The following is a 235,678-nucleotide window of genomic DNA, read 5'->3' as shown; positions in this document are numbered from 1 at the left end:
GCTGGACTCTCAATTGGAGGCAGGTGTTTCTAGTTGCCTCTGATTGGGAGTCCTATAAGTAGGTGTGTGTTTTGTTTGTCACTTGTGGGTAGTTATTTGTTAGCACTGCTTTTTGTTGAGCCTCCTACTCTGTTCCTGTCGTTAGTTTGTTTATTGGTTTTTTTCGTGGTGTTCTCATTTTCATAATAAATATGTTGAGCATGCAACCCGCTGCGCCTTGGTCCCATTCTATCTTCCACAACAGCTGTGACACCCCCAGATACTAAAGACAACATGGTCCTGAGAGTACTTCTCCCACCACCAGTGTACCGAGCGCAGGTAGCTCGGTACATATTGAAATGAAAATAGTGTCTCAAATGTTCATCCACGTTTATCCATTTAGGCTGTCCCCTAAAAGCTTGTTATGTCTTTGTCCCTCGATACTAAAGATGACATGATTCTGAGAGCATTTTTCCCACCACCAGTGTAGCGAGCTGGAAAGAAGTCTGCCCACCCAAGCATTGATGAGGTCTGAAAGGTAGCCTAGTGGTTAGAGTGTTGGGCCAGTAACTGAAAGGTTGCTGGATTAAATCCCAGAGCTGACAAGGAAAAAAATCTGTCTTTCTTCCCCTGAGCAAGGCAGTTAACCCACTGTCCCCCGGTGCTGAAGACGTGGATGTTGATTAAAGCATTCAGAGGGGTGGGGTTAAATGCAGAAGACACATGTCAGTTGAAGGCATTCAGCTGTACAACTGACTAGGTATCCCCCTTTCTCTTACAATGTAGCTTAAGTATACATGTGGAATATTGAATTCTTTTGAATATGTAATACTGTAAACCAGAGGTAAGAAGTAACTAATTACAAATACTGTCGTTACTGTAAATGAGTAGCTTTTCCAAGTACTTGTTCTTTTTTTTCAGTAATTTTACTTCTACCTGAGTAGGCTATTTCAGTACTCTTCCCACCCCTGCTGTAAACCATGCAAAGTGGCTGGACTCAACTCAATGCAGATTAATGTCCTGCACACAGCAATAGACTGTATAGAGTACCAGAGTATAAGTCATAATACCCATAAAACCTTAAGGTCAAACAGAGAAATGGTTCCAATCATTTTTCCACCATTCATTTTTTCCCATAGTGGATTTTAGAAACACTTAAAATAAGGGCTGTGTTTCATGTAGACTTACCCTGGCATGACGTTTTGATAACTGTGTAAATCTATCTAGGACAAGGTGACACTCAATGAAATAGTTATGAATTGATTGCTCTTTCTGTAAGTATCATAGTTTAAGTTCAATGACCAGCAATAGATCTAGAACAGAACTAGATTTCATTTTGGGTTTCAAAATACAACGAATATGAACCAGCTATGGCACAATATTGTAAAGCCTTCTAGGTGTTCCACCTATCTGACTCACTCCACTGGAGTTCCCTCCCTGTGCGTGCGTTTGCGTGTGTGCTTGCATGTGGTTGCATGCAGGTTTATGTGTGTGTACACGCATACGTGTGCTTGCGTGACAGTTATACAGTACGTCAGCAGCCTGTCGGCATGTCATAGCCGTTTAAACACAGCCCCCGTGCTTCTGTTATGGGGACGTTCCACCTCAGCGGTGAACCCAGGTGAACCTCACCCTCTGCGGTGACTTGCAGGAATCTGGTTGGACGGCATCAAAGCATGTTCAGACCGGCGCTGGAATCCTCACTCCGCCAAGTGCTGTATGGGCAGTCTGGAACTGGAATTCTCCTGTGATGTCATGCAAAGCCAAGATGTCCAACTACTACCCCCCCCCCCCCCCCCCCCCCCCCCCGTGAAGGCCATTCAGGTTCAAGAAATGTGACCTGAAGTTTAATCATTAAATAGTGTTTTTACACATTTTATGTAGATAGCTTTTGTATATTTTGTATGTATTGTTTTGTGACCCATATACTCCAAAATCACATGAAAAGTGGGTTTTCAATCAAAGCATTAAGGGAAATAAAACCACAGTTCATTCATTGCATAGCATGTCAGTGATGCAGTAATTTGGCTAATTGTTAAAAAAATACATATTCATTAACATTGGAAAACCCTTTCATAGTAGTGAGGGATGAAGACAATTTCCTTTGAACCCTTTAACTTGCTCATTACATGTTCTGCATGGGAGATCAGGTCCAGGGCTTGTTTCAGTAAATGTTTAAATGAACTCTGTGTTTGTGTTCCTCCTGATACAATCAGAGCTCCAGTGAACCCCTCAGAGCTCTAACAGCTTTAATTAAACAGCGATGGGGCTGTATTATTTGTGTGTGTGTGTGTGTGTGTAAGAGACCTTAAAATCGGTGAAAAGTGGCCCTATGCTTCTCAGCCTAGCAACGAGACACACTGGGCAGCCTGTTATGAGCTGCTTTAGAGCAGGAGTCAGGACACAATGAGGGCTTGGCTGATAGGGGACCTCATGAGTAAACTGAGGGATTTAAAAAGGTGCTCTGTTCAGATGTAACCTGATCTCCACCTGACTGGGGCCAGGCATTCCGCTCGGTGCAGAGTCCCCCTGAACACAATGACCAGAGCACACATCGATCACATTTACATTCTTTCATACAAAACTATGTGACTAGAAAGATCATTAAATGCATTCAGACAACACTTTATTAATCACAGTCAAAAAGGACGGGGCAAAGTCAAATATTGTTTATTTGATATTGTCATGTCATATTACATAACATTGGCGAAAATATATATGTGTATCTATCACTTGGTTGTAGTATAGACAGTATTTATAGATAAATTAGATCAATAATGGATTTATTTATGTTTTTTTTATTTACTGTACCTGGAGAAATGTCAAATTCCAGACAATGTTCCTATTTGGAATTTAGTAACCATGACACCGTGACGAACACACAAATCTTTATTTTAAAAGTTCAATAAATGCTGTTCTAAATGCTTTATTACATGAAGATAATATTACATCCGTTTAAATATAAAATATTTGATACAGTATATTTATGGACACACACACACAGAGAGAGAGACAGAGCGAGATTTAAAAGGACCTTAAAGCATTTGATTTACTTATGGCATCACATATGTGTATATTCCAAAATGCTGTATTTCTTTGGCCATCCTGGGCCGTTGCTCAAGGAATAAACTCTGAGACATGGCACATGGAAGAGCACTGACAACTGAATCAATCTTCCAGTGCAAGGTTCATAGTTCCTGTATAGTCATTATCTTCATGACCATAGTGACCACATTCCAATCCATCTGTCACGTCAACCAATGTGTCTATGCACTGGTCATATACACACACACAAACACACTGTATACACACATTAACATAGAGGAAGCCTAAGAGGTCAGACACACCAAGAAAACTGACGGCCAAGCTCAAACTCCTGTACAAGAAGGAGAGAGGAAAAAGAGAAGTTAACGCCATTCAATGGACGGCATTACCAGACAGTATTAGACAGGGATAATTAGATCTAACCATGTCTGGTAAGACGCCAATCAACAGGCTAGGGAGCTAGGACTGAAGGATGCCCTCTGAACCAACCGTCCACTGTACGCAGAGGGAGACAGCTGAAAGAGACAGGATGAGATACAGGAAGAGACAGGCTGAAAAGATACAGTATGTCTGTCTGTCTGTCCGTCTCACACACAGACAGGGATACTAGTCTGTCTTTTTCATATTCTCAAAGACTGTTATATGGACTACATTTACAATGATTTTCCATGAATAAAGACAAACTAGATCCTGTTGGTTGAAAGTTCACATCAAAACGTGGTGCCCTCTCACCTCAAATTAAATCCATATGCCACCTTTGGGTTCAGTACAACATCAAATTGTCTTTTTAACCGTTTGAAAAGGAGAGGGGGTGAAAAGGGAAAAAACATTGAACCATTCCGTGTGTCTATGTCATAAATAAAGGCAAACAACAGGAGTTGAGCCAATAAAGGTATGGTTCAATATTTGCGAGGTAATTCTCCCTCCTTAAACAAACATTTAGGCTCTGCCAGCTCCTTTTATTATTTGCCAATGTCTGTGCTGTCTGTTTGAAGGTTTTACCTATTAAATTGGGATGTATTTTTCTTCCTGGAAGACGACATGGAACGGGGTAGTAGTCTGCCATAAGGGATCAACCTATTTAAGTCTATGGCTATTTATCATTTGTTTATGAAAAAAAATTATACAGAATTCTAAAATTCTAATTGGAACAAAAGTTCTCCAATGAAGCCTTGTAAAACAACAAAAGGAACTACAGATAGAGCTGTGGGATATATTTAGCTGTGATAAAAAAAGAGTAATCATTCATATGAAGGGATGAGAGAGGGGTGAGGCTGAAGGGGAGTGGTAAGGAGTCAAGGAGGATGTTGTTGACTCTATTTTTATCATAAGTGCTCAGGTGAGCTCGTGTCAGTTTCAGGATGTGCCATGTAGATAAGCGGTGCTGGACCAATCATGGTGACACAACACAAGCCACACGCTACAGAGGGGAGGGGATACAAAAATGAGTGGCGGTGCGACCGGTTGAACCGGTGAACCGACTTGTATTCTTTAACACAGGTTGGGTGGGGCCACCCTAAAACAGGACAGGGAAGTGGAATACAAAGGCTGGGTGAGCTAGGGCCCCTAATGGTCTCCTCTACTCGTTCCCCAGGGAAAGGCAATTTCCAGTCGTGCGACTAATCTTCTCCATTTGTTTGAATTGATTCTTAACTGAGGAACACTGAGATATTTCAATTACTTGGATTGCCAAAACACCACCACATGTGCCATACATTTTCCCAATACAATTCACAAAATAAGCACTTCATAGGCCTATCTTTTCTACAAATAAATGACGAGGTAAAATGGAGCTTCTTTCAGATGTATAGTTTTAGCTAGTGGAATAAAGGCATGTCAATAGAAGAAGATTTAAGACAATCTCTTACAGATAGATGCAACCCTAAACCAAGTCTTCTTATCAGTCATATCAGACCTCAAATTCTTGAAGAAAGATACAGAGTTCAAACTGGAGTCAAGTTCTATCACTACAGATAATCTGATCAGGTATTGTCTATGGTATGCTTTCATCAAGTGGTCACACCTGACCCTTTAATCACATCCTTAGCTGAGGTGTATCTCTGGAGGTAGGTGGGTCACCCAGGAAACATCGTTACCAGACAGTGTTAGAACTTTTTTGTACAATCCAGCACTGTCAGGTAAGATGGATCCTGAAAGCCATTTCAGCGTAAACCAGAGCATTTTATTGTGAAAAAAATGGCCGCCAAGCTGAGGTAAAGTGTGCTTATGTAGCTAGCTAACGTTGTAAGTTGTGTGTTGTATACCACTGTAGTTAGCGGATGGCTAGCATCATCATTACCAGGCAGTATTAGAGAGATTGATGATATCCAATGCTGCCTTGTAAGATGGGGATGACCATCCAATACATGCATAGGAGACAAACAATGGGTCATAAAAGTGATTATTTTACAGATCACAATAAGTGTACAGATCGCAGTAATAATATTTTCGACTAAGCATTTTACAATACAGGTTAATTTTGTTTAATGTGTTGTGTTATCTCCTGGTTTTGACTGACAAAAACTTGATAAAAGGCTTACCTTGCTTTGGGTAGGTTTGTGTGGGGATAAGCCCCACCTATGTGCATACATGAGACATCAGGAACATTCCACTATGAAAAGAAAGAGGCATACTAAACAGTAGGCAACCCTGACTGGTAATGCAAATTATCATTAGAAGGCCTGTCTTTCACATCTCTGAAGCTACATCTGTATTTACCACAGAAAGAAGGAGAAACTATAATAATATAAAATCAAGTATACTCCCTCCCCAGGCACACATGCACACACACAGTTAACTCAACAAATTGTGGCCTTGGGCGGACTCTACTATCTCAAACTCAAACTAACAATAGCAAGTTCAATATATCACCTAACCCCCAGGTCTTAAACAATAGATGAAGTTAAGGGAAACCACGTTTTTGAAACTCGCCTCGAAACAAAAAAATACAACTTGTTGTACGGCAGACTTTGTTCCAGTAGGGACTGTAGGTTAGGTTCTGGGCCACAGTGGATGTTAATGGTTGCCCAAAACTGTTCTGACTGGTCTGGTTCTACGAAACGGTAAGGCTGCTTTTTCCCCTCATTCTGAAAATTATATATATATTATCCCTGGTCATCCCTACTGCCTCTGATCTAGCGGACTCACTCAACACAAATGCTTTGTTTGTAAATAATGTCTGAGTGTTGGATTGTGCCCCTGCTTTCCGTGAATTTAAAAAACAAGAAAATAGTGCCGTCTGGTTTCCTTAATATAAAGAATGTGAAATGATTTATACTTTTTATACACAAGTATATTTTAGCAATTGCATTTACTTTTGATACTTAAGTATATTTAAAACCAAATACTTTTAGACTTTTACTCAAGTAGTATTTTGCTGGGTGACTTTCACTTGAGTCATTTTCTATTAATGTATCTTTACTTTTACTCAAGTATGACAACTGGGTATTTTTTTTACCACTGCATTTTAAACATCCATTCCGACGACAAAACCCACTGCATTTTTCATACTCAAAACTAAAGCAACAAGGCCTTGGGGTTGTTGTTCCGTATTCACATGTCATGTCTCTGAAGATGGTAGCACAGTTAGCACAATGTATGTCATGTCATATTCATTTCAACAGTCATTTGATGAAATGTTGAAAACGAAGGGGAAATGAATGCCTTCCTTTTTCATGTACCTCCTTTCTTTGTGTTTGTAGTGTGTTGAAAGCCTGGAGGAATGCTGGACTGACCTAGCCTGTGCCTATGCAGTGTGTGCAGAAGGTCATTGAGACAGCTTTTGTTTACTGAATAACGTGGGCTATTCACAGGTACACAGTGTGAAAGCATCACACTCATTAGAAGTTGCGCAATGCTGCATGCAAATTATTTATATTTAGTAAGATAAAGACTCATATATAATATATACCACTATTCCTTAGTTAGTCATTCTATTTACATTGCCACTTAAAATAGTGACACAAGACTGATCAGCCACTCAAATATGTACATTAACTCAACAATCAAAGTGGCAACAAATTATTTGCATCGTACATTGTCAAATAACTGCTATAACTCGTTCTAATTTTATTGAGACTTGGTACAGTAAGTCAGCAATAGTTATACTAATATTGATATATATTAATGTGAACTATTTTTTTTGCTATTTTTTTCTCTAAACCTTAAACACTAGAATCAAGACAATCCTGTGTTCAGAGGGAAAGAATAGGTTTCCAGTTCCTGCAAATGAGCTAAATGGAAGAGTGTGAGTGAATGAGAAAGGTAGAGAGAGAGAGAGAGAGAGAGAGAGAGAGAGCATAAGGGAGGGAAAAGAACAGGCAGTGAAGAGAGGTGGAAAATGTACCTGTAACCTTACCATCGTGAAAAGGAACCCAAAAGGAAAGAATGCAACAAAACAAAGTGAGTAAAGGGGGGTGGGGGGTAAAAAGGAAAAGATCTTGAATTTTTAGCAGCCAGCGCCTGCGAACACTTCAGCTTCTTCGCGGTCAGTCAGTCAGGGCCCATGAAATGAGAAAGCCAAGCCGACCTGCTCTCACAGACTGCTGCAGCCTCTATTTAGTTAATCATCAGCATTATACACCAGGGCTGCAGGCCTAAAGAGAAAGAGAGAGAGAAAGAGAAAAAAAAACATAAGGGAGAAAGAATGAGTATTAAAGCTTGTAGAATGAAGAAGAGTACAATGGAAATAAATGTATTTAAAGTCAAGTAGACCCTATAGTTTCAAGTATTTCCTGACTTCCTACTTCCCACGTGCTTGCTATGCATTTCCTCAGTTATCTTTCCTTCTTTTAGGTTTGCTTACGTTTTGTCCCTGAAACTCGTCCCTGTTTTGGCTCTTGAGTGAAATGATTCCATTGTTGGAGAGATGGTTCATTCGGTGTGGTGTATATGGCTGCCCACGCTGTAGCCTTACTGAGTGAGTGAGGCGTGATCAGGTAACCCTGCCCTCTGCGTTGGAATGGGACTCCACTGTGAAATGAACCTGATAGGTAAACCAGCCTGGCCCTTAATCAATAGTTGGCGTCTTTGTGGAGAAGAATGTCGGTGAAATCCAAAACCTCACTTAAGGACCTTATCAACACCACTAATTGGCCCTCCAGACTACTGGAGAGTAAAGCTTAGTGGCATGATTCGTCGCTTTTCAGCTATTTCTCTTTGGTTGTTTCATTGTTTTATTTCAATATTTAATATATTGTTCAGTTCCCTCTGCTATTTTACTAAATGAAATGATATATTTACTATTCTACTATCTTATCATGGTTCATTAATTCAGTTGAGAACTATCACTTTTCATAGTTTACTTACTTTCTCTTTCGGTTTGAGTATCTCCAATGAATGAGTGAAATTTGTTAAGCAAAAAAGGTTTCTAGCCTCCCTCATGCATGGCACCTTAATTAAGTCATCTATTTGTCAGTTTGGCTTGATTTAAGTATCACAAATATAATTTTGTATTTCCACCTCACATTACTTTTTTTTATTTATTCGCTTCAATATTTAATGTATTTCCATGATTTGTCTGAAAATGCTTTCCTTCTTAACTTGTCCTTGAAAAGGGGAAAAATCCCCCTAAAATCCTGTCAATGTTTCACATATTTTTATAGCAGCTATTACCATTGATTTATCTAGGTACAAAGAAACAGCATTCCACCAACATCAACCATAATGTTAATGGTTTAAAACAGTTATGGCAAAAGCTGCTTAGTCACAGTCATACCTATTTAAACTGCCTGTTCTTCAGTTCACAAACTCAGTGTTTTTTTCCCTGACTTCTCACTTTATTCCGTGATTGGCATTACAGTCAACATAGTTAGCTTGTTCTTAGTTTCACATGTCTGTTTTCTAAGCTGTAAAAAATTTTTTTTTTAAAAAACAATTTTCAAATTTCAACCTCCATTTTGTATGGCTTACAAATCTCGTGAGTCACATTCTATGGAAATTCCCTACAGACCAGTTATGATATCTGTAATGCCCAACCCATAGTCAATCTTTAAAAAGCTATAAACAATTATGAATTACTCATTCAAAGAATTGAACGAATGTCTGTCTTTCCGCCAATGAAAATCTTCCACCTCACTCCTTATTCACTGCACTATTTGGTCAACATTTTCCCTCCATTGATCAACAACGCCTTTTAAACTTTATGAAAAAGATTAAATCAATCTTCTTGCAACATTCCAAAAACATAACCATCCTAATGGTTATTTTCTACTCCCAGAAGTCGAACAAAATACAACAAAAACCTACAGAAGAGTAAAATGGATGAGCAGACATTTTACATTCAGCATACATCCACTATGTAAACCTTGTATTTCTCACATCAAAAGGTTAGGAAAAACTGAATATTATTTGAAATCTCTATCTATACATGCCAAAGGAAATAAGTAAGAACAGGCCTAGCCTAGGTATTTTAGTCTCCTTTTCTAGACACGCAACATCCTAAGAAAAGGCTGCGTTGAGACTTATTTAACAGGTAGCAGAGATAAGTTGTCAAAAACATGCCTTCGTTATTTTTTTTTCAAATCAGAATAAAAAAAAAAAAAAAATTAAAATACATAAATGTTTATTTTGTAAAATAATGAAAATATTTCACGTCAATTGGTTATCATCAGCTTTTGAGATGGTACAATTATCAAAATGTTACCATAACTGCTTGAATGTTCTTCCAAATGTGCATTTCCAGTGTTACAATGGAGGGAAAAAGCTGCTGTCTTTATATCCGTTGACAAGTCTGTCTGTTTGCCTCTACCTGCCCCAACTGGTCTTTCCAGTTTAGGAATTAACGTTAGGCTCTTTTGTTTCTGTTTAAATGGACTGGAATCTGATACAGTTTATAATATGCTTCCCCCTAAACTCATGCTCTTCCTGTAACAGCATACAAGCACCAACGGTTTTATACAATGACCTTGTTTGCTTGCCATCCATTTCCTGACTATTACATAAGTATACATACAACTGGGCTTCAGTCTACCTGTAAGCTGGTGCGATGACAAAGCAAATGTATCACAAATAATGTCAGAGGAAATCGTACACGGACCAAAATGAAAACAAATAAGGAGGTATCATGTTGGTGGGTTACCCTGTCCTTCCCAGGTGTGGTCAAGTGAGCCAGAAAGAGGCATCATGTTGCCTGGCTGTGGCTGCTGGCTGCTGCCTCATAGATATGTCTTCCTCTTCCCTCCTCCCACAGAGAGACCAACTCTTCGATGTTTGCTTGGAAAAAGTTGCCGCTCTCAGGCAGGAGAATTAGCTCGGCTTGACTAGACACCCAACGAGGAGGCGAAGAACCCCAAAAATCAACTCAACAGGTTTAAGTTGTTAAGACACGGCTCAAGTTTCCCGGAGCTCACGGTGACGCTACCTGGTTAAGCTCCTCAAGACGAGTAGACTGAATTTGTAAAGGGGATAGGTTTACATGTAGCCTGGCCTCCCTCCCCCACAGGTGTAATTTTCAGGTGGCAGCCAATCTCCTTAGCCTCTGGCACTCCCAGGTGTGTCCCCTGCGCTGCAGTGGCCAATCAGGTCTGAGACTAAGCCCAGTCCACCCCCCCCTGTCCCACCTCACCGGTTCACCTGCCCCCACCCAAGCCCGCCGCCGCTCCCACCCCAGGTACATTGTATGTGTTTATGACGTTAGCCTGAGCTCCTGTGGGAACGGCCTCAGTTCCTATCACAACACAAACTACACCAACATCATCCATGAGCCCCGGTCCACGCCCAGAAACAAACCAAAACCATATTGAGAGGAAAACATATAGATTGCAAATCTTGTAGAGCCTACCAAAAATCCTTTGTGAAAAAAACCACATGACCTCTGGCATACTGGTCAGTGTATATATGAAATAATCGTAACCTGAAATACCCTTTGCCCTTGTCTCTTTCAGTCTCTATTTTCTGTTCACAGAAGCCATTCCAGCCTCAGTGGCTAACAAAGCCCTACTGTTTTAAAGCCAGATGACAAGTGAACAAAGTACAGGTAGGTGAAACAGACAGAGACACAGACGGTTTGAGGTGAGCCAGGTTAGGCGAGGTCGGGCCTAGAGCAGGGTATGATGGTCTATCAATCACTGTGGCTGATGGGAGTGAGGCTGAGCCCTAATCCCTGGCCAAGGCTGGCTAGCTGGCTGAGCAAGGCAGCCAACTTGGGCCTGGTGTAATTGACTTGATAATCTTCAACAAGGCAGGCAATGCCATATCCAGATCCTGTTTCATGGGAGGGGGCATGGCAGAGATTGCTGTGAAGCAGTTGACCAGAATGGGGATTGTTCTAAGCAGCATGCCACAGATATACACTGGTTTGAGTGGAATTATGCAGAATCCATCTAGTCCATCTAATTTGAACATGATATCAGCTGTAAATTCAACCCATGGTAGAGTAGTCAGTGGCTTGTAATTTAGCAGATGATCTTACCCAGAACGACTTACAGTCAGTGCATTCAACTAAGGTAAACAATATATATAAATAGCACAACACAGTGGTTGTGAGAATGGAATGACTACTCAGGGAATAATATAATATGCCAGAGGAAGGCCAAAAAGATCATCAAGGACATCAACCACCTGAGCCACTGCCTGTTTGCCCCGCTATCATCTAGAAGGCGAGGTCAGTACAGGTGCATCAAAGCTGGGACCAAGAGACTGTAAAACAGCTTCTATCTCAAGGCCATCAGACTGCTAAACAGCCATCACTAGCAAATCAGAGGCGGCTGCCTATAGACATAGATTAGGAATCACTGGCCACTTTTAGAAATGGATCACTAGCCACTTTAATAATGTTTACGTATCTAGCGTTACTCATCTCATATGTATAAACTGCACTCCACTCTATTCTACGATATCTTAGTCACTTTTAAATTGTGTTTACATATTGTGTCACCCATTTCATATGTATATACTGTATTGTATTCTATACTACACCACTGACTGTTAAACAGCCATCTCCAGCACATCAAAGGCTGCTGTCTGTAGACATAGATTAGGAATCACTGGCCAATTTAAGGAAATGAAACACTTGCCACTTTAATAATGTCTCCATATCTTGCACTACTCATCTCATATGTATAAACTGTACTCTATACTATTCTACGGTATCTTAGTCACTTAAATTGTGTAAATATTGCATCACCCATCTCATATGTATATACTGTATTCTATACTATGCCACTGTATCTTAGTCCAATGCCGCTCTGACATATATGTATATGTCACGACTTCCGCCGAAGTCGGCTCCTCTCCTTGTTTGGGCGGCGTTCGGCAATTGACGTCACCGGCTTTCTAGCCATCACCACTCCATTTTTCATATATCCATTTGTTTTGTCTTGTTCAATACACACCTGGTTTTCATTCCATTATCAACTGCATGTATTTAGTCCTCTGTTTCCCCTTGTCACGGTTCCCACCGACGGTGGCGCCCCCTCCTGCTCGGGTGGCGCTCGGCGGTCGTCGTCACCTGCCTATTAGCTGCCACTGATTCCCTTTTTTGTTTTCCCCCTTTTGTGATTGTGTGCATCTGTTCGTAGTGGGGGTGATTAGCGGGGCTATAAGTATTAGCTGGTCCGCCTTCTCATTGTGCGGGATTGTCATTCCTGTTTGTGTGCTTGTGTTTACGCTTGTGCGTTAGTTTTGCGCCGCATGTGTTTTCCCCTGTGTTTGGGGCACTTTGTTTTGTGTGCGCGCTATTCGCTGTTTGGCGTGGCTTGTGTGTGTTCGCCTCTTGACCCATTTAAAAGCCACTACCCTGTGCTCGATGCTTCCTGCGTTTTGATTCCTCACTCACGACGCCCGAGCCTTACAGAATCCCGCACCACAATACTATGGAGTCAGCAGGAGCAGCGGCCAGCCCCCTTCCCTCGATGGAGGAACGCGTGCTCCACCACACTACTGTCCTCCACCGAATCGGATCCGTGATGGATCAGATGATGGAGAGGATGGACCGATGGGAGAGGAGTGGTCTCCTCTCTCCACCTCCGGCCCCTTCCGACACAACCACCTCCGCCTCCCACTGCGTCTGGCTCTGGCGCGCTTCGTCTGGCGCTCCCAAGGGAGTATGATGGAGCGGCGGCTGGGTGCCAGGGATTTCTGCTCCAGCTCGAGCTGTACCTGGCCACCGTCAGACCTGCTCCCTCGGGAGAGGAGAGCGTGAGTGCCCTCGTTTCCTGCCTGACGGGCCGAGCTCTGGAGTGGGCCAATGCTGTCTGGAATGGTCCAGACTCGGCGAGGGACCACTACCCAGAGTTCACCCGCTGCTTTCGGGCCGTGTTCGACCACCCTCCGGAAGGAAGAGCGGCGGGTGAGCGGCTGTTCCACCTCAGGCAGGAGACGAGGAGCGCGCAGGACTTTGCTCTGGAGTTCAGGACCTTGGCTGCTGGGGCAGGGTGGAACGACAGGGCCCTTATAGACCATTACCGGTGTAGTCTCCGGGCGGACGTCCGCAGGGAGCTAGCCTGTCGGGACACCGCTCTGTCCCTTGATGAGCTCATCGATATGTCCATCCGTCTGGACAATCTGCTGGCTGCCCGCGGGCATTCGGAAAGGGTCCTGTCCGTTCCACCTCCGTGCACCCCCGCCCCTAGTCCTATGGAGGTGGGGGGGCTGTGCCAAGGGGCACCGGAGGAGGTGGCTCCTCCTGCACCAGCTGTGGTCAGAGAGGACACACGGCCGACCGGTGCTGGAGGAGCCAGTCTGGGAGTCGAGAGGGCAGGCAGAACACTTTTCGGTCACCCCAGGTGAGTCAGCACCAGATTCACCCAGAACCCCCTGTTGGTCAGATGTTATTACTAATTTTGTTTTCTGATTTTTTCCCCCTCTTCCCAGCATAGGGAGCTAGTCGATTCAGGCGCAGCTGGGAACTTTATGGATCGCGGACTTGCCATTAAGCTGGGCATTCCGCGAGTGCCGATAGATTCCCCCTTCCCCGTGCACTACCTAGATAGCCGACCATTAGGGTCAGGGCTAGTCAGGGAGTCTACGGTTCCACTGGACATGGTAACACAGGGGAATCATAAGGAACGGATTAGTTTTTTCCTTATTGATTCGCCTGCTTTTCCAGTGGTGCTGGGGGTCCCCTGGCTGGCTGATCACAATCCCCGGATTTCGTGGAAACAGGGGGTTCTCCAGGGGTGGTCAGAGGAGTGTTCAGGGAAGTGTCTAGGAGTTTCCATAGGTGCCACGTCGGTGGAGAGTCCAGACCAGGTGTACACCGTGCGCATTCCCCCTGAATACGCTGATTTGGCGATCGCTTTCTGTAAAAAGAGGGCGATCAAATTACCACCTCATCGACAGGGGGATTGTGCGATAGATCTCCAGGTTAACGCTGCGCTTCCCAAGAGTCACGTGTACCCCTTGTCACAGGAGGAGACGGTGGCTATGGAGACATATGTCACGGAATCTCTAGGACAGGGGTACATTCGGCCCTCCATCTCACCCGCCTCCTCAAGTTTATTTTTTGTGAAGTAAAAGGAGGGAGGTCTGCGTCCGTGCATTGATTACAGAGGTCTAAATGCTATCATGGTGGGGTTTAGTTACCCGCTACCTCTCATCGCTACGGCGGTGGAATCATTTCACGGAGCAAAATTCTTCACAAAACTGGATCTCAGGAGCGCGTATAACCTGGTGCGTATTAAGGATGGAGACAAGTGGAAAACCGCATTTAGTACCACATCGGGCCATGCCGTATGGGTTGAAGAATACTCCAGCCGTCTTTCAATCCTTTGTAGACGAGATTCTCAGGGACCTGCATGGGCAGGGCGTGATTGTCTATATCGATGATATTCTGATATATTCCGCCACCCGCTCCGCGCATGTGTCCTTGGTACGCAAGGTGCTTGGGAGACTGCTGGAGCATGACCTATACGTTAAGGCTGAGAAATGTGTGTTTTCCAAACGAGCCGTTTCCTTCCTGGGTTATCGCATTTCCACCACGGGGGTGGTGATGGAGTGCGACCTTGTTAAGGCCGTGCGTAATTGGCCGACTCCAACCACGGTGAAGGAAGTGCATGGGTTCTTAGGCTTTGCCAATTACTACCGGAGGTTTATCCGGGGTTTTGGCCAGGTAGCGGCTCCCATTACCTCACTGCTGAAGGGGGGGCCGGTGCGTTTGCGGTGGTCAACGGAGGCGGACGGAGCCTTCAAGAAGTTGAAGGTGCTGTTCACCGAAGCACCCGTGTTGGCGCACCCGGACCCGTCTCTAGCATTCATAGTGGTGGTGGACGCATCCGAGGCTGGGGTGGGTGCCGTGCTATCACAGCACTCGGGTACGCCATTAAAACTCCACCCCTGCGCTTTCTTATCGAAGAAGCTCAGTTCAGCAGAGCGTAACTATGATGTGGGGGACAGGGAGTTGCTAGCGGTGGTAAAAGCCTTGAGGGTGTGGTGACACTGGCTTGAGGGGGCTATGCACCCCTTTCTCATCTGGACCGACCATCGAAATCTGGAGTACATCCGGGCAGCTAGGAGACTGAATCCGCGTCAGGCAAGGTGGGCCATGTTCTTCGCCCGGTTTAGGTTTACAATCTCCTATAGACCAGGCTCCCTGAACACGAGGGCTGACGCGCTGTCCCGTCTTTATGACACGGTGGACCGGCCCATCGATCCAACTCCCATCATTCCAGCATCTAGGCTGGTGGCACCGGTGGTATGGGAGGTGGACGCGGACATCGAGCGGGCATTAGTATTGGAACCTGCGCCTTCACAGTGTCCCGTGGGTCGCATGTACGTGCCGCTCAGTGTTCGTGATCAATTGATTTGGTGGGCGCACACGCTACCCACTTCGGGTCATCCTGGTGTGGCGAGGACAGTGCGGAGTCTCAGGGGGAAGTACTGGTGGCCCACCTTGGCTAAGGACGTGAGGTTCTATGTCTCTTCCTGTTTGGTGTGCGCCCAGAGTAAGGCTCCTAGGCATCTCCCGAGAGGGAAGTTACAGCCCCTCCCCGTTCCGCAATGGCCATGGTCGCACCTGTCTGTAGACTTCTTGACAGATCTTCCCCCGTCTCAGGGGAACACTACAATTCTGGTGGTTGTGGATCGGTTTTCAAAGTCCTGCCGTCTCCTCCTGTTGCCCGGTCTCCCTACGGCCCTGCAGACTGCGGAGGCCCTATTTACCCACGTCTTCCGGCTCTACGGGGTGCCGGAGGACATTGTCTCTGTGTTTTCCCCTGCGTTTGGGGCACTTTGTTTTGTGTGCGCGCTATTTGCTGTTTGGGGTGGCTTGTGTGTGTTCGCCTCTTGACCCATTTAAAAGCCACTACCTTGTGCTCGCTGCTTCCTGCGTTTTGATTCCTCACTCACGACGCCCGAGCCTTACACCCCTCCATGTCTTTGTGTGTAATTGTTTATTGTGATGTGGATATTGTTCAGGCGCTATACTTTTGTTACGTTCTGTGTTTTGGGCACGTTTATGTTTTTATGTGCTGTCGTTTTTGGACCGGAATTAAAGTACGCCTGTTTACTACACTCTGATCTCCTGCACCTGATTTCACCTCCGTACACACCCCTAACAGAATTACACACCAGAACCATGGAGTCAGCAGGAACAGGTACCCCGGTGAGAAGAGTTGAGAAGCGTGTCCAGGAACATTCTGCTATGTTACATCATCTTGGTATCATGATGGATCGCGTTGTCCAGACAATGGACCGCTGGGAGAGACAGGAAGTCTCCCCAGTGCCTCGACCAGCACAACTGGGATTACCTCAACCCGTCCCGTCCGGAGCCAGACCCAGTGGGATGCGTCTCTCCCTTCCCAGGGAGTATGATGGGACAGCAGCACAGTGCCAGGGATTCCTGTTACAACTGGACCTCTACCTGGCCACTGTGCATCCAGCTCCCTCGGGAAGAGAGAGAGTGTCTGCCCTCGTCTCATGCCTCTCGGGGAGAGCTTTGGAGTGGGAAAACGCCGTGTGGGGAGAAGAAGACGCGGCGTTGGACCACTTCGAGGAGTTCACCCGTCGCTTCCGGGCCATCTTCGACCATCCGCCTGAAGGTAGAGTGACGGGGGAACGGCTCTTCCATTTGAGGCAGGGGACGAGGAGCGCCCAGGAATTCGCCCTAGAATTCTGGACCTTGGTCGCCGGAGCAGGCTGGAACGACAGGGCCCTCATCGACCACTATCGGTGCAGCCTGCAGAAGGACGTCCGACATGAGCTGGCCTGCAGGAATGCCACCATCTCCTTTGACCAACTGGTGGATTTGTCCAACCGGTTGGATAACCTGCTGGTCACCCGCGGACGTCCAGAGGACGCTCTGTCAGTGCCAACTTCCAGTACCCCCAATCTGGTGCCCATGAAATTGGGAGGGGCTACGCGTAGGGAGACTGGAGGAGGTGCCATCACGTGCACCATCTGTGGCCGCAGAGGGCATACTGACGGTTGGTGCCGTGTCGGTTCCTCTAGGTGTCGTGGCAACTCTGGCGTCACCCCAGGTGAGTCTGCACCACACTCATCCAGAGCCCTCTGTTGACCACCTGTTTGTACCTGTTTGTTTCCCTGATTTTTCCCCGCATTCCCAGCATAAGGTGCTCGTTGATTCAGGTGCAGCTGGGAATTTTATTGACAGAGCGTTAGCCCTTAGTTTAGGGATCCCCATTATTCCTGTAGTTAGACCTTCAACGCTCTGGATAGTCGACCATTAGGGTCCGGGCTAATCAGGGAAGCCACCATCTCACTGGCCATGGAGACGCAGGGGGGTCACGTGGAGAAAATCAGTCTCTTCCTCATTGACTGTCCTGCGTTTCCCATGGTACTAGGCCTTCCCTGGTTAGCTCATCATAACCCCACTATTTCCTGGCAACAGAGGGCTCTCACGGGGTGGTCGCGAGAGTGCTCGGGGAGGTGTGTAGGGGTTTCTGTTGGTGCTACCACGGTGGAAAGTCCAGACCAGGTCTCCACCGTGCGCATCCCCCCAGAATATGTCGATTTGGCTCTCGCCTTCTGTAAAAAGAAGGCGACTCAAATACCACCTCATTGACAGGGGGACTGTGCGATAAATCTCCTGGCAGAGGCTGCGCTTCCCAGGAGTCATGTGTATCCCCTGTCGCAAGCGGAGACGGTGTTTATGGAGACATATGTCTCTGAATCCCTGCGTCAGGGGTACATTCGGTCCTCCACTTCACCCGCCTCCTCGAGTTTCTTTTTTGTGAAGAAGAAGGATGGAGGTCTACCCCCGTGCATTGACTATAGAGGTCTCAATCAAATCACGGTGAGGTACAGTTACCCGCTACCTCTTCTCGCCACGGCGATTGAGTCAATGCATGGGGCGCGCTTCTTCACGAAACTGGATCTCAGGAGTACGTATAACGTGGTGCTTATCCGGGAGGGAGACGAGTGGAAAACAGCGTTTAGTACCACCTCAGGGCATTATGAGTACTTAGTCATGCCGTACGGGTTGATGAATGCTCCATCAGTTTTCCAATCCTTTGTAGACGAGATTTTCAGGGACCTGCACGGGTGTGTAGTGGTGTATATTGATGACATTCTGATATACTCCGCTACATGCGCCGAGCATGTGTCCTTGGTAGGCAAGGTACTTGGATGACTGTTGGAGCATGACCTGTACGTCAAGGCAGAGAAATGCCTGTTCTTTCAGCAGGTCGTCTCCTTCCTAGGGTATCGCATTTCCACATCAGGGGTGGAGATGTGACCGCATTGCAGCCGTGCGTAATTGTCCCACTCCCACCACGGTAAAGGAGGTGCAGAGATTTTTAGGGTTTTCCAATTACTAACGGAGATTTATCTGAGGTTTTGGCTAGGTGGCTGCTCCCATTACCTCACTGCTGAAGGGGGGTCCCATACGGTTGCAGTGGTCGGCTGAGGCGGACAGGGCTTTTGGGCAGCTAAGAGCTCTGTTTACTTCGGCTCCCGTGCTGGTCCATCCGGATCCCTCTTTGGCATTCATAGTGGAGGTGGACGCGTCCGAGGCTGGGATAGGAGCCGTGCTCTCACAGCGCTCGGGTACCCCACCAAAACTCCACCCCTGTGCTTTCTTCTCGAAGAAGGAGCGGAGCGTAACTATGATGTGGGGGACCGGGAGCTGTTGGCTGTGGTTAAGGCGTTGAAGGCATGGAGACATTGGCTTGAGGGGGCTAAACACCCTTTCCTCATCTGGACTGACCCCCGCAACCTGGAGTACATCCGGGCAGCGAGGAGACTGAATCCTCGTCAGGCAAGGTGGACCATGTTTTTTACCAGGTTTTGTGTTTAACCCTATCCAACAGACCAGGTTCCCAGAATACGAAGGCAGACGCACTGTCCCGGCTGTATGACACAGAGGAGTAGCCCATGGATCAGACTCCCATACTCCCGGCCTCTTGCCTGGTAGTGCCGGTCAGGTGGGAGCTGAACGTGGACATTGAGCAGGCGTTGCATACAGAACCCGCTCCCCGCCAGTGTCCTGTCGGGCATATGTACATTCCATCTGCTGTCCGTGACCAGTTGATCTATTGGGCCCACATGTCACCCTCCTCTGGTCATCCGGAGATCGGTCGGACGGTGCGCTGTCTTACTGGGAAGTACTGGTGGCCCACCTTGGCTAAGGACGTGAGGGATTATGTTTCCTCCTGCTCGGTGTGTGCCCAGTGTAAGGCTCCGAGACACCTGCCCAGAGGTAAGCTACACCCCTTACCCGTTCCACAACGACCTTGGTCACACCTGTCTGTGGATTTTTTAACCAATCTACCTCTTTCACAGGGAAACACTATGATCCTGGTCGTTGTGGATCGTTTCTCTAAGTCCTGTCATCTCCTCCCTCTGCCCAGGCTTCCTACGGCCCTACAGACTGCGGAAGCCCTGTTTACTCACATCTTCCGGCACTACGGGGTGCCTGAGGATATAGTGTCTGATCGGGGTCCCCAGTTCACGTCGAGAGTCTGGAAGGCGTTCATGGAACATTTTCACCCCGAGAGTAACGGGCAGGTAGAGAGAATCAACCAGGATGTGGGCAGGTTTCTGCGGTCCTATTGCCAGGACCGGCCAGGGGAGTGGGCGGCGTTCGTGCCCTGGGCCGAGATGGCACAGAACTTGCTTCGCCACTCCTCCACTAACCTCTCCCCCTTTCAGGGCGTATTGGGGTACCAGCCGGTTCTGGCGCCATGCCATCACGGTCAGTCCGAGGCTCCTGCGGTGGGCGACTGGTTCAGGCGCGCGGAGGAGACATGGGAGGCCGCCCGTGTTCACCTCCAGCGAGCCGCGCTTCGCCAAAAGACCAGCGCGGACCGTCACCGCAGTGAGACCCCGGTGTTCGCAAAGGGGGCCCGGGTCTGGCTCTCAACCCGAAACCTGCCCCTCCGCCTGCCCTGCCGGAAGCTGGGTCTGCGGTTTGTGGGGCCATTCAAAGTCCTGAGGAGGGTGAACGAGGTGTGTTACAGATTACAGCTTCCCTCTGATTACCGTATTAACCCCTCGTTTCATGTGCCTCTCCACAGGCCGGTGGTGGCTGGTCTGCTCCAGGAATCTGAGGTGCGGGAGGTCCCTCCGCCCCCTCTGGACATCAAGGGGGCCCCGGCGTACTCCGTTCGTTCCATCCTGGATTCGAGGCGTCGGGCAGGGGGCCTTCAGTACCGCGTGGAGTGGGAGGGGTACGGTCCAGAGGAGAAGTGCTGGGTCCTGGTTGCGGACGTTTTGGACCCCGAACTGCTGTGGGAGTTTCACCATCGGCGTGTCGGCGCGCCGCTGGAGCCGAGCATCAAGGGGGGGGGGGGCACTGTCACGACTTCCGCCGAAGTCGGCTCCTCTCCTTGTTCGGGCGGTATTCGGTGATAGACGTCACCGGCTTTCTAGCCATCGCCGCTCCATTTTTCATATATCCATTTGTTTTGTCTTGTTCCATACACACCTGGTTTTCATTCCATAATCAACTGCATGTATTTAGTCCTCTGTTTCCCCTCATGTCTTTGTGTGTAATTGTTTATTGTTATGTGGATATTGTTCAGGCCCTATACTTTTGTTACGTTCCGTGTTTTGGGCACGTTTATGTTTTTATGTGCTGTCGTTTTTGGACCGGAATTAAAGTATGCCTGTTTACTACACTCTGATCTCCTGCACCTGACTTCGCCTCCGTACACACCCCTAACAGTATATATATTCTAAATCCATTCCTTACTTAGATGTACGTGTATTTTTGGGGATATATTGTGAAACTGTTAGATATTACTTGTTAGATATTACTGCACTTTCGGAGCTAGAAGCACAACCATTTTGCTACACCCGCAATAACATCTGCTAAACATGAGTATGTGACCAATAACATTTGATTTGATATATGTTTATTTTTCTGCATTTAGCAGACATGCTACTATGGTATAGGTAACTAGGTCCCCAAAGCACAGAAGTGTTGAAAAAAAAAATACTGCCTTTTAGGATTTTTACTTCTGTCTTAAGTTAGCCTTCCTCAAAGGGATTGGTGAATTGCCTGAATGGTCTGAAAGGTTTGCTTTGTTTAGTCTTTTCATTTGCATTCCAAATGAGGTCTAGAGTGTTGAGCTGGGGCACAACCTGAGCTCATTTGGGTATTGATGGGTATCAGGCTGGCCTGTCACGCATGGAGGATGTAAAGACAGCGTTAACGACGACTTCACACACACATGCACGCACACAAAAACATGCACACACCAAAGACACAGCAAAGTCAGCAGCTGCATCATAAGGGCTAGTGCTCACGTCATCATAGCGTGGGGGGTTTTGTATTCCTTTGCATTTACAGCCTGTTGTACTGACTTTCCTATTGTGTTTGTCCAATTTTATCCACACCTTATTCTGTGACTATTCGTTGTTGATTTTGTGAGGTCATTAGATAGCCAGTGTGTTATGATGACATTTAATTTATGCAATTTTTTACAATTTCACCTAGCTACATGATTTTCCCCCTCTTACATCGTAAGCCAAGCCCTATCACATTATCAAGCAAGCAACTCACGAATGAACAAATACTTTACAATGAGATATCACTCCAGTTCTGTCAATGCTCGTCAGTACTTGTCCTTCATTAGGCCAATATGTTGCATCTGTTTGTTCTCTGTTCTGTTGTTTCATCCACCTGTCTCCCTTTTGTCCTTCCGCTCAACTGACTGTGGGATAATTACAGAGATTGACACGTCTTACAGGAAATTGGAGGACTTAGCACAGGTGTGATGCTAAAAGGGCTCTCATTATCATGACCAGTGCTGAACCATAGATTTCTAGGAAGTCTCTCACCAATTACCTCCCTGTCTTCCCACTACTCAAGGTAAGAGTTTAGCTACCCCTGAGTTGACCAGAGATGAGCTATGAATGGGAATGAATAACTAGGCCTAGACACAGATATAGACAGACACATTTCATGTGACAGAGTACTGCGACCCGCATAACTCCATTTTGTGATGAGTTCCTATACGAAAGCGGTTTAGAAGTGATATGAGAGGAGTTCTGTGTGTGTGGAGCATTCACCTGGGGACTGCCACACACAAGCAGTCTAGCAACCACAGCCTTGCTCCAACTTGCCACCTTCTACCACCACCAGGTAATTGGGCCCCAATGATTGTGTGGGGGCAGGGTGTGTGAGTGTGTGTGTGCGTGTGTGTGAAGGAGAGACATTCCATAAGCCCCAATGGGGTTGTTGCCATAGTGACATGGGGAAGGGGAGTCAGGCATACCCATTATTAAAGCACCTTCATTCCACAAAACATCTGTTAACTCAGCCCAGTGCTTTATTTTATTTATTACATACATTCAATAGTACTCACCAGTCAAGAAAAAGCACTTTCAGGTGATCTTCAGGGCCTAAAGTTGAGATGTTTTATGTTGTTTTATAAGCACAAAATCCACATAGAGTCGGTAGGGTACTATATTCGCTCTCAAAAAGGATAGCATAAAATGCTGGAAGTCACTTACTGGGCAATAGTCTCAAATTTAGACTCTTTATGATAGTTAAAAAAATATACTTTTTAGAAAAATAAAATGTTTTGTCACATACAACGGATAGGTGCAGTGAAATCTGTTGTTTTTACAGGGTCAGCCATAGTAGTATGGCGCCCCTGGAGTAAATTAGGGTTAAGTGCCTTTCTGAAGGGCACACCGACAGATTTTTTTACCTTGTCATCTCGGTTAATCAAACCAGCAACTTTTCGGTTACTGGCTCAACGCTCTAACTCCTGCCGTCCATTTTTGGGGGGTATTTTTCGACCTCCGAAGGCGTTGTTCTTTCCTCCAAACCATTTTGAATTCGTTAGCTGGATATTTGGCAATATCAGTAATCTTCTGTCAAAAAAATTCTGAGAAGGCAGCGATGTTAGTGGAAATGGATTATATGGCGCAGCGATCTAAGGCACTGTATCTCAGTGCAAGAGGCATCAATACAGTCCCTGGTTCGATTCCAGGCTGTATCACATCCGACCGTGATTGGGAGTCCCATAGGGCGGCGCACAATTGGCCCAGCGTCGTCCGGGTTTAGCCGGGGTAGGCCGTTGTTGTAAATAAGAATTTGTTCTTAACTGACTTACCTAGTTAAACAAAGGTAACAAAATTATTATAATAATAAAAATATTAGTTAACAGTGCATTCAAAAACATGAATACTAACATATAATTATTTGATGTGATTATTTTTATTCAAACTTTACTTTTACAGATTGTAATCTCTCTAATTTAATCATAAAGATAAAATTAAAACCCCACTACATTTTCTTATCTTAATATCTAATATCTAATTTTGAGTTCCCCAATTTAAAGCATTTTCAACATTGAGAAAAATGCTTAATAACCCATTGCTCATTATCATTATTGACATTATGGTCATTGATCTCTTTATATATTTCAGCGAAACCATCACTTTCTCATCTGCACACATTAACCCATGAAAGGCCCTGCCAGGCCTGACCCCCATAGTCTATCAAACGCTCCTGGCCATCGGCTGCTCAGGGTCAAGATTAAGTAATGAGGGGTAAGCCACGTTCGGCACTCATTAGGAGTTTGTTTAGGAGATGAAGCTAAATGTTGAACTCCAGGTCTCTTCTTTCACTGTACTCCTGCTAAAGAGCATGTCTGCTTGCATTGGATGCCTCTCAGGCACATTGGGTCTTGTCTAGTTGTGAAGGGGTTTGTGGGCTCTGGAAACAACATTATGGACTATTAGAACACACAGTCTTCAAACACACCTGTCTGTCTCCCTCACTAGAGAATCCTCTCCATTGTTCCTCACAGAATACCAAAGCCAGTTATGAATTGTTTACACTAGAACAATGCATCCATACACATGAACAAATAATCTTAAAGGGACGATACACGCCAAACGTTGGTCAAAACATTTCAGACCTCAAAAGTTGCTGGATCTATAAATTAGATGGCCTGGGATGTGGACTTATCTAAATGGAATCAAGGCTGTAGCTACATACGAGGTCTGGGCCTCAGTTATTTTTTATTATTTATACAGTACCAGTCAAACGTTTGGACACACATACTCATTCAAGGGTTTTTCTTTATTTTTACTATTTTCTACGTTGTAGAATAATAGTGAAGACATCGAAATTATGAAATAACACATATGGAATCATGTAGTAACCAAAAAAGTGTAAACAAATCAAAATATATTTTATATTTGAGATTTTTCAAAATAGCCCCCCTTTGCCTTGATGACAGCTTTGCACACTCTTGGCATTCTCTCAACCAGCTTCACCTGGAATGCTTTTCCAACAGTCTTGAAGGAGTCCAAGTCATCCCAAACCATCTCAATTGGGTCGGGTTATTGTTGAGGCCAGGTCATCTGATGCAGCACTCCATCACTCTCCTTCTTGGTCAAATAGTCCTTAACCAGCCTGGAGGTGTGTTGGGTCATTGTCCTGTTGAAAAACACAATGACAGTCCCACTAAGCGCAAACCAGATGGGATGGCGTATCGCTGCAGAATGCTGTGGTAGCCATGTTGGTTAAGTGTGCCTTGAATTCTAAATAAATCACTGACAGTGTCACCAGCAAAGCACCCCCCACACCATCACACCTCCTGCTCCTTGCTTCTTGGTGGGAACCACACATGCGGAGATCATCCGTTCACCTACTCTGAGTCTCACAAAGATATGGCGGTTGGAACCAAAACAGATTTCCACCAGTCTAATGTCCATTGCTCGTGTTTCTTGGCCCAAGCAAGTCTCTTCTTCTTATTGGTGTCCTTTAGTAGTGGTTTATTTGCAGTAATTCGACCATGAAGGCCTGATTCACCCAGTCTCCTCTGAACAGTTGATGTTGAGATATGTCTGTTACTTGAACTCTGTGAAGCATTTATTTGGGCTGCAATTTCTGAGGCTGGTAACTCTAATGAACTAATCCTCTGCAGCAGAGGTAACTCTGGGTCTTCCTTTCCTGTGGCGGTCCTCATGAGAGCCGGATTCATCGTTGCGCTCGATGGTTTTTGTGACTGCACTTGAAGAAAATGTAAAAGTTCTTGAAATGTTCTGTATTGACTGACCTTCATGTCTTAAAGTAATGATGGACTGTCGTTTCTCTTTGCTTATTTGAGCAGTTCTTGCCATAATATGGTCTTGATCTTTTACCAAATAGGGCTATCTTCTCTATACCACCCCTACCTTGTCACAACACAACTGATTCTGTATATCACTTTGTGACATTGGCTGATGTAAAAAGGGCTTTATAAATACATTTGATTGATTGATTGGCTTAAACACATTAAGAAGGAAAGAAATTCCACAAATTAACTTTTAACAAGGCACACCTGTTAAGAGAAATGCATTCCAGGTGACTACCTCATCAAGCAAGTGCTCAGCATATGTGGGAACTCCTTCAAGACTGTTGGAAAAGCATTCCAGGTGAAGCTGGTTGAGAGAATGCCAAGAGTGTGCAAAGGTGTCATCAAGGCAAAGGATGGTTACTTTGAAGAATATAAAATATATTTTGATTTGTTTAACACTTCTTTGGTTACTACATGATTCCCTATGTGTGATTTAATAGTTTTGATGTCTTTACTACTATTCTACGATGTAGAAAATGGTAAAAATGAAGAAAAACCCTTGAATGAGTAGGTGTGTCCAAACTTTATATATATATATAGTGGTAATAAAAAGTATGTGAACCTGTCACGTCCTGACCATAGAAGCTTTTATTTTCTATGGTAGAGTAGGTCAGGGCATGACGGGGTTGTGTCTAGTTTAGATTTTCTATGTTGTCATGTTCTTGTTTCTGTATTTCTATGTTGTTTTTGGGGGGATGATCTCCAATTAGAGGCAGCTGGTCATCGTTGTCTCTAATTGGAGATCATACTTAAGTAATTGTTTTTCCCACCTGGGTTTGTGGGAGATTGTATTTTGAGTAAGTGTAGGTTGCACCGTTTTGTTTATTAGTATGTCCTGCATAGTTTCACAGTTATAATAATAATAATAATATGTGGAACGATACACACACTGTGCTTTGGTCCCATTCTTCAGACAACCGTGACAGAACCCTTTGGAATTACCTGGATTTCTGCATAAATTGGTAATCAAATTTGATCTGATCTTCATCTAAGTCACAACAATAGACAAACCTAGTGTGCTTAAACTAATAACACAAATTATTACATTTCTTGTCTATATTGAATACATCATTTAAAGAATCACAGTGTATGTTGGAAAAAGTATGTGAACCCCTAGGCTATTGACTTCTACAAAAGCTAATTGGAGTCAGGAGTCAGCTAACCTGGAGTCCAATCAATTAAACAAAATTAATCTTGATGGTTGTACAGTTGTCTCAAATAAAACTGAAAGACCTCGGTGTTAATCTGGACCCTGATCTCTCTTTTGACGAACATATCAAGACTGTTTCAAGGACAGTTTTTTTTCCATCTATGTAACATTGCAAAAATCTGAAACTTTCTGTACAAAAATGATGCAGAAAAATGTATCCATGCTTTTGTCACTTCTAGGTTAGACTATTGCAATGCTCTACTTTCCGGCTACCCAGATAAAGCACTAAATAAACTTTAGTTAGTGCTAAACACGGCTGCTAGAATCTTGACTAGAACCAAAACATTTGATCATATTACTCCAGTGCTAGCCTCTACACTGGCTTCCTGTTAAGGCAAGGGCTGATTTCAAGGGTTTACTGCTTAACTACAAAGCATTACATGGGCTTGCTCCTACCTATCTCGTTTTGGTCCTGCCGTACATACCTACACGTACGCTATGGTCACAAGACGCAGGCCTCCTTACTGTCCCTAGAATTTCTAAGCAAACAGCTGGAGGCAGGGCTTTCTCCTATAGAGCTCCATTTTTATGGAATGGTCTGCCTACCCATGTGAGAGACGCAGACTCGGTCTCAACCTTTAAGTCTTTATTGAAGACTGGTATGGTAAGTTGGTGGTTGAAGATATCCCTCTAGTGGTGTGGGGGCTGTGCTTTGGCAAAGTGGGTGGGGTTATATCCTGCCTGTTTGGCCCTCTCCGGGTGTATCTTCGGACGGGGCCACAGTGTCTCCCTACCCCTCCTGTCTCAGCCTCCAGTATTTATGCTGCAGTAGTTTGTGTCAGGGGCTAGGGTCAGTCTGTTATATCTGGAGTATTTTTCCTGTCTTACCCGGTGTCCTGTGTGAATTTAAGTATGCTCTCTCTAATTCTCTCCTTTCTCTCTCTCGGAGGACCTGAGCCCTACGACCATGCCTCAGGACTACCTGCCTGATGACTCCTTGCTGTCCCCAGTCCACCTGGCCATGCTGCTGCTCCAGTTTCAACTGTTCTGCCTGAGGGTATGGAATCCTGACCTGTTCACCGGACGTGCTCCCTGTCCCAGACCTGCTGTTTTCAACTCTCTAGAGACAGCAGGAGCGGTAGAGATATTCTGAATGATCGGCTATAAAAAGCCAACTGACATTTACTCCTGAGGTGCTGACATGTTGCACCCTCGACATCCACCATGATTATTATTATTTGACTCTGCTGGTCATCTATGAACATTTGAACATCTTGGCACAGCCAGAAGAGGACTGGCCACACCTCATAGCCTGGTTCCTCTCTAGGTTTCTTCCTAGGTTCTGGCCTTTCTAGGGAGTTTTTCCTAGCAACCTGCTTCTACACCTGCATTGCTTGCTGTTTGGGGTTTTAGGCTGGGTTTCTGTACAGCACTTTGAGATATCAGCTGATGTAAGAAGGGCTTTATAAATAGATTTGATTTGATTGGAGATGTTGGTTAGAGCTGCCTTGCCCTATAAAAAAACACTCACAAAATTTGAATTTGCTGTTCACAAGAAGCATTGCCTGATGTGAACCATGCCTCGTGCAAAATAGATCTCAGAAGACCTAAGATTAAGAATTGTTAACTTGCATAAAGCTGGAAAGGGTTACAAAAATTCTCTAAAAGCCTTGATGTTCATCAGTCTACGATAAGACAAATTGTCTATTTATGGAAAAAGTTTAGCACTGTTGCTACTCTCCCTAGGAGTGGCCGTCCTGCAAAGATGACTGCAAGAGCACAGCGCAGAATGCTCAATGAGGTTAAGAAGAATACTAGAGTGTCAGCTAAAGACTTACAGGCTGACTACAACGCTCGCATTGCGTGCGCGAGAGTTGCAAAATAAATGTAGGAATATATATTATTAAATTATTGCACCCACACTGCTCGCGTGCGCCAACGAGCGTCTGCGTTGCCAAGGGCTAAAATAGAAGTCAGTTCTATTTCTGACGCAGCTCGTGCTGCCAGTCCTGCCTCTTCCATCTCCTCATTGGTTTATAGAAGCAGGTACCCATGTGCCATCTCCTCATTGGTTATACCCACGTGGGTGACTGAAAGACGAAATAGGTCGGTGGTGGTAATGCACATAATTTATGAAATTTGCCAATCGCAATATAAAGTCAAGAGAAGAAAAGGCCTGGAAGGAGGAGAGATGACTAGAAACGATTCGGTTGACCGTTTTATGTGTGGATTAATTGGTGGAGTAGAGGACATTGTGCATTTCAGGTAAAATAACAACTCAATGTTTATATCCCAGGACAAATTAGCTAGCAACAGCAAGCTAGCTAAATAGGACAAATTAGCTAGCAAGTGCAAGCTAGCTAGCTAAATTGCCATAAATGTTTAATGCTTTTTGACCTGTCCCCAAATTAATATAATTGGTTCAGAGTTTGTTTTGATATTTTAACCTGTGTGTCGTGATCGCGTTTGGTGTGGGGGGACAAAATACATTTATGCACGATGACGGACCCGCGCAGCTGGTTTGGGTTCCGTGTTACAGAAATCTCTGGAACATGCTAACATCTCTGATAAGTCTACAATACGTAAAACACTAAACAAGAATGGTGTTCATGGGAGGACACCACAGAAGAAGCCACTGCTGTCCAAAGAAAACATTGCTGCACGTCTGAAGTTTGCAAAAGTGCACCTGGATGTTCCACAGCACTACTGGCAAAATATTCTGTAGACAGATGAAACTACAGTTGAGTTGTTTGGAAGGAACACACAACACTATGTGGAGAAAAAAATGCTCAGCAACACCAACATCAAAACCTCATCCCAACTGTAAAGTATGGAGCATCATGGTTTGGGGCTGCTTTGCTGCCTCAGGGCCTGGACAGCTTGCTATCATCTACGGAAAAATTAATTCCCAAGTTTATTTTGCAGGAGAATGTTAGGCTTTCTGTCCACCAATTGAAGCTCAACAGAAGTTGGGTGATGCAACAGGACAACGACCCAAAACGCAGAAGTAAATCAACAGAATGGCTTCAACAGAAGAAAATACGCCTTCTGGAGTGGCCCAGTCAGCATCCTGACCTCAACCCGATTGAGATGCTGTGGCATGATCTCAAGAGAGCAGTTCACACTGGACATCCCAAGAATAGTTTTGTAAAGAGGAATGGTCCAAAATTTCTCATGATCGTTGTGCAGGTCTGATCCGCAACTACAGAAAAAGTTTGGTTTAGGTGATTGCTGCCAAAAGGAGGGTCAACCAGTTATTAAATAAAAAAATTCACATACTTTTCCCACCCTGCACTATGAATGTTTACACGATGTGTTCAATAAAGACATGAAAACGTATAATTGATTGTGTGTTATTAGTTTAAGCAGACTGTGTTTGTCTATTGTTGTGAACTAGATGAAGATCGGATCAAATTTTCTGACCAATTTATGCAGAAACCCAGGTATTTCCAAAGGGTTCACATATTGTTTTCTTCACACACCCACACACACACACAGTGCATTAGGAAAGTTCAGACCCCTTGAATTTTTACACATTTTGTTTACAAGACAGCCTTATTCTAAAATGTATTAAAAATATTTTCTCAATCTAGACATAATACCCCATAATGACAAAGCGAAAACTGGTTTTCAGGATTTTTTGCAGTTATTAAAAACAGAAATAACTTATGTATTCAAACCCTTTGCTATGAGACTCGAAATTGAGCTCAGGTGCATTATTTTTCCATTGATCATCCTTGAGATGTTTCTACAACTTGATTGGATTCCACCTGTGGAAAATTCAATTGATTGGACATGATTTCGAAAGGCACACACCGGTCTATGCATAAACCAAGTCATGAGGTTGAAAGAATTGTCCGTAGAGCTCCGAAACAGGATTGTGTCGGCACAGATCTGGGGAAGAGTACCAAAAAATGGCTGCAGCATTGAAGGTCCACAAGAACACAGTGGCCTACATCGTTCTTAAATGAAAGAAGTTTGGAACAACCAAGACTCGTCCTAGAGCTGGCCGCCATGCCAAACTGAGCAATCATCAGAGAAGGGCCTTGGTCAGGGAGGTGACCAAGAACCAGATGGTCACTCTGACAGAGATCCTCTGTGGAGATGGGAGAACCTTCCAAAAGGACAACCATCTCTGCAGCACTCCACCAATCAAGCCTTTATGGTAGAGTGGCCAGACAGAAGCCACTCATCATTAAAAGGCACATGACAGCCCGCTGGGAGTTTGCCAAAAGGCACCTAAAGCCTCTCAGACCATGAAAAACAAGATTCTCTGGTCTGATGAAACCAAGATTGAACTCTTTGGGCTGAATGTCAAGTGTCACATCTGGAGGAAACCTGCACCATCCCTACGGTGAAGCATGGTGGTGGCAGCATCATGCTGTGGGGATGTTTTCAGCTGCAGGGACTGGGAGACATGTCAGGATTGAGGGAAAGATGAACGGAGCAAAGTACAGAGAGATCATTGATGAAAACCTGCAACAGAGTGCTCAGGAACTCAGACTGGGGCGAAGGTTCACCTTCCAATAGGACAACGACTCTAAGCACACAGCCAAGACAACACAGGAGTGACATTGGGACATTTTACATTTACATTTTAGTCATTTAGCAGATGCTCTTATCCAGAGCGACTTACAGTAGTGAATGCATACATTTCATACATTTTTTTCTCCGTACTGGTCCCCCAGTACGGAGTCTCTGAATTATTTTTTAAATTTTATTTCACCTTTATTTAACCAGGTAGGCTAGTTAAGAACAAGTTCTCATTTGCAACTGTGACCTGGCCAAGATAAAGCGTAGCAATTCGACACATACAACAACACAGAGTTACACATGGAATAAACAAAACATACAGTCAGTAATACAGTAGAACAAAAGAAAACAAAAAGTCTATATACAGTGAGTGCAAATGAGGTAAGTTAGGGCAATAAATAGGCCATGGTGGCGAAGTAATTACAATATAGCAATTAAACACTGGAATGGTAGATGTGCAGAAGATGAATGTGCAAGTAGAGATACTGGGGTGCAAAGGAGCAAGATAAATAAATACAGTATGGGGATGAGGTAGGTAGATAGATGGGCTGTTTACAGATGGGCTATGTACAGGTGCAGTGATCTGTGAGCTGCTCTGATAGCTGGTGCTTAAAGCTAGTGAGGGAGATATGAGTCTCCAGCTTCAGAGATTTTTGCAGTTCGTTCCAGTCATTGGCAGCAGAGAACTGGAAGGAAAGTCGACCAAAGGAGGAATTGGCTTTGGGGGTGACCAGTGAGATATACCTGCTGGAGCGCATGCTACGAGTGGGTGCTGCTATGGTGACCAGTGAGCTGAGATAAGGCGGGGCTTTACCGAGCAGAGACTTGTAGATGACCTGTAGCCAGTGGGTTTGGCGACGAGTATGAAGTGAGGGCCAACCAACGAGAGCGTACAGGTCGCAGTGGTGGGTAGTGTATGGGGCTTTGGTCACAAAACGGATGGCACTGTGATAGACTGCATCCAGTTTGTTGAGTAGAGTGTTGGAGGCTATTTTATAGATGACATCACCGAAGTCGAGGATCGGTAGGATGGTCAGTTTTACGAGGGTGTGTTTGGCAGCATGAGAGAAGGATGCTTTGTTGCGATATAGGAAGCCGATTCTAGAATTAATTTTGGATTGGATATGCTTAATGTGAGTCTGGAAGGTGAGTTTACAGTCTAACCAGACACCCAGGTATTTGTAGTTGTCCACGTATTCTAAGTCAGAGCCGTCCAGAGTAGTGATGCTGGACGGGCGAGCAGGTGCGGGCAGTGATCGATTGAATAGCATGCATTTAGTTTTACCTGCGTTTAAGAGCAGTTGGAGGCCACGGAAGGAGAGTTGTATGGCATTCAAGCTCGTCTGGAGGTTAGTTAACACAGTGTCCAAAGAGGGGCAAGAAGTATACAGACTTGAACCCGATCAAACAACTCTGGAGAGACCTGAAAATAGCTGTGCAGCTCCGCTTCCCATCCAGCCTGATCTGCGAAAAGAATGGTAGAAACTCCCCAAATACAGTTGTCCCAAGCTTGTAGCGTCATACCCCAAAAAAGATGGTGTGGGAGGGGATGGTTGCCGTTTTATGGGCTCTGAAACAACTGTGCTATTTTGTTTGTTTTTTCCCATTGTTTGTAACTTATTTTGTACATAGTGTTGATGCTACCGTCTCTTATGCCCGAAAAGAGCTTCTGGACATCAGAACAGCGATTACTCACCTTGAACTGGATGAAGAATTTCTCTTTAATGAGTTGGACGACAGTGATTTACTCCAGACACCCGAACAGGCCCTCATCCACATCATTCGCAGGAGAAAGTGACGGAAAAGGTATCGCAAAAGGAGATCGGGTGCCTTGTGAGGATCCGCCGACGAGTGGCTAATCTGCCGTTGCCATCGGTCCTATTGGCCAAAGTACAATCGCTGGATAATAAATTGGATGAACTAAAAGCACGTATATCCTACCAACGGGACATTAATAACTGTAATATCTTATGTTTCACGAGTCGTGGCTGAACGACGCCATGAATAACATACAGCTGGCGGGTTATACACTGTACCAGCAGGATAGACCAGGGGTGATGGTCTATGTATATTTGTAAACAACAGCTGTTACACAATATCTAAGGAAGTCTCGAGGTGTTGCTCGCCTGAGGTAGAGTATCTCATGATAAGCTGTAGACCACACTATCTACCTACAGAGTTTTCAACTGTATTTTTGGTAGCTGTCTACATACCACCACAGACCAATGCTGGCACTAAGACCGCACTCAATAAGCAAACAGGAAAACGCTCATCCAGAGGCAGCGCTAAAAGTGGCCGGGGACTTTAATGCAGGGAAACTTAAATCAGTTTTACCTAATTTCTATCAGCATGTTAAATGTGCAACCAGAGGGAAAAAACTATAGACCACCTTTACTCCACACACAGAGACACGTACAAAGCCCTCCCTCGCCCCCCATTTGGCAATTCTGACCATAATTTTATCCTCCTGATTCCTGTTTATTAGAAAAATTTGAAGCAGGAAGCACCAGTGACACGGTAAAAAAAAAGTGGTCAGATGAAGCAGACGCTAAGCTACAGGACGGTTTTGCTAGCACAGACTGGAATATGTTCCGGGATTCTACCGAATGCATTGAGGAGTAAACCACATCAGTCACTGGCTTTATCAATAAGTGCATCGATGACATTGTCCCCACAGCGATCTAACGTACATTCCCCAACCAGAAGCCATGGATAACAGGCAACATCCGCACTGAGCTAAAGGTTAGAGCTGCCGCTTTCAAGGAGCAGGACTCTAACCCAGAAGCTTATAAGAAATCCCGCTATGCCCTCCGACGAACCATCAAACAGGCAAAGCATCAATACAGGACTAAGATAGAATCGTACTACACCGGCTCTGATGCTCGTCGGATGTGGCAGGGCATGCAAACTATTACAGACTACAAAGGGAAGCATAGCAGAGAGCGGCCCAGTGACACAAGCCTACCAGACGAGCTAAATTACTTCTATGCTCGCTTCGGGGCAAATAACACTGAAACATGCATGAGAGCATCAGTTGTTCCGGACGACTGTGTGATCAAGCTCTCCGCAGCCAATGTGAGTAAGACCTTTAAACAGGTCAACATTCACAAGGCAGCAGACGGATTACCAGGATGTGTACTCCGAGCATGCTCTGACCAACTGGCAAGTGTCTTCACTGACATTTTCAACCTCTCCCTGTCTGATTCTGTAATACCAACATGTTTCAAGCAGACCACCATAGTCCCTGTGCCCAAGAACACTAAGGTAACCTGCCTAAATCACTACCAACCCGTAGCACTCACGTCTGTTGCCATGAAGTGCTATGAAAGACTGGTCAAGGCTCACATCAACACCATTATCCCAGATACCCTCGACCTACTCCAATTTGCACACCGCCCCAACAGATACACAGATGATGCAATCTCTATTGCACTTCACACTGCCCATTCACACCTTGACAAAAGGAACACCTATGTGAGAATGCTATTCATTGACTACAGCTCAGCATTCAACACCATAGTGCCCTCAAAGCTCATAACTAATCTAAGGACCCTGGGACTAAACACCTCCCTCTGCAACTGGATCCTGGCCTTCCTGACGGGCTGCCCCCAGGTGGTAAAGGTAGGTAACAACACATCCACCACGCTGATCCTCAACACAGGGGCCCCTCAGGGGTGCGTGCTCAGTCCCCTCCTGTACTCCCTGTTCACTCATGACTGCACAGCCAGGCATGACTCCAACACCATCATTAAGTTTGCCAATAACACAACAGTGGTAGGCCTGATCACCAACAACGACGAGACAGCATATAGTGAGGAGGTCAGAGACCTGGCTGTGTGGTGCCAGGACAACAACCTTTCCCTTAACATAATCAAGACAAAAGAGATGATTATGGACTACAGGAAAAAGAGGACCGAGCACGCCCCCATTCTCATGGACAGGGCTGTAGTGGAGCAGGTTGAGAGCTTCAAGTTCCTTGGTGTCCATATCACCAACAAACTAACATGGTCCAAGCACACCAAGACAGTTGGGAAGAAGGCACGACAAAGCCTATTCACCGTCAGAAGACTGAAAAGATTTGGCATGGGTCCACTGATCCTCAAAATGTTCTACAGCTGTACCATCGAGAGCATCCTCACTGGTTGCATCACTGCCTGGTAAGGCAACTGCTCGGCCTCCGACCGCAAGGCACTACAGAGGGTAGTGGGTACGGCTCAGTACATCACTGGGGCCAGGACCTCTATACCAGGCGGTGGCAGAGGAAGGCCCTAAATATTGTCCAAGAGTCCAGCCACCCTAGTCATAGACTGTTCTCTCTGCTACCGCACGGCAAGCGGTAACGGAGCGCCAAGTCTAGGTCCAAGATGCTTCTAAACAGCTTCTATCCCCAAGCCATAAGACTACTGAACATCTAATCAAATTTCTACCCAGACTATTTGTATTGCCCTCCCCCCTTTTACGCTACTGCTACTCTCTGTTATTATCTATGCATAAGTCACTTTAATAACTCCACCTACGCATATCCATATAACCTCAATTACCTCGACTAACCGATGCCCTTCCACACTGACTCTGTACCGGTACCCCCTGTATATAGCCTCGCTATTGTTACTTTACTGCTGCTCTTTAGTTATTTGTTACTTTTATTTCTTATTTTTCTTTAGGTATTTTTCTTAACTGCATTGCTGGTTAAGGGCTTGTAAGTAAGCATTACACTGTAAGGTCCACACCTGTTGTATTCGGCACATGTGACAAATACAATTTGATTTGATTCGATGCTGTATTCATTGCCAAAGGTGCATCAAAGGGTCTGAAGTAAAGGGTCTGAATACTTATGCAAATGTGATATTTCTTTCTCTTTTTTTGCAAAAATGTATAAACACCTGTTTTGCTTTGTCATTATGCGGTATGAAAACGTAGTCTGGTGCTCTCTAATATGTGGATAGGCCACTGGGAGTAAACGGATACGGGCCTGCACTCTGGTCAAAGAGTGATGACAGATACAGATTCCCAGTCTAGGAGTTTAATGATGAAATAGAGTATATATGTGGTATTTGGTCAAAAACGCACAAATATCCCTGCAAGTGTAACAGTCTGATCTCCTTGAAAGCCAACCGAACTGAGAAATAAGTTTTGTTTTTAAATGAACAAGTGGTTGCCATGGTGAATAATAATAATTGGTAGGACACATGAAAGAAAACATCAAAAAGTTTACTGGAATCTCTAAATGAAAACATTGACAGATCAATCTGCCACAGCTTCTTCACATGGCGGAAGAGGCCATCTGAACAGGGGATGGTGGAAGTGAACAGGCACTGTTGTTCTTTGCCAAAATTGGAGGGGAAGTTGGAAGGCCCTTGGAGTGCCAAACCAAATCTTGTGTTGTCTGCAACAGGTACATCTTGCACCCATGCGCACCGGTCCCATTTGTGTCAGCAAGTGGAGGTGATCTGAACCGATCAGGACCAGGGGACTGGCCTTGGTGAAAGTCTTGAGGGGAAGACCTCGGAGATGTTAGTAATGCTTCTGCAAAGCCTCCACTGGGTAGGATTACTCTGTGAGGACTAGGTCATCAGCAGTGAAGGCCTTGGTGATACCGAACTAGTTGGACCACCTCTTGTTGTACGGTCCTAAGCATCAGGGACTTTGCTTTCTTCGGCAACACCAGCTGTTGAACAGCAGAGGGAAGGACAATGGTACACTGTGAGCCTAGGACTGCATAGGTTTCGAGCGATCTGCAACCATTGTGGAGCCGGACTTTCACCACCGTTAGCATCACACGGCCAGAGTGATTTGGTCGGTCCATGTAGACTGTAGTCTGAGATATGCTGACCATCAGGCCAGTCTTATCATCTTCTTCAGCGAGGTCATGAAGGACAGTCAGGTGTTGCTCTTTGCAGACGTTGCACGGCTTCTTTAGGGTGCAGGAATCATGCTGGTGTACACGCCCACACTGCCAGCACCTTGACCCACTGAGCTATTTGGACTTTGGAAAGCTTCTTAAACTCCTCACAAGAACTGAGGTAGTGTTCTTGGTTCTTGCAGAAAGGGCCTTCCTTTCCTGCAGTGCTGAGGACTTCTTGGACTTTGGTGAAGATTCTGAATGCTAAGTAGTCTGGTCTGTGTTGTAGAGGTAGGCGGTCGACTTGTTCTTCTTGTGGGAAGGCGGGGGCTGTTCTTTAACTCCCTTTTCCTCTTTATGGTACAACTTGACGGCCCAACTGGAAATCCGCTTGGCCCGAGACTTGACTTGTAACCATGCAGTCAGGTCAGGTAGGGTGTAGGTTCTATCGACCCCTGTTTCTAGAATGCCTTGTTAAAAGTTAATTTGTGGAATGTCTTTCCTTCTTAATGCGTTTGAGCCAATCAGTTGTGTTGTGACAAGGTAGGGGTGGTATACAGAAGATAGCCCTATTTGGTAAAAGACCACATTATGGCAAGAACAGCTCAAATAAGCAAAAAGAAATGACAGTCCATCGTTACTTTAAGACATGAAGGTCAGTCAAGGGCGAAAAATGTAAGGAACTTTGAAAGTTTCTTCAAGTGCAGTCACAAAAACCATCGAGCGCTATGATAAAACTGGCTCTCATGAGGACCGCCACAGGAAAGGAAGATCCAGAGTTACCTCTGCTGCAGAGAAAAAGATAATTAGAGTTACTAGCCTCAGAAATTGCAGCCCAAATAAATGCTTCACAGAGTTCAAGTAAGAGACACATCTCAACATCAACTGTTCAGAGGAGACTGGGTGAATCAGGCATTCATGGTTGAATTGCTGCAAATAAACCACTACTAAAGGACACCAATAAGAAGAAGAGACTTGCTTGGGCCAAGAAACACGAGCAATGTACATTAGACTGGTGGAAAAATGTCCTTTGGTCAGATGAATCCAAATTTAAGATTTTCAGTTCCAACCGTCGCGTCTTTGTGAGACGCAGAGTAGGTGAATGTATGATCTCCGCATGTGTGGTTCCCACCATGAAGCACGGAGGAGGTGTGATGGCGCTTTGCTGGTGACACTGTCAGTGATTTATTTAGAATTCAAGGCATACTTAACCAGCATGGCTACCACAGCATTCTGCAGCGATACGCCATCCCATAGGGTTTGCGCTTAGTGGGACTATGATTTGTTTTTCAACAGGACAATGACCCAACACAACTCTAGGCTATGTAAAGGCTATTTGACCAAGAAGGAGAGTGATGGAGTGCTGCATCAGAAGACCTGGCCTCCACACCTGACCTCAACCCAATTGAGATGGTTTGGGATGAGCTGGAGCGGAGAGCAAAGGAAAAGCAGCCAACAAGTGCTCAGCATATGTGGGAACTCCTTCAAGACTGTTGGAAAAGCATTCCTCATGAAGCTGGTTGAGAGAATGCCAAGAGTGTGCAATGCTGTCATCAAGACAAACGGTGGCTACTTCGAATAATCTCAAATATATTTTGATTTATTTAACACTTTTTTTGGTTACTACATGATTTCATGTGTTATTTCATCATTTTGATGTCTTCACTATTAGTCTACAATGTAGAAAATAATAAAAATAAAGAAAAACCCTTGAATGAGCAGGTGTGTCCAAACTCTTGACTGGTACTACAGTTGAAGGCGGAAGTTTACATACACTTAGGTTGGAGTCATTAAAACTAGTTTTCAACCACTCCACAAATTTCTTGTTAACAAACAATAGTATTGGCAAGTTGGTTAGGACATCTACTTTGTGCATGACAAGTCATTGTTCCAACAATTGTTTACAAACAGATTATTTCATTTATAATTCACCTTATCACAATTCCAGTGGGCCAGAAGTTTACATACACTAAGTTGACTGTGCCTTTAAACAGCTTGGAAAATTCCCAAAAATGATGTAATGGCTTTAGAAGCTTCTGATAGGCTAATTGACATCATTTGGTTCAATTGGAGGTGTACTTGTAGATGTATTTCAAGGCCTACCTTCAAACTCAGTACCTCTTTGCTTGACATCATAGGAAAAGGAAAAGAAATCAGCCAGAAAAACAATTGTAGACCTCTGCAAGTCTAGTTCATCCTTAGGAGCAATTTCCAAATGTCTGAAGGTACCACGTTCATCTGTACAAACAATAGTACGCAAGTATAAACACCATGGGACCACAAAGCCGTCATACCACTCAGGAAGGAGACGCGTTCTGTCTCCTAGAGATGAACGCACTTTGGTGCGAAAAGTAAAAATCAATCCCAGAACAACAGCAAAGGACCTTGTGAAGATGCTGGAGGAAACAGGTACAAAAGTATCGATATCCACAGTTAAACATGTCCTATATCAACATAACCTGAAAGGCCGCTCAGCAAGGAAGAAGCCACTGCTCCAAAGACTATGGTGTGCAACTGAACATGGGGACAAAGATCATACTTTTTGGAGAAATGTCCTCTAGTCTGATGAAACAAAAATAGAACTGTTTGGCCATAATAACCATCGTTATGTTTGGAGGAAAAAGGGGGAGGCTTGCAAGCCGAAGAACACCATCCCAACCGTGAAGCACGGGGGTTGGCAGCATCATGTTGTGGGGGTGCTTTGCTGCAGGAGGGACTGGTGCACTTCACAAAATAGATGGCATCATGAGGGAGGATAATTATGTGGATATATTGAGGTAACATCTCAAGATATCAGTCAGAAAGTTAAAGCTTGGTCGCAAATGGGTCTTCCAAATGGACAATGACCCCAAGCGTACTTCCAAAGTTGTGGCAAAATGGCTTAAGGACAACAAAGTCAAGGTATTGGAGTGGCCATCACAAAACCCTGACCTCAATCCTATAGAAAACTTGTGGGCAGAACTGAAAAAGCATGTGCAAGTTAAACAATTGAAAGGCAATGCTACCAAATACTAATTAAGTGTATGTAAACTTCTGACCCACTGGGAATGTGATGAAAGAAATAAAAGCTGAAATAAATAATTCTCTCTACTATTATTCTGACATTTCACATTCTTAAAATAAAGTGGTGATCCTAACTGACCTAAGACAGGGAATTTTTACTAGGATTAAATGTCAGGAATTGTGAAACTGAGTTTAAATGTATTTGGCTAAGTTGTATGTAAACTTCCGACTTCAACTGTATATAACACAAAGAAAATCAATTACGGGTCAACATCTAAATATTGCTCCCAGCGTTGATCAAAGCTCAGAGTGCGTATATTCTTGATCTGACAGTCCTAATCACGCCTGCTTCTTTGCAAATTAGTGGAGTCATGAACAGTGGTTTGTTTGTTATGGTCGCCTGCGCCCCCCCGGATGAGCCTCCTGGATTTGCATTTTTAGCCTGAGATGTGAAACGAACTACCCCAGCTCCACAGGAGGTTGGTGGCACCTTAATTGGGGAAGACGGGCTCGTGGTAATGGCTGGAGCGGTATAGATGGAATGGTATCAAATACATCAAACACGTAGTTTGATGCCATTCCATTTGCGCGTATTATGAGCCATCCTCCTCCCAGCAGCTTCCACTGCCCAGCTCAAGTAAGCAACTTGAGACGCTGCCGATGGTTTGTTTGCGAGATGCTGGACCAAAGGCAATTTTTAAAAATGTCAGTGTCAACAGACATCCCCCAAACAAACAAATGACTCTTGGAGAATGAGTGCACAACTGGTAAATAGGCGCTTATAGATATGTCAGTTAGTCAGGTGGCTAGCTGCCAGCAGAGACTTCGATTGCAGTAACCTTGAAGGGCTCTGGATAGTATTAGCCAGCTAGAAGGATGAAGTTAGAAGCTAATGTTAAACAGAGCCTACCTCAGCAGGAGCAAAAAACAGGCTTCTTAAGTTATCATAATAACTTTGCTGTACAGAGAGTGGGCTACTGAGACAGACAGTGATGTAGCGATTAGTGGTGAGAGAGACATGCATACAGGAGTAAGCAGAGCAGAGGAGCAAGCGAGCGAGAGGTTAGTACAGTGGTTCCCAAACTTGGGGTCATCCCCTGAGAAAGTCTTTACTAATCTTTTCAAACATGTTAGGAACTTTTAAAAAAATATTTCAATATGAACATCTCCACATGGCCCCTCTTCCCTTTAGGCCTACATTAAAATGCATTTATATCGGTGGTTGTTCGTCTTATCTCGATCGCCCACTGGAGTTTAAAGTTTACCCATACCCAACTTGTTTTTATCACTACATCACTGATAACACAGAATCATAAGTAACGTTATAATAATTCATGTGAATGTGACAATACGATCGTCTGTGTGCTCCATTGATGTCTGTTTGTGCAGAAGTTGATTAGTAATGCCTAGGAATACAAAATGCGAACGCTATGTAATTTGAGAAAAGCGATACCTATGTAAAGAGTTGATGATTTTATGCAATTCATCATTACAACTGAGTGAACAGTTGCTGATGCTATGTGTCCGTGTGATTAATTTATCATATTTCCCCCTATTCAGGGTTATAACATTACAATTGTATAGCTAATAGGCTATGTGTTTGTAGATCGACCAAGAAGAATTAACCTACAGCCTCCATGGTGATAATGGATGGGGTCTTTTTTGCTTGTTTTTGCTGTTCTCCAAATAGCATCGTAAAGTTTTTTAGTTGCATAGAAATGCAGTAAATTAACTACATTTTTTTTTTTACAAAATGTGGAAATGGGGGCTTCTTAGTACAATGGAAGTGGAGGTAATGGAAGGGCATTAGTTGTACCATGGAGGTTGAGTCCCCTACTTGGCAACCAATCACTGTGGGAAATAAATTGTTTTGGAGTATAATTTGATTTACTTGACTCACTGGCTGGACACTGGATGTGTGGTATTTGATATGCATTATGAGATCTCCTGTACAACGGAATATGATAGTGCAAATAAATCTCTCCCATTGAATGTATCATCGGGACTTTTATTTTTTTTGTGAAGGGTAACAGCAGGTCTAGATAATGATGTAAGATGTGTTTGTGATGAGGGCCCTTGAGGAGCTGGGCTCATGTGAAGATACAATCATCGCTGGGCCCACAGGGATTGGTTGCCAAGGAGGGGATACAAACGTCATGGTACACCTAACGCCCTTCCATTACTTCCACCTCCACTGTACTAAGAAGCCCCCAGGAACATTCTAAAAAACTATATGTGATTTAAGACAAACAAAGATGATACCAAGATCAATTGAAAGAAATCCTCAGTACATCTTTTAGCAGCATTACAGAGATATTAAATATAAATATTGGGGTAAAAATGATCATAAATCCAACTAACACTCTCAAACAAATGTTGTATAGGTAAAATAATAAGTACAACTCATGTTATAAAATACAAATACACAATGGACATAGGTGTCAGATATGTGGAAATTTTAAAGCAGTCCAATGTTGTCTTGACTATAACCCCTGTCTAGGAACATATTCTATATGTTCCTAGACCCCACTGATCCTCAATAAAAGCCATTAGCCAGAGGGTACAGCTGAATAAAACTGACTGCCTTAATACCTAAGTACATTTCTGAATTGAAATGATGGACGTGTTTGTTGCTGGCTGCACGGGTCTCTTTGTTCTCCAATGAGCGGTGTAAAACAACTGGTACCTCTTCATGCTCAGTGACTAACATGATTTACTTGAGCACAGCGTTAAAGGTCCCAATTAAAAGTGATTTACTGAGAAATACTGAGAGCCCTCGCCAAAGAATACATTGGACCTAAGCACTATAGTGAGTAGGGGGAAACCAAGATATTCATGAGGGAGTGTCTCTCATGAACAAATACATTTGAGGAGCATGCACGGATACACACAATGATAAATATATATGTTGTCTTTGATCACCTATTATAACAAGAAATATGATAATCTATACTCTTTCTTTCAAGTTTAACATTGTCCACACAGGCCTTCAGGCCGAGTAAATTCTTTTTTATGATTCAGAAAGAAATTAGGTATCAAAGTCCGCGGACCTGCCTACGTATTATCTAACCATCATAAAACACTTTGTAGTCTGCAAGAGGGCTATACATTAACACATTTTGCAGTGGTTGTTAATAGAACAGGGACTATTGCTCAACCCTGGCAGGGGGTTTTACGGCTTCAAACACACCCTTCGGTTTGGGCGCCACTCTGTCAATAAAGAGGTCTCCATGCACACCTTTACCCAATCAAAACCCAGCTAGCCATAACACAGTCCCAGAAGGGCCTTTCAGGGAATGGGAGTTAAGGTGACCAGCAGCTGGTAATTCACGCTAATGATGCTACATGGTGCTACAGTACATGTATGGCACAGATGGCATAGTATTTGGGTTGGGCATGTAGCCTGGTCAAGTGAGTTAAGAGGTATCTGATAAGCATATCTTTTAGGGAAAAAATGATATTTTGGTGTTTGTTTCATTAGTCAATTGTTGATATAGTAACAAAATGTTTTGCATGTCAGCAATAAAGTTTAAGATATCACTTTCAAAATACATAAATATTGCAGCGATGATGCAAAACGCAGAATCATATGATGCAAAATACATCATACTGGCTGTATTCTCGAAAGTTATGTATCTTGAAAACTTGATTGCTGACATGCAAAACATTTTGGCACTATATCAACAATGAACTAATAAAACAAATACCAAAATGTCATTTTTGGGTGGTTTTCCTTTGATGTAGCTATGCATCAGTACTCTGGTTTAACCTAAGAATTTCCTCTCACAGGTTGTGCTGACATCATTGAGGTTTGCCTTATATGATACAAACATCAAAAACTCTGTTGTATGCAAACAAAACAAATATTTTGGTCCCTGAAAATATTTGTATAATTTTTATTATATTTAGAGCTATGAGCAAAATATTTTGAAGAGCTGGAAAGGAAGAGCTAACTCAACTTTATAAAACATTGTGAAAAAGTCTTATTTATCTAAAATACAGTATTTGGTACTGGTGTTGCAAGTACATTTAACAGAAATTTGAAATTACACAACAAACCATCAAGATACGGGTCATTCCACGAATAGATTACATTTTGCATCCCTCTTATAAGTGGAAATTGTACACCAATATAGAATTTTACAAGCCTGTTATATTAAAGTGCCCTTTAGTATAGACCACATGGAAAATTAAATAAGTCTTTATTTATATTATAAACCGAATTTAAGTGCCAAAAATCAGCATTTTGACATGTCCCTCATCATGTTTTTCAGACTTCTAGGAAGATTTTAACTGACTTAATCACAAACTGTATCCAAGTTTTCACAATCATTGTAAAGCCCTAGTTATGTTTTTACTTTGAAAGTGATTTCTGAAGATGATTATTTATATAATGTGATTAATTAACATCGGTCCCTCATAATAAGGTCAACCCTGTTACGTGAACTGAACTCCCGTTTTATTATTTTGAAACTATTCCTTTTTAAATGATTTCCCTCCCCCCCAAACATTTATTTTTTTACATATTGAAATCATAGTGTAAAAGCAGGTGAGCTGGTTCTCTTTTTGGCTATTTTCTGGTGGTTTGTGGTGGAAAATGTAGCGCATCGAGTGTAACACATCAACCCTGTTACCCAAAGATAGATAGCCTCTAAATGTTGTTGTTTTTAATTGTGAAGCCTGCATTCAGCTGCCCTTTTGAGATAAAAATCTCAACTTTTACAGTCAACCTGTTACTTTAATGGCACTTAGTATAGTATACAGTACGAGTCAAAAGTTTGGACACCTACTTATTCAAGGGTTTTTCTTTATCTTGACTATTTTCTACATTGTATAATAGTGAAGACATCAACACTATGAAATAACACATATGAAATCATAAGCAAAAAAGTGTTAAACAAATCAAAATATATTTTTGATTTGTTAAACACTTGCTTGCTTCTAGGCAGAGTTGCAAAGAAAAAGCCATATCTCAGACTGGCTAATAAAAATAAGACTAACATGGGCAAAAGAACACAGACACTGGACAGAGGAACTCTGCCTAGAAGGCCAACATCCCGGAGTCGCCGCTTCACTGTTGAAGTTAAGACTGGTGTTTTGCAGGTACTATTTAATGAAGCTGCCAAGTGAGGACTTGTGAGGCGTCTGTTTCTCAAACTAGACAGTCTAATGTACTTGTCCTCTTGCTCAGTTCTGCACCGGGGCCTCCCACTCCTCTTTCTATTCTGGTTAGAGCCAGTTTACGCTGTTCTGTGAAGGGAGTAGTACACAGCGTTGTACCAGATCTTCAGTTTCTTGGCAATTTCTCGCATGGAATAGCCTTCATTTCTCAGAACAAGAATAGACTGACGAGTTTCAGAAGAAAGTTCTTTGTTTCTGGCCATTTTGAGCCTGTAATCAAACCCACAAATGCTGATGCTCCAGATATTGAACTAGTCTAAAGAAGGCCAGTTTTATTGCTTCTTTAATCAGAACAACAGTTTTCAGCTGTGCTAACATAATTGCAAATGGATTTTCGAATGATCAATTAGCCTTTTAAAATGATCAACTTGGATTAGCTAGCACAACGTGCCATTGGAACACAGGAGTGATGGTTGCTGATAAATGGGTCTCTGTACGCCTATGTAGATATTCCATTAAAAATAAGCCGTTTCCAGCTACAATAGTAATTTACAAAATTAATGTCTACACTGTATTTCTGATCAATTTGTTGTTATATTAATGGACAAAAAAAATCTGCTTTTCTTTCAAAAACAAGGACATTTCTAAGTGACCCCAAAATATTGAACGGTAGTGTAAATATAAATAATTCTTGGGTAACAATTAAGTACCTTACTTTCCATTAAAATGGGGGGGGGGACATTTTGGGGGGCAAAAATAAATTGTTCAAGCAAGAATTGGGCTAGGACTGTCGGACTGGTCTGAGTGGGGAGGGGAAGAATGAAAACTAGCTGTTAAAGGCAGAGAGGTTTGGAACTCTTTGTTGTTGGTCTATTAACCAATTTAACGCATGTTGATGTCACCATGGAAAGCCGAAACTCCCGCCTATGTAAACCTGCTGATTAGAAAGTCCTGTGTAGATTCTATTTTCAAACAGCAACTACATGTCTGTAAGTTGTTACAGTATGTCTGATATGTCTCAAACATTGTTTCCCCCTGCTGCTGTCTTGGTTGGACCAGGTCTCTCTTGAAAAATAGGTTTTTATCTCAATGAGGCTAACCTGGATAAATAAAGGTTAAATCAAAAATATATTAAAATCAGGAAATAACACTGATCAAATATGTTTTTTCAGCTGTTTTACAGTATGATATAAAACACAGGAAACCTGAATTTTGAATGGACTGGTCCTATAGGTGAAATTAATGGTTGTTTTGTAACCAAGTTACACTACCCAAAATGTACTATATTCGTGGAAATACTCCTACATTATTTTCAAACAACTTATTTTGACAAATGGTTTCAACAAGTCATTCCATTATACTCACTAATAATTATATGACAGTAAAATGCATGTGAATGATTATATTATATTATTCCAAGACATGCCTGTTTCCTGTCATAGTGACAGGTAGACACTTGGTAGGTGTGAGACCACCTTCTGCCTTAACTCCTGGTGACCTACCTCTTGATGAACATGACCTGTGCCCTGGAAGAGAAACAAGTCCAGCCGTCTCCTGTTCCCCAGGAAAACAAAGACAACACCACCATGCTCCACCCAGAAACAACTACTTCTGATATCCAACCTCATATGTCAATTTCAAACTCTCCAAAAACTCCAAAGACTGCATACACTTACTTAGCCTACTTGGTTACAGGATCTAAGCAAGAGCTAAAGAAAGAAGGCTTGGGGGGAAGAAAGAATTTGGCAGCTGTGATGGGTGTTGAGAAGAATGCACCAGCGTTATCACTGTGGGTTATGCAAGAACAGCTTGGTGGAAACCTTTGCCTGGTACAGCGCTGGGTCCCAGCCTCCACGCGGCCAAGGAATCCTGCCCTGAAGAATTCCTAATTGCCCTTCCTGAACGGGAGGCTGTCAGAGAAGTCGGACTCACCCAGGGTCTACTGCCTGGGTTATCACACATGCTCCACGGGCCTCCCTTTTTTCCCAACGTTACTATTTTTAGATTTCATGTTTAAGGCTTTATTTTTATTTTTGACAACTGCGAGCATTAGGTGTATGGGAGGCATGAGGATGGACTCCATCATTGTACTGTATAGCATGAGCCAAAAACCCTTAAAAGCATTTACAGTTAGATAGGGACTTTCCCTCCCCCTGAACTGCAGTGCGTTGCCATTTAATATAATATAAACCGCATGATCACTTTCGTTGTATATATAATTCCTTCTCGCATCTACACTCTCTCCTCCTCACCTTTTCCCTTCTCGTGTGGACTTCAGTGCACAATACAACAGCTGTCTGTGACCAGATGAAAAAACCTTTCCAAGCCAAACGCTACACACAGTCTACATCTATTTTCACCATATTAATGTCATAGTCAACATAGTTACTAGAACTAACACGTTAGTAAATCATGCAGTACAGTGTACAGCAAGCAGTTTAGCAGTTACACCGGCGGGCCCCGGTGCCAATACATTTATAAAATCAAAAGCTTACTTTGACTTGGAAGAGTTCCAGTGTTGGATAGTCATAGCCAGCTAGCTAACATAGCATCCCTTTGTTTGAGCTGAGTGTTTGAGTAAGCTAAACTAGCTAGCTGCATTCACTAGTAAGTAAGTGAAATGTAAAAAATATGAAATGTAAAAAATATGTTCAAAAGTTTAGGGTCACTTAGAAATGTACTTGTTTTGAAAGAAAATAACTTTTTTTGTCCATTAAAATAACATAAAATCAGAAATACAGTGTGGACATCGTTAATGTTGTAAATTACTTTTTTATGGAATATCTACATAGACGTACAGAGGCCCATTATCAGCAACCATCACTCCTGTGTTCCAACGGCACATTGTGTTAGCTAATCCAAGTTGATCACTTTAAAAGGCTAATTGATCATTAGAAAATCATTTTGCAATTATGTTAGCACAGCTGAAAGCTGATGTCCTGTTTAAAGAAGCAATAAAACTGGCCTTCTTTAGACGAGTTGAGTATCTGGAGCATCAGCATTTGTGGGTTCGATTACAGGCTCAAAATGGCCAGAAACAAAGTCCTTTCTTCTGAAACTCAGTCCATTCTTGTTCTGAGAAATGAAGGCTATTCCATGCGAGAAACTGCCAAGAAACTGAAGATCTCGTACAACGCTGTAACGTCCGTCGTTCAAGGTAGACCAAGGCGCAGCGTGAGTTGAGTTCATCATCTTTTATTTTAAAGGTGAACCAGCAAAAAAACAATAAACAACACAACGAACGAAAAGCTTCGTAGTGCAAAATACATGCAACCAAACAAAGACAAGATCCCACAACTGACTGTGGGAAAAAGGGCTGACTAAGTATGATTCCCAATCAGAGACAACGATAGACAGCTGCCTCTGATTGGAAACCATACTAGGCCAATCAAAGGAAAAAACAACAGAATTACAACACATAGAATGCCCACCCCATGGCACACCCTGACCTAACCAAACAGAGAAAAACTGTCTCTCTCCGGTCAGGGCGTGACAAACGCTGTGTACTACTCAATCAAATGTATTTATAAAGCCCTTCTTACATCAGCTGATGTCACAAAATGCTGTACAGAAACCCAGCCTAAAACCCCAAACAGCAAGCAATGCAGGTGTAGAAGCACAATGTCTAGGAAAAACTCCCTAGAAAGGCCAGAACCTAGGAAGAAACCTAGAGAGGAATCAGGCAACGAGGGATGGCCAGTCCTCTTCTGGCTGTGCCGGGTGGAGATTTGAACATCTTGGCTATTTTCTGTTATAATGTTCATAGATGACCAGCAGGGTCAAATAATAATAATCACAGTGGTTGTCGAGGGTGCAACAGGTCAGCATCTCAGGAGTAAATGTCAGTTGGCTTTTCATAGCCGATCATTCAGAGTATCTCTACCGCTCCCGCTGTCTCTAGAGAATTGAAAACAGCAGGTCTGGGACAGGTAGCAACAGGTCAGGGTTCCATAGCCGCAGGCAGAACAGTTGAAACTGGAGCAGCAGCACGACCAGGTGGACTGGGGACAGCAAGGAGTCATCAGGCCAGGTAGTCCTGAGGTATGGTCCAAGGGCTCAGGTCCTCCGAGAGAGAGAAAGAAAAAAGAGAGAAAGAAAAAAAGAGAGCGAATTAGAGTGAGCATACTTAAATTCACACAGGTCACCAGATAAGACAGGAGAAATACTCCAGATATAAGACTGACCCTAGCCCCCCGACACATAAACATCTGCAGCACAAATTATGGAGGCTGAAACAGGAGGGGTCGGGAGACACTGTGGCCCCGTCCGACGATACACCCGGACAGGGCCAAACAGGCAGGATATAACCCCACCCACTTTGCCAAGCACAGCCCCCACACCACTAGAGGGATATCTTCAACCACCAACTTACCATCCTGAGACAAGTCCGGGTATAGCCCACAAAGATCTCCCCCACGGCACAACCCATGGGGGGGGTCGCCAACCCGGACAGGAAGCTCACGTCAGTGACTCAAACCACTCAAGTGACGCACCCCTCCTAGGGACGGCATGGAAGAGCACCAGTAAGCCAGTGACTCAGCCCCTGAAATAGGATTAGAGGCAGAGAATCCCAGTGGAGAGAGGGGAGCCGGCCAGGCAAAGACAGCAAGGGCGGTTCGTTGCTCCAGTGCCTTTCCGTTCACCTTCACACTCCTGGGCCAGACTACACTCAATCATAGGACCTACTGAAGAGATGAGTCTTCAATAAAGACTTAAAGGTTGAGACCGAGTCTGCGTATCTTACATGGATAGGCTGACCATTCCATAACAATGGAGCTCTATAGGAGAAAGCCCTTCCTTCAGCTGTTTGCTTAGAAATTCTAGGGACAGTAAGGAGGCCTGTGTCTTGTGACCATAGCGTACGTGTAGGTATGTACGGCAGGACCAAATCGGAAAGATAGGTAGGAGCAAGCCCATGTAATGCTTTGTAGGTTAGCAGTAAAACCTTGACATCAGCCCTTGCCTTAACAGGAAGCCAGTGTAGGGAGGCTAGCACTGGAGTAATATGATCAAATGTTTTGGTTCTAGTCAAGATTCTAGCAGCCGTGTTTAGCACTAAGTAAAGTTTATTTAGTGCTTTTTCCGGGTATTCGGAAAGTAGGCCATTGCAGTAGTCTAACCTAGAAGTAACAAAAGCATGGATTCATTTTTCTGCATCATTTTTGGACAGAAAGTTTCTGATTTTTGCAATGTTACATAGATGGAAAAAAGCGGTCCTTCAAACAGTCTTAATATGTTTGTCAAAAGAGAGATCAGGGTCCAGAGTAACACCGAGGTCCTTCACAGTTTTATTTGAGACGACTGTACAACCATCAAGATGAATTGTCAGATTCAACAGAAGATCTCCTTGTTTCTTGGAACCTATTACAAGCATCTCTGTTTTCTCCGAGTTTAAAAGTAGAACATTTGCTGCCATCCACTTCCTTATGTCTGAAACACAGGCTTCTAGGGAGGGCAATTTTGGGTCTTCACCATGTTTCATCGAAATGTACAGCTGTGTGTCATCCACATAGCAGTGAAAGTTAACATTATGTTTCTGAATGACATCACCAAGAGGAAAAATATATAGTGAAAACAATAGTGGTCCTAAAACGGAGCCTTGAGGAACACCGAAATCTACAGTTGATTTGTCAGAGGACAAACCATCCACAGAGACAAACTAATATATTTCCAACATAACAATGTCTACACTGTATTTCTGATCAATTTTATGTTATTTTAATGGAGAAAAATGTTTGCTTTTCTTTCAAAAACAAGGATATTTCTAAGTGACCCCAAACTTTTGAACAGTAGTGTATATACTATGGAATATAGCAATCTCTCTCTCTCTTGCTTCTACTTAATTTTGGAAGAAATTAATTTGTTCAAAACTATTGTCTTTCTCTCTCTTTGAGGCAACTACTCACCACATTTCATGCGCAGCACTGCAGTGCTAGCTAGCTGTAGCTTATACGTTCAGTACTAGATTCATTCTCTGATCCTTTGATTGGGCGGACAACATGCCAGTTCATGCTGCGAGAGCTCTGATAGGTTGGAGGACATCCTCCGAAAGTTGTCATAATTAAGGCTGTTGCGGTGACCGTATTATCGCCTGTTACAGGTTTAGATTTTTCCATTTATGTTTTGAGGTTGGACTTTAGCATGTATAGCTCGTTAGTGAGTAGGGCGCACCGATTGGTGTCACCTCGTTAGTGGGAAGATGTTTTACCTGTACTGGCTCAGGTGTTATTTAAGAGCAGCTGGCCCAGTGCTCAAGTTGTCTTGAGAGATGTGGAGGGTCAACACCTTTAGTTGGCGCTTCCTATTTGAGTTCAATAAAAAAAATATTTGATTTGATTTTGCTCTACCTTTTTGGTTTGCTTCCTGTCTTTAAGTTTGGTGTGGGCGTTTCTTTTGTTTTCCTCTTTGGCAAATTTAGTGGCTGCTCATAATTGGTGTCTTTAGGTTCCAGTTGTTGTTGCTAGTCAACTTTCAGTGGACACCCCCATGAGTGCCTTTCAGAACCCACCTGTTTCGTTTTGGTTGTTGGTCAGTGACTCTTTGTTAGTTCCCCCTTCTGTTTGAGAGACATTTGTTTTGGGCAGGGGGGGGGGGGGTTGCTGGAGAATGTAACACCGGCAGTCATGAGTCATGACCGCAGTAAAATTGTACATGGCCGTTGAGTCATGGTAATCTCCTTTATTGCACTCTGGGCATGCATTATAAGTAGCCTACCCAATTCTAACGATCATCAGGTCGCTAATGGCCTGGGACTCAGGGCTCTATTGTCCCTCTAACCACTCTAACATCAATGCAAAAGCATTCGAAAATCACATCAAACACTTTCCAAAACAGTATGTGCTTTTAAAAGTCATCACATTGTGATTAATCAATTTGAAGACAGAAGTTCAACAATATAGGTTGAAACTGAATGGAAAACATGGTCGTTGTGGATGTTGTTTCAAAGCCTAATAACGAAATGGACAGCGCTTTCTAAGGCGATGATTCATTCAAAACACTATGCTTATGCGTATTAGTTTAAGCATAAGCATAGGCCTATATGAGTCCGAGCGCGACAAAAAATACAGAATAAAAATAATGATTGTGCCGCATATTACACATGCCAGAATAACATTCATGAGTCTAGTACAACGACATTTCCCCCCTCATAATGAATTATAGACTGACACATTACCTATAGCTACAGAATATTTCACCACTGTGAGTTTCCATATCCTTCATTCCTTTCTCCAGCGCGCAGAGTGGCTGTCAACAGTTTAAATTAATAGGCTAGGGTTTCGTTGTGAAAACATGTTACTATCGATGTTCCCGAACAGATTTCACTTGGTTTCCCAAATTAAGCACTGGGGTAGCTACAGGAACAGGGTTGGAGAGCCCATGGCATACATATTTTTTGGCGGAATATCACCTGTGGCACAGCGAAATTACCGTGTTACTACAGACCTTGGTTCGATCCCGGGCTGTATCGCAACCGGCCGTGATCGGGAGTCCCATAGGGCGGCGCACAATTGGCCTAGCGTCGTCCGGGTTAGGGGAGGGTTTGACCGGGTTAGGCCGTCATTGTAAGAATTTGATCTTAACTGACTAAATAAAGGTTCAATTTTAAAAAATACCAGCGGAAAAGTGGGCACCATTCGCTATTCACCTGTTCTTGCCCATTTGATGATGGGCCATTCTAAATCGAAACTTATTTCACATATTAGTAAAAACAAGATTAAATTGAGAATAGTCTGACCAGTGGAAATATGATCAATTGATGAGAGAACAGCGTGTGCATCCTGAGGCAAGGAACAGAGCGCAATTTTTTGTTGTTGGTACTTTCACAAATCAAGAGCCTATTGTCGCATCATGCAGCAAATATATCTTGTAATTTCGAAGACATTCTAAGGTTTGTATCATTCACAACTAAAGTTGCCAAATAACTCTAAATCTAGCATATATGACCTGTTTCAACGTAGCCACTTCATATGCGCGCACCCTCACTCGGGAATGGGAAAATAATCCATTATATTTTATTAAGCTAAATTCAAATATATTATTCTTACGATAACGTCATAAAATAATGGCACGGGACGTATAAGCATATATTGTGTACAAGTCTACAGCCTATGGCATGATGCATAGCCAGATAACATACAGTAGGCCAACTCATATTCTGTTCTTCTGAAATACATTTGCTTAATATAATAATGTTCCTTTAGACATGTGATGGTGTATATTCAATTGATTTGTTATAGTTATTTAAATGTAGATGTTCCAAACGTGTGCATCAGAGGCTTGTATGCTGCTTGTATGAGTGGAGCCTGTAGATACTAAACATGTTTATTTTAATTAGTCTTAGTCATAGTTACTGTGGGAGTTTATGGAAGGGGGTGAGAAGCATGAGCCTCCTAGGTTTTGTATTGAAGTCAGTGTACCCAGAGGAGAACAGAAAATAGCTGTCCTCCAACTACACCATGGTGCTATGCTACAGAGTGCTGCTGAGGCTACTGTACACCTTCATTGCATAACTCTGTTTTAATCAATTATTTGGTGACTTGTGAATATATTTAGTATAGTTGTATCTATACTGTACACAAATAAATGCAACTTGCAACATTTTAAAATATTTTACTGAGTTACGGTTCATATAAGAAAACAGTCAACTGAAATAAATAAATTAGGCCCTAATCTATAGATTTCACATGAGTAGGAATAAACATATGCATCTGTTGGTCACAGATGGCTTTAAAAAAAGAGGAGCGTGGAGCAGAAAACCAGTCAGTATCTGGAGTGACCACTATTTGCTTCATGCAGCGCGACTCATCTCCTTCTCATAGAGTTGATCAGGCTGTTGATTGTGGCCAGTGGAATGTTGTCCCACTCCTCTTCAATGGCTGTGCGAAGTTTCTGGATATTGGCGGGAACTGGAACAGATCCTTGTGACATGGGGCCGTGCATTATCATGCTGAAACATGAGGTGATGGCGGTGGATGAATGGCACGACAATGGGCCTCAGGATCTGGTCAAGGTATCTCTGTGCATTCAAATTGACATCGATAAATGTAATTGTGTTCGTTGTCTGTAGCTTATGCATGCTCATACCATAACCCCACGTCCACCACCGGGCACTCTGTTCACAATGTTGGCATCAGCAAACGGCTCGCACACACGCCATACACGTGGTCTGCGGTTGTGAGGCGGGTTGGACGTACTGCACATTTTAGAGTGGCCTTTTATTGTCCCCTTGCCTGTGTAATGATCATGCTGTTTAATCAGTTTCTTGATATGCCACACCTGTCAGGTGGATGGATTATCTTGGCAAAGGATAAATGTTCACTAATATTTATCTGGGATCTTTCATTTCAGCTCATGAAAAATGGGACCAACACTTTACATGTTGCGTTTATATTTTTGTTCAGTATAAAAAGGATCACTTTTTTAATGTTTCACTTTTTTTCTTCTGAAATTCACTGAGGAGGATAGTCTTCCCTTCCTCCTCTGGGGAGCCCGGCAGAAATCCTGACTGATACTTTTAAACACTTATTTTTTTTGCATTTGGAAAGTATTCAGACCCCTTCACTTTTTCCACATTTTGTTAGGTTACAGCCTTATTCTAAAATGGATTAAATCGCCCCCCCCCCCTCAATCTACACACAATAGCCCATAGTGACAATGCAAAATGTATTACAAATACAGAACTGAAATATCACATTTACATAATTATTCAGACCCTTTACTCAGTACTTCATTGAAGCACCTTTGGCAGCGATTACAGCCTCGAGTCTTCTTAGGTATGAAGCTACAAAATTGGCACACCTGTATTTGGGGAGTTTCTCCCATTATTCTCTGCAGATCCTCACAAGCTCGGTCAGGTTGGATGGGGAGCGTCGCTACACAGCCATTTTCAGGTCTCTGCAGAGATGTTCGTGCTCTGGCTGGGTCCCTCAAGGACATTCAGAGACGTGTCCCAAGCCACTCCTGCGTTGTCTTGGCTATGTGCTTAGGGTCATTGTCCTGTTGGAAAGTGAACCTTCACCCCACTCTGAGGTCCTGAGCTCTTTGGAGGTTTTCAAGGATCTCTCTGTACTTTGCTCCGTTCATCTTTCCCTCGATCATGACTAGTCTCCCAGCCCCTACAGTTGAAAAACATCCCCACAGCATGATGCTGCCACCACCATGTTTCACCGTAGGGATGGTGCCAGGTTTTCTCCAGACGTGACGCTTAGCATTCAGGCCAAAGAGTTCAATCTTGGTTTCATCAGACCAGAGAATCTCATTTCTCATGGTCTGAGAGTCCTTTAGGTGCGTTTTGGCAAACTCCAAGCGGGCTGTCATGTGCCTTTTACTGAGGAGTGGCCACTGTACCATTAAGGCCTGATTGGTGGAGTGCTGCAGAGATGGTTGTCCTTTTGGAAGATTCTGTCAGAGTGACCATAGGGTTCTTGGTCACCTCCCTAACCAAGGCCCTTCTCCCCCGATTACTCAGTTTGTCCAGGCAGCCAGCTCGACGAAGTGTCTTGGTGGTTCCAAACGTCTTCCGTTTAAGAATGATGGAGGCCACTGTGTTCTTGGGGACCTTCAATGCTGGAAACATTTTTTGATACCCTTCCCCAGATCTGTGCCTCGACACAATCCTGTCTTGGAGCTCTACGGCCAATTCCTTCAACCTCATTGCTTGGTTTTGACAGTGCTCTGACATGCACTGTCAACTGTGGGACCTTATATGGACAGGTGTGTGCCTCTCCAAATCATGTCCAATCAATTTAATTTACCGCAGGTGGACTCCAATCAAGTTGTAGAAGCAACTCAAGGATGATCAATGGAAACAGGATGGACCTGAGCTCAAGTCTCATAGCAAAGAGTCTGAATACTTATGTAAATAAGGTATTTCAGTCTTTTATTTCAATAAATTAGCAACATTTTCCTAAACTGTTTTTGCTTTGTCATTATGGGGTATTGTGTGTAGATTGATGTGGATTTTTCTTAATTGAATCCATTTTAGAATAAGGCTGTAACATAAAATGTGGAAAAAGTCATGGGGTCTGAATACTTTCCGAATGCACTGTATCATGAACCGGCTCATAGCCCATAACAAAAAGGGAGACAATGTGGAGATCAAGGAATAACAAAAATATATTTATTAACTAAAGTAAATTATAAACAAGTAACAATGGGGTGTGTGTGTGTAGTCAGTAGTGTAAGTGAGTGGTTGCGTGTATAGATGTGACAATGAGGGGTGTTGAGAGGTGCCAAACAAAACAGCCACAACACAGCCACAACCAAAATCCAACCGTTTGTCTGCGTGGAGAGTCTCTCCAATGAATAGGGGAAAGGTGTTTTTATCCCCAGGACACACCCGAGCCCAGGTGTGTCGCATTTAGCTGATGACCCTCCGGGCTCCGCCCACTGACATCCTATTAAGGAAAACAAGAACAAAGAGAAAAAATTCGGAAGACAGAGTGGGAGAGTTGTCACAACTGTATATACAGATTTTTACACAAACCGGTTTTCTATTTCTTTGCCATCAAACCTTGATATCTAGCTTCATGCAACATTATTTAGGTATACTCTTGCCTTGGATGGTGTGTGTGATAGCAAGTAACACCAGCAACATGAATTATTTGTGGCCAACTGCATATTAAAAATGGAGTTTACAGGATGCAGTGTAGTAGTAACTTTGAGCCCAGGGACATATACTTTTTTTTTGCAGTGACAATGGGGTGAGTAAAGTGGCAATCAAATGTACAGATGAAAGGTGGCCTGTAGATTTAAGGCTTTTTGTCTTTGGTCGTTCAAAGGAAGCAGCTGCCGACTGCACAGAGCCTGGGCCTATTCATGTGGTGGTGGGGCACAGACACTTTAAAGGAAGAGAGAGGTGTGTGTATACTTGCGTGCGTATACGTGCGTGTGTGTGTGTGCGGCAGATTCAGGACTTTCAAAATCAGACAATTCTAAGGATTGGAAGGAATGTAACTTAATGTATCATACACCACAGCCAGAATATTGAGTCTAGTACTGTGGCTAAAATAACCACGTATTTAACAATGACATCATGCATCCCCTCATGGTTCAAGAATAGTGTGAATCCAAATGTTTGAAAAACAACCAAGGATAGGCCCATAGAATATGAAAAGCCCTTTCCATTGTTGAGATTAAAATGTGTCCCAGTCTTCTGTATCTGCTGCCTGCAGCTTGAGCCTCCATGCCAAGCACAACAGTTGACATTTGCATCCGAGGCAAATCTGTCTCTGTCCAGAGAAAGTCTGGTTTACTTCCTGTGCAATTATGGGTGTGGAACTGTGGATAGTGTATAGGGCTTCACATATAGGCCGACAGAGGGAAGACTAAGCAGACATACAATTATCTGAAAACATGATACAATGAGCATAATGTATATTTAATCTTTTGAGTAGTAATTAAAGTTGACTGTAAATGAGGTTGGACAGTACTATAATAAAATGGGTTGGAGGGTGTATAACCCACAATCTAAGATTTACTTATCAATAAATACATCGATCAGATAATGATTTCGTGCAGAGACACATTTTCAACTCTTTCTTGTAGAATAGGTTAGTATTGGTCTCGCAAGCCAGGAGATCCAGGTTCGGTTAGTACTAAATAGTTATGTTAACTTCAATGTCGAAGAGATCCAAAAGTAATATATGCCTAGCTAACTTTCCAGCCTTCAAAGACTACACTTACATTTTCCTATGCAAATAGCTTTGCATTAGTTGAGCGGATGCTGTGCTGGGTTAGGAGACAAGGGTGCTCTGTACCACCCTGTCCCTGCCCCAGTAAAAACCAAACCAAGATGCAAAGCAACCTTCCACAGGGCCCTTAGTCAACACTCACCCTCCATTAGGGCTCAAACATAGGATATCAACAGATAACGACAAATTCTAGGTCAGTTTCTGTGCCATGGGTCTTGCACTAACTAAGCACATGGGTCTTGCACTGACACCAGGGTTGGGAAATAACTGATTACAGGAATTTCACCCTGGCTCTGCCACGGCATATAGTCGTTACTATATCCACAACATTACGTTTTTATCATAAAAATCACAATGATCCAAACCACAAGCTAGAACTCTCACATTTTCATTTCACTGGTAGAATCTGGAAGTTTCGCCTCCCTGTGTATTCGTCTGCTCAGTGAACCACAAGGTCCGGTATTCATAGCGAATGCTGATATGCCCGCTAGGTAGAGGGGACGTGCTCACAAACTTGAATGATGGCGTTGTTTACTTCGAACAACCACCACATAGGTGCGCATACCTGCCAACGCCCCGCGCAGAGGTGAAATGTGTGATAAAGAATAGAAAATAGTGGAATCAAAGAATGGGAAAAAATGAGCAAAATTTGTAGTAGAGTCGGGTGAAGGAGGTCGAGGTGTCAAGGATCAGGGCTGCGCATCGGATCTCCTATGTGGAGGCGGTGAAGAAAGTCGAAGGGGCAAGAGCCAACAGTGTTGAAAATAATGGCAGTGGATGCATTGCAACCAGTTGCTAGTGTTTTAAGTCAATGGGTAATCTGGATGCACTCATTGTAAAGAAGGTGGATTTTGTGGCATTTATTGCCACAGTGATTTATTGTACAGCACAAGTGTCTAAGAAGTCAAAGAAGCTGGATATCACTATCGTATCCAAGATGGCGTAGCAGTCGGACATGTGTTTGTTTTGTCCCGTGTTAATTAGTCTGTAAATAGTGTGTTTTCGTATATATTTTAATCTCACTTTCCATCTACAAACTAAACATACTTTCCTGCAACCCGCCTCACCCAATGTGGTACGGATCTGCTATTTTTTCATACCTTATAACTGGAACCTCCATCAGAAGCTAGCCAGCAAACTAGCTATTAGCTACTGGTCATTGTTTGCCCCTGCTAGCGGTCTTCACCTTTTAGCTCGGACACTAGCCAGCTTTAGCTCAGACAATTACCTGCCAGTCTGCACAGCGCGATATCAACCCAGAGCATATCGGACTGCTTTTCTCTACCACATCACCGGATTCCTGCTGCAAGCTCTGGACCATTACACCGGATCATCGCAGCTAGCTAGCTGCAACCGAGTGGCTACTGTTGGCTAACGCCTCTGTCCCGAAGCAAGCACCAGTTAGCCTTGAGCTAGCCTTGAGGTAGACCCATCTCCCGGCCAGCCGACCGAGTACACCAGCTAATTCTTGGGCTATTGGCCTGGACCCTTTATTGTCAACATGGAGCCCCGCCGATCCATCACGACTGGTCTGCCGACGTAATCATCCGATGTGGTTTCAACAGGCTTTTCCGTTGCGATGTCGCCAAAGACCCATTTGCTAGCCCCGGCCCGCTAGCTTTCTGAACACCGTGTCTCCCATTCGCCTAGTGTAGTAGCGACTACCGAACGGCTCCCTGACTCACCTATTACTGCTCATTGGACCCTATGATCACTCGGCTACACAGCTGATGCCTGCTGGTCTGTTCATTAACACTGTACCTCATTTTGTTTATCTGTCGGTCCCAGCCTCAAACTCAGGTCCTGTGTGTACCTAACTGACCCTCTCTGCCCATTCATCGCCATTTACCCGTTGTCTTAGCTCTCCCGACCAACACCCGTGATTGCTTTATCCCAATCTCTAATGTCAATATGCCTTGTCTACTGCTGTTTCAGTTAGTTATTATTGTTTTATTTCACTGTAGAGCCCCCAGTCCCGATCAACATGCCTTAGATAGCTCTTTTGTCCCACCCCCCACGCATGCGGAGACCTCACCTGGCTTAACTGGTGCCTCCAGAGACGCAACCTCATCGTCACTCAATGCCTAGGTTTACCTCCACTGTACCCACATCCTACCATACCCTTGTCTGTACATTATGCCCTGAATCTATTCTATCACGCCCAGAAATCTGCTACTTTTATTCTCTGTTCCCAACGCACTAGAAGACCAGTTCTTATAGCCTTTAGCCGTACCCTTATCCTATTCCTCCTCTGTTCCTCTGGTGATGGCGAGGTTAACACAGGCCCTGTAGCCCCTAGTCCTACACTTATTCCCCAGGTGCTCTCATTTGTTGACTTCTGTAACCGTAAAAGCCTTGGTTCCATGCATGTTAACATCAGAAGCCTCCTCCCTAAGTTTGTTTTATTCACTGCTTTAGCACACTCCGCCAACCCTGATGTCCTAGCCTTGTCTGAATCCTGGCTTAGGAAGGCCACCAGAAATGTCCATCCCCAACTACATCCTTTTCCATCAAGATAGAACTGCCAAAGGGGGCGGAGTTAGCCTGCAGAGTTCTGTCTTACTATCCCCAAACAGTTTAAGGTTCTACTTTTAAAAATCCACCTTTCCAGAAATAAGTCTCTCACTGTTGCTGCTTGTTATAGACCCCCCCTCAGCCCCCAGCTGTGCCCTGGACACCATATGTGAATTGATTGCCGCCCATCCATCTTCAGAGTTCGTACTGTTAGGTGACCTAAACTGGGATATGCTTAACACCCCGGCTGTCCTACAATCTAAGCTAGATGCCCTCAATCTCACGCCAAGGAACCTACCTGGTACAACTCTAAATCCGTAAACATAGGCACCCTCATAGATATCATCCTGACCAACTTTCCCTCCAAATACATCTCTGCTGTCTTCAACCAGGATCTCAGCGATCACTGCCTCATTGCCTGCGTCCGTAATGGGTCCGTGGTCAAACGACCACCCCTCATCACTGTCAAACGCTCCGTAAAATACTTCAGCGAGCAGGCCTTTCTAATCGACCTGGCCCAGTATCCTGGAAGGATATTGACCTCATCCCGTCAGTAGAGGATGCCTGGTTGTTCTTTAAAAGTGATTTTTCTCACCATCTCAAATAAGCATGCCCCATTAAAAAAAATGTAGAACTAAGAACAGATATAGCTCCTGGTTCACTCCTGACTTGACTGCCCTTGACCAGCACAAAACATCCTGTGGCATACTGCATTAGCATTGAATAGCCCCGCAATATGCAACTTTTCAGGGAAGTCAGGAACCAATATACACAGTCAGTTAGGAAAGCAAAGACTAGCTTTTTCAAACAGAAATTTGCATCCTGTAGCACTAATTCCAAAAAGTTTTGGGACACTGTAAAGTCCATGGAGAATAAGAGCACCTCCTCCCAGCTGCCCACTGCACTGAGGCTAGGAAACACTGCCACCACCGATAAATCCACGATAATCGAGAATTTCAATAAGAATTTTTCTACGGCCGGCCATGCTTTCCCAGCCAACAGCTCTGCGGTGAGATCTCTATACAAAAAAACTGTCCAACCGCTAGAGCCAGGATTCTTACAGTGTTAAAGTTCAGTGTCTAATTTAACTGATTAATGCTTAATATATGCTATAACGACAACTTACACTGTCATAAATGCTAGGACAGAAAAGTAATGTTTTACGTCACACAATTTTGGACAAATCCATCAAGACACCAACCATGAGAAAGGGTTAAACAGGTTTTAAATCAACTGCTGAATTTTATTGAACATAGCTTTTAATGTAATGACATGAGAAAAAAATCTGATTATTATAAATGACAAGCTGTAACAAGTTGTCCAGTGTAGGAAATCCTCACTGGTACTCTAGTTTATAGAAAGACCCACACAAGTTATAATTTGTACATCCAAGTTTCAGACAAGATTCACCAGCAGCATCTAGGCAATACACATAAACTGTATAGGCATAATGCCTGTGATTTTTCAACAATCAACCAGCATTAGTTTCAGTGATGTCTGATCAATGTCAATAAATGAAAAAACAGCTTATATGTATACTACACTAGAAGGAACACTCAAACAAACCCATGAGGCATAGCTCAAGCATAGGGGTACATAGGATTCATTTTTGAGTAACAGAGTATATTATCACATATCCTGTATGGTTGGATAGACAGTGATAACCTCATTGTCCCAAAACAGAACAAATTAAAATAAAATAAAAGCTGCGGCCGATAGGTTTTTGGGGCTCCAAGACAGAAGCACTACAATGATGTTTGTCGCTAGGAAATGTCCCGCCCTCACAGGAGGCTTCTGAGCCTGTGTTGGGACCTGATTAGAATTAGGGTTTTACAGAAAAGCAGATTGATTTTGTTTGGTTAATTAATTTTTTGAGTAGTTAGTATGATATTTTTATTTTTACCCAAATGTTAAATTGGCTATCATTATCCACTCGCATTGTAGCTGGCGGAATGCACATTTAATTGTTGCGAACGCCATTATACCATAGAAGAAGATCACCACAGTTTTTTTTTTTTTTTTTTTATGTTTGTTTTTTATCATGTCCGTGTGGTGTTATGTGGCTGGCTGTACTAATTACAAACAAGTGCAAAAATGTGTTACCTTTTAACGGTCTACCTACCAGAGATTCTGCAAGTAGTTGCGGTTATCAAGAATAACGTTACCAACGATTATCTGCGGGGGTTTCAGGCTGAATTGATGGGTAATGCATTTCGACGACAGCTGAGAAGTGATGTGATACTATCGATATACTTTCCTTCACAACAAAATGGAAGATTCTCAATTAGAATTAACCTAACGTTAGCTAGCCTAGTTGGACTAGCTGGGTAAGTTAGCTAGCTAACGTTACAGTCCTATTGAACTCTGAAAGCCATCAGCTAACGTTAAATCATATCGCTAAGTTATCTTTTAGTATACACTGTCAATCAATTATGCTTATGGTTGCCATGGTAATCACTGCTAGACTGGTAGCTAGCTAAGTTCCCTTTAGCAGGGTGAACATGTTTGTTTGTTCATTCTGATGCTAGCTAATGTTACTCTTATTTGGTATTTCAATTTGGTAGCGACCCATTCACCCTTGTGTTGTAAACACTATGTTATTAAAAATAGAATTGTCGATATAGCTAACTCACGCTCTGTTCGTGTGTTGGTATTAATGATGAATGTGTATAAACCGTCTATAGTTGGCTAACAATCGTGGTGACAATTTAGTGACGCTAGTTAGCTAACAGCAAACTGACAATATTGAAATGTCCATGTTCGGTATGCTTAGTTAGCCAGTCTAATAGAGATCAATACAATTGTTGGGATGGTTAAGTTGTGTATTGTTCTATATTTTGTTGCAGGTGGTATAGAATCTTCCACCATGATGCGCGCTAGCTCAGCACAAGGTGAAGGCAAGTTAGCTCAATTTACAGTAAGTATGGTATTAACATGAATTGGGTAATGTTTGTGTTATGGGTTTAGAGGTAGCTTGAGGACCACAGAGTACCTTCCTGACCATAGTTTACCCCTCCTCTCTTTTTACCTTTTTCTTTTTGTAAAACTCTGGTTATCCGGAGTCATTCCACAGTGTCCTGCTGTTAAAATACCCCAAAGCACGGGCATTTTGGGAACACAAGCATGAGGGAGTGGACACACCTTGCGGTTATGGAGCACAACAAGATTGTGGGACAGAAACCAGCAAGGGACACTGAAACTACAACAGTAATGACAGAACCACCTCATTCTTCTCTCTGCAGAAAACACAATAAATACAAAGACATGTCTACAAAATTCCCATGCAAAGGGCTACTATTGACAAGAATAATTTGTCAAAGTCAATGGGCTGGGGGGTGTTTACAGAGAGTATTTTGAGATGAGGAAGGGGATTTTGGTTCTGCTTAGACAGTAAATATATTGTTAGTGGTGGGAAAATGACCCAATTGTCATACTTGAGTAAAGGTAAAAATACCTTAATAGAAAATGACTCAAAAGTGAAAGTCACCCAGTACAATACTACCTGAGTAAAAGTCTAAAAGTGTTTTGGTTTTAGATATACTTAAGTATCAAAAGTTAAAGTATAAATCATTTCAAATTCATTATATTAAGCAACCCAGACGGCACCATTTTTATTTACGGTTAGCCAGGGGCACGTTCCAACACTCAGACAACATTTACAAATGAAGCATGTGTTTGAGTCTGCCAGATCAGAGGCAGTAGGGATGACCAGGGATGTTCTCTTGATGTGTGTGAATTGGACCATTTTCCTGTTCTGCTAAGCATTCAAAATGTAACAAATACCTTTGGGTGTAGTACATTTTTTGGAGTAAGAAGTACATTACTTTCTTTAGAAATGTAGTGGAGTAAAAGCTGTCAAAAATATAAATAGTAAAGTACAGATACCCCTAAAAACTACTTTAGTAGTACTTAAGTACTTTACACCATTGTGTATGAGAGCGATTAAGGTAACATTTCTCCTCAATCTCCATACACAACAATTCATACTGTGTAAGGACTTCCTTTCAAAGACTTTTCCCACTTCCTTGAGCCCGCCCCAGCCCATTCACTTTCCTCTCAAAAGCAGCTCTCAACGTTCCCTAAACAATACGCTAGCTGGTCCCATTCGGTTGATGCCTTTACCACCAAAGGCGTGTTGCCCTACATCCCTTCCACAAAAAGTGTAAAATGCTAACACCACAACCATGTCTTTTCCAGGAGATGTGCAGTACCAGGAAATATTCTGCAAGAGGACCAAACAGTTGGTGGTTAAGAAGCCCTACATCACTTTCGGCAGAGCCTTATCCAACTGGCCATTCACCACAGACAGGATAAGCCCATCGCCATAGCACAAAGAGTCTCCACTTCCCCAGTGCACCATGCCAAACACAATTGCCAGTGTACCGAAGCCAGATAAAGGACTATTGCTGCATTTACACAGGCAGCCCAATTCTGATATTTCTCACTAATGGGTCTTTTGATCAATCAGATCAGATCTGAAAAAGATCTGTTGTGAAACAATATTAGAATTGGGCTGTCTGTGTAAACGCAGACAGTGTGGCTCAGCATAAGATCATGTAGAACACACTGGAGGATGGCTCATAATAATGGCCAGGACGGCGCAAATGGAATGGTATCAAACACATTGAAACTATGTGTTTGATGTATTTGATATCGTTCCACTCTAGCCATTACCACGAGCCCTTCATCCCCAATTAAGGTGCCTCCAATCCTGTTCCTGGAGAACTACCCTCCTGTAGGTTTATGCTCCTACCCTAGTTGTAACTAACCTAGTTCAGTTTATCAACCAGCTAATTATTAGAATCAGGTGTGCTAGGTGAGGGTTGGAGTGAACCTACAGGATGGTAGCTCTCCAGGAACAGGGTTGGAGAGCCCTGATTTAGAACCACCATCAAATAAATATAGATATTTTCTATTAGTCTTTTAAATTTGTCTGCCCTCATACATTCACAGAAGACATGTATATTAAAACTGTACAGGGCTCTGTAGCATCAAACAGATGCTAGACATTCAGATATCCTCTGTAGACTCGCTACAGATGGGACTTATTCACCATAGTAACCACCTTAACCAAGCCTCAGAGCGTCAGGGACTGACTGGGCCAACCCAACAGCAGGTCCCTCACAATGAGGGGTGGGCTTCAGCTTAGCACACAATTCTAAAACCACATGAGTGGGCTTGGACTATATGGAGATTAGCATAAGTGCTATGTACTGGTTGTGCATCCCACCTAAACTTATCTGTAATTACTGTATTGGGCTGTAGTTCTGCTCTTGTTTTTAGTGTATTTTTTAAAAATACTATGCATTTTTGGTGTCCTGTTGTGCATATAAAATATGCCATAAAGCAATGATGCCAAAGCTGCGCAAATATTTGGAACTCATTGTACAAGATGAGATGTTATATTTTACGTAATTTATTTAAAAAATATATATATATATGCATAATATGTGCAGTAGAGTGGGAAAGCATGGATGAGAATAAAGACTCAGAAGTTGTGGCACCCCTTTGGGTGGGTCATAGTGCAAAAACATTTTGGGGACCATGGATACAAGCAACACATACTCCCTCTGTTGGACTCCTATGATAAAGCACTTGCATCACTAAGTTACTGTTGCTGAAAGAACATTGTTTGAACATAATTGCATTGTTCGTAATAACGTTGAAAACGACTAATTCTCTCTCAGTTGTAAAGTACCTGTAGATTAACTATAGACAGACCGAATCAACAAAGTGGTAATGAATAGTATAGTGATCTGGATGCACCTTTTTTAAATAAACAGATTTGGTGTAACATGACAAGGGGATGGAATGGAGTACAACTTCTATGGAGTCATTTGATGGCACAAAAAAAACGAATGATTTTTTTTAAATATCCAGAACACATGGTCTGTTTTTCTGCCACCATCAGGGAGCGCTATTTCCACTTTAACCTCAACTAGCCTGGACCGCAACTCTTCGCAATTTGATGTGTTTATTTTGTTAGTTGTGAGGACGACGCTTCAATGGCACTTTTGTTTTGAAGAGAAAAGTCAAGCGAAAGGTTGATGCAGCGTTTAGCTAGTTACCTACGGAGGTTGACTAGCTAGGTGGCTTGCTTAGTTGCTGCCTCAAGCTGAAGTATACTGAACAAAACTAAAAACACAACATGCAACAATTTCAAAGATTTTCCTGAGTTACAGATCATATAAGGAAGCAGTCAATTTAAATAAATAAATTGGGCCTTAATCTATGGATTTCACATGACTCGGCAGGGGTGCAGCCATGTATGGTCCTTGGAGGGCACACATCTAGTACAAATGTTGGATTACATAATGAATAGTGCTTAACAATTTGTGCTTTTTGAAGTCGTTTATGTTCAATTATTAAAATAATCACTGTTTTCAATTTCAATAATTTTGTAGACAGTAAATGCACTATGCATTATGTGGGTTGAATGCTACAACACAAAATAAAACAAAAGTAGTGTCTGCCCATTACTGCTTATCACTTATTAACCATAATTTATTCACATTAATATTTGTTTTATTTGATACATTTATTTTTTAATTCCAAGTCATCTCATCTCTATAGAGCTGCTGCCTTTGCTGTCTGACAAATTCACTATTTTAGTAGTTCTTCAAAGTAAAAAAGACATGCTTTTATATGACTGCTGAATGCCAAAGTATCAAACACTTATATAATGTATTTTCAGGTAGGATACCAGTGGTGTAAAGTACTTAAGTAAAAAGTACTACTCAAGTAGTTTTCTGGGGGTATCTGTACTTTACTATTTATATTTTTGACAGCTTTTACTCCACTACATTCCTACAGTGTCTTGCAAAAGTATTCACCCCCTTGGCGTTTTTCCTATTTTGTTGCATTACAACCTGTAATTTAAATGGATTTTTATTTGGATTTCGTGTAATGGACATACACAACATAGACCAAACTGGTGAAGTGAAATAAAACAAATGTCTTGTTTCAAAAAATTATAAAAGGAAAAGTGGTGCGTGCATATGTATTCACCCCCTTTGCTATGAAGCCCCTAAATAAGATCTGGTGCAACCAATTACCTTCAGAAGTCACATAATTAGTTAAATAAAGTCCACCTGTCTGCAATCTAAGTGTCACATGATCTGTCACATGATCTCAGTATATATACACCCGTTCTGAAAGGCCCCAGAGTCTGCAACACCACTAAGCAAGGGGGACCACCAAGCAAGCAGCACCATGAAGACCAAGGAGGTCTCAAAACAGGTCAGGGACAAAGTTGTGGAGAGGTACAGATCAGGGTTGGGTTATAAAAAAATATCTGAAACTTTGAACATCCCACTGAGCACCATTAAATCCATTATTAAAGAATGGAAAGGATATGGCACCACAACAAACCTGCCAAGAGAGGGCTGCCCACCAAAACTCACGGACCAGGCAAGGAGGGCATTAATCAGAGAGGCAACAAATAGACCAAAGATAACCCTGAAGGAGCTGCAAAGCTCCATAGCTGAGATTGGAGTATCTGTCCATAGGACCACTTTAAGCCGTACACTCCACAGAGCTGGGCTTTACGGAAGCGTGGCCAGAAAAAAAGCTATTGCTTAAAGAAAAAAATAAGCAAACACGTTTAGTGTTCTCCAAAAGGCACGTGGGAGACTCCCAAAACATATGAAACAAGGTACTCTGGTCAGATGAGACTAAAATTGAGTTTTTTGGCCATCAAGGAAAACGCTATGTCTGGGGCAAACACAACACCTCTCATCACCCAGAGAATATCATCCCCACAGTGAAGCATGGTAGAGGCAGCATCATGCTGTGGGGGTGTTTTTCATCGGCAGAGACTGGGAAACTGGTCAGAATTGAAGGAATGATGAATGGTGCTAAATACAGGGAAATTCTTGAGGGAAAGCTATTTACGTCTTCCAGAGATTTGAGACTGGGACGGAGGTTCACCTTCCAGCAGAACAATGACCCTAAGCATACTGCTAAAGCAACACTCGAGTGGTTTAAGGGGAAACATTTTAAAAGTCTTGGAGTGGCCTAGTCAAAGTCCAGACCTCAATCCAATTGAAAATCTGTGGTATGACTTAAAGATTGCTGTACACCAGCGGAACCTGGTGTACAGGTTCCGCTGCCTTGAAGAATGGGCAAAAATCCCAGTGGCTAGATGTGCCCAGCTTATAGAGCCATACCCCAAGAGACTTGCAGCTGTAATTGCTGCAAAAGGTGCCTCTACAAAGTATTGATTTTGCATCTTCAAAGTGGTAGGCATGTTGTGTAAATCAACAAACCCCCCTCAAAAATCCATTTTAATTCTAGGTTGTAAGGCAACAAAATAGGAAAAATACCAAGGGGGTGAATACTTTTGCAAGCCACTGTATATAAAATGATGTACTTTTTACTCCATACATTTTCCCTGACACCCAAAAGTACTCGTTACATTTCGAATGCTTAGCAGGACAGGAAAATTGTCCAATTCACACATCAAGAGAACATCCCTACTGCCTCTTATCTGGCAGACTCACTAAACACAAATGCTTCATTTGTAAATTATGTCTGAGTGTTTGAGTGCCCCTGGCTATCCGTAAATAAATCAAAACTAGAAAATTGGGCCGTCTGGTTTGCTTAATATAAGGAATGTAAAATTATACTTTTACTTTTGATACTTAAGTATATTTTAGCAATTACATTTGCTTTTGATACTTAAGTATTTAAAACCGAAAACTTTGATAAATTAGTATTTTATTGGGTGACTCACTTTTACTTGAGTCATTTTCTACTAAGGTATTTTTACTTTTACTCAAGTATGACAATGATGTACTTTTTCCACCACTGAGTGATACCATGCAAAGCAACTGCTTTCTGTCCCTCACGCGTTCTCTCTACTCTGTCTGCTCCAAACAGATCCGACAGTAAGTGAGCACGCAATGGATTATGGTCATTGTAGTGAATTACTACGTTTTCTGTGCTAAACTATGTAGAATATTGGCCTGTTTGAAACTTCAACTCCCTACTACATGGCACGGTTTGGGGTTGATCAGATTTATCTTTACAGAAACTGAGCATCAAGCTCACAGAAAAAAAACCTACGAAATGGAGTTCAAATAATTTCACCAATGTAGGTCAATTAGTTATTTAAAACCCCCAAAATAACAGACATTTCGGTTAATCATTCAGCACTAATGTTGAAAAAATTTGACTGCAGAATTTATTACCCAGCATTGAATCAATGATGCTGTCGGTCTGATCAAGGAGTCAATCTGCTAGTTAAATTACGTTACAGGTTAGGTGACAAACTATGTTCCTCTGAGCAGGCTATTGTTATTGAATGTTTACAGGAAACGTGTACATGCAATACATAAATAGATACATTTTATGCAGGGGTTAGCCACCCATACATTTCTGTGCATGAGAAATCAAGAAGTGACGCACTGTATTTCCTCCACAATTCATTGTATGGGCACAGATAGAACAATGAGCCAGATGTTTCACCGGATGTGTAAATCTGAAGCATCCAGTTGGCTTTTTCACTCACCACCAAATATGGTGATGAGAGGAAGCCCAGTGGCTGGCGGTGGGAGAAGATGGAGCACAAATATAGAAAACCCGTTGCCAAATGACAATTGAAAATATTTTGTTTTCCACTGAGACAGATTTTAAACAAATTAAAACAGAACTGAAAAGGAGAAGAACAATCTAAACGAAACATGTCCATATTTAGTCCATTGAATTTTTAAATAAATATATATAATTTTTTTTTTAAATCATAAATGGAACAAAGCCAGAGAATGCAAACACATGTATGTATCTCTTGAAAGCGAAAAGTATCAGTGAGCTTTGGTTTTAAAGCTTTAAAGTTGATCATGTTTTTAAAAAACATTAAAAAGGAGAGGATTTAGCCAACGTTCTGCTTATTTTGTCATCTATGAAACATTTGATCTCAGTACAGTTTTCTGTTCCCCAAACTAGACTCTGTTACGGACAGTGGACTAAGTTTAGTAGACTTTACCCTTTGCCAAAGTTTTTAAAATCGCTTGTTTAGAAGGAGCAAGGGCAAATTGAGTTAATGCACACGCCCACTTTAGAGTTCCCTAACCGAAATATGCAAATAGATGCTAGAACGCGCCAATAGGATCACGCTAGCTAGTGCCTGGCTCGGCCCACCTCCTTGGTTGTTCTGCCCACTATGGTTCATTTGCCCCCATTGGAAACGACAGGCTGTGGTCTATCTTGGGTTAGTTCTAAGAAATCTTTGGTATGGGCGTGTGGCTGACTGGCTAGGTTGCTACTTGCTAGTTAGCCAATCAACTTCCGTCCTGAGCACAGCAGACGTCAACCATGACCATAGACACCCATATGGAGTTACACGTTAACACCGATTAAATATTTGAAGTCGGGTAAGGAAAGCACGACAAAACATTTTTTTCGAACTAGTAGCTTAGCTAAAATGTTAGCTAGAAGTTTTTAGAGTTAGCTAGCTAAATGTGTGCTAGCTAGCTAACGTTAGCTTATCAGGACTACCAGCTGTACCAATGAATGTAGCTAACGTAATGCATATCAGGGGTGTAAATGATCCATTAAGGCGATTCTGTTGCAAAACGTTTCGTCTGTTCGTAAACGTTTTGTAACAGAAACCGTTGACTCCAAACGGAAAACGTTTCTATTGGATAAATGCAGGTAGGTCCCGCCCCGTTTCGTTCAGGATGGTTCTGTTTGGATCTTAAACGGTAAACGTTTTCACGACGTAATCAATAAACCTCAGTCCATGCATGGCAGCTGTTGTCGCCTAATGTCATTATGGCCATTGAAAAGGATAGAATTCCGGCATTTTAAGCAGCTATGTGGATTGCACTTTAATGTATATCCACTTACTTTCACACATTTAAAACCCACGTGGGTCTAACGTTACACCTATACCTCCTGAAATTCAGGAGTTGCCAAAGTGTTTACATTGTGTGTCAGTCAAGTAGTTTATGTTCATTTGGTGCAACGTTCATTACATTTTTGTAGGCTGATTGGCTAAACTAGCAACATTAGACCTGCTGCCAAAGAATAGCCTCAAAGCCTCAATATGGTTGTATTGCATAAATGAAGTCAGCTACATAATAAGTAGGCCTATGCCTTTAGTTAGCCCAAAGCCTTTATCAGGGGTGGCAGGTAGCCTAGTGGTTAGAGCTTTGGACAAGTAACCGAAAGGTTGCAAGATCGAATCCCTGAGCTGACAAGGTAAAAATCTGTCATTCTTCCTCTGAACAAGGCAGTTAGGCCATCATTGAAAATAAGAATTTGTTTTTAACTGACTTTCCTAGTTAAATAAAGGTTCAAAAAAATATACATGAAAATCTCTGTTTAGCCTAACATCGCACCATAAGGACAATTATGTGCCCTTACCCCTCTTACCTTACACACTATGTTTGGTTTCAATAGCAGGTGTGAGCCTGCTTCTTCACTGGTATCAGAAGTGTCATAACTGTTAAAGATAAACTCCAGATTTTGATGATAACATTGTCCAATGCCCCTGATTTGCAATGACCCCTCTCTGGGGTGACCCATTGATTTGCGTACTCCTCAGCCAGAAGAAATATGACTTGTGTGTGGGTCTTTCTATAAACTAGGGTACCAGTGAGGATTTCCTACACTGGACAACTTGTTACAGCTGCTCATAAGTCATTTATAATAATCAGATTTTTTTCTCATGTCATTACATTAAGATTTCAGGGGGAAACATAGCTATATTCAATCAAATTCACCAGTTGATTTAAAACCTATGTTTAACCCTTTCTCATGGTTGGTGTCTTGATGGATTTGTCCAAAATCGTGTGACATAAAACATTACTTTTCTGTCCTAGCATTTATGACAGTGTAAGTTGTCGTTATAGCATATATTAAGCATTAATCAGTTAAATTAGACACTGAACTTTAACACTGTAAGAATCCTGGCTCTAGCGGTTGGACAGTTTTTTGAATAGAGATCTCAGAAATGAAGTATAACTACATTTCGTGTCTCCATATGTGATGGGGTGAAAACAGTTTTCATGGGCACACAAATCCCCCAAAATGTACATTACCAGTCAAAAGTTTGGACACACCTACTCATTCAATGGTTTTTCTTTATTTTTACTATTTTATACATTGTAGAATAATAGTGAAGACATCAAAACTATGAAATAACACATGGAATCATGTACAGTTGAAGTTGGAAGTTTACATACACCTTAGCCAAATACATTTAAATGCAGTTTTTCACAATTCCTGACATTTTATCCTAGTAAAAAATCCCTGTCTTAGGTCAGTTAGGATCACCACTTTATTTAAGAATGTGAAATGTCAGAATTATAGTAGAGAATGATTTATTTCAGTTTTTATTTCTTTCATCACATTCCCAGTGGGTCAGAAGTTTACATGCACTCAATTAGTATTTGGTAGCATTGCCTTTAAATTGTTTAACTTGGGTCAAATGTTTTGGGTGGCCTTCCACAAGCTTCCCACAATAAGTTGGGTGCATTTTGGCCCATTCCTCCTGACAGAGCTGGTGTAACTGAGTCAGGTTTGTAGGCCTCCTTGCTCGCATACGCTTTTTCAGTTCTGCCCACAAATTTTCTATAGGATTGAGGTCACTGATGGCCACTCCAATACCTTGACTTTGTTGTCCTTAAGCCATTTTGCCACAACTATGGAAGCATGCTTGGGGTCATTGTCCATTTGGAAGACCCATTTGCGACCAAGCTTTAACTTCCTGACTGATGTCTTGAGATGTTGCTTCAATATATCCACATAATTTCCCCCCCTCATGATGCCATCTATTTTATGAAGTGCACCAGTCCCTCCTGCAGCAAAGCACCCCCACAACATGATGCTGCCACCCCCGTGCTTCACGGTTGGGATGGTGTTCTTCGGCTTGCAAGCCTCCTCCTTTTTCCTCCAAACATAACAATGGTCATTATGGCCAAACAGTTCTATTTTTTTTCATCAGACCAGAGGACATTTCTCCAAAAAGTATGATCTTTGTCCCCATGTTCAGTTGCACACCGTAGTCTGGCTTTTTTATGGCCGTTTTGGAGCAGTGGCTTCTTCCTTGCTGAGCGGCCTTTCAGGTTATGTCGATATAGGACTCGTTTTTACTGTGGATATAGATACTTTTGTACCGGTTTCCTTGACAAGGTCCTTTGCTGTTGTTCTGGAATTGATTTGCACTTTTCGCACCAAAGTACGTTCATTTCTAGGAGACAGAACGCGTCTCCTTCCTGAGCGGTATGACGGCTGCGTGGTCCCATGGTGTTTATACTTGCATACTATTGTTTGTTCAGATGAACGTGGTACCTTCAGGCATTTGGAAATTGCTCCCATGGATGAACCAGACTTGTGGAGGTCTACAATTATTTTTCTGAAGTCTTGGCTGATTTCTTTTGATTTTCCCATGATGTCAAGCAAAGAGGCGCTGAGTTTGACGGTAGGCCTTGAAATACATCCACAGGTACACGTCCAATTGACTCGAATTATGTCAATTAGCCTATCAGAAGCTTCTAAAGCCGTGACAATATTTTCTGGAATTTTCCAAGCTGTTTAAAGGCACAGTCAACTTAGTGTATGTAAACTTCTGACCCACTGGAATTGTTATACAGTGAATTATAAGTGAAATAATCTGTCTGTAAGGAATTGTTGGAAAAATTACTTGTGTCATGCACAAAGTAGATGTCCTAACCAACTTGCCAAAACTATAGTTTGTTAACAGGAAATTTGTGGAGTGGTTGAAAAACTAGTTTAAATGACTCCAACCTAAGTGTATGTAAACTTACGACTTCAACCGTACATACATACATGCATACATGCATACATGCATACATACAGTGCCTTCAGAAACTATTCATACCACTTTGACTTATTCCACATTTTGATGTTACAGCCTGTATCTCACCCATCTCCACACAATACCCCATAATGACAAAGTGAAAACAGGTTTTTAGAAATGTTTGCAAATGTATTCCAAATGAAATATATATATCTTGTTTACATAAATATCAACACCTTTGAGTCAATACTTTGTAGATTCATCTTTGGCCCTTCTATTGCAGCTGTGAGTCTTTCTGGGTAAGTCTCTAAGTGCTTTCCACACCTGGATTGTGCAACATTTTGCCCATTATTCTTAAAAAAAATATTCAAGCTCACTTGTTAAATCCACTTCAATCAGTGTAGATTAAGGGGAGGGAACCAGTTAAGAAGGATTTTTAAGCATGGTGACAATTTAGACATGGATTGTGTATATGTGCCATTCAAAGGGTGACTGGGCAAGACAAAAGATCTCAGTGCCTTTGATCGGGGTATGGTAGTAGGTGGCAGGCGCACCGGTTTGAGTGTGCCAAGAACTGCAACATTGCTGGTTTTTTCACGCTCAGTAGTTTCCCGTGTGTATCAAGAATAGTCCACCACCGAAAGGACATCCAGCCAACTTGAAAAAGTCTGCGGGAAGCATTGGCGTAAACATGGGCCTGCATCCCCGTGGAACACTTTCAACACCTTATAGAGTTGAGGCTGTTCGGAGGGAAAAGGTATATTTTGATCTCTTTTTTTTCTGTGTGAAAAACACTGAATTCTGCATTAACGAGACCCCTGGGGTGTGTCTATTTGAAGGGACCTTTATCGGGAGGTATCCGGCTAGTAACAGTGACTAAGGTTCAGGGCAGGGCACTGGGCGGAGGCCGGGTAGTGGTTACTATTTAACACACTGATGGCCTGGAGATAAACAGCTTCAATCAGTCTCCCGGTCCCAGCTTTGAAGCACCTTTACTGTCTCCTTCTTCTAGATGGTAGCGGGGTGGCTGAGGTCCTTGATTATCTTCTTTGCCTTCATGTGACACGGGACTGTTTAAGTTCTGGAGGGCAGGCAGTGTGCCCTCATGCGTTCGGCTGACCGCACCACCCTCTGGAGAGCCCTGCGGTTTGCGGAAGGTGCAATTGCCATACCAAGCGGGGATACAGCCAGACAGGATGCTCTCAATGGTGCATCTGTAGAAGTTTGTGATGGTCTTAGGGGCCAAGCCAAATTTTTTCAGTCTCCTGAATTTGAAGAGGCACTGTTGCGCCTTCTTCACCACACTGTCTGTGTGAAGGGACCATTTCAGGTCATCAGTGATGTGCACGCTGAGGAACTTGAAGCTTTTGACCCTCTCCACTGTGGCCCCGTCGATCTCAATCTGCTGTGTGGCGCGCCACAACCCCCTGTTCCTCCTTTTCATTGGCTAGTTGGCAGTTGGAATGCCAGCTGCATATTAGGTAGCTTGTTCATGAGCCAGTGACTGTTAGTAGAATGGCTGGCTGCAAAATGCACTGTCCTGTCCGGTCCATGCCCTCCACAGCTGTGCCCATTACTGTATTACTGTGCTGTTCAAGGCTGTGAGAACACACACTATCCCCATTCCTCTTCCACTTCCCTTGCTATACCTCAACACACACACACAAGCACACTCAGGTCTACTCACAGTCCGTGATTGAAAATTGGAACCAATGCCAGGTGCTCATTCTTCAAGTCCCCATCCATCCTGCCCCTTTTCTAACACAGAAAAGCACAGCCTTTCTCCAAACACACTGCCCCTCCCTTCCCCCTGCTCTCGCTGCCCCTCCCCCTCATCTCGGTTCTCCGGCCGTCTGTTCACTGGCAGCAGAAAGAGAGAGAGAGGTGTCCCTGGGTATGGAAAGGAAGCTGTGCAGCGCAGTGTGTAAAATACACACACAGGCATAGTGTGTTGATGAGGGAGACAACGCATACCCGTGTGTGTCACCGGTGTTCGACAGTAACAACGGATTTAGCAGCTGAAGAGAATCCTGTCCGCCTGTGTGTGAGAGTGGGTGTGTACGTGTGCATGCATACACGCCAACCCGAATGGCCTGCCTGGGCAGCCAATTTCCTCACTGCCCTCCTCTGATAATCCCTGCTGACACTGCACACAAAGGACTAAACGCTGGCCGCATCCTCCAGAAAGACCCTCTTCACTCTGCTTCTCTGCCTGTCTCGTTCCGATTCCCCACACCCAGGCTGGCTACAGGGAGGATGCTGCTGCCGTAACGCTGAATGCCTGCTGCTACATCACCTCTTGTTACTGGGCTGCTACCTCCTCCTTCACCTTCTCCTCTGCTGGTCCATTCTGCTGGTCCAGTCCCCCTCCACCACAGCACAGCGCTCTTGCCCCAGGATCCTCCCCCCTCTCAATCTCTCTCACTGGAGGTGTTCCTAGGCAGCTGGTGGAACCGCTGCATGGTCTCTTTCTCACCATCTTGCGCTGATCTGAGGAGGCTGTCGCCGCTGCCTCCTCTCCTCCTCCCCTGTTTTTTTGTCTCTCACTGACTGTGCCGCACGCGTCTATTCCAACAGGTAAACCTGTGAACCGAGCCACAATTTGTAGCCGTGACACAATATTTCACAAAATTGGAGCTAGTTTCAGGGCGATATGAGAACGATATTTGGAAATTCTGACAGTAATGTTTTGCCTTATCACATTTCTGGTAATGCAGTGCATGTATTGCTTTTAATGTTGCTATAGCTATTTAATTGTTTCGGTTTGAAGGATCACTAAAATTAGGGGAGTGTCTTTTGAAAACATGGCTGTACCCTGGAAACGTTTGTGTATTTATTTTATTCTGAAATGGAGCATGGACCATCTTATTAGATTTTTTTCTTTATCGATAAATAGGACAGGACTGTCTTTTTTCCAGTAGGGCACAATGAAAGGTGGACCAGTGAAATATTTTAATATTATATATTATTAATAATAATATTTTATTGTTTGAGATTGAGGTGGCAAATCTCGGAAAACTGTTTATACATTTTGAGTTAGACAAATTTCTCACGTGAAAGGTATGCTATTTGATCATTTATTTTATTTAACTAGGCAAGTCAGTTAAGAACAAATTTTTATTTTCAATGACGGCCTAGGAACAGTGGGTTAACTGCCTTGTTCAGGGGCAGAACGACAGATTTTTACCTTGTCAGCTCGGGGATTAGATCTTGCAACTTTTCGGTTACTAGTCCAATGCTCTAACCACTAGGCTACCTGCCGTCCAGCTATGAAAATAATTTTACACGTGTAATTTAATTCCCTCAATGTGGGTTGATCTAAGGGCCTACTCTAAATATTCAAAGCTATCATCAGTAGGCCTACTTCTGTAACTCATCAGTGATATGAATGCAGTTAGTGATACAGGACTACCATGGGTCTATTGCTACAACCCTTTGACAGACTTTCTTTACCTTGTTTTTTGTCACAGATAGTGAGTCCAGCATGTTCTGTTCCAAAAACAGAGCAAACTTCACCTCAAAGCAAATACTGTAGAACAGAAACTGCTTGAACATGTTTATTCCTCTAATAGCAGGATGACTGGTCCATAGTGCTAAGACAGTCACATTCACAAGGCAGTGACACAGCACAAAGCTGCTCATGGTGTCCTGCGACTCTGGAATAGAGCTCTTTGAGATGTTCAGGAGTGGGATGAAGGTCATGGGGAGTGAGTTTACTTCTCTCTTTTTACCAACTAGTGGATATACTGACTCAATGTTGCATTATTTGGAGCAATGATATAATACAGAAATAGAATACTCAGTAGGATTGGGTACTGTTCAGGCTTCTGTTTAGATATTGTGTTTAGGATTGTTATGTGGTTTGTGATAATGGTTCAGAGGCTCTGGGATGCAAAAATGTCTTCTTTCTCAGCCACAGGGCGTCCAATGAGAGTACATTGAGTTTTTGCCACATTCTGGCAATTTTCAATATGATTTAAATCTAAATACACACCAAATTATATAAAAAAAACATATATATATATATATATACACTGCTTTACTCCAGTTGGAATATACTGATACAATGTAAACAGTCAATAATTACCTTGTACAGCAAGCTACATCAAATCAAAACCAGGGAAGTCACGAGCCTGAAATGGAAAACGGCAAATGAAGTTGGTCCAGTGTTTTAGCCAGGGTGAGCTAGGTGATGTAATCTTGCCAGATGGGTTGTTTATCCAGTATCCATATTAATTTTCAGAAAACCCTGTGTCACCAGATGTTTCTGACATGCGTCAGTTCCATCAAGATTCCACCAAGTACCTAGCCTAATTCTAGCAATACACACAGCCTATATACAAAGGCCTACCTACTTCAAAATGTGTGTATGCCTAGCCCTAGCATAGACCTATATGATTTAAATAAATGATTATCCAGATAGAATGTAAATAAACCACATTATTACAGCGGTCTAGATGTAGATGGGCATCAGATGTTAGTGTGATAGAATATGATAACATGGCCGTGTGGGCACTCAATCCTACATTTACCAGTGCTTCACATTATCACACTGTTGAAATTTAGTCAAGTCAATCAAATGTTCACAGTAAGGTATTGGAGAGAGATAGCATTTTTTCTTCCGATATTTGTTGTTACAGACGGGCAAATAATCCGAAAAATGTCATTTAGGCTTGGGTAACTTTGAATATTTCGCTATTGATAAATCTGTGTCAACTTGCATTCAGCCCATGCACCTTGCCTCATATATAATGCTTAGAATTGTTGCAAAGGGCCATTCTCTTTGAAAATAGTGATTTCATTAGTAATGTTTTTGATTAATCCACCTATACAGGGTTGGAGAGTAGGCTATATGTCTTGTGCACTGTTATCAGAAAATGCCCTTTAATTTACACTCTTATTATGCACCTAGAGAGTATTACCTTGGAGGCATGCTATTTCTGTCTCTGTCCGAGCGTCAGTGTGTACGTGTGTGTTGGTGACGTCAGCTTCACAAGGCCAACATCCCGGAGTCGTCTCTTCACGTTTGATGTTGAGACTGGTGTTTTGCGGGTACTATTTAATGAAGCTGCCAGTTGAGGACTTGTGAGGCGTCTGTTTCTCGAACTAGACACTAATGTACTTGTCCTCTTGCTCAGTTATGCACCGGGGCCTCTCACTCCTCTTTCTATTCTGGTTAGACACAGTTTGTGCTGTTCTGTGAGGGGAGTACTACACAGCGTTGTACTAGATCTTCAGTTTCTTGGAAATTTCATGGAATAGCTTTCATTTCTCAGAACAAGAATAGACTGACGAGTTTCAGAAGAAAGGGCTTTGTTTATGGCCATTTTGAGCCTGTAATCGAACCCACAAATGCTGATGCTCCAGATACTCAACCAGTCTAAAGAAGGCCAGTTTTATTGCTTCTTTAATTAGCACAACAGTTTTCAGCTGTGCTAACATAATTGCAAAAGGGTTTTCTAATGATCAATTAGACTTTTAAAGTGATAAACTTGGATTAGCTAACACAACGTACCATTGGAACACAGGAGTGATAGTTGCTGATAATGGGCCTATGTAGATATTCCATAAAAAATCTGCCATTTCCAGCTACAATAGTAATTTACAACAAAATCAATGTCTACACTGTATTTCTGATCAATTTTATGTTATTTTAATGGACAAAAAATGTGCTTTTCTTTCAAAAACAAGGACATTTCTAAGTGACCCCAAATTTTGAACGGTAGTGTACATTTCTCATTACCGCAACACAATCTTTTATGAATATTTTTTTTTGTAATAATTACTTGTGTATAGCCTACATGTTATTTTTATGGACACATATTTGGATAAAGAACAGAAGGCACACTTTCAGATTAAGTCAAAATTACTAAAGTATACATTTTATTTTTCCTAATATTTCCTAAATATTGGTGCATTACGGTAATGATTGGCAGGTTTTGGAAATGAGAATGTATGTTTTGGTAGTTTGCCATTGAAAAACTGTACTGAGCTCTTAGAGATGTAGTAACCCATCCATTGAAAAACTGTACTGAGCTCTTAGAGATTTAGTAACCCATCCATCATCAAACTGTGTCATTTGTTAATCCCAAATTACTTGCATAATTCTAAAATCACTGATTTTAATGCAATTGACTAAAATACCTTATTTTAGAATAGGTACTCTAATTACTTGCATGTACTTTCAAAAGTGAACTTAAGCATGAAGTTACCTTTTTAGAAAAAGTAATTTCTCCAAGGTCTTTACAGGTAATTTTGGTGTATTAGGATGTGGATATTTGTAGTTCTAAGGTATGTTAGATGTATTTCTAAATTGAATGGGATCCTATGGGCAAATTGCATAATATGATATGCCTATAAAGTGTCTAAATACAGTACCAGTCAAAAGTTTGGAAACACCTACTCATTCAAGGGTTTTTCTTTAGTTGTACTATTTTCTACTTTGTAGAATAATAGTGAAGACATCAAAACTATGAAATAACACATATGGAATGATGTAGTAACCAAAAAAGTGTTAAACAAATCAAAATATACTGCTCAAAAAAATAAAGGGAACACTTAAACAACACAATGTAACTCCAAGTCAATCACACTTCTGTGAAATCAAACTGTCCACTTAGGAAGCAACACTGATTGACAATACATTTCACATGCTGTTGTGCAAATGGAATAGACAACAGGTGGAAATTATAGGCAATAAGCAAGACACCCCCAATAAAGGAGTGGTTCTGCAGGTGAAGACCACAGACAACTTCTCAGTTCCTATGCTTCCTGGCTGATGTTTTGGTCACTTTTGAATGCTGGCGGTGCTTTCACTCTAGTGGTAGCATGAGACGGAGTCTACAACCCACACAAGTGGCTCAGGTAGTGCAGCTCATCCAGGATGGCACATCAATGCGAGCTGTGGCAAGAAGGGTTGCTGTGTCTGTCAGCGTAGTGTCCAGAGCATGGAGGCGCTACCAGGAGACAGGCCAGTACATCAGGAGACGTGGAGGAGGCCGTAGGAGGGCAACAACCCAGCAGCAGGACCGCTACCTCCGCCTTTGTGCAAGAAGGAGCAGGAGGAGCACTGCCAGAGCCCTGCCAAATGACCTCCAGCAGGCCACAAATGTGCATGTGTCTGCTCAAACGGTCAGAAACAGACTCCATGAGGGTGGTATGAGGGCCCGACGTCCACAGGTGGGGGTTGTGCTTACAGCCCAACACCGTGCAGGACGTTTGGCATTTGCCAGAGAACACCAAGATTGTCAAATTCGCCACTGGCGCCCTGTGCTCTTCACAGATGAAAGCAGGTTCACACTGAGCACGTGACAGACGTGACAGAGTCTGGAGACGCCGTGGAGAACGTTCTGCTGCCTGCAACATTCTCCAGCATGACCGGTTTGGCGGTGGGTCAGTCATGGTGTGGGGTGGCATTTCTTTGGGGGGCCGCACAGCCCTCCATGTGCTCGCCAGAGGTAGCCTGACTGCCATTAGGTACCGAGATGAGATCCTCAGACCCCTTGTGAGACCATATGCTGGTGCGGTTGGCCCTGGGTTCATCCTAATGCAAGACAATGCTAGACCTCATGTGGCTGGAGTGTGTCAGCAGTTCCTGCAAGAGGAAGGCATTGATGCTATGGACTGGCCCGCCCGTTCCCCAGACCTGAATCCAATTGAGCACATCTGGGACATCATGTCTCGCTCCATCCACCAACGCCACGTTGCACCACAGACTGTCCAGGAGTTGGCGGATGCTTTAGTCCAGGTCTGAGAGGAGATCCCTCAGGAGACCATCCGCTACCTCATCAGGAGCATGCCCAGGCGTTGTAGGGAGGTCATACAGGGACGTGGAGGCCACACACACTACTGAGCCTCATTTTGACTTGTTTTAAGGACATTACATCAAAGTTGGATCAGCCTGTAATGTGGTTTTCCACTTTAATTTTGAGTGTGACTCCAAATCCAGACCTCCATGGGTTGATAAATTGGATTTCCATTGATTATTTTTGTGTGATTTTGTTGTCAGCACATTCAACTATGTAAAGAAAAAAGTATTTAATAAGATTATTTATTTCATTCAGATCTAGGATGTGTTGTTTAAGTGTTCCCTTTATTTTTTTGAGCAGTGTATATTTTTGATTTTCGATTCTATCAGCAAGGCCCTTTGCCTTGCTGATAGCTTTGCATACTCTTGGCATTCTCTGAACCAGCTTCACCTGGAATGCTTTTCCAACAGTCTTGAAGGAGTTCCCACATATGCTGAGAACTTGTTGGCTGCTTTTCCTTCACTCTGTGCTCCAACTCATCCCAAACCATCTCAATTGGGTTGAGGTCGGGTGATGGTGAAGGCCAGGTCATCTAATGCAGCACTCCATCAATCTCCTTCTTGGTCAAATAGCCTTTGCACAGCCTGGAGGTGTGTTGAGTCATTATCCTGTTGAAAAACAAATGATAGTCCCACTAAGCGCAAACCAGATGGGATGGTGTAAATAAATTACTCTCCGACAGTGTCACCAGCAAAGCACCCCCACACAATCACACCACCTCCTCCAGACTTCACGATGGGAATCACACATGTGGAGATAATCCGTTCACCTACTCTACATCTCACAAAAACACAGCGGTTGGAACCAAAAATCTCACATTTGGACCAAAGGACAGATTTCCACCGGTCTAAGCAAGTCTCTTCTTCTCATTGGTGTCCTTTAGTAATGTTTTCTTTGCAGCAATTCGACCATGAAGGCCTGATTCATGCACTCTCCTCTGAACAGTTGATGTTGAGATGTGTCTGTTACTTGAACTCTGTGAAGCATTTATTTGGGCTACAATTTCTGAGGCTGGTAACTCTAATGAACTTATCCTCTGCAGCAGAGGTAACTCTGGGTCTTCCTTTCCTGTGGCGGTCCTCATGAGAGCCATTTTCGTCATAGCACTTGATGGTTTTTGCAACTGCACTTGAAGAAATGTTCAAAGTTCTTGAAATTTTCCGGTTTGACTGACCTTCATGTCTTAGTAATGATGGACTGTCGTTTCTCGTTGCTTATTTGAGCTGTTCTTGCCATAATATGGACTTGGTCTTTTATCAAATAGCCCTATCTTCTGTATACCACCCCTACCTTGTCACAACACAACTGATTGGCTCAAACGCATTATGAATGAAAGAAATTCCACAAATTAACAAGGCACACCTGTTAATTGAAATCCATTACAGGTGACTACCTCATGAAGCTGGTTGAGAGAAGGCCAAGATTGTGCAAAGCTGTCATCAAGGCAAAGGGTGGCTACTTCGAAGAATATAAAATATTCTTTGATTTGTTTAACACTTTTTTTGATTACTACTACATGTTATTTAATAGTTTTGATGTCTTCACTATTATTTTACAATGTAGAAAATAGTAAAATTAAAGAAAAACCCTTGAATGAGTAGGTGTGTTCAAACTTTTGACTGGTATTGTATGTGGGGTATGGACCAAAAACAGGTACACATGTCAAAATGAAGGATATCCTCCTTTTAGTGCTAAAACGCAAACTCCAGATTGTGGCTTTAAGTACATTTAAAATGGGGTTTATACACCCATATTTCCTGACAACCCCTACTTAATCAAATAACTGATGTTTCACAAAAAATATATACTATAGGTATAAGTAGTGGTCCTAGTAAATCATTCAAGTTACCAGCACAGCACACCCATTGACTATACATTAAAATTAGCTTATTATCCTTATTGAAATTAAGGTTCTCATGGACCCCAAATATTATGTGTTTGTGAAAAATGTGTGTTTCGGTAATGAAGACCCTGAGCTGCAAGTAATAGCAGACAACCATTATGAGTCAGCAAACAATTGACCACATCAATAAACCCTATTCATCCTTCCATGTTGGTAAGGTAATGGTTCTCTAAGATTTCCCAATTTGAGCTTTTTCGTAATTTCGGTAATGAGAAGGTCAGGTGTCGTAAAGGGGGTGTTTAAGAATAAGATCCTCATTCTGAAGGCATATAAGTGAAGTAATTAAATGAACTTGTGCTCATCTAAAGACTACTCCTCTAGATGATGCATCATGGTTGAATAATAATATTTAGAAATAAAATATTGGAGTTTTTACAGCAACTTGAAAAAGTGTTGCGGTAATGAGAAACATGGCCACAGATGCAGTGTTTTTACGTAATAAATATTGTAGTTTAATGTAGACTTCAAGTAGTATAACATTTGTATGAATTATGGACAAACTACAGCAACAAATTTTGTTTTATTCAAAAAAATTATATTTTTCTAAAGTAACATTTTATAAGTGACCCAAGAATTTAAACTGGGCGCATTTCGGTAATGACAATTTTGGGATGAAAATGTACAAAATTCTAGGGAAATTTTGAAAACATTTAAGACTGCCATAAACTAAGCATCTTAGTCTTCAGAATGATAGTTGATTGTGGCAGATGCATCATGGTTTTCTAATGATTTGTTACTGCAATGGATAAAACTGGTTTCATGCGAATCACCCAACCACAGGCCCCTGTAGGGCCCACAACATAATATGGACCTTTGCTGTGTTGGTGTTGTTGGTTTTTGGCTTGCTTGCGCTCTTGCTTGCCCATTCTGCCATAGGCCTTACAGTAATTATAGGTGGGTACCATTTGGTGGCTGAGAATCCTTTTGAATAACCTGGTTGTCCTTTATGGCAGCCCTACTCCTTTTTCACGTTGATTTATTGATTAGGTCCTAAACGTGGTCCACCCAGAAGTCTGCTGCACACCTTTGTGGGAAGATCCGTTTAGCATGCCACAAATGTAACCCATTGATTGTGAATATCGATTCCCAGTTTTTCTTCTTTGGTCCGATGTCAGCCAACTAGCCACTGTATCCTACTGGGTTGAGCTAAACTCCCACTGTGGAACAGTGTTCTTCTAAAGCCAGGATAAGGGCTTGTTGTGTAGGTAGTCACCCCCAGATTCATCCATGCTGGGAGTGTACTTGGCACAGTCAGTCCTAGTCCAATTTAGTTCTGATTAGATATCAGTATGCTCTGGCAGACCGGTGAAATCCCTGCCTGATCAAGATGCACAAGCATGGAGGGAGATTGGTAGGCAAATGTCTCCTTTCCCTAATCTCCATAGATCTCTCCAAAGGGTGCATCTCAGTCATTTCAATTATCCCAACCTTTTCTGTTCCGGGGACCAACAAATCACTGTCAATCTCTTTAGGACAACCAGTCAATTTTATCAGTGAATATAACAGATTAAAGGTTTTATTATTATTATAAACAATTTGCTTTGTGAAAAGTAATGTAAAATTGCTTATAATTCCATTAGTCTAATACTCCCATGTCCCAACTGTGAGGCCTATTCTTTTTGGAAGAAACATATGTTAAAAACATTCGGACCACCTGCAGTAGAAAGCAACTGGCCTAGACGATCTCTTTCTCCTAGTTTATTTTCCTGTATCAAGGGTGATCTGAAAGAACTGCTAGGATTTCTAATTTATTGCTTTCACCTCAACGGTAGATCAGAGCAAAAGGAGAAGAGGAGCCAAGGACAGGAAGCTACTTTAGACTATCGATACTCACCCTGAGGCTCCCCTTTAACACAGTGTCAGATGACTGGCCAGAGCTATTAATCCAGTGAAGGCAGGCTAAACTGTGATTTTAGGGCTGGAGAAAGTGAGTATGAACCCCCCAGGCCACATGTTTTCACGCTTAAGCAGATACCTTTAATACACAGTAATCCCTGTAAACATACAAATATAATCTCAAACGTAGTATCATAATTTTGTTCGGCCTATTGCTGCTGGATTAAGATGGATTTAGGCCTATACTAAACCAAGTATCTGAATACTTATCATGGGATTAAGACTGAATTAGGCACCAACAAAAAAGGCATTTGGTCTACACTGTCAGTTGTATCACCCAGGGTGAATAAATGTTGTTTGTAAGCATAAAGCTTCATAGGTAGTGTTGTATGCATGGGTAGATAATGGTTGCAGGTTCTCTCTGTTATTGGAAGCTGTGAGTGTGAAATAGTCTTTCCAGTGAGATGTGACAATTAAAGGGAGAGCTGTCAAAAGTTCAGAACTTCTGTAGATTAGGCTACATGCTTGGTTTTAACAAGGGAATATGTCAAATTTGAGTGTGTTTCACTTTCCGATCCATTTGTGACAGGCCTGTTTTTATTGGATTCGTCTCTGCTTTTTTCTTGTCCTCACACAAATGCACAAACAAAATTCTGTAGGCCGTTACGTAAAGGCTGCAAGCCCACAGTAGGCAGCCCAGGCAGGCAGATGAGGAGGATGCAGAGAGACAGGCTGATCTAGTGTGCTCCACATCTACAGGCGGCTGGACTGCCTGCCTCTATCTATGCAGTCGCACCCCCTCGATTCCCCTGTGTACTGTAGACACAGACCGAAGCAGCATCCAGGAATGCCATCACCAACATGATCAACCAAAGCCAAGCATTTGTTGGCCGAGGGACAACCGAGGTAGGCCTCCCCCGCCTTAACAACGGTAGGGAAACTGGTTCAATACCGTTGCTAAATAGCATTGTAAATTCATTGACCGTGGTTAACTCAGCGGTTTAAAAAAGGTGACTGTGCTTTAGCCTCTTGTTGTGGCTGTGTAGACAGACAGTGTTTCAACAACCGGTCAGCTGAGACATTCCTCCTAGTGGTTAAGAGCATTGGGCCAGTAACCAAAAGGTCGCTGGTTTGAATCTCCAAGCTGGCAAGGTGGAAAAATCTGCCATTCTGTCCTTTAGCAAGGCAGTTAACCCGGTTCCCGATGACGTCGATTAAGGCAGCCCCCCGGACCTCTCTAATTCAGAGGGGTTGAGTTAAAAGCAAAAGACACATTTTGGTTGAATCCATTCCGTTATGAATGGATTCAACTGACTACACTACATGACCAAAAGTATGTAGACGTGCTCGTCGAACATCTCTTTCCATAATCATGGGCATTAATATAGACTTGATCCTCCCTTTGCTGCTATAACAGCCGCCACTCTTCTGGGAAGCCTTTCTACTAGATGTTGGAGCATTGCTGCGGGGACTTGCTTCCATTCAGCCACAAGAGCATTAGTGAGATCGGGCACTGATGTTGGGCGATTAGGCCTGTCTCTCAGTCGGCGTTCCAATTCATCCCAAAGATGTTCGAAGGGTTTAAGGTTAGGGCTCTGTACAGGCCAGTAGAGTTCTTCCACACCAATCTTAACAAACCATTTCTGTATGGACCTCACTTTGTGCATGGGGGCATTGTCATGCTGAAACAGGAAAGGCCTTGCCCAAACTGTTGCCACAAAGTTGGAAGCACAGAATTGTCTAGAATGTCATTGTATTCTGTAGCGTTAAGATTCCCCTTCACTGGAACTAAGGGGCCTAGCCTGAACCATGAAAACACTCCCAGACCACTATTCCTCCTCCACCAAACTTTACAGTTGGCACTACGCATTCGGGCAGGTAGTGTTCCCCTGGCATCCACTAAACCCAGATTCGTCCATCGGACTGCCAGTTGGTAAGCGTGATTCATCACTCCAGAGAACACGTTTCCACTGCTCCGGAGTCCAATGGCGGTGAGCTTTACACCACTCCAGCTGACGCTTGGCATTGCACGTGGTGATCTTAGACGCTTGGCATTGCGCAGGGTGATCTTAGGCTTGTATGCGCCTGCTCGGCCATGGAAACCCATTTCATGAAGCTCCCGACGAATAGTTATTGTGCTGACGTTGCTTCCAGAGGCAGTTTGGAACTCGGTAGTGAGTGTTGCAACTGAGGACAGACGTTTTTTATGCGCTTCAGCACTCTGGTCCCCTACTGGGAGCTTGTGTGGCGTACCACTTTGTGGATAATCTGTTGTTGCTCCTTGATATTGCCACTTCACAATAACAGCACTTACAGTTGACTGGGGCAGCTCTAGCAGGGCAGAAATTTGATGAACTGACTTATTGGAAAGGTGGCATTCTATGACGGTGCCACTTTGAAAGTCACTGAGCTCTTCAGTAAGGCCATTCTACTGCCAATGTTTGTCTATGTCGATTGCATGGCTGTGTACTCGATTTTATACACCTGTCAGCAATGGGTGTGGCTGAAATAGCCGAATCCACAAATTTGAAGGGTGTCCACATTCTTTTGTATATATAGTTTAGATATCCCCTTTCCCTATGCAAGACGGGGCTAAAGTAGGCCATGTATGCAGCCTGACCGGCTGGCTATCTGACTGGTGGGCTGTCTGATTGGCATACCTCTCTTATTTGTGAAGGTTCATGCCATTTTGCCGACTCAGTCCTCCACATGAATAAGCACTTCTTTCCTGCGTTTGTTGGGTTTCAAGTGGCTGCCGGGCGCTAATGCTACATGCCATAGTGTCATTATGAGGGCATGACTGTGTGGCAGACTGTGGCTGCTGTGTCATGTCAGGGGGACAGAGGAAAGCAGTGAGCGTGTTAGGGGAGTCTAATGTCCAGCTGCTCCTCTCTGAGTCAGCCCATGTCACACAGCATGTACCCCCGTGGGAATCGAACCCACAACCCTGGCGTTGCACACACCATGCTGGCGTTGCAAACACCATGCTCTACCAACTGAGCCACAGGGAATATGGCCGGTGTCGGTAAACGTCAGCAAAAAAACATTATTAAATTGTTACCAGCAGCACAGTTACAGTCACCAATGCTCTGGATAACATGAAAACAGCCTAACCAGCTCTGCAAGGGCGAGGAAAATGGTCAGTGAGTTGTTTTTTCATTTGTGTCTGGAAGTAGCTAGCCAACGTTAGCCAGTTAGCTCAGGTGCTCGACTGTCGTAGTGAGGTCAGAACGCTTGGATCAACCCTACTCCGAGAGCGTCCAGTGTGCGCTCTGAATGTTCTGAGAACGAAACGCTCTGAATTTAAGAACAGACAATCTGACAATGCTCTGATTTTATGAACGCCCAGAGCGCACTCTGAGAGCACTCTGGCACGCCAAAATGAATTTACTAACACAACCAAATTCTTAATTCATTATTTATTTATCTTATCAATAGAAATAGAATGGAATTCAAGTCAATGATTGCATAATGGATAGCTTCCTGAGTGGCGCAGCGGTCTAAGACACTGCATCAGTACAGACCCGGGAGACCCATGAGGCGGCGGACAATTGGCCCAGCGTCGTCCGGGTTAGGGGAGGGTTTAGACGGCCGAGATGTCCTTGTCATATTGCGCTTTAGCGACTTCTTGTGGTGGGCCGGGAAGGAGTGCTGGGTCGTTTTTTGGAGGACGCATGGCTCTCGACCTTCGCCTCTCACGAGTCCGTATGGGAGTTGCAGCGATGGGATGTCCAATTTGGATATCATGAAATTGGGGAGAAAAAGGGGTAAAAAGATGGCATAACGGGTGGACTGGAGGCCAAGATTACAAGGTTAAGACAACGTGGTTATAATTTCCCATAACTCTTTGCAATTTCATGGGACTTGCGTTGCTAGTTAGCAACGGCGTTAATAGTTATCAATGGCACTGGTCCCATTAATTTGTTTATTTAGAGCGCTTTCGCATGGAATTATTACATTGTCTTAACCTTTTGGGTTTTTTTACCTAGAAGAAAAGCCGGATGTAAAAGCAGGAAGTGTACCCATCAATCTGGAATGTGATTTGTTGAATCAACTCAACTGGCATTACAAAAAAATACATTCCATTGCGTGAGCCACATCAGTTAGCATCATTTGAATGAACATTCGACATTACCATGGAAATTATTGCATCACAATACCAGGCAGACATTGCGAGTGTACCCATGAGTTTACCAGTCATATTGCCAGGGTTAGAGGTTCCAAGCCCATTCTATTTCTATGATTTTATCACAGCACTGGCAAACCATGTTTTACCAATTCCCTGACAAACATGGCTGACATTTTTCCCATCATAAGACGGTCCATGTCCATTCGAGTGTTCTAATTCCTAATTCTATGATTGAGACCATTGTTTTAGGGCTTAGGCTGACTTCTTTTAAAAAAAATTGTCAAGATCATGAAATTGTTTACCAATGAAGAAGTGGTGGTGAATGGCCAATCTGAGCTAGCCTATTTACGGAAAAGATGCTTGGCTGCAATAACTATTTGTCACAAAATGAAAACTCAAATGCCGGTTCTCATTCACATCTCTGCTAGTAGACGGCGCCCCAATTGATTAGACATCTTTTTCTTTCTCTCTCCTCCTCCCGTCAGTCACCCCTGATCTGGTCCCGGAGCCCCTGGTGCTACCCGTGGTGCCCTCCCTGCCCTCTGTGCGGGTCCGGCCTGCCCTTCACAGGCCCCGGAGGCGCAACAACAGCAGCAGCGGAAGCGACCCCACCAGGCCGCGGCCCTCGGGCCCGGCTGGCCCGAGAGGCAGCATGGAGGTGGGCATGCGCGTGGTGCGCGGCCTGGACTGGAAGTGGGGGAACCAGGACGACAGTGAGGGTCATGTGGGCACAGTGGTGGAGATCGGGCGGCAAGGAAGCACCACAACGCCCGATAAGACGGTGGTGGTGCAGTGGGACAGCGGCACGCGTACCAACTACCGCACAGGATACCAAGGCTCCTACGACCTGCTGCTCTACGACAATGCCCAGATCGGTGAGCATAGCACCCCACCTCAGCTGTTTACACACATATAGGTTATGTACTTACAGTGAATTTGGAAAGTATTCAGACCCCTTCACATTTTGTTACATTACAGCCTCACTCTAAAAATGACTAAATTGTTTACCTCATCAATCTACACACAATACCCCATAATGACAAAGTGAAAATGAGTTTTTGCAAATGTATTAAAAATAAAAAATATAAATACATTTACATAGGTATTCAGACCCTTTGCTATGAGAATCGAAATTGAGCTCAGGTGCATCCTGTTTCCATTGATCATCCTTGATTGGAGTCCACCTGTGGTAAATTCAATTGATTGGACATGATTTGGAAAGGCACACACCTGTCTATATAAGTTCCCACAGTTGACAGTGCATGTCAGAGCAAAAACCAAGCTATGAATTCAAAGGAATTGTCTGTAGAGCTCCGAGACAGGATTGTGTCGAGGTACGGATCTGGGGAAGGATACCAAAAAATGTCTGCAGCATTGAAAGTCCCCAAGAACAGAGTACTATTGCCTCTTTTTTCTACATTTACATTTTAGTCATTTAGCAGATGCTCTTATCCAGAGCAACTTACAGTAGTGAATACATACATTTCATGCATTTTTTTTTTGTACTGGCCCCCCGTGGGAATCGAACCCACAACTCTAGTGTTGCACACACCATGCTGGCGTTGCAAACACCATGCTCTACCAACTGAGCCACAGGGAAGACGTGGCCTCCATTCTTAAATGGGAGAAGTTTGGAACCACCAAGACTCTTTCTAGAGCTGGCCGCCCGGCCAATTTGAGCAATCGGGGGTCATGGAGGTGACCAAGAACCCGATGGTCACTCTGACAGCGCTCCAGAGTTTCTTCTGTGGAGATGGGAGAACCTTCCAGCAGGACAACCATCTCTGGAGCACTCCACCAATCAGGCCTTTGCCTGACGGAAGCCACTCCTCAGTAAAAGGCACGACAGCCCGCTTGGAGTTTGCCAAAAGGCACCTAAAGGGCTCTGACCATGAGAAACAAGATTCTCTGGTCTGATGAAACCAACATTGAACTCTTTGGCCTGAATGCCAAGCGTCACGTCTGGAGGAAACCTGGCACCATCCCTACGGTGAAGCATGATGGTGGCATCATCGTGCTGTGGGGATGTTTTTCAGCGGCAGGAACTGGGGGACTAGTCAGGATCGAGGGAAAGATTAGCTAAGCAAAGTACAGAGAGATCATTGATGAAAACCTGCTCCAGAGAGCTCAGGACCTCAGACTGGGGCGAAGCTTCACCTTCCAACAGGACAATGACCCTAAGCAAACAACCAAGACAATGCAGGAGTGGCTTTGGGACAAGTCTCTAAATGTCCTTGAGAGGCCCAGCCAGAGCCTGGACTTGAACCCGATCGAACACCTGAAAATAGCTGTGCAGCAGCACTCCCCATCCAACCTGACAGAGCTTGAGACGATCTGCAGAAAAGATTGGGAGAAACTCCCCAAATACAGGTGTGCCAAGCTTGTAGCATTATACCCAAGAAGACTTGAGGCTGTAATTGCTGCCAAGGTGCTTCAACAAAGTACTGAGTAAAGGGTCTGAATACTTATGTAAATGTGATATTACATTTTATTTTTTTTATACATTTGCAGAAATGTCTAAAAACCTGTTTTTGCTTTGTCATTATGGGGTTTTGTGTGAAGATTGATGAGGGGGAAAAAATGGTTTAATACATTTTAGAATAAGGCTGTAACATAGCAAAATGTGGAAAAAGTCAAGGGGTCTGAATGCTTTCTGAATGCAGTGTATATACTGTACAGTGCCTTCAGAAAGTATTCACACCCCTTGACTTTTTCCACATTTTACTGTGTTACAGCCTGCATTTAAAATTGATTAAATTGCCATTTTTTTGGCACTGGCCTACCCATAACCCATAATGTCAAAGTGGAATTATGTTTTGTGACATTTTTACAAATTAATAAAAAATGAAAAGTTGAAATGTCTTGCGTTAATAATTATTCAACCCCTTTGTTATGGCAAGCTTACCGTAAATTCCGGACTATAAGCCGCAACTTTTTTCCCAGGCTTTGAACCTCGCGGCTTAAACAATGACGCGGCTAATATATGGATTTTTCCCTCTTTCAATTTTTTTTCTTCCAAAAAAACACATTCTGTGACGGGCTCAGTTTTTTGGCGGCATGAAGCTTTCATTAGACCAATGAAATTGCCGAACGGGTTAAGGTCAAACAACTTTTTTGTTTACTGTTTAGATTAAATTGAGCGCTCTCAAACTTCCCATCATTCTGATTACGGTAGTCATTTTGTCACCCTCATCATGGCAAACACACGGAGAAATGTATATGATGCAGCTTTCAAGTTGAAGGCGATTGATCTGGCTGTTGGAAAAGGAAATAGAGCTGCTGCACGGGAGCTTGGTCTTAATGAGTCGATGATAAGACGTTGGAAACAGCAGCGTGAGGAATTGACTCAGTGCAAAAAGACAACTAAAGCTTACTGCTAATTTTAAATTTTTTGTTACAAGCCGTGTTTCGTTAAAGCCTATTTATTTTTGTTACAAGCCGTGTTTCGTTAAAGCCTGTGTAAAGTTCATTTGTTTCAATGTACCGGTAGGCACCTGCGGCTTATAGACATGTGCGGCTTATTTATGTTCAAAATAAAATAAAAATGTAATTCAGTGGGTGCGGCTTATATTCAGGTGTGCTTAATAGTCCGGAAATTACGGTACATAAGTTCAGGAGTTAAAATGTGCGTAACAAGTCACATAATAAGTTGCATGGACTCACAAAGAAGGGCACCTATTGGTCGATGGGTAAAAATACACTGAACAAAAATATATACGCAACTTGCAAGAATTCAAAGACTGTACGGAGTTAATGTTCATATAAGGAAATCCGTCAATTGAAATAAATTCATTAGGCCTAATTTATGGATTTCACATGACTGGGAATACAGATGCATCTGTTGGTCACAGATAACTTTGTTTTAAAGGTTGGGACATGGATTAAAAAAAACAGTCAGTTTCTGGTGTGACCACCATTTTCCTCATGCAGCGCGACATCTCCTTTGCATAGAGTTGATCAGGCTGTTGATTATGACCTGTGGATTGTTGTCCCACTCCTCTTCAATGGTTGTGCGAAGTTGCTGGATATTGTTGTGAACTGGAACATGCTGTCTTACACATCGATCCAGAGCATCCCGAACATGCTCAATCGGTGACATGTCTGGTGAGTATGCAGGCCATGGAAAAACTGGGACATTTTCAGCTTCCCGGAATTGTGTACATATTCTTGCAATATGGGGCTGTGCATTATCATGCTGAAACATAAAGTGATGGCAGCAGATGAATAGCACGACAATGGGCCACAGGATCTCGTCAAGGTATCCCTGTGCATTAAAATTGCCATTGATAAAATGCAATTTTGTTCATTGTCCGTAGCTTATGCCTGTCCATATCATAACCCCACCGCCACCATGGGGCACTCTGTTCACAGCATTGACGTCAGCAAACCGCTCGCCCACACGACGCCATACACGCCATCTGCCCGGTACAGTTGAAACTGGGATTCATCCATGAAGAGCACACTTCTCCAGCGTGCCAGTGGCCATCGAAGGTGACTATTTGCTCACTGAAGTCAGTTATGACGCCAAACTGCAGTCAGGTCAAGACCCTGGTGAGGACAATGAGCACGCAGATGAGCTTCCCTGAGAGGGTTTTTGACAGTTTGTGCAGAAATTCTTCGATTGTGCAAACCCACAGTTTCATCAGCTGTCCAGGTGGCTGGTCTCAGACGATCCCGCAGGTGAAGAAGTCGGATGTGGAGGTCCTGGGCTGGCGTGGTTGCACGTGGTCTGCGGTTCTGAGGCCGGTTGGACGTACTGCCAAATTTTCCAAAACCTGTGTAATGATCATGCTGTTTAATCAGCTTCTTGATATGCCACACCTGTCCAGTGGCTGGATTATCTTGGCAAAGGAGAAATGCTCACTAACGGGTATAAACACATTTGTGTACAATATTTGAGAGAAATACGCTTTTTGTGTCTATGGAACATTTCTGGAATCTTTTTTTTCAGCTCATGAAACATGGGACCAACACTTTACATGTTGTGTTTATATTTTTGTTCAGTGTAAAAAAAGACAGACCATTGAATATCCCTTTGAGAATGGTTAAGTTATTAATTACACTTAATTACACAGTCCCTACAAAAATACAGGCATCCTAATTGCAGCATTACCGCAAAAATGGAAGATGCAATTGGAAGGGGGGAAAAAGTAAGGAACTTGTCTGTCGACCCTGCATTAAAGACCAAAATTGGTTAAAAAAAATAGAGATAAATAAAAATGTATACCAGTTTCATTTAAGGACCAAAACATTGACAGCTGTGCCATATAGATTGCAAAATAGTTGGGAATAGATTTTCGATGTACCGATTTCATGGCACGTGGTTTATGAGCTGATACACAAAACGATGCCGGATTGAAAACTTCGAATTTTCCAATTTAAATGATACCAAAATTATACCAAATTCTTGCAACCAATAGAATGTTTTTTAAATATATTTATATATTACAGTTACATACAGTTGAAGTCAGAAATTTACATACACCTTAGCCAAATGCATTTAAACTCAGTTTTTCACAATTCCTGACATTTAATCCTAGTAAAAATTCCCTGTTTTAGGTCAGTTAGGATCACCACTTTATTTTAAGAATGTGAAATGTCAGAATAATAGTAGAGAGAATGATTTATTTCAGCTTTTATTTCTTTCATCACATTCCCAGTGGGTCAGAAGTTTACATACACTCAATTAGTATTTGGTAGCATTGCCTTTAAATTGTTTAACTGGGGTCAAATGTTTCTGGTAGCCTTCCACAAGCTTCCCACAATAAGTTGGGTGCATTTTGGCCCATTCCTCCTGACAGAGCTGGTGTAACTGAGTCAGGTTTGTAGGCCTCCTTGCTCGCACACACTTTTTCAGTTCTGCCCACAAATTTTCTATAGGATTGAGGTCAGGGCTTTGTGATGGCCACTCAAATACCTTGACTGTGTTGTCCTTAAGCCATTTTGCCACAACTTTGGAAGTATGCTTGGGGTCATTGTCCATTTGGAAGACCCATTTGTGACCAAGCTTTAACTTCCTGACTGATATCTTGAGATGTTGCTTCAATATATCCACATGATTTTCCCTCCTCATGATGCCATCTATTTTGTGAAGTGCACCAGTCCCTCCTGCAGCAAAGCACCCTGACAACATGATGCTGCCACCCCCGTGCTTCACGGTTGGGATGGTGTTCTTCGGCTTGCATGCCTCCCTCTTTTTCCTCCAAACATAACGATGTTTATTATGGCCAAACAGTTCTATTTTTGTTTCATCAGGCCAGAGGACATTTCTCCAAAAAGTACGATCTTTGTCCCCATGTGCAGTTGCAAAGCGTAGTCTGGCTTTTTTATGCCGGTTTTGGAGCAGTGGCTTCTTCCTTTCTGAGTGGCCTTTCAGTTTGTCGATATAGGACTCATTTTACTGTGGATATAGATACTTTTGTACCTGTTTCCTCCAGCATTCTTCACAAGGTCCTCTGCTGTTGTTCTGGGATTTATTAACACATTTCACACCAAAATACGTTCATCTCTAGGACACAGAATGCGTCTCCTTCCTGAGCGGTATGACGGCTGCGTGGTCCCATGGTGTTTATACTTGCGTACTACTGTTTGTACAGATGAACATGGTACCTTCAGGCATTTGGAAATTGTTCCCAAGAATGAACCAGACTTGTGGAGGTCTGCAATTTTTGTTCTGAGGTCTTTGCTGATTTATTTCGATTTTCCCATGATGTCAAGCAAAGAGGCACTGAATTTGAAGGTAGGCCTTGAAATACATCAACAGGTATACCTCCAATTGACTCAAATGATGTCAATTAGCCTATCAGAAGCTTCTAAAGCCATGACATAATTTTCTGGACTTTTCCAAGCTGATTAAAGGCACAGTCAACTTAGTGTATGTAAACTTTTGACCCACTGCAATTGTGATACAGTGAATTATAAGTGAAATAATCTGTCTGTAAACAATTGTTGGAAAAATTACTTGTCGTGCACAAAGTAGATGTCCTAACCAACTTGCCAAAACTATACATTTGTAGAGTGGTTGAAAAACGAGTTTTAATGACTCCAGTGTATGTAAACTTCCGACTTCAACTGTGTATGTGTGTGTGTGTGTGTGTGTGTGTGTGTGTATATATACGCGCGCGCGCGCGCACACACACACACACACACACACACACACACACACACACACACACACACACATATATATAGAATCATTAGATAATTTGTTTTGGTAATGTCCACATGTAGCTTGTTTTTGGTCGCAGGTTCAGGAATGGCTGAAGAATTGCAACATTTACCTGGAGCTAACTCTGTAAATAGCACTGCTGGGTGATTTGAAAAGTTTATAGTCAATCGATCATTAATATAATACTTTTAGAGAAAAAAAAATCTTTAATTTACAATCTATAGAAACTATGAGAATAGAAAGGTTCAGAACTTCTGTGAAACATCATAGCAGATTAGAAAAATATATGGGAAATGGAAATCAAAACTGGATGGTGTTAAGAGATAGATCGGAAGGGTTGAGTGGAGCTGAAGGGGGAGACTAAAAACAACAAGATAACTAAGGTAAAATTTACTGGGTCCGTAAAATGTTTATAGGTTCAGAACTTTTGTGAAACAGCACAGTTAAAAAATATATTGCAAATAGAAATCAAAACTGGATGGTCTTCAGAGATAGATGGGAGGGGTTGAGGGTAGCTGACAGAGGGGATCAAAATAAAATAAAAAGTGAACTATTGTGAAATACATTGTGTCCATAAAATGTATATAGTATGACTAAGCTGGAAGTAGAAGCCTAAGTGTTGTTGTCCATTGGTTTACTCCAATTAGGGGAGGGGTGGTAGGATTAGGGGAACGTAATACAGCAACATATAAAAACAGGAAACAGGCTGTATCTGAGCTTAATTTGGAGTGTCATAAGGAATTTCTGAATACTTACGTAAATAGGGTATTTCTGTTTTTTTATTTTTTATAAATGTGCAAAAATGTCTAAACCTGTTTTCTCTTTGTCATTATGGGGTATTGTATGTAGATTGATGAATGAAAAAATTAATTTAATAATTTTTAGAATAAGGCTGTAACGTAACAAAATGTGGAAAAAGGGAAGGGGTCTGAATACTTTCCAAATGCACTGTATCTAATGTATTGTTTGTATATCATTTGTTATTTTTAGGTTTTGGTCTCATCTTTGTGTCTCAAGCAAGGTTCCTCAAGCTCATGTTTACTCAGCATCGCAGAGCAAAGGGCATCTCTCTCCATCTCCATTTCTCTCGACTCAAGCAGGAGACAGGCAATACAGCCCTGTTTTAGAATCGGCTGTATTAGAATCGAATGCCAAGTGCTAATGCAGGATTCATCTGCATTTTGCTCCATTAAAACAGAATTCTTCTGCCTCAGAAGTCAATAAGGCTTCAGTTAATGGAGCGAAAGCAAAGAGAAGGAGAAAGAGAGTGAGGAGGGGGAGGAAGATCAGCATTTCTCGTCATCTCTGTCATCAGTCAACTCTTCTCATTTGCTGTACTTTTAACTAATTCTGGACTGGCTTGTCTTAACCTCCTTCAACCTCGCTCTGACTTTCTCGCTCTCTCTCTCTCCCCTTTTCTCTGTCTCAGGTGTGCGCCACTCCAACATCATCTGCGACAGCTGCAAGAAGCATGGCATCATGGGGATGCGCTGGAAGTGCAAGGTGTGCTTTGACTACGACTTGTGCACGCAGTGCTACATGAACAACAAACACGACCTGGGCCACGCATTTGAGCGCTATGAGACAGCCCATTCCCAACCGTGAGTACCATGCCCCCCCCCCCAAACTCTCCATTCCTTCAAAACCCTGTCTCCAGATTCACTTGGGTTGATTTCTATTAAAATTCGCTTCAAAATACAGTTTGTGATTTGCTGAATTTGATTACAATTTTTTACTTTTCAAATAATAACTTGTGCCAGATTAACTTGAGAGGGACCGTTCTAATTGTCACTGTGTCTCTGACTCCCCTAAGTTGATTCCCATTGTCTCCTCTGCCCGCCTTCTCTAATTAAGTGATCATGCCAGAGATTTGCCGATCTTTGGAGGATATATTGGCATGGCTGTTGTTAGGCCCAAGACGATGTCGAGGGCCGGAAAACCGTGCCAATATATCCCCCAAACAATGGCTTCGAGGGCATTGTCACTTTTATACAAGTACGTGAATTATCCCCTCCTCTCTCCCCATCCAGTCCATACTTATCAGTTCACAGTAAAGCTCCCAGCCCCTACAGGCACTGTCTGAATGTCAGCTGGGTGGACAGTTCCTTTTATAATATTGGGTGATACTCATGGCACACTGAATTTAAAATGGGGCACCGAATTCTTCTACTAGTCCACCAGTGAAGAGCCAGCTCAAACCCCTGTATTCCTTTGTGCTCGCTGGTGAGTGTGTTTCTGGGCTTTTTGAAGCTTGAGACTGAATTTCTCAAGAATTCTCCATTCATGTAGTATAATACACTTAGTATTACACAGACATGGGCTGATCATCTGGCCAGGAGCTAAAACTCAAAATGGGAGAACGACACTTAAGCAAATGTGTTCAGTGATGCCAAGCAGAATACTGTTGGCCAATAGTACAGTAATTCCTTATGTGGAACCGATTCCCTCTTATCTGTGATCGGCACACATTTCATTGCATAATTAGTTTCCTCAAATGAGTGACGCCTTTTGGAGATCATAGTCATTGCGAAAGACATTAGGTGAAGATAGAGGAACTGTGTCAGAGAACAAGCTTACCAACCCTTCAATGGCTGTATGCTCCTGCTGCTTAGGTTTATGGCTATTCATTTAAAACTGGTTGTCCTGTTCTTAGGGTTAGAGTAGCCTGAACTACTGAAAAGCCTGTATGAATTAGTCTTCATCTTGAAATTCAAACAAACCCAATAAGCAGATAGTAGGACCCCCGGTTTACATTTTTCTCTCATAACGAGAGAATAGATCAAATGTATTTGACACTGACGGCCAGCTCTCATATTCTGTACCAGGGTTCAATACTGCAACTAAAACAGTCGCATTTGCAACTGTTTGACTTGGCAGTGCAACACACATTTTTATTTGGTCGCAAGGGTTCCAGCAAAAAATGTTTTTACCTGGTCATGTTCGTTTTTGGATCACAATTTGCTCTCTTTATCATGTTTTATTCAAACAGTAATGTGCAATTGACCAAAAATAAACCCAACTGTATGAAGCGTCAGAGATCGACTTATCAGTGGGCCACTTGGGCCAGTGAAAGAAATATTGTAATAATGCTATTTTTAACCTAGGCTATATAATTGAGCAACTCAACGAAGAACGACAGCGGTAGGAAAGATGTTCCAAGTTATGAGGCAAGAATGGGTATGCAAACCAGGTATTTAAAAAGTTATAAGTCTTGGTTGAATATTTGCGATGTGCAATTCAGTCATCATGGAATGGCGTACCTTGAAAATCTTACATTTCCTCTTGGCTATTTGGTCTTTTGAAAAGTCATTGAAGTTATGGTAGCTGATTTAGAAGTTCTACTGCTCCAATATAATTATTCCATGATTTCATTTCTGATCCGTTTTAATGAGAGATGAAGGCACTTTCATTTGTTTCCCGCCGTTTTAATTGAAGGGTGTTTTTTCTGTAGGCTATTACAACAAATATACAATCTTGGTCCTTGAAAAATACAATTAAGTGGTTGAAAATGGGCTTGAATTTGACCCTGTAAAGGCTACTTGCTCAGCCTGTAAATGAAAGGTAATATATTCTTAAAACTATGAAAGCATAATTTGCTTTCCTGTCAGCTCTTGACCCGGGCCAGTGTTTTTTTCATTCGAGCCAGTAGCTTTAAGTTGGCACTGGCCCGGTGTGACACTGGCAAATTTACCTGAATGTCGAGCCCTGATGTGCGCGTAGGGCCTATATGGCTACCACTTTGTGTAGCTGTTAGCGACGCTAATGATAACAGTTTTCAGGCAGATTGAAAGGCAATTAAAAGGTAACTACAAAATAGCCTATGTCTACCTGGCATAATCATAATTATTTGCGTCAATCCAGTGACCATTTTCTTTTGAAAATTCCATCACAAGTGTGCTACAGAAACACTGCTGGCCAAACACAACTGTCTGGCTGGTGCACACCTGAATTAAAGGGTAACTACAAAACAACTAAGAATATGGTTAAAGCATTGTTATGGACTTTGAACATCCCATTTTGAGAGCGAAAACCTGTAAAAACTGGAGGAAATATATATTTTTTTGTGTTATCGTTTTGGTATCAAGTATCGTTTTTCCAATTCTGCCCTCTGCAGGATTTCGCAGGAAAGAACACATGGCACTTTGAAATCGGCAATAAATACATTTTGCACTTTATTTTAACAGTCTCTTTTCTTTGCTGTCATAGTAAATATATCAAAATCAATGTAAGAACACAAGGGCATGCTAATTTAAAAGATGGCAAAAATAGTTGGTGCCACCAGTGTAAAAGGTTAGTGTAGAACCCTGTGTACAGTACAGCAGTGGTTCCCAACCAGGGGTACTAGGACCTCTGGGTGTACTTGACCTATCCACAGGGGGTACTTGAGAAATGCACATGAGGGGGTACTTCTGGGGGCAGAGCAAAATTCAGTTGGTGGTACAATAACCAAACAATTTTGGGAACTACTGCAGTACAATACAGTCTGACAGAGACTCCTTCCCCCTCTCACTTCGACTCCCACCTCAGTTTCTCTACGGTATTGATTAAACATTGGGCATGTATGCTGTTTGGCTCAGCAACGTCCTTCATTAGAAGAGAGCCCTTCAGACAGTCCTCGATGGATGGCTCTGCTGTTCCTGGAGACTTCAGGCCAAGAACAGTGGCCAGTGCTTTCTTAGTGGAAGGCAGGGATTCATCCCACTCACTTGATTGAGTAAAGATTCATTTTGTAGATTCAGTGACGGGATGCTTGCCATTCACTCATTTCTCCTATTGTGGTAAATGTGATTTGATTAAGGTTGTTTGGTTTTTAAAATGTTCAAGGTTGTTTGATTTAAACTTAAAGGTAATTACTTTGCGTTATCACATAAAGAGATGGGCTAAGTCTGGAGTGAAAAAGTTATAAGGTTGGATTTATACTTAACTCTTTATTTGAAACAAAGTAGTTAAGTCTGGACTTGGAGGCCGGAAAGCTGTCCAGAGAGTAAACACAAGGCCAAATGTTTTATTTCTGTCCTTTGAAAACACTAGCGGACAGCAGTGTTTCCCATAAGACCACTAAGATCTAATCGTCTTATTGGTCTTGTTATTTGCAGGTTGTTTACAAACTACTCAACCCCAGAGTAGGACTTACGCTATAGCTACCTGATGAGACTGCAAATCTCTACCTTTTTAAAATGTATATCCTCTGCTTATTACAAGTAAGAAGATTGATACATATGGTGGGTGTGGTGATGGGATAGTAGTAAACACACAGACCACCACGCTGCCACTTTGTGGTGAGGGAAATAAAAGCCTATTATTTAGTTAGTTCACTATTGATGAAATTACTCCCACACACACACATTAACTTCTCCATATCAACAAACAGTACAGACAGGTAAAGGCAAATGCAGGATTAGATATCGCAGTAGTTGAGTCCTGTGCATGAATGATAATGGAGTTTTTGAAATGGCTGATGGTCAACACACGTTTAGTGCGTGCGGTCCATGCAGGAATTGATCTGCACCCACAAAAAAACAGGGGGAATGGTTTGAATATGAAGTGGTTCTTTGGAGGGATCTCTGTCACCCCAATACTAACACGTTATGAATCTCAGAGCCATCTCTCTGAGACATCTTTAAGTAATGGAGTATTTAGTCTTAAGTGGAATGAAAGAATGTGACTCAGCTAAAGTCAGTTGCCCTGCAGTGATGTGATGGACCCTTTAGACTTCTCTGGCCTTGGCTAGAGAGGACATACAGTAACGTGATGAATGGAGGGCAGACGTGACCAGGAAAACCACTGAGTGAACAGACGGGCTCTTACGCAACCCTCATCCTGACAGAACATTCATTTAGATGAATCTACTAATGTTTTCCCGCCATTACCACTGAGGATTTGGAGAAACTAATCTCACGTGGACAGTTTTACTTCTTGGTAACTGAGATTAGAAGAAATGGATGATACAAAGAGCCATTGATGGTCGTTCTCAGTTCTGTTTAGGCCTCGCTACTTAGCCTAATTCAGACACTTATGCCTTTTGTAGTCACACAGCTCATGTGGTAGAGCAGACGTCTTTAGAGAAACCCACTGAATCGTAATTAGTTTATTTGAACTATGAATCCCATTGGCGTTGTTTTGAATTCGCTAGATTGGTGTCAAGCAGGAGGCTGAGTCGGTTTCAGTTCTCCTTTGACCAAATATGCCATATGCACGAAATATAGCCAGTCATTTATATTTCTACACCTCATCATACCAAAACTCATCCATACTTCATTAGATCACCCTATTAGCATTTTAGACATACTTACACACACACACAACATTCCATCTTTGCCGTACAAGATTACGAAACATTGCACTCGTTCGTTGCAAAAAGCATATGCGTATAAGGTTTCATTATGAATTCAACAGTTTATTGATCAGCCTGGTCTCATAGTAAATCTGGGACACTCAAGTTAGTATGATATGTCACGTTTGGTATGGTTATAAAAGACCGAAGGTTAATTAAGGCAAAAACAAAAGGAGGGTGGTTGGTCGGGGTGTATGTATAATGCGAACGTATAGCAACAATTTTAGCTAACCCTTCCCCTAACTTTAACCCTTTAACCTAACTCCTAACCCCTAGCTAACGTTAGCCAGCTAGTTAACATTAGCAACCTAGCCACATAGCTAACGTTAGCCACAACAAATTGGAATTCGTAACATATCATACATTTTGTAAATTCGGAACATATTGTAAGTTGTGCAAGTTTGCAAATGCAGTGCATTCGGAAAGTATTCAGACCCCTTCACTTTTTCCACATTTTGTTACATTACAGCCTTGTTCTAGGAGATACAGGAGTAAATCAAGGAAGGGAAATGGTGAATAAATTAGTCAAAGTGTATATCCAACCATTTGATCACAATTCTGGTTTAGATGTACTTTTGATGTCATTCACACACAGTGAAGATAAATTCAACAGAACACTGACTGTTGCTGCTCCAAGACCCAGCTCTAAAGCAAAGGGGAAAAACATCATATGAAAGTCACGCCCGCAACCCCTCGTTCTTCTTCACGCTTGTTGTGCATGGGGCAAAACACAACAGAGCCCCTCTATACAGAGCCTTCAGAAAGTACTCACACCCTTAACTTTTTCCACATTTTGTTGTGTTACAGCCTGAATTTAAAATTGATTAAATTGAGATTTCTTGTCACTGGCCTACACGTAATACCCCATAATGTCAAAGTGGACTTATGTTTTAAATTGTTTTTACAAATTAATTAAAAGCTGGAATGTCTTGAGTCAATAAGTATTCAACCCCTTTGTTATGGCAAGCCTAAATAAGTTCAGGAGTAAAAGTTTGCTTAACAATAATAACATAAGTTGCATGATAATCACATCATAAGTTGCATGGACTCACTCTGTGTGCAATAATAGTGTTTAACATGATTTTTGAATGACTACCTCATCTCTGTACCCCACACATACAATTATCTGTAAGGTCCCTCAGTCGAGCAGTGAATTTCAAACACTGATTCAACCACAAAGACCAGTGAGTATACAGTGAATGTTCCTGAGTGGCCTTACAGTTTTGACTTAAATCTACTTGAACATCTATAGCAAGACATGTTAATGGTTGTCTAGCAATGATCAACAACCAATTTGACAGAGCTTGAAGAATTTTGAAAAGATAAATGGGCAAATGTTGCACAATCCAGGTGTGGAAAGCTCTTAGAGATTTAACCAGAAATACTCACAGCTGTAATCGCTGCCAAAGGTGATTCTACAAAGTATTGACTCAGGGGTGAGAATACTTAGGTAACTTAGATATTTTTGTATTTCATTTTCAATAAATTTGCCAAGATTTCAAAAAACATGTTTTCCCTTTTTCATTATGGAGTATTTAATCAAGTAAAGTCAAATTGTATTTGTTACATGTGACAAATACAATTTGTACAACAGTGAAACGCTTACTTACAAGCCCTTAACCAACAATACAGTTTTAAGAATATACAAAAAAAAGTAAGAGATAAGAATAACAAATAATTAAAGAGTAGCAGTAAATCACAATAGCGGGGCTATATACAGGGGGTACCCGTACAGAGTCAATGTGCGGGGGCATTGGTGTCGAGGTAATATGTACATGTAGGTAGAATCCATTTTGAATTCAGGCTGAAACACATTAAAATGTGGAATAAGTCAAGGGGTATGAATACTTTCTGAAGTGTGTGTGTGAGTTAGTTAGTGAGAGAGTTCTCAGTGATGTCATCCAAAGTGCTACCGTCTGTCTCGCATCTCATAAGACCTGGTCCGTCTTAAGAAAATGCAGGCATTCAATCTGTCCCAAACTGATATTGGGGGAGCCGAGAAGTTGGCTGGCTTCTATGATGAGGGAGGCCCTGCTTTATTTTGCTCATCATTTGTGATGGAGGCATTGGATCTGGGCTCAGCAGCACAGCTAATGGGATTCATTTAATGTCGGAGACGGAGAGAGTAGCCGAGCAGGTGGCTCAGCTGAGGGTTTAAAGCAGAGAGAGAGCCACTGTTAGGCTCACACTGCCATGGGTTCGGGGGGTTCTTATTGAGTAGTATAGGACCTGCAGTGCCAGAGTTTTGTTGTATTGTAATTAACCCACTTAATAATGGGATTAGCATGTTAGCAAAATGTCATGTAAATTCTAATCAAGCAAGGGAGAAAAGACTTTCAATTTCTTCAAACAATCAACCTTTAATACCGATTAATTATTGCAATAATGGAGCTGGTCAACGACCACCCGTAGGTGATCATTGGGAGCCCAATAATACAGAAAATGCAAGAGGTTTATATAGAAACCCCAAAACTGCTTAGTCATGGTTGGTTCCACCCCTCCCCAGCAGATTGGGGCATCATAAGCTACTGTGGTTTCTTCTTTTTCTTATGCCTTGTGACCAAGTTACTCAGAAGCAAAGATGATTGGAAACAATACAGGTCTATTCTGTTCCTCAAGTTTATCTCTATCCCATGTCCTTAACTACACGCCCAGACCAGCTGCGGTGAGTGAACGTGGAAGAGAGGAACCATCCCTGAGGCGGGGGAAGTGGTGAAACTATCTTGTAGTTTCAACCCTCCATATGTGCACAGCAATATGCCTTCTTTATTCCTTTAAGCAGAGAGCTCTTTACGATCACTAAGCTCCAATACTAAGCTCCTATTATGAAGCTACAGATAATTATGTAGGTACCTAATATCTAATAGATCCTGCAAATACATGTTTTTTCCCTCACAAGTCTCACCTTCCTCCTCATTGAAGTGTGTTGTGAGGTAATTAATAGTGGCTGAGTGTGAATACAGATTTGGGGAAGTGAGGTGCCAGTGGATGTTCTGTGATTTTCCTTAATACAGGATGTTCATTACCATGTGGGTGTGCCCATTCTGTGATCATCTGGATAGAGGCTGGGTCATCTGGATACTCTCTAATAATGTAGTCACATGTGTATGTGTTTTGTAGAGTGTTTTGTCACGTGTGTGTGTATAATAACCAAGTGTTCACAATGACATGTTTGGTCACCGTTGTTCATGGTAAGTGGTGTGTATCGTCTTGACGTGTGTGTGTAGGTTATGGCGTGTTGACGGTGCCCTGTGCAGCATATGGGTGTCCATATGTTTACTGAGGGGGGGGTGGAAACGCAACAAGAACTTCACGGTTGGCTAATCGTCTCCCGCACACACACATACTCTCTCTCACACACACACACACACACACACACACACACACACACACACACACACACACACACACACACACAGATGCAGAGGCCCTGTCAAGTAGGCTCAGTTTAATCCTTATCCTGCATATCTGGCAATTCAGCGTCTCTCTACCTCCTACTGGTCATGTTTCAGCTCACCACATCCTCTATCTCAGTCTGTATCTCACATCCTCTATCTCAGAGAGACCGCTGGTCAGGCAGGATTACATATTTTGCCCAATGGTATCTGGACCCATAAATTCCTTAAAGTGGTGTTTTTAATCTGGCTAACATCTATTGTTGAAAGCAGCCCATTAACAACCTCCACCCTAATCTACCAGGATTACATATTTTGCCCAATGGTATCTGGACCCATAAATTCCTTAAAGTGGTGTTTTTAATCTGGCTAACATCTATTGTTGAAAGCAGCCCATTAACAACCTCCACCCTAATCTATCAATCTACCAACTCAGGAAATCCTGCTGTATAAGCCAGCATTGTTTTATTCAGGTCTTATCCCCACCGCATCATCATCTTTCCATGGAATTCTCTGAAAATCATGTTGCGTACCAACCCTCTCACCGCCTGTGGCCGTACACAGTAAACGCAGTGTCTGCAGCAAAGGCCTACAGTTGAAGTCGGAAGTTTACATACACCTTAGCCAAATACATTTAAACTCAGTTTTTCACAATTCCTGACATTTAATCCTAGTAAAAATTCCCAGTCTTAGGTCAGTTAGGATCACCACTTTATTTTAAGAATGTGAAATGTCAGAATAATAGTAGTGATTTATTTCAGCGTTTTATTTCTTTCATCACATTCCCAGTGGGTCAGAAGTTTACATACACTCACTTAGTGTTTGGTAGCATTGCCTTTAAATTGTTTTACTTGGGTCAAACATTTTGGGTAGCCTTTCACAAGCTCCCACAATAAGTTGGGTGAATTTTGGCCCATTCCCCCTGACAGAGCTGGTGTAACTGAGTCAGGTTTGAAGGCCTCCTTGCTCGCACACGCTTTTTCAGTTCTGCCCACAAATTTCCTATATGATTAAGGTCAGGGCTTTGTGATGGCCACTCAAATACCTTGACTTTGTAGTCCTTAAGCCATTTTGCCACAACTTTGGAAGTATGCTTGGGGTCATTGTCCATTTGGAAGACCCATTTGCAACCAAGCTTTAACTTCCTGACTGATGTCTTGAGATGTTCAATATATCCACATAATTTTCCTCCCTCATGATGCCATCTATTTTGTGAAGTGCACCAGTCCCTCCTGCAGCAAAGCACCCCGACAACATGATGCTGCCACCCCCGTGCTTCACGGTTGGAATGGTGTTCTTTGACTTGCAAGCCTCCCCCTTTTTCCTCCAAACATAACGATGGTCATTATGGTCAAACAGTTCTATTTTTGTTTCATCAGACCAGAGGACATTTGTCCAAAAAATACAATCTTTGTCCCCATGTGCAGTTGCAAACTGTAGTCTGGCATTTTATGGCGGTTTTGGAGCAGTGGCTTCTTCCTTGCTGAGCGGCCTTTCAGGTTATGTCGATATATGACTCGTTTTACTGTGGATATAGATACTTTTGTACCTGTTTCCTCCAGCATCTTGACAAGGTCCTTTTGGTGTTGTTCTGGGATTGATTTGCACTTCTTGCACCAAAGTACGTTCATCTCTAGGAGACAGAATGCGTCTCCTTCCTGAGCGGTATGACGGCTGCGTGGTCCCATGGTGTTTATACTTGCGTACTATTGTTTGTACAGTTGAACGTGGTACCTTCAGGCGTTTGGAAATTACTCCCAAAGATGAACCAGACTTGTGGAGGTCTGCAATTGTTTTTCTGAGGTCTTGGCTGATTTTTTTCATTTTCCCATGATGTCAAGCAAAGAGGCACTGAGTTTGAAGGTAGGCCTTGAAATACATCCACAGGTACACCTCCAATTGACTCAAATGATGTCAATTAGCCTATCAGAAGCTTCTAAAGCCAAAGTCAACTTAGTGTATGTAAACTTCTGACCCACTGGAATTGTGATACAGTGAATATAAGTGAAATAATCTGTTTGTTAACAATTGTTAGAAAAATTTCTTGTGTCATGCACAAAGTAGATTGCCAAAACTAGAAATTTCTGGAGTGGTTGAAAAACGAGTTTTAATGACCCCAACCTAAGTGTATGTAAACTTCAGACTTCAACTGTATATATGTACACCCGTATGCTCACAGGACCATTTGGCACAGAAAGCTTAATAAGGGCCATATGTTATCTCCGTGGTGACGCGGATGTATTTTTGTAACATGCACTATCTTAGCTGTGCTGTCTGACATTGTGCTTCCTGATTGCGCTTCTGTCTAGGGATTAGTCCTCAAATCTCTGATTTTAGACACATGCCACCTCACCTCCCCATTGTCCGTGGCCACACAGCCCACACCAGGATTTACTGTCAGTCTACAGTAAGCCTCCAAGAAGCAAAGGTGCCACCGGCTTCTTCTTCTAAGGCCAACGTGCCTCACAATCTGACCTGATTAGTTCGGAAGATAACCAGGGCTAGCTTCGTTTTTTTTCCCCCACGTTTGCGTTGGACACCACTCAGCCGAAGGGAGAGTGACGCGTAGGTGTAGCAAAGCCTCTCTTCATCCCAGAGGAAGAACACCCACGGGAGGATTGTTTTACTTTGATTATAGTGGATTGAGAGAAATTCAAGTCAAGTATCCAGTCTTTCCCCAAGCTGCATGGCAGAATGAAACCTCAATGCTGACCTCGCAGAGAAAGTATGGGAATAGGCAGTTAATTTGCCCCTTTGAGATCTGACCAAATCTTTACCATAAGGTATGGCTCCTCCTAGACCCCTCCCCCCTTCTGATTTCTGAGGAATTTGATATAACTGCCTGCTTGAACCTGTCAAACTGGTCTGGGTTTTTGGCAGCCATATTCTGCTTGGTCTTGTGGTTGTGATGACATTGATGTCCCCTGTTGAGTAATTTAAGGGTTTTGCAGCGTGTGTTTTCAGTTTAGGACACCTCTCAGCCCTCAGCGATGCTGAACGACCCATCAAAAACAAAGACCTCTCCTTAATTTGGATGAGCAATCGAGCGCATGTATGCCATCTCCCCTTGGCAAGCATCCACCACAGAATAGACTCCCCTTTGTCTCCCCACCACCCTTACTGATTCAAGTGTCTTCTGAGTGTGTCTCAGTAACATAGCCCCAACATTGCTGTATCTTATAACCCTCTCTGACTTTCAGGCTAGTGTCTGTGACATAGCGTGTCTCTAAGCCAGAGAGCTGTTATATCTGGGCTGTTTGCCTGTGCCACTTAGTTGGACTATAAAGAAGGCCAGACGGTTGGCTACTTATTTGAGATAGCTATACGTTTTAAAGGGTTTTAGCTTCGGTTTTTCTGGTGGCCGATAAGAGAAGCATTTCGAACAAGCTTCTGTCAGTCAGTGGTTATGTTTCTGAAACTGTACAATGTCATTTGGACAGAACATTCTGGATACTCTCCATGATGTTGTATCACAAGTCATAATGCTATCTTCTTGCCATAGTGTTTCATTGAGAATGTGGTTTGTACTTTTTGCCTTTCACAGAGTGTGCTTGGCCCCGAGGCAGAATCTCCCACGGATCATCCTCAAAGGAATCTTTCAAGGGGTGAAAGTGGTACGCGGACCTGACTGGGACTGGGGAAACCAAGACGGTGAGGGAGTGAGCGGAGAAATCCATCCATACTAACCAGGGCCTCTTGTTTACCAGTGTGGCAATGTTGTTGTTTCAACTGTTTCACCATGACCCCTTAACCTCATTCCATTATACTCTAATGTTCTCTAATTACCCTGCAAAGTGACAGTGTGAACTGGTGTGTTTGTGCTTCAAGATTCTTTCCCAACCCAAAAGTGTCTCATTGAGTCTGTTTAACAGATGTTTCTTAATGATCAGGTTTATTTTTCCTTTCGTACCGTTTCCCCTCTAGTGTAGTGGAATATACCAAGAAGTCACATGAATTCTAATTATAGAATGTGCTGCAACTCCGGGGAGGAAAAAAATGTCTTTGGGGTTATTTAGTTAATTTTGGGACATGGCCTTTGTGGCTACTGTGCTGTTGGGTTTCTGTGGGTTCGCATAACATTTAGAGTCAAGAGAATTTGTCTCTCAATGGCAAATTATTAGGAAAGAAACAGATTTTCCATACAAGTACTAAATTAACTCTTTGCAGGATCTCCGTCTGTGGAAAGTTTGATAATTGTTCCTTTCAATTTCAAAACCCTTGAATATCATTGCCTCTAAGGCTGGAGAAATCTGTCATTAGCTCTTTGTATTACCTCATGTGGGGTCAGAACCGGGAATGGCATTGGGTCCTCTCTGTGCTAAATCACAGGCGAATGAGTCAAAATGTCCTATGGTGTCTTTGAAAGTGAACCCCTGGGTTCTAAGTCAGTCATCATCAGTCTTTAAGCAGCATGCGGTAAGTGCATAGGGACATTCTGGGTATGCTTAGAAGAGAGGCTGTCCCTTACCTGAGTCCTGTCCTGAACTGAGGTTACCTGGCAGGCTGTGTAATCCTTGATTACATTGTAATCCTTGATGTAACAGTTAACCTGCATAAACTAGGCTATACAATGTCAGGTTCTCTATGTTTGTGGTGGAAACTGAATGTAGTATTTGATGACATTTTACCTTGAAGCAAGTCAGTATGTAATAAAGTAGATGCGTATCGTCGTGGTAGTAAATCAATGTATTTTATTGTATTGTATCTTGTGTCCGGTACAGTAGTTGAGAATGTGAGGGGTGCTAGCCCCAGCCTCTAAGTTTGCTTTGTTTTGTGTTCTTCTTTGTTTGATCTCTCACTTCTAACCAGAGTCAGAGGGATGATTGGAGAAACCTTGTTTGGATTATCCATTTAGATTGGTCTTTGAAAACCTTTTCAGCATCCAGAGCACAGATTGGAGTCATGATCCTACTTGTTGTTTCTTACTTTCAGTATGTGATGTTGAATTAGCCAAGTCTATAATTGACAAGATTCCTGTACCAGAGTATGGTCTTTGTGCAGTGTGTTCCCACAATAAGATTGAACATGTGGATGTGAAACGCTGATGGGCACCATCTCCTGTTTTAACATTGGGTGTGTTTGTAAATTCATCCTGGCTATCTACTCCGATTTCAGAGCACTCTCGTCAGTGAGCGCAGAATAACTGATTAATTTATGAACGCGCAACACCCATTGAATATGACCGGTGTCAGTAAATGTCAGCAAAAAATATAACTAAATTGTTGCCTTCAGCACAGTTACAGTCACCAACCCTCTGGATAACATGAAAACAGCCTAACCAGCTCTGCTAGGACCAGTAAAATGGTCAGAGTGAGGTGTTCTCAAATTTGTGTCTGTAAATAGTTAGCAAGCTAGCCAAAATTAGCCAGTTAGCTTGGGTGCTTTACTGCTGTTGAGGTCAAAACGCTCGGATCAACCCTACCCCTCTGCCGGAGTGTCCAGTGTGTGCTCTGAACGCTCAGAGAGCGAAACACTCTGAATTTACTTACGGACAGTCTGACAACGCTCTGAATTTACAAACACCCAAAGCTCACTCTGATCACAGTCTGGCACTCCAAAATGCATTTACGAACATACCTATTGTGTCTTTGAAGGGGTAATGTCCTACCTGTGCACAGAATCAAACTACACAAAATATAATTGTTTCCATTGTGCTTGATATATTCACCCTAACTATCTTCTCATTATTCTTAATTTTTCCCCAATAAGCCTATTTTACTTGCTCTCTTCGGTTTTTCACTTCTCTCATACTCCTACACCGCGTGTGCGTGTGCAGGAGGAGAGGGTAAGGTTGGAAAGGTGGTGGACATCCGTGGCTGGGACACAGAGTCTGGTCGCAGTGTGGCCAGTGTCACCTGGTCCAATGGCACCACCAACGTCTACCGATTGGGTCACAAGGGCAAGGTAGACCTCAAATACGTGTCGGACGTCCAGGGAGGCTTCTACTACAAAGACCACCTACCAAAGCTTGGTATGAACCAAGGGGGATAGACTTTAAGTTTCTGCCTGTTGTTAAGGAAGCATGCTTGTTTTCGTAATTCATCAAATTGTATACACTACCGATCAAAAGTTTTAGAACACCTACTCATTCAAGGGTTTTTCTTTATTTTTTACAAATGTTCTACATTATAGAAAAATAGGGAAGACATCAAAACTGGGAAATAACACATATGGAATCATGTAGTAACCAAAAAAGTGTTAAACAAATCAAAATGTATTTTATATTTGAGATTCTTTAAATTGCCACACTTTGCCTTGATGACAGCTTTGCACACTCTTTGCATTCTCTCAACCAGCTTCATGAGGTAGTCACCTGGAATGCATTTCAATTAACAGGTGTGCCTTCTTAAAAGTACATTTTTTAAATCTATTTCCTTCTTAATGTGTTTGAGACAGTCAGACAATCTGTTGTGACAAGGTAGGGGGGTTATACAGAAGATAGCCCTATCTGAAAAGTCCAAGTCCATATTATGGCAAGAACAGCTCAAATAAGCAAAGAGAAACGACAGTCCATCATTACTTTAAGACATGAAGGTCAGTCAATACGGAACATTTCTAGAACTTTGAACATTTATTCAAGTGCAGTCGCAAAAACCATCAAGTGCTATGATGAAACTGGCTCTCATGAGGACCGCCACAGGGATGGAAGACCCAGAGTAACCTCTGCTCCAGACGATAAGTTCATTAGAGTTACCAGCCTCAGAAATTGGAGCAAAAATAAATGCTTCACAGAGTTCAAGTAACAGACACATCTCAACACCAAATGTTCAGAAGAGGCCGTGTGAATCAGGCCTTCATGGTCAAATTTTTGCAAAGAAACCACTACTAAATGACACCAATGAGAAGAAGAGACTTGCTTGGGCCAAGAAACACAAGATTTTTGGTTACAACCGCCCTGTCTTTGTGAGACGCGGTGTGGGTGAACGGATGATCTCCGCATGTGTATTTCCCACCGTAAAGCATGGAGGAGGAGGTGTTATGGTGTGGGGGTGCCTTGCTGGTGACACTGTCAGTGATTTATTTAGAATTCAAGGCACACTTAACCAGCATGGCTACCACAGCATTCTGCAGTGATACGCCATCCCATCTGGTTTGGGCTTAGTGGGATTATCATTTGTTATTCAACAGGACAATGACCCAACACACCCCCAGGCTGTGTAAGGGGTATTTTACCAAGAAGGAGAGTGATGGAGTGCTGCATCAGATGACCTGGCCTCCACAGTCCCGACCTCAACCAAATTGAGATTGGGACGAGTCGGACTGCAGAGTGAAGGAAAAGCAGCCAGCAAGTGCTCAGCATATGTGGCAACTACTTCAAGACTGTTGGAAAACTATTCCAGGTGAAGCTGATTGAGAGAATGCCGAAAGTGTGCAAAGCTGTCATCAAGGAAAAGAGTAGCTATTTGAAGAATCTAAAATCTAAAATATATTTTGATTTGTTTAACACTTTTTTTGGTTACTACATGATTCCATGTGTGTTATTTCATAGTTTTTATGTCTTCACTATTATTCTACAATGTAGAATATAGTAAAAATAACGAAAAACACTTGAATGAGTAGGTGTTCTAAAACTTTTGACCGGTAGTGTATGTATCCTACAGATCAATATGAAAGCCCTGCAGTAGAGTATGTTGTCACGTGTGTGTGTTTTTATCTATGGTTTGTGTGTACACAGGTGAGCATGCAGAACTGCAAAGGCAGGAGAGTGCAGAAGGCCACACCTTCAACCAGGGTGACAAGGTGAAGTGTCTCCTGGAAGTAGACATCCTCAGACAGATGCAAGAGGGCCACGGAGGGTGGAACCCCAAAATGGCAGAGGTACTAAACTAAACTCTCTCCAAGTCAATTGGTGGAATTTCTCTGACATAATCTTATCAAAAGAGTCTTACCTCATTCCAAGCTTTCTCCAGTCGTAGAACTACTTTGAAGTGTATGCCACGTTGTCACTGCATGTGCTATGTTAGGCAAGTACTGGTTCAAATTCTGAGTACCGTATCCCCATTTTGAACCTTTGAACCCAGGTTTATGTAACGTTGCCGGCGTGAATGGTCTCTGGTGTGCAATAAAACAAAATCAACAAGCAACGTATTACTTTCAAATCAATGGAGCCAGCGAAATGACAATGCCAAGGCCGGCCACAATCGGCGACTGCAAATCAAATCTGATTTGTGTGTTTACAGTACATCTGCAAAATCGGGACGGTACACAGAATCACTGACCGGGGAGATGTCAGAGTCCAGTACAGCAACAACATCCGCTGGACTTTCCACCCAGGTGCCCTGACCAAGGTACTCTAGCTCTACCAGTGAGAAATGAATACAGGCTCACAGCATGGTCTTATACTGGCATTAGCTAGCGATGTGATGCTAATCAAATCAAATTGTATTGGTCACATACACATATTTAGCGGATGTTAAAATGGGTGTAGCGAAATGCTTGTGTTTCTAGCTCCAACAGTGCAGTAGTATCTAACAATTTACAACAATACACACAAATCTAAAAGTAAAAGTATCAAATTAAGAAATATATAAATATTAGGACGAGCAATGACTATGACTATTAGGACGAGGGGCATTGACTAAAATACAATAATAGAATACATTATGTACATTTGAAAAGAGTAAATCAGTATGTAAACATTATTAAAGTGACTAGTGTTCCATTATTAAAGTGGCCAGTAATTCCATGTCTAAGGTGCAGGGTTGAGTAACCGGGTGGTAGCCGGCTAGTGATGGCTATTTAACAGTCTGATGGCCTTGAGATAGAAGCTGTTTTTCAGTCTGTCGGTCCCAGCTTTGATGCACCTGTACTGACCTCACCTTCTGGATGGCAGCGGGGTGAACAGGCCGTGGCTCAGGTGGTTGATGTCCTTGATGATTTTTTTGGCCGATGTCACTCTGACATCGGGTGCTGTAGGTGTCCTGGATGCTGGCAGATTAGCATTAGCATCGCTAACAATTCGCTGTCTTCTTCCCCTTTCTTGCCGTAGGTCAACACGTTTGGTGTGGGCGAGCTGGTGCGAGTACTGGAAGACATTGACAGTGTAAAGAGGCTTCAGGCTGGCCACGGAGAATGGACAGACAGCATGACACCAGTACGTTGACATAGGCTGAGGCCAACTACAGTGGGGGGAAAAAGTATTTGATCCCCTGCTGATTTTGTACGTTTGCCCACTTACAAAGAAATGATCAGTCTATAATTTTAATGGTAGGTTTATTTCAACAGTGAGACAGAATAACAACAAAACAATCCAGAAAAACGCATGTCAAAATGTTATAAAATGATTTGCATTTTAATGAGGGAAATAAGTATTTGACCCCTCTGCAAAACATGACTTGGTACTTGGTGGCAAAACCCTTGTTGGCAATCACAGAGGTCAGACGTTTCTTGTAGTTGGCCACCAGGTTTGCACACATCTCAGGAGGGATTTTGTCCCACTCCTCTTTGCATATCTTCTCCAAGTCATTAAGGTTTCGAGGCTGACGTTTGGCAACTCGAACCTTCAGCTCCCTCCACAGATTTTCTATGGGATTAAGGTCTGGAGACTGGCTAGGCCACTCCAGGACCTTAATGTGCTTCTTCTTGAGCCACTCCTTTGTTGCCTTGGCCGTGTGTTTTGGGTCATTGTCATGCTGGAATACCCATCCACGACCCATTTTCAATGCCCTGGCTGAGGGAAGGAGGTTCTCACCCAAGATTTGACGGTACATGGCCCCGTCCATCGTCCCTTTGATGCGGTGAAGTTGTCCTGTCCCCTTAGCAGAAAAACACCCCCAAAGCATAATGTTTCCACCTCCATGTTTGACGGTGGTGATGGTGTTCTTGGGGTCATAGGCAGCATTCCTCCTCCTCCAAACACAGCGAGTTGAGTTGATGCCAAAGAGCTCCATTTTGGTCTCATCTGACCACAACACTTTAACCAGTTGTCCTCTGAGTCATTCAGATGTTCATTGGCAAACTTCAGATGGGCATGTATATGTACTCTTGAGCAGGGGGACCTTGCGGGCGCTGCAGGATTTCAGTCCTTCACGGCGTAGTGTGTTACCAATTGTTTTCTTGGTGACTATGGTCCCAGCTGCCTTGAGATCATTGACAAGATCGTCCCGTGTAGTTCTGTGCTGATTCCTCACCGTTCTTATGATCATTGCAACTCCACAAGGTGAGATCTTGCATGGAGCCCCAGTCCGAGGGATATTGACAGATCTTTTGTGTTTCTTCCATTTGCGAATAATCGCACCAAATGTTGTCACCTTCTCACCAAGCTGCTTGGCTATGGTCTTGTAGCCCATTCCAGCCTTGTGTAGGTCTACAATCTTGTCCCTGACATCCTTGGAGAGCTCTTTGGTCTTGGCCATGGTGGAGAGTTTGGAATCTGATTGATTGATTGCTTCTGTGGACAGGTGTCTTTTATACAGGTAACAAACTGAGATTAGGAGCACTCCCTTTAAGAGTGTGCTCCTAATCTCAGCTCGTTAACTGTATAAAAGACACCTGGGAGCCAGAAATCTTTCTGATTGAGAGGGGGTCAAATACTTATTTCCCTCATTAAAATGCAAATCAATTTATAACATTGTTGACATGCGTTTTTCTGGATTTTTTTGTTGTTATTCTGTCTCTCACTGTTCAAATAAAACTACCATTAAAATTATAGACTGATCCTTTCTTTGTCAGTGGGCAAACGTACAAAATCAGCAGGGGATCAAATACTCTTTTCCCCCACTGTATCTGTAGCCTGACCCTAACTTCCTGTAGCCTGAGTGGGGAGAGGGAAACTGAAAACTAGCTGTTATTGGCAGAGAGGTTTCGAACTTTCTTTCTTATTAAGACATCAGCATGCTTCAGTTAAGCAGGTACCTAGCCGAACTCGGCTAGCCAAACTGAACGAGTGTGCTCGCATACTCCCTTAAAAGACCTCTTCACTTGAAAAAAGCAGCAATAGTTACTGTTTGTCCATTTTCAGATGCCATAGCCAGTATACACTTCCTCAAAATAGTCAGAATTAATCTTAGATTACTCAAGAAATCTCATAAATGTTGACGTTTTTGCAGAAGAGATCTTAGTCAATCTTAGCAATTTTACATCTAAGATGTTTGGTGCAGTATTTCTTTATGAAGAAGTGTGCATGAAAACGAATCATCTCTTGTTGAATGACAACAAAGAAATTGTCATTACCCTCACCGAAGTCCAAAACTAACAAAAACGTCACAAAATGTCATCATAATATATGCACAAACTCTACCGAACTGTTTCGGCTGGAAGCATGCAGATGCCTTTAGTCTATTAACTAATTTACCGCCTGGTGTATCTCATCATCCCACCAAAACAGGCTAACATTTCAGCCGGTCTTTTCAAACAGCTCTTACACTAAAAGGGCATTATCATTTTCACAATTTCACAGTATTTTTCCAACCTCATAGTGTGGGAATATATAGTATAAAACACAGGAAAAGCTAGTTTTTCACTTCACTGGGCCTTTAAGGCTTCTGCGAAAACAAAGCATCTTGATTATTTACCTATAAATAAAAGCCCTGAGAATTTCCCTGAGTGGCATGGGTAACTGAAAAGAGTGCATTTGAGATGGCAAGATGAATCATAGTTTGATGGAGGTTCTTTGAAACGCTCCTTCTCCTCTCATTCTTGGCCAGTGATAAGTGTTTATACCTAAAATCTTGTCATATCAGTGGTCGTGATGGAAAGGCAACAAAGTGAGAAAAGTGTAATGGGAAAGAATCCATAGGCCTGCTTACCTATCTGGTGTCCTAACACTGTCAATACCACTGTCTTTTCACTCTCCCCCCTCTCCTTCCTTATCTCTCTCTCTCTCCTCTGCCCTCCCACCCTTCTTCCTCCTCCTGTTTTTTACACCCCCGCCTTTCTCCTCCGATCAGGCCCTGGGGCAGATGGGCAAGGTGCTGAAGGTGTACGCAGATGGGGACCTGCGCGTGGCCTTCGGAGGCCAGACGTGGACCTTTAACCCGGCGTGCCTCTCAGCCCAAACCATGGAGATGGATGCCAACCTCATGACTGCTGAAAACCCCAATGAATCCGGAAGTAAGGACTACTTAGACCTCGCAAACAGGAGGAAGGGGGCCTCTTATCCAACAGTCATCCAGCGACCTCTGCTTTTTGTCCTTCCTTCCCCTTATTCCCCCTCTCCACACCTCCCTCTTCTTCCAGCACTCTTGCTGCAAGCCATGCATGTACTACTGGCCAAGGATTGTGACAGTGGCTGTCTGTTGCATAGACAGCCAATCATAACGCTGTTTCTCCTGGTCACTGTCTCTGCATGCATGGCCAACGGGTTTCATTTGCATGTCTCTGAAATGTCTGGTTTCTCTCTCCGTATCATGTCCCTGCATGTTGTAAATAAGAATTTGTTCTTAACTGACTTTCCTAGTTAAATAAAGGTTAAATAAAAAAATAAAAATAAAACAAATGTTGGAGGGAAGCTCCACAGGTCTCATCAGCATATGTGCCTCTACTGCTCCTCATGTGTGTATATGAATGTGTGGTTCTCCTACCAGTCTTGAGTGCCCTGACTCAATCCCCCCTCTTTCTGTGTCCGTCATATTCATAATGATGGCACAGAAAGTGGGGACGAGAGGCTCATAATGCTGGGTTAGGGTGCACGAGGACATTTTGACTCATTCCAATGATTGTACTTTGACTTGACTTGACAAACCGTCTTGGTAACTCTGTGTGTATGTATGTGCTTTCTGGGTTTAGAGGGGCCTGGAGGGCAACGTAGCACAAACTGTTTCCTACGCTCTCGAATCCATCACTAACATGTCACACACTCTCTCTTCTTTCTCCTTCCCTTGCTCTTCATTCCTCTACATTGTCTTTTTTCACTCTCCCTCTTCTCCTTTTTTCTTTGGCCTCTATTCCTGATCTTCTCTCCATCTCTCTCTTTCTTTCTTTCATCTCCAGACACAGTCATTTCAGTCCTGGAAAAGCTGCTGTCTCAGTCTACAGAGCAGGACAACCCCAGCCGGCTGGTCATCGAGGCAGCGCATGGCAGTGCCAACAAAGTCAGAGAGCTAGTGCAGAAATACCCTGACAAGGTGCGCTCACTCCCCACCTCCCACCGCAGACTGTGTGTGTGTTACATCTCTTAATGTGATTGTGTGTGTTACATCTCTCCAGGTGGATATAAAGAACCAGGGCAAGACGGCGCTGCAGGTGGCAGCCCACCAGGGCCACATGGAGGTGGTCCTGGCTCTGCTGCAGGCCAACAGCTCCATCAAGGTGAAGGATGAGGACGGAGATACCGCCCTGCACTACACAGCCTTTGGGTGAGAGGAGCACACACAGACACACAGGCCATCTGAAGGTGGCCGTCTAAACCCTGTATTCACATTGTGAGCAAACAGGTTATGGGGAGGGGTTATCTGGATTTAATTGGATTTGGGCTTGTCCATTTCTCCAGCTGGGGTGCATTGGGTTCAGTAAAATCACTCCACACACACACACACACACAGAAACAGACACAGACAGGCATTACTTTTGTCCCTAATCCTCCACACGACAGAGAACAGGGATTAGATAGGCAGCTTTAGATTCCATCTATGAGAAAATGAGCCATCGATGGGATTTACAAGTATCCCTTGGGTCTCTCAGTGGTTACATGGCATGTAAACAAGCATCAGCTTTGGGATGGATCTGTTATGAGCCTCGTGCAGTGGGTTTGTTATTCAGGCCTGCGTGTTTTAGTGGTTCGCTCTCCGTTTTCAATTCAGTCCAATCCAGTGAGGCTTTATTGGTGTGGAACTCATTGGTAAATATTGCCAGAGCTGAAATTCATTATCAGAATGAGTAAATAAATAAAAAACACAACAATTATATGAAAATGCATTGAGTAATGCATATTGAAATTAATATGCTAACTAGATATGAAATATTATTATGCTTAGGCCTAAGTGTGTGTGTGTGTGTGTGTGTGTGTGCAGGAACCAGGCGGAGATTGCGCGGCTGCTGCTGAGCAAAGGGGCCAACGTGAACCTACTGAACAACTCCATGTGCACGGCGCTGCACATAGCCGTCAACAAGGGCTTCACCGACGTGGTGCGCGTGCTGTCAGAACACTCAGCCGATATCAACCTACAGGTCAGTACCGACTAATAAGATGTACATTACCTGTGCCTGAAATGGCATCCTTTTCCCTATATAATTCACTACTTTTGTTCATGCTTTCACCTGTCATGCTCACTGCCCATACATACAAAACACACACGTTCACGCACAAACACACTCTCACAAGCATAGAGAGTGCAATGGCAGGCAGATTTATTTTACCAAGGCAAAAACAGATCCTTTTTACCTTCTGCTATGGAGCTTTTTAACAAACACTTTATATATACTACCGTTCAAAAGTTTGGGGTCACTTAGAAATGTCCTTGTTTTTTAAAGAAATGCTAGTTTTTTGTCCATTAAAATAACATAAAATTTATCAGAAATACAGTGTTGACATTGTTAATGTTGTAAATGACTATTGTAGCTGGAAACAGCGGATTTTTTATGAAATATCTACATAGGCGTACAGAGGCCCATTATCAGCAACTATCACTCCTGTGTTCCATTGGCACGATGTGTTAGCTAATCCAAGTTTATCATTTTAAAAGGCTAATTGATCATTAGAAAACCCTTTTGCAATTATGTTAGCACAGCTGAAAATTGTTGTTCTGACACTCTAATGTACTTGTCCTCTTGCTCAGTTGTTCACTGGGGCCTCCCATTCATCTTTCTATTCTGGTTGAGCCAGTTTGCGCTGTTCTGTGAAGAGAGTAGAACACCGCATTGTACGAGATCTTCAGTTTTTTTGCAATTTCTCTCTTGGAATAGCCGTAATTTCTCAGAATAAGAATATACTGAGAAGAAAGTTCTTTGTTTCTGGCCATGTTGAGCCTGTAATTGAACCCACAAATGTTGATGCTCCAGATACTCAACTAGTCTAAAGAAGGCCAGTTTTATTGCTTCTTTTAACAGAACAACAGTTTTCAGCTGTGCTAACATAATTGCAAAAGGGTTTTCTAATGATCAATTAGCCTTTTAAAATGATAAACTTGGATTAGCTAACACAACGTGCCATTGGAACACAGGAGTGATGGTTGCTGATAATGGGCCTCTGTACGCTGTTGGATTCTGGGTAAACTTTGAACATTACTATACTAGAGACATGATTGATCAGAAGTAATACTATAGTATCTGCGGGGTGATAGAGCATGGTTGTTACATCAGAAGTTAATGGTAATCTGTAGGAGACAGATGGCTTTGGAATGTGCTGGGTGGACGGGAACAAGTCACAGGAGTGCAATAGGTGATACGGGTGGAGAGCTTTGGATTAGACATCAAGGGGGTTGAGGTCAGGTCACCTTAAGGGAGACAGAACGGTTTATTACTCTATCACTTCGTCTTCCTGTCAGACCATAAAAAATAAGGATTGGAGAGAAGGAGTGTCTAAATTGGAGTGCTGGAAACGTGATGTCTGAATGCAGCTGTATCGACCCTTTGGGAAGAATTACACTTGGTTAAGCTTTTCTAGTGTCCGTCGAGTTATTTACTCTAAAAATAAGAACCTAACAACACCATGTAGATATTCCATAAAAAATCTGCAGTTTCCAGCTACAATAGTAATTTACAACATTAACAATATCTACACTGTATTTCTGATCAATTTGATGTTATTTTAATGGACAAAAATGTTGCTTTACTTTCAAAATCAAGGAGATTTCTAAGTGACCCCAAACTTTTGAACGGTAGTGTGTGTGTGTATGTATGTATGTGTGTGTGTGTGTGTGTGTGTGTGTGTGTGTGTGTGTGTATGTATGTATATATGTATATATATATGTGTGTGTGTGTGTGTGTGTGTGTGTGTGTGTGTGTGTGTGTGTGTATATATATGTATGTGTGTATATATTTGTATGTGTGTGTGTATATGTGTGCCTTTGGGAAGTATTCAGACCACTTGACTTTTTCAACATTTTGTTACGTTAAAGCCTTATTCTAAAATGTATTAAATTGTTTTTTCCCCCTCATCAATCTACACACAATACCCCATAATGACAAAGCAAAAACAGTTTTTTTTAAGAATTAGCTAATTTATTAAAAATAAAGAACTGAAATATTACATTTACATAAGTATTCAGACCCTTTACTCTGTACTTTGTTGAAGCACCTTTGACAGCGATTACAGCCTTGCCTTCTTGGGTATGACGCTACAAGCTTGACACACCTGTATTTGGGGAGTTTCTTCCATTCTCCTCTGCAGATCTTCTCAAGTGCTGTCAGGTTGGATAGGGAGCATTGCTGCACATCTATTTTCAGGGTTATCCAGAGTTGTTAGATCGGGTTCAAGTCCAGGCTCTGGCTGGGCCACTCAAGGACATTCAGAGACTTGTCCCAAAGCCACTCCTTCGTTGTCTTGGCTGTGTTCTTAGGGTCATTGTCCTGTTAGAAGGTGAACCTTTGCCTCAGTCTGAGGTCCTGGGGGCTCTGGAGCAGGTTTTCATCAAGGATCTCTCTGTACTTTGCTTCGTTCATCTTTCCCTTGATCCTGACTAGTCTCCCAGTCACTGCCGCTGAAAAACATTCCCACAGCATGATACTGCCAACACCATACGGGGCGGCAGGTAGCCTGGCGGGTAAGAGCATTGGGCCAGTAACCGAAAGGTTGCTGGATCGAATCCTCAAGCTGACAAGGTAAAAATCTGTCGTTCTGCCCCTGAGCAAGGCAGTTAACCCACTGTTCCCCGGGCACCGATGACATGGATGTCAATTAAGGCAGCCCCCCCGCACATCTCTGATTTAGAAGGGTTGGATTAAATGCAGAAGACACGTTTCAGTTGAATGCATTCAGTTGTGCAACTGACTAGGTATCCCCCTTTCCCTTTCTCCCATGCTTCACCATAGGGATGGTGCCAGGTTTCCTCCAGACGTGACGCTTGGCATTCAGGCCAAAGGGTTCAATCTTGGTTTCGTCAGACCAGAGAATCTTTTTTCTCATGGTCAGAGCCCTTTAGGTGCCTTTTTGGCAAACTCCAAGCGGGCTGTCGTGTGCCTTTTACTGAGGAGTGGCTTCCGTCTGGCCACTCCACCATAAAGGCCTGATTGGTGGAGTGCTGCAGAGGTTCTCTCATCTCTACAGAGGAACCATTGGGTTCTTGGTCACCTCCCTGACCAAGGACTTTCTCCCCCAGTTGCTCAGTTTGGCCGGGCAGCCAGCTCTAGGAAGAGTCTTGGTGATTCCAAACTTCTTCCATGTAAGAAGGATGGAGGCCACTGTGTTCTTGGGGACCTTCAACGCTGCAGAAATGTTTGTACCCTTCCCCAGATCTGTGCCTCAACACAATCCTGTCTCGGAGCTCTATGGACAATTCCTTCGACCTCATGGCTTGGTTTTTGCTCTGACATGCACTGTCAACTGTGGGACCTTATGTAGACAGGTGTGTGCCTTTCCAAATCATGTCCAATCAATTGAATTTACCACATGTGGACTCCAATCAAGTTGTAGAAACATCTCAAGGATGATCAATTGAAACAGGATGCACCAGAGCTCAATTTCGAGTCTCATAGCAAAGGGTCTGAATACTTATGTAAATAAGGTATTTCTGTTTTTATTTTTAATACATTTGCAAAAAATTCTAAAAACCTGTTGTCACTTTGTCATTATGGGGTATTTTGTGTAGATTGAGAATTATTATTATTTTAATACATTTTAGAATAAGGCTGTAATGTAACAAAAAGTGGAAGAAGTCAAGGGGTCTGAATACTTTCTGAATTATGTGCTGCTTTTAGTGTCTTTGTCATTTGTTGTGTTTTTACTGTGTATTTATTGTTGGTATATCTATTGGCCTGTACAATTACATTTTCCCTTTGTGTGATTAATAAAGTACTATGTTATCTAAGATGGACACATTCACTCCCAGCCTGATTCATTTTTTCTATAAGGGCTGTGTGATTTTTCTGCTCACTTGGGTCCAGTTGTTGAGCTCATTAAAGACATTTAGACGTCTCTCCAGCTCTCTGTCTGGGCTTTCAAACGGCCACACCTCGAAACAGCTCCTTATGCCTCACAACAAGTCTCTGGTTTTGGGTACGGCTCGGGATATTTAATTTTTCCGCTTGTGCAGTGTGCGTGCTCAGTTGGAGTGGAATGGCTGCCTGGAGTTGTGTGTTATGTCTTGTTCGGGTAGTAGGATACTGGGTGTTGTCGGCATAAATGTGCAACATGTTTGAGGTGTTGGCAGCTGCATTGGCTATTCTCGTGGAGCAGTGGTGACGTACTCTCTCTTTCCATCGCCGTTGTAATCTACTGGGAAGCCAGAATGTTCCCAACTGGAGATTTAAACGATAATGGAGAATCCTCCTGGTTTATTGACCCCACCACTCGCCATTGTACAGAACGAGTTCCCGCCTGCTCCTCACAAAAGGACAATTTGAAATGCGCCAATTAAGATTTGAATTTAGATTACAACATGCGCATAGGCTCTAGTTCTTTTAACCGAATAAGCCAGAAATTTTTTTTTCAGCTCAGATTTACTCGAGGCATACAACGCAGCGTATGCATAGCCTATAAGCCTAGTGTTTTTATTTGTTATATATATATTTTTTAAATCAATTTGGGTTCACAGTGCTGACTGAACCGAGGTCCCTGTATCGGATGGTTTTGTATGAATATGTGTACCGTTACGGCCATATCCCATATCTCGCTTCCCTCCAGGACTGCTATTAGGACAAGATGCTGTACAGATTTAGGATCAGCTCTCCCTGCCCAAGTTATAACCCTCTCCTTTAGGGGCTACCATCCTCTAAACTGAACACATATCATTTATTATAGGGCTAACTTCTTTCTCCTCCTATCCCACCAGGACTCGTATGGAGACACGCCATTGCACGATGCCATCGCCAAAGACTTCCGGAACATCATTGAGATCCTGGCGGTGGTGCCCAACATCGACTTCACCCAGCAGAACAACCGCGGCTTCAACCTGCTGCACCACGCAGCCCTCAAAGGCAACAAGCTGTGAGTACCACACTACTGCTGTACACTACACACTACCCCATACACACTACACACACCACGCCACCCTTAAAGGCAACAAGCTGTGAGTACAATCAACACTACTACTACTAGACTATACACTACACACACATACTACTAGACTATACACTACACACACATACTACTAGACTATACACTACACACGCATACTACTAGACTATACACCACACACACAAACTAGGGCTGGGCGATATGGCCAAAATATTATATCACGGTATTTTAAAAAAAGTTGGACGGTATTTGATGGTATTTTTAGTTTTTGAATAATAAAAGTTGTACATTTGCTTTATGAGTAGTGAGTGATCCTAGGATGGCAACACATACATTCTAAGTGATTTCAATGAGTCTTTCTCCATTCTGATTGTTTTATACTGTTCAATTCAACTTCAACCAAAACAAATCTCAGCACTTTTATAATTTCTTCATTTCCTGCACTCAATTGCAGTGGTGGAAAAAGTACCCAATTGTCATACTTGAGTAAAAGTAAAGGTAGTGCTAATAGAAAATGATTCAACTAAAAGTGAAAGTCACCCAGTAAAATACTACTTTAGTAGAAGTCTAAAAGTATTTGGTTTTAAATATACTTAAGTATCAAAAGTAAATGTAATTAAGTATCAAAAGTAAAAGTATAAATCATTTCAAATTCCTTATATTAAGCAAACCATTTTCTTGTTTTTATTTATTTATGTATAGCCAGGTGCACACTACAACACTCAGACATAATTTACAAACAAAGCATTTGTGTTTAGTGAGTCCTCCAGATCAGAGGCAGTAGATGACCAGGGATGTTTTCTTGACAAGTGCTTGAATTGGACCATTTTCCTGTCCTGCTAAGCATTCAAAATGTAACAAGTACTTTTAGGTGTCAGGGAAAATGTATGGAGTAAAAAGTACAGTATTTTCTTTAGGAATGTAGTGAAGTAAAAGTAAAAGCTGTCAAAAATAAAAATAGTAAAGTAAAGATACCAAAAAAATGACTTAAGTAGTACTTGAAAGTATTTTTACTTACTGGTAAGTATTTACACCAATGCTCATTTGAGATAATTTACACACTGCCACGTAGGGCTGCACAATATGGGCAAATAATCTAGGACTAATCTTTAACCAAATGTTGCAATTGCGATTTGACTTGCGAATTAGAGCAAAACTGTTGGAATCATGGAAATAGAATGACTTCTAACGAATTAAAATGCCAGGGAGGAGTTTTTGTGACAGGGTAGGAACTAAAGTGTTAAGTTTTTCTTAGGGGACCCTATTTGGCTACATTGCAATTTTCTCTTACCTACTTCATGTAGCGCACATATTCTTGCTTTGCATATTCCTCATTGATTTAGAAGATACTGTTGCACAAACAACATGCTGATTTAGGTCTACACCACCACTGGTATTATCAGGCTGTATTAGCTAGCTACGTTTGCTCTTACTCAGTACATGTATTTGCTAGGTAGCTAGCTATTAGCATTCGCGGCTAACAATTAGCGTCTCACAAGATTTAGGGCAACTTGCTATAAGGAAAGAAGAAATAGCTGTTTGCTGATGTAAGCGAAACAAACTAATAGTGTCATTATAGAATGCTAGTGGATTTATATTAAGAAGCAAAGTGAAAACAGCATTATTGTCATCAACAGTGTTGCATGTGCTGCATTGACCAGGCAGACTGAACTCAAGTGTCTCGTGGTTGAGGAACATCAAATGCGCACCTTGAGTGACAGGGGGCGTGGCTAGGTCTGTGTGGAAAGTGGCACGTAGAGAAAGGGCAGAGAGTGAATGAAACATTAAAATACCGGTATAGAAGGTAAAGTAAAAACCCAAACCGGTCCCTGCATCAATACCAGTATATCAAAAAATACCCTATACCGTCCAGCCCTAACACACACACACACCAGGCTGAGATGGGAAGCTCCCACACAGCTTCTGTTCCCATGAGCCTCAGCACTGAGAACAGCCAGGCTCTCCTGTCTCTTGCCCTCCTTCCCTTCCCACCAGCACAATTAACACAGAGAGAGAAGACACTCAAGACGTCCCACACACATTCATGGCTAGGCTACATTCTTTGTCCATCCAGTTTGGGATGATGAACAGGTAGTTTGTGCTCCAACAATCAGGGTAGCGGTGTTGCATTGAGTACATACTAGATACAGACAGAAGGCGCAGCTCTCACTTCAGATACAAAAAACCCTAGTGTTGGCAAAGAGTCCACAATGACTTTGATCTGAAATCAGTTTAGTTACCAAAGCCAGGGTGAAATACTTTTGTTTCGGCAATGACTAGAATACCCAGCCCAACAGTGTTTAAAAATGTAATATTGCTTTCAGTTTCGCTCTTCGTCAGGCCTTTAAACCCCAGAGTCTAGTGAAAAGCTTGAGCTGGCGCACACCCCAAAAAAGTTAGTAAAGGTGCTGACAAACAGTGAAAACTAGGCTATAAAAAATAAAGAGTTGCACACTCTATACAAGCTCCCAGTAAATGTATTGGGTAAACCACCAACGTATGGGCATCACGGTGCCTTGTTCAGGGTGATAGGACTGAATAATAGGACTGAACAAGTGCTTATAGACCCAACAAGTGATTGAAGTACATCAGAACGCTACTGTTAGACATTCTATTGGCATCAGAACAGTCTGTTAGTCATGGCGTAACCAGTGGTTCCCAACTCCAGTCCTCAAGTACCCCCAAGAGTACACATTTCTATTGTAACCCCAGACAAGCACACCTGATTCAAGATGTCAACTATTCATCAGGCCCTCAATGAGTTCAATCAGGTGTGCTTGTCTGGGACTACAACATAAATGTGTGCTGTTGGGAGGACTGGAGTTGGGAACCACTGGTCTAGAGTAACTGGCTTTGCTTAACCCAACACCATATAGCAAGACACTTGTGTTACTGTTAAAGGGATAGTTCACCCAAATTACATATTGGTTTCCTTACCCTGTAAGCAGTCCATGGACAAGGTTTGGCAGCAAACATGTCCAAAGCATCCAAAAGTTTCTACAGTTGATTGTGAAGCTCAACAAAGTCACATATAGATGATTTGAACCTGAAGCACGAAAAATTATATTATCAGTATGGGATTTGTGCCACAAGCCAGGACCCTCCTCCCCAAATCAAATCAAATGTTATTGGTAACATACACATATTTAGCAGATGTTATTGCCACTAGTAGTTGTTATGACCCAGGTTCTCTCATCACATTGGCACAGCTCACTCCCGCAGCTCTGGGGGGACTAAATAACAACTACACCCCCGAGCCTAAACTCCACAGTAAACACACACACATCTGCTCTATACTGCTTGTATCTCTCTATTCCATAAATGTACACATACATGTATTACAGCAGTAGTATTCAAACTTTATGTATGTATGTATGTATGTATGTATGTATGTATGTATGTATGTATGTATGTATGTATGTATGTATGTATGTATGTATGTATGTATGTATGTATGTATGCTGAGTTATAGAGGAGATTTAGAAACACTTTTTTATTTTTTTATGATATGTTTATTATTTTCCAATAAAACATTTATTAAAAAAGACAGCAATACAAACATTGACATTCATTGTACTGTTGAATGGTATGGCCAATTTAGAGGACAAAACAAAACTTAACTCACATATACACAAAATAAAACAAAATCCTATTACGTGGTACATGTATAAGAAGACAGCATATAGTCATTACAAGCACTGTAGTTAAGCCAAAAATAAATATTGAGTGGAGCACAGCACAGAGTAGCAGCAGATAATCAACCCAGTTATGAAGCAGGACTAGACCATTTATCCAGTATCAGCTGCCATATTTTGTAAAACAATGGATTTCTATTGGAGGTACTGTATCGTATCTTTTCCATATGTACTACATTCCCTAAATCCCGTAACCACATTTCAAAATTGCAATATGAGCCTTTTGGCTAATAGAGTACAAAGAGAGACAGCCTTCCCCTCCTGGTTATTCCCATCAACTGTACCAAACAGAGCGATCAATGGATCGGGGGCTAGAACTCTATCGAAGGCTTTAGATAAGTCATCAGAAATGAGAGGCCAGTAAGCCTGTAACTTAGGACATGTCCAAAATAAGTGGGTCAACGTCCCCTCATCCTGCTCTCACCTCTCACACAGTGGTGAGGTGTCCGGGAATATTTTATGCAGTTTCACTTTTGAGTAATGTAACCTGTGTATCACCTTAAACTGAACAAGGTTGTGTCTGGCATTCACTGAACTGTGGTTTATATTCCTGAGAGCTTCTACCCAGTCCTCATCTGAGATTTCTGAACCAAGTTCTTGTTCCCAAGCCCTTTTAATAGTGTCTGTGGATGCCTCTATGTGGGCCTGTAGCACATCATACAGTCTAGAGACCGACCTTTTTGAATGGGGTTTGACTAGGATCAGGCTATCTAATGTAGGGTTATTTGGCTTAATGCCATACTGTGGGATATGTGTCCTTAAGACATTCCTGATTTGGAGGTATCTGAAAAAATGTGTTGTTGGCATATTGAACTTTCCCTGTAATTGTTGAAATGAAGCTAACTGACCATCCATGTATAAATTACCAATTGTTGTGAGCCCCTTCTCCCTCCACTGTGAAAACACCATATCATCCATTTGCAGGGTGGAAAGCATGATTCAGGCAAATCATTTAGAAACACTTGGAGGACAACGGAATATTATTTTTTTTTAAGTCGATTTATTGCTAAAAGTAGAACCAACTCGCTTTGGCTTTTGGCCTTTAGGGTTTTTTGCTGAAAGATGCCCAAGTGTCTGTGTTTCTTTCATTGTTTAGTTATTTGGGTTTCTTTTACATTTACATTTACATTTTAGTCATTTAGCAGATGCTCTTATCCAGAGCGACTTACAGTAGTGAATGCATACATTTCATTTCATTTTACCCCAAAGTAGCAACCTTAAAGCGGTTAGAGTTTAGTCATAATTCTAAAAAAATTCTCTCGCTCCTCTCCGGTGTTTTTGTCAATAGAAATGTGCGTTTGTTTATTTGAGTGAAGGTATTTATTTAGTTTATCTGAGGAAATGGAAAAAGAGCCTAGTTCTAAAAGGATCCTCGGAAGGCAGAGGCAGGCAGCCAGAGGAGTACTGGAGCTTCCTAGACACAGGCAGACAATGAGACAGAGAGCCTCATAGAGGCCCTTTCTCTCTCTTTCCCTCTTTCTCGCTCGCCGCTGTTTCTTCTCACCCTCCCTCCCTCTCTCCAATCTTCCTCAATCTCTCTCTTCATCTCTCTATCTGGTGACCTGGGGTCTCAGTGCTCCTTCCCGAGTCCCCAGCCAGGCTCCCAGCCAAAGGCCAGTCCATCTGTCCGCACGCACCCCAGCTAGGCCTTATCCGTCACACACAATCCAACCACAGCAACGTTAAACATCTGAGATGACTTCCTCTGTCCCTCTAACTACGTCACATAATTACTCAGCAAATGAACACACTTACATTTCTTTCCACCTCCTCAAATCAATGTCACTTAAAAGCGATGTTTATTTCCCCAATGAGCCCACGATTAATACCAAACGATGAGAACCCAAAAATACATTTGCTCTCTAGTGAAGTCATTATCATAGCGTTGGAATGCTCTCAAGTTGTGCTGTATGAGCTCATGTTAAGACAGTAATGGCTCGTAGATATGAGAATATTCATGAATGTGCAGGGGTTATTATGCAAATGATGCAGAAATCTAAACCGAGGGGCTGCGAGGTAAGATGCGACGGAGTGATTGGGCAAAAATCCAATCAGAAACACTTTCCAAGGGCTGCAAGGGGAGGGGGCGGGACTATGAGCTTGTGAAGTGGGGAGGGGTAGAGGGGATCTGAGCGATGCGGTTTTGATGGAGGAGTGAGGGAGGCAGCCGTGACAACCTCCCTATCCACCCTCCATTCTGCCTCCCCCTCCTCCCTATGTGATCCGCACTGCAGGTACAAATGACCTGGATGTCCCCCCCACCAGTAGTACAGTATGTGGTGAGCTGCTTCTAGCAAGGCTGGCTGACCATGCCCATCTGCTGGTTGTTTCCTAGGGATGGGGAGGGAATCTATACAGTTACATATCGCAACATTATTTTGGATGATGTTATATTGATTTGTAAACATTTTTAAAAATTGCTGTACCTGCGCCAAAACTCTGGTATTTTTCATCGTATATCTTGTTCTCCATCTTTTTTTAAATAGTGAGCCATCATGTTTTCAGCACTTTTATTTCCATGACTGATCAAACTTTTATCATGCTCTCTTGTCTCTATGCAGCAGACATAGTGAGCAATATGTATGGAACATCAAATCACAATGAAATCTCGGTATCGAATCGCAATACATGTAGAGCCATGAGAATCGCATTACATATCGTGTCGGCACCTAAGTATCATGAGAAACGCATTACATATCGTGTCGGCACCTAAGTATCATGAGAAACGCATTACATATCGTGTCGGCACCTAAGTATCATGAGAAACGCATTACATATCGTGTCGGCACCTAAGTATCATGAGAATCGCATTACATATCGTGTCGGCACCTAAGCATCATGATAATATCTTTTTGTGAGGTCCCTGGCAATTCCCAGCCCTTTTGTTCCGTCCCAGCCAGCTCTGCTGGTCGTGTACAGTAATGCGTCTGAAACAGATGAGCATGTGTTAATGAGGGCTGCAATTAGCAGCACTTTGTTGCTGTCATAAATAATGCTGCATTAAACCCCCTTATTGCACTCCGCAGCAGAAATAATTTGACTATGCATCCTCTAACCGTTCTTTTTACGGTTCACTACTGTAATTACTTACACTAAACGGTTACCCAGTCAAGAGTCGACACTCAAATGTCTACTCTGCTGTTTAGTAGTGGTCATTTCAATTTTTCTTGAAGAATATAATTCATAGATGCCTCATGACATTTCAAATGATTTAACAGTAACTTGGAGATACAAACACTTCATGTTGACATTAGATGATTAAAAATGAGATGCAAGTTAAAAACAACTGACTATACGGGAAAGAGCCTGCCTGTCTGCAGTGGCCCGAGAACTGAATAATACTGTACAGGCCAGGGCTAAGGGACTGGGGCACTGACTAACTAAGGTCTGTTGAGTTCAATTTCACACGCCATAAAGCAGCCGGCGCAGAGGATAGACACGGACAGCCCTGCTTTACAGCCAGCCAGCCCCTCGACGTACTGCAATATCAAAACCCAGTGCTTGAATAACAAAGCAGGATTATTCAATACACCCGTCCTATTCGTCCTCAAAGCCCCAGCTCAGTCTCTCCGCCACCACCTCTCATTTTGCACACTATGGAGATTGCCGAAAGTCTGTGGAAGTAGTTATAGAAAACATTTTGTGGCACGAATATGTGGTGTGGATTAGAGTGAATTATGATAAGTGCTTGAGGAAGATTTATCTGAGTGTGGGAATGGTGGAGGAAGTGACTGATGGTAGAGTGAGATGTATGCTGGGGGAGGAGGAGGGTGTTAGGAATGAGCAACGGCAATCCTTTAATGCAAGTTCAGCCGAGAGCTGGAGGTCAATGCTGTTCAGAGCTGCTGCTCCTTAGTAAAACGCTTATCACTGCCTAATGGAAATGCCTGACCCATGTTGGGGCTCGCTGGCTGTCGTTTCCTTTCCTTCTTATGACGGCTTAGTTCTAGCTCCTGAAACAGCTGTCTGTGCCATCATCCAAATGCCCCTTAAGCTACCGATGTGACACATTGACCTATGTCACAACACAGTCTCTCTGATTCCAGGGTTTCCTTGTTTGTGTGTGTGTGTGTGTGTTTATAATCCATAAAGCACTCTTCTGTCCCCAAGGCACGAAACATGTACATTATATGAGTAGTGCACAATATACTCCATCTGAACCCATGGACATTTGTTTCCACAGGGCCACGGAGAAGATCTTGGCTCGGGCGCGTCAGCTGGTGGACGTCAAGAAGGAGGACGGCTTCTCAGCTCTGCACCTGGCCGCCCTCAACAACCACCGAGACGTGGCTGAGATCCTTGTAAAAGAAGTAAGGAACGGGGCTAAAAAGGGGTTTTCCCCAGCCTGTATATCTCTGTATCTTTCTGTCTCCCCTTCGCTCTCTGCTCCCCAGAGTTATGAAGGAGACCTCCTCCTGGTGGCTGTTAACAGATATGACATGTTTGGATGTGGAGCAGCTAGAAGAGTTGTTTCCATGCAACACTTTCAACGACTTGTTGGCTTAAAATGAACTTTCCAAGAACCTTTCCTTAATTCTGCATTGACAGCATCCTTTGAAACTGGGACAGAAATGCCAGACTAAACATTACAAGTACTAGAACAATTGTGCTGTTGGAAAAAATCCGTCCTTGCAAACCAAACAGCCAATAATAAAGGCCTACACATATGCTAGGCCTACTGTCAATTAAAGTCGCATAAACGTTACTTTAAGTTAAGCCGACAATATTATAAATATTAGTTTAAGTGCTCTCGCAGCAGCACTTACAATAATCAGGAACAAAAAAATGTATTAATGATGAGTCTGTATTTTCAATAGCTTAAAAATGTGGCATTTATATAAAAGTCAACAACAATCAGATAAAACAAATTATTATTTAGCTTATAACATTCTTTATAACACTTAAATGAACATTGGGATAAAAACGAATAGGCCCATTATCCTTAGGCTATGCCTTTTGCCTATCGAACTGTAAAAATCCTAGATATACAATCAGATAAAACCAAATTATTATTTGGAACTTTCTTTAAAACACTTAAAAATGAATTAACATTGGCTTATCCAAAAAAAACAAATAGGCCTATTAGGATATGCCTTTTTCCTATCTAACTATACAAATCTTAAATAAAGAACTACACTAACAAATAAATAAAGTAGCCTAAACAAAATAATATATTTTAGCCTATCCTATAGGCTATGTCTTTTGAATAAGATGCATCTGGATTTGAATATATTCTCCATTTAAAATTAGATTAAAAAGTGCTATGAGGAACCATTAGGTCTAGTTGTTTTTTTTTACCATATCTTAGGCCTAAAGGTTTCTGACAAGAAACACCAGCATATTCACCTTTTTCTGCCCCAGAAAAGCAAACTCAGCCATTTGTCCTTAATATTGTATTCTTCCAGCCAATTGACCCCTCCGTGCACAATGTTAGTACAGTACAGCATAATAGGAACACATCGGCACAGTAAAATACTTACAGATACCAGGCAGTCACAGGACAGTGACATAAAAAGCAAACGCATACAATCTAACATTTTCACCTTCTTAGCCTTCCAAAATTGTTTAAATGACAGCAATACCTAAAGATGATCACAAAGTTATATTAAATCAACGTGTACCTTTACGCTTCAAAACGAGCACACCAACTAAGTTTCCCTCACCCACCCTCTCTCAGGGCCGCTGCGACATCAACATCCGCAACAACCGCAACCAGACGCCGTTGCAGCTGGCGGTGACGCAGGGCCACGGGGACTTGGTGCAGCTGCTAGTGGCCGAGGGCGCCGACGTCAACGTGGAGGACGAGGACGGGGACACGGCCATGCACGTGGCCCTCAGCCGCCCGCAGCTGGCCAATGCCAAGCTCACCCCGGCCACCTCCATCACCACAACCACCACGCAGGAGAGAGGAGAGGGGGGCCCGGGCTCATCACCGTCCTCGCTCTACTGTCAGGTAGGACTGTGAGGAGGGGTGTGATCCTTCTTGATTAGTCAGGAATTCCTGCTTTTCTAGCATTGTCCTCCATTCATATACATTTGAAACTGACCTATCCCCTAGCCAAAATCTTGCTTTTCCTAGAATGGTGAACACAGCGATCAGACTAGTTCCAACAGGCTAGTTTATCTATGTTGTCCTGATCACATCCTTAACCGTGTAGCCTGGTCCCAGATGTGCTTTAGCCAAACTCCTCTGACTATTGTTCACAATGGTAGCCAATGGAGTTGGCTAAAGCACATAAAGATGGAGACCAGGCCAGGAGAAGGGCGGTGTGAGAGATCTTCTCCCCCAGCTTCATATAGGCACAATCACTCCTCACCTCTATTCAAAAAATGTGTTCCTTCTATTACCTAGGTAGGTTATTGGGAATTAATTATCTTTTACAATATGGACAAGGTAACAACAGAGCCTTGTATGACTATACCCCCAGGTAGGTGCAACAGATTGTTGGTGGAAGGAATTAGTTACCCCCCAATAACTGCACAATTACAACGTAAAGCGATGTTATTTTGAGAAGAGCTTTATGTAAATGCAAATCATCAGCATTGTGTTCTAGCTGCCACTGCCGAAGGGCATCCTCTCATATCGGCACGACCCCAAACACTGCAGCGCTCAAACAATGCTGGCCAACCGCCAAGCCTTTTTTGGGGCTTGGTGGATGGATGGGGTAAACAAACACAAATACACACACACACATACACTGGCCATCTCAAGGTGGCCAGTCTTAGTACCCTGTATTCACATTGTCAGCAAAGGAGGGGGGGGGTTCTGGATTTGTCCAGCTGGGGTGCATTGGGTTTAGTGACAACACACCCTTGCGGTACTCTAGTCTGTGTATGAGGACCAGACATGCCCTTTGAATTTAGTATTTGCATCTCTGACATGCCACTGATTACTATAATTAATAGAAGATTATTGATGAATTTATACTAATGATCAATTACTAGCTTTAGTGTAATCTTATGTCCCCAGTAATCTTGTGGTTGTTGTGCACTGTACTGTCTGTCTCTCTCTGCTATATCTTATGTGTGCGGCTTTCAAGCTCACGTTTGTGATTCCTTTAATTTACCAGATAATTGAGTTCTGATGAGCCTTTAATCTTTCTTCTTCCCCTCCTTCTCCCCCCCTCTTCATGTCTCCTGTGTAGCTGAGTAGCTCGGGGCTGATGGGTAACACGGAGCTGAGCGTGGGTGCGGCCATCGCCTGTTTCCTGGCACAGGAGGGCGCCGACATCAACTATGCGAACCACAAGGGCAAGAGCCCCCTGGACTTGGTGGCAGATACAGCCGTGCTGCAGCTCATCAAGAGCTTCTCCGAGAAGTACCGGTACATACAGCAGCCAGTGACTATTATAACAACACCTCTCACACTCCTCACTCCGATGGCTCAGCCTGGAGATTAAAGCCCCAATCAGACATAAATGGCCTTTAAAATAAGTGATAAAGAAAAGACCAGAACAAATAACTAACCAAAAGAAAGAAGATAGGATTTGTCCTCTAATCGTACAGTATGTGTACCAAATCAGTCTTCTATCCATCCGTTCCTTTTAGGTTGCAGCGGCTGCAGGCCATCACGTGTGGCACGTCACTGAGCAGCACCAGCCTGCGGCGGGTCCACACAACGCCCAACACCATGACCAACCTGGCCATGCCCGCCCTGCCGGGGCCCAGCGAGTGCCTCATCTGCTCCGAGCTGGCCCTGCTCGTCCTCTTCTGCCCATGCCAGCACATTGTTGCCTGCGAAGGTAGATGGATAGTGTACAGAGCTCGACATTAAGGCTTGTCCGGGGCAATAAAAAAATAAAAAGTCGGACAACCAGAATATAGATTTCAGTTGTCTAAATGGACAAGTAAAAAATTACAATATCAAATAATTAGTCCAATCAGAATTGGATAAGGCAGCAGCGATGCTGCAGTGCACAGCAGGGCGTTCATGGTTGACATTCTCAGTAAATTGCCTATATCCAACACGCCAGTGTCTTATTGTTGTAGGATCCCAAATGTTCTATTTTCTCTCCATTTGACATGAATATGGCTCGGTCTATTAAGTCACTCTTTCAGTTTAATGCATGTTAGATCTGCCCTGCAATTTCATGATCAAAGAATGAATTAGTCATCTCAGAAAGTTTTACATTGTTTAAGGTGAGGCCTAAGGTAATAATGAGAGAGAGAAGAATCAATAGATATAAAGATCAAATTAGAAATTTAAACAAATGTTAGTTGCGAGGCCAGAAAAACAATTATTCCTTGCCATTGCGACCCAATGACCAAAAGCCTAATCCTACTAACTGAAATATCATAAAAGCATTAAGACAAATTAAAGTTATGAATAGTATTTTCCAAACTATTCCAATAAAGTGTTTAATGTCCTAAAGTTGCAGCTTTTAAATGGGAATAATTATGAACGTCGGAGTCTATGCTATTCACATTCACAGATTTATTTTAAATTACAAATATTTTAGACCACAAGAAGTAAAATTGAGCAAACAATACCAAAATGGAAAAATCTAATGAGGAATCAAAAGAAATAGGCTACAGCTGAGGAAAGCTTATGAAAGAAATTCCTAGTTGGCCTAGGCCTATTGCCATATTATTCTAGCAATGTGCAACCTACCTACAACACAGAGTAGCCTAGGCCTAATAAGAAAGGAGGAGGAGGAAAAAATGCAAATCCATTTATAATTATCCAGTTCTGAGGACAGCCCATGATGATTTACAACCCATCACAAGACGCACAGCCAGCGAGGCTCGTTGACCGTGTCACTCGCTCCATCTGCACGCTTTGGCACACACGGATAGGCCTAGGCTACTACACGTCTCTTTCGTTCCACAGCTACACCAGAGTGGCTATTCGAAAAGATTTGGCTCCACTAAATATATTTGGTCATTGTCATGATTGCTCTCGTCCCTCCCGTACCATGCCAGCCAAATGTGTAGCGGTCTTCTTTCTTTTTCTCTTTTTTTAATGTAGATTATTTTGGATGTTCGCTAGGGGGCAATAATATTGTCTATGGCAGGGGTGTCAAACTCATTCCATGGAGGGCCAAGTGTCTGCTAGTTTTTGGTTTTATCTTTCAATAAAGACCTAGACAACCAGGTGAGGGGAGCTCCTTACTAATCAGTGACTTTTATTCAATCAATTAATTACAAGGGAGAAGCAAAAACCCGCAGACACTCGGCCCTCCATGGAACGACTTTGACATGTGGTCTATGGGCAAGCTTAGAAAATTATTTCAGATTCCTCCTATGTACTTCACTCATTTTCAGTCACCCTTTTGGACGATGGTGTTAGGGACCTTTTTTATTTGTTGGGACAAGCGACTTCAGCTTTCGGACAAGTAAAAAATATCAGTCCTACTTGTCAGAAGGGTAAGTGGCAAAAAAAATGTATGTCAAGCCCTGGTGTGGGTGGCCTGTGATGGTGTGTGGAGGGGGGGCATCTGGAGCATTAAGGATAGTCCTGGACTAAAATGCATCCATTGAAAGTGGTTTTAGTCCAGGACTAGGTTTAGTCTGTGTCTGGGGAAACTGGCCTTTGATGTTCCCACAATTGTACTCTGTACCTTATTTTAGGTTTGAGGTCTTGATGTTTGGGATCTGAGGTAACTCCTTGTGCTTCTCCCTAATCTCTCCACAGAGTGTGCTCATCGAATGAAGAAATGCATCAAATGCCAGGTCACAATCACCAAGAAAATAAGACAAGGTAATGATACCACAGATGAGTAGAAGGCCTGTCTTGTTTTCAGATTTTTATTGATGTGTGTCGGTGAGGAGCATTGGTAGAAATTGATAAATAGAAGATGTCCGGGTCATACTAATACTAGTACAGATCACAATACTGTGTGATGTTGAAGTGAATGATGTGCATCCCCTTCCTCTCCTCCAGACCAGACAGAGGTGGACTGCAGCCCGGGCTCGGAGAACTCCGAGCAGCACAACCTGCTGGAGCAGCTGCAGTCACGCTACCGCCAGATGGAGGAGCGCATCACCTGCCCCATCTGCATTGACAACCATATCAAGCTGGTTTTCCAGTGCGGCCATGCCTCCTGCATCGACTGCAGCGCCGCCCTCAAGACCTGCCCCATCTGCAGGCAGACCATCCGGGAGCGCATCCAGCTCTTCGTCTGAACCAGGCCCTCCTCCTTTCTTCCTCTCTCCCCCTCCCCCTCGAGGAGTGGCCCAGTCAGTCTGTTCCTCAGTCCTTTGGGATTAGCCACTTGATCGTCCATCCTTCCTCAGCTGCTGTGCTTTGTTGTGTTCCGTTGCGTGATGTTCCACCAGGGTTCCCAGCAGTGTCAACGAGCTGGATATGGTTGTACTGACTTGATTTTTTTGTTTTGTTGTTGCCTGTTTCTTCATGGAAAAAATCCAGTCATGGCCCCTGAAATGCTCTGCAATACTTTGTCCGTGGTTCCCAGTGTGTAGCAGCCGCAGCGGGTTGCGTCAGGAGGAGGCAGTAGCGCTGCAAGCTCCATTCCCATTGGTCCACAAGGAGGACATCCCTACGAACCAGGGAGGAAGTCCCTCTGAATAGTCCCTCACCTGTGCTGCTCTAAGAGGATGTCTGTTACTCCCTGTTAGATTGCATCCCACCCTGTTCCCCCTGTTTGCCTGTCTTGCCTCCCCTGTTTACAAGGCTGCAGAGAACTGGCTGATGTCTCCCTGTCTTGAATCCGGTGTATTATGTTTGCTCTCCTTCGTATGAAGCTCTTTGTTATCAGTGTTAGTCTCCTGAGGGTGATGGTATAACTAAAGGCTCCTCTGTATAGCCCCTCCCGCTTGCCGTACGTACGCAAGGGGAAAATACACACTTTATATATGCATGAGTATATGCATATTCTAAGCTGAAGACTGTGTTGTGGGTTTGGTTAGATGTGTGGTTTTAAGAGTACCAGTAATTAGTACTGAGTTATTTATGTCTAAAGGTGTTTCTATTTAGCTAAAGTCATATTATTTTGGTGTTTGCTCAGTAAAAAAAGGATTTCTGCTGAAATTTCACCCAAGCCTATGTCCTTCTCTACTCAGGGTCCTGATTCATTGAAACACTTCTAGTATCAAAAAGGTTACGGAATGTTTTTTTTTGTCAACCCTTTTTACGTTGGAGCTATCTGACAATTTGGTGTGTGTTCATTAAGGGACTTGTAGTTGATGTCTGGTAACACAACAGCTAGAACCTTTATAGCAGAATAGACCTGTGGATAACTTCACTTCGGTCCAACATACCTTTCCTGCTTTAGGTATGAAATTAATGTTTAAATTACACCATCGTAGAGAGTGGTTTGCGTGCTGCTTTAAAGGAAAGACTTTGTCAGATGTCGCAGTGTAACTAATTTTCATTATACCATCACCCAGATACCCATCGGCTTTGTTCTTTATAGATATGTATCAAAAGCATAATCGAAGCCTGTGTCTGTTGTTCATCTGAACCTGAGCGTCTGTCCTACTCCTCAGTGTGTAGTGTTGTACTACACAGCGAGTGCATTAGCCGCCCACAGACCCGCTTGCTAGCATCATCACACTCAGCCTCAGACAGGGCTCAGCCCATTTGGTGGTGCAGAGAGGTTTGTCATTATGTTTAGGTCAACTTTGGACTCTTTTTGGACAGAATGACTTTTGACTTCTGGAGGCCTTTGTGTCCTCTAAATAGAGGAAGAACACTGATACTGTACACGATGATGAATCAATCCTCCAATACAGAACAGGAAGGATTAATGATCAAGCGAGGTGTGTGAACTTCTACCAAAGCTGAGCCAGAAAAATAATGAGCATGTATTTGCTTTTTCTTTCTTATTTCGTCACAATGTGGATTTTTGGCAGCCTTTGGACTCTGTTTTCTTGTCATGTATCTTTTTTCTCTCAAACAGATGTCTTTGTAAACATGTAATAATTGTTCATTTTGCATCTGTAGTGCACCTGTTTAACATCATAGTCATCCTACCTAGAAGAAACCCTCCCCAATCTGTGTTTGGCAAAGCATTTTGGATTGTACTTTATCGTTAATCATCCTTTGTAATGTTTGGTTTGTTTTCCGAAGGGCTTATGCATTAAAAGAATTGATATATTTTAATCTTCTATTTCATTTTTCTATTGTAAACTTCCAGTGACAAGGGTTTTGTAACATTAGATCCCAACTTTGGGAGAGCCAATTAAGATGTACATTTGAATGTCAGAAAAAATGTAATCTGTCTTACTCTGCCTTGTAAAGCTGCGTGGGAGAGAGGGAAAGTAAGGTTTACTCAGAAGTACTACTAACGTTACACCAGTGCCAAATCTTCAAAAGGATGTGCGTGGCTCTGGTAAAAGGTGGTGCACTACATAGGGAATAGGATGTCATTTTAGACGGCGCTTCTGATTAACAACTAATATTAAAGAATTCTGATCCAAAGTATATCAATCCAAAAAATGTGGAGCCCAAACATTTTTTTTTTTAGTCATGATGAGTATAGTGAGCATTTCTGATTGAATTAATTAGATCATCAAAGATTGTCATCTAGGGTCATGTGAGTAGTCTCTGTGCACAGGTAAAGGTAATAATACTTTAGAAGAGCCAGGAGGTTTGGAAATATACCACTAGAGGTTTGCTATGAGAAGTACATACATAATATTTAGCAACAAATGTTACTATTGGTGTGTGTGTGTGTGTACAGCACTTGGAGTTCTGATGTTGGCCTTACTGTCCATTCTTCATGTTTTTTTCAGTTGTATTCTGTACAAAAATATTTTGCAATAAATATGGAACTGTTTTATAAGGATTGTGTTCTGTGCTTAATCAGTCACTGTCTCCTCCCAACATGTAATTGGCATGTCACCCATCTAACTTGAAATATGTTTATCCAACTCAAATAGCATATTCATGTTTTCTCAAATTTAGTTTACTCACAATAAGTGTAAATTGGGGTAATTTGAGTTGGGTAAAGGTATTATTTTGAGTTGGATAAACTGATTGATTGACTTGATGGTTTATCATACTTTAATATTTGGATATGTCATGTGCTGGAGCTCGAATCCACCTGGCTCTCCCTTGGGCCCAAGATGCAGGAGCCCCGCTCTGGGTAACTCTGGCTCAATTTAACCACGGTTTGTGACTGAAGTTTCATGCTCGTTGAATGACAACATTTAATTGTTTCCCTTGAACACATCAGTAGTAGTGTGTTCAGCTAAATGCTGCTGTGTGCCAGTTCTTAGGCCTAATTGTCTACACTGCCACCTGGTGAGGTTAGCATAGGGCTAACGTGTGCCATGTTATCTGATGGGACCAGCTACAATGTAGCGTTCTATCACGTGTGAGTAAATCAACAATTTTAATTGGCTGATGCGTATTTTGAGACTGAGGTCCAGGTTAAATTGTAACTTTTTCTAAAAATCCACAAGCGGCTCCCGGCATTATACCTAAAGCGGACATTGCCATTGGCTGAACGGAAATCCCTTGTAACCTTGTTTACAAATTCGAACGCTGGAATGTGAGATGTAATCTACACCTCAATTAAACTGATATAATCCTCAATTTAATGATTTTGAATTTGAACGTCATTATTTCTATATAGCCTAGACTGGTTATTGCTCGATCCGATTGAATTTAGGCCTTCCTTATCACCTCCGTAAGTAATTGAGGAAGAATAATTGAGAAAGATCCCTGGAATTCTGCCCAAATGAGTTTTCCTCATTCAGGCCAGGATTCAATCCATATAGTGTCTTTTCAAAAAACATTTTTGTTCATGTGGTCAAGATCAGATAACTACGACTACATTTACACAGGCAGCCTAATCTTTTTTTCTCCATTAATTGGTCTTTTGACTAATCAGATCAAATATTTTGCCAATAATTGGGCAATAGATCACAATTGAGCTGCCTGTTTAAACAGCCTTCAATATGAAACACTTTATGTACTTCTGAGCACCTCCAGGACTTGATACCTACTAATGATTTAGTTACTATAGACAGAAACAAAAGTAGGGTTAAAGGGGGCGTAATCGGCGATCTTCTGCAATCTAAAGGTTGCATGTTCGAGGTTCGTCGGGGACAACTTTAGCTAACCTTTGCCCTTATTCTAAGCTTAGGTCAATTCACCTAATCGGCTACGTAAATTCACCTAACCTTTGTGATTTTAGTTCTAACCTTTTCAAATAATCCTAACTTTTGTTGTTAGTTCCCCTAACCACCAACGTAAATTCTCCCCGTAATTCTTTGTTGTTACAGCACAACAAGAAACCTGGTCTCGTCTTCCAAGATGTATGGTAAATTACCCCATTCAATTCGTATGCTATTTTACGTCCAGGTAAGATGTATGATATTGTACGACCGCTATTCCATTCATAATGTAACCTAATATATCATACTAAATGGAGTGTCACAGATTTAAGTGCAGAATAAGACGAAATGCCCCGAGACCACATTAGTGTAAACGCAGCCTATCTGTTTAAGCTTTTCCATGTCAACACATGGTAATGTCTCCACATTGGGACAATATTTCCTGGTCCCTACCTAGATGTATGAAAATTATTTGAGAGACAGTTTCAAAATTATAATTTTCATTTGATGTTAAGACAAATATTGATGTCGAGTCAATGGTGTCACCTGTCAACAAGGGTGGAAAGAGTACTGAAATATCCTACTCAAGTAGAAATACTGTTACTTAGATGACATTTTACTCAAGAAGTAGAATTACAAAAAAAAGTACAAGAAAAGCTACTCAATAACAGTAACAAGAGTAGTTGTAATTTATTACTTTAGACCTCTGCTTATTAATAATTTCAGAGAGAGGTGTAATGAAATGACGGGACACCATTATCCAATAGTAGAGTTGAATAATGGTGTAATAAGCAACGGTAGAAATCCAGACAAAACATTGCGCGAGCGCCTCACTATTCCCATCTCAGCGTCTGTGCTTTTAATGGGTCAATTATCTCGCTCTGCTGCAGAGCACACTGATGAGCCTAGACATCCTGTTCTTAGCAAGGCCTGTATCATAAACCATCTCTGTCCTTAGCCGAACATAACCTCATGCCCTCTTCATCATGAACACATATGATACAAACACACAATTGACTTGCATATGACAGACTGCTCATGAGTGGATGATGACAGAGCCACATGAGAGCAGGGGCTTAACTCAGGCGTTGGAAGCATTCTGAGTGGTGCAGATAGAAATGTAATGAAATAGAGGAGACATGATGATTCTCTTATCATGGAGTTTAGATAATTTTTTTCAAGGAGAGTATAATATTTTTTTTGAGATGGAATAGATATTCCTGAACCCGCCCCAGCCTAACCAGATCAATAATTGTCTCAAGGAAGAAAGGAAAGATGGATGAAAGAGCATTTGGTCCAGTGTGGCTCAGTTTATAAGAGTTTGGCGCTAGCAATGACAAGGTGGAGGGTTCAATTCCTGCAGGGATCACATACTGGTATGCACTCATTAAACTTTGCTTTGGATACAAGCATCTGCCGAGTGGCATATTTATGTATTTGTAAAGTTGTTGTTTATTATTAAATACAACGTCAGTTGTAAAGCATTGAAATGGTGGATGGCTGTTATGCACCTGGTGAGGCTGAAGCATTAGAACTGCAAAAGGTTGTCTGTGGTTTGGTTGACCAAATAAAAAATGTTCTCCCTTTGTACCTTTTATTTAGATAGGCGATAAGTAGAGGGGGTTCTATACTAAATGGTAGTTCCATACTAAAGTTCTATACTAAATGGTAGGGTGGGGCGATAAATAGCCTTTTAAAGAGGCAATCTGCAGTTGAAACAATAACAAAGCTCATCCCTGCCCCTGTTTTGGTAAAAGGTTGAGGGATGGGGTTGGAGAAATGTAACCACTCTCAAATGAATAGACAGAGCTATGGATGCAAGGGCTGACCATCCATGTTTTCAACATTAGTTTTACCCGTGTAGTGAGGGTATACACAGTGTACAAAACATTAAGAACACCTTCCTAATATCGAGTTGCACGGGAAACAGTTGAGCGTGAAAAACCCAGCAGCGTTGCAGTTCTTGACACAAACCGGTGCACCTGGCACCTACTACCATACCCCGTTCAAAGGCACTTAAATATGTTTTCTTTCCCATTCACTCTATGAATGGCACACACACAATTAATGTCTCAAGGCCTTAATTGTCTCAAGGCTTTAAAATCCTTCTTTAACCTGCCCCATCCCCTTCATCTACACTGATTAAAGTGAATTTAACAAGTGTCATCAATAAAGGATCATAACTTTCACCTCGTCAGTCTGTCATGGAAAGAGCTGGTGTTCATGTTTTGTACACTCAGTGTATAGTGTTGGTTTACATTGACTTTATTTACAAACATTGGTTTATGTTGGCTTCTGATGGGGTACAACAATTGAACTAAGCTCATGAGGCATTTCTAAGTTATATTCTTCAAGAATCAATGGGTACAATATTAATTTATTAATTATTTGTTTTAAAACATTTATGTAGCAACTACAGATTGCTCTTTTAAGTTATACCGGTATGGCTTTTGACAACACTGTCTATAAAGGCATTTCTACATTTAGTAAGTTAACATGATGCAAATTCTTACCATCAGACTGAGTAGTTTGGCTGACAAGTCCAACTGTCATGTCCCAGTCCTGTTCCATATAAAACACAAGTTATTTACAAATGGATACAAGTCAATCAATCAAATGTATTTATAAAACCCAATTTTACATCAGCAGATGTCACAAAGTGTTATACAGAAACCCTGCCTAAAACCCCTAACAGCAAGCAATGCAGATGTAGAAGCACGGTGGCTAGGAAAAACTCCCTAGAAAGGCAGGAACCTAGGAAGAACCCTAGAGAGGAACCAGGCTCTGATGGCTGGCCAGTCCTGTTCTGGCTGTGCCGAGTGGAGATTATAAGAGTACATGGCCATTAAGGTCAGATTGTTCTTCAAGATGTTCAAACGTTCATAGATGACCAGCAGGGTCAAATAATAATTATAGTGGTTTTAGAGGGTGCAACAGGTCAGTACCTCAGGAGGAAATGTCACTTGGCTTTTCATAGCTGGGCATTCAGAGGTCGAGACAGCAGGTGCAGTAGAGAGTCAAAAATAGCAGGTCCGGGACAAGGTAGCACGTCCGGTGAACATGTCAGGGTTCCATAGCCACAGGCAGAACAGTTGAAACTGAAGCAGCAGCACGACCAGGTGGACTGGGGACTGCCAGGAGTCATCGGGCCAGGTAGTCCTGAGGCATGATCTTAGGACTCCGGTCCTCCGGGACGGGAGGGAGAATTAGAGGCAGCATACTTAAATTCACACAGGACACCAGATAAGACAGGAGAATTACACCAGATATAAAAGACTGACCTAGCCCCCCGGCACATAGACTATTGCAGTATAGATACTGGAGGCTTAGACAGGGGTGGGTCGGGGGACAGTGGCCCCATCCGACAATACCCCCACCCACTTTGCCAAAGCACAGTTCCCACACCACTAGAGGGATACCAACAGACCACCAACATACTACCCTGAGACAAGGCTGAGTATATCCCACGAAGATCTCCTCCAACGCACAAGCCCGAGGGGGAGCAAAACCTCCTGGCTTCCAGAGGATTAATACTGTGGGCTTGCATATCTAATGATAAGCACTGGCTCCAATATGTGAATTGAGGTCTTATTCAAACCTGAAGTTTGGAGCTCAACAGAAAGCTGTGGCAGAGTATGGGCACTGGCCCTATTTACATTGCATATTTCAAAACCTTTAATAAAATGTAAAACTATAGTCTTCTCTGAAATAGTCAAAATTATTTCTATATCAAATTCTGAGAGCAAGAACCTGAAGTAAATAAATAAAATTACATTTTTTGCATTTTTTTTCTCTTATGACAACCCAATTTGAAATGTCATTTTGTGAGGAACAAGAAAGACAAAGACAATAGATGTCATTTCTTAATGAATCCATAACTTCCCAAACCATACATTTAATAGTAAAATCCTAAAAGATCACTAACTGGTCCGATGCAAATCAGGCTGAGATTTGGACCATTTGGGGGCATTTCCATGTACGTTAATTTGTATTTGTTTATAGACAATCAATTAATGGTTGCAGTCCTCTAACAAAAAAAAATGGAAATTCCCAAACCTTGACTGCAAAACCTGATAATTACAAGGCCCCCCAAATAAAAGTCTGAGATGAGGCATCAGGACTTGAAATGTCCTCTGTACTGTAGTCTTATACCAAATGAGTGAACACAAATAAAAACATTGCAATTCATCCCCCCCCCCCAAAATAAAAACATTATTGCGATTCATAATTTTAACCTCAAACCCTGACTAATAAATCAGGCTATTGTCCTAACATAACCAAAGAAAACGGACATTTAATTTCAATTTACAGAGATTAAATGGTTTAGATTTGGTTTATTGACATTTTGAAGAATTGCATCACCGGTAGCAAGTCTGAGGGCCCGCCGCAACCCATGGCAACCGTTTCTTCAACGTCTGTCCTCATTTTGAGGCATCAGGACTTGAAATGTCCTCTGTACTGTAGTCTTATACCAAATGAGTCTGAACACATCTCAGACTTCAATCGATACACAAAAACTATGCAAAATACTGGACCAGTTACGCATCTGGTTATATCTGTCAGTATTAAAGAAGAGTAACTAAACTGTTTCTCTGGACGTATGAATTAGACAATACATTAAAGCCTTTGAACTCAAGTAAACAATTACAAATACAAAGATGTACATAAACTAGTCTGCATTTCAACAACAAAAAAAGCTATAAAAGAAGCTACAATTCAATCACAGTAGCGGTAAGCTGCCTTGAGGTGCCAGAATGATCCCAAAGACATAGAAAAGTCCCATCAGGAGGTTGAGCTTGGCTGTCTTTTGGGGGATCTTGGAATAGCACTGGCTGCGGAACTGCCTCTCTAGGGGGAAGGCCATAGGCAACGTGAGCAGGGGCAGGGCCATGCTGATGGTGTAGTGGGTGGCCAGGATGCAGAAGAGCACATAAGGGACAAACAGCAGGAGGTTGAAGAGGATGTAGGACAAAGTGGGCCCAATGAGAATGGCCAGAGTGACGATGCCCGCCTGTTTGTCAGAGTCCATGTCTCTGGTATTGTTGCTGTGTAGGATAGCCTCTGTGTTGAGGGCCAGGGGAACGGCGTAGACCAGAGGCAGGACAGACAGGTAGCCCACCTGCACGGCGTGGGCAAACATGACCGCCAGGGGGCCAAACGTGATCAGGATCACCACGTCCCCCAGGGCCACGTACTTAAGACCAATGCCTGAAAACAGGATAAGAAAGGTATCGTAAGAATCTGGATATTAGTGTGTGTGTGTGTGTGTGTGTGTACTTGTAAATAAACTGAGGGAAATAATGTCAGTACATTTTGAAACAGGTTAATGCCAAGCTCACCTCCCGTGTACAGAAAAGAGCTGGAGAGCCCTCCAAAATAAATAAGGGCCAGATGCTCCATCCTCAACGTGGAGAGAAAGTAGAGCAGGGTGGCACACAAGCAGCCCAGAGAGTAGAGCAGCGCTCCGAACATGACCACGTCCTGCGGCGCCAGGATCTCATCCACCAGAGTCCTATCGTCGCTCTTCTTGTGGTCGATCCCTTTGGAGAAGTCATAGTAAGTGTTAACCAGATTCCCTGCCCCGTGCACCACCAGCACTGCCACGGCACACACCATGAGGATGACCAAGTCCACAGAGCCCTCCAGCTTGTAGGCCAGGGCACTGCCCAGAGCCACCGGTGTGAGGGAGGCGCTGAAACTCCACGGCCGCAGGGCCAGCACATAAGCAGCACACTTGTACCTCATGTCAGACGCGACTCTGGCCCTCCCCGAGCTCCGGTGGTCGGCGGTGTGATTCTGCACACTGTCATTCAAACCGGTGTGCCTTGTCTCGCCATGTCCATTCAATCCAGCCAAAACAAATGTCTCTGCACTGCTTGGTTTCTGCCCCACAGCCATACCTCTGCCAGTGTCCACAAAACAAAGAAACAGAAGGTAAACCTGTAACAGAATTACAGAGGTCACACACAGAATGTCATTTATGTACAGTGAACATCTCATTTAATGAAGAAGAGCATCAGAATGCAGGCTCTTTAAGTTATTGAAAACCAGTATGGGGTAGTTATTGTATTGTCCGTCATAATTGAAGGGTTGCAAGAGCGTGAGACCAGAATGTTTTGTTGTTGTTGAGCAGGATTAAAGCGTGCTACTACATGCTAAGACGTAGGTAGCAAACGAGTCTGTTTATTTCCAGTAGTTCCCGAGTAGCTAGAAAAATGCTAGTTGGATCACCTGAATTTCAATGCACCATGTTGTGAATTGTACAACACACCTGTTGGATGGCCACATTGCTTGCGCCCTACAACCTCGCAAAATTGGCATTTACAGCATTGCACTGCTGGATAGTCAACTACATAGATTAAAAGATTAAAGCTAACTATCCAGTGTGCTATTAGCAAGCCAAAAGCCAGGGCCAAATTAAATGTCCGAAACAAGACTTTACCTGTTTTATGCGTCCGTTATCCGATAAACTATTTCACGCCATGTAACAACATATTTATGTGACCGCTACCTAACCACAGGGCTGACCCTACTCCCTTGGTAAACTTGCTACGTGTCAATTTCGAGAATATTTCACTGGCTGATCACAGTTAACCCCGACGGACGACATTTCATCCAACCCTCTTGAGTGAGTGCAGACGTAAATAGGCGCCGTTAGAAACTCACTTCAATGTGATCTGTGTTCCGGGTATTGTTGATGACATGTGCAAGAAGAACCCATTCCTCAATAAGAACATTTAAATAAAATAAGAAAAATATCTGGGAAAAATTGGGATTTAAAATATCGCTTATTTTGTACACTCGCACCAACGGATGTATTAGAAATACTAAGGCAGGCCAGGAAGTTATTGGTTCTCTGGTGGTGGTTCAGTGCGATCTCTCACTATCCCACCCAGATTCGTAAATGGGGGAAAACGTTCAACTAAATTCGGGGCAAATACCATACTCTCTTAAAAAAACAAAACACTTGTGAAGCAATTTGTTTTCCAATTATTTTCGAACGTTGCTGAATACGAATGCAGCCCAGACTCAAATTGCGTGTTTTGGGCCTTCACAAACGCACTAGTTTTACACAGACCTGCATACATTTTCACAATTAATTTGATGTAGGTCATTTACTCCAATTAAAATACAATTTGAGAAATATTTGTTGCTTGCATCACGCCTGTCACAGATATACTATTTTCCTATGCAATTAGAACAAAAAAATATTGCATTTTTAATTAAGAGTCAGAAAATATTTAAATAAGGTTCAATATAAATCAAAGTCAACCTATTGCCCTATGCGTATTCCACAGCTAAAATGAGATACCCACACATAGGTATTTGAGCAGGCCTACATTTTTAAATCCATGATCAAATCTCTGTTATGAACTTCTTTATTAATAAGCATGCAAAAATAATAGTTATATCAAAATAGTTTTAAGATTGTCGACTACGTGCAGCTGGTTTCCTTTCCATTTAAACTTGTCAAACTCTGACCTCCATTTAAAGTAATGTGAAACCATTTGGCAGACTGCGGAATAGCGCTGCGGCCGAAGGTTGTACAGAAAGCTGCAACGTTTGATGCAGCCTGGAGCTGGCGGCGGGTGACCAAGGATTCCAGCCTTAACACCGTTATCCTCCGTTATTCTCAATTTTAAATTCATTTGTCAAATAAAAGGATGCATTGGATGGCCAGTGATATCCATGCGGATCGATGGTGGTGAAATTGACTAGTCTGTCTTTGTTTAGGGATTTTTTCTGGAAGGTGATATCGCAACGATGGTGTGTCAGACGTTAAGAAGTTTACAAAGAGGCGACTTCAGTGCTCTTCTGCTGCCTGTGGCGTTGCTTGGGGTTCTGTTTGAAGGGGTGCAAGAAACCACGGCATTTCCCACCTGGAGAATAGAGGTATGGTGTGAAAATTCCACTTTTCTAACTTGATACCTCCTTTAATTGCACTGCTGAATACTTCATTCAGTTTCTATACTGGACAGGTTATGCTGGAATAAGTTATGATCGAGATTTTGGATGATTAAACCCGTTTAGGGCAACAATATTTTCATTTTATTTCAACTTGTTTTTTTCGGTGTCTACCAAGACATCTGCTTGGTGACAAATGAGCAAATAATAAATAAATAAAATGTAATTGTAATATGAATCACATTTTTGGTTAAACTTCATCAGACAGAAATTCCTTCATATAATCAGTAATTATACATATAATTTAGCCTATTCATATTATATAATTGGAGGAATTCTTTAGTTTTGATGGTGCATGCAATGAATATAATTGTATGCCTTTACAATAGGCTACCTATCCAATACAGTTAGTATAGAATAAGGGACAAAAATCCATTATGACATTTTATTTGATTGAGACATATCATCACAAGAGCCAGACTTGCTTGTATGATATGCAATCTCTGTAGAATAATTAAGAATTTGGTTGGTTTTGCCCTGATTCTTGTCCCAGTTGAGGAAAAAACAACTATTCTTATTGCATTGTAGCCACAATAAAAATGTTTTGATCTGGCTGGATGAAGTCTTAACCCTCACTTATACCAAGCTAGCTATTCTAAAAGTATCTTATATTGTTCATTAATTCACACTAAGTCAAATGCAGACTTCTCAGAATCCTTGATTAATAAAGCAGGGGCAAACAGTTTGGGAATCTTCAAAGGAGAGCACAGTAAGAGGAGCTTAGCATGTTGGTTGAGCACTGAATGATCAGGTTCTAAAGGTTATCTCCAGTGAGCTTGTTTTGGAACATTTTCAGTTGTTTTCCATAGGAAGAAATGGTGTAGCAAATGGTACAGCTTAGAACAACATGTAGCTTATAGAAATCATGGACTGTTCTCACATTGCTCCAACTTCTAGGCTATGTCCTCTTCTTTTGTAGTGTGTTTCCTTGACTCTGTTATCAGTGTGGCAGGAAGACTTCAGTCTTCTGCAGGGCTCCTCTGGTGTTCGTCTGGGTGTCTAGGCCTCAGCTCTTGGCAAAGCCCTTGTTTTCCTGAGGATTGAGGAACATTAAAAAAGGAATGCATATGTAGCACATGGGGATGTCTGAAACTTACTTCTCAGCCTGAAGTGTCCCCACTTGTGCCAGCGAATAGCTAGCTTTTTCCAACTGGTAAGACATTTCAGGAGGGCGGTCACGTGTGCTAGCATGGCAGAGGTCCCGAGTTAGCGCCAGGTATGAGCTGAATCAGCAGTGTGGCGTCCTTTACATATAGTGTCTACATTATTTCTCTGAGAAAAAATATAACATTTTCATACAGATATTTTAATAGTATAAATTCATATTTTTAGAAAAAGCTATTTTTTGGGGTTGTATTTCCACTGTATTTGTATGTAAATGTTGAACTTGGTCAGGTCATGTTGGTCCAATCCCTTATTGTTGACGATAAGGACTGTGGAGTAGATCTGTGGATAGGCTTAATTAGCTTATTCACTTGTCATAAAAGTCCCCGATAACAAAGTCACCTAAAGTTGTTGGATAATCAGTCAAAGTGTAAACTACCATTCAAAAGTTTGGGGTCACTTAGAAATGTCCTTATTTTTTAAAGAAAATACATTTTTTTTGTCCATTAAAATAACATCAAATTGATCAGAAATACAATGTAGACATTGTTAATGTTGTAAATGACAATTGTAGCTGGAAACAGCAGATTTCTTATGGAATATCTACATAGGCGTACAGAGGCCCATTATCAGCAAACATCACTCCTGTGTTCCAATGGCACGTTGTGTTAGCTAATCCAAGTTGATCATTTTAAAAGGCTAATTGATCATTAGAAAACCCTTTTGCAATTATGTTAGCACAGCTGAAAACTGTTGTTCTGATTAAAGAAGCAATAAAACTGTCCTTCTTTAGACTAGTTGAGTATCTGGAGCATCAGAATTTGTGGGTTCGATTACAGGCTCAAAATGGCCAGAAACAAAGTCCTTTCTTCTGAAACTCGTCAGTCTATTCTTGTTCTGAGAAATGAAGGCTATTCCATGCGAGAAATTGCCAAGAAACTGAAGATCTCGCACAAGGCTGTGTACTACTTTCTTCACAGAACAGTGCAAACTGGCTCTAACCAGAATAGAAAGAGGAGTGGGAGGCCCCGGTGCACAACTGAGCAAGAGGACAAGTACATTAGAGTGTCTATTTGAGAAACAGACGCCTCACAAGTCCTCAACTGGCAGCTTCATTAAATAGTACCTGCAAAACACAAGTCTCAACGTCAACAGTGAAGAGGCGACTCCGGGATGCTGGTCTTCTAGACAGAGTTGCAAAGAAAAAGCCATATCTCAGACTGGCCAATAAAAAGAAAAGACTAAGATGGGCAAAAGAACACAGACACTGGACAGAGGAACTCTGCCTAGAAGGCCAGCATCCCGGAGTCGCCTCTTCACTGTTGACGTTGAGACTGGTGTTTAGATTGACGAGTTTCAGAAGAAAGTTCTTTGTTTCTGGCCATTTTGAGCCTGTAATTGAACCCTCAAATGCTGATGCTCCAGATACTCAACTAGTCTGAAGGCCAGTTTTATTGCTTCTTTAATCAGAACAACAGTTTTTAGATGTGCTAACATAATTAGCACAGCTTTTAGCCTTTTAAAATGATAAGCTTAGATTAGCTAATACAACGTGCCATTGGAACACAGGAGTGATGGTTGCTGATAATGGGCCTCTGTACGCCTATGTAGATATTCCATAAGAAATCTGCCGTTTCCAGCTACAATAGTCATATACAACATTAACAATGTCTACACTGTATTTCTGATCAATTTGATGTTATTTTAAATGGACAAAAAATGTGTTTTTCTTTAAAAAATAAGGACATTTCTAAGTGACCCCAAACTTTTGAACGGTAGTGTATACTGTAACTGTATATTTTACATTCTATTAGTATTATATAAAAACAAAGTCACAACATATTTCTAAACACTCTTAAACAGTAAGCACCTATAGCTGGCCTTTCACAGCTGTAAAACAAGAATAGAATCCTGGTGTTATTATTTGGACAGTCTCATTTGCCCCTCCCCAAAGGGCCATCAGACATATTGTATCTGCAAAATGTATCATACTTAAAGTTTGGAAAGCAGTTTTACTGCTGACCACTTCCTTTTTCTACAAAATGGAATGCCCTTGCATGAAAATGTAACATGTAACATTCACATGCAAGACATTGGGATAATAGCCTCTAGAAACGGCAGAATTACAATAGAGTTGAGCTGGTCTCATCAAACCAGAACCCTTGCAGCATGGAACTGTTGATTGTTTAGATTTTGAACATTATAACTATAAACACTGTATAAATTAACACCATGAATCACAACTAACAGTGTAAGTAGATTACAGTACAACGTTAACTCTGTGCTGCTCTCAGCCTGCTACTTGAAGTGTGTCAGAGGGTTGGGTACTGTGGCAGTAAAAAAACAAATGACGTTAAATAAATGTGTTATACATTTTTTAATGAATGATACTGCAGACACAATGACTAGTATAAAGGTATTATGCATGCTTTATGTATACCCCCTTCAAGTAAAGTGTTACAATTTTTACTTTTTACTTCTTAAGGATCTCCACCGTTTTTGTCCATTTTCTCCAAGTTCCTTCCATGAATACTTTTGTTCTTCCATCTCATGTTGTTAGCAATATTCTCCTGGTCCTTGGTGCTTGGTTCTTTGGTCTGGTTCAGACACTGGACCAAGTCAGTCATATCATAATAATCTGTCAGTCAGCCACAAAGACAGGAACACTAATAGTGATAAAATACTAAGCACTAGCTATGTGTAGTTCATAAACACAAAGGCAAACACTAGGTTAATTATCTACTGAACAAAAATCTAAACGCTCCATGCAACAATTTAAAAGATTTTACTTGGTTACAGTTCAAATAAGGAAATCAGTCAATTGCAATAAATTAATTTGGTCCTAATCTATGGAGTTCACATACAGATATGCATCTGTTGGTCACCGATACCTTTAAAAACAAAAGTAGGGGTGTGGATCAGAAAACCAATCAGTGTCTGGTGTGACCACCATTTGCCTCAAGCAGCGAGACATATCTCCTTCACATAGAGTTGATCAGGCTGTTGATTGTGGCCTGTTGTCCCACTCTTCTTCAATGACTGTGCGAAGTTTCTGGATATTGGTGGAAACTGGAAAACATTGTCGTACAAGTTGATCTGGAAAACGCTGTTGTACACGTCGATCAAGAGCATTCCAAACATGCTCAATGAGTGACATGTCTGGCGAGTATGCAGACCATGGAAATGTTCAACTTCCAGGAATTGTTTACAGACCCTTGTGACATGGGGCCGTGCGTTATCATGCTGAAACATGAGGTGATGGCGGCGGATGAATGGCACGACAATGGGCCTCAGGATCTTGTCACAGTATCTTTGTGCATTCAAATTGACATAGATAAAATGCAATTGTATTCATTGTCTGTAGCTTATGCCTGCCCATACCATAACTCCGCTGCCGCCATGGGATGCTCAGTTCACAACGTTGACACCAGCAAACTGCTCACCCACATGACGCCATACACGTGGTCTGCGGTTGTGAGGCCAGTTGGACTTTCTGTCAAATTCTCTAAAACGATGTTGGAGGAAGATAAATTAACATTCATTTTTCTGGCAACATGTGTGGCATTGTGTTGTGTGACAAAACTTCACACTTTAGAGTGGCCTTTTATTGTCCCCTGCACAAGGTGCACCTGTGTAATGATCATGCTGTTTAATCAGCTTCTTGATATGCCACACCTGTCAAGTGGATGGATTATCTTGGCAAAGGAGAAATGCTCACTAACAGGGATGTAAACAAATTTGTGCACAACATTTTAGAGAAATAAGCTTTTTGTGTGTATGGAACATTTCTGGGATCTTTTATTTCAGCTCATGAAACATGGGACTAATAATTTACATGTTGCGTTTATATTTATGTTCAGTATAACATTTTTAAAAAGAGTCTCACTTAAGGCCTACCCAGCGAACCCAGAATTTATCTGTAACGTTTCCTAAAGGTTATCCTTTGACAAATAACTGTCACACAAAGTTCTGGAAACCAACATTTGTTTGCTGGGAATCCAGATCCCGATCATAAATATAAATTACATCTGGATGTTGAGGTGACATGTGTCCAGTAGGTTGAAACTCCTCTCCTCGCTCCTAACTGGTCACGCCAAATCTCAGGGGGTTAATCTACAATTTTTTTGTCCAAGGAAGAAGTTCACACCTCTGGTGTGTTAATGATTGGGATTCGCAAAGATGCCCGCACGCAGGTTCTCCACCTCTCCAGGAACAAGCGCTACACCCTCACCCCTGAGAAACTCAAATGGGACAAGTTCAAGCTCACTTACAAGTTTGTAGATTATTTTATTTCACCCTCCTTTCTTACCAAACATTTACTGTCTAAAAACAAATGCTGTTTGAATTGACTTCAGACATATTTACGAGGGACAGCTGTCAGAGCTTTATGATAGCGCCAATTGCTTTTACTGATTTCTGCTGTTGTAATATGCTAAGTGGGTTCCCCAGATAATGGCATTGTGTTTGTGCAGGCTGCTCTCTTTCCCAAGGAACCTGATGAATGTCAGTGACACGCGCCGGGGCATTGCCAAGGCCTTCACTATGTGGAGTGATGTCTCACCCTTCAGCTTTAGAGAGGTGCCCGCTGACCAGGAGGCAGACATCAAGATAGGTATATGTTGTTGTGCCCCCACCTAAAGTATATCAGGCATGATGACTGGCATATAATCTAGTAGGCCTATACAGTGACTTGTGTCTGAAATGCCCTCAGCATTTGAAATGAACAAATCTCCCTCTACTGTCTAGTTATCTAATGTTCAGCATGATTCATGGCTCTATTTGTATGATAAAGAGTCCTGTATACCTTCCAAGCATGTGTAATCATTTTAAAATGATCTGAATCATGCCGAAGCCATCAGAGTGGGAGCACCATGATCTGGGAGTCTTGTTCCAGCATAAATACTTGATGCAAGTGTGAAAAATGACAGTCATCCTCAGTGGTGTTAAGAAGTTTGAAATCCATCATCTTCTAGACTCTATTGTATGTAGAATGAGAGAGTCTGGAGAGTTTCCCCTCTTGGTTGCGCTGTCTGAGGCACAGCTCTGTCTCTTTTTGGCAGGCTTCTACCCCATCAACCACACAGACTGTCTGCAGTCCTACTTGCACCACTGTTTCGACGGCATCACTGGCGAACTGGCACATGCTTTCTTTCCTCCGACGGGCGAGATCCACTTTGACGACCATGAGTATTGGATTCTGGGAAACATGCGCTTCAGCTGGAAAAAAGGCAGGCACCTTGGGTGATCTCTTTCCTGATTTTTGTAAGCTGCTGTTGTGCACTCAGCACCAAAGCTACTTGCTGGAGGTCCAGTTGAATTAATCAGATGCACAGGGTTGAAAAGTGAAAATCGTGGACACTGTAGTTGGTAATTATGTCTTGAAGCTGGAATAGTCCACAGTGTAATACTGTGCCTAAATGTGTAATGGTTGGAAGATACTGAACTTAGAAGCGTAGTTAGATTTTGCCGTTGTCGTTAGATCAACTGTCTCAGTAGCAGGTATAGGTGAAAGCCATATGTTGTTATGCCACTCGGAACTAGCTTTCATGTGTATAGTTCAGTGGATGAGGGAAAGGACTTTAGCTACTTTCAACTATTGCGATGCACCCCAATTACTGAGACAGAATGAACAGTTTTGTGTTGTTGGTTTGTGCAGGGGTATGGCTGACAGACTTGGTCCATGTAGCGGCTCACGAGATTGGCCACGTCCTGGGCCTCATGCACTCCCTGAACCCCAAGGCCATCATGCACCTGAACGCAACTCTAACGGGGCGCAAGCTCATCACACAAGACGAGGTGTGGGGCCTGCACCGACTCTATGGTAAAGCCAAGCACCCACAATCAGAAAGCCCTGTAAAACAGACAGAATAAAGTGTCATATTGTTTTGTAGCACAAAACAATCACCAGTAGCATATCTTTCAAATGAAATAAATCCTTATTTAAAATAATGGTCCCACTTTAAACAACCAATTTATACAGGCTTTATAGACTATTCATGATTTCTTCCTAAGCACTATATAGATGCTTCACAAATAATTGATTTACTACCTGCTGCAAGTAAACGTGGCCTTAATGACTATTGTTGAACCTTTAATACAGTGAGTGAGTCATTATAAATGTGAAGGCAGATTGTCATCCCAAATTCCTTTCTGTAGACTGAAATTAGCACTCTCATCCCTCTCTTTCCTCCTCCCCTGTAGGATGTTTGGATAGATTATTTATCTGTCCAGCCTGGGCGCGAAAAGGCTATTGCGACAGCAAGCGCAAGCTCATGCAGAAGCACTGCCCCTCCAGCTGTGATTTCTGTTATGGTAAGAGCAGCACTGCAAAGGAAAAAAAGATTACTCCCAATCTACTGGTGCAAGGAATCGCATCTGTACCATTTGCCAATGCATCGTAACGCAGCCAACAAAGTCCAGCCAACAAAACCATGATGAGGGTTTGCAGCCCTTCTGATTTAAAGTTAGATTAGATACTTGCCACTGGATGTGACTCATTCAGAAATAATTACCTCAGGATGTATTTTGGTCTGCTTTATAGTAAGCGAGCAGAGCATCTTAGTGAAGCACCTCAACAGCTTCAATTCCCATAACCTCCGCAACCAGTCTCACCAGGGCCGAGGCCTCCGGTTGCACAACAGGATATGACTCCTCCTCGCCACGGCAGCCATAGATTGTGGGTTTGTCCGATTTATATGTGTAACAAGGGAGAATGTGGAGAGGAGAAAGGATACCATTCCTGGCTCCTAATCTGTTCCTCATTGTTGATTGGGAGACATTGTACGGCTGTGGAAAATTCCAGTATGACTCCAAACCACTGGAATTTCAGACTGTGGCTTGAGTGTTAGAGACGCGGAAAGTCAATTTGGGATTTCTGCGGCCCAAACTAGTGGCTGCCTTTTAAACAGACTTCCAACTGATCATGAGGCACAACATCGTGTTTACACTCATCGAATGGCCGTAGCACTTGGGTAAATTAACTACATAGAGAATGTCCTTAAACATCTACAATGGAGTTGCCATGAAGTTTTTTGATACACATGTAGGCAGATCGTTTGAGTGTGTAAGTCTTGGGCGATAATTTTAAGTATGATCCTAAATTCCTACTCAGATCAGATTAAACAATTACTAAGAAGACATTTTCTGGGCGCTTTGTTTACTTTTTGGAGTAAACATTTCATGAAAAGACATTAACATCCTTTTGTGAAATTAAAGCCATACCACACTGAGTCATGTCTGGTTAATACCAAGACTATACAGAAGTGGATACCCCAGCCTTTAACCTTGTGTTCCCTTACTTTCCTCAGAGTTCCCCTTCCCCACCGTGGCCCCCACCCCCACCCCCCAACGGACCAAACACAAGCTGGTGGCTGAGGGGAAGAAGCTCACCTTCCGATGTGGGAAGAAAATTGCAGCAAAGGCAGGCAAAGTATAGTGAGTATGTCTTATTTAGCCCAATATCACTTCTAATGAATCATGATATCATACCAACAATGGACTGAATTTAAATGTATTTGTACTGTTTCTGTAGCTGGTACAAGGACGGAGAGATTCTGGAGTACTCCCACCCTGGCTACATCTCCCTAAAAGACGACCACATCAGTATCGTGGCCAACGCCATCAACGAGGGCACATACACCTGCATCGTGAGGAAAAAGAACAAGGTCCTCACCAACTACTCCTGGAGGGTACGAGTGCGCTTCTGAGGGTGATGCCCCCATCCACACATAGAAGCACTGGTTATTAGCACAGAGAACACAACCATAGAAACAGAATGACCAGAAGAGGAAAAGCCCTTAGACAACTGCATTTTCACACATTGACTTGAATGGGATGTCTGTTCTAGGAATTATATTTCAAAGCGCACCTTCACTCAAACATTGCTTGTTCAAAACAGGGACCTCACTCGGGCACATATTTTAATGTACATTGTCTAAACAATACCCTCAAAACAATCATGTTTTAGGTCTGTTTTTTTGTAATGCATTTTCATATGTGCACAATAAACCCTTTTGTTCTGTGGGAAGTAGTATATTGAATCTAGATGTAAAACTACATTGTGTCCAAGTGAGTATTAGATACACTGCTGGCATTGTTTCTGTTATGTATTATGTGAACAATAATGTTCATTGAAGTTAGAGCTCACTGACACTTACAGGGTAGCTAGTAGCCTCAAACTTTTCTAAATATTGTCCAGGAATTTCAAATAAATGTAACTAGCCTGGCTACTTTATGCCATGGGTAATGCATTCTAAAAGCTACTCCATCAATGCATGACACCTACAGTACACAAAAACATAATGTTGGTTTCATGAGCTGAAATAAAAGATCAAAGAAAAGTTCCATATGCATAAAAAGCTAATTTCTCTCAATTTGGGCACACAGTAATTTACATCCCTGTTAGTGAGCATTTCTCCTTTGCTAAGATAATCCATCCACCTGACAGGTGTGGAATATCAAGAAGCTGATTAAACAGCATGATCATTAAAACAGACGCACCTTGTGCTGGGGACAATAAAAGGTCACTAAAATGAGCAGTTGTGTTTCACACACACATGCCACAGATGTCTCAAGTTGAGGGAGCGTACAATTGGCATGCTGACTGCAGGAATGTCCACCAGAACTGTTCATTTCTCTACGATAAGCCGCCTCCAATGTCATTTATTCGAATTTGGTAGTACGTTTAACCGGCCTCACAACCGCAGATCACTTATAACAACGCCAGCCCAGGACATCCACATCCGGCTTCTTCACCTGGGGATCATCAGACCGGACAGCTAATGAAACTGGGGGTTTGCACAACCGGAAACCTTTAGCACAAACTGTCAGAAACGGTCAGAAACTGTCTCAGGGAAGCTCATCGTCCTCACCAGGGTCTTAACCTGACTGCAGTTCGGCGTCGTAACTGACTTCAGTGGGCAAATGCTCACCTTCGATGGCCACTGGAGAAGTGTGCTCTTCACGAAAGAATCCCGGTTTCAACTTTACCGGGCAGATGCAAACAGCGTGTATGGCGATGTGTGGGAGAGCGGTTTGCTGATGTAAACGTTGTGAACAGAGTACCCCATGGTGGCGGTGGGGTTATTGTATGGACAGGCATAAGCTAAAGACAACAAACACAATTACATTTTATCAATGGCAATTTGAATGCACAAAGATACTGTGACAAGATCCTGAGGCCCACTGTCGTGCCATTCATCCACTGCCATCACCTCATGTTTCAGCATGATAATGGACAGTCCCATGTCGCATGGACCTGTACACAATTCCTGGAAGCTGAAAATGTCCCAGTTCTTCCATGGCCTGCATACTCACCAGACACGTCACCATATTTGGGATGCTCTGGATCGAAGTTGCGTAAACCAAAAACATTGTTTGCAGTCATATGAACTGTTTCGACCTTTATTCAGATATGAAACACCTAAGACATCCAGCTAGCTTAGTTATCCTTTAGGTGGCCCCAATGCTTTGCCTGCTCATTTGACACATCAGGTATAATACTCCAGAGAAGGGCTTAGAGGGGACTCGCAGATAAACTGATTAATGCATGTCCATTTCTGCTGATTCTAAGGAGTACCCATACGAGGGAAGATTTTTCAACTGTTCCAGTCCAAGCAGCCAGCCGTATCCCAAGAATGAGAATGTACGGTTTATTTTCCTCTAGCTAGAAATCAAATAAGTTGATGTTTTAGTCCTAAAAATCACGAGCCACTTCAACAACAAATACAATCAGGAGCTCTTTCCCCTGAAATGTCCTGAGACAAAGTGTGCAGTGCAAAAGAGGACATCACTCTTGGACGGTTACTATAGAGCCGGGTTCAAGGCTGGAATTTTTGTTGGACTCTACGTCCTTTCTTTTATCCTTTGGCAGGCAGTGTGTGGTGCTGTTTGCTTAGCTCAGACAGCATTTATAAATGCCAGCAAAAGAGTTTTACATTTTATTTCTAGAAAAAACATGTCCTCGTATGTTAGCCGTCAGTCACACAGTTAAGTCCTTACAATATGATGGATTGACATGGATCTAACGTTGCTTCATTATTATACAGTAGCTCCAGTACTCAGGAAATACCATCCACTTATCATCTGGTCCTTTTCCGCAGTGTAAAAAAAACACGGAAAACAAAACAAAAAGCCAACATGAGCTAAGCTACTGACAAATTGTAGTTCGGTTTCGATGCACTTGTCACGAGTCGAGAATGTTAAAAGAAGTGACGGTTAAACTGTTGGGATTCATCCATACGGAAAGAGACATTAAGCGGATTTGTCCGTGGTTCATGTCATGTAATGACCAGTCTGTACCCTCACAGGGTCATAGTGAGGGCAGTAAGCTGACCCCTGACACCCGAGGCCATTCCACAATAAGCCCAGCCACATTAAAACCTACATGTCCTATGATTCATTGTCTGGTCAGGTGACCATGCTAGTCTCTCTTTTTGCATACACAGGGTGTCCTGTCCTCCATGTGCAGCTCAGAACTTGAGGCTGAACCCTGGGCCCACAGCAGAAGCCCCTTGGTTGCTGGTGGTTAGATGGAAGCCGGTGTCTTTCAGGTCATCGTCACCCTGGAGAGACGACAAGCCACACACGTTAGCTGATGAGGTACATTGCTGTTATGCCACGAAAATAATGTATTCTAGAACCATAAGTAGTAAGCAGTGGGAGGATGTCTCGACAACACAGAGTGCTGTAGGTCTATAATCTGTGTATGACAGAAACTGAGCTCAGATGTTAAACCCTGGACGAAATGGGGATGTAGAGTTCAACCCAGCCTCACCAGCTGACTGTAGCCCAGGCCTCCCTCGGGGGGGCGCGGGCTGGTGCCCCTCTTCACCCTCTGTTGCTCGCTCTTGGCGGGCCAGGTGGGGAACATGGACGGGTCGATGGGCTGCGGCGTCTCCCGGAAATACTCGTGCTTCAGTGCCTCATCCGACAGGATCCTCTTGCTGGGGCAGTAGGTGAGGAACCTTGGGGAAAGGGAAAAAGTCAAGGCCAGGGGTGGCAGAGGTCACTGAAAATGGCAGCACTTCTGTCATCTGTATGAAAGATTTCACAGAGCACATAGGGTCCCTCTCCATAGTCTAAAGCGGCGTCCTTCCCCTCATCTCATCTGAACACAGGGTAAGTGAAAGCAACAAGCCTGACAATGAAATTTTGACCTTCCGGGATTAATAAAGTTGTTTTGAATTGAACGCCTTCCAAGAGTTGTAAAATAACTGGACAGGCAAAAGACAGAAGTTGGAGAGAAGCCGATGAGGAGAAGAAGTCCCCTTTAAAAACTATTGCGATTAGGGCTGACCCTATTTAGTCGACTGCATCGACCAAGATTTATTTAGCGAAGCAGTAGCAAAAATGTTTTAAATACAGTATTGTGTACAAGACACCTGTCTGATTTGCGCCTGTGAGTGGACTGATCTATTGTGATGCCGTGGGGATGGCACAGTCCCATTAGTCTACAACATATGCTACTGAAACTGTATACAGTTATATTACATAACAAATGGTGCAACACTAATACAAATAATTACTTTACAACAAAATGTGCCTTCTCCCGCAATGGATAGTGGTCGCTGTCCTCGTTTCAGAAGCACATCTGTGCTCTGTTGAAATGGCACCTTTCCATAGACCATGTTGCTATGTGCCTAATAGCAAAGTTAACCAGCATATTGGGGTTGAGAACAATACGGCAGAGGCAGCAACAGAATGAGACCAGAAAACAGCCCTTGCCTTATTGTCGATGAAAAATTAGAGGAAACCCAAGAATTCATATTTTTTAGATTGATTATTTATTTTTATTACGTTAGTATATTATGTATGTTTGTAATAGTGTGTTATATGTGAAAATGTGTTCGTATATAAATTGTATTTTAATATTTAAGGACTCTTGGAAGATTAGTCCAAATGGGGACTAAAAGAGATCCAAATCAAATCAAATCAAATGAGGTTATTGATTATAGACCTCTGTTAAATATGCCTGGCTTAATACATCAATATCTACAGAAATAAGACAGGTCCTTCTGTTGCCTGTTTGTTTAATAGCCTACTGATTTCGTGAGCACCAACCCTCATGCAACGACATGTCAAGTAAACAATTTCACAAATTCAGCTTAAAAAAAATATTTATAATAATCTTCGCTGTAATAAAGGATTTACACTTTCCCTTAGAACAGCCTCCGGTATTATTTATCATTTAGTGTTACCACTGTTCCAAAATAATATTTATATGAACAATTACGCTCCTTTTTCTTGATCTCCTTCTTATTGTTATTACTACGATTATTATGATCATAGGTAGTAGGCGTTATGATATAGGTCAGGCCCCATTGTGCCCGATTCGGACTGGATTAGTTTCAATGGGGAGGTCGGGTAACAAATGATGTGCACGAGCACAAAACACCACATCTGTAATTTGAGTCCCGTTTGAATCCACCATGTCAGTAATTTTTACATGGCAGGAGAGTAACAATTCCAGCCAGCATAGCCTACTGTTTTTTTTGGCAAACTCCAAGGTCCTCTGATAATACTAGACCTGTGCTAATCAACATCCTTGTGTTTTGAGAGAAAATGTCTGACAGGTGAGAAAGTTTGACAGGTGTTGCTTGCGGTTTGCGCATGAAAAAAATAACTGATTCGATAAATTTAACTAAGTAGTTCACATAAACTATATATGAAATGGCCTACATGTAGCCTATCAATGTTTACAGTGAATGCTTTTGTTTGTTTTGTGTGTATTAATTGAAAATTGCCAAATGCATCAAAATTGCGCTTATTTAATGCATCCCTTGCTGTTAATATTTACACTTAAAATCACACTGACAGAGTCATTACATTTTGGCACACCAGAATTACATTAAATTTCCAATTAAACGCTGCGTTTGCCTTGCGGCATTGTGTTGCAGAGGCAGTTGCAGTGCTTGACAGAAATGGTAGCAGAAGGTGAATGTTGAACTTTTGTTGCATACATATCCAGATGATGCATACTATTTTGCGCAACGACTGTCGGTGTGATCTAAGCGTTAGACTTTCTCATCCATAGACTTCAAATGCATCGCAAGCGCAATTGCACTGTTCAACTCACATCTGAAGACATTTATGACGTAGTGCGGTTTGCTAAAATATCCTAATGATTATGATCACACTTACTCAATTTAAATATTATGGCGACACTACACGAAATATGGTTTCTAAACCATACCAAACCACGCTTGAGTTATCACCTGGACATGTTGAAATAATGTATCTTGACGGCTAGAATAAAAATCTCCAGGCTTCCGTCATAACTGTCTATTACAGGGGGCAATTTGGAAATAACTAAATCACGTCCGAATTGTCCTCTGAAATAACAGACATTCTGGAGTAATAATTACAACCAACCTTCTCCAGTAACACTAATCCTGTGCGAATATCTCTTCGGACACGTGCACGCGATGCATACATATGTCATGTAAAAGAGAGCGGGGGGTTGAGGGAATAAGGAATGTTTTTCCTTAACAAATTAGAGATTTCGGTAACAGAATTTTTCGGTCAGAAATTTCTAATTATGTTGCAGCTTCAGTAACATGGACAGCGCGATAAACACTGATGTTCTATGGTGGTCTGCAACAGGGAGGAGAAAGACAACGGGTGCTGGTCAGTCACTGTCTTATTTATTTTTTACACAGCGCAGCAAGTCTGAGCCCAGCCCGGCACAATCAAATCAATTGCTAGTCGGACTCCCTCTAGTCATTTGTGTTTCTTAATTATTTAATCAAACAGTGTGCTTAAAGCATCAGACAAGCTCAGTGAATATAGTTGATTTGATTAAAACACATAGGATGTGTCAAATACACTGCTCAAAAAAATAAAGGGACCACTAAAATAACACATCCTAGATCTGAATGAATGAAATAATCTTATTAAATACTTTTTTCTTTACATAGTTCAATGTGCTGACAACAAAAATCAAAAATAATCAATGGAAATCCAATTGATCAACCCATGGAGGTCTGGATTTGGAGTCACACTCAAAATTAAAGTGGAAAACCACACTACAGGCTGATCCAACTTTGATGTAATGTCCTTAAAACAAGTCAAAATGAAGCTCAGTAGTGTGTGTGGCCTCCACGTGCCTGTATGACCTCCCTACAACGCCTGGGCATGCTCCTGATGAGGTGGCGGATGGTCTCCTGAGGGATCTCCTCCCAGACCTGGACTAAAGCATCCGCCAACTCCTGGACAGTCTGTGGTGCAACGTGGCATTGGTGGATGGAGCGAGACATGATGTCCCAGATGTGCTCAATTGGATTCAGGTCTGGGGAGCGGGCGGGCCAGTCCATAGCATCAATGCCTTCCTCTTGCAGGAACTGCTGACACACTCCAGCCACATGAGGTCTAGCATTGTCTTGCATTAGGAGGAACCGAGGGCCAACCGCACCAGCATATGGTCTCACAAGGGGTCTGAGGATCTCATCTCGGTACCTAATGGCAGTCAGGCTACCTCTAGCGAGCACATGGAGGGCTGTGCGGCCCCCCAAAGAAATGCCACCCCACACCATGACTGACCCACCTCTAAACCGGTCATGCTGGAGGATGTTGCAGGCAGCAGAACGTTCTCCACGGCGTCTCCAGACTCTGTCACATGTGCTCAGTGTGAACCTGCTTTCATCTGTCAAGAGCACAGGGCGCCAGTGGTGAATTTGCCAATCTTGGTGTTCTCTGGCAAATGCCAAACGTCCTGCACGGTGTTGGGCTGTAAGCACAACCCCCACCTGTGGACGTCGGGCCCTGATACCACCCTCATGGAGTCTGCTCAAACGGTCAGAAACAGACACATGCACATTTGTGGCCTGCTGGAGGTCATTTTGCAGGGCTCTGGCAGTGCTCCCCCTGCTCCTCCTTGCACAAAGGCGGAGGTAGCGGTCCTGCTGCTGGGTTGTTGCCCTCCTACGGCCTCCTCCACGTCTCCTGATGTACTGGCCTGTCTCCTGGTAGCGCCTCCATGCTCTGGACACTACGCTGACAGACACAGCAAACCTTCTTGCCACAGCTCGCATTGATGTGCCATCCTGGATGAGCTGCACTACCTGAGCCACTTGTGTGTGTTGTAGACTCCGTCTCATGCTACCACTAGAGTGAAAGCACCGCCAGCATTCAAAAATGACCAAAACATCAGCCAGGAAGCATAGGAACTGAGAAGTGGTCTGTGGTCACCACCTGCAGAACCACTCCTTTATTGGGGGTGTCTTGCTAATTGCCTATAATTTCCACCTGTTGTCTATTCCATTTGCACAACAGCATGTGAAATTTATTGTCAAATCAGTTTTGCTTCCTAAGTGGACAGTTTGATTTCACAGAAGTGTGATTGACTTGGAGTTACATTGTGTTGTTTAAGTGTTCCCTTTATTTTTTTGAGCAGTGTATATGAAAAAATACCAATCGATTGGTCAAAAGAACAGACAACTTTTTTTTGTCAGGGACATCCCTAATTGAGATGCATACTTCCTCTGCAAGGTCAAAAATCAGGTCACAGTCATAAACTCTCCCCCTACAGCCTGGTGCCATGGAGGAGTGTGATGTTCCAAACTGAAACAGGACTGCCATGTCCATCCGGAAAGCCTACACATTCAATGAACAGACTTACACCAGTCCAGTTCTACGGCTGAAGGAGGTCCAGCCTACAGTCCAAACATAGACCACAGGGGGTCAAGGTCTAATGAGACGGCTAGCAGCCACTGGCCAGGGGTCACTGCACTTCCTGGGTCATGTGACTGTTGCAGCATTCCACTCAGTTGGACTGGTGTCAAACTTCACCCAAAAGCTGACCCCAACCCCTCCCTTGGCCACCCATTACAGGTGTATGATGCAAATAATAGGGGTGTGAATGTTTAAAGTAAATTGAGATTGTTAGGTTTTTTTTTCTAACTGAAAAACAAAACGCTATCTCACAAAATGTAATTCACTGTGCAGTTATCACAAAACATATTCTTTGCCGTGTTATTGCATAACTAGATGATATGCTATAAAGACCTAGGGAAAGTTGTGTATTTAAATAAAGGTGAACTTAAGGATACTTTGGTAAATATGCGAGATACAGATTACCAAGACATATGGACATGGTTCTTTCTGCCTCCTTCAACCTCTCTCCATCTTGCTGGCTCGCCTGCTACTTTTCTTCGCCGATGCTGCGAGTGTGTTCAGTCTTCAGTCAGTTGCGTGTAAAATATCCTAACATTAATTTATGATAGGCCCTGCTTTAATGCAGTTGTGAGACAATGGCAAGCAAAGAAAAACCAAAGCTGTGAAATACAATACAGGTCTGGAGGAGGGCTGAGGTACTTTGATGCAATGCCAAAACACTACTTCTCTGTCCTGTTTATAGTCAGCTTGCCAAGAGTGCAGTGACTGAAGCAGAAGACATGGAGAGCATATCACAGGGCAGGCCTGACAGCAGACACATATTACATCAAGGCATAGCAATGCTGATGTTAAATCCCCCTGCTGAAAGAGCAAAGACCACATTGGCACAGACACACAAGTCTTTCAGGTTGATGGATAATTAAGAATAAGGTAAAAAAAAAAATGCATTCTGTCACTTTAGATACACTGCACAGTTGAGATTGAATTTCAAGTAAGTCTGAGGTTTGGTGTAAAGGTGAGTTAGGTCAGTTTTTTTTTAATAGGTTAGTAATGAATGGTGTTGTAACTAATCATGTGGTTGAAATGGTTAGGGGTAAGTGCAAGTCTGAAGTTGAGTAGACGTACTTGTTCATGAGGTCGAAGCCCTGGTCTGAAAGCAGGGCTCCGAAGCGCTTGCGCATGTTGTTGTAGGGGTACTCTGTGAAAGTCATCTTCTTCACGGCAGGGAGTTCGTTGTAGCCCGGCCAAATCTTCTCGCTGGGCGACCCCAAGTCCTGGTGAGAACACGCATCAACACACAGACAGAGATATGTGTATATGAAGGGTGGTCCCCATTTTGTCTGGTATGTTCGGAACTGCTAAGTGAGGAGTACTGGAGCACAGTTAGATTAAAACATGTGGTCTTAATCTGAGTTTACGTCACACTGTCTAAAAGAGACTGGGTCATTGAACCGCAGTCACTTTCTGAAAAATAGATTGTGGTCAAATTAAATCCATTTAATCCGACTATATTATATTCCTAACTCTGCAACCCTGTGGGGAGATCATAAAAACTGCAAAAATCACAAAAACGTGGTGGCTATCAAGAATGTACGCAGATGTACAGTACCAGTCAAAAGTTTGGACACACCTACTCATTCAAGGGTTTTTCTTTAATTTTTTTTAACAATGTTCACATTGTAGAATAATAGTGAAGACATCAAAACTATGAACACATGGAATCATGAAGACACCAAAAAAATTAAATCAAAATATATTTGATATTCTTCAAAGTAGTCACCCTTTGCCTTGACAGCTTTGCACACTATTGGCACTCTCTCAACCAGCTTCACCTGGAATGCTTTTCCAACAGTCTCGAAGGAGTTCCCACATATGCTGAGCACACCGGCTCCAACGCTCGTCGGATGTGGCAGGGCTTGCAAACTATTACGGACTACAAAGGGAAGCACAGCCGCGAGCTGCCCAGTGACACAAGCCTATCAGATGAGCTAAATAACTTCTATGCTAGCTTCAAGTCAAGCAACACCAATTTGCATACTCTATTGCACTCCACACTGCCCTTTCACACCTGGATAAAAGGAACACCTACGTGAGAATGCTATTCATTGACTACAGCTCAGCGTTCAACACCATAGTGCCCTCAAAGCTCATAACTAAGCTAAGGACCCTGGGACTAAACACCTCCCTCTGCAACCAGATCCTGGACTTCCTGACGGGCCTCCCCCAGGTGATAAGGGTAGGTAACAACACGCTGATCCTCAACACAGAGGCCCCTCAGGGATGCGTGCTCAGTCCCCTCTTGTACTCCCTGTTCACCCATGACTGCATGGCCAAGCACGACTCCAACACCATCATTAAGTTTGCTGATGACAACAGTAGTAGGCCTGATCACCAACAACGATGAGACAGCCTATAGGGAGGTCGTCAGAGACCTGGCCATGTGGTGCCAGGATAACAATCTCTCCCTCAACGTGATCAAGAAAAAAAGAGATGATTGTGGACTACAGAAAAGGAGGATCGAGTATGCCCCCATTCTCATCGACAGAGCTGTAGTGGAGCAGGTTGAGAGCTTCAAGTTCCTTGGTGTCCACATCACCAACAAACTAACATGGTCCAAACACACCAAGACAGTCGTGAAGACGGCACGACAATGCCTATTCCCCCAAAGGAGACTGAAAAGATTTGGCATGGGTCCTCAGATCCTCAAAAAGTTAAACAGCTGCACCATCGAATGATGACTGGTTGCATCACCGCCTGGTAGGGCAACTGCTCGGCCTTCAACCACAAGGCACTACAGAAGGCTAGTGCCTTGCCAGTACATCACTGGGGCCAAGCTTCCTGCCATCCAGTACCTCCATACCCGGCGGTGTCAGAGAAAGGCCCAAAAAATTGCCAAAGACTCCAGCCACCCTAGTCAAAGACTATCTCTGCTACCACACGGCAAGCAGTGACAGAGAGCCAAGTCTAGGTCCAAAAGGCTTCTTAACAAGCCATAAGACTAAACAGCTAATCAAATGGCTACCCGGACTATTTTTTTATTTTCTTAAAACTGCGTTGTTGGTTAAGGGCTTGTAAGTTAGCATTTCACTGTAAGGTCTACACCTTGTTGTATTCGGCGCATGTGACAAATACAATGACTTGATTTTGATGGCTGGTTTACCTTCACTCTGTGGTCTAAATCATCCCAAACTATCTCAATTGGGTTACGGTTGGGTGATTGTGGAGGCCAGGTCATCTGATGCAGCACTCCATTACTATCTTTCTTGGTCAAATAGCCTTTACACAGCCTGGAGGTGTGTTGGGTCATTGTGCTGTTGAAAAACAAATGATAGTCCCACTAAGCACAAACCAGAGGAGAGCATATCTCTGCAGAATGCTGTGGTAGCCATGCTGGTTAAGTGTGCCTTGAATTCTAAATAAATCAGACTATCACCAGCAAAGCACCCCCACACCTCCATGCGTCATGGTGGGAACCACATTTGCGGACATCATCCCATCACCTACGCTGCGTCTCACAAAAAAAAATCTAAATTGTGGACTCTTCAGACCAAAAGGACAGATTTCCATTGGTCCATTGCTCCTGTTTCTTGGCCCAAGTAAGTCTCTGCAGCAATTTGACCATAAAGGACTGATTCAAGCAGTCTCCTCTGAACAGTAGATGTTGAGATGTGTCTGTTACTTGAACTCTGTGAAGCATTTATTTGGACTGCAAATAAATGAGGCTGGTCTTCCAATCCTGTGACGGTCCTCATGATAGCCAGTTTCAAAATATTGCATAATGGTTTTTTTGACTGCACTTGAAGAAAATTTCTAAGGTCTTGAACTGTTCCAGATTTACTGACCCTCATGTCTTAAAGTAATGACGGACTGTCGTTTCTCTTTGCTTATTTGAGCTGTTCTTACCATAATATGGACTTTGTCTTTTACCAAATATGGCTATCTTCTGTATACCACCCCTACCTTGTCACAACACAACCGATTGGCTCAAACATTAAGGAAAGAAATTTCACAAATTAACTTTGAACAAGGCACACCTGTTAATTGAAATGCATTCCAGGTGACTACCTCATGAAGCTGGTTGAGAGAATGCCAAGAGCGTGCAAGCTGTCAAAGGCATAAGGTGGCTACTTTCAAGAACCTTAAATATATTTTGATTTGTTTAATACTTTTTTGGTTACTACATGATTCCATGTGTTATTTCATAGTTTTGATGTCTTCACCATTAGTCTATAATGTAGAAAATAGGAAAAATAAGGAAAAACCCTGGGATGAGTAGCGGTGTCCAAACTTTTGACTGGTACTGTAGGAGTGGGGTAAAGTGCTATTACGTTCCAGACAGTATGAAAATGGGACTTCTTGATCAAAATTAGCTAACCTTAAATATCTTGTTAATTTGGTCGATTTCAGATTTTCCAGGGAAGAGAGGTTTCTGGGTAAGGAGCTCTCCAAATATGCAGCCCACAGACCACATGTCCACAGCTGTGGAGTACTCCTGTGGAGAGAAAAACATGCTAAAACCACAGTATTCCAAGGAACAGACAGCACTACATGAGTCTGGGTTGGAGTGTTTAGTCTGGGCGAGGGCAAGCCTTGACTTGGTGCTGCGTATATGTAGTCTTGGGATATGTTCAGAACCATACTTCTACAATATTTGAAGGTGTATGAAGTATGTGTTGCGTTGTCTGGCTGTGGCAAGGTTCTCAGTCAGGTAGGGACTTGTTTAGGGTTTAGAATGGGACCATTTTGACTGTAGAGGATCTTTGATGTTTGAGACATTTTGACTCAGTTGTTTTGCGTCTTTGTAGACCAGAGGTATTTTGACATAGTATTCCTGTGTCTCCGAATGCAGGTGTGTAATCTCGTTCCCAGCCACTTTTGCCCAAATGCAAAGAGTCTGGTAGACCAACACGCCAAACTTGGCCTTCGTTAGCCAATATAGAAAGACCATCAGAAGCTCCCGGTGAATATGTTTCATCTATCAGCCATTCGTTTCCCACAACACCTTCCCCCTAAACTCCCCATATGTCTGAGTCTTTAAAGGAAATTAAGTTCATGTATATATAATTTGATATACAGAAGAATATACATAACTGTCTTATGATTTATATTATCTTGTTTGATATTGTAAATTTAAGCACAGAGCTACCTACACCTCGCAGTCATGTGATTCGCAAAAATGTTATGACAAATACTTCACTCAGTAATGTCACTCCCATATAATTCTATGGTCATTCCCACCAAGGCCAAATTTGGATCGTTGATGTACCAGGCTTATATGCAATGTGCTCAATAGCCTGGGAACGAGGTTAATTACTGTGTGGCTATGTTGCCCGAGACACTGATCAAAAGGTCGGTTTTGCATGTCATCCAACAATTTATCATTAGGATTTGGGGAGGGTAAACTGATTCCAGATCTGTGCTCAATTTCTGACTCACTTTGGCTCCCAGCAGCAGCTCTGGAGAACGGTACCACAGTGTCACCACCACAGGCGTATAGGGCTTCAGAGGAGAACCATACTCACGGGCCAGACCAAAGTCCCCCACCTAGAAGAGCGCAACAAACATCACAAAGATGCCTATGAGGCAAGCACACCCTCTCACACACATTAACATCATTATTCTTTGCCATCAACAAGCCTAGAGCCAAGTATTTCTTCATCCGAGCCATGGATGACCTAATGCTCATCTGAAGTTCCCAACCCACAGTGGTTTTAATATAAATGGGACATAGCATAACATAATACAAGAAGACATCTATGGCACCTTAAGGATCCCCTTGTGGCTGAGCAGCAGGTTGGAGGTCTTCAGGTCGCGGTGGAGGATCCAGTTGTCGTGGAGATGGCGGACGCCTCGCAGCAGTTGGATCATCAGGGTCTTCACTTCGCCTGAGGCCAACGAAAAAGAGGAAACAAGAGACATGAGTTCATAAACATTAAAACAATCCTTTAAACCCCAGACCACATCGTCTGGGAAGAAGTACTAACCCTTGTGGTAGCATGGTCACCACAGAAGCATGACAACATTTGCTAGGTAAACAAAGGGAACCCACCAGAGCTCACGTTTCATTTCTATTCCAAAAAGAGCACCACTTACCTAGCCACATGATATGGGAAAATGGCTGGTGGACATTTGCATACAGCATTAAGTCCAACTCAAACTGTATCCCACAAAGTTACCTGGCAGGAAAGGCTGTTTCATGGTCTCCATCAAGCTCTTCAGGTCGTGCTCCACGTAGTTCATAACAATGTAGATCTTGTCCATGTTGCTTCCAACAACGATTTCCTAACATGGGAGAAAACGTGATTAAGTACGAGTTCAGCTAGCACTAGTATACATTGCTCTTATCCATTTTATTACTTGAATTTGTGCTACCCTTTCAGATGAAAGGAGCTATACAAAACTAATTTCGAATATTGGAGGGGGGCTTCCTCTAAATCAGGTGTGTGCCGCTTACCATAGAAATAGAATACCAATATGTATTTCTATGCTCCTCACCCTGACAGTGACGATGTTGGGGTGCTGGGCCTTCAGAATGGTGTTGATCTCTCTCAGAGACGTGATGGGGAAACCTTCTTTCTCCTTCTCCATCTTCAAACGCTTCAAGGCCACAATCTCATCTGAAAGGGAAAGGTGTGTTTTAGTGTGTGTCCGAGTCCAGGGATGGATTGGAAATCGATTGCAAGGTAGCCCACATAGTGACTTTGGAAAGTATTCATACCCCTTGACTTTTTCAACATTTTGTTACGTTACAGCCTTACTCTAAAATTGATTAAATAGGTTTTTTCCCCTCATCAATCGACACACAATACCCCATAATGACAAAGCAAAAACAGGTTTTTAGAAGTGTTTGCAAATGTAATAAAAATAAATATCACGTAAGTATTCAGACCATTTACTCAGTACTTTGTTGAAGCACCTTTGGCAGCGATTACAAGCTTGGCACACTTGTATTTGGGGAGTTTCTCCCATTCTTCTCTGCAGATCCTCTCAAGCTCTGTCCGGTTGAATGGGGAGCGTTGCTGCACACCTATTTTCAGGTCTCTCCAGATATGTTTGACCGGGTTCAAGTCCGGGCTCTGGCTGGGCCACTCAAGGACATTCAGAGACTTGTCCCGAAGCCACTCCTGCATTGTCTTGGCTGTGTGCTTAGGGTTGTTGTCCTGCTGGAAGGGGAACCTTCGCCCCAGTCAAAGGTCCTGAGCAGGTTTTCATCAAGGATCTCTCTGTATTTTGCTCCGTTCATCTTTCCCTCGATCCCGACTAGTCTCACAGTCCCTGCCGCTGAAAAACATCCCCACAGCATGATGCTGCCACCACCTTGCTTCACCATTGGGATGGTGCCAGGTTTCCTCCAGATGTGATACTTGGCATTCAGGCCTAAGATGTCAATGTTGGATTAATCAGACCAGAGAATCTTGTTTCTCCTGGTCTGAGAGTCCTTTAGGTGCCATTTGGCAAATTCCAAGAGGGCTGTCATGTGCCTTTTACTGAGGAGTGACTTCCGTCTGGGCACTAGCATAAAGACCTGATTGGTGGAATTCTGCAGAGATGTCCTTCTGGAAGGTTCTCCCATCTCTACAGAGGAACTCTGGAGCTCTTTCAGATGACCATCGGTTCTTGGTCACCTCCTTGACCAAAGCCCTTCTCCCCCGATCGCTCAATTTGGCCGGGCGGCCAGCTCTAGGAAAAGTCTTGGTGGTTCCAAAGTTCTTCCATTTAAGAATGATGGAGGCCACTGTGTTCCTGGGGACCTTCAATGCTGCAGACATTTTTTGGTACCCTTCCCCAGATCTGTGACTCGACAATTCTTTCTCAGAACTCTACAGACAATTCCTTCAACCCCATGGTTTGGTTTTTGCTCTGTCAACTGTAGGACCTTATATAAACAGGTATGTGCCTTTCCAAATCATATCCAATCAACTGAATTTACCACAGGTGGACTCCAATCAAGATGTAGAAACATCTCAAGGATGATCAATGGAAACAGGATGCACCTGAGCTCAATTTCAAGTCTCATAGCAAAGAGTCTGAATACTTATGTAAATAAGGTATTTCTGTTCTTCAATTTTTAATACATTTGAAAAAAAAAAAAAGAAGTGTAGAATGATGAGGAAACAATTAATTTAATCAATTTTTAAATAAGGCTGTAAAGTAACAAAATGTGGAAAAAGTGAAGGTGTCTGAATACTTTCCGAATGCACTGTACCTGTTTTTTTGTCCTTGGCCCTGTACACCACGCCGTAGGTCCCTTCCTCGATACGATTAAGACACTGGAACTCCTCGACACTGCGACACCCCTGGAAAAAACATGAAACCAATGTCAATCAATACGTCTCTATATGATTTGCGTGTGTGTACAGGTATGGGTCAAATATGTTTTCGTTTTCTGTCAAATAATTGAGCATTTCTTGGAATATTCTAATGGACCCCAATATACTGGGTAAGCTAGGTCAAGCGCTCCTCAGGTATTTGAAATAAAACAAACATGTATTTGACCCAGGTGTGGTGTGCTGCCAAACACAGACCTGTAGAGCTGGCAGGTACTTGGGCAGCTCCTTCTTCAGCTCCACCGGGGAGATGGGAGGAGAGTCAGGGATGTAGTTCTCCTCAGGTTCAGGGGTGGCTGAGTGGGAGTGAGACACCGACTGGGGGGTGACATCTCCCTCCCCTGCTTCCTCCTCCTCCTCCTCCTCCTCTTCCTCCTCCTCCTCCTCTCCACTTTCCTCAGTGTCATGGTCAAATCGGGACTCAGGCACTGGGATGGTTAATGAGGGGGCAGTTATAACTTATAGAAACAGGACAAAATAGTATCTAGCAGCTGGTTGAGTGTACCTCCTAACCTTTTAGATAAACAAGCTTCAAGACCAGTCAAAACAAGTTTTACACTTTGACATGACATAATAATACCTGTTCAAATGACTGCCACCAGACAAATGGGGTGTGAAATGCCTACCTGGGGCAATATGGTTGCTGTTCCCTCTTTCTTCCTCAAACTCCTCCTCAGACCGCTCGTCTTCACTCACGTCACCTGAAACACAGACAATGGGTGGGTCAGAGCCATGTCACCGTGACAACACTGTAATGGTAGTCAGGGATAAGACATGCACACAATCACGCACACAAATCACAATAACAGAGACAGACAAATTCAGCAGACCTGCAGTCTGGTCAGATTCTCTTGAGCCCGAACCCGATTCCTCTTCCTCGCTGCTAGATCCATCATCATTCTCCTCATCATCATCATCAGAGCCTGACCCTGAAACTAGGAAAGGGAAGTCCACTCTGTCACCACCAAACTACCCACATGGACATAAGATGTGTCGACTGAATATCTATAAACAGAACTCTGTTACTGATTAAACATCAGTAGGAGTGTGCTTTGTTTTCATTCCTTTTTTGTGATGCCAATCTGGTGTAAAGAGACAGTGGGGTATGTTGCGACTGTAAATGAGTGTGTCTACCTAAGGAGGACTCTCCTGTACTGGTCTTCCTCTCGCTGTCACTGATGTCCTGGAGGTCAGAGAGAAGGTCCTTGTCCTCAGGCTTCTCATCCTTTGCCGCTGGACCACAAACACAAGCACCGCATTATAAGTCATGGATTTAATTTATTTTGACGCTAACTACCACCAAAGCAATATTATCTAAAAACAACTTCATTGGTTAGTCTCACCACCAGTTCTGTGCGGCTCGCTGGTTTGCTCCTGTCTATCCCGGGGAGCCTGGTTGGGGCTGCGACTGCGGTGGCTCTGTTTGGGCTTGTCACCGTACTCATCGGGCAGCACACGGTGGGGGCCCGGAACTGTCAGAGGGGGACAACACATTTAGCTTCCTTCACCAACAGCGTGCCCTTACATACATCAAAAGACGTACATCATTCACGCACACTCTAAAGCTATAAACTTTTATCTTATGTGTGTGTGTGCGAATATGCATGTGTGAAGCCTGACCTTCTCGCCGCACCTCGCGCTCTTTCCGGCGCACCTCTGCCCTTCTCTCCCTCTCCTTCTGCTCACGCTGCTCCTTCTGCTGCTGCTCACGGAGCTTGCGGTCCCTCTCGCGCTGGCGCTCCACCTGCTCCAACCTGTCCCTGTAGTCCGGGGAAGACGGGGGAATCCTGTCAGGAGCTCTCCAGAAACCCAAAAGCCACCCACCCCACACCGTTAATGTCTGCTTCAGGAAAGGGGAAGAGTACAGTATACAGTGTGACGGGGAAGAGTACAGTATACAGTGTGACAGGTAACTGCACAGTAAACGTGATGACTGAGCAGTGACTGAGGATCTGCAAGTTTAAAAGTAGACTAAGCAATATGACATCACAAGACAGTGGGACAATATGCATTAATAAAAAAAATGCAGATGTTTTTTTTTGGTAGTCTTTGCTCTTGAAACTTTTGTTCCAACTTGCCCCACTCTTGGGGGTCACATTCTGATAGAGGTGTACAGTATGAGATGCCACTGATTAACAGACATGTTGAGAACTTCATATGTTTGAACACAAGTGATTTGTTCTGTTGTACATATTTGCTAAAACAATCCACGCTAATACACCCAACTGTGTGTGTGTGTGTGTGTGTGTGTGTGTATGGTCACAGTAGTCGGTGGTCACCTCTCTCTGCGGGATTGTGCTCTGGCCTGTTCCCTGCGTTTCTGCCTCTCCCAGTCTCGCCGGGCCTTGTCTTGCTCCTCCCACTGCCGCTTTCTGCGCTCACTCTCCCTGTCCTTGTCTTTGGGCCGAACGCGTTTCCCTGCTGCTGTGATAAATACAAAATGTGATACAGTGCTAATAGGTGCTACATATGCATAAATACAGTTTAACACTACATGATCCAGTCCCTATGCAGCATTCTACAGTGATACACGTCCCAGGATGGCAACGTACCTCCTTCAGCAGAGTGACTGCGGCGGCGTCTCTTGTCCTTTCTTTTCTCCTCCTTTCTGTGGTGAGATTTGTCTTTTCTGGTTATTTGCTGGGGAGGCTTTATTGCCAGCGATTCATCCTCTTCTCCCCTGGAATTGGGAAGACTGTCTAGTGCCAACGACTCAACAAACAGGCTGCCCCTGTGCATAGCAGGGTGGCGTTCAGTTGGGACAAAAATGGGAGAAAATGTATTCAAAAGGAATAAGTTCAGTTTTGAAACACATTTTTTCTCCATTATCTGGCCCGCCTGAACGTGACCCCAATTCCCACAGCTCTTTTTTCGTATCCCCTTTACCTGTCCTCTGTGGAATCTTCCCGTATGTACGGGGAATTCCGGATTGTTATTTCCATTTTTTTATCCCGTAGTTCTCCTTCTTCCGGAGTGTCCCGTTTGGCTTCCCGATCATCCGTCTGTGGAACAGGGCACGGAACGCACTGGACAAGACATGAGAAAGAGGGGACATTATACCCATTCCCCCAAAAAAACATGTTAAAAATAAAGTATGTTAACCATAACAATGATTGATTGCACATATGGTAAGATTACGATAAAGTTTGAGGCACTGGTACAGGTATAGCTCCAGTCTGTGATACATTTCGATAAACATGATCAAGTCAAAATGGGAACCAGCATCCTCTGATGGGGGAAGAGAAACAATGTGCCCCAAATCAACCCCTAGACCCTCGTCAGGTGGAGATCTGAGCTATCGGATGTGTGTAAGTAATATGGCAAACATTTCACCTAGTTTATCAGGGGGGCAAGGTGGAGCCATTTCCACATTCCTTATCCCAATCTATTTTCAGATCTCCCCAAGTGTATAGGGGGTACTAGAGTCCGTTTGGGGCACCACAGCCTTTCTCTTCCGTTTACATTTTTCAGACGTTTGGGCTCCGTACTCTCCTCCAGCTCCCGTCTGCGTTTCTTTTCTTGGAGAATTTCGTCGAGTGTTTTCACTTTCCAGGTGTCCTTTTCGTCCCCCATCAGCACCCGCTCGCCACCGCCTGCTACAGAGACAGAGACCCCCTGCTTCAGACTAACATGGAAGGCAATGGAAGAGCAGTGTGCACTGGTGTCATGTTAGTGGCAACTGTGGTATTCATGTGCAAAGATTTCATTTCTATGTTTCTTCCTAGGTTTTTGGCCTTTCTAGGGAGTTTTTCCTAGGGAGTTTTTCCTAGCCACCGTGCTTCTTTCACATGCATTGCTTGCTGTTTGGGGTTTTAGGCTGGGTTTCTGTACAGCACTTTGAGATTTCAGCTGATGTACAAAGGGCTATATAAATACATTTGATTTGATTTCTGTTCATTAGGCCTGCATGTAGCCTTTGGACAGTACATTCCACAGTTCAATGCATGCTTTTCATGATTTGCGCAAAGGTGTACATAGCTACACAAACACACAATTTCACACCTCGGGACAAGAGGGTTGTACGAATAAGAATTTGATGTGTAATAGTCAAGATGGGTCTTGCCCAGGATATAGAAAAAAGGTTCCATCGTATAAGGGTTGTATGGGAGAGGAGGCTCAAGTTTGTAGCCTATAATTTCTGTTGTTACCTGAGTAGCGCCTCGTATCTTATCCATAGCAGTTTCACTGGTACAAAATTTTAAAAAATCCAAAAATGGAAGGAAAACGTCGGTGTGATAGAAGGGGGGAGAGAAGTCAAAGTCAAATAGAGAGATCTACACACACGTTGCGTGTAACCGCACTGTGTAATGCTAAATGTGAACTGAATCTATGAAAAGTTACTCGCCGACACTCCTTACTGCCTAACTAGCTTTAATTCACCAGTTAGCTAGCTAAGCCCGTTGTCATAAATAAACCAACTCTAAACGTTACGTGATACCAATTAACGTACTATAGCTTACAGCTAACAGTAGCGTAAGCAAAATTCTCAATTACTAGCAGCTACTGTATACTAATACGTGGCGGACGTTAGTTAACATCTGAAAGTGTACCTAACTGCATGCGTCTTGTAACTAGTAAGCTAGTCAAAGCCATATATATATATATATATATATAGAGAGAGAGAGAGAGCTCCGGTCAGGTGCTAAAGTATGCTAATAAGCTAACATTAGCATTGGCGAGACCTGAAGGAGCTGGTGACAATACGTTTTAGTTTTTTCAGGAGAAAATTTAATTGAAATTCGTCTCCTCTCAAAAAATCTGAAGTGGGTTAACTGAAAACGTTTTAATCCTTTGCATTACAAACGATTAAACAAACCTGAAATATGCTCCGCGCAATCTTGCACAACCGGAAGACTCAAACGCTTCCTTCTTCTTCTAAAGGTCATACAATTACTTCCAGTTAATATTTCTTCGCTGGTTTTTGAAGCTACTGCCTTACTGCCACCACCTGGACAGGAGTTGCAACTGTTTCTAGGTGCAAAACGACAGATACAGTACAAGCAAACAAAAAACATAATGCAGAAGAAAAATATATTTTATTAATCATGTGCATAACATTATCGATTATTAAACATCATTACATCTCAGATAAAATTAACATGAACAGTTCCCCAAAATATACAATTAGGATCCTCATTGACAATTTTAGTGAACATATCCCCTCTTCACAATAATTTTTTGTTATATTAGCAGTAGGTCTATTTTGATATATTTTCATCCCTTACCAGGGATTGACATTAAGGGTTGCCCTATTGCCTGGGGCAAGTGAATTGAGTAGTCGTGCAAGCCTGCCCTGAGGTTGCCCCATTGAGTAGGCAATTTTTTTTTTTTATGTGAAAATAACCAAACTGAAAAGAATTCCAGTAGTCTAAAAACAGATCATTCTGGCTCCTCCCATTTGTTTAAGTGAAATACAGACAATTTGTGGTATTTATGGCAGTCAGGCAAGTTGAGCCAGCTCTGAATTCCAGTACTGATTTTTTGACTGCTACCCTATGTTTAGGTGCAAGGCAGACAATATATGGCATTTCTGCAAGTAAATAGCTCATTTACATTTTCAGCAAGTGATCATAACCTTCAGGCAGCCAAAACTCCTGTCTTGCCCGATGGTTAAGTGCCTTTCAGACTTGAATGTCAATCTCTGCTTACTCCTACACAATACTTTTCCCTTTCATCCTTGTGACTCACAGATTTTGAGAGGTATAATATTGTGAATTGTGACATATTGCTATTAAATTAGAAAAGTGGTGATAAATCTGTGTAAAACTATGTCTGGTTCATATGACAACCAACACAATCATTTTGGGGAATGCATCAACATGAAATCTTAGTCCACAGGTTTCTTTAAAAAAACGACAGAGGCCTCTCTTTCACGAGTGATACAGTACTTAGAAAATACAACCAAAAAACGAGTTTCTGAGCAAATCCTCAGAGAATGAGATGAAAAAGGTCACCTGGTGAGAATTTCACTTAACAGTAGAAATTATGTAGAATTCGATATACCCCATCGGTTAAACATTTTGAAGTCTACAGTAAAAATCTTAATTACAGTAATCATATCAACACTGGACCATCAGTGAAAATCACATTTTGGCAAGAACATGAATTCAGAGGAACAGCCCTAAAGGCACAATTCATGTGCAAGTAAAGTGGCACTTGTAAAATAATGAAGAAAACAAAATCAGTCAACAGGAGTCAGAAAGAACTTGCAACTTGTAGCTATAAACATTGATTGATTACAATAGTCAGGGAACACAAGATTACATTCTAGTCAAATTCACATAAATGATCTGCCCAAACTTGAGACATCCACATATTGGGAACTTTCCTTTGCTGAACTTGTTGTTAGTCTGAGAAAAGCACCACACCATAACAAAACCAAGGAAATGCCAGTGCCATTCACTCAAGCAAACAGACACATTTCCTTTTTATGTCAGCTTCCCCTTACAAAATGTAGTCAGTTCTGTAGTTTCGCTTTATCCTATCCAACTGACCACACTTTCACTATAGACAAAGGACAAAAAGGAGATCCAGTTTCACTAAACCTATGCTCAATAGAGAGGTTGAATAAGATTAGGTTGGAATTGAAACCTTGCACCGAGCTCTTTCAATCCACAGGACTGCCATTTTCTAATTAAGTTGGCAACTCCATCTATCCAGGATACTCTGGGGTGTAAATCAAACACACCAAAAAAATCTGCAAGAATTGAATTCCAGCCGTGTCAGGGGTGCACAACTCCAGGGGCGTATTCATTATGCCAATTTTGTTGAACTTTTTTTTAAAAACAGAAGCAAACAGAAGGGAGGGACCTACCTGAATTTGTCCAATAGAAACTCTTGTTTTGCTTTATTTTGCTTCCGATTAGTTCTTAAACGGTTTCTGTAATGAAGATGCCCGTCCTTGGGGGCCGATGTACTGCTGGTTTTTGTTTCTCCCTGGTGCTTAATTGCTAAAATAGCCAGGAAAGTCACACACCTGGTTATGCCGGTATTATTCAGTTACAAGGCAAGGACGAGAACCAGGATAGAATGCAGGAGATGTACACCCACTGTCTGCTCGCTTATTCTCTGTCTATAGGCAGGCAGTGGAGTAAATCAGTCCTTGTAGATTCCTCAACAAAATTGATATAATTGAGCTTGTTTAATGCAAATATTAGATTACATCACCCAAATGGTAATATAGAGAAATGACAGAGGAAATGGTTAAAATGGTTGAGACCTTGGGCGTTTCACAACCCGACTGACTAAAATTAAATGTGCTGTTAAAAAAGAATGCAAAGACAATAAAGGAATGTACTCAAGGCAAATAACAGTTTCATGTACAGTACTTGAAATACAGCACTACTTGAAGGACAGCACTTTAAATAAAGTACATCAAGTCATTGGCACCTTACAGTGAAGTCCCTTTTAAAGCCAAATATTCAACTGACTCATAGCAAATAACAGGATTCAATGTGGCACATAAAGTACGAGATGGGTGTGGAAGGCTACACAATGCCACAACATCCCAAATCAATCTCTCTATAAATAAACTGAAGGAATCTTTCAGGTTTCGTGCAAGAAAAAGAACAAACAACAATAGTATCAAAGCAAGTTTTGAGAATATTTTTTTTATAGGTGAATTTGTAAGAACTGCAGATGATATGATCTCCGCAGACTGCACTCAAGGCTTTCAAATATTTCACATTGCTGTGAGAAGTTCAGTGTCAAAAGTGAGCTTTGGGAAAACAAACTCTCTACCTCTTCTCCCCTGAGGTTAAGACACACCTTTGTAGTCAGGCTAATGCCTCAAATATTTGCTTTTCACTTGTGACTAGTTGGTAAACAGCTGAGCTAATGCCCTATTGGAATTAATAAATGCCTTAACTGTTCTACATTATGATGGACGGTGGCTAATGAATCTGGAGAATAAAGCTGTTTTGTCAACGAGAATATGTGCCCATAACCATTATTTTTTTTAAGACCAATGGAAAAAATAAAATCATAAAGGCAAGTATGCAGAAAAAAATAGGATTGTATTGAACCACTTCCACCAATGAACATTGAGAGAAATCCTGAGTTTTCACATTGTTTGAAAACAGGCGAAGGAATGGAACAACAAAAGGAATTGACAGTGTAACAGTGAAGTGAAGTCTGAAGGTCTGGCCATCTGGCCGAGTACTTGTTTAAACACACCAGACCAGGGGCCTCATTTATCAACTATGCATACATTTCTTACTCAATTCTGGCATACTTGGGAGATTCTAGGATTTACGTCAGGGCCGGATTACCAAACGGTCAAACAGGGCACATGCCCAGGGGCCCCCAACCTTTTTTGGATTGTGGATCCCCTGGAGGTCAGGGGCCCCCAAGACAGCAAATGATAGAACAAATCTGTACAATTTCAGGAAATAAGCTTTAAACTGCAATATTTTCTCTCAGCCTCATGGAGAAAATGTGAACAATAGCATGAGATGAGCTATAAAAAAGCACATTTTTATCACTGACCCATGTCAAATAGCATAGAATTGCAGGAAATTAGCTTTAAAACTTGTTTAGCATTATTAAACAGAATTATTACTATTTAAAACAATTATGGGGGCCCAAACGCGGTAGTCCGGCACTGATTTGCCTGTGCAACAAAATTATTGCCATTTATCAAACTGTGGCACGGAACATAATCACGTTTTCATTGATACACTATATTTGTGTGTTCGTGAACAACCTCGCCTGGAAAACTTATTGATTCACTTATGGTAACAACAACGCCTTCATTTGCTGTTTGATTTGGAGATGTTGGAACTGGGCCATGATAGTTGCAAAAGAAAGCGCAATGGCAAATGTGAACACATTTCTGTAGAGGTGTGGGCAGAATGTTTTAATCTTTTGTAGTGACATTTCTTTACAAAAAATGCATACCGCCTATAGCGAGTGCCAAACACTAGTCGCACATTCTGCAAGATTTGTCTATTGAACAATTTAAAACTAAATGCTTCCTACAGCCCACACTTCCATGCAAAATACAAATTGTTGTTAAATATTTTCTTTATAAATACATGATTGTGTTTCTATCTCCTGCCTTGGTATATGCTCGGAGATTAAGGGTGTGTTCATAAATTCAATCTAGAGTGTCAGAGGGGGTGCTCAGAGGAGGCGCTCAGAGGGCGATCGTAAATTCAAAGCGTTGTCAGATTGTCCGTTCGTAAATTCAGCGTGTTTCGCTCTCAGAGTGCACACTGGATGTTCTGGCCAAGCAGTAGGGTTGATCTGAGCGTTCTGACCACACAATGGCAGTCAAGCACCTAAGCTAACTGGCTAATTTTGGCTAGCTTGCTAACTATTTACAGACACAAATGAGAACAGCTCACTCTGACCATTTTACTGGTCCTAGCAGAGCTGGTTAGGCTGTTCTTATGTTATCCAGAGGGTTGGTGACTAACTGTGCTGCTGGCAACAATTTAATTATGCTTTTTGCCGACGTTTACTGACACCGGCCATATTCAACGGGTGTTCATAAATTCCTCAGTTATTCTGCGCTCTGGCACACAGACAAGAAAGAAATAACAATATTTGCTTACAATATAGTTGATCAACCACTAGAAGTAGTGTGTACGCTTGGCCTGAGATTTGCATGGAGATACTCACACTTTCCCGTCAAGTTCAAAATGGGGCCTAACTGGCACAGGAAAGTTTAGTATTTTTTTGTGTGCATGACACTTTGATAAATGAGGCCCCAGGGGTGGGCAAACAACGGCCTGGCCAGATCCGGCCCATGAGCCCATTCAATCCGACCCACAGGAGGGAAAAATAAACAAATTAAAATAAGTTGTTTTTTGGGGAGGGGGGAAATTGTTTGGGGTTAAAAAATAAAAATAAAACACTCCAGGCCACACTTGAACATCTAAAACTAGATAGAAAGTATGTCAAAATATAAATGGACCTATATATTTAAAAATAACTGGAATGTTTCTGGCCCAAAAATAGATTTTGACAAACAAAAATAAATCTGTGTGGCCTCTGTTCAATTTAGAAATCCGGATGTGGCACTCAAGCCAAAAAGTTTGCTCACACCTGCACCAGTCCACAGTCAAACAGTGGTCCGCGGTCAGACCACACACTAAGACAAGTTCACATAGGTATCAGAGAATGGATCAAAGTGAGGCCGAATGAAACCTCAAGAGAAACCAGCCTCTCAAATGGACCATTCCTACTGAACGAAACCTCACTTGAGTGACAGATCCTTCTACCATGCTATGATGACCGTTGACTTCCCTCATTCGTCGTAATACTGGCGCGAGTCAAAACATGGTCTAGTCAAATCGTCTGCGTATCAGGTTCTACATGATCAAAGTTAGAGAGAAGAGACCTCTTTGGTCTCTCCCCCTTGGTCTCCTGGGGAGTCTATCGGTCCGATGCTTTGAGCTTGTGATCCTGCAGTAGTGGTTTGTAGTTGTGGCCCTGAGCCTGGGCGTGGGCCAGGGCGTTTAAGGTGTGTCTCTGAAACTGTTTGGCCTTGTTGTACAGCAGCACGCCCACAAACACTAGGGCTGTGCCGGCAGCGCTGAGCACCGTGATGTGGTTGCTGAACAAGATGACGCTCAGCCAGACAGACAAGGCGTGCTTCACTGTGCTGGCTACACTGTGGAGGCAAGGGGAGGGTGTTAGACGCTGCTGCAGGCCGCAATAAATATTTATTGAATGTGACTGTGACAGACTGCCTGCCTGTCTAAATGCAATGACTGTCAAGGATAATAGTGCTACCTGAAAGTGCAATAGTCCCACCTGAAAGTGAGTGGGTGTGGGGGCTTCTCAATAAATTCACGTGGCTCTCTATCCTTATCCACTTTCCTTAATCTGTACTGAGGTAAAATAACTGATGGGAATGATGGCTAACTGTATTGAGATGCCCCCTGCCTGTGTGTGTCAGACTCCTACCTAAAGGTGACGGGAGAGATGCGTCCCATGAGGGCGTAGGCGGTGACACTCTGCAGGTGGAACAGGGCCCCATCAAACAGCAGCAGCAGAACGATGTCTGGACTCCAGCTGAACGAACGCCCACTCTTCCCAATCACTGAAATGTCCTGGAAACACAAAGGAACATGGGAGAACATCTTCAAACTGTTGGCACTCCCCCAAACCAAATATCAGGTAAGTTGCTAACTTACCACTTTTATTCCAACTTAAAAAGGCAAACAGAATTTTCATTGCTTGTTTTTAAAACAACAATTTGTCAATATAATACCAGTATTTTGCCGATCATTATGATAGTAATAGTACATTTACATTTTACATTTTAGTCATTTAGCAGACGCTCTTATCCAGAGCGACTTACAGTAGTGAATGCATACATTTCATTTCCTATTTTTTTTTTTCTGTGCTGGCCCCCTGTGGGAATCGAACCCACAACCCTGGCGTTGCAAACACCATGCGTTGCAAACACCATGCTCTACCAACTGAGCTACAGAGGATAGTATTTTATCATTTGTATCTGCCATCAGTAGCTTTGGCTGCACAATACAATACTACACTGAACAAAAATATAAACGCAACTTGTAAAGTGTTGGTCCCATGTTTCAAAAGCTTAAATAAAAGATCACGCACAAAAAGCTTATTTCTCTAAAATGTTGTGCACAAATTCATTTACATCCCTGTTAATGAGCATTTCTCCTTTGCCAAGATAATCCATCCATCTGACAGGTGTGGCATATAAAAAAGCTGATTAAACAGCATGATCATTAGGTGCACCTTGTGCTGGGTACTAGAAAAGGCCCCTTTAAAATGTGCCGTTTTGTCACAAAACAATGCCACAGATGTCTCAAGTTAAGTGAGCTTGCAATTGGCATGCTGACTGTAGGAATGTCCACCAGACCGGTTACCAGAGAATTGAATGTTCAGTATTCAATGTTCAATGGGTCAACGTTGTTTTAGAGAATTTGGCAGTACGTCCAACCAGCTCACAACTGCAGACCACGTGTAACCACGCCAGCCCAGGACTTCCACATCCAGCTTCTTCACCTGCGGGATTGTCTGAGACCAGCCACCCGGATAGCTGATGAAACTGTGGATTTGCACAACTAAAGTATTTCTGCACAAACTGTCAGAAACCGTCTCAGGGAAGCGTGCTCATTGTCCTCACCAGGGTCTTGACTTAACTGCAGTTTGGCTTGGTTACCGACTTCAATGGGCAAATGCTCACCTTTGATCAATCAATGAAATGTATTTATAAAGCCCTTTTTACATCAGCCGATGTCACAAAGTGCTATACAGAAACCCAGCCAAAAGCCCCAAACAGCAAGCAATGCAGATGGCCACTGGCACGCTGGAGAAGTGTGCTCTTCATGGATGAATCCCGGTTTCAACTTTACCGGGCAGATGGCAGACGTTGTGAACAGAGTACCCCATGGTGGCGGTGGGGTTATTGTATGGACAGGCATAAGCTTAAGACAACAAACACAATTACATTTTATCAATGGCAATTTGAATGCACAAAGATACCGTGATGAGATCCTGAGGCCCACTGTCGTGCCATTCATCCACTGCCATCACCTCATGTCTCAGCATGATAATGCACGGCCCCATGTCACAAGGATCTGTACACAATTCCTGGAAGCTGAAAATGTCCCAGCTCTTCCACTGCCTGCATGTTCACCAGACATGTCACCTATTGAGCATGTTTGGGATGCTTTGGATTGACATGTACGACTGCGTGTTCCAGTTCCCGCCAATATCCAGCAACTTCGCACAGCCAATGAAAAGGAGTGGGACAACATTCCACAGGTCACAATCAACAGGCTGATCAACTCTATGCAAATTAGATGTGTCGCGCTGCATGAGGCAAATGGTGGTTACACCAGATAACTGACTGGTTTTCTGACCCACAGCCTTACTTTTTTTAAGGTCTGTGACCAACAGATGCATATCTCTATTCTCAGTCATGTGAAATCCATAGATTACGGACTAATGATTTTATTTAAATTGTCTGATTTCCTGATATGAACTGTAACTCAGTAAAATCTTTGAAATTGTTGTATGTTGTGTTTATATTTTTGTTCAGTGTATATTCTAAACAAATGGAGGCCGGTACACACTAGGCTACACAATATACTCCAGGGTAGAGAGCTGCATTGTGGACCCTGCACAGTCGTTTTTCCATGGACATGAACTTCCTAAACATAATAGGCTATAGTTTAGGCTCCAGCATTGACTGGAAAATAAATATTGATAACACGTCTGCCTGCAAATTGTCCCGCTTCTATCAAATTTATGCCAGATTATTTCAAAACGTTTGTCTTTGTTTTGTAGGCTATTCGTTATCTATTGTATTAAACGGAATAGTCACAAACTAATAATCGACTTTTTGCTGATTTATGTTCAGTAGCCTACCTTTCTTATCTTTTGTTGGGCGTGCGAGATCAAGTGTGCCTATATGTGTGTTCTCAATTAACTCATTTCATGTATGTTTTCATGGAAAACAAGGACATTTCTAAGTGACCCCATACTTTTGAACGGTAGTATATCATTTGAATTATAAGAAAGGGAGACATTCCTAATTAAACACTATTGCTTTGTGTAAATTTTCTAGTAGATACTGGCGCTGCAATGTCCGTCATAAATTCTAAATCTATGTCCGAACCTCCCATGTCAAATGAATCAGTCAGCACTGTGGGAGCCTCGGGAGTGACTATGAAAGAGTTGCTCACGATGCCCCTGCCTGTTAAAGTTGATAACACATACATCAATTAATTTACTCTGCATGTTGTCCTGTAAATTTGGCAGGAAGAGACCTTTCTGTAAATTGGGGATAATATTCTTTGCAAAGGAAAAGGCCTCAGTGTTGTACCGCCTCATGTCATCTCATGATGCTGTTCGACACGGTCTCAACATGTGATTGGTACTATGTATGGGACAACATTTTCTCAACTGCTGGCAGTTGTTGGAAACAGAAAGGCATTTTTATGTCACAGACTGGCTTACATTGCACCGCAAATTTCTCACCATTGACAAGAGATTTATATTATGAACAGAATTGGCTGACAGGGACCATACCCAAAGACAGCCTACTGTGCAGTAACATGTATAGTGGGCCCCAATTTTGCACTCTGAGTGTTAAATTGGTATATTAACTATATGCTAACTACCCAACGTGTATTATTTACATCATTCTTAGCTTAGCTAAATGGTATTGTCATTGTGCGTTCTCAATGAACATTGTAAAATCGGGTGCTTCGTAAATTCGCTCTGGCTATCTGCTCCGATTTCAGAGCATTCTAGTCTGAATGTGCCAGAGCGTAGAATAACTGTTGAATTTACTAATGCTCAACACCCGTTGAACATGGCCGGTATGTAATTGTGTTCGAACACAGCTTGGGTATGTGAGTATGTTGATAAAATGTGTACGTATGCTTTGACGAGAGGTTTGACATTTTTTTCATTGGAATGAAATAGTAAAGGAGGTTTTGAGTAGAATCCAATTCCGCTCACTTGGCAGCCGTGTGTGTGGTTAATACAGTCACAGTGAAAGTCACCCTGTTTTAGGTGTGGGGCCGTTGGTCATTGGAAAAGTGAGTGTAGAGAAAATAGAGTTGAAATTGGCTAAATTTACGACAGGAAAAGTATTATATTTAGTGGGGAAACGGACAGAATCGAAAGCAATAAGACTACTACCCATGTCTCTGACCATAGGACCAGTAACAATACCCGGATAATGTTAAATGGCGACAGAATTGGAGTGGATATTGGGGTTGGATAATCCTTGCGAGATTCAAAGACAGTGTATTCTAATAGGTAACATATTAAAATTGTTAGTATATGGGCGACAGCATGAATGATGTTTACAAATAATCCAACTTTGTATCACGCCGCAATGAAACAATCGCTAAAACTGTGTTTTGAGGGTTTTGTGTTGAACAGTATATAGTTAATTTGTTATTTGTGTAAAAAGACGAAGAAACTTGCCAGACATCATATTCAAAATAAAGAAAAACCCTGGAATGAGTAGGTGTGTCCAAACTTTTGACTCGTACTGTAGTCATAAATCTAAGATTTATGAGCCACTTGGGCGCGACCTCAGTATGTGACGACCTGTGTTTACGATCGGCAGGAAGAACAGAGAATGGTGGCGATATTAGCTATCTTGATCTACACAGAAGAGCTAAATTACTTTTTAAAACTCTGTTCCCAGGGCCTGTTTCTGCACATCTGCTAACTGTCACAAAGATGAAAGAATGTACTTTCTATAAGAGGAGAGAGACAACTCAGTTTGTTGAGCATTCAACTCTGAACTATTCTTAGTAATGGTTAATTGCTTAATGTTTTGCCAATCTTATAATAAAGTTGTTGTTTGAAAGAATCTGCAGTCTCTCTTCCTATAGAATTTCTACCACAAGCTACACCTAACAATGCTTGAAACACTGGTTGTAACTGCATTTGTAAAAACAATGCCACTTGTGCAATTGAAGGAGTTTAGAAATAAATGTAGTAGCAATGGAAAACTGGGATCCCCTCTTGACTTAACAAAGGTCAAAACTGTCTTCAAAAGTGTTTTCCCATGATTGCATTAAGAATTGTTGTGCATTGACCGCTTGTCAAAATACATGTTTTCCTCCGTATGGCTCTCGCAAATTGAATGCGCCTTGAGGGGTATTTCTCTCACATAGAACACACTGGCTGACCAGGTAAATAGGTCAACTATTCTACTATTTAGTTTTAATAACAACAGCCTACATGGGAAAAATAGTAGCACTGGAAAGTTGCATTCTGAGTGATGAAGTATAGGCTTTGAATTGCTTTGCCAGCAGCTACACACCACTGTTGCGGTGATGCGCATGATAGACTAATTCTTCTTCTGAACATCGGATTGTCAGCAACAATCATGCCTATCAGTTCAGAGCACACAGTGTAACAGAGAAAATAAAATATTTGAGAATACATTTGGGAATATATTTCGTAGAACAGACAAGCTTCTGTATTAGGCCATTTACACATGCAATATACTCAATAGTACAGTAGTATAGTGCCTTCAGAAAGTATTCATACCCCTTATTCCACATTTTGTTGTGTTACAGCCTGAAATCAAAATTGATTAAATATATTTTTCCTCACCCATCTACACACAGTACCCATAATGACAAAGTGAAAACATGTTTTTACACATTTTAGCAGATTTATTGAAAATGAAATATCTAATTTACATAAGTATTCACACCCCTGAGTCAATACATGTTAGAGTCACCTTTGGCAGCGATTACACAATGTTACAAATTGCTTTGCCACATTTTTGCAGTTTTACTTTAGTGCCTTATTTGCAAACAGGATGCATGTTTTGTAATATTTCTATTCTGTACAAGCTTCCTTTTCACTTTGTCATTTAGGTTAGTATTGTGGAATAACTACAATGTTGTTGATCTATCCTCAGTGTTCTCCTATCACAGCCATTAAACTCTGTAACTGTTTTAAAGTCACCATTGGTCTCATCGTGAAATCCCTGAGCGGTTTCCTTCCTCTCCGGCAACTGAGGGACACCTGTGTCTTTGTAGTGACAGGGTGTATTTATACACCAAAAGTGTAATTAACAACTTCACCATGATCAAAGGGATATTCAATGTCTGCTTTTAAATGTTTGTACCCATCTACAAATTAGGTGCCTTTCTTTGCGAGGGATTGGAAAACCTCCCTCTTTGTGGTTGAATCTGTGTTTGAAATTCACTGCTCGACTTAAGGACCTTACAGATAATTGTATGTGTGGGGTACAGAGACGAGGTAATCGTTCAAAAATCATGTTAAACACTTATTGCAACACAGAGTGCATGCATGCAACTTAGTATGTGACTTGTTAAGAACATTTTTACTCCCAAAATTATTTAGGCTTGCCATCACAAAGGGGTTCAATGCTTATTCACTCTAGACATTTCAGCTTTTCATTTTTAATTAATTTGTTAACAATTCTAAAAACGAAATTCCACTTTGACATTATGGAGTAATTGTGTGTAGGCCAGTGACACAACATCTCCATTTAATCCATTTTAAATTCAGGCTGTAACAACCAAATGTGGAAAAAGTCAAGGTATGTGAATACTTTCTGAAGGCACTGTACTGTTTATGTGACTGACCATGAGGAAGACCCAGGCAGGTATGAGCATAATGACTGCAGCTGCACTGGTGTAGAACTGCAGATCTGGAGGGCTAAACAGGACACAGGAACAAGCATTTTATTCAGTACCGATTTCACATACTATAATCTACAGTCAACATCAAATTCCTCAACTCCTCACATTCTTTACACATCTGTTAAAAAACTGATGTATTGTGCTTTTGTATTCCTATGATACAATTAAACAGGCATTATAATCTAGTACAGGATATAAAACTGGGCATAATAGACCTACATTCATTTACTATAATATGGAAGAACTAAAAACAACTTACCTGAATTTGTAGGTGTCTCCACTTAGTAGCTTCTTTGAAAAAACATTCTGTAAACTGAAAGGGAATATGAAGAGAACAATGAAAACATGTGGTGTTACATTACCTTGAAAAGACAAAACTGTGAAATGTGAGAAAAGTTATCAAAGTTGGTACTATTGTGTTACTGTGTGTGTGTTACTGTGTGTGTGTGTGTGTGTGTGTGTGTGTGTGCGCGTGTGTGTGTATGTGTATGTGTCTACCAGTCTATGATGTTGGTGGAGAGGGCTGCACGCGGGTACTATTGTGTGTGTGTGTGTGTGTGTGTGTGTCTACCAGTCCATGATGTTGGTGGAGAGGGCTGCGGAGAAGCCCAGCATGTTGAAACTGATCTCTGTTGCAGTGCAGAGGGCCAGACCAGCCATGACAGGAAACAGGGACAGGTTCACCCACATACCTACAGTAGTTTACATACGTACGTAAGCACACACACAAGTCAGCTTAAGGACATAGTCACAACACTTAAGGACATAGTCATACTTCATTAATAAGTGCATCGATGACATCGTCCCCACATTAACCGAACATACATATCCGAATCAGAAGCCATGGTTTACAGGCAGCATCCACACTGAGATAAAGGCTCGAGCTGCCCCTTTCAAGGAGCGGGACACTAATCCGGACGCTTTTAAGAAATCCCGTTACGACCTCCGACGAGCCATCAAACAGGCAAAGCATCAGTAACGGACTAAGATCGAATCCTACAAAGTTGGCTCTTACACTCGTCGGATGTGGCAGGGCTAGCAAACTATCAAGGAATACAAAGGGAAACCCAGCAGCCCGGTGATGCCAGCCAAATGGCTCGTCTGGCAATTTCTCGCATGGAATAGCCTTAATTTCTCAGAACAAGAATATACTGACGAGGTTCAGAATAGAGGTCTTTGTTTCTGGCCATTTTGAGCCTGTAATTGAACCCACAAATGCTGATGCTCCAGATACTCAACTAGTCTAAAGAAGGCCAGTTTTATTGCTTCTTTAACCTCTATGGGACCGGCGGGACGAATTCGTCCCACCTACGTAACAGCTAGTGTAATCATGTGGCGCGATTTTTAAAACGTTTGAAATGCTATTACTTCAATTTCTCAAACATATGACTATTTTACAGCTATTTAAAGACAAGACTCTCGTTAATCTAACCACACTATCCGATTTCAAAAAGGCTTTACAACGAAAGCAAAACATTAGATTATGTCAGCAGAGTACCCAGCCAGAAATAATCAGACACCCATTTTTCAAGCTAGCATATAATGTCACAAAAACCTAAACCACAGCTAAATGCAGCACTAACCTTTTATGATCTTCATCAGATGACACACCTAGGACATTATGTTATACAATACATGCATGTCTGTTCAATCAAGTTCATATTTATATCAAAAACCAGCTTTTTACATTAGCATGTGACGTTCAGAAAAAGCATACCCCCCGCAAACTTCCGGGGAATTTACTAACAATTTGCTAAATTACTCACGATAAACGTTCACAAAAAGCATAACAATTATTTTAAGAATTATAGATACATTACTCCTCTATGCACTCCATATGTCCGATTTTAAAATAGCTTTTCGGATGAAGCACATTTTGCAATATTCTAAGTACATAGCCCAGCCATCACGGGCTAGCTGTTTAGACACCCGGCAAGTTTAGCCTTCATCAAAATCATATTTCCTATTAGAAAAATGGTCTTACCTTTCCTGTTCTTCGTCAGAATGCACTCCCAGGACTTCTACTTCAATAACAAATGTAGGTTTGGTCCCAAATAATCCATCGTTATATCCAAACAGCGGCGTTTTGTTCGTGCGTTCTAGACACTATCAGAATGCTAAATCACGGTCATGCGCATGGCGCAGAACGTGACAAAATAATTCTAAATATTCCATTACCGTACTTCGAAGCATGTCAACCGCTGTTTAAAATCAATTTATCTCGTAGAAAAGCGATAATATTCCGACCGGGAATCTGCAATTAGCTAAACAGCCGAAGAAAAATACTCCACGGGGGCGAATCGCGCACGCGCCTAATTCTATTGTCCACTGATGGGACACTTGGAAAAGGAGATAATGTGTTTCAGCCTGAGGCTGCCTCGTCATCGTTCAGGTTTTTCCCGGGTTCTGAGAGCCTATTGGAGCCCTAGGAATTGTCACGTTACAGCTAAGATCCTGACTCTTCAATAAACAGAAGCAAGAACAACAACACCTTGTCAGACAGGGTACTTCCTGCATGAAACCTTCTCAGGTTTTTGCCTGCCATAGGAGTTCTGTTATACTCACAGACACCATTCAAACAGTTTTAGAAACTTTAGGGTGTTTTCTATCCAAACCTGAACAATAATATGCATATTCTAGCTTCTGAGTTGGTGTAGGAGGCAGTTAAAAATGGGCACATATTTTTTCCAAAATTCTCAATGCTGCCCCCTAGCCCGTAGAGGTTAAATCAGGACAACAGTTTTCAGCTGTGCTAACATAATTGCAAAAGGGTTTTCTAATGATCAATTAGCCTTTTAAGATGATAAACTTGGATTAGCTAACACAACGTGCCATTGGAACACAGAAGTGATGGTTGCTGATAATGGGCCTCTGTACGCTGTTGGATTCTGGGTAAACTTTGAACATTACTATACTTGAGACATGATAGATCAGAAGTAATACTATAGTATCTGCGGGGTGATAGAGCATGGTTGTTACATCAGAAGTTAATGGTAATCTGTAGGAGACAGATGGCTTTGGAATGTGCTGGGTGGACGGGAACAAGTCACGGGAGTGCAATAGGTGATACGGGTGGAGAGCTTTGGATTAGACATCAAGGGGGTTGAGGTCAGGTCACCTTAACCTGTTGGGGCTAGGGGTTAGTATTTGCACGGCCGGATAAAAAAATGTACCCGATTTAAACTGGTTACTACTCTTGCCCAGAAACGAGAATATGCATATAATTAGTAGATTTGGATAGAAAACACTCTAAAGTTTCTAAAACTGTTTGAATGGTGTCTGTGAGTATAACAGAACTCATATGGGAGGCCAAAACCTGAGGAGATTCCATACAGGAAGTGCCCTGTCTGACAATTTGTTGTCCTTCTGTTGCATCGCTATCGAAAATACAGCATCTGTGCTGTAACGTGACACTTTCTAAGGCTTCCATTGGCTCTCTAAAGCCGCCAGAAAGTGGAATGGGGTGTCTGCTGTCTCTGGGCAAAGAACAGCAGCAGAGTTTGTAAGTGGTCAGTCTGGGGACAGTGAGACTGAGATGCACATTCATGAGACTACTCCATTTTTTTCTTTCAGCCTTTGAATGAATACAACGTTGCCCGGTTGGAATATTATCGCTATTTTATGAGAAAAATAGCATAAACATTGATTTTAAACAGCGTTTGACATGCTTCGAAGTACGGTAATGGAATATTTTGACATTTTTTGTCACGAAATGCACTCGCGCGTTACCCTTCGGATAGTGACCTGAACGCACAAACAAAACGGCGGTATTTGGATATAACTATGGATTATTTGGAACCAAAACAACATTTGTTGTTGAAGTAGAAGTCCTGGGAGTGCATTCTGACGAAGAACAGCAAAGGTAATCCAATTTTTCTAATAGTAATTCTGAGTTTAGTGAGCCCCAAACTTGGTGGGTGTCAAAATAGCTAGCCGTGATGGCCGAGCTATGTACTCAGAATATTGCAAAATGTGCTTTCGCCGAAAAGCTATTTTAAAATCGGACATAGCGTTTGCATAAAGGAGTTCTGTATCTATAATTCTTTAAATAATTGTTATGTATTTTGTCAACGTTTATCATGAGTAATTTAGTAAATTCACCGGAAGTTTTCGGTGGGTATGCTAGTTCTGAACATCACATGTTAATGTAAAAAGCTGGTTTATGATATAAATATCAACTTGATTGAACAAAACATGCATGTATTGTATAACAATGTCCTAGGAGTGTCATCTGATGAAGATCATCAAAGGTTAGTGCTACATTTAGCTGTGGTTTTGGTTTTTGTTACATATATGCTTGCTTTGAAAATGGCTGTGTGATTATTTCTGACATAACCTAATGATGTTTTGCTTTCGCTGTAAAGCCTTTTTGAAATCGGACAATGTGGTTAGATTAACAAGAGTCTTGTCTTTAAAATGGTGTAAAATAGTCATATGTTTGAGAAATTGAAGTTATAGCATTTTTGAGGTACCGTAATTTCCGGACTATTGAGCGCACCTGAATATAAGCCGCACCCACTGAATTTAAATTTTTTATTTTATTTTGAACATAAATAAGCCGCACATGTCTATAAGCTGCAGGTGCCTACCGGTACATTGAAACAAATGAACATTACACAGGCTTTAACGAAACACGGCTTGTAACAAAAATAAATAGGCTTTAACGAAACACAGCTTGTAACAAAAAAATTAAAATTTGCAGTAAGCTTTAGTTGTCTTTTTGCACTGAGTCAATTCCTCACGCTGCTGTTTCCAACGTCTTATCATCGACTCATTAAGACCAAGCTCCCGTGCAGCAGCTCTATTTCCTATTCCAACAGTCAGATCAATCGCCTTCAACTTGAAAGCTCCATCATATGCATTTCTCCGTGTCTTTGCCATGATGAGGGTGACAAAATGACTACCGTAATCAGAATGATGGGAAGTTTGAGAGCGCTCGATTTAATCTAAACAGTAAACCAAAAAGTTGTTTGACCTTAACCCGTTATGCAATTTCATTGGCCTAATGAAAGCTTCATGCCGCCAAAAAACTGAGCATGCAACAGAATGTTTTTTTGGAAGAAAAAAAATTTAAAGCGGGAAAAATCCATATATTAGCCGCGTCATTGTTTAAGCCGCGAGGTTCAAAGCGTGGGAAAAAAAGTTGCGGCTTATAGTCTGGAAATTACGGTATTTGTATTTCGCGCCACGCGATTCCACTGGCTGTTGACTAGGGTGGGACACAAACGTCCCACCTAGCCCAGAGAGGTTTTAAGGGAGACAGAACGGTTTATTACTCTATCACTTCGTCTTCCTGTCAGACCATAAAAAATAAGGATTGGAGAGAAGGAGTGTCTAAATTGGAGTACTGGAAAAGTGATGTCTGAATGCAGCTGTATCAACCCTTTGGGAAGAATTACACTCGGTTAAGCTTTTCTAGTGTCCGTCGAGTTATTTACTCTAAAAATAAGAACCTAACAACACCTATGTAGATATTCCACTAAAATCATACGTTTTCAGCTACAATAGTCATTTACAACATTAACCTGTTGGGGCTAGGGGGCAGTATTTGCACGGCCGGATAAAAAACGTACCCGATTTAATCTGGTTACTACTCCTGCCCAGTAACTAGAATATGCATATAATTGTTTGATTTGGATAGAAAACACCCTAACGTTTCTAAAACTGTTTGAATGGTGTCTGTGAGTATAACAGAACTCATTTGGCAGGCCAAAACCTGAGAAGATTCCAAACAGGAAGCGCTCTCTCTGACTATTTCATGGCCTTCTTGATCATCATCAAATCATTGGCGCTCCAGCAGGTATATCTCTCTGGTCACCCCTAAAGCCAACTCCTCCTTTGGTCGTCTCTCCTTCCAGTTCTCAGCTGCCAATGATTGGAACGAACTACAAAAATCTCTAAAACTGGAAACACTTATCTCCCTCACTAGCTTTAAGCACCAGCTGTCAGAGCAGCTCACAGATCTCTGCACCTGTACATAGCCCATCTTTAATTGAGCCCAAACTACTACCTTTTCCCCTACTGTATTTATTTATTTTGCTCCTTTGCACCATATTATTTATATTTTAACTTTTAACTTTCTTCAAACTACAAATCTACCATTCCAGTGTTTTTTCTTGCCATACTTTATTTACTTTGCCACCATGGCATTTTTTTGCCTTTACCTCCATTATCTCACATCATTTGCTCACATTGTATATAGTCTTATTTTTTTTCTACTGCATCATTGATTGTATGTTGTTTTACTCCATGTGTAACTCTGTGTTTTTGTATGTTGTCGAACTGCTTTGCTTTATCTTGGCCAGGTCGCAATTGTAAATGAGAACTTGTTCTCAACTTGCCTACCTGGTTAAATAAAGGTGAAATAAATAAATAAAAAATCTCTAACAAAAACAGGGGATCTCTGGCATGACGTGACATTTTCTAACGCTCCCATAGGCTCTCAGAAGGCGCCAGAAAGCTGAATCGTGGCTTTGCAGCCCATGGCTGAAAAACATTAGTGCATTTTGATAGTGGTCGATCTGAGGACAATGGGACGGGGCGCGCGTGCCCGAGTCGACTCCATGTTTACTTTCTCTCTCTTTGAACAAAAACCACCACTCCCGGTCGGAATATTATTGCTTTTTTACAAGAAAAATTGCATAAAAATTGATTTTAAACAGCGGTTGACATGCTTCGAAGTACGGTAATGGAATATTTTGAATTTTTTTGTCACGAAACGCGTCGGGCGCGTGACCCTTATTTACCCTTCGGATAGTGTCTTGAACGCACGAACAAAACGCCGCTATTTGGATATAACTATGGATTATTTGGGACCAAACCAACATTTGTTATTGAAGTAGAAGTCCTGGGAGTGCATTCTGACGAAGAACACCAAAGGTAATCAAACTTTTCTAATAGTAAATCGGAGTTTGGTGAGTACCACACTTGGTTGGTGTCAAAATAGCTAGCCTGTGATGGCTGGGCTATCTACTCAGAATATTGCAAAATGTGCTTTCACCGAAAAGCTATTTTAAAATCGGACATAGCGAGAGTGCATAAAGGAGTTCTGTATCTATAATTCTTAAAATAATTGTTATGTTTTTTGTGAACGTTTATCGTGAGTAATTTAGTAAATTCACCGGAAGTGTTCGGTGGGAATGCTAGTCACATGCTAGTCACATGCTAATGTAAAAAGCTGGTTTTTGATATAAATATGAACTTGATTGAACAAAACATGCATGTATTGTATAACATAATGTCCTAGGAGTGTCATCTGATGAAGATCATCAAAGGTTAGTGCTGCATTTAGCTGTGGTCTGGGTTTATGTGACATTATATGCTAGCTTGGAAAATGGGTGTCTGATTATTTCTGGCTGGGTACACCTGAGCTTAATTTAGTCTCATAGCAAAGGGTCTGAATACTTATGCAAATAAGGTATATGTTTATTATTTTTAACACATTTGCTAACATTTTTAAAAACCTTTTTTCGCTTTGTCATTATTGGGTATTGTGTGTAAATTAATGAGGATTTTTTTTATTTAATCCATTTCACAATAAGGCTGTAACGAACAAAATGTGGAAAAATGTCAAATGCACTGTATCTACCTCCATTACCTCGTACCCCTGAACATCAACTCGGTACTGGTAACTCGTGTATATAGCCAAGTTATCGTTACTCATTGTGTATTTATTCCTTGTGTTATTATCTTTAAAAAAAATTCTCTCTGCATTGTTGGGAAGGGCCCGTAAGTAAGCATTTCACTGTTAGTCTACACCTATTGTTTACGAAACATGTGACAAATACAATTTGATTTGATACGAGAGAGGGGAATGTTTACAGAATGAAACCCTGACAGAATCCTAAGAACATAATGAAGGGTGCATATAAGGGGATAGTGAAGGGTTTTCTGGATTGGAACTCAGCCAGACACTTCACTGTGTGTATGTGCTTTACCTGTGTATTCCCCCAAGATCAGCCTTGACATGATGACAGTGAAGATGGGCGCAGAGCTCTTCACCGTCTCGGCAAAGGAAACGGCCACATTCTTCAGGCTCACCAGACCCAGCACCACACTGGTGAACCTACAGAACGGAACAGGTCAGTGGCATTCAGACCAGAAGACAATCCCACACTGCATCCACTCTGAACCTGAACCTCTGCTACGCAAAGTCCGTTTCAATTTTCCAGATTGTCAAACTGTTTATCTGTAATGATAGAGGAGCTGATATTGAGGTGCAGCATCTCACTTCCCTAAAATATACCCATTTAGTGGCCATTAAAGTTCAACAACCATTTTGGTAGCACTGATACTTCTACTATGGAAACAACACTCAAATGATCACAAAATAAACATTGATCAATTAACATTAGTCATTATGGAAATAAAAGCTAGTTATGTATTAGTCCAACTTAACAAAAGGAAACAAACCAACCAAATAACTTCAACAATGCAGCTGAAAGTAGAGTCATTAGAGTGCAGACCCACCTCATGAGCCCCACAAACAGCATGATCATGAGGAAGTTGGGGGGGTACTCAGTCCTGGACTTGTGCTGGTATAGGCAGCAAGGCACATACATCTTCAGAAAGCCTATGATGGTGGTGGAGACCATTTGAACAGCGCCTACAAATCAATTAAAACCAATAAACCATCGTACAACAACATGTAGGAATTGAGTCCTCTACCCCTGAGGCCCTTAGTACACTGATTGGAATCAACCAACTATCATCTGTTGATTGGAGTATTGACAATTTGAAATTGAGTGTGTGTGTGTGGTTGCCTGTTCCTTACCCAGCATGCTTGGCTCCCCCTCTAGCAGAGATAGGATGTACTTGTTGAGGAAAAGTGTGCAGAAGCTGAAGAAGTACCACAGGCCCAGGTAGACCAGCGACTTGGAGTTCCACACCCCTGAATCTGCCTCGATTATCGTGGTCTCTGTGATGGTGATCTTCAGCACGTGTTCCCCCGGCATGCTCTCGCTGCGTGCCAGCACCACACGCTCCTGCCTGCTTCGAAACGGAGAAAGGAACCGCCACAGGGAATGTCTTCCAGCCCAACCGTTGGACGCCATGAGGCACAGCGCCCGAGGATCCACTGACCAGGATCCAGCAAGCACAAATACAGAGATGAGGGGGAGGGGACTGGTGGAGAAGACTGGTCAGTCCATCGTCAGTCTGTGTGTCTATCCAACGGTGTGTTCAGCATGACTGTAGAACTGGTGGTCTCTGCAACACAGCTAAAACACAAGGAATGAATATAGTTGACAGTCTTCTAGCATTATGCCATTTTTAAATCATCCTAAAAAGGGACCAAAGTTACTTAACCCATATACAGTCTTTATTGGTTTTCGAAATGATACACTAGACATTGAAGGCAATACTGCTGGGCCAAGCTTCTAACAACGCAAACCAAGAGTCAGATCCACAAGACATGGCTATTAAAAGCCATGAGTGGTGAGTAGGGTTGCAAAGGGTCGGAAATTTTCCGGGAAATTTTCCATGGGAAGTTAAGCACTGGAATCTGGGGAATTTTACTTAAATTCATCAAAAAGTTAGCTTATAACAACCTTTTATGTGGGATACACATAAGGCAATTCTAGGTCTTGTGGCATATTTTGGTTAAACTATCCCCAATTCAATGGAATTTCAACCCTCTGCATGTGCAGCGCACTCTTCAATCACATGTACTGTGCACTCTCAAGATCTTGCACACTAATGAGATGCTATTGAGCCCACACTACTACACTGTCTGAGCCAAGGACTACATGCTTTCTGCTTAGTTTTGATTACAATACTGGGTGGGGTGAATATATTTTATATGACATACATTATTTTTTGTTAACTAGTAAATAGTAGCCTACAGCAAAGTGTGTTAAATCCTTTCTAATTTGTTAACACTTTCTGCTAGTTAGTTTTTGCTACCATGTGGGTTTAGCTTGCTTGAGCCTGCTAACTGAGGAGTGTTAATTCACCTGTTTCCATACATGTTTCATTGTAAAACATTTATCTTACAAAGGAGTTGTTTAATGTAACTTTTCCAATCTTCACAGGAAAACGCCACGGGTCTCTATCTGATGTATGGAGACATTTCACTGCAGCTAATGTAGAAGGAAAAGCTGTGTATATTTGCAGATACTGGGCCAAATCATATGTGAAGAATGCAACAAAGATGCAGAATCATCAGGCCAAGTGCATAAGGTTCCCTCAAGCGCTCACAACAAGCAACCTCTGACAAAAGTCCCTCTACATCTATTTGAGGTGAAAATGATGAATCAGACACCTTATTGATAGCAACAGTTCATGGTCCTCCTGGAATCAGAAGGTATTTGCACTGTTGACAGACAATGCTGCGAACATGAAGGCTGCTTGGTCTAAAGTGGAGGAGTCCTACCCTCACATCACATCCATTGGCTGTGCTGCTCATGCATTGAATATGCTCCTCAAGGACATCATGGCACTGAAAACAATGGATACACTCTAAAGAGTCAAGGAAATGGTTAGGTATGTGAAGGGTCATCAAGTTATAGCAGCAATCTACCTCACCAAGCAACGTGAGAAGAATAAGAGCACCACATTGAAGCTGCCCAGCAACACCCGTTGGGGTGGTGTTGTCATCATGTTTGACAGCCTCCTGGAGGGAAAGGAGTCTCTCCAAGAAATGGCCATATCACAGTCTGCCGATATGGACAGCACCATCAAGAGGATCCTCCTGGATGATGTATTTTGGGAGAGAGTTGTAAGCAGCCTGAAACCTATAGCAGTAGCCATTGTGCGGATTGAGAGAGACAATGCCATTCTGTCTGATGTTCAGACTCCACTTGCAGATGTAAGAGAAGAAATCCGTACTGTCCTTCCCACTTCACTGTTGCTACAAGCAGAGGAAACTACAGTTCTGAAATACATCAAAAAGCGTGAAGACTTCTGCCTGAAGCCCATGCACACCACAGTGTACATGTTGGACCACAGGGTATGCTGGCAAGAGCATCCTGTCTGGTGCGGAGTTCAACAAGGCCTATGGTGTCATCACTACCGTGTCTCGCCACCTTGGCCTACATGAGGGCAAGGTTCTTGGCAGTCTGGCGAAGTACACTGCCAAGCAAGGGCTTTGGGATGGAGATGCAATATGGCAGTCGTACCAACATATCTCATCAGCCACCTGGTGGAAGGGACTTTGTGGATCTGAGGCTCTCTCCCCTGTTTCCTCCATCATCCTCCAAATCCCATCAACATCAGCTGCCTCAGATCGCAACTGGTCCTTGTTTGGGAACACAGACACCAAAGCACGCAACAGGCTGACCAATACAAGGGTTGAAAAATTGGTGGCCATCCAGGCAAATTTGAGACTTTTTGAGCCTGACAACAAGCCATCCTCAACACGGTTGGAAAGTGACAGTGAAGATGAGCCTTCAGAGTCTGATGTTCAAGAGGTGGACATTGAGGAGGTCCAGGAAGAAGACATGGAAGCCTGAGAGGAAGACAACCAAATCTTTAGTTTCTAGACTATCATTTTACAGATGTATGTTGAAAACGTTTTTGGGAGATGCGATGGATCATTGGGGATCATTCAATATTCCCTTTCTTTTGTTGTTCAGTGAAATCATCCCATATGAAGAATCAACTCATTTAATTAAAGTTCAATTCGTAACTAAATAGTTTTTTTTCTTTTGGAAGGATGTAAGCATTTGCAATTATGTCTACTTACAGTTGAAGTCGGAAGTTTACATAAACTTAGGTTGAAGTCATTAAAACTCGTTTTTCAACCGCTCCACAAATGTCTTGTTAACAAACTATAGTTTTGGCAAGACGGTTAAGACATCTACTTTGTGCATGACACAAGTTATTTTTTTTCACAATTCCAGTGGGTCAGAAGGTTACATACACTAAGTTGACTGAGCCTTTACACAGCTTGGAAAATTCCAGAAAGTGGCTTTAGAAGCTTCTGATAGGCTAATTGACATAATTTGAGTCAATTGGAGGTGTACCTGAGGATGTATTTCAAGGCCTACCTTCCAACTCAGTGCCTCTTTGCTTGACATCATGGGAAAATCAAAAGAAATCAGCCAAGACCTCAGAAAACAAATTGTAGACCTCCACAAGTCTGGTTCATCCTTGGGAGCAATTTCCAAACGCCTGAAGGTACCACGTTCATCTGTACAAACAATAGTACGCAAGTATAAACACCATGGGACCATGCAGCTGTCATACCGCTCAGGAAGGAGACGCGTTCTGTCTCCTAGAGATGATCGTACTTTGGTGCGAAAAGTGCATATCAATCCCAGAACAACAGCAAAGGACCTTGTGAAGATGCTGGAGGAAACAGGTACAAAAGTATCTATATCCATAGTAAAACGAGTCCTATATCAACATAACCTGAAAGGCCGCTCAGCAAGGAAGAAGCCACTGCTCCAAAACTGCCATAAAAAAGCCAGACTACGGTTTGCAACTGCACATGGGGACAAAGATCGTACTTTTTGGAGAAATGTCCTCTGGTCTGATGATACAAAAATATAACTGTTTGGCCATAATGCCAATCGTTGTATTTGGAGGAAAAAATGGGAGGCTTGCAAGCCGAAGAACACCATTCCAATCATGAAGCACGGGGGTGGCAGCATCATGTTGTGGGGGTGCTTTGCTGCAGGAGGGACTGGTGCACTTCACAAAATAGATGGCATCATGAGGAAGGAAAAGCATGTGGACATATTGAAGCAACATCTCAAGACATCAGTCAGGAAGTTAAAGCTTGGTCACAAATGGGTCTTCCAAATGGACAATGGCTCCAAGCATACTTCCAAAGTTGTGGAAAATGGCTTAAGGACAACAAAGTCAAGGTATTGGAGTGGCCATCACAAAGCCCTGACCTCATCCTATAGAAAAAGGAGGCCTACAAACCTGACTCAGTTACACCAGCTCTGTCTGGAGGAATGGGCCAAAATCACCCAACATATTGTGGGAAGCTTGTGGAAGGCTACCCGAAACATTTGACACAAGTTAAACATTTTAAAGGCAATGCTACCAAATACTAATTGAGTGTATGTAAACTTCTGACCCACTGGGAATGTGATGAAAGAAATAAAAGCTGAAATAAATCATTCTCTCTACTATTATTCTGACATTTCACATTCTTAAAATAAAGTGGTGATCCTAACTGACCTAAGACAGGGAATTTTTACTAGGATTAAATGTCAGGAAAAAGTGATAAGCATGCAATAAGCATGCAACCATTAAAATGGTGTGTTTGAGAGGAATGAGGCAATACGAATGGCAAATAAGCCTGGCTGCACCACCGTTTGGCAAACATATTGCAAATTGAGAAATGATGTAAATAAACTGAATAAAAAGAAGAAACTACACTATGAAACAAAGATAAATGACAAAGAATGATAGTAAAAAGCTTTGGAGCACCTTAAATTAAATTTTTGGGAAAAAAGCAAACTCAGCTCCATCATTCAATGAATCAGATGGCTCATTCATCACAAAATCGGCTGATATTGCCAACTACTTTAATGATTTTTTCATTGGCAAGATTTGCAAACATAGGCATGACATGCCAGCAACAAACGCTGACATTACAAATCCAAATATATCTGATCAAATTATGAAAGACAAGCATTGTAATTTTGAATTCTGTTTAAGTGAGTGTGGAAGAAGTGAAAAAAATTACTGTTGTCTGCAAGCCACGGGGATCTGACAACTTGGATGGAAAATGACTGAGGATAATTGCGAACAATATTTCCACTCCTATTTACCTTATTTTCAATTTAAGCCTACGGTGGTTCCTCCTTTAAAAGTTGTGTCATACTGCGGCACACCCTGCGTGCTAATGCAGCATTCTGTGGCAATTCTCAGCCATTTCTTCTGTTACTGCAAGTTAGTGCTAGTTTGACCACCAGAGGGCATCTTTGAGAAGCATTTGATAGTATTCTATATTGGCATTACCAGAGAATGTAAAACCTTTTTTGTAATAACATAGTATATGGGATTGATTTTAAGAAATGTGGCTTAATTAATTTGATTCATATTATGGTGTTTCCATTCAGAGAAAAAACGAAACGCTAAGGGTTTTCGTTAGGATGGAATGGAAAATACGGCGGTGTACAACGCGATTGTCGGGAGTAGGCTACAGGATTGGAGGATTCTAAATTGTTTGCCTTCATTAGACAACTTTGTTCCAATATTTCTGTAAATCAGTGATATTTATTCCCATAGTAATTTGTTATAGATCCATAACTAAATCAACATCTGCATTTTGAAAGAGCATTTTTTATCTTTATTTTATTAAAGAAATGTGGTTATTTGTTTATTAGGCTACTGTGCTCTGGTACACTCAGACAAGAGTGCTCTGAAATCCGTGTAGATAGTAGGCTTGACATATGACATTTTTAACAACGTTCTTTTCTGATAAAAACTAGTTCATTGCATCCGCTGTGGAGCCCAGTTTCATAATATGACCATATTTCCCAGCTGCTTGCCGTCGTTTTGAAGTAATCGCGAAAAAACAGGCCTTATTTTAGTGCATTTTTCACCCTGCCAGCTCCTATTAGTTCTATTGAGGACCGTGGCACCAACTCGCCTTCCGAAAGTTCTATTCCAAGCTTATTGCTCAACGTCACAATGCCTGCTTCACTATTGTTGGCAATGAGACCGGCTCACGTTATTTTATAGTTAAAATGTAAACAACAAAAATATGGGGGAAATATAGGCATGTCTGTCTATTTTGCCAAATATCTCGCAATGTACATATTTAGATTTTATTCAAGTCAGACGCCATTTTAATCATGAGAATCTCCTCTTTCTAATTATTTAGAAAGCGTCCCACCTAGTCAACAGCCAGTGGAATCGTGTGGCGCGAAATACAAATACTTCAAAAATGCTATAACTTCAATTTCTCAAACATATGACTATTTTACACCATTTTAAAGACAAGACTCTCGTTAATCTAACCACATTGTCCGATTTCAAAAAGGCTTTACAGCGAAAGCAAAACATCATTAGATTATGTCAGGAGAGTACCCTGCCAAAAATAATAACAGCCATTTTCAAAGCAAGCATATATATCACAAACACCAAAACCACAGCCAAATGCAGCACTAACCTTTTATAATCTTCATCAGATGACACTCCTAGGACATTATGTTATACAATACATGCATGTTTTGTTCAATCAAGTTCATATTTATATCAAAAACCAGCTTTTTACATTAGCATGTGATGTTCAGAACTAGCATACCCACCGAAAACTTCCGGTGAATTTACTAAATTACTCACGATTAACATTCACAAAATACATAACAATTATTTTAAGAATTATAGATACAGAACTCCTTTATGCAATCGCGGTGTCAGATTTTAAAATAGCTTTTCGGCGAAAGCACATTTTGCAATATTCGGAGTACATAGCCCGGCCATCACGGCTAGCTAATTTGACACCCACCAAGTTTGGCCCTCACCAAACTCAGATTTACTATAAGAAAAATTGGATTACCTTTGCTGTTCTTCGTCAGACTGCACTCCCAGGACTTCTACAACAAATGTTGTTTTGGTTCCAAATAATCCATAGTTATATCCAAATAGCTCCGTTTTGTTTGTGCGTTCAGGTCACTATCCGAAGGGTAACGCGCGAGCGCATTTCGTGACAAAATATTTCAAAATATTCCATTACTGTACGTCGAAGCATGTCAAACGCTGTTTAAAATCAATTTTTATGCCATTTTTCTCGTAAAATAGCGATAATATTCCAACCGGGCGACGTTGTATTCATTCAAACGCTGAAAGAAAAAAATTGAGAATTCTTATGAACGCGCATCTCCAGTGTCACTGTTCCCAGCCTGACCACTCACAAATTATCCTGCTGTTCTTCGCCCAGAGACAGGAGACACGTCATTCCACTTTCTGGCGCCTTCTGAGAGCCAATGGAAGCCTTATAAAATGTCACGTTACAGCAGAGATGCTGTATTTTCGATAGAGATGCAACAGAAGGAAAAATTGTCAGACAGGGCACTTCCTGTATGGAATCTTCTCAGGTTTTGGCCTGCCATATGAGTTCTGTTATACTCACAGACACCATTCAAACAGCTTTAGAAACTTTAGGGTGTTTTCTATCCAAATCTACTAATTATATGCATATTCTCGTTTCTGGGCAAGAGTAGTAACCAGTTTAAATCGGGTATGTTTTTATCCGGCCGTGCAAATACTGCCCCATAGCTTAAGCCATTTTTCAACCTTGGGGTGAATTTTGACTCGTTCTATTGTCCAGCCTATAGATAGACAGAGCGAATTTACGAAAGCACCCGAATGTCCATTGAGAAAGCACAACGACTATACCATTTAGCTAAGAATGATGAGAGTAATCAAGTCAATAAACATTGGGTAGTTAGATAGCCTATAGTTAATGTACTGGCAAGTTTGATGTATAACTACTAACGTTAGGTAGCTAGCTAACATACTGGTACATACTGCTGTAATGATATGCTATGTGGTTCGTAAGGACAGTGTAGCTAACAAATTGTCAGCCAACATAACGTGTAAGGAAACGTATTTGAAAAGTCATTACTTTATTACATTGAGTAGCAAGCTACCCCTTGGTCGTTAGGGCAAATCTGGTCTGTGATATGAGGGGGAGGGGGGGTTCACACCTAGTTGGCTATTAGACTATTCTTTAGAAAAAGGTTGAATAGTCTATTGTTCAGTTATTAGCCCCCCTCCCCAATTTGCAACAAATTGTTGTTCCCATCTCATTCCTTTCCCTCTTCCACGTGTCATCATTCTGCTCCTGAGTGGTTCGCTTGTGGGTGTGCTGGCAGGATATGGCAGCATCTTCGGTTGTGCGTCAAGAATTCTACATACAGTAGCAGGTTTGTATGAAGGTGTGGTTATTCACAGGCAAATTGTTATATGTTATGGAGGTACATTTGTGTATTTTTGTCAAGAGCAAAACCTTTTATATTTTCAATCAAAAATAATTGTTATGAAAGCAACTTTTTTCCGACACAAAGGAAGTCAAAGCGGACACCTACGAAGATGGCATCTCAGGTAAGCAGCACTGGGCTGTATTGACGTATTCTAAAAATGACATCCGCTGCTTTAGATTGAACAGTCATATCTCAGTTATTGTTTTCATATCTATAAAAAATAAGCAGGTATGTTTTGATGTGAGAGAGAAAGCGAGCCCCATCATCGCCACCTCACCCGCTCTTAAGATAACCTTCGGGCCAACTGGGGGCCCAAGGTTGGTTAGGAGACACCACAATTGTGATGAACTGAGAGAATATTAGGGTAGCACTGTAATTCATTAATCATATGCTGTCTGCCGCTGTTCTTACCTCTTTCCCTTTCTGTCTTCTACACCTCTCTCCCCACCTCATCTTTCTTCCTCGTTTTATAATGCACACCATATGTGCATTGAAGTACAGATTGAACTTGTATTTATAATATTACAATTATCATAATTATAATGCATTTATAACACCTGGATAATTAATTTCTTTCAATAAAGCGTTTCACATTCTCCACTGGTTGAAATTAAGTATCTTATTGAAATACTATCCTGTGTCCCCAGATTAATGCAGATGAAGGGAGTTCGATATGCATAGTTATTTTTCTGTATATATGAATTACAAATCAATCAGGTTTCTAGTCTATTGCATAGTTACAATGTGTAATCATTGATATCCCAGGAGCGGTAAACACTATTGAAGTGTATAATTGTAATACATACATGCAGACACAGTTTGATGTGACTGAAAAAGAATGTTTCAGAGATTCATACCTGAACTGCATCTTTATTTGTCAAGGAAGAGTGCATGATCATTGAATATATTCAATGTACCGGCTACAATGTGGGAATCTCATGTACTGTAGTTATTACCACGCATGTATATAGGACTTGCATCTTTGGCACAACAAAGTTACTATATTCTACTCTATCCATATGTAACAGTATAGCTTCTGTCCTCTCCTCGCCCCTACCTGGGCTCGAACCAGGGACCCTCTGCACACATCGACAACAGCCACCCTCGAAGCATTGTTACCCATCGCTCCACAAAAGCCGCAGCTGTTGCAGAGCAAGGGGAACAACTACTTCAAGGACTCAGAGTGAGTGACGTCACCGGTTGAAACGCTATTAGCGCGCACCCCGCTAACTAGCTAGCCATTTCACATCGGTTACACATAGGCTTCATTAATGCCATTCAGACTTGAAGTTGATACAACAACTAAGATAGCTGAGGTTCATAGATAGGTTCTGAACTAATATTCATACTAAACGTTTTAGTGTCCATACTAGAGGTCGACCGATTAATCGGCATGGCCGATTAATTAGGGCCGATTTCACGTTTTCATAACAATCGGTAATCAGCATTTTTGGACACCAATTATGGCCGATTTCATTGCACTCCACGAGGAGACTGACAGGCTGACCACCTGTTACGCGAGTGCAGAAAGGAGCCAAGGTAAGTTGCTAGCTAGCACCAAACTTATCTTATAAAAAACAACCAATCTTAACATAATCACTAGTTAACTACACATGGTTGATGATATTACTAGTTTAACTAGCTTGTCCTGCGTTGCATATAATCAATGTGGTGCCTGTTAATTTATCATGGAATCACAGCCTACTTCGCCAAACGGGTGATGATTTAACAAGCGCTTTTGCGAAAAAAGCACTGACATTGCACCAATGTACCTAACCATAAACATCAATGCCTTTCTTAAAATCAATACACAAGTATATTTTTTTAAACCTGCATATTTAGTTAAAAGAAATTCATGTTAGCAGGCAATATTAACTAGGGAAATTGTGTCACTTCTCTTGCGTTCTGTGCAAGCAGAGTCAGATTATATGCAGCAGTTTGGTCCGCCTGGCTCTTTGCGAACTGTGTGAAGACCATTTCTTCCTAACAAAGATTGTAATTAATTAGCCAGAATTTTACATAATTATTACATAACATTGAAGGTTGTGCAATGTAACAGCAATATATAGACTTAGGGATGCCACCCGTTCGATAAAATACGGAACGGTTCCGTATTTCACTGAAAGAATAAATGTTTTGTTTTCGAAATTATAGTTTCCGGATTTGACCATATTAATGACCTAAGGCTCGTATTTCTGTGTGTTTATTATATTATAATTAAGTCTATGATTTGATATTTGATAGAGCAGTCTGACTAAGCAGTGGTAGGCAGCAGCAGGCTCGTAAGCATTCATTCAAACAGCACTTTCCTGCATTTGCCAGCAGCTCTTCGCAATGCTTGAAGCACAGCGCTGTTTATGACTTCAAGCCTATCAACACCCGAGATAAGGCTGGCAATACTATAGTGCCTATAAGAACATCCAATAGTGGGAGCACGTGATGCCGTGGAGCTGAGCAGACGTTGACAAACCGAGCTCTTCAAAATTATTCTATTATTACCTAAATAACCTAAATATGACCTCCGACCGAGAGGCAAGAAGGACGACCAAAACGTTGTTGATTCCCAAGATAACAATAACGCTACAGCTAGCAAGATTAGCATTAGCCCTCATAACTCAGACGACAGTTCCAGACTGTTGCTCTCAGCCTCTTGCGAGCCTGCCGACATGCTGGCTAATCTCCTCCGGGAAATTCAGGATGGTAACAAAGGTCTTTCTATGAAAATTTGCAAGAAATCGGCTGAACTCCATTCTTCCATTGACGACCTGAAATCCTCAATGAATCGTACTTCAGGTCGCTCCTTTTGAGAACGACTGAGGCTGAGTTGCTCATTAGCACAGTTGAAGATACCATCGCTCGACATGACCAGGTTATGATACAACTACAGAGGGACAATGCCTACCTCAAAAACAAGGTAGACCAGATGGAGAACCAGAGCAGACGTAGTAATATCCGTGTGGTGGGATTGAAAGAGGGCCGTGACCCGGTCCGTTTCTTCACTCAATGGATCCCGGATGTCCTAGGCATAATCAACTTCGCCAAGCCGCTGGAAATCGAACGCGCCCACAGAACATCAGCGCCAAAACCCCGGCCAGATGATCCCCCACGGGCCGTCCTGATCAGGTTCCTCAGTTTCCAAGACAGAGAGAAGATACTGCAACTCGCAAGAGCCAAAGGGGACATCACCATCGATAGCAAGAGGGTCAGCCTTTTCCCAGATATGAGCGCGGATCTCGCCAGACGTCGCAAGCAGTTCAGACCTGCCGCCAAAGCACTGAAGGAGAAGAACATCACCGGCTACCTCATCGACCCTGCGAGGATGAAAGTTCAGTACAAAGGCCGAAGCCATCTCTTCAACACACCGGGAGAAGTGTTCACTTTTCTCAAAGAACTGAACCGCGTCTGAACCAGGACGGTCTCTCTGGGGGATAAGATGCAGTTTGTTTGTTCTCTCTTATCCGGACTGAACTGCTGATATCTTCTTGGTATTTGGATCCGTTTACTCCGCTATCCGGTTGCTATAATTGATTTGTACATTTTCAACTAACCGTTTTTTCCCCGGGGTGAGTTCTATTACATTTACAGGAGAGTATATTTTGGTTTAGTCAATATCCACTGGGCGAAGCAAATAAGTGGGCTTAGGCCCACTGCTTTCCCCCCCATTTATGTTTCTCCTCTCCAGTAAAGAGACTCAAGCAGCCCTTACCGTGGGCAGTAAATATTCAGCCATAAATGTCTATTCACAACATTTGTTTTCAACTTTGAGAGCTCGCAGGTTTTAGTTTACGCCAAGGTTTAGCTAGTAAGAGCAAGATGGAAAGCGAGCAGCAACGTATCTCTACAAGTGTATTCACATTTGATTGTTGGGATTGTTGTTTTAGTCTAACAATCGGGGTGGGTGGGATTTTTTCTTCTTTCTTTTTTCCATGTTTACTGTTGTTTCCTTCCTAAAGAGACACATAGGTCACTTCTGTGTTCAAACCAAAGTTGAAACATTTCCTGACTATTTACATATGAGAGATTTCCATTCAGTTACATATTTGAAACCCAACCTATGCTTAAACCACTAAAATATGTCACATTCAACATAAAAGGTCTTAACAGCCCGATTAAAAGGAAAATAGTCTATACATACGTTAAGAAATTAAAGGCTGACATTGTGTTTTTACAAGAAACACATCTTACAGCCAGTGAACACAAGAAATTGTAGAGGGGATGGGTGGGACAAGTTTCTGCATCCTCCTTTAACCTGTTTGGGGTAGGGGGCAGTATTGAGAATTTTGGAAAAAATATGTTCCCATTTTTAACTGCCTCCTACACCAACTCAGAAGCTAGAATATGCATATTATTGTTCAGGTTTGGATAGAAAACACTCTGAATTTTCTAAAACTGTTTGAATGGTGTCTGTGAGTATAACAGAACTCCTATGGCAGGCAAAAACCTGACAAGGTTTCAAGCAGGAAGTACCCTGTCTGACAAGGAGTCGTGCGTCTTGCATCTTTTTATTGAAAAGTAAGGATCTTAGCTGTAACGTGACAATTCCCAGGGCTCCAATAGGCTCTCAGAGCCCGCGAAATAACTGAAGGTTTACGAGGGAGCCTCAGGTTGAAACAGATTATCGCCTTTTGTAAGTGGATGCTCCGAGGACCTTTGAATGATGCGCGTGCATGAGTCGCTTCTGAGGAGAAATTTTATTCGGCTGTTTAGGCTCAATGCATACTCCCGGTCGGAATATTATCACTTCTCTACGACATAAATGGCATAAAAATTGGTTTTAAACAGCGGTTGACATGCTTCGAAGTACGGTAATGGAATATTTAGACATTTTTGACACGCCAATGCGCCATGCGCGAGACCGGGAAGAAGCATTCTAGAACTCACGAACAAAACGTCGCTGTTTGGATATAACGATGGATTATTTGGGACCAAACCTACATTTGTTATTGAAGTAGAAGTCCTGGCAGTGTATTCTGATGAAGAACAAGCAAGGTAAGAACATTTTTCTTATAGGAAATGTGATTTTGGTGGAGGCTGACCTGGGTGGGTATCTAAATAGCTAGCCCTGTAATGCCGGGCTATGTACTTAGATTATTGCAAAATGTGCTTCATCCGAAAAGCTATTTTAAAATCGGACATATCGAGTGCATAGAGGAGTAATGTATCTATAATTCTTAAAATAATTGTTATGCTTTTTGTGAACGTTTATCGTGAGTAATTTAGCAAACTGTTAGTAAATTCAACGGAAGTTTGCCGGGGGTTATGCGTTTTCTGAACGTCACATGCTAATGCAAAAAGCTGTTTTTTGATATAAATATGAACTTGATTGAACAGACATGCATGTATTGTATAACACAATGTCCTAGGTGTGTCATCTGATGAAGATCATCAAAGGTTAGTGCTGCATTTAGCTGTGGTTTGGGTTTATGTGACATGATATGCTAGCTTGAAAAATGGCTGTCAGATTTTTTCTGGCTGGGCACTCTGCTGACATAATCTAATGTTTTGCTTTCGTTGTAAAGCCTTTTTGAAATCGGACAGTGGGGTTAGATTAACGAGATTCTTGTCTTTAAATAGCTGTAAAATAGTCATATGTTTGAGAAATTGAAGTAATAGTATTTCTAACGATTCAAAAATCGCGCCACTGGAATTTCAGTAGCTGTTACGTAGGTGGGACGAAATCGTCCCACATACCCCAGACAGGTTAACTCCAAAGCAAGAGGAACTGCAATTTTTATAAGTAGACACATCCCCTTCTGCGTCAACAACACCATCTCTGATCCCTCGGGCAGGTTTGTTTTGGTGCAGGGGCATATGTTTTCAGAGTCTTGGACCCTGTTGAATATTTATGCTCCTAACTTCGATGACCATATGTTTATACAGAATGTCTTCCTTCAGGTCACTCAAGCACCACCAGGATGGCTACTGGTTGGAGGAGATTTCAATTTTTGTTTAGATACAGTTCTTGATAGATCCTCTGATAAACCCTCACTTCTTACCAAAGCCGGCAAGCTCACCATGTCATTCATGAAAGATCTCAATTTACTAGACATCTGGAGACAGTTGCACCCACAGGATAGGGACTACTCTTTTTATTCACACCCACACAACACACACACATGCATAGATAACTTTTTACTATCAACCCAACTGTTTCATAGAGTGTTAGATATGGAGTATCTCCCCAGATTGCTTAGTGACCATTCTCCTCTGGTATTATCAATCTCCATTCCTACCAAGGTAAATGGAACATATAGATGGAGACAAAATTCTACACTTCTAAAGCAACCTGAATTTTGTGCATTCATCAAAGAGCAGATCAATATTTTTACTTTGACAAACAAACCCTCCGCTCCTGACAGTTTCATTCTTTGGGACACATTGAAAGCATATCTGAGGGGACAGATAATTTCCTATACTAAAGGGCTGAAGAGAAAACATGGTGCGGAACTGAGTGCCCTTGAATCTGAAATCTCCGAGCTAGAGAAAACCTACCAAAGAGGCCCGACTAAAGAGCTATACAGGCTTTTGGTAAATAAAAAACTGAAATATAATATTCTGAACACATATCAAGCTGAGAGGGCCATCACTAAATCAAAACAGCGTTATTATGAGCTTGGAGAGAAAGCTCACAAAGTATTGGCATGGCAACTGAAAGCAGAGGAAAGTAAGAGGACAATTAATGCTATAGAAACTCTTACTAATGAGATATCTTTCAACCCTACTGAAATTAATAATACTTTTAAGAAATACTATGAAGACCTCTACACTTCCCAATCAAGCGATGATCTATCATAGATCGACTCCTTTCTCTCCTCTCTCAACCTCCCATGCCTGTAAGAGGAAGACAGAGAGCGCCTGACTGAACACTTCTCAGTTCCTGAATTGTTGGAGGCCATTAAATCCTTACCTTCTAATAAATCTCCTCGGGAGGATGGCTTCCCTCCAGAGTTCTATTAAGAATTTAGGGAGCTGTTGGTCCCCTACCTTATGGAGGTACTTAAAAAAGCCGGGGAAGACAACTGCTTTCCAGAGTCTTTCTCTCAAGCAGTAATTACTGTAATCCACAAGAAAGTGAAAAACCCGCTAAAGTGCGCCTCCTATAGACCAATCTCTCTCCTTAACACAGATTGTAAAATGGTCACCAAGACCATTTTACCTAAGAGACTGGAGTCATGTCTTCCCATGTTGGTCAACCCAGATCAGACTGGCTTCATAATTAATAGATTGTCCTCCAATAATCTCAGAAGGTTCTTTGATATAATTCACCTTGCTAACAGAAACAAAATACCTAGAGTCGCAGTCTCCCTCGACACTGAAAAGGCCTTTGATAGGGTTGAATGGCCATACCTCTTTCGCGTCTTGGAAAAGTTTGGTTTAGGTACCGTGTTTGTAAATTTGATAAAATCACTCTACAAATCTCCTAAAGCTAGGATTTCTACCAATGGGATTACTTCCTCCTCTTTCCCTCTCCATAAGGGAAACAGACAAGGTTGCCCAATTAGCCCCCACCTCTTTGCCCTCGCCATCGAACCGTTGGCTGAGGCTATTAGAACGTGCCCTGACATACATGGCTTTGAGGTGGGCCCCCATACACATAAGTTATCACTCTTTGAGGACGACCTTATCTTATTTCTAACAAACCCAGAACACTCCCTCTCTCACTTGCAGATCCTACTACAGTGTTATAGTTCTTTCTCTGGATATAAGGTCAATTTTGATAAAAGCGAAATCTTACCGTTGTCTTTGACCATCATACCATCAAGCACAAGTTTCCTTTTAGATGATCGCCTATGGGCTTCACATATTTGGGCATAATGGTGGATGGTAATCTGAACAACCTCTATAAACTCAATCTGGCCAGCTTGTTGCAAAAGGTGGAGGGTGACCTGTGTAAATGGATGGACTTGCCTCTCACTCTACTGGGTAGAATAAATGTAATTAAAATGAATATCCTGCCCAGATTTCTATATTTGTTTCAATCTCTCCCCATCTCTGTTCCCGCAGCATTATTTTCCTCTCTCGACAAGCTGACCAGACGGTTTATCTGGCACAGCAAAACCCCTAGGGTTGGCCTGGATAAACTGACCCTTGATTACAGTCAAGGGGGCTTAAACCTCCCCAATTTTAGAATGTACTACTGGTCTAGGTTTCTGGCTCAGAGGTTTGACAATGGTCCCTCTCCCTCATGGTTGAACATTGAAAAGCTTGAGGTAAATGATGACACTGGGACAGAATTGTTTTACAAATGGGACAGAAAATCTATAAAAACCATCACAGACAACCTGTCCTGGCATGGTGCAAACTGCATGAGCTGTTCAGACGAGGGGGATTCCTTCCCCTAAAACCCCTTTATGGAACAATAGATTGATTCCTATGTTTTTCCAGAATAGTAACTTTAGACCATGGTCTGATAAGGGGATCACTCTTCTGGAACATTGTTATGAGGAGGGAGAACTTATGTCTTTTGATCAGCTGAAACAGAAATACCACTTGCCTAACAGGGACTTCTTTAGCTACCTACAACTACAACACTTTATTAGGGTGACTCAAGGGACAATGGAACCCACCTAAGATGTCACCTATTGAACAACTCTGCCATGTAGACCAACCACTATTCAAGACCATTTCCCGTGTTGACGATGCTCTTATGTCAGGACTAACACTGCCTGAGCTAGATAAACCCCTACTTAGATGGGAAAAAGATCTGGGTATTGATCTTGATGAGGGTCTATGGAGTGACCTATGCAGGGATGGTGTTACATCCACATTGAACTCCAGATACAGACTGATCCAGTTTAATTTCCTCCATCAGCTCTATATCACCCCATCTAGACTGCACAAGTTCAACCCTGATATCTCCTCCTTATGTTTTAGATGTGGCTCAGATGAAGGAACATTTCTCCATTCCACTTGGCAGTGTTCAAAACTACACGGTTTCTGGCAGGGGGTATGCGATACCATATCCTCTATTCACGGGGTTGCATTCCCTTTAGACCCGGAGGTCTGTCTACTGGGTAACTTTAGTAACACCAATCTTAGGCAAAGCCATACTATAAAGCTAACATAAATATTGCTAGCGATTGCCAAGAAACGTATTGCCTTGAAATGGAAATCGGATTCCTCCCTGCCAGTTGCAATGTGGCTCGGAAGTTAGTTGTATCCCACTGGAGAAAAATCACTTACTGCTTGAGGAATAAGTTAAAGACATTTTACAGAATTTGTTAACCTTTTATTGACTATATGGAGAATCTCCCCCCACATCACATTGATTGAATCTCTATATAATCCTTATATAATGGTCACACGTAATGTATAATATGTAGCTAACGGCAGGTGACCATATGATCCAATGTCTCATTATTATTATTTTTTATTTTACTCTTTATTATGACTTATTTATTGTATGTTTGTATATATAATTTTTTTTTTTTTACGCTCGTCTGTTACTGTCACTTTGTCCTATTGTTGTCTAATATCTTTTCACTTTTGTTTTGAATGTTCTTAATTAGAAAATGCTAAAATAAAATATTCAACAACAAAAAAAGAACATCCAATAGTCAAAGGTAAATGAAATACAAATGGTATAGAGAGAAATAGTCATATAATAACTACAACCTAAAACTTATTAACTGGGAATAAGACTCGTGTTAAAAGGAACCACCAGCTTTCATATGTTCTCATGTTCTGAGCAAGGAACTTAAACGTTAGCTTTTTTACATTGCACATATTGCACTTTTACGTTCTTCTCCAACACTGTGTTTTTGCATTATTTAAACCAAATTGAACATGTTTCATTATTTATTTGAAACTAAATTGATTTTATTTATGTATTATTTTAAGTTAAAATAAAAGTGTTCATTCAGTATTGTTGTAATTGTTATTATTACATATACATATATATACATATACATACATATATACATATATATATATATATATATATATATATATATATATATCGGCCGATTAATCGTATCGGATTTTTTTGGTCCTCCAATAAACGGTATCGGTGTTGAAAAATCATAATCGGTCGAACTCTAGTCCATACACAGATCGGCTACATACTGCAACTAGCTACACATCCATAGGCATACAGTTATTTTTTATCCTCCACTACACAATAAGCAAATAAATAGTTAGCTACTTCAGCTGCATTGCAAGGCAAGCTTACACAATTGTACATTCAATTTGCAGTAAATGCTTTAGCTAGCTAGATTCTTTACATCCACTGTTTCACAAGACGACAGCATGGTTTGCTGGTTTTCTCAGTAGTCCCTAAAACATTAAACAACACAAATTACAAATTAATTCTCCCAACACTAGCTAGCTGGCTAATGTTAGCTAGTTAGAGAACTTGCTAAATAGCGATTTTCGTAAATTAACTTAATGACAAAAAAATATGCATAAACGTTTATCTCTACATTAACTAACATATTCCTCTCAATTGTACATTTTGTCAGCCATCTTTACCCTGGGACGGGTGGCTCGCGTCAAAATTCATAATTGGAACCACTCGATATGATTGGTCATATAAAAACCTTGGGACCCAAATGCATAATGAGTGCTCTAGCTCCCCCTTGTGGTGGTCTGGAGCAATGAAGTTGTGACGCTGGGTGCAAGCTCGCAACTTTTAAAGGAGGAACTACTGTACTAGAAAGTGTGTGCCCCCAGGCCTGGAGGGAAGCAAAAGCCCTTCTGTTACCTAAGAATAGTAAAGCACCCTTTACTGGCTCAAATAGTTGACCAATCAGCCTGTTACCAACCCATAGTAAATGTTTGGAAAACATTGTGTTTGACCAGTTACAATGCTATTTTACAGTAAACAAATTGACAAAAGACTTTCAAAACGCTTATAGGGAAGGACTTTAAACAAGCACTTACACAAATGACTGATGATTGGCAGAGAGAAATTGATGATAAAAAGGATTGTGGGGTTTGACTTCATTGCGGCTTTTGCCATTATCGATCATAACCTGTCTAACAGAACACATAGGGTGTTCTTTAATGGAAGCTTCTCAAACATAATCAGGAATTCCCCAGGGCAGCTGTCTCGGCCCCTTACTTTTTTTTCAATCTTTACTAACAACATGCTACTGTCTTTGAGTAAAGCCAGTGTGTCTATGTATGCAGATGACTAAACACAATACACGTCAGCTACTACAGTTACTGAAATGACTGCAACCCTTACAAAGAGCTGGAGTTTGTTTCAGAGTGGGTGGCAAGGAATAAGTTGGTCCTAAATATTTCTAAAACTAAAAGCATTTTATTTGGGACAAATCTTTCACTAAACCCTAAACCTCAACTGAATCTTGTAATAAATAATGTGGAACTTGAGCAAGTTGAGGTGACTAAACTGCTTGGATTAACCCTGGATTGTAAACTGTCATGGTCAAAACATATTGATACAACAATAGCTAAGATGGGGAGAAGTCTGTCCATAATAAAGCATTGCTCTACCTTCTTTACAGCACTATCAACAAGGCAGGTCCTACAGGCCCTAGTTTTGTCGCACCTGGACTACTGTTCAGTTGTGTGGTCGGGTGCCACAAAAAGGGACTTAGGAAAATTTCAATTGGCTCAGAACAGGGCAGCACAACAGGCCCTTGGATGTACACAGACAGCTAACATCAATAATATGCATGTCAATCTCTCCTGGCTCAAAGTGGAGGAGAGATCGACTTCTTAACTACTTATGAGAGGTATTGACATGTTGAATGGACCGAGCTGTCTGTTTGAACGACTGCCGCACAGCTCGGACACCCATGCATACCCCACAAGACATGCCACAAGAGGTCTCTTCACAGTCCCCAAGTCCAGAACAGACTATGGGAGGCGCACAGTACTACATAGAGCCATGACTACATGGAACTCTATTCCACATCAAGTAACTGATTCGATTTTTAAAAACCCTGACAAAAATACACCTTACGGAACAGCGAGGATTGTAAAGCAACACAAACCCACAGTGCCTTGCAAAAGTATTCATCCCCCTTGGCATTTTTCCTATTTTGTTGCATTACAACCTGTAATTTAAATGGATTTCATGTAATGGACATACACAAAATCGTCCAAATTGGTGAAATTATTATTTTTTTTTAAATGTGTTTAAAGAAATTCTAAAAATAAAAAAAAACGGAAAAGTGGTGCGTGCATATGTATTCACCCCCTTTGCTATGAAGCCCCTAAATAAGATCTGGTGCAACCAATTACCTTCAGAAGTCACATAATTAGTTAAATAAAGTCCACCTGTGTGCAATCTAAGTGTCAAATGATCTGTCACATGATCTCAGTATATATACACCTGTTCTGAAAGGCCTCAGAGTCTGCAACACCACTAAGCAAGCAGCACCATGAAGACCAAGGAGCTCTCCAAACAGGTCAAGGACAAAGTTGTGGAGAAGTACAGATCAGGGTTTGGTTATAAAAAAATATCCAAAACTTTGAACATCCCACAGAGCACCATCAAATCCATAAGTGATTGGAGTATCTGTCCATAGGACCACTTTAAGCTGTACACTCCACAGAGCTGGGCTTTACTGAAGAGTGGCCAGAAAAAAGCCATTGCTTAAAGAAAGAAATAAGCAAACACATTTGGTGTTTGCCAAAAGGCATGTGGAAGACTCCCCAAACATATGGAAGAAGGTACTCTGGTCAGATGAGACTAAAATTTAGCTTTTTGGTCATCAAGGAAAATGCTATGTCTGGCGCAAACCCAACACCTCTCATCACCCCGAAAACAACATCCCCACAGTGTAGCATGGTAGTGGCAGCATCATGCTGTGAGGGTTTCTTTCATCGGCAGGGACTGGGAAACTGGTCAGAATTGAAGGAATAATGGATGGCGCTAAATACAGTGAAATTCTTGAGGAAAACCTGTTTCAGTCTTCCAAAGATTTGAAACTGGGACAGAAGTTCACCTTCCAACAGGACATGGCCTAGTCAAAGCCCAGACCTCAATCCAATTGAGAATTTGTGGTATGACTAAAAGATTGCTGTACACCAGTGGAACCCATCCAACTTGAAGGAGCTGGAGCAGTTTTGCCTTCAAGAACGGGCAAAAATTCCAGTGGCTGCATCTGCCAAGCTTATAGAGACATACCCCAAGAGACTTGCAGCAATAATTCTTTCAAAAGGTGGCTCTAACAAAGTATTGACTTTTTTTAGGGGGGGTGAATAGTTATGCACGCTCAAGTTCTGTTTTTTTGTCTTATTTCTTGTTTGTTTCACAATGAAAAATATTTTGCATCTTCAAAGTTGTAGGCATGTTGTGTAAATCAAATGATACAACCCCCCCCCCCCCCCCCGCCATTTTAATTCCAGGTTGTAGGTAACAAAATAGGAAAAATGCCACTTTCGCAAGCCACTGTAGACGCACGCACACATGGCTGCGCCCCTGCCCGGTCATGTGAAATCTATAGACTAGGCCTAATTTATTTATTTCAATTGACTGATTTCCTTAAATGAACTGTAACTCAGCAAAATCGTTGAAATTGTTGCGTTTATATTTTTGTTCAGTATAGTTCACAAGCAAAATTAACCAGTGCTAGCTAACGTTAGCTTAAATGTGAAAGCGCTTGTGCCTGTCAAATAGCCAGCTCGTGAACATACTCATTCATTACATGAACGCACTCTTCATTGGTAAAATAATTGTAAAAAAATCAGCTTGTAGATGCAGTAAATATGGGAATTAGGAATTACCTTACCAAGTGGTCACACCTATGCAACTCCGATTTCCAGTTGTTACTGTAAATTCAAAACAATCGCTAGCATAAGGACACCACCGGTCGACACTAGTTAACGCAGCGACAAAGTCATACTTATGGCTAAACCCAGCCCATTTCTACAACTTATCTTTTTAACCTAATCTTAACCACACTGCTAACCTTATGTCTAACATTAAATGAAGACCAAAAGGCTACTTTTTTTGAAGCCAATTTTGACTTTCTGGCTGTGGAACCTGACTTGTGGCTGTGGTATCTAGTGGAAACCGACACCACCCACGGCTTGTTGGACTTCCAATTACTTTCACGGAGTTTATCGTTGGTTTGAGCCGACTATCGAAACCACAACTCAGCTGCAGCATTTCCAACCTTAAAAATAACAAAAGTGTCCCTAAAATATCGTTTTGAATAGATAATACAAGGACCAGAGCGAAATTGCATGTTAATAGTGGAAGTTGTCTATGTTTATAACGTACATTTAAAAGACACTTTGCATTTGCAAAGTCTGCATTCATCTCAACTTTCGAAACGTTTAATCACAGAACAATTAGACAGATAATTCACTGGACGTATAAATATGAAGCATCCGCTTGGCGTTTCCACTCACGACCAAATATGGTAGTGAAAGGAAGCCCAGTGGCGAGCAGTGGGAGAAGATGGAAGGAGATGGATTTTGACCGACATTCTGCACATTTTCTCATCGATGAAACATTTGCTCTCAATACAGTTTTCTGTTCCCAAAACTCAAATCTGCTATGAACATAGTGGGCTAAGTTGTGTAGACTTTACCCTGTGCAAAAGGTGTAAAAAAATTGCGCAGTGTAGGAGTGCAAAGGCGAATTTAGTTATTGCACACGCGCACCTCTACACCAGTCGGTGTCAGAGGAAGGCCCTGAAAATTGTCAAAGACCCCAGCCACCCCAGTCATAGACTGTTCTCTCTACTACCACATGGCAAGCGGTACCGGAGTGCCAAGTCTAGGACAAAAATGCTTCTCAACAGTTTTTACCCCCAAGCCATAAGACTCCTGAACAGGTAACCAAATGGTTACCCGGACTATTTGCATTGTGTGCCCTGCCCCTGCCCCCCCTGCTAAATAAACTTTGATTTGATTTGAGTAGGCGTTCCCTAATGGAAATATGCAGACACAGACTAGAACGCGCCAATAGGATCTTGCTAGCGTGTGCTGGGCTCTGCCCATCTGCTTCCTTGTTCTGTCCCTTAGAAACGACAGACGGTGATCTATCTTGGTTTAGTTATAAATCTTTGGTTTAATCTTGAACACAACTCTGATGAGGTTCCACTGGAAATGTTTGACCACAAGGGGGCATAATGACTCCCCAATCCACTGATCAGTGCATTGGACAATGTAAACAAAGACAATACAAAGGTTTTGTATAATTTCAGCCAGTGGCTTTGAAATCAGCACTCAAAACTGGTCCCTAAAAAGTGTGTAACACATAGAGATAAAGAGGACTCATCTTTGTATCTGTGCCATTTTAGTGTCTGTGACAGCATAGGCAGCGCCAATAAGGCGATTACCATTTTTTAAGTAATCAATTTTCATCTTCAAAATTGGCTGATCCCTCCTGATGACCAGGTTGGACATGACTCCAACAGGGTCACCAGGAGGGATCAACCAGTGAGGTTGGAAGTCCCACCCAGTTGACTGCATTAAAATGGTGGAAGTCATCAATGGCGCTGCCCATACTACTACCACCTTTTGGCCACTATAGGCCTCTATCATTCTCAATGGTACATCATCCATTTCATATGATATGTTATGTTCTGCCAACAAATATATACAGTGCATTCAGAAAGTATTCAGACCCCTTGACTTTTTCCACATTTTGTTATGTTACAGTCTTATTCTAAAATTGATTAAATAAATAAGAATCCTAATCAATCTACACACAATACCCCATAATGACAAAACCTAAAAATGTTTTTAGACTTTTTTCTAAATGTATTTAAAGTTAAAAACAGAAATACCTTATTTCCATAAGTATTCAAACCTTTTGCTATGATAATCGAAATTGAGCTCAAGTGCATCCTGTTTCCATTGATCGTCATTGAGATGTTTCTACAACTTGATTGGAGTCTACCTGGCCAAATTGAGCAATGGGGGGGAAGAAGGGCCCTGGTCAGGGACTTGACCAAGAACCCGATGGTAACACTGACAGGGCTCCAGAGTTTCTCTGAGATGGGAGAACCTTCCAGAAGGACAACCATCTCTGCTGCACTCCACCAATCAGGCCTTTATGGTAGAGTGGCCAGATGGAAGCCACTCCTCAGTAAAAGGCACATGACAGCCCGCTTGGAGTTTGCCAAAAGCCATATATAGGACTCTCATGAGAAACAAGATTCAGGTCTCTGAATTCTTTGGTCTGATGAAACCAATATTGAACTATTTGGCCTGAATGCCAAATCTGGAGGAAACCTGGCACCATCCCTATGGTTAAGCATGGTGGTGGCAGCATCATGCTGTGGGGATTTTTTTAATTTTGGGAGACTAGTCAGAATTGAAGGAAAGATGAATGGAGCAAAGTATAGAGAGATCCTTGATGAAAACTTACTCCGGAGCGCTCAGGACCTCACCTTCCAACAGGACAACGACCCTAAGCACACAGCCAAGACAACGCAGGAGTGGCTTCGGGACAACACTCAATGTCCTTGAGTGGCCCAGCCAGAGCCCGGACTTGAACCTGGTCTAATCTCTCTGGAGAGACCTGAAAATAGCTGTGTAACACTCCCCATCCAACCTGACAGAGCTTGAGGATCTGCAGAGAAGAATGTACAAACTCCAAATACAGGTGTGCCAAGCTTGTAGCGTCGTACCCAAGAAGACTCGAGGCTGTAATAGCTACCAAAAGTGCTTCAAAGTACTGAGTCTGAATACTTATGTATATGTTAAGTTTTTTTACTTTTAATACATTTGCTAAAATTTCTAAACCTGTTTTTGCTTTGTCATTATGGGTTATTGTGTGTAGATTAAGCAGCAACAACTTAATCCATTTTAGAATAAGGCGGTAACGTAACAAAATGTGGAAAAAGTCAAGGGGTCTGAATACTTTCCGAATGCACTGTATATTTTCAATTTGTATGTGGGTATTTTTTTTTTTACATTCGTATGACATGTTATTAATTTCAATTCATAGAATATGTTACAAGTTCAATCTCTTTAAGTGGTTGTGCAAAAAAAATGTTTTGTTGTACTGGCGGCCGACCCTCATTTTGTAGGTCCATTGATTGTCCATGAGACACATGTAAGAAGGGGTGTGTTATGATGAGCATCTGTTGGCTATCATGGACAAAGTGGAGTTTTTATTTTAACTTGTTGAGAGTTAGAATAGAAGAATACACAAGATGCAATTTCAAAATTTGGTTGTGCTTCAGCAGTTTTCTTGTCAGTCACTTAGTCACACAATTAGTTAACATTTTTTAGATTGTAAACTAATCTTGTAGCCAGCTAGCTAAACTTGCTGTAATCATGGTCAAGTTACCAACCTGGGGGCCGTCATTGATTTTGTTAGTCACCCAGTCAGATATCATAATAAACTGCAAAACCTCTTTCCACCCTATGACAAAATGTGTAGAATTGCAGGAAATTAACTGTAAAAGGAACATTTCTCTGTGCCCCATGGCAAAATTCTTAGAACTGCATGAAATTAGTTATAACATTGCTACATTTTTCTCTGCCTCATGGCAAAATATATCTGTGGGTATATGTTACGCACGCCTCTCGGAAGAGGGAACGCAACACCCTGCTACAACTCAACTCTCCGTGGTGTGAAAGAGGTATGGGACTGTAGGTGTGAGTAAGGATGGCAAAAGACAGAATACCGTTTACAGGGAATTTATTCCGTCACACGGTAAGTTTGGGGAAAAGGGGCTGGACGGAACCAAAGCAAAGAAAGTAAATATCAAAGCCCCCTCTCCTACCTTACCTGCCTACCCACTACTTACCTAACTAGCACCACCTGGTGCACCAACATAAATACAGGGGATGGTCCACCCAGGTCTTTCCTAGTGTGCATAGACAGTAAAATACTACGGGTTATGTGTGCCCGCGGGCCTCTTGCCTAAGCACTCCCTAGGTGCCTTCCCCTTCCCCCCTGGGAACAAATGAAACAGAATAACAAATGCAAGTAACAATTCCAATAATCAAAAACAGTTCCATTTGACACAGACATAACCAATCAGCTTCCTCAGCAACAACTAACATAGTACATACCAAATCTCTTACTAACCACCAACATGCCATCACCAACATGCCATCACCAACATGCCATCACCAACATGCCATCATCTCTCTCCTCATTTCTGAGCAACAGAACACTGGCTTATATAGCTTCAGAAGGAGTTGGTAATTGGAGACAGCTGTGTCCTGACGAGGGGGCGGGGTCAGCTCTCCAATTAACAATGGGGGCCGACCAATCAGCTGCTTGGAGAATTTCAGGAAGCCATTTCCTGAAATACATACATGAAAATACACAAACCACAACACAGAAACTGGGGAACGCAACACACCCACCACAAAAAATGCAAACATACAGTTTGCAATAACAAAAACCAACGTATCCCCAGTTACTAAACCCGTGATAGAGCGTCGGCAACCACATTCGCCGAACCCGTCACATAGGCTATCTGTACATTATATCCTTGTACAAATCAGAGCCCACTGCATAAGGCAGTGGTTCTGATTGTACGTTTGCTTCAAGAACACCAAAGGATTATGGTCCGTGAAGACCATTACAGGCAAGGCACTGGAACCCACATATACTTCAAAGAACTGTAAGGCTAGCAATAAAGCCAGCGTCTCTTGTTCAATGGTGGAGTACCTTGACTGACACGAGTTGAACTTACAGGAGAAGAAACTGACGGGCCGATCCACTCCATCTTCATCTTCCTGCAAGAAAACCGCACCCACCCCCACTATACTAGCGTCTACTTCCAACTTAAAAGGTCTGTCAAAGTTGGGGGCGGTAAGCACCGGGGCACTACAAAGTAGCGCTTTAGCGGACTCAAAAGCATAGTTACAGTCCTGGGACCACTTAAATGGTACCTTGGGACTAAGCAGAGATGAAAGGGGAGCTACTACCGTCGAGAAATTCTTACAGAATGTACGATAGTACCCTACCATCCCCAGGAATCTGCGCAACTGGCGGCGAGTCGTGGGAGCAGGAAAAGCACTTTGCCAGTTACTGGGCGCACTTGACCTCGTCCCACTTGTTTCCCTAAGTAAGTCACAGTAGCCTTCCCAAACTCACACTTGGCCAAATTGAGGGTTAAAGAAGCATTCTCCAACCGCTGAAACACACTTTTCAAAGTGGAGAGATGATCAGACCAAGTAGCCGAATGAATCACCACATCGTCAAAGTAAGCAGTACAATTTGGTACATCTGCGAACACAATGTTAACTAGCCGCTGAAAAGTAGCAGGTGCATTACACATTCCAAAGGGCATCACAGTGTATTGTACGAAGTTATCTGGCGTAATGAAAGCCGAGATGTCAGAAGCTCGAGAGGTCAGAGGCACCTGCCAATAACCTTTTAGCAAATCTAACTTACTAACGTAAGTAGCAGAGCCAATTCTATCAATGCAGTCATCCAAGCGAGGTAGAGGAAAAGAATCAGACTTTGTAACGGCATTTACTCTACGATAGTCCGTACATAAGCGAGACGTACCGTCAGGCTTAGGAACAAGAATACATGGGGAACTCCAGGAGCTGTTTCTGGGTTTTGCCATGTCATTCTGTAATAAATAAGCTACCTCACTTTTCATTACCTCCCTTTTCTTTGCATTAACCCGGTACGGATGCTGACTTATAGGAGCAGCGTTCCCCACATCCACGTCATGTTCCAAGATGGACGTGCGACTTGGAACGTCCTGAAACACATTGAGAAAACTGTTTATCAATAGGATAAGATCCTTAGTTTGATCGTTATCCAAATGTTCCATTTGAGAGGGTAATTTTTTCAGCATCTCTGAATTACATAAGCGTTCACACTGCTGTAACGTATGGCGTAACTCCAACCCGTCCTCCTTATCCTCCTCTAGGTTACAGCCAGGCTTCAGCACCACTGCAGCCACACTGGAGACGGCGGGCTGGACCGGCTTACTTGAGGACCTGTTGGGAGAATCACGCACATAATATGCTTTCAGCATGTTAACATGACACACTCGGGAAGAACGCTTCTGATCTGGGGTCTTTATCACATAATTGGTGTCACTGAGTTTATTTTCCACTAGATATGGTCCAGAACAACGTGCTGACAGATGAGCCAGGGATTGGCAACAAAACTAAAACTTGAACCCCTGGTGCAAAAGAACGGCCAACAGCCTTTTTGTCATAATGCAACTTCATGCGTTTTTGAGTAGAGGAGAGAGACTTTTGGGCTAACGCACATGCGGCGTGCAGTCTCTCCCGCATCTTACTTACATAATCCAACACATTTTTAGGGGCGCTACTGGGTGTAGGAGATAAGATGTGCTCCTTCAAAACTTTCAGCGGACCCCGTGGGGTGTGTCCAAACACAAGGTCAGCAGGGCTGAACCCTAAGGACTCTTGTATCATTTCCCTAATAGCAAATAAGACAAAGGGCACCCCCTCATCACAATCGGTACTGGTATCCATGCAATACTTGCGTAGCATTGCCTTCAGCGTCTGATGCCAGCGTTCGAGAGCCACTTGACTCTCCGGATGATATGGACTGGAGACCTGATGGGAAATACACAGCGTCTTTAACACATTAGAGAACAGCTTTGACAAAGTTGGATCCCTGATCAGTTTGGATTACTTTAGGGAGTCCAAACAGAGAAGAACTTCACTAGTGCCTCCACCACAGTCTTAGCCGTTATTGTACGGAGAGGAATAGCCTCTGGGTATCAAGTAGCACTGCACATTATTGTTAGTAAGAACTGGTTACCTGACCTGGTTTTCGGCAACGGACCTATACAATCAATTATCACTTTTTCAAACGGTTCCCCCACCACAGGAATCGGGCAGAGCGGCGCACGAGGAACTGTTTGATTAGCTTTCCCAGTGAGTTGACATACGTGGCATGTTTTATAAAATTGGACAACGTCAGACTTCAAACCTGGCCAAAAAAAAAAAATGGTTATAAGTCTTCGTGATCCCTAAATGTCCAGACCACGCCTGGTCATGGGCGAGTGACACCTGCTGTCGGAACGGTGTAGGAACAACCACTTGACACACTTCACTCCAGTCACACACGGTGTCATGAGCTGCCCATTTACGCATCAAAAGTCCTGCTTCCATAAAGTAGGCGGTCTCCTTAGTTTTAGCTTCCTCAACGGATATTACCAAAGCAAAACACTTGCGAAGACTGGCGTCTGCCTTTTGACATTCAATCACCTTCTCGGGGGTGACAGACAAAAGAATGTCATGTAATTGGGGCACGATTTCGCTTTCCCCTGCCTTAGTTTTTACGGGGGTAAAACTGTCGGCAATGCAGAAGGAATACTCGGTGCATTGTCTTCTACCTCAACCTTCTCAAAAATGGAACTAGCCAAATCCACCACATCTCCTAGCTTGAGAGATTGTGCCCTCGTTAACACACAGGCTGGAAAAACATGTGGAAATGCTTGAACCAATTTATCATCTGCAATTCTGATTTCTGGGTTGTCTACTACCTCTAACACAGGAGTGACGTTACCACCAGCGATATCATTCCCTAGTAACAATGTGACTCCTTTTACTGGCAGTGTAGACACTGCACCAACACGGAAACATCCTGATACCAAGTCTGACACTAAGTGGACCCAGTGTAATGGTACAGGTACTGTTTTTGTCTCTATCCCCTGTAATATGACATGTGAGCCACAATACGTTTCAGGAGACCAGGGTAAAGCATCAGTAACAATTACTGACTGCGCCGCCCCGGTGTCTCGTAAGATTTGAATGGGCTTTTGATCAGCTTGTTCTCCAGTTAAGGAAACACAACCGGCAGATATAAATGGAGCATAGACAGGATCCGGTTTCTCAAATGCTGAATCAATAACTCGGTCCAACGGACGAGCCATAGACTTGACTAAACCCACACTTTTCATTTTTGGGGACAGGGACTGTTTCAGTTTATTTTTCAAAACCGGGCAGTCCGCAATCACATGACCCTTTTGGTGACAGTAAAAACATTCACGGATTTCATGAAAAGGCTTAGGGTTGTCAGAGGAAAAGCGACCTGAACAAGGCACTGATGATGTAATCGTTCGGCCTTCAAAACGAGGTGCGCCAAAGACAGTCGTGTGTCAAAGCGTACTCATCTGCCAACATTGCTGCCTGGGCCAATGTCACCACTTTCTGTTCATTTTAATGAACTACAATTCTATCAGGGAGGTTGCTTTTAAAATCCTCCAACAGCATCAACTCCCGAATATCAGCAAAGGTGTTAGCTTTGCTGGCTGAACACCAGTGATTAAACAGAGACTCTTTGTCCCTTGCAAACTCAACAAAAGTACGGTGAGATGTTTTTTTGTGGTTCCTGAAGCACTGCCTATAAGCTTCAGGCACCAACTCATAAGCCCGCAACACGGTAGTTTTAACTGTATCATACTTTAAACTGTCTTCCAGGGAGGGAGCAGCTACTACTTCCTGGGCTTTCCCAGACAATTTGCATTGTAACATGAGCGGCCAAACCTCGAGTGGCCAATGCAGCGCAGCAGCCACACGTTCAAAAGCAGAGAAATAGGAATCAACTTCCGACTCTCGGAATGGAGGGACTAAAGCTATATTTTTACTTACATCAAAGTGGGCTTGATGATAAGCAGCTTGTGGAGTCGCACTTGAGCCAGCATCTAGCTCTAGTCGTCGGATCCTCACCTCCTTGTAAATTTCCATTCTCCTAATTTCAAGGTCAAAATTAATCTGTCTCTATCTTTTTGCTGCATTTCTAAACGGGCCAGCCTCACCTTCAGCCTTGCGGTCCCGCCTGAACGACCTGAAGCAGAAAATAAAGGATCGAATCTGGGCAATGTAAAGGGGGTACGAGCAACCCCTTCCTCCGCCCTGTCCTCCGACTTGGCATTGGAAGGTCTACTCGTCTCCTCTCCTGAAGCCTCCCTCTCGTCATCTTGCAATGAGAGAATTCGTTCCATCACTAAACCCTCCCTGACTAGCGCCAAAAGCTCAGCCTTTAGGGCTTTCTCAAAGATAACAAATCCATAATGGTCAGCTACAGCTAAAAGGTCCGCTTTCCGAAACCTCAAACACTCGAGGGCGCTTCAAAAAACTTGGAGATGGCTGAGGCAGCCATCTTGTACACAGAAGTCCACTGAACACACAAACTACACAAGTCATCCAAACTCACAACCTACCATCACACCTCAATCACTAATCACAGAGAGCTCAGTGCAGCAGGGTCCGGTGGGTTAATGGAATCCCGGATGAGCCGCCATTATGTTACGCACGCCTCTCGGAAGAGGGAACGCAACACCCTGCTACAACTCAACTCTCCGTGGTGTGAGAGAGGTATGGGACTGTAGGTGTGAGTAAGGATGACAAAAGGCAGAGAACACCGTTTACAGGGAATTTATTCCGTTGCACGGTAAGTTTGGGGAAAAGGGGCTGGACGGAACCAAAGCAAAGAAAGTAAATATCAAAGCCCCCTCTCCTACCTTACCTGCCTATCCACTACTTACCTAACTAGAACCACCTGGTGCACCAACATAAATACAGGGGATGGTCCACCCAGGTCTTTCCTAGTGTGCATAGACAGTAAACTACTACAGGTTATGTGTGCCCGCGGGCCTCTTGCTTAAGCACTCCCTAGGTGCCTTCCCCTTCCCCCCTGGGAACAAATGAAACAGAATAACAAATGTAAGTAACAATTCCAATAATCAAAAACAATTCTATTTGACACATAACAGACAACCAATAACACATAACAGACATACCAAATCGCTTAGTAACAACCAACAAGCTATGACCCTCAGCCTCCTCTCTCTCAGCCATCAGCCTCCCCTCTCTCTCAGCCATCAGCTCTCTCTCTCTCTCTCTCTCTCTCGCCTGCGAGCCAATGCAGCCACCCATGATGAGTTCAAATTTTGTTGTGGTCCCCAACCATAGCCACAGGTACTAGCGGTGCTGAGGGTTCTGCAGCACCCCCCAAAAAAGAAATGTTTATTCAGAAGAAAATGTGGGCCTGAGTGCTTGCAGAGATATAGAAACATCAAGATAAGATTCTCTAGCTGCTGTTTCACTTAAAAATGGAGGAGATACTCATCTTATCAACATAAAACTAACATCACATTTATGAAATTGTGTCCAGCGTCCTCAAGTCACAATTTTTTTTTTTACACCTCCATACAGTACTGCAGTCATGTGCACACAGGTGTGTTTTATTTACAATGCGTTTACCCCCATGTAAACTGCGGAGTTACGCCTTGATCATCATTCCAATGGAACGCTGTGTTTGCCTTGCAGCATTTCGTCGCAGACAGTTGTCGCACGCTGTGTGTGGGGCATTTGTTGGATTTATCTAACGTATGCGTCAAACTGTATGTGTAGATAGCTTGACAGAAATGGTGGAAGAAGGTGAATGTTGAACTTTTGTTGCACAAATATCCAGATGATGCTGCATACTATTTTGCACAATGACGCTAACGGTGTAATCAAGGCGTTGAAGGTGTATTCCGCAACACATTATGCTCTAGGAGTGCTAGTGAGTAAAATTCCCCAAAATTGGGCAAATCAGTGCACATTTCTCCAAGCCCAGAATAAAAGCACACAGTCATATGTTTATTTAAGTAATATCGTGGTTCAATTAACATATTATTATGCATCAGCCATACAATATACATGTGAACTTGTTACCATCTTGTACTGTAACTAATATCCACATACTGTATATTCCTATTTCAGTCCATTGTTTAGCAATGGGAGGGCTCAGATCTTCCATCCCCAAACCTAAGACCAAGGCACCAGGAACTGATCCTAACACCACGTGGCCCGGTCAGTATACGTCCCACCTGTTCTCCTTATACACGGAGTAGAGAGACCTTTTTGTCACATTTAACTATTTATTCAGTTCAACATTCTTCCTGAACTGCAAGAAAAGCTTTGGATAAGTTCCTTTTAGTGCCACATTTTTGTATTATCACATGAATCATAAATCAGAATTTTCACAGCACAAGAATGACTGTCTTACTCAGGAATTTTCCAGGTTTTGATTGAATAGGGCCTAGGTGTCAGTGACCAAAGCCAATATGCTTTGCTTTCTCTTGACCCTAGAGATAAAGCCTTAGTCAGAGCTCTCATGCTTGAAGTATTACTTCTGCTTCATCATCGCCTCTTTGATGGCACTCTGGCCCTCACACTGACAAACATCTACAGGCAAAGTACAGCTATGGAGGACGACTTCACTGTATCCCTCATCCAACTGGTTGGAATTTGTAAGTGGCGTGACTTACATTAGTGGCAATAGCAACAG

General features: G+C 42.3%; 5 protein-coding genes and 2 long non-coding RNA genes across 29 annotated transcripts; 3 read left to right on the top strand and 4 right to left on the bottom strand.

The window, feature by feature from the left end:
• Positions 1–7,070: 7,070 nt before the first annotated feature.
• LOC115168195 (uncharacterized) lies at positions 7,071–10,406 on the bottom strand. Its single transcript, XR_003870632.1, has 2 exons — positions 10,103–10,406; positions 7,071–7,619 (listed from the first exon to the last, which is right to left on the bottom strand). It is a non-coding gene; the product is annotated as an uncharacterized LOC115168195 (long non-coding RNA).
• A 51,302-nt stretch (positions 10,407–61,708) lies between these two features.
• Positions 61,709–66,156, top strand: LOC115168193 (uncharacterized). 3 transcript variants are annotated; one of them, XR_003870630.1, is made up of 4 exons: positions 61,709–62,684; positions 63,204–63,274; positions 63,431–63,564; positions 64,555–66,156. It is a non-coding gene; the product is annotated as an uncharacterized LOC115168193 (long non-coding RNA). The 3 variants fall into 3 exon arrangements; XR_003870631.1 differs by having other exon boundaries at positions 61,711–62,560; XR_003870629.1 differs by lacking the exons at positions 61,709–62,684; positions 63,204–63,274 and having other exon boundaries at positions 63,286–63,564.
• Positions 66,157–70,612: 4,456 nt separating this feature from the next.
• Positions 70,613–142,187, top strand: LOC115168192 (E3 ubiquitin-protein ligase MIB2). Of its 3 annotated transcripts, none has more exons than XM_029723244.1 (19): positions 70,613–70,730; positions 90,284–90,673; positions 98,396–98,567; positions 110,240–110,346; positions 112,472–112,666; positions 114,371–114,513; positions 114,876–114,983; positions 115,685–115,789; positions 118,584–118,746; positions 119,626–119,759; positions 119,842–119,990; positions 120,645–120,801; positions 125,562–125,716; positions 133,625–133,751; positions 135,119–135,394; positions 136,587–136,765; positions 136,990–137,183; positions 139,076–139,141; positions 139,325–142,187. In XM_029723244.1, the coding sequence occupies exons 2-19, from the start codon at positions 90,451–90,453 to the stop codon at positions 139,564–139,566; spliced, it is 2,895 nt and encodes a 964-aa protein (XP_029579104.1). In that variant the 5' UTR covers positions 70,613–70,730; positions 90,284–90,450; the 3' UTR covers positions 139,567–142,187. The 3 variants fall into 3 exon arrangements, with proteins under 3 accessions (XP_029579104.1, XP_029579103.1, XP_029579102.1); XM_029723242.1 differs by lacking the exon at positions 70,613–70,730 and adding an exon at positions 77,725–77,829; XM_029723243.1 differs by lacking the exons at positions 70,613–70,730; positions 114,876–114,983 and adding an exon at positions 77,724–77,829.
• Positions 142,188–143,624: 1,437 nt separating this feature from the next.
• On the top strand, positions 143,625–160,878 carry LOC115168190 (matrix metalloproteinase-23). Of its 4 annotated transcripts, XM_029723237.1 has the most exons (9): positions 150,964–151,055; positions 151,201–151,359; positions 156,669–156,808; positions 157,008–157,147; positions 157,596–157,763; positions 158,192–158,356; positions 158,737–158,847; positions 159,843–159,969; positions 160,067–160,878. In XM_029723237.1, exons 2-9 carry the CDS (start codon positions 151,231–151,233, stop codon positions 160,239–160,241), a joined length of 1,155 nt encoding a protein of 384 aa, XP_029579097.1. In that variant the 5' UTR covers positions 150,964–151,055; positions 151,201–151,230; the 3' UTR covers positions 160,242–160,878. The 4 variants fall into 4 exon arrangements, with proteins under 4 accessions (XP_029579098.1, XP_029579097.1, XP_029579095.1 ...); XM_029723238.1 differs by lacking the exons at positions 150,964–151,055; positions 160,067–160,878 and adding an exon at positions 143,625–143,672 and having other exon boundaries at positions 159,843–159,970; XM_029723235.1 differs by having other exon boundaries at positions 150,975–151,359.
• On the bottom strand, positions 147,323–150,112 carry LOC115168191 (ubiA prenyltransferase domain-containing protein 1). Of its 2 annotated transcripts, none has more exons than XM_029723241.1 (3): positions 149,909–150,112; positions 148,806–149,368; positions 147,323–148,674 (listed from the first exon to the last, which is right to left on the bottom strand). In XM_029723241.1, the coding sequence occupies exons 2-3, from the start codon at positions 149,362–149,364 to the stop codon at positions 148,187–148,189; spliced, it is 1,047 nt and encodes a 348-aa protein (XP_029579101.1). In that variant the 5' UTR covers positions 149,365–149,368; positions 149,909–150,112; the 3' UTR covers positions 147,323–148,186. The 2 variants fall into 2 exon arrangements, with proteins under 2 accessions (XP_029579101.1, XP_029579100.1); XM_029723240.1 differs by having other exon boundaries at positions 148,806–149,406; positions 149,909–150,111.
• A 1,045-nt stretch (positions 160,879–161,923) lies between the features above and the next one.
• On the bottom strand, positions 161,924–181,367 carry LOC115168187 (cyclin-dependent kinase 11B). 13 transcript variants are annotated; one of them, XM_029723226.1, is made up of 21 exons: positions 181,291–181,351; positions 180,623–180,659; positions 179,937–180,070; positions 179,361–179,500; positions 179,027–179,205; positions 178,754–178,898; positions 178,095–178,273; positions 177,818–177,946; positions 177,609–177,707; positions 177,305–177,409; positions 177,101–177,175; positions 176,673–176,902; positions 176,354–176,444; positions 174,643–174,764; positions 174,324–174,429; positions 173,911–174,032; positions 173,584–173,691; positions 172,523–172,639; positions 169,273–169,421; positions 163,310–163,499; positions 161,924–163,097 (listed from the first exon to the last, which is right to left on the bottom strand). In XM_029723226.1, exons 3-21 carry the CDS (start codon positions 180,045–180,047, stop codon positions 163,005–163,007), a joined length of 2,490 nt encoding a protein of 829 aa, XP_029579086.1. In that variant the 5' UTR covers positions 180,048–180,070; positions 180,623–180,659; positions 181,291–181,351; the 3' UTR covers positions 161,924–163,004. The 13 variants fall into 13 exon arrangements, with proteins under 13 accessions (XP_029579086.1, XP_029579089.1, XP_029579081.1 ...); XM_029723229.1 differs by having other exon boundaries at positions 179,937–180,067; positions 181,291–181,333; XM_029723221.1 differs by lacking the exon at positions 180,623–180,659 and having other exon boundaries at positions 181,291–181,367.
• A 4,594-nt stretch (positions 181,368–185,961) lies between these two features.
• On the bottom strand, positions 185,962–224,502 carry LOC115168185 (solute carrier family 35 member E2A). 3 transcript variants are annotated; one of them, XM_029723219.1, is made up of 9 exons: positions 224,206–224,502; positions 202,392–202,836; positions 202,088–202,223; positions 201,556–201,683; positions 194,190–194,310; positions 193,878–193,931; positions 193,562–193,634; positions 187,389–187,534; positions 185,962–187,087 (listed from the first exon to the last, which is right to left on the bottom strand). In XM_029723219.1, the coding sequence occupies exons 2-9, from the start codon at positions 202,669–202,671 to the stop codon at positions 186,805–186,807; spliced, it is 1,221 nt and encodes a 406-aa protein (XP_029579079.1). In that variant the 5' UTR covers positions 202,672–202,836; positions 224,206–224,502; the 3' UTR covers positions 185,962–186,804. The 3 variants fall into 3 exon arrangements, with proteins under 3 accessions (XP_029579079.1, XP_029579080.1, XP_029579078.1); XM_029723220.1 differs by having other exon boundaries at positions 185,962–187,092; positions 224,211–224,502; XM_029723218.1 differs by having other exon boundaries at positions 224,211–224,502.
• Between the last annotated feature and the right edge of the window lie 11,176 nt (positions 224,503–235,678).

The sequence above is a fragment of the Salmo trutta genome, chromosome 30, assembly GCF_901001165.1.
Source record: "Salmo trutta chromosome 30, fSalTru1.1, whole genome shotgun sequence".
Taxonomy (NCBI): domain Eukaryota; kingdom Metazoa; phylum Chordata; class Actinopteri; order Salmoniformes; family Salmonidae; genus Salmo; species Salmo trutta.
The sequence above is the reverse complement of the archived record's forward strand: the minus strand, read 5'-3'. Positions and strand labels throughout refer to the sequence as shown.

Coding starts and splice junctions, on each gene's coding strand:
- LOC115168192 (XM_029723242.1), top strand. CDS start 77,763: ATGGTGTCCTGCGACTCTGGAATAGAGCTCTTTGAGATGTTCAGGAGT. Junction 114,984..115,684: donor ACCCAGGTGCCCTGACCAAG/GTACTCTAGCTC, acceptor TTCTTGCCGTAG/GTCAACACGTTTGGTGTGGG. Junction 119,991..120,644: donor CTGCACTACACAGCCTTTGG/GTGAGAGGAGCA, acceptor GTGTGTGTGCAG/GAACCAGGCGGAGATTGCGC.
- LOC115168191 (XM_029723241.1), bottom strand. CDS start 149,364: ATGGCTGTGGGGCAGAAACCAAGCAGTGCAGAGACATTTGTTTTGGCT. Junction 148,675..148,805: donor CTCTTTTCTGTACACGGGAG/GTGAGCTTGGCA, acceptor TCCTGTTTTCAG/GCATTGGTCTTAAGTACGTG.
- LOC115168190 (XM_029723237.1), top strand. CDS start 151,231: ATGGTGTGTCAGACGTTAAGAAGTTTACAAAGAGGCGACTTCAGTGCT. Junction 157,148..157,595: donor GGAGGCAGACATCAAGATAG/GTATATGTTGTT, acceptor TCTTTTTGGCAG/GCTTCTACCCCATCAACCAC. Junction 158,357..158,736: donor GGGCCTGCACCGACTCTATG/GTAAAGCCAAGC, acceptor CCTCCCCTGTAG/GATGTTTGGATAGATTATTT.
- LOC115168187 (XM_029723221.1), bottom strand. CDS start 181,360: ATGACCTTTAGAAGAAGAAGGAAGCGTTTGAGTCTTCCGGTTGTGCAA. Junction 177,176..177,304: donor AGAATCTGACCAGACTGCAG/GTCTGCTGAATT, acceptor TCTGTGTTTCAG/GTGACGTGAGTGAAGACGAG. Junction 174,765..176,353: donor GGCCAAGGACAAAAAAACAG/GTACAGTGCATT, acceptor TTTCCCTTTCAG/ATGAGATTGTGGCCTTGAAG.
- LOC115168185 (XM_029723219.1), bottom strand. CDS start 202,671: ATGGCGTCCAACGGTTGGGCTGGAAGACATTCCCTGTGGCGGTTCCTT. Junction 201,684..202,087: donor CTGTTTGTGGGGCTCATGAG/GTGGGTCTGCAC, acceptor TCCGTTCTGTAG/GTTCACCAGTGTGGTGCTGG. Junction 193,932..194,189: donor TCCACCAACATCATGGACTG/GTAGACACACAC, acceptor ATTCCCTTTCAG/TTTACAGAATGTTTTTTCAA.